The sequence below is a fragment of the Amblyraja radiata genome, chromosome 46 (assembly GCF_010909765.2).
Source record: "Amblyraja radiata isolate CabotCenter1 chromosome 46, sAmbRad1.1.pri, whole genome shotgun sequence".
Lineage (NCBI taxonomy): Eukaryota > Metazoa > Chordata > Chondrichthyes > Rajiformes > Rajidae > Amblyraja > Amblyraja radiata.
Genome location: NC_046001.1, coordinates 2,291,381 through 2,497,173, shown reverse-complemented (window position 1 = coordinate 2,497,173; position 205,793 = coordinate 2,291,381). Strand labels below are relative to the sequence as shown.

Sequence of the window (205,793 nt, the reverse complement as noted above, 5' to 3'; positions counted from 1 at the left end):
GGCCAAATCACTGGATGGATTTAAGAGAGAGTTAGATAGAGCTCTAGGGGCTAGTGGAATGAAGGGATATGGGGAGAAGGCAGGCACGGGTTATTGATAGGGGACGATCAGCCATGATCACAATGAATGGCGGTGCTGGCTCGAAGGGCCGAACGGCCTCCTCCTGCACCTATTTTTCTATGTTTCTATGGCAGGTTTGGAGGGAAATGGATCAAATGCAGGCAGGTGGGACTAGTGTAGGTGGGACACGTCGGTCGGTGTGGGCAAGTTGAGCCGAAGGGCCCATTTCCACACTGTATCACTCTGTGACTAACACTATTTTCTATTGCTTAACGAATGTTGCGACGGCCAGTTTTTATTAATTTTAATTCATTTTTGCGAACAAGTCAAATAGAGCAGGCGTGCTGGAATGCGCGCTGCATGCCTGGGTGAATGCAGCTCCAAATTTCAAGAGGTTTGACAGCATCGAGGACAAAGCAGCCCACTTGATCAACACACCAACCACCCTCAGTGAACATTAATCCCCAGCGCACTGGCACACAGTGGTGGCAGTGTGCAACATGGATAAAATGTACTGCAATATATCTCACAGCACTCTCCTTTGTGAGTCTATACTCGTCCAAGAAGCCCTACGTTTGCTCACTGATTATGGTCTCTGAAATCTCCTCCGCAACTAGCAATATGCTAGTCTCATAGAAACATAGAAACATAGAATATAGGTGCAGGAGGAGCCCATTCGGCCCTTCGAGCCAGTTCTTTAGTAACTTGTCAGTTTCTTTGTTGAACAAAATTAAGGCGCATGTTGCAATCAAAAGCGCTTGAACAATTGGTTGGGAAGAAAGCCCAAGGTTGTGATCATGGCTGGTCGTCCCCTATCAATAACCCGTGCCTGCCTTCTCCCCATATCCCTTGACTCCACTAGTCCCTAGAGCTCTATCTAATGCCCCTGTCCCACTTAGGAAACCTGAACGGAAACCTCTTGGGACTTTGCGCCCCACCCAAGGTTTCCGTGCGGTTCCCGGAGGTTGCAGGTGGTTGCCGGATGTTGCAGGTAGTGGAAGCAGGTAGGGAGACTGACAAAAACCTCCGGGAACCGCACGGAAACCTTGGGTTGGGGCGCAAAGTCTCCAGAGGTTTCCGTTCAGGTTTCCTAAGTGGGACAGGGGCATAACTCTCTCTTAAATCCACCCAGTGACTTGGCCTCCACTGCCCTCTGTGGCAGGGAATTCCACAAATTCACAACTCTCTGGGTGAAAAAGTTTTTTCTCACCTCAGTCTTAAATGGCCTCCCGTTTATTCTAATCTCCGTGAAGGAGTTTGTAACATTTTTAATCCTCCGGATCCAGGGGAAATGACCTCCACCACCTCGCTAACCGTCGCCACCCAGGGTGGATCCCAACCCTGATCCAAAAACGTAACAACTTTAAGTATCGCTGGTCATTCCGGGAGCTCTTTCTTATCTCCACCATCAACTCGTAGAGTGATACAGCGTGGAAACGGGCCCTTCGGCCCATCTTGCCCGCACCGCCCAACATGTCCCAGCCACACTAGTCCCACCTGCCTGCGTTTGGCCTCATATCTCTCCAAACCTGTCGTATCCATGTGTCTGTCTAACTGTTGGGATAGTTCCTGCCCCAACTTCCTCCTCCGGCAGCTCGTTCCATACACCCACCACCCTCTGTGTGAAAACGTTACCCCTCAGGTCTTTTCCCCCCCTCCCCCCTCACCTATGATCTCATGATCTTACCATTAACACATTACAAACACTAAGAGGATACCATCATTAAGCCATTTTAACTCCTCTTATCACGGAGCTGCTGCCTCACAGCTCCAGGGACCCCGGTTCGATCCTGACTACGGGCGTTGTCTGTACGGAGTTTGTTCGTTCTTCCCGTGACCTGCGTGGGTTTTCTCCGGGTGCTCCGGTTTCCTCCCACACTCCAATGATTGTAGATTGAATTGGCTTGGTATAAATTGTCAATTGTTCCCAGTGTGTGTAGGATAGTGTCTGTGTGTGCGGGGATCGCTGGTCGGCACGGACTCAGTGGGCCGAAGGGCCTGTTTTCCATACTGCATCTCTAACCTAAACTAAATTAAGCCATTGCACCTCATTTTATCCTAGACTCCGATATTTATAAGAGCCCTATCTAGCTCTCTCTTGAAAGCATCCAGAGAACCTGCCTCCACCGCCCTCTGCGGCAGAGAATCCCACAGACCCACCACTCTCTGTGAGAAAAAGTGTTTCCTCATCTCCGTTCTAAATGGCTTACTCCTTATTCTTAAACTGTGTGTGTGGCCCCTGGTTCTGGACTCCCCCAACATCGGGAACATGTTTCCTGCCTCTAGCGAGTCCAAGCCCTTAACAATCTTATATGTTTCAATGAGATATCCTCTCATCCTTCTAAACTCCAGAGTGTACAAGCCCAGCCGCTCCATTCTCTCAGCATATGACAGTCCCGCCATCCCGGGAATTAACCTGGTAAACCTACGCTGCACTCCCTCAATAGCAAGAATGTCCTTCCTCAAATTAGGGGACCAAAACTGCACACAATACTCCAGGTGTGGTCTCACTAGGGCTCTGTACAACAGCAGAAGGACCTCTTTGCTCCTATATTCGATTCCTCTTGTTATAAAGGCCAACATGCCATTTGCTTTCTTCACTGCCTGCTGTACTGCCTGCACTCCCTCAATAGCAAGAATGGTCGAGAGTGAAAATGTCTCCAGTCCAGTCTGAAGAAGGGTCTCGACCCAATTCCTTCCCCCCAGAGATGCTGCCTGTGTCCCACTGAGTTACTCCAGCATTTTGCGTCCCAAAGTGTTCTTTGTCAGTTGGCAGGATCTGTGCGATTGCAACAGCGGACCAGAGATTGGAGAGAATTGAAACAGTCCCTCCTTTCTCTAGATATTAAAAAAAAAAACGTGGGGCTGTTTAATTTGTGCTATGTGAAAAAAAAAACCTTCTTTGAAGGTCTTGTTCCCTGTGAAATGGCATGCGCGGTGATATGGAGCCCACAGCTTGATGTAGGTGTCTGCTCCTGGAGCTATATATATGAGGGGAGGAAGCAGCATATTTCCTGTATTAGTGCTGGCACTGAACGGACCGAGTGTAGACAGAGTCTCTGTGAGGCGTGTGTGTGAACCCGCAGAACAGGGCACCCATTCACCGGGGCTACAGAGGAGCCACTCGCAGAGCTCCAGACTCCCCACCCCACAACCAAACAGAGTGTCTTGTGTGTGTGGGCCCTGAGCGAGCAGTGCAGGAAGGGCTGTCTGGATCACCCGGCAGTCGGCGATGAAGATGCAGCCGTGGTTTCATCATCACCAAATATTTTCCACACTCACATTTTTTTCTGCTCCGTATTTATTCACCGTTTCGATTTTTTTCTCCCTCCCCCCCCCCCCCCCCCCCCCCCCCAACCATTCACACAGATGCGTAAATGCATCTCTTTATAACCTTCACCCGATTCCAGTAGCAGCCTGGTTCTCTCGTAAACCTCCAGTCTGCATGTTAAAGTCGGCCTCAATGATCTTCAAGGATGAAACATTCGCGGGGAACCTTTGAAGGGGTCTAAAAGAAGGGTCTCGACGCCCATTCCCTTCTCTCCAGAGATGCTGCCTGTCCCGCTGAGTTACTCCAGCACTTTGTGTCTATCTTCTCTCCAGAGATGCTGCCTGTCCCGCTGAGTTACTCCAGCACTTTGTGTCTATCTTCTCTCCAGAGATGCTGCCTGTCCCGCTGAGTTACTCCAGCTTTCTGTGTCTAGCATGGTGAATGATTTTCTCTCTCGCTCTGATTTGTCACGATTTCTTTTAGATTGTGGGAACTGTGTCTGTGAAGCAGTGTCATTAGAGGCATCCCCTCAATCTCCTCTCTGCTTTCTGTTTTTTTATCCCCCCCCCCCCACCCTTTCCCCCCCTTCCCCCCTCTGCCCCTCCCCCCCTCGCTCCCTCCCCCACCTCCCCTCCCCCCTCCCCCCCCCCCGAGTAACAGTTCCACTGGGCTCCAGCCGAGAATTAGACTCCAAAGGGGCTAATTTTCAGCCGGAGCAGAGGGCTATATGGTTAGGTAGGGGGGTGGGGGGTGGGGGGGAGGGGGTTACAGGACCTTAGCTCTGGTGGCAAGTCATTGGGACAAGGTCTGCAGAAAACCAGCTCGTTGCATCCAACATCACCCCAGTGCATCATGAGGTTACGTTTGAGGGACAATATCATAGAAACATAGACAATAGGTGCAGGAGTAGAGGCCATTCGGCCCTTCGAGCCTGCACCGCCATTCAATATGATCATGGCTGATCATCCAACTCAGTATCCTGTACCTGCCTTCTCTCCATACCCCCTGATCCCTTTAGCGACAAGGGCCACATCTAACTCCCTCTTAAATATAGCCAATGAACTGTGGCCACAACTACCTTCTGTGGCAGAGAATTCCACAGATTCACCACTCTCTGTGTGTGAAAAAAAATGATTTTCTCATCTCGGTCCTAAAAGACTTCCCTCTTATCCTTAAACTGTGACCCCTAGTTCTGGACTTCCCCAACATCGGGAATAATCTTCCTGCATCTAGCCTGTCCAACCCCTTAAGAATTTTGTAAGTTTCTATAAGATCCCCCCTCAATCTTCTAAATTCTAGCGAGTACAAGCCGAGTCTATCCAGTCTTTCTTCATATGAAAGTCCTGCCATCCCAGGAATCAGTCTGGTGAACCTTCTCTGTACTCCCTCTATGGCAAGAATGTCTTTCCTCAGATTAGGAGACCAAAATGTTATAACGGTTCGAATGGTCTATTGTAGACACGAGGAATTGCAGATGCTGCTTTACACCAGAAAGAAAAAAAAAGACACAGAGTGCTGGAGTAACTCAGAGGCTCAGGCAACATCTGTGGAGAACATGGATAGGTGACGATTGGGTAATTTACAAAAAGCTGGAGTAACTCAGGCGTTCAGGCAGCATCTCTGGGGAAAAATAATTTTGGTCACCTATTCATTTTCTCCAGAGATGCTGCCTGACTCGATGAGTTACTCCAGCGTTTTGCGCCTATCTTCGGTGTAAACCGGCATCTGCAGTTCCTTCCTACACATACAGGTCTATAGGAACGTCGCCTGTCCCTGTTCTCCAGAGATGCTGCCTGTTCGGCAAAGTTACTCCAGCATTTTGTGTCCTTCCCAATAGTTTGTCATTGAAAGGAAGGGGCGAGGAAAGGGAATGTCGGTGTCCGTTTGAAAAGCGTGTGGTGGTCAGAGTGCAGCCCCCCCCCGGCTCTGTAGCCCACAGTGCGGGCAAGACCCCCCTCCCCCCTCTCGTCTCTCGCCACAGCCAACACAGTAGGCAAAGGAACCCAGGCAACAGATCCGCCCTGGTTAGAAAATACAACCGGAGCAGAGAAAATAAATGAACCTTATAAACATTTTGAGCTATTCGCCGAACAAACAGTCAGCTGTTCTCCTCCTCTGGAGATCCAGGAGGCTCTGGGTGACCACGCGGACTTCAGCACCAAACCTTTAACCCCATCGACACCCCTCCCGTCCTTCCACATGCCCAGCCCCTCAGCCCCCTTTTGGTCCCTTTATCCCCCACTCAACCCCACTCGAAATCATTCATGAACGCCCACCTGTGCTGTACGACTGGCTTTCCCTGGCGCGCCGTTGAACGCCCATGACCTCAGGGAAAGGACCCCATCTGACTATTTTCCAATGCATTCAAGTTAAGCCCCTGTCCCACTTTCCCGAATAATTCACGCATCCTCCCGAGTTTTCCCCTAGATTCAAACTCGGAGAATGTCGGTAGCGAGTCCGTAGGAGTCGGTAGATATTTCATAGCGGCTCGTAACGCCAGTCGTAGGTACGCGGGGCATCAGGTAAGTCGCGACGTTTTTTCAGCATGTTGAAAAATGTCCACGAGTAAAAAACAAAATAGCCCCTCATACCTAGTATCTCTGAGTTTGAATCTCGGGGAAAACTCGGGAGAATTCGGGAAAGTGGGACAGGGCCTTTAGATCTAGCTCTGAGGGCTAACAGAATCAAGGGATATGGGGAGAAAGCAGGATTTTAGATGATCAGCCATGATCACATCGAATGGCGGTGCTGGCTCGAAGGGCCGAATGGCCTACTCCTGCACCTATTTCCTATGTTTCTATCGGGTTGGTAGACACAGAGTGCTGGAGTAACTCAGCAGGTCAGGCAGCATCTGTGGAGAACATGGATAGGTGACGTTTCACAGAGTGCTGGAGTAACTCAGCGGGTCAGGCAGCATCTGTGGAGAACATGGATAGGTGACGTTTCACAGAGTGCTGGAGTAACTCAGTGGGTCAGGCAGCATCTGTGGAGAACATGGATAGGTGACGTTTCACAGAGTGCTGGAGTAACTCAGTGGGTCAGGCAGCATCTGTGGAGAACATGGATAGGTGACGTTTCACAGAGTGCTGGAGTAACTCAGCGGGTCAGGCAGCATCTGTGGAGAACATGGATAGGTGACGTTTCACAGAGTGCTGGAGTAACTCAGCGGGTCAGGCAGCATCTGTGGAGAACATGGATAGGTGACGTTTCACAGAGTGCTGGAGTAACTCAGCGGGTCAGGCAGCATCTGTGGAGAACATGGATAGGTGACGTTTCACAGAGTGCTGGAGTAACTCAGCGGGTCAGGCAGCATCTGTGGAGAACATGGTCACAGTTTAAGGATAAGGGGGAAATCTTTTGGGACCGAGATGAGAAAAACATTTTTCACACAGAGAGTGGTGAATCTGTGGAATTCTCTGCCACAGAAGGTAGCTGAGGCCACAGTTCATTGGCTATATTTGAGAGGGAGTTAGATGTGGCCCTTGTGGCTAAAGGGATCAGGGGGTATGGAGAGAAGGCAGGTACAGGATACTGAGTTGGATGATCAGCCATGATCATATTGAATGGCGGTGCAGGCTCGAAGGGCCGAATGGCCTACTCCTGCACCTATTGTCTATGTTTCTATAGATTTGGGTCGAGATCTTTCCTCATTCTGAAGAAGGGCCTCGACCTGAAAAGTCACCTGTTCCTTTTCTCCAGAGATGCTGCCTGACCCACTGAGTTACTCCAGCACTTCATGTTTATCTTCTGCACAAACCAGCATCTGCAGTTCCTTCCTACACAACCCCATCTGAATATTAAATCAGGCTAAATTATACACATCTCACCCAAGATTAATATTGGTCTTGGTACACCTAGATTAGCAAAAAAAAACCCGACATCCAGGGCATCGACTCCTCACTAGTGCCCCCTATTGGAAGGCTGATGAGAGTCCATAATGTGTGCAGCATGGTGGTGCAGCGGTAGAATTGCTGCCTCACGACTTGGGTTCGATCCTGACAACGGCTGCTGTCTGTTTGTGGAGTTTGCACGTTCTCCCCCTGACCCGCGTGGGTTTTCTCCGGGCGCTCCAGTTTCCTCCCACACTCCCAAAGACGTGCAGGTTTGTAGGTTAATTGGCTTCTGTAAATTGTCCAGGGCCAGTTTGGAACTAACGTATGGGTGCTCGGCACAGACTCGGTGGGGCTGAAGGGCCTGTTTCTACGCTGTATCTCTAAACTCAACTCAACTCAGCTCACTCTGTATTGTCTCGGATTGCACCTGAGCAAATGGTGCTCGGGTGAATTGCTGAGGGGCCGCTAATGCTCGTGGATGAATATTCTGGCAGGGTTTGGGGCCCTCGGGAGACGAGGGCGTTAATGGAGGGGAAAGTCAACAGCAAAGTCCCGTGGCCAGCTTGCACTTGGGTGAAACATTCGTGGCATGATGTTGCAACTGCCTAGTTCCACAGTGGAGACACGGACTTGTGATTACATAGGAAGAGATTTGGTCAACATGTCAACGCAAGGGCAGAACTGAGAGGTTGCAAATATTAGGAGAGGGGGCTCTTTTTGCTGGAGAGGAGATGGTTGATGAGGGGGGTTTAAGGTTAAGAAGTACCTTGATGGGAAAGGCAGAGCGAATGTCGTCCGCATGTGGGAGAGTCCAAAAGCTAGGGGTATGAAGATGAGCAAGTCCCAAATAAATCCTGTAGGATGTGCAGTTGGGGGTGAGGGATGGGGGAGTTGCCCAGAGTGGTTTGAGGTGTGTTAAAACCATGGGCGCAGCGGTAGAGTTGCTGCCTTACAGCGCCAAAGACGCAGGTTCGATCCTGACCATGGGCGCCGCCCGTATGGAGTTTCTACCTTCGACGCCAATCGGCTTGGTAAAATTGTAAATTGTCCTGAGTGTTAGCGTGCAGGGGGGGGGGGATCGCTGGTCGGCGCGGACTCGGTGGGCTGCAGGGACTGTTTCTGCGCTGTATTCCTAAACTGAAAACAAAAATGCTGCAGAGTCCTGTACATGGTTGGCAGAGCGACGTTCGATTTGATACTTTCACAATACTTATTGCCAAACCGGGCGCAGTCTTTGTGTAGCTGATGGATGCGACAATTTGCGCGCATGGCCTTTGCGAAAGTTCTTGACAACATTTTACACAGCAATTGGAGATGATCGGGGATATGGAATTTGGGAATGGTAGCTAACCCCTTTACAAACTGGTTAGAAGCGAGTGAGGCAGTTTATTTGTGTCAAGAGTAGGAGTGTTTTTCTCAGGGTTCACTTTTGGTGTCACTTCTGACCACTGCAAACATCAAGGATTTAAATATGAGGCTGTGTGCAAATATACACATGAAATTCCCTTGAAATATGAGAAATGACAAATAACCAAGGGGTATGAGGCCTCAAGTTGGCTTAAAATTAATCATATCGCATTTAGTGGGCACAGCGGTAGAGTTGCTGCCTTACAGCGCCAGAGACACGGGTTTGATCCTGGCCACGGGTGCTGTCTGTACGGAGTTTGTACGTTCTCTCCCCGGTGACCTGCGTGGGTTTTCTTCGGGTGCTCTGGTTTCCTCCCACACTCCAAAGACATGCAGGTTTGTAGGTTAATTGGCATTGGTAAAATTGTAAATTGTCCCTAGTGTGTGTAGGATAGTGTTAGTGTGCGGGGATCGCTGGTCGGTGCGGGCTGAAGGGCCTGTTTCCGTGCTGTATCTCTAAACTAAACATTAAGAAGATAAAACAATTCGGAAAAAATGCTAACTGAGTAGAGATTTGAGGCAGGAAGCATGAAACATAGAAATCAAGATTTCATTCTGAATAGTCTGAAGAAGGGTCTCGACCCGAAACGTCACCCATTCCTTCTCTCCAGAGATGCTGCCTCTCCCGCTGAGTTACTCCAGCATTTTAATTCTGAAAGTATAGTTATTTCAATGAGGAAACAAGTACATTGGACCACATGATCAGGACAATGTTCAAACAACAGAGTCTTATATGGCAAATATAGATAAAAAGATAATAACATTAGGATTATTTCCACTAGGAAGATACAGAATGATTTAAGAGAGCAAAAAGATGTGTAGGCTTGTAGGTTCTGTGAATTGTCACAGGTGTGTGGGAGATAACAAGCGTACGGTGATCACTGGCCGGCATGGACTCGGTGGGCCGAAGGGCCTGTTTCCATGCCGAATCTCCAAGCTAAACTAACTAAGCCGGGAACATCCGGTGGTTGAATGGTATACAATGTGGGAAAATGGATAGATAGCAGGATTTCCAAGCCCATGGAGTGAATGTGGAGTTAATGACTGAAGCAGAGAGAACAAAGAAAGGCCTGGCGTGGGGAGGTGGGGGGGGGACGGGGGGGGGGGGGGGGGGTCGGGGGGGGCGCCGAGAACAAAGATGTACCATCGGGATCGTAACAAATACATTTGTAACCTTGTTGGCGCCCTATACATGGTGACTCTTTGCATACCTTGTGTATTCTGTGCAATACAGGGACGACAGATGGCACAATGGGCTAAGTGTTCGGCTGGCAACCGGAAGGTAGCCGGTTCGAATCCCGCTTGCAGTGCATACTGCCGTTGTGTCCTTGGGCAAGACACTTCACCCACCTTTGCCTGTGTGTGAATGTGTGTGAGTGATTGGTGGTGGTCGGAGGGGCCGTAGGCGCAGATTGGCAGCCACGCTTCCGTCAGTCTGCCCCAGGGCAGCTGTGGCTACAGAAGTAGCTTACCACCACCGAGTGTGACTGAGGAGTGAATGAATAATGCGATGTAAAGCGCCTTGAGTATTAGAAAGGCGCTATATAAATCCCATCCATTATTATCATTATTAATACAAAGGATTTCACTGTACCTCGGTACACGTGACAATGAACTATCATCATCATCAAACATGCCGCAATAAGAGTGTAGGAAGGAACTGCAGATGCTGGTTTAAATCGAAGAGAGACGCAAAATGCTGGAGTAACTCAGCGGGAGAGGCAGCATCTCTGGAGAGAAGGAATGGGTGATGTTTTGGATCGAGACCCTTCTTCAGACTGATGTCAGGGGAGTGGCAGGTACATAGATAAGGAAGTGCAAAGACGAGGAAGCACAAGGTGTGAAAACAGGGCAAAGGGAATGGAGATCAAGGAACATGTAGAATAGATCATTGTTAGTTGGGGGAAGGTAACAACAAAGCAAACAGAGATAAAATGTAGTCGGAGACAGTCAGACTAGTGGGAGAACAGGGAAGGGGGAAGGATGGAGAGAGAGGGAAAGCAAGGGTTGCTTGAAGTTGGGGAAGTCAATGTTCATAACGCTGGGTTGTAAGCTGCCCAAGCAAAATATGAGGTGCTGTTCCTCCAATTTGACAATGGAGGAGGCCCAGGACAGAAAGGTCAGTGTGGGAATGGGAGGGGAGTTAAAGTGTTTAGCAACTGGTTATATAGGTTGAAGGAGAGCAAGCACATCAGATTAGGAAAACTGCTTTCCCTGGTGTACTGTAATTTCTATATTGTTCTCTGAGATAATACATTTTATTTCATCTCCGCAGCTTTTAACTGAATCTTACCGACGAAGCTTCCTATCTATATCAGGCCTCTTTCTCATCTCTCTGGCATCTCTCTCTTGCCCAACACAATGCCCTCTTCTCTCGATGGAATATTAGGAGTTCCTATTTTGACTCATATTTAGGTTATACCTGTTATTAATGTAATCCTGATCCCTATGTATCAATATCATTGTTATGTATACCATTATTCTTTTTGCTTTGGTTTTTTTAATTTTGTTTTTGTTTTTTGGAAAAAAAACGAATTGAAATATTTTAAATGAAAGAAAGAATATTAGGAGTTGTTAGCAAAGAGTACCAATGTCACCCTCAGAGGACAAAGATCTTAATGCCCGGAAATATCCGTCAACTGGACACTGGCGTCCAAGTTTGTGAAAGCCTTCATGACTGCGATCCTGTCTCCGAACAATACTTCAAAGCACGCACTGGATAAATATTAATGTCAGTGCAGAAATATACTAGAGACAGGATGCATACCACGGGCTGAATGTGGCGATTTTCCTTCCTTTCCCAAAAGATAAATAGATCAAGTGAAGTAAACTTGGGTATTCACTGGTTCTGTCAGATAATTGGTTTGGCCCAGCCTTGTCCAGCCACATGCTCACAGAAATCTCTCCCGGTCAATTTAACACAGTCTTCAACAAATTCTATTCTCTTCTCCCTGAATGTATTAGTGTTCTTCAGCTCAAGGCTACCAAACAGGATAATACTGCGGTCAGTCAAATACCTCAGCAGTGAAGAGTCTTATTCTTCCTCACAGGAAGACAACCAGCTTCCGATATTTTTTGATGTGGTATTATTTCTCCGTATGATAAAACCACTTCTTGGGTTTAAAAATAAAATCTTAAGAAAAAAACCTCTCTCATCTCCTTCAGTGTCCAGTTACGGTTTAGATTCTTTCAAGCTTCAGAGACTGTTTTTTTGTTCTTCATCATTTAGATTTGTTCCTGATATCTTTCATCCCCATTGATCATCCCATCGGAATAGGGGGATATGAAGCAGCAGTGGTCGAGATTAGGAAAAAGGGAGATGCAACGAGACCTGGGTGTCATGGTACACCAGTCATTGAAAGTAGGCATGCAGGTGCAGCAGGCAGTGAAGAAAGCCAATGGTATGTTAGCATTCATAGCAAAAGGATTTGAGTATAGGAGCAGGGAGGTTCTACTGCAGTTGTACAGGGTCTTGGTGAGGCCACACCTGGAGTATTGCGTACAGTTTTGGTCTCCTAATCTGAGGAAGGACATTCTTGCCATAGAGGGAGTACAGAGAAGGTTCACCAGACTGATTCCTGGGATGTCAGGACTTTCATATGAAGAAAGACTGGATAGACTCGGCTTGTACTCGCTAGAGTTTAGAAGATTGAGGGGGGATCTTATAGAAACTTACAAAATTCTTAAGGGGTTGGACAGGCTAGATGCAGGAAGCTTATTCCCCATGTTGGGGAAGTCCAGAACAAGGGGAAGTCTTTTAGGACCGAGATGAGAAAAACATTTTTTACACAGAGAGTGGTGAATCTGTGGAATTCTCTGCCACAGAAGGTAGTTGAGGCCAGTTCATTGGCTATATTTAAGAGGGAGTTAGATGTGGCCCTTTTGGCTAAAGGAATCAGGGGGTATGGAGAGAAGGCAGGTACAGGATACTGAGTTGGATGATCAGCCATGGTCATATTGAATGGCGGTGCAGGCTCGAAGGGCCGAATGGCCTCTACTCCTGCACCTATTGTCTATGTTTCTAAGAGAGGTCCATTCTCTCCATTGTAATCTTCAAGGTGATGAAATATTTCAGAGAAGGAACTCACATCCTTTTTATATGGAACTCAATTCTACCTTTGATTGCAATACAAAATGCTGGAGTAACTCAGTGGGTCAGGCAGGTTTTTTTTTCTGGAGAAAAGTAGGGTGGAGACCCTTCTTTAGACTCGACCCGAAATGTCACCTATTCCTTTTCTCCAGAGATGCTGCCCGACCCACTGAGTTAGTACAACATTTTGTGTCTACCTTTGGCATAAACAAGCATCTGCAGTTCCTTCCTACTCAATTCTACTGTTCCTTTTGAAACTTAATGCCCTAGTTTTTAAATCGAGCTCACTGATATTTCGGACTTCAGTACAGTGAACAATATTACCTGATTTTGTCTAGTTCCTTCAAAAATCTACAATCGCTCAGAAATGTATCCAATCTTAAATTTTGAACATTTGTGTGTGATTTTTTAATCGCTCTATTTTCATTGAAGTTATCACCTGTGTTGGCCAACTGATTCCTACATCGCCAATTCCCCGAGTGCTGGAGACAACGGCATTATCTCTAGATGAGAGGCAGCGGTAGAGTTGCTGCCTCACAGCGCCAGAGACACGGGTTCAATTCTGACTACGGGTGCTGTCTGAACGGTCTTTGCACGTTCTCCCCGTGACCTGCGTGGGTTTTCTCCGGGCGCTCCGGTTTCCTCCCACACTTTCGAGACCTTCTGAACCTTCTGAATGTTGTAGTCGGCAGGGCAGTACTCTGCATGTCGCCAACTTGGACAATTTTACATTTTTATCAAGCCAATGAATCAAGCCAATTAACCTACAAACCTGCACGCACGTCTTTGGAGTGTGGGAGGAAACCGAAGATCTCGGAGAAAACCCACGCAAATCACGGGGGAGAACGTGCAAACTCCGTACAGACAGCACCCGTAGTCGGGATCGAACCCGGGTCTCTGACGCTGCATTTTGCTGTAAGGCAGCAACTCTACCGCCCTGGCTTGTATGTTAATTGGCTTCTGTAAATCGTAACTAGTCCCTAGTGTGTCGGATGGTGTTAGTGTACGGGTCATCGCTGGTCTGCGCGGACTTGGTGGGCCGAAGGGCCTGTTTCCACGCTGTTCCTCTAAAGTCTAAAGTCTCAAGGCCAGTTCACCTGTGGACTCCCACCGTTTTTGGTGGGGCTGCTACGTTCTTTAGGATTAGGAAAGATGCCAAGCTGTTCATCTACTCTTCCGAACCTAGAATAGGAAATGGCAGGTTCTGGAATAGCATCCATTTCACACCCTGCCTCATTAACTTTAACAGAGATTATGGCGGGTGGGTTGGGATAAAGATATTTAGGCCATTGAGCTCACATTTAGTTGAAACCTATTGGTAAAGATAGCCCATGCCTTCCTGCAGCGCTGTGCAAATAGATAGGTACTATTTCTCTTAGCTTAAAGGGCCTGTCCCACTTTCACGACTTAATTCAAAACCTCTGCCGAGTTTAAAGGACCTAAAAAATAAAAATCAAGCTTGTGGTAATCTACGAACTCCAACGACCTTCCACGACTATTTTTCACAAACTCCGAGTATGTCTACGAATTCCCACGACTATTTCGATGCCATCCTTACGAGTAAAAAGTTGCAATTTCTTGCATCACGACCATTTTTTTTACTCGTGGACATTTTTTATCGGGCTGGAAAAAACGTCCCGACTTACCTGATGCCACGAGTACCTACGGCTGACATAATGGGCCGCTACGATATAGCTACGGACTCCCACGACCTCCTACGGAGTCGCTACAAACATTCTGCGAGTTTGAATCAAGAGGGGGGGGGGAAGGGGGGGGGAGGAGTAAATATTGTTTTCCCCAGAGGATGATAGGCGATCTTCACTCACTCTAAAAGCACGAAAAAGTAGATGCTGGAATCAGAAAATGCTGGAAAAACTCAGCAGGTCAGGCAGCATGTGTGGAAAGGAAAACGGTTAATGCTTCAGAGACGATGAGGTAGAGAGATAAAGAACAATGAATGGAAGATGGGCAAAAAAGTAACAATGATAGAGGAAGCAGGCCATTGTTAGCTGTTTCCCTAATCCTTAACCAGACCGAAGAAGGGTCTCGACCTGAAACGTCACCCATTCCTTCTCTCCAGAGATGCTGCCTGTCCCGCTGAGTTACTCCAGCTTTTTGAGTCTATCTTCGGTTTAAACCAGCACCTGCAGTTCCTTCCCACACTATATCAAGGTGGCTTTGAGAACATCCTTGAAGCTTTTCCACTGCCCTTATAGTAATCACTTGTCAACTCAGAGCCCAGAGCATAATGCCGGGTTTTGAGAGTGTGGTGTTCAAGGCTCCTCACTGCAGCCTGCAAAGTGTAATTAAAGTCTTGAGGTGAGGGATGTTCGTCTGTGGGAGGATGCTGACCTCAGTCTGAAGGTCACGGTTTAAGTTCCCACTTCGGAGATTTGATCACATAACCCAGACTGACATTCCCGTGAGGTCCTGCAGGAGCAAGCTGTGCACTGCCAGACGTTGACTTTAGTTTAGAGATACAGCGCGGAAACAGGCCCTTCGGCCCACCGTGTCCGCGCCGACCAGCGATCCCCGCGCACTTACACTATCCTACACACACACACATACAAGGGAAATATTTTTTACCAAGCCAATTAACCTACAAACCTGTACATCTTTGGAGTGCGGGAGGAAACCGGAGCTTCTCGGAGAAAACCCACGCAGGTCACGGGGAGAACGTGCAAACTCCGTACAGACAGCACCCATAGTCGGGATGACGGCTAAGAAGAACCGTCACATTTACCTGTGAAATGACTCAAAGTAATTAATTTCACACGACGTTCCTTAGGATAATGTTTTATTATTAACGTTTAATATTTTATGCGTCATTCCTAACTGTCACATGTTGTTACTTGCGGGCGGAGCACCAAGGCAAATTCCTTGTATGTGAATACTTGGCCAATAAACTCATTCATTCATTCATTCATTCATTCATTCATTAACCATATAACCATATAACCATATAACAATTACAGCACGGAAACAGGCCATCTCGGCCCTTCTAGTCCGTGCCGAACACTTACTATAACCATATAACCATATAACAATTACAGCACGGAAACAGGCCATCTCGGCCCTACAAGTCCGTGCCGAACACTTTTTTCCCTTAGTCCCACCTGCCTGCACTCATACCATAACCCTCCATTCCCTTCTCATCCATATGCCTATCCAATTTATTTTTAAATGATACCAACGAACCTGCCGCCACCACTTCCACTAGAAGCTCATTCCACACCGCTACCACTCTCTGAGTAAAGAAGTTCCCCCTCATGTTACCCCTAAACTTCTGTCCCTTAATTCTGAAGTCATGTCCTCTTGTTTGAATCTTCCCTATTCTCAAAGGGAAAAGCTTGTCCACATCAACTCTGCCTATCCCTCTCATCATTTTAAAGACCTCTATCAAGTCCCCCCTTAACCTTCTGCGCTCCAGAGAATAAAGACCTAACTTATTCATACAGAAGACTTGTACAGTATTTGAAGATAGACATAAAAAGCTGGAGTAACACAGCGGGCCAGGCAGGCAGCATCACTGGAGAGAAGGTCTAGGTTTAAGCTCAGGGGTGACCCCGCTTTTGCGGTTGCAGCACCTAGACTGTGGAACAGCATCCCTCTCCTCATCACAACTGCCCCCTCCATCGACTCCTTTAAGTCGAGGCTCAAAACCTATTTCTACTCCCTAGCGTTTTTGAGCCCCTCTGAGGGGGCGCTATGAACAGTTTGTGTATGTATTATTAGGTCTGTGTACCATTGTGTGTATCTCATTAATACCTGCACTGATGTACAGCATTTTGGTCAACACGAGTTGTTTTTAAATGTGCTATACAAATAAAATTGATTGATTGATTGATTGAAGGTATAGGTGACATTTCGGGTCGTGGTGTTTCTTCAGGCTGAGAGTCAGGGGAGAGGGAAACGAGAGATATGAAAAGGTACATTGAACCCGATACATAGACTCACATATGCAAGTCTCCTCTACTCCGCTGTCCCGCTCATTAGAGCTAATATTCAACCTAAATGATAGTGCAAATGCTCATCTGATTGTGCCTTCATTATTATACTTCCCATTCTGTTATCGAAGATAGACACAAAATGCTAGAGTAACTCAGCGGGACAGGCAGCATCTCTGGAGGATATAGGTACAATGAAGTATAATAAATCTTCGATTTAAAGCAGCATCTGCAGTTCCTTCCTAAAATTCAATGACTATTTTGTCTTTTCACGGACTGGGATCTCTCCCACCCCCCCACCCCCCCCCCCCCCCCCCCCCCCCCCCCCCCCCCCCCCCCCTTGTTCCTGAGCAGGAAGGGAAAGGAGGGGCCTGAGCAGCTAAAATAACAGCCCACTGGATTGCCCTTGCAATTCGACATCCTCTTCAGTGTGAAAGCTATGACTATTCAGGGGTGAAAATTCAAACTGTCCAAGCCTTTACAAATAAAAGAGTTTGAACTGTGTCTCACTTGAGTATGGCTGTGATGAGGGCCTAACAGGACCACAAGGGCACAGGAGAGCAATGTTATTTTACACAGAGGTGTAAGAGCAGCCTCTGTATTCACACTGTAGATAGACACAGAGTGCTGGAGTAACTCAGCGGGTCAGGCAGCATCTGTGGAGAACATGGATAGGTGACGTTTCACAGAGTGCTGGAGTAACTCAGCGGGTCAGGCAGCATCTGTGGAGAACATGGATAGGTGACGTTTCACAGAGTGCTGGAGTAACTCAGCGGGTCAGGCAGCATCTGTGGAGAACATGGATAGGTGACGTTTCACAGAGTGCTGGAGTAACTCAGCGGGTCAGGCAGCATCTCTGGAGAACATGGATAGGTGACGTTTCGGGTCGAGACCCATCTTCGGACTATCTCTGCACTCTGTGATTCCTGCTGCTAAAACATTCCTTCCTACACATGCTGTTTGCAGCATTATAAAATGTTATAACTATATTTTAATGAATGGAGAGGTATTTTAAGACATTGGATATTGGAAATGTGGCTGACTTCAAAAGTACTTTCGTTTATTTTAGTTTAGTTTAATTTAGTTTAGTTTAGAGATACAGCGCGGAAACAGGCCCTTCGGCCCACTGAGTCCACACCGACCAGCGATCCCCGCACACACGAGGGATAATTTACAATTTTACCGAAGCCAATTAGCCTACAAACCTGTACGTCTTTGGAGTGGGGGAGGAAACCGGAGCGCCCGGAGAAAACCCACGCGGGTCACGGGGAGAACGTGCAAACTCCGTACAGACAGCATCCGTAGTCAGGCTGGAACCCGGGTCTCTGGCGCTGTGAGGCAGCAAAACTACCCGCTTCGCCACCGTGCAGCCGAACTTCTGAGACAGTGAAATATTTGGGACATCTCGGGGTTATGAAAGGCGTTATATGCAACACGGTCTTGTTACCCTTCAAGTCTGAGAAACTGTGCAGCTGCAATAATTAAACACAAGTCCCATCAATCAGATAAGAAAAAAAACAAACACCAAGAGAAAGACAGACACCGACTCGGAGAATCGGGCAAATACTCCTAATGAATGAGGACACAACCTCAACCCTAACTACCACGGCCCATTTAATATTGTTTGCTCTGATCTCCAATAAAACAGAGCAAAACACATTCCTGCAGCTTAGGAGGTCAGGCACCCATTAGCCTGTCTCCTCCATCTGGGCAGATGGCGATATATTTGAACAATGATTTCTCTAACTTCAAGTTTGAACATTGATTTCTCCAATTCCAAGTAACCCTTGCATCCCCTCTCTCTCTCCCCGCCCACCCTGGTGGTCGTACTAGTTTCATTGTCGTCCTGTTGAGTTTCACTGTTTGTATCCACTCGTTATCACCGTCTCCACAGCCAACAATGGACCATTGTGGGCTCCACCTTTTCCTGATCGGGCGTGCGCTGGCTTTGATTTGTCCCTTTGCAGACCGTGTTGTTCATTTGTTCCGCGCACCTCTTCATGTCGCTCGTCTCCCTCTCCCCGTGACTCTCAGTCTGAAGAAGGGTCTTGACCCGAAAGATCGCCCATTCCTTCTCTCCAGAGATGCCACCTGTCCCGCTGAGTTACTCCAGCATTTTGTGTCAAACTGCAAGATATGATGATCAGCGTCCAGTGACGGAGCGAATATCTCCCCTGAGATTCCCACTGCTGCTTTCCAAGCCAAGATGAGATACCTCGGGAGCAGGCCCTTCGTCCCACCATGTCTGTTCTGACCATGATGATAAGCCAATCCCACCTGCTGCACATGGTTCTTATTCCAGTATCCCCCGCCCGTTCGCATGTCTATCCAAACGGCGCTTCATCATTGTTATCATCCCTCTGTCGGTGGATCACCAGCTTCCTGACAGACAGGAAGCAGCATGTGAGGCTGGGAAAGCACACCTCGAACCCGCAAACGCTCAGCATAGGAGCACGGCAAGGCTGCGTACTCTCTCCTCTCCTCTACTCTCTCTACACCAACGACTGCACCTCCACAGACGACCTCTGTCAAGCTTCTCAGGTTTGCGGACGACACAACCCTGATTGGACTCATCCAGGATGGGGAGGAATCTGCCTACAGACAGGAAGTGTCACGACTGGCGTCCTGGTGCCATCGCAACAACCTAGAGCTCAGCGGGTCAGGCAGCGTCTGGAGAGAAGGAACGGGTGACGTTTCGGGTCGAGACCCTTCTTCAGACTGAGAGTCAGGGGAGAGGGAAACGAGAGATATAGACGGTGATGTGGAGAGATACAGAACACATGAATGAAAGATATGCAAAAAAAGCACCAATGATCAAGGAAAGGTAGAGCCCACAATGGTCCATTGTTGGCCATGGGCTGGGTGATAACGATTTATACAGCCAATGAAACTAATAAAAACTGCCAAGCATACTGGGGATAATTCCTTACCTTCTCCCAGCTAACAATTATTCTACACTTTCCTTGATCTCCATTCCCTTTGTCCTGTTTTCACCCCTTACAGTTCCTTATCTATGCATCTCCTTCTCCGCTGACATCAGTCTGAAGAAGGGTCTTGACCCGAAATGTCACCCAGTCCTTCTCTCCAGAGATGCTGCCCGACCCATTGAGTTACTCCAGCGTTTTGTGTCCATCTTTGGCGTCTGTCTTTAGTGTAGAGATACAGTGCAGCACCAGGCCCTTTGGCCCATCGAGTCTGTGCTGACCAGCAATCTCAGCGCACTAACACTATCCTACACACACTAGGAAACATTTTTATATTTATACCAAAGCCAATTAGTCTACAAACCTGCACGTCTTTGGAGTGTGGGAGGAAACCGGAGCACCCGGAGAAAACCCACGCAGGTCACGGGGAGAACGTACACAAACTCCGTACAGGCAGCGCCCGTAGTCAGGATCAAACCCGGGTCTCTGGCGCCGTGAGGCGGCAACTCTACTGCTGCGCCGCCCTTAAGTTAAGTGTTAGTCACTTAAGTTCAAACTTTCTGTCAATTCTACTGGAAAAGCAAATGTCATAAGTTCATAAGGTCATAAGTGATAGGAGCAGAATTAGGCCATTCGGCCCATCACTCCGCCATTCAATCACGGCTGATCTATCTCTCCCTCCTAACCCCATTCTCCTGCCTTCTCCCCATAACCCCCGACACCCGTACTATGTCACCTCATAAGATATACAAGCAGGAATAGGCCGTTCAGCCCCAATCCCACCGACATGACCCTAGCCCCTGAGCCCACTCCTCTCCTGTTTCGGCAAGCACGGGAAGGCGATCGAGCAGAGAATGTGCCGCTGTTCTTCATTAGTTCCCTGTCCTCCGCGTTATTCCCGCTCTCTTCCGAATATGCTGTCGATTCGGTGACTGCCTCCGGCGCACCTTGCCACCCGCGTCACGACAGTTCAGTCATTGATTGCTTGCGGCTTCCAAGACAGCGGTGGCTGTACGCAGCCCATTTTCCCCTCTCCCCCTCTCCCCCTCTCCGTCACTCCCATTCAGCAGTAGCTCTTTTGTCTGCTGAAACATTCCTTGGCACAGGGAAGACAAACTGTTCTTTCACTCAGTCCCAGCCTTCAGCGAAAAAACACACACACACAGACGGGCCTCTCGAGGAACAGTGTGCTTGGAGCTCTGTCCCTAGCCCAGTGAACGACCAAGTTATTTAGCAGATGAAATCCAGAGGCCACCCCTTCCCCACTTTGAGTCCGTGGCTGGCTTTAGTAATTAAAATACTTATTTTTTCCTCCTGTGGCTACTGTTAGACAATAGACAATAGACAATAGGTGCAGGAGTAGAGGCCATTTGGCCCTTCGAGCCAGCACCGCCATTCAATGTGATCATGGCTGATCATCCTCAATCAGTTCCCCGTTCCTGCCTTATCCCCATATCCCCTGACTCCGCTATCTTTAAGAGCCCTCTCTAGCTCTCTTCATTAGTTCCCTGTTCTCCACTTTATTCCCGCTATCTTCCAATAATATGCTGTCGTGCCGGCTGAGTTTCTCCAGCACTTTTGTCTCCCGAATTTTAGAACAGTTTTCTACGGAGTGTGGATGTAACAGGGGCAATTTTTTTTTTTATGCCCCTGACCCACTTAGGAAACCTGAACGGAAACCTCTGGAGACTTTGCGCCCCACCCAAGGTTTCCGTGCGGTTCCCGGAGGTTGCAGGTGGTTGCAGGTAGTGGAAGCAGGTAGGGAGACTGACAAAAACCTCCAGGAACCGCACGGAAACCTTGGGTGGGGCGCAAAGTCTCCAGAGGTTTCCGTTCAGGTTTCCTAAAGTGGGACAGGGGGAACAAAGTTTGACACCAAGCCTGTGTAGCAAGTATGCAATCTAACAGACAATCTAACAGTCTTAAGAAGGGTTTCGGCCCGAAACGTTGCCTATTTCCTTCGCTCCATAGATGCTGCTGCACCCGCTGGTTTTCTCCAGCATTTTTGTGTACCTGCAATCTAACAAGGTTTTGCACTGAGCGTGGGTGTAACTGGGGCAGAGTCTTACGCCAAATATAGAAACATAGAAACATAGAAATTAGGTGCAGGAGTAGGCCATTCGGCCCTTCGAGCCTGCACCGCCATTCAATATGATCATGGCTGATCATCCAACTCAGTATCCTGTACCTGCCTTCTCTCCATACCCTCTGATCCCTTTAGCCACAAGGGCCACATCTAACTCCCTCTTAAATATAGCCAATGAACTGGCCTCAACTACCTTCTGCGGCAGAGAATTCCAGAGATTTACCACTCTCTGTGTGAAAAAAGTTTTCCTCATCTCGGTCCTAAAAGATTTCCCCCTTATCCTTAAACTGTGACCCCTTGTTCTGGACTTCCCCAACATCGGGAACAATCTTCCTGCATCTAGCCTGTCCAACCCCTTAAGAATTTTGTAAGTTTCTATAAGATGAGTGTAATTGACGCATGTGAGTGTTGTAGCAGAGACACGTCGAGCATAGGTGTAAGAGAGCGTTATAACAGTGTCAAAGGTTGAGAATGAAGTTGGTCCATTGCCAGTACATGTGACGATAAAACACTCTTGACTCTTAACAGAGAGGGTGCTCTAAGAGGGACAGTATGTTATATTGAGGGTGAGGGGGGGGGGGGGAGGGGGAGGGATGTAACATAGAGGTTATGCTGCATTTAATTGATCATGTGACAAAGATAATGTGTCATAATAGTCGCATTTTGAGCATGAAGCGTAACAAAGAGAGCAACAGAAGCGAGTCTTTCACTGATAATAGACAATAGACAATAGGTGCAGGAGTAGAGGCCATTTGGCCCTTCGAGCCAGCACCGCCATTCAATGTGATCATGGTTGATCATCCCCAATCAGTACCCCGTTCCTGCCTTCTCCCCATATCCGCTGACCCCTGACTTCGCTATTTTTAAGGGCCCTATCTAGCTCTCTCTTGAAAGCATCCAGAGAACCTGCCTCCACCGCCCTCTGAGGCAGAGAATTCCACAGACTCACCACTCTTATCTCTGTGAGAAAAAGTGTTTCCTCGTCTCCATTCTGAATGGCTTACTCCTTATTCTTAAACTGTGTGTGTGGCCCCTGGTTCTGGACTCCCCCAACACCGGGAACATGTTTCCTGCCTCTAGCGTGTCCAAGCCCTTAACAATCTTATATGTTTCAATGAGATTGCCTCTCATCCTTCTAAACTCCAGAGTGTACAAGCCCAGCCGCCCCATTCTCTCAGCCATCCGGGGAATTAACCTTGTAAACCTACGCTGCACTCCCTCAATAGCAAGAATGTCCTTCCTCAAATTAGGGGACCAAAACTGCACACAATACTCCAGGTGTGGTCTCACTAGGGCTCTGTACAACTGCAGAAGGACCTCTTTGCTCCTATATTCGATTCCTCTTATTATAAAGGCCAACATGCCATTTGCTTTCTTCACTGCCTGCTGTACCTGCATGCTTACTTTCATAGATTGGTGGTGTGTGGATGTAGAGAGAATGTTATTACTGAGTCTCATGGTGAGTCCTGGCTGTGGTGGAGAGCGCGGTGTAATTACGTGCTACATTGAGTTGTGTGTGCTTTGAAGGAGCATTAGAACTGTTTAATAGTGAGGGTGGTTTGTAATCGAGAAAGTGCTAACATAGTGGATACAACAGAGAATGTTTAGCACAGTCTTCCACTGAGTGTTGGGTGTAACAGGAATTCACACTGAGCACCGGGGCAAAAGCAAGTGTTATGACATTCACACAGAGAGTTGTGTGTTGCTGAATGAGTATTCGAACTATGTTTTACACTGAAGGTTGAATTTAATAGTGAAAGCGTTTCAGAAGAGCATTTAATACTAAGCTTGGAGAATAACAGAAAGACTAATAACATGGGCGGCACAGTGGGGAAGTGGTAGAGTTGCTACCTTACAGCGCTTGAGGCCCGGGTTCAATCCTGACTATGGGTGCTGTCTGTACTAAGTTTGTACATTCCTGCTGTGAGCTGCGTGGGTTTTCTCCGAGATTTTTGCTTTCCTCCCACACTCCACAAAGGTGCAGGTTTGTAGGTTAATTGGCTGGGTATAAATGTGTGTGGGATAGTGTTAATGTGCGGGGATTGCTGGTCGGTGCGGGCTCGGTGGGCCGAAGGGCCGGTTTCTGCGCTGTATCTCTGCACTAAACTAAACTATGCTGAGGAAGGGTCTCGACCCGAAACGTCACCCATTCCTTCCCTCCAGAGATGTTGCCTGTCCCGCTGAGTTACTCCAGCATTTGTGTGTCTACCCTAAACTATGCTGAGGGTGGGGTGCGTTATAACGGTCCCACGCTGGGTGTGAATCGTTACAGAGACAATTGAGTGTGGGCTGTAAGAGGGCAAGGAATTGAAAAGTAGAGAGAGAGGGATAACAGGATCTTAAACTAGTGTAACAGAGAGAGTGTTACCGAGTCAGTCTTACAGTGTGAAAACAGGCACTTCAGCCCAACTTGCCTGCACCGGCCAACACTAGTCCCACCTGCCTGCGTTTGGCCCATATCCCTCCAAACCTGTCCTAACCATGTATCTGTCTAACTGTTTCTTAAACGTTGGGATAGTCCCAGCCCCATCTACCTGCTCCGGCAGCTCGTTCCATACACTCACCACCCTTTGCGTGAAAAAGTTACCCCTCAGGTTCCTATTAAATCTTTTCCCCCTTCACCTTAAACCCATGTCCTCTGGTTTTCGATTCCCCTACTCTGGGCTCGAGACTCCGTGCGTCTACCCGATCTATTCCTCTCATTTCAGTCTGAAGAAGGGTTTCGGCCCGAAATGTTGCATATTTCCTTCGCTCCATAGATGCTGCCGCACCCGCTGAGTTTCTCCAGCTATTTTGTCTACCTTCGATTTTCCAGCATCTGCAGTTCCTTCTTGAACATTTTATCTATTCTTCTTGTGTGTTATAACAGAGTCGAACACCAAGCGATTCGAGAGTAACAGGTTGTTCGAACAGACTGCTATTTTGAGGGTGGGGTGTAAGAGAAAGAACATTGTACCAATGTTGGATGTTGAAGGAAAGTGTAACAAAATGAGTTGGATGATCAGCCACTGAGTTGGATGATCAGCCATGATCATATTGAATGGCGGTGCAGGCTCGAAGGGCCGAATGGCCTACTCCTGCACCTAATTTCTATGTTTCTATGTTTCTAAAATCATTCTTCCAGAGAAGAGCTGGCTGGTGATAGGTATCTAAGAGCTAGGAGGCTTGTCGCTTGGACTACAGTTGCCAGACGTGGGGAATGTGTGATTGTGATGGCTCGGCACATCTGCTCTTCCAATTATTTGTTCCCCTGTAAAAATACCACAGAGCAAACACGTTGCATCTCTCCGGCTAATTGGGCCTCAACACTGAAGCAAACACCAACACACATATGAATTCAGCAGCGAGCAATGAACTGTGAGCAGTGAGCCTCTTTGCTTCACACTTTTTTCGACAGACATGCCTCAAACCCATTGTGCTCATCTTCAGGATTTTTTCTGGAGATACAGTGCGGGAACAGGCCGTTCGGCCCACCAGGTCCGTGCCGACCATTGTAACTTTTCCCTAGTCCTGCCCTACACACTAGGGAGAAGTTACAATTCGCAGAGGCCACTTAACCTACAGACTTACACGTCTTTGGAGTGTGGGGAGGAAACCGGAGATCCCGGAGAAAACCCACGCGGGTCACAGGGAGAGAACGTGCAAACTCCGTACAGACAGCACCCGTAGTCAGGATGGAATCCGGGTCTCTGGCGCTGTGAGGCAGCAACTCTAACGCTGCGCCACCATGTCGAGGCTTAAAACTCATCTTTACTCTCAAGCCTTTCTTGACGTCCTCTGAGGGAGGGCTATATGTGTGTATTTACGTATGTACTTAATCTATGAACCACTGTTGTATAACATTAGTACCTCCACCAATGTAAACACTTTGGTCAACAAGAGTTGTTTTTTAAATGTGCTATAGAAATATAAGTGACTTGACTTGACTTGCCAAGGAGAAAAATTACTGCTTCAATTTGTCCTGAACATTAATATCAATGTGGAAGCATTAATATAGCAACGAATGTTCAACACCATCATTCGGTTCCTTCTGCTACATGTCTGCTCCTTCTTCTGTCTATAAGGCTCCATTCAAACAGGTCACAGAACCACATCCGCCCTTCCTGTGTAAATTCTGCCCTACATTTATTTTTAAGTACATTGTTTATTATTTAACATTTCCCACAGCAAAAGGGCTTCTCGTTTTTATTTTGCTATGTATTTAATTGGTGTCGGATTCTCGTGTGCTAAATTGGAACAAATACGCATTCAGTTGGCCCAGGTAGGTTGGATGTTCCCCCTCCACTCCCCCCCTCCACCCTCCCCCCTCGACCCCCCCCCCTCCATCCCCGCCTCCACTCCCCCCCCCTCCACCCCCCCTCCACTCCCCCACCTCCACCCCCCCCTCCACCTCCCCACCCCCCTGTCTCAGAGTCCCACCCAGCCCCCTTTCAAACCCTGCTCTGCCTCCTGTCACCAGCTTCAGAAGACAGACACAAAATGCTGGAGTAACTCAGCGGGACAGGCAGCATCTCTGGAGAGAAGGAACGGGTGACGTTTCGGGTCGAGACCCTTCTTCAGGCTGAGAGTCAGGGGAGAGGGAAAACGAGAGACATGGAAGGATACAAAGAACAAATGAATGAAATAGATGCTAAAGGACAAATCGAGGCCAGCAGCGATGATCAAGGAAAGGTAGAGCCCACAAGGGTCCGTTGTTGGTTCTGGAGAAGATGATAACGAGTGGATACAGACAGTGAAACTAAGCGGGACGACTAGGGTGGGGGAGAGACAGAGAGAGACTTGAAGTTAGAGAAGTCAATGTTCATACCACTGGGGTGTGAGCTGCCCAAGCGAAATATGAGGTGCTGTTCCTCCAATTTGTGCTGGGCCTCACTCTGACAGTGGAGGAGGCCCAGGACAGAAAGGTCAGTGTGGGAATGGGAGGGGGAGATGAAGTGTTTGGCGACCGGGAGATCGCGTAGGCCCAGGCGGACTGAGCGGAGGTGTTCAGCGAAACGATCGGCCAGTCTACGTTGGGTCTCGCCGATGTATAAGAGTCCACACCTTGAACGACGGCCTCCACAGCCGTCTGTGGCAATGAATTCCACAGATTCACCACCCTCTGACTAAAGAAATTCATCCTCATCTCCTTTCTGAAGGCGCATCCTTTGATTTTGAGGCTGTGCCCTCTGGTCCTCATCTTGAACCACGGATGCCGTAGGTGAGGTTGGAGGAGGTGCAAGTGAACCTCCCTGTCTCACCTGAAAGGACTGTCGGGGGCCACTGGACAGAGTCGAGGGAGGAGGGACAGGTGTTGCATCGCCTGCGGTTGCAAGGGGAAACTCCAGACTCGTTTCTCAGCCTGGCGAAGATGGTGATAGTTGGGGGAAGGGAATTCACGGGGTGGCGAGTGAAGAGAAAAAGTGCGTGCAGCCATTTTGAGAAAGGCCGGCAAAAGTGGGCCGTTGCTCAGGTCAGGTACCCTCAGTGAAAGGCTAACCTAAAACCCGTCAGCTCACTCGAGCTACATTGATTGAGGTTGTTAATTCTCTGCAAGTGTGCAAAGGTTGCATTTTTCCCTGCACGCCTGATTTCCTCACACGCTTCCTTCGCCTCTTTTCGGTTTCTCTATTTGTTCTACATGCCTGTCTGTCCCCCGATGACACAAACAGGCACGTATTTGTTCAGACACACTGCAGTGCATTCAGAAATTAAACGTCCTCCCTTGCCAGATCACCGACTCCAGCCGCTTCTCTCCTGCCTGGACTCCTTCAATGCTGACGGAAGCCCCCGGACTGTCAGGAACTCTCTCAAAGGCCGGTTTGTTCCCCTGGCCTGGCTCTTTCCTTTCACGGGCTTGACATGAATGCTCTGTCAGATCCCATACCTGCCATACCTCTGGTCTTCTGAGTGTGAGCAGAATCCAAGATTCCTGGCACCAGCACCGAGCTCACAGAAGCAACGATTGAAGGCAAAGCACAGAGAGCGCTTTTTGGAACAGACCACCCCCCGGATGGCCTTCGAGTACACAGCAGGAGCACTCGAGGCTTGGTGACCATTTTCCTCCTGGTGCAGCAACTGCCAGCCCTCCGTGATCCACCTTTGGAGTTCGAGAAACTAGAAACTAATCAGCAGGACATATAGCATCTCTGGAGAGGAGGAAGGGTCTCGACCTGATCACCAACCCCTTCATCCAGTTTTCACACCTTACACTGCCTGTCCCGCTGAGTTACTCCAGCATTTTGTGTCTATCTTAGGTGTAAACCGGCATCTGCAGTTCCTTCTTACACAAGAAATTAATTGTCAGGAGACGCTGTAAGATGGGGCAAAACATTAGAGGCTTTAAAATGATTATTTTCATTCAAAACATTGACTCGTTATAGTTTAGTTTAGTTTAGTTTAGACATACAGTGCAGAAACAGGCCTTTCGGCCAACCTAGTCTGCCCCGACCAGCGATCGCCCGTTCACACACTAGCTTAGTTTAGAGATACAGCGCGGAAACAGGCCCTTCGGCCCCACCGAGTCCGCGCTGTCCAGCGATCCCCGCACACTAACACTATCCTAGGGACACACATTAGGGACAATTTACAATTTTATCAAAGCCAATTAACCTACAAACCTATACGTCTTTGGAGTGCGGGAGGAAACCGGAGCACCCGGAGAAAACCCACGTGGTCACAGGGAGAATGTACAAACTCCGTACAGACTTTGCCGTCCCCTACAATGTATGATTGTTATTTTTTAAGTACACGATGGGAAAAAAAGAGTAGAGTTTGCATTTAGTTTATTGTCCCGTGTACCGAGGTACAGTGAAAAGCTTTTGTTGCGTGCTAACCAGTCTGCGGAAAGACAATACATGATTACAATCGAGCAGTTTTGGCAATGATTTTATAAACGTCTGAAGAGGCCATTTTGTGTCAGTGCGCTGTAGTGTTCTATCTTCATAGGTTCAAAAAGTGATGGGAGCAGACGTCAGCCATTTGGCCCATCCAGTCAACTCCACCATCATGGCTGATCTCAAGAGTTCAAGAGTTCAAGAGAGTTTATTGTCGTGTGTCCCAGATAGGACAATGAAATTCTTGCTTTGCTTTAGCACAACAGAATATAGTAGTCACGTATCTTGCCCACCCCACTCCCCCTGCCTTCTCCCCATAACCCCTGGAATCCATAACCTTTGCAATATAGAATCTTCTATATTCTAGTGGTAGAACGTTTGAATAATCCCCCTATGAGGGGAAGCCCTGAACCTCCCTCTGCCACTGAACTGTGTGACCTGATACAACACCACATGGTGCAATCAGTCACACATTAGCACGGCTCATTTGGACTGGAATCAGCTGTGATTCTGGACTAATTGATAAAGTCTATCCATGCGGAGAAAAGGCTTATCAGCGTGGTATTTACTGCCTCATTACTGTGAGTTTAGCCGTCTAGTTATGCTAATTGTCCAGCAGTTAATTAAACTGTCTTCAAATTTTGCTTCACAGTTGGTGAATCAAAGCTAAACCCCCCTCCCCCGCTCTCCCCTCCCCCCTCCTCCTCCTCCCCCCTTCCTCCTCCTCCCCCCTTCCTCCTCCCCCCTTCCTCCCCCCATCCTCTCCTCCCCCCTTCTCTCCTCCCCCCTTCTCTCCTCCGCTCCCCCCTCCCCCCTTCCCTCCTTCCCTCCTCCCCTCCCCTCTCCTCCCCCCTTTAAAGGGAAAGGGAAAGATAGATCAGCCATGATTGAATGGCGGAGCAGACTTGATGGACAGAATGGCCGAGATCTTATTAAACCTGTGAACTTGGGAACTCCGGTTTCCTCCCACATTACAAAGACGTACAGGCGTGTCGGCTAATTGGCTTCTGTAAAATTGTAAATTGCCCCTAGTGTGTGTAGGATAGTGCTGGTGTACCGGGTGACCCCTGGTCAGCACGGAATCGGTGGGCCGAAGGGCCTGGTTCTCTGAAGTCTGAAATCTAAAGACCAAACGGAAAGCGTGGCTTATTAACAAAACAATGGGCAAAAAAAGCCGGAGTAACTCAGCGGGTCAGGCATCATCTCTGGAGAAAAGGAACAGGTGACCCTTCTTCAGATTGAGAGGGTCTGAGAAGGAAATGAGAGATATAGACGGTACATAGAAGAAATGAATGAAAGATCTGCATAAAGCAACGATGATCAAGAAAAAGTGGAGCCCACAATGCTCCATTGTTGGCTGTGGGGACGGTGATAACGAGTGGATTTCTACAATGAGTGTATCTTGGTCCCTTCTGAACCTCCTACCCTGTACCTTACGGGACGACAGATGGCACAATGAGCTAAGTGTTCGGCTGGCAACCGGAAGGTAGCCGGTTCGAATCCCGCTTGGAGTGCATACTGTCGTTGTGTCCTTGGGCAAGACACTTCACCCACCTTTGCCTGTGTGTGAATGTGTGTGAGTGATTGGTGGTGGTCGGAGGGGCCGTAGGCGCAGATTGGCAGCCACGCTTCCGTCAGTCTGCCCCAGGGCAGCTGTGGCTACAGAAGTAGCTTACCACCACCGAGTGTGACTGAGGAGTGAATGAATAATGCGATGTAAAGCGCCTTGAGTATTAGAAAGGCGCTATATAAATCCCATCCATTATTATTATTATTACCTTAAACCGATTGCCCTTGGTTATAGACCTCTGCATTAAGATAAATATTTATCAACACTAGTAGAATGTCACAGAGACACCACAACGAGTGCGCCTCAAGTTACAGTAACCCTTCGCCTCGCAAGCCCAGGAGCTGCTCTGCAAAACACTGGCTGACGCTTCTACGGCCGCCTGGGTCAAGACAAGATGGAGAGACCAGTGGAAGTCAGCGGAACCTTCTAGACTACACCATTACATCAATGACCCCATGAACGTCCCTGGCCAGGAAAGCAGTGGACAACCCTCAACCGCTTGAGGACAGGCATCGGACGCTATGGAGTAGCGATGAAGAGGTGGGGCCTCGTGGACAGCGAGCGCCTCCTGCGAGTGTGTGGGGACCCAACACAGACAGTGGAGCACATCGTCACCAGTTGCCCCAAACACCGGCCACCGAATGGTGACTTGGACTATGACACGTTGGCCTGGCTCGCCTCAACGGAGCTGCAGGTCTAAAAGACGCACAACAGAAGAAGAAGATCCACACTACTCATAATCTTTCCCAGATATCTTCAAATGAAGCAGCAAACAAAACAATAATTGCCACACATTCCTAAACTTTTCGTAGAGACTCTCAACAACACAGAGAAAGACAAAGAAAAAGAACTCGCACTCCAATTATAGTGTTCTCCTCCATCTCATCCATATGACATTCTTGCCATAGAGGGAGTACAGAGAAGGTTCACCAGACTGATTCCTGGGATGTCAGGACTTTCATATGAAGAAAGACTGGATAGACTCGGCTTGTACTCGCTACAATTTAGAAGATTGAGGGGGGATCTTATAGAAACTTACAAAATTCTTAAGGGGTTGGACAGGCTAGATGCAGGAAGATTGTTCCCGATGTTGGGGAAGTCCAGAACAAGGGGTCACGGTTTAAGGATAAGGGGGAAATCTTTCAGGACCGAGATGAGGAAAACATTTTTCACACAGAGAGTGGTGAATCTGTGGAATTCTCTGCCACAGAAGGTGGTTGAGGCCACAGTTCATTGGCTATATTTAAGAGGGAGTTAGATGTGGCCCTTGTGGCTAAAGGGATCAGGGGGTATGGAGAGAAGGCAGGTACAGGATACTGAGTTGGATGATCAGCCATGATCATATCGAATGGCGGTGCAGGCTCGAAGGGCCGAATAGCCTCTACTCCTGCACCTATTTTCTATGTTTTCTATGTTTCTATGTTTCTAAGTCTCAAGAGATTTCAAGAAATTCAAGCGAGTTTATTGTCATGTGTCCCAGATAGGACAATGAAATTCTTGCTTTGCTTCAGCACAACAGAATATTGCAGGCATAAATAAATACAGAACAGCTCAGTGTGTCCATATACCATTGAATATAATGATTAACAGTCAATGCAGTATTTCTGAGGCAAAGTCACTGTTGTAAGATGGAGAAATGTGCCGCCAATTTGCACGCCACCAGATGCCAAAAACAGCAAATGAGAAAAAATGACCAGATAATTTGTTTTAGAGGAATAAACATTGGCTAAAACTCGAGGGGAACAAACATTTTCTACCCACTTGAGCAGACCGATGAAGGCATCCACGGCTTTTAGTATCTCGACATTTCTGCGCGGGAGGTCTTGCCAGATCCAAAAGCAAAATAATTAAGGTGTCCGTATCCAGAATCAAGCTTTGTCCAGAGGTGACCGAGAGCCGGTGGTGTTTATTATTGGCAGTTGCCGCAGGGGATTTCAAGCATTTCACATCGGAAGTGTGGAAGAATTTTCCAAACGTACACATTGATGGAATTTCATTCACAGAGAGCGATGTGCCCATTGTGCTTATGCCAGCTACTTTGTAGAAATATCGAGTTAGAACTTCTCTAACTCCGCTCTTCTCTCAGATGCACCATAATAGTAGATTACTATTCTGTTTGAATAAATATGTATTCCTTCATGATGTGGCATATTCATTAAAATATACCCATCTGCTCCTATAAATATGGTGATATGCATATTTAGAGAGTTATGGAGTCTTACAGTGTGGAAACAGGCCCTTCGGCTCAACTTGGCCACACCGGTCAACATGTCCCATCTACACTAGTTCCACATTTCCCTCCAAACCTGCCCTATCCATGTACCTGTCTAACTGTTTCTTAAATGTTGGGATAGCCCCGGCCTCAACTACCTCCTCTGGCAGCTCGTTCCACACACCCACCACCCTTTGTGTGAAATAGTTGCCCCTCTGGTTCCGATTGAATCTTCCCCCTTCCCCCCCCCCCCACCGTAAACTTATATTTAGGGAGGTCACGGTGGCGCAGCGGTAGAGTTGCTGCCTTACAGCGAATACAGCGCCGGAGACCCGGGTTCGATCCCGACTACGGGTGCTGTCTGTACGGAGTTTGTGCGTTCTCCCTGTGACCTGCGTGGGATTTCTCCGAGATCTTCGGTTTCCTCCCACATTCCAAAGACGTACAGGTTTGTAGGTTAATTGGCTTGGTGTAAATGTAAAAATTGTCCCTGGTGGGTGTAGGATAGTGTTAGTGTGCGGGGATCGCTGGTCGGCGCGGACCCGGTGGGCCAAAGGGCCTGTTTCTAAACTAAACAATGGTTCTCGATTCCCCTACTCTGGGCAAGAGCCTCTGTGCTTCCAGAATGTCAGCAGTCAAAAGATATCTGAGAGGGTGAACAGTCCCCGCCTATCATAACTGTATGTGTGGGGAAAGAACTGCAGATGCTGGTTTAAATCGAAGGTAGACGCAAAAAGCTGGAGTAACTCAGCGGGACAGGCAGCATCTCTGGAGAGAAGGAATGGGTGGCATGGACTGAAGAAGGGTCTCGACCCGAAACGTCACCCATTCCTTCTCTCCAGAGATGCTGCCTGTCCCGCTGAGTTACTCCAGCATCTTGTGTCTACCTTCTATCATAACTGCATGGTTTGTGGTTTGTTATCTCCCACTGTTGGCATGGCAACACTTGTGGAGGTGCAGGGAGTTGGGGGGGGGGGGCCAGGAAGAGAAAAAAAGTCCTGAGAATGAATTAACCTCATCCAATATAAAATGATGCCTTTGTTCTTTAGCGATTTACCAACATCTATGAAGAATGGGCCAAGAATACTTCAGCTTTTTGTGTCATGCTGTTTAAGACTTCAAAGAAGAGGAATTTCTCGCCGAGAGGCTGCACATCTGAAGCCAAACACCTTCTTACTGGTTTCATTAGTCAAGCAGAATATAATTCATCTTCATTCGGCCACTTCCTCACACAGGAAGCTCGATTCCATCTTTGCTCGGAGTTAGCAATGATCAAATGTAGAAAAGCAAACAGCTTATTATGTTATTGTTCAGAGGCGATTAAGTTAGACTTTTGCAGTTTTACCCATTTGCTGTGAAAAGAATGCAAACTTCTTTCTTTATATTAACACGAATGAGAAATCGCGGCACGGTTGCGCAGCGGTAGAGTTGCTGCCTCACAGCGCCAGAGACCCGGGTTCAATCCTGACTACGGGCGCTGCCTGTACGGAGTTTGTGTACGTTCTCCCCGTGACCTGTGTGGGTTTTCTCCGGGCGCTCCGGTTTCCTCCCACACTCCAAAGACGTGCAGGTTTGTAGACTAATTGGCTTTGGTGTAAATATAAAAATGTTTCCTAGTGTGCGTAGGATAGCGCTAGTGCGCTGAGATCGCTGGTCAGCACAGACTCGATGGGCCAAAGGGCCTGTTGCTGCACTGTATCTCTACACTAAAGACAGACACCAAAGATGGACACAAAACGCTGGAGTAACTCAACGGGTCGGGCAGCATCTCTGGAGAGAAGGACTGGGTGACATTTCGGGTCGAGACCCTTCTTCAGACTGATGTCAGCGGAGAAGGAGATGCATAGATAAGGAACTGTCAGGTGTGAAAGCAAGCACCGGAGACCCGGGTTCCATCCCGACCACGGGTACTGTCTGTACGGCGTTTGTACCTTCTCCCCGTGACCCGTGTGGGCTTTCTCCGAGATCTTCGGTTTCCTCCCACACTCCAAAGACGTACAGGTTTGTAGGTTAATTGGCTTGGTGTAAAATGTAAATTGTCCCTAGTGTGCGTAGGATAGTGTTAATGTGCGGGGATCGCCGGTCAGTGTGGGCTGAAGGGCCTGTTTCCGCGCTGTATCTCTAAACTAAACTAAAAAGTTCAACCCTTTTATTACAATTATAATATCATAACCTTAGCAAGAAATATGACAAAACTGTTCAGTGCTAGTGGTGAGAAAATATGGCCATAGGGCACAGCGTTGTGCAGTCCCTTTATCAACAACCTCCTCTCAATATTCCACCGGACAATCTATTATTGGGCAACTTTCTCCAGCAACAAACTCTAGACAGCATCCGAAGATTGACACAAAGTGCTGGAGTGACTCAGCGGGTTCGGCATTGTCACTAGAGAAAAAGGGCGGGTGATGTTTCGGTTCTGGACCCTTCTTCAGACTGAAAGTGGGAGGTGGGTGAAGAGGCGAGAAAAGGCTAGGACATAACAAGGCCAACCACAAATGACCTCAGGTGCCCTGGTAGGCCCATTGTTGGCGATGCGATAGCAAGAAGTCTGGAATCTGGAGTCAGGAGTCTGAAGAAGGGTCTCGACCCGAAACGTCACCCATTCCATCTTCTCCAGAGATGCTGCCTGGCCCGCTGAGTTACTCCAGCACTTTGTGTCCATCTTCGGTATATGCCAGCATCTGCAGTTCCTTTCTACACATTGTTCTCCTTGGAACAGTGGGGGTTGTGTGGGATTCTGATTGAGGGGTTTATGAAGAATGAAGAATCAATGCAGAAAAGGGGGGAAAGATTTAATAGGAATCTGAGGGGTAACATTTTCACACAACTGGTGGTGGGTGGAAGGAACGAGCTGCCGGAGGAGGTAGTGAGGCAGGGACTACCGCAACGTTTAAAAAACATTTAGACAGGTACATAGATAGGACAGATTTAAAGGGATATGAATGAATGAATGAATGAATGAATGAATGAATGAATGAATGAATGAATGAATACGTTTATTGGCCAAGTATTCACATACAAGGAATTTGCCTTGGTGCTCCGCCCGCAGGTGACAACATGACATACAGTGACAGTTAGGAATGACACATAAAATTGGTGAGGCCAATTCTGGAGTATGGGGTACAATTTTGGTCGCCTAATTATAGGAAGGATGTCAACAAAATAGAGAGCGTACAGAGGAGATTTACTAGAATGTTGCCTGGGTTTCAGCAACTAAGTTACAGAGAAAGGTTGAACAAGTTAGGGCTTTATTCTTTGGAACGCAGAAGGTTAAGGGGGGACTTGATAGAGGTCTTTAAAATGATGAGAGGGATAGACAGAGTTGACGTGGATAAGCTTTTCCCACTGAGAGTAGGGAAGATTCAAACAAGGGGACATGACTTGAGAATTAAGGGACAGAAGTTTAGGGGTAACATGAGGGGGAACTTCTTTACTCAGAGAGTGGTGGCTGTGTGGAATTAGCTTCCTGTGAAGGTGGTGGAGGCAGGTTCGTTTTTATCATTTAAAAATAAATTGGATAGTTATATGGACGGGAAAGGAATGGAGGGTTATGGTCTGAGCGCAGGTATATGGGACTAGGGGAGAATACGTGTTCGGCACGGACTAGAAGGGTCGAGATGGCCTGTTTCTGTGCTGTAATTGTTATATGGTTATTATATGGTTATAAAAGGCATATGGGCCAAACTCAGGCAGGTGGGACTAGTGCAGATGGGACATGTTGGCCGGTGGGCAAGTTGGGCTGAAGGGCCTGTTTCCACACTGAATCACTCTATGACTAGTGTAGATGGGACATGTTGGCCGGTGTGGGCAAGTTGGGCTGAAGGGCCTGTTTCCACACTGTATCACTCTGTGACGAGTGTAGCTGAGACATGTTGGCCGGTGTGGGCAAGTTGGGCTGAAGGGCCTGTTTCCACACTGTATCACTCTGTGACTAGTGCAGATGGGACATGTTGGCCGGTGTGGGCAAGTTGGGCTGAAGGGCCTGTTTCCACACTGTATCACTCTATGACTCTTACCCCTTCTGCAGTGGATGGTGGTGAGACAACATCGAGAGCAATGTGTACATTTTTGGAAACCAGAGTGTAGGAAGCAAAAACAGAGGGGTCAAAATGGCATTGGGAGACATATATCAGCGACCATGAATTCAGCATCACCCTTGCAAGCTGGGTCGATGTCTTCTGCAAAGTAGGCACCCAAACTAGTTTCTCTGGTGACAAAGTGAGCAGTGAAAAACAGTTTGCCAACTTGGAAGGTGTACAACTAACTTGGATCACTGCATCATGTGGAAAGAATCTTTCCTGGCCAATGTAAAGGAAGAAAGTAAAACGGAAGGTTGTTGCATCTTCCAGAAGACATCGGCAAGTGAATGGAGACATCCAATAACCCCGAGTGCTGCCCACCATTTCCTTCCAGCTTTTCCCCAACATCAGGGATTTTCCAAGAAACCATGCGCCCCCCCCCCCCCCCCCCCCCACCTCCACCCCCCTCCCCCCTCCCCCAGCGGGACAGGCAGCATCTCTGGAGCGAAGGAATGGGTGACGTTTCAGCTCGAGACCCTTCTTCAGACCAATCACCTCCAAACCCTCCAAACACAAGGTGCTCATTTCATTGAAGGCTTAAACCCAGCCGTTTTTCTCTTGGTCGTGATCGCGATCCATCACGCCGTTACCCGCAGAATCGGAGACGAATTGGGACCGGTCCAATTTTATTTGGATTGTTATCGTAGGTTCTGTTTACTTCACTAGGTGGCAGTCTTTGCCATCAGCCAATAATGCTGCATATTACAAAAATATGAATCCTGCAGTTATGTTCAGCTTTTGTGCTTTTTCAGCTGATCTTACGGTTCTCTTTATCGATTTTGCCACAAATGAATTCTGCACATGGAAGTCTAATCGCTCGATATGATGTTGAAAAATTAATTTGTACCCCCCTCCTCTGCCCTTTTTTATTTATATGAATCAACTGAGATCTGTAATCTTCAGTCTTCACAGCTGAATGAATTGGGATAGTTAAACGTTATTACGTTGGTTTTTTTTGAATGGTTATTGCCTCCCCTGGTTACTATGCAGGTGAGGGATGCAAACTGCACTTGCGATGGGGCCCTTGATGACCGGTTGCATCGTGGCTTGGTTCGGCAACTTGAGCGCCCTGGAGAGCAAAAGACTACAAAAAGTAGTAAACACTGCCCAGTCCATCATCGGCTCTGACCTTCCTTCCATCGAGGGGATTTATCGCAGTCGCTGCCTCAAAAAGGCTGGCAGTATCATCAAAGACCCACACACCATCCTGGCCACACACTCATCTCCCTGCTGCCTTCAGGTGGAAGGTACAGGAGCCTGAAGACTGCAACGTCCAGGTTCAGGAATAGCTAAGGTACACAAAAAAGCTGGAGAAACTCAGCGGGTGCAGCAGCATCTATGGAGCGAAGGAAATAGGCAACGTTTCGGGCCGAAACCCTTCTTCAGGTCCAAAACGTTGCCTATTTCCTTCGCTCCATAGATGCTGCTGCACCCGCTGAGTTTCTCCAGCTTTTTTGTGTACCTTCAATTTTCCAGCATCTGCAGTTCCTTCTTAAATTCAGGAATAGCTACTTCCCCACAGCCGTCAGGCTATTAAACCTGGCTCGGACAAAACTCTGATTATTAATAACCCATTATCTTTATCATTTTATTTATTCATGTGTGTATATATTTATATTACGGTATATGGACACACTGATCTGTTTTGTAGTAAATGCCTACTGTGTTCTGTGTGCTGAAGCAAAGCAAGAATTTCATTGTCCTATACAGGGACACATGACAATAAACTCACTTGAACTTGAACTTGAACTTAATGGAGCTATTTCTTGTATAATTTAACTAATTTATAACCATGGGGAGCAACAGTTTCCTGGCTGGTTCCACAACACATTCATTTTGTCCATTTAACTAAATCTATTAGCATGGCCGACACAACCAACACTAACTAAAACCTTCCCAAGGATCTGTGCCTCTTGATGTTGCTTAGAAAAGATGTGTTCACCAATTTGATTGATACTAAATGGTACTTCATTATTATTATGATGTGTGATATGTCACAGTGAAATTCTTTGTTTTGTGTACCACACACAGGGTATGCAAAGAGGGGCCACGGAAAGGGCACTGACAAAATTACAAAGTGTTCAATGTGGTCCCAATGGTCCATTTTTCTTCTTGGCAGCCTCTGACGCCGGGTTCCACTTTTTAAAAATATAATTTAATTTTTTTAACAGGGATGAACATTTACATGTAAATATACAAGATTATAGCCAGTAGCTAATGTCCATCTTTAGTCCCTTTGGCAGCAAAAAGAATCAATTTTACAAGACACACAACCAAACTGTATTCACACAAACATCCATCACAGTGAATCTCCTCCTCACTGTGATGGAAGGCAAAGTCTTGTCTCTCCCCTGCTCTCCATCCTCTCCCGATGTTAAAGCCCCCGCCGGGCGATGTAAGGCCCTTCCCCGGGTCTTAACGCTGGAGCCCCCGGCGGGCGATGTCAATTCCCGCGGCTGCTAAGGCCGCAACGGGCGATGTCAGGCCCCGCTCCACGTCTTGATGTTGGAGCCCCGGCGGGCGATGGCAAGTCCAGCAGCGATTAAAGCCGCGCCGGGCGATGCAAGGCCCCGCTCCGGGTCGTCCCCAACTCTGCAACTCGGGCGGGAGAAGCTGCCGCTGCAGGAGCTCCAAAAAGCGGTCTCCCACCAGGGACCCGCGAGCTCCGGATGTCACCGTCCACTGGGCCTGCAGCTGGAGCCTCCGAAGCTCCGAAGCCGGGTCGCAGCCGCGCGCCACCACAGCTCTCCACGCTCCGAAGCCGGCCAGCTCCACGATGGTGAGTCCGCAGGCTCCGCGACTGGAGCCCCCAGGCCGTTCCAGCTGGAGGCCGCTCCACGGTGCTAGGCCCCAATGACAACGGAGACCCGACAGGGAAAAGGTTGGGTCTCCCGTGCAGGGAAGAGATTTTAAAGTTTCCCCCATCCCCCACATATACAGAGCTAAAAACAATATAAAAACCACAGCCAACGGGACAAAAAAACAAAACTTTTCACCATCAATATATCAATAATGCTCATTGCCTCCACAGCCGTCTGCGGCAATGAGGATTGAGGATTGAGGAGCATGCTTAAGAAGGAAATCAGTAGGCATAGAGGTCGAGACCGTTCTTCAGACTGGGGTTAGGGATCAGGGAAACAAGAGACATAGGCGATGATGTAGAGAGATAAAGAACAATGAATGAAAGATATGCAAAAAAAGTCACGGTGATGAAGGAAATAGGCCATCGTAAGCTGTTTGTTGGGTGAGAACAAGAAGCTGGTGCGACTTGGGTGGGGGAGGGATAGATAGAGAGGGAATGCCGGGGCTACCTGATGTTGGAGAAATCAATATTCATACCACTGGGGTGTAAGCTGCCCAAGCGAAATATGAGATGCTGTTCCTCCAATTTGCGTTTAGCCTCACACTGAGATTTGAGATAGGCGAGTAATTGTCTGAGGCAAAAAAACAGACTAATGGAGGGACTCAGATGGTCAGGCAGCATCTGTGGGGGGAAATGGACAGGCAACATTTGGAGTTCGAACCCTTCTGCAAACTCTTGTGCCTGCAAGTGATTTTCCTAAACAGTCATTAGCCCCCTTGAATAGCTTATTGTGCCTTAGTTTACTTAAGCCTCGCATGCTTCAGGAGTCCTTTGCCAAGTTACCAGTGACTCGGGTAACTATTTAACTTAAATCAAATAGTCCGACTGTTAGACTGAATAGTTACCGTTTATTTTTTAAATGCATATAAATTAAGCCTTTCCTCTCCTAATTAATTGGGTAATTGGAAAATAGCTTTTACTATAGATGCACACAAAAAGCTGGAGTAATTCAGCGGGACAGGCAGCATCTCTGGAGAGAAGGAATGGGTGACGTTTTGGGTCGAGACCCTTCTTCAGACTAGTTAGGGAAAAGGGAAACGGGAGATGTAGACGGAGATGTAGCGAGATAAAGAACAATGAATGAAGGATATGCAAAAAAGTAGCGATGATGAAGGAAACAGGCCATTGTTAGCTGTTTGCTGGGTGAGAACGAGAAGCTGGTGCGACTTGGGTGGGGGAGGGATAGAGGGTGAGAGGGAATGCCGGGGCTACTTGAAGTGAGAGAAATCAATATTCATACCACTGGGCTGTAAGCTGCCCAAGCGAAATATGAGATGCTGTTCCTCCAATTTGTGTTTAGCCTCACTCTGACAATGGAGGAGACCGAGGACAGAAAGGTCAGCGATGGAATGGGAAGGAGAATTAAAGTGTTTGGCAACCGGGAGATCAGGTAGGTTCAGGCGGGCTGAGCGAATGTGTTCTGTGAAACGATCGCCCAGTCTGCGTTTGGTCTCGCCCGCCGATGTATAAGTGTCCACATCTTGAACAACGGATACAGTAGATGAGGTTGGAGGAGGTGCAAGTGAATCTCGGCCTAACCATTTACCATTGTGTTCGCTACCTCCATTTTAACTTGGGCAGGCTGAGAAGGCGAGTCTTTGTGTTCTGGCCATGCCAGCTCTAAGCAATGTGCACACTGAAACAATGTCATCATTTTCTTGTTCCAGGTTATTGGACTTTTCTCCCGCTAGTCTATAATGATTATTGGGCGTAAGCGTCAAGATTTACACCTGTTTTTCTGCCCTGCGTCCTTTCGTCTGCGTCTGAAGAAGGGCCTCGACCCGAAATGTCGCCCATAGAAAGCGAATGGCATGTTGGCCTTTATAACAAGAGGAATCGAATATAGGAGCAAAGAGGTCCTTCTGCAGTTGTACAGAGCCCTAGTGAGACCACACCTGGAGTATTGTGTGCAGTTTTGGTCCCCTAATTTGAGGAAGGACATTCTTGCTATTGAGGGAGCCCAGCGTAGGTTTACAAGGTTAATTCCCGGGATGGCAGGTCTGTCATATGCTGAGAGAATGGAGCAGCTGGGCTTGTACACTCTGGAGTTTAGAAGGATGAGAGGTGATCGCATTGAAACATATAAGATTGTTAAGGGCTTGGACACGCTAGAGGCAGGAAACATGTTCCCGATGTTGGGGGAGTCCAGAACCAGGGGCCACACACACAGTTTAAGAATAAGGAGTAAGCCATTTAGAACGGAGACGAGGAGACACTTTTTCTCACAGAGAGTGGTGAGTCTGTGGAATTCTCTGCCTCAGGTGGAGGCAGGTTCTCTGGATGCTTTCAAGAAAGAGCAAGATGGGGCTCTTAAAAATAGCGGAGTCAGGGGATATGGGGAGAAGGCAGGAACGGGGTACTGATTGTGGATGATCAGTCACAATCACATTGGCTGGCTCGAAGGGCCGAATGGCCTACTCCTGCACCTATTGTCTATTGTCTATTGTCTATTCCTTCTCTCCAGAGATGCTGCCTGTCCCAGCAGAGTCACTCCAGCGTTTAGTGTCTAAATTCAGTTTAAACCAGCATCTGCAGTTCCTTCCTGCACATCCTTTCTTTGATAGTGGGTCGGAGGACGGGAGGAAGAGATGTATTACTTCGGTGTTGCAGCAATCCCCAGTTCATGTGTGCTGCACTTGATACCTTCAAAGCATTGGGTTTGTCCATCTGTGGGTGTTCACTAGTATGGCTCTGTCAGCGGTTGTACACTGGGAGCTACTGTTTCCATCCAATGCCAGATCCTGTTGCAGTTCATTCCACTGAATCTCAGCCCAGATTTCTAGCTCCGGCTGCCAAGAGCAGATTCCTCTCTTGCTGAAGTCAAGTCTCCTTCTATTAAAGCTACAGCGGGCCCAGGTCTCATTATCTTTTATTTTTCATCACTGCACTGTGGATTCCTGCTAAGCCTTTGCGAGTAGGAGTGCAAGGAGGAGGGGAAATAACATTGTTTGCCTGCGAACTGCTCCACTTTCCCACCTCAAGGGCGATCCTCCCTGTCTGCCTCCACCTTGCTGACAGACTCAGACACTGGCTCAGCGGCAGCATTCCTGCTTCTGAGTCCAAACGGCTCGGGATGCGATCCCTGCATCGTTCAGTTGCTGTAAGCGGATACCAGAGTCTTGCTCTCAACTCTGGGGTTGAAACTCAGTGAGATATCTGTGTGCTGAAGACAGGCGTAAAAAGCCGGAGTGACTCAGCGGGACAGGCAGCATCTCTGGAGAGAAGGAATGGGTGGACGTTTTGGGTCGAGACCGCTGTCTCGACCCGAAACGTCACCCATTCCTTCTCTCCAGAGATGCTGCCTGTCCCGCTGAGTTACTCCGGCTATTTGTGCCTAACATCGGTTTAAACCAACATCTGCAGTTCCTTCCTAGATATCACATATTTAATGTATTTGAAAACATTGAAACACAATCACATGGAGCTCAATTCAAGACATCACGGCTTTAGTTTATTCAAGAAGGAACTGCAGATGCTGGAAAATCGAAGGTACACAAAAATGCTGGAGAAACTCAGCGGGTGCAGCAGCATCTATGGAGCGAAGGAAATAGGCAACGTTTCGTCCCGAAACGTTGCCTATTTCCTTCGCTCCATAGATGCTGCTGCACCTGCTGAGTTTCTCCAGCATTTTTGTCTACCTACAGCTTTAATTTAGTTTAGTTTAGAGATACAGCACCTAAACAGGCCCTTCGGCCCACCGGGTCCGTGCCGACCAGCGATCTCCACACACTAACACTATCCTATACTTACTGGGGACAATTTTTACATTGACCAAGCCAATTGTCCACATAGTGTGTATAGGATAGTGTTAATATGCGGAGATCGCTGGTCGGAGCGGACTCTGTGGGCCAAACGGCCTATTTTGTCTATTGTCTATTGTCTGTTGGTGTTGGATTAGAATTAGAATTAGAATTAGATTCCTTTATTGTCATTCGGACCTTTCGGCCTGAACGAAATGATGTTGCCTGCAGTCATACACAGAACCAATAAAAACAAAACATACAATAAACACAAATGAAACATCCACCACAGTGAGTTCACCAAGCACATCCTCACTGTGATGGAGGCAAAGTCTTCGTCTCCGTCTCTTCCCTCCTTGTTCTCCGTCACCGTTTTTGCTGGTGTTCATCTCTCTCTCTCTATCCGCTATTCCTCCTGGTGCATTCCGTCTGCCTTTGGGTCCACAGCACCTTCCTGTTCTCGGAGAGCTGACTCACTTCCTTGTGCAACCCATTCTGTTGGATATCCCTTGGTTTAGTTTAGAGATACAGCGCGGAAACACGCCCTCTGGCCCACCCGGTTTGTGTGTTCATTGGCTTGGTGTAAATGTAAATTGTCCGCAGCATGTGTAGGATAGTGTTAGTGTGCGGGGATCGCTGGTCGGCGCGGACTTGGTGGGCCAAAGCGGGTGAGGCAGCATCCATGGAGCGAAGGAATAGGTGACGTTTCGGGTCGAGACCCTTCTTCAGACTGAATTGAAGTTGGGTCACTTTTAATGAAACTGATTTGGGTTCAACAGGGGATTGTTAAAGACAGGGATGACATTGTCGGTGTTAAGGCTATGAATGATTCTCCGCAGCCTGTTGCTCCCTGATTTGACCTGTATTGCAGTTGCTGTTTGACTTCTCTCCCCTCCTCCCCAAGTCCCCTACACTTTTCCCTTCTCTATTTATTTTTTCTAGCTTCCTATTACCTTTCTGTGGCCCCTGGAACTCCGAGTCGCGGTGCGATGCAATGTCAGGAATGTGGTCGATCCTTGACCCACACCGTTGCTCTGCTCGCAAGAAAACTGATATCATATTAAAGTTTTGGGAAGCGGCTCCATTTCTTATAACAAAAGGAAAATACCTGCATGTCACAAATGACTCCCAAACATTTTGAAATACAGCTGGATCTTAATCGAAGGCTTTGAGTCGTTCAACTATACAATAACAGATACTGAGAACAGGCTAGAATCCTATCCAAGGGTTAGATGGGCCAGGGGTTGGCTTAAACATAGACTAAAAGATACTCGGGAGTGAGCTATAGGCTGGAATCTAATTCAGGAGTTCAGGGGGTGTATGTACAGAATAACAGATGCTAGGAGTGAATACAGGCTGAAATGTAATTGTTGGGCTTGGGTGATGTATGTGTAAAATAGCAGATACCCAGGGGTAGGGTTGCCAATATTAATACTTATTTCAAATTATATTCTTGGGACATGGATAGAAGTTCCCAGGACTCACATGTTTTGTTTGTGTAAACCTGGTAATTAAATGGTTTACATTCGGTCAATTTGCCAAGACAATTGAGCAGGGATTGGGTGCATACTGTCAGTGTTAAATTCCATGTCTATAGAACGCACAAGACTACAGACACAACAAAGCCGCAGTAACTCAGCGGGACTGGCAGCATCTCTGGAGGGAAGAAATGGGCGACGCTTCAGGTCGAGACCCTTCTTCAGACTCGACTCAAAACTTCGCCCGTTCCCTCTCTCCACAGATGCTGCCTGTCCCGCTGAGTTACTCCAGCATTTTGTGTCTATCTTCAGTGTAAACCAGCATCTGTAGTTCCTTCACTACACAAGGACAAAGAGAGAGCTGGCATTGTAGGGGGGGGGGGGGGGGGGGAACGGAGAACATAGAGGGACCATTGGGACTTTGCCTTCCATCACAGTGAGGAATGCGGAGGAGTCACTGTGGTGGATGTTCATGGTAAAATGTATTTTGTGTGTTCCATTGCTTTTTATTGGTATGACTGTATAGCAAATGAAATCTCTTCGTATGTTGCAAAACATACCTGGCTAATAAAATATGATTATGATCTCTGAAGATCTTTCCTGGTCCGAGAACACTAACGCAATTATCAAAAAAGCTCATCAGCGCCTCTACTTCCTGAGAAGATTACGGAGAGTCGGATTGTCAAGGAAGACTCTCTCTAACTTCTACAGGTGCACAGTCGAGAGCATGCTGACCGGTTGCATCGTGGCTTGGTTCGGCAATTTGAGCGCCCTGGAGAGGAAAAGACTACAAAAAGTAGTAAACACTGCCCAGTCCATCATCGGCTCTGACCTTCCTTCCATCGAGGGGATTTATCGCAGTCGCTGCCTCAAAAAGGCTGGCAGTATCATCAAAGACCCACACCATCCTGGCCACACACTCATCTCCCTGCTACCTTCAGGTAGAAGGTACAGGAGCCTGAAGACTGCAACAACCAGGTTCAGGAATAGCTACTTCCCCTCAGCCATCAGGCTATTAAACCTGGCTCGGACAAAACTCTGATTATTAGCAACCACTTTCTGTTATTTGCACTACCAGTTTATTTATTCATGTGTGTATATATTTATATCATGGTATATGGACACATTTATCTGTTTTGTAGTAAATGCCTACTATGTTCTGTGTGCTTAAGCAAAGCAAGAATGTCATTGTCCTATACAGGGACACATGACAATAAACTCACTTGAACTTGAACACTTGATTAAACACTTTGTAACTTTGTTGCCGCCTATACATAGCGACTCTTTCCATACCTTGTGTGTGGTACACAAGACAAAGAATTTCACTGTGACATATCACAGGTGATAATGAAGTATCATTTAATCAAAGGTACATCACAGGAACAGGCCCAGGAAGAATCTTCCAGTTTACCCCTGGACGGCATCTGTACTGTTTGCTGAGTATGTCTCTCAATTTGCCTTCAGTGTGTAAAATGTTTAATTTCGATGCACGATTTGAATTTTTCATCTTTTTGTCTTTAGTTCGGTCCAGTGATGCTTCTTCTGGTTTTAATTAGTCGTCGGCAAAAGTGCAGGGGGAAACTTCATCAAGCAGTGCATCAACGCTCAGTCTCGCTAATGTTCAGTGACAACAACAACAAACTCACCTCCAGATTCAGGGACAGTTTCATCCCAGCTGTTATCAAGCAACTGAACCATCCTACCAACAACAAGAGAGCTACTGTCGACTAAAATGATGATGAGGCCACGTTGGGAGTATTGTGAGCATTTCAGTCATCACACAAGGAAGGATGTGGAGGCTTTGGGGAGGATGCTGGAAGTAGCTTCACCACAATGCTGCCCGGATCACAGGGTATTAGCTGTCAGGAGAGGTTGAACAGACTTGGATTGTTTCCGTTGGAACATCAGAAGCTTATGGGAGACCTGTCGATGTGGCTAATATTACGAGAGGCATAGATTGGGTAGACAGTTAGAACCTTTTTTTCCCCAGAGTGGAAATGTTGCCGAACCAACCCAGCTTGGTTCGGCAATTTGAGCGCCCTGGAGAGGAAAAGACTACAAAAAGTAATAAACACTGCCCAGTCCATCATCGGCTCTGACCTCCCTTCCATCGAGGGGATTTATCGCAGTCGCTGCCTCAAAAAGGCTGGCAGCATCATCAAAGACCCACACCATCCTGGCCACACACTCATCTCCCTGCTACCTTCAGGTAGAAGGTACAGGAGCCTGAAGACTGCAACAACCAGGTTCAGGAATAGCTACTTCCCCACAGCCATCAGGCTATTAAACCTGGCTCGGACAAAACTCTGATTATTAATAACCCATTATCTGTTATTTGCACTTTATCAGTTTATTTATTCATGTGTGTATATATTTATATTATGGTATATGGACACACTGATCTGTTTTGTAGTAAATGCCTACTATGTTCTGTGTGCTTAAGCAAAGCAAGAATTTCATTGTCCTATACAGGGACACATGACAATAAACTCACTTGAACTTGAACTTGAAATGTCAAAGACAAAATGTCAAATCTCAAATGCATCATCACGAACCAGTCTCACCCCGGCCACTCCCTCTTCTCCCCTCTCCCATCAGGCAAGAGGTACAGAAGTGTGAAAATGTACACACCTCCAGATTCAGGGGCAGTTTCTTCCCAGCTGTTATCAGGCAACTGAACCATCCTACCAGCAACTAGACAGCACTGAGCTACTATCTACCTCATTGGAGACTCACGGACTATCTTTGATCGGACTGTACCTCGCACTAAACCTTATACACATTATTCCCTTTATCATGTATCTGTACACTGTGGATGGATCGATTGTAATCATGTATTGTCTTTCCGCTGACTGGTTAGCACGGAACAAAAAAAGCTTTTCACTGTACCTCGGTACACGTCATGATGAACTAAACACAAATATAAATTTTGAACAGCGTCCTAGCTGGGAGAAGTTAAGGAGCACATTCAAATGTCCAAAATATACACAGGGACTTTTCGGGGTGAAATGGGAGTCAATCTTAAAATTACATCAGCTGTTAGCGGTTTCTGCTAATCTTATGGGACAAGTAACTGAAGCTTTTAATGCAACTAAGGCAAACGGCTAGGCCACTGTAGGTTATTTTATTCTCAGCTGTAGTGTGATTTGGAAACGTTTCCTTGCTGTCTGAATGCGTTCATCTTTGCAGTAAGCTGACCTTGCACCTCTTCACCTCCTCACTGCAAGAAATCTCTGTATGTGTAAACTAAGCTGCCAGCACTGCCTTTCATTCTGCTGTCACTTACAGAGGTCAGCTCCACATTCAAACGCAAGCGGGAGTGTTCAGTTTTGGACGGGAGTCCTCTCAGAAAGATCTCACCAAAGGAGAGGAAGAAATATATCTTCAGTCGACATTGAGAGCACAGATTGTGGTCTCAGCAAATGTTCTTCATATCACAGGCTGAAGATGTCATCAGTTAATGATACCTGCTGACGGAGTTGTCACAAATTTGTACAAAAGCTTAAAAGACCCTAATCAGTGTCTTTACTGTGTTGGGAAGGAACTGCAGATGCTGGTTTAAACCGAAGATAGACACAAAATGCTGGAGCAACTCAGCGGGACAGGCAGCATCTCTGGAGAGAAGGAATGGGTGACGTTTCGGGTCGAGACACTTCTTCAGACTGTCACTGTCATGATAATCTACCCCAGTCTTGGGCACATCAGGGAATCGAGGACCAGGGGACACAGGTTCAAGATGAAAGGGAAAACATTTAATTGGAATCTGAGGGATAACTTTTTTCACACAAAGGGTGGTGGGTGTATGGAACGAGCTGCCAGAGGAGGTAGTTGAGGCTGGGACTATCCCGACGTTTAAGAAACAGTTAGACAGGTACATGGATAGGACCGGTTTACAGGGGTGTGAACCAGGCATGTGCAGGTGATTTGGTGTAGCTGGGACATGTTGGCCGGTGTGGGTAAGTTGGGCCGAAGGGCCTGTTTCCACACTGTATCACTCTCTGCCTCTATGACATGCACAATTTGGATTTGATGGTGTGGCAGAGAGCAGCAGTCACTGAAGAGGAGAAACACCAACTGGAATCAGGAAACAATGGGAACCGAGGAGATGGGCGACTGAAGGGATAAACGAACGAGAAAAAAGAAATACGGTTGGTGGCGCATATAGAGTGAAGCAACGAATAAAGGTCCAGGTGCAGTATCCATCAGTGAAGGGACTCTGATCTCAGAACCGTGGGGCTTGAGGAAGGGAATTGTGAATAAGGTTTCAGCAGTTTGTCGGCAATGTGGCGATGAGACCTCGTGCATCTGCATCCCCCTTCTAACCTCCCCCCCATGTGAGTACGCCTTTCAATGGCTTTCCAAGTTGGTGTCTGGATCAGATTTACACACTTCCTGCCCTGAAACAAAATAACTGCACAGACCTTTCTTGGTGAGAGTAAAAGTGAAGAAAACATCAGGAACTCCTACAATTTGAACTGAGTTCCAGATGCACCGAGCCTGCCTTTAGAAAAGGTTTCTTCCCGGCTGTTATCCAGCAAATGAACCACCGAACCAACAAGGAAGATGACTGACTTTGGTGCCATCCCTCACAGTGGGAAACCTTTTGATTCTGCTGTGTGGGGATGTTTTATGTTGGACTCTATTGTGTGTTGTGTTCTTTATTTTATTGTATGGCTGTATGCAAAAAGTGCCATCGTATCGTATTGTATCGTACAACTAGCAGTCCTGAGCTACCATTTACCTCCTTGAAGACCCTTGGACTATCTTTGATTAGACATTCCTGGACTTTATCCTGCACGAAACATTATTTGCGTTATTCCCTTTATCATGTGCACTGTGAATGGTTCGATTGTAATCATGTATTGTCTTTCCGCTGACTGGTTAGCACGCAACAAAGGCTTTTCACTGTACCTTGTGTCCTTGGGCAAGACACTTCACCTACCTTTGCTTGGGACTAGAGACGGAAATTAGCTACTGATTGGCTACAATCTCGCATATTTACATGCAAATGTTCATTAATATGCACTGTCCCTATAAACAAAACATTATTATTATTATTATTATTATTACCTCGGTACACGTGACAATAAACTAAACTAAATATGACACACACACACAGGACCCTGCCCTGCCAACTCATCACACCCCTGCCACGGTCTGTTCCAACTACTTCCCTCCGGCAGACGTTACAAGGCCTTCTACGCCCGAACCTCCAGACTCAGGAACAGTTTCATCCCAAGAGCTATAGCGGCTCTGAACCGGCCCTAATGAGTGCCCCCCCACCCATCCCCTTTGGACAGTCTCCCTCAGATGGTCACGTCAATCAATTCAGCTTGTTTATTTATTTATGTATTGTATTTATTTACCTTTCTTGTACATCAGTGGAGCTGCACACTAAATCTCGTTGCACTGACGTGCAATGACAATAAAAGATATATTATTATTATTATTATTATTATATTCACAATGAAAAAAATTGCAGAGCCTGGATATTTAGATTGTTTTGTTTTTAGTCTGGTTTAGCTTGGAGGTACAGCGCACTGAGTCCTCGCTGACCATCGATCCCCGCACACTAACACTATCACACACACACTAGGGACAATTTACAATTTTACTGAGCCAATTACAAACCTGTACGTCTTTGGAATGTGGGAGGAAACCAGAGCTTCCAGGAGAAAACCCACGCAGGTCACGGGGAGAACGGACAAACTCCGTACAGACAGCGCCCGTAGTCAGGATCGAACCTGGGACCCTGGCGCTGCGCCACTGTGCCGCCCTTGATTGGTTTGTCCTGTGGCTTGGTTACCTCCATCATCTACTGTATTCGGGCATGGCGATCACTCTCCGAGTGGCAGACCCAATGGCCACCAGAGGAGGTTTACGAGAATGATCCCAGGAATGAGTGGGTTAACATACGATGAGCGTTTGACGGCACTGGGCCTGTCCTCGCTGGAGTTTAGAAGGATGAGGGAGCATCTCATTGAAACTTACCCGACAGTGAAAGGCCTAGATAGTGGATGTGAAAGGCCAACATTTAAGAAACAATTAGACAGGTACATGGATAGGACAGGTGTAGAGGGATATGGACCAAATGCTGGCAGGTGGGACGTGTAGATGGGCGGTGTGGGCAAGTTGGGCCGAAGGGCCTGTTTCCACGCTGTATCATTCTGTGACTCTTATGAACTCAATGATCGCAATTAGCCTCAATCATAGACAGGAAGAATGCTGTGCAAATTCACCTTTTCAACACATATGGCAATTGACTCTCCTTCCCCTCCCCTGCCATGGAAACTAAGGAAGAGAGTTCTATAGTGATAAACTCAGGTTCAAAACCAGTGTAGGTGCTTGTACTTCTCTTTAGAAAACAGATTAATGCATCCAGTTGATTGAATAACAAAATGATTGTTTGCGTACTGTAAGTGTTGCTCACGAGGATGTTTCCACTAGTGGGAGAGTCTAGGACCAGAGGGCACAGCCTCAAAATAAAAGGATGTACCTTTAGAAAGGAGATGAGGATGAATTTCTTTAGTCAGAGGGTGTGAATCTGTGGAATTCATTGCCACAGACGGCTATGGAGCCCGTCGTTCAAGGTGTGGACTTTTATACATCGGCGAGACCAAACATAGGCTGGGCAATTGTTTCACGGAACACCTTCACTCAGCCCACCTGGGCCAACCTGATCTCCCGGTTGTCAAACACTTTCATTTCCCTTCCCATTGCCACACTGACCTTTCTGTCCTGGGCCTCCTCCACTGTCAGAGTGAGGCCCAGCGCAAATTGGAGGAACTGTAACTCATATTTCGCTTGGGTAGCTTACAACCCAGCAATACGACTTTTGATTTCCCTAACTTCAAATAACCCTTTCACCCCCTCTCTGTCCGCCGCTTCCCCACCCTAGCCATTGTACTAGTTTCATTGTCGTTTTGTTGAGTCTCATTGTCTGTAACTAGGTTTCATCTAGCCCACAGCTAACCATGGCCAGTTTCCTCCAACATGGTTACATTTTTGCATATCTTTCATTCATTTGTTCTATATCTCTCATTTCCCTTTCCCCTTTGACTCTCAGTCTGAAGAAGGGTCTCGACCCAAAATGTCACCAATTCCTTTTCTCCAGAGATGCTGTCTGACCCACTGGGTCACTCCAACTAAGGCTGAGATTGACAGATTCTTGATTAGTCTGAAGAAGGGTTTCGGCCCGAAACGTTGCCTATTTCCTTCGCTCCATAGATGCTGCTGCACCCGCTGAGTTTCTCCAGCATTTTTGTGTACCTTGATTAGTACGGATGCCAGGGGTTATGGGGAGAAGGCAGGAGAATGGGGTTGAGAGGGAGAGATAGATCAGCCATCATTGAATGGCGGAGTGGACTTGATGGGCTGAATGGCCTAATTCTGCCCCTGTTACTTATGACCTTATGAACCTCAAACAGAGAATGCAGTAAAATAGTAAGATTAAACGAGAACTTACCAGTTTGAAGTTTGATCTGTATTTTATGAGGAGTTACGATGAGGGATTACGTGAAGAAGCCCGCCTGGACGCATGCGTGCCATTCTTCAAAGCAGCGGTGTGAAATCACAGATAACTGTAATGACTACACATAGTAAGATTAGAGAAGAGATACCAGTTAAGTATATGATCAAGGGTGGGAGCGGAGGGCACGTAATCCCTCATCGTAACTCCTCATAAAATACAGATCAAACTTCAAACTGGTAAGTTCTCGTTTAATCTTACTATTTTACTTCGGAGTCACGTGAGTGACTACGTGAAGATTTTAAAGCTCTGTGATTTCATGCCATGGAAACGAGTCCATGCATCACGTCTGCCTTGATGACTGTAGGAGGAATTGTGTTAACATAATTTGGACATGAATTCGGCATTGAAATCATAAAATTTGTTAACACAAAATTATAACCCCTTTTTATGGGTTTAAATTAATTTACAGAACTTAAATTTGTTTCTGCAAACGTTCCAGGTTTCGTTACTGGTTTGTTGTAAAATAATTGGAATGTTTTTTCCCCAGACCATCCTGCTGCCTTGAGGATTTGGTCCATTGGTACATCCAACTGTATCGCTGCCGATGTAGCTGCAGCCCTGGTGGAATGAGATTTAAAAATATTAGTATCCACCCCAGCCTGTGTTAGCACCTGTTTCAGCCATCTTGAGATGGTCTGGACCGTCACTCTTTTGTGTGGTTGCTTGTGGCTGACCAAAAGTGCCTTCTCATTGCCTCTTAGGATTTTCGTTGTCTCCATGTATAACGACAGATGTCTTACTATACAGAGACGGTCATCTGTTGGGTATGACCTAAATTGTATATTGAGGCCTGCTGATCCCTGTCTGTTCTGCTTTACTAACTCATAGATATGAAACGTAATATTTTCTGTTGAGGAAGTCATGTTGTCCAGTCTTAGTTTATGCAGTGACTGTACCCTCTGTGCCGTGACCAATGCCATTAGCATGACTGTTTTTAATGTCAGTCTGTGTAGGGACAGAGCTGTTGCTGGAGACCAATTCCTGAGCATCTTCAGGACAATACTTACATCCCATATTTGGGAGTACCTGGTTCTTGGGGGATTAGTATTAAAAATTCCCCTCATAAGTTTTGTTACCAGTGGGTGAGTCCCAACAGAGTAACGCTCTGTCCCCTGCCATAGGTAAGTCGATAGGGCACTTCTGGCGCAGTTGATGGCACTGTAACTGAGCCCCTCATCATAGTGGAGGCCTGCCAGATATTCCAGAACAGACGGGATGTTCATGTCTCTGTAGGTGATGTTGTTTTTATGGCAGTACATCTCCCACTTCCTGATATAGACCAGATACTGTTTTTTGGTTGACTGTCTTTGGGCCGCCGAGATCATGTTCACTGTTCGGTCCGTCAGTCCCAGTTGTAGTAGAGGTGTTTTTAAACTTTACAAATTAATAAGTTCAAATGTTTATGGCATGGGTGGCTATCCCTTGTTACGGGATGTAGCAATAAATCTGGTCTATGTGGGATGGTGATACATGGTTCTAATACCATGTTTAATACCACTGGGAACCATGGTTGAGTAGGCCAATCGGGTACTACCAAAATACCAGACGCAGAGTCTTGTTGTATTTTCCTTAATACCCGACTGATGAGGCAGAAAGGAGGGAATGCGTAAATAAACAATTTCCCCCCAATGCAGCGAAAATGCATCTGTCGCCGCTGCCCCAGGGTCTGGTTCCCATGAAACATAATTTGATAACTGGTGGTTAAGTCTTGATGCGAATAGATCGATATCTGGTGTTCCATATTTTGCTGTAATATCAGCAAATACTTTTTTATTCAACATCCATTCGGTGTTTTCATTAAATTTGCGTGACCTGGTGTCTGCCACTAAATTTAGTCTTCCTGGTAGGTAAGTGGCTGATATCCAAATATCTCTCTGGATACACCATTGCCAAATTGTATTAGCCAGATTGTCACATGATGTCGATTTGTTTCCACCCATGTGGTTAATGTATGCTACCACGGTGGTATTGTCTATCTGTAGTCTAACATGCTGGTGATATGACCCAGTACAATATGACTTTAGGCCATGGAATGCACCCAACATTTCCAGGTAGTTTATGCCCAGTGTGAGTAATAATGATGCCTCCTGAGCAGTCCATCTACCTCCACAGCTGGTGATGGTATTGGTGGCTCCCCACCCAAGTGCACTGGCATCAGTTTGTAGTACCATGGAAGGGTTACTGACAATGATTGGATTGGAACAAAGCCAGATCTATCCACCATTTTAGTTCCATTTTAGCTTTGATTGGTAGTTTCATAGGTCTGTCAAAGTGACCTGCATTAATTTTGAGTGCTTGTATTTTTGCTCTCTGTAAGTTTTGGTAATGTAGAGGTCCAAATTGTGTGGCTGGAAAGGCAGCCACCATTTTGCCAATTACGTTTGCTACCAATCTGATGGATGGTTTGCTGATGTCAATGAGGTTATTGCAAGCCTCTATTAAATCTCTAGCCTTTCCCTTAGGCAGAGTCACCGACATGTGAACTGAGTCAATGGTGAACCCCAAATAGTCCATAGTAGTGGAAGGCGTTAGTTTAGATTTAACTGGATGGATAATAAATCCCAGTTTTTCAAATAACTGTTTTGTGGCTGTTACAGTTTGTTTGGCCAATTCCAAAGTTTTGCCCACAATGAGTATGTCATCTAAATATGCCATGACCATGTGTTTACGTTTACGTAGAAACGCTAGGGCTGGTTTCAAAATTTTTGTGAACAGCCTGGGGGCTGATGATAACTCATTTGGCAGTGCTTTATACTGCCAGTGTTGTCCCATCCAGTTGAATTTTAAGTAACATCTGTGGTCACCTCGTATAGGCACTGAATAGTAAGCATCTTTTAAATCGATGCTGGCCATGAAGTAACCTTTGGAAATTAATTGTTTAGCAGTAACAAAGGTTTCCATTTTGAAGTGAATATATTGTACAAATGTATTCAATTTTGTCAGATCTATGATGATGCGACAACCACCATCTTTTTTGTTTTTGGTAAATATATTGGACACGAATTCTAATGGTTCGTGTTGAGTTTTCTCAATTACACCTTTTACGTAAAGCCGCTCCAGTTCAGCTTGCGCTTTTGATTTTTCTTTATCAGAAAGCACGAACATTCGGTTCGGTATATGTTGAACTGGAGGGTTGTACTTGTGTATGAACTCTATTGTATATTCCTGGATACTGCTTAAGATGTAAGCATCGGTTGTTAACATGCTCCATGCATTCAGAAAAGAGTGTAATCTCCCCCCAACCTCCATGCTCCCTGTATTTTGTAGGGAACCAGACCCACCTACCTCCATAGTTACCAGTGGCAGGTTTACTTCTTTTTTGTAGGTTCTTCGCTGCTGTTGTTGCGCTGGTGTCTGGATTTTCGGTTTGGTTGGCGTTGGAGGTCCCTGCATCTTCCAAGAAGGCCGGCCTGGGCCATGGCCTAAAAAGACTCATGTTTTGAGTACCGGGCCTTTGAGCTTTCACCAGTTCTGCTGGTGGGTGCGTAGGGGTGCTGTCTTTGGCTGTAGTGGGTTTTTGTTGGAGTCCCTTTTATTAGTCCCAGGGTTTTTGCTTCCTCATCGAGCTCCTTGACTTGCTTCGATAGGTTGCCTCCAAACAATAGTATTGGTGGTTTTGTGGTCCAAGATTTGCACAGTCCCTGCACCCCTTGCACACTTGTCTTTCCTTCTGCGGACTCCTCTTCCAGGTCAGCCCAGAACTGACCCGCAGTGCTCCCCTCTGATGAGGTAGAAGCACTGTGCAGCCCTTCAAGAGGTACTGCTGTGGGTTTATCATAGGGCCCACAGTGACCCGACTCCATCTCCCGGAGTCTGTCACGTTGGAGCAAATGCTCCACACACCGCTCCATCCGGCTCCAGCGCTCTCGGTCGCTGGCCGCCCGCGGTTGTTCAAAGTCGGACTCCTCTGAGTCCACGACCTTGTTTGTTTTGTGTCTAGCCTTACCGCCCGGCCGCGTGGATCTGGCCGGTGCGGAGGCGACATCGGGCACAGCTGATCCCACTATCGGTGATCCGAGTGCCGCTGGCTGCTGCTGGCTGCCCGCTGCTCCGCGGTCCTCCCTCACCAGCTTTGTCACAGCCCGTTGGTTTCTCCACCTGTAATCAGCATGGGAAAACACGGGGTCATTCCACCCCGCCTCCTCCGTTTTCGACTTGTCAAAAGTCGACGGCCCCATTCTGAATAGTCTCCCGCCCGGCCGTGGTGTTCTGGCCGGCGCGGGACAAAAAGTCGGCACAGCTGATCCCTTACGGGGCTTGTGCCTTCAGCTGCTGCTGGCTCCCGCAACTTCGCGGTCCTCCCCAGCCAGCTTTACTCGCAGCACTTGTGGACACTATTTTGTCCAGCTTCCCCCCCCCCCCCCTGTGTAAAAACAGCGCGGGGACAAAAACTACCGCAGAGTAAATCACTTACCTGCAGGTCGCGGTTTCAAACTTACCGCTGCGGGGGAACGCTCCACCCCGCCTGTCGTTTCGTAAGCGTGAAAGCGATATGACACGCATGCGTCCTGGCGGGCTTCTTCACGTAGTCACTCACGTGACTCCGAAGTAAAATGCAGGGTGGTTGCATTCAGTTGGTTTAGAGGTAGCTAATCCTACAATTGTACCATGTAAGCCAAACGCTTGTGAATGTAATCGGTTACAGATCATTGGATTTTAAACATGTTGTGTCATAGCAGCACGCCGTGCCAGAACTCACACATATTGCAGATGAGTGCCCTTACAAACCAGGGTGAATATATTCAACATTCTGCAGTGGAAAGGGGAAGTTTGCAGAAAACTAGCTTAGTGTGGAGTCGTTTTTTATGGAGCAATTTTTCACATTTAGCGAAGCAATTTCGGTGTGTTTCAGCAGCGAGCGGGAAATTCCTCTTTTCAATAGATAATAGACAATAGACAATAGACAATAGGTGCAGGAGCAGGCCATTCGAGCCAGCACCGCCATTCAATGTGATCATGGCTGATCATCCCCAATCAGTACCCCGTTCCTGCCTTCTCCCCATCCACTACCCAGGGTTAAATACATCCAAACAATGCTGACATTGGTGCAATCCACATCGTTTGTCTGCGGTGAGATTTTCAACGTTACTGTTTAAAAAAATAAGTTCTTACTTGATCTGGGAACAAACAAGTTTCTTGAAACTTGTCCTTTTTTAAACGGCCCAAAACTCAGACTACATTTTTGTCCTTACTTAAGATCTGTGACCTTCTCCAACCTCCAACCTAAAGAACCTCCTCTGGGCTTGGACCAGTTTGTTTCGGTCCCTCTACCTCCCACCCACCCTGGGCACACTTTCCATCACTGTAGGATCTATCCATTCAAGAGCAAAATCCTTCTGAATACAAGTGTGGCTTGTCTTGTGAATGTAAAATCACACCTCATATATTATTTCTATTTCTAACAACACGGAAAGAAGTTATTTGGTTGATTGAGTCAATGCTTGCTGCGATACTTGCTGAGAACTTTAGTTTAGAGATACAGCGCGGAAACAGGCCCTTCGGCCCACCGAGTCTGCGGCAGCCAGCGATTCCCGCACACTAGCACTTATCCTACACACACTATGGATAATTTACAATTTAATGGTGCCAATTGGCCTACAAGCCTGTACGTCTTTGGTGTGTGGGAGGAACTCGGATATCCTGAGTGAAAACCTACGCAAGTCACGGGGAGAACGTACAAACTGCCTACAGACAGCATCCGTGGTCAGGATTGTATCCGGGTCTCTGGCGCTGTGAGGCAGCAACTCTACCGCTGCGCCATCGTGACCGCCTCTAACTGTAAGAATTTGCAATATACGTCAATAACGTGAGCTTCACGACGGCTCGACACGTGGAAATCCAACAATGCTGATCTACGAACCTCACGATTGACGTTTTTGCTCTTAATTAAAAGCATTTAATAAGATCATAGTTCGTAACCCTAAAGGGCCTGTCCCACTTTCCCGAGTTATTCACGAATTCTCCCGAGTTTTCAAACTCGCAGAATGTTCGTAACGAGTCCGTAGGAGTCGGTGGATATATCGTAGCGGCTCATTATGCCAGCCCTAGGTACTCGGGGCATCTGGTAAGTCGGGACGTTTTTTCAGCGTGTTGAAAAATGTCCACGAGTAAAAAAATAGCCCCGAGTACCTAGGGCTGGCATAACGAGCCGCTACGATATATCCACCGACTCCTACGGACTCGTTACGAACATTCTGCGAGTTTGAAAACTCGGGAGAATTCGTGACTAACTCGGGAAAGTGGGACAGGCCCTTAACTCTGTATTCTCACCTGGCCCGAATGACCTTTCACCTCCCTGTTTATCAAGAATCCTTCTTCTTCTGCCTTAAAACATATTCAAATACTCTGCTTCCACCACCCTTTTCATATAACATAGAACATTACAGTGGAGGAAGGAACTGCAGATGCTGGTTTACACCGACGATGGACACAGAGTGCTGGAGTAACTCAGCGGGTCAGGCAGCATCTGTGGAGAACATGGATAGGTGACGTTTCACAGAGTGCTGGAGTAACTCAGCGGGTCAGGCAGCATCTGTGGAGAACATGGATAGGTGACGTTTCACAGAGTGCTGGAGTAACTATGCGGGTCAGGCAGCATCTGTGGAGAACATGGATAGGTGACGTTTCACAGAGTGCTGGAGTAACTCAGCGGGTCAGGCAGCATCTGTGGAGAACATGGATAGGTGACGTTTCACAGAGTGCTGGAGTAACTCAGCGGGTCAGGCAGCATCTGTGGAGAACATGGATAGATGACGTTTCACAGAGTGCTGGAGTAACTCAGCGGGTCAGGCAGCATCTGTGGAGAACATGGATAGGTGACGTTTCACAGAGTGCTGGAGTAACTCAGCGGGTCAGGCAGCATCTGTGGAGAACATGGATAAGTGACGTTTTGGGTCGAGACCCTACATTCCTTTGTTTGATGAATCTAAAGCAAATGAGAAGAGTCTTTTTTTGACTTTCAGCAAATCCCATAGGTAGTTTTTTGCAGCAGTTGAATCTGCAGACAATACATGTGCAAGTTTCAGTTGTTGGCATATATTACTGTTATTTTCTTGGATAATTCCCGTAACAGCTCATGCATACAAGATTCATTGAGTTCGCTGAAGAAGTTTAAGACAAGGATATTCTGTCTTAGACTTTGGCAGTTTTGTGTGTTGTTTCTTCACTTCCAACCCTGCTATGACTGATGCTATCTTCCTTGTACAAAAGACCTTTTTAAGACAGTTATGTGATCGCTGAATTCTGCTGTCGTTGTTCCCATAGTTTGCCCGATTGCACTTTTATTTTTTAATGTTTCGCCCGCATTCGTAACAGCCATCGTGACAAAATGATACGTTTTGAAAACGTTAAATCGCAACGTAGGTGGCAACCGTTCCCAAAGGTGAAAGGATATTTAACAAAAGATACATATGATGATTGGTAGAAGCAGTGTCAGGGGTTATGGGGAGAAGGCAGGAGGATGGGGTTAGGAGGGAGAGATAGATCAGCCATGATTGAATGGTGTAGACTTGATGGGCCGAATGGCCTAATTCTGCTCCTATCACTTATGAACTTATGAAGATCTTTTTGTGCACAGGGTGCCAAGGGGCCACACTTCCATGATTAGGAGTGGAGGAAGATTCAAAATGGAGCTGGATAAGCATCTGCAAGGAGAGAATCTGCTTTAAATGGGCGATCCCTTCGTTTTAAACAGTGTCCTGAAGTTCCAGAGCATGGATGGGGAACCTTTTAATATTGGAAGGGTGCATTAAGTTAGCTGTAATCTAATAAGGCCGCATCCAAGAAACATCAATTAGATATAGGATTATTTCGTTGAATTTTCTGTTACTCTTTGGTATTTTAAATACGTTCATTTTAAGATAAAAATTAAAATAATAAAAGATGAACAAAAACATATTAATAAAAATAAAAGGATTTGTTCTCCAAAATTTGGATTCATTCAAATGGCCGCACTTATTGGCCTAGAAGGTCGTTGGTTTCCCACCCCTGTTCTAGGTTCTCCCACGACCATCTTGTCAAGACACTCCATAATCTTATATATTTCAACAATGGGCCTTCCTACGCTTTGGAGTTCCAGCAGATACACCTTACTCTGTCTCAGCTTCCTCATAAGAAAACCTACCCATTCCAAGTATCAGCCTGAAGGAGGGTCTCGACCCAAAACGTCACCTATCCATGTTCTCCACAGATGCTGCCTGACCCGCTGAGTTACTCCAGCACTCTGTGAAACGTCACCTATCCATGTTCTCCACAGATGCTGCCTGACCCGCTGAGTTACTCCAGCACTCAGTGAAACGTCACCTATCCATGTTCTCCACAGATGCTGCCTGACTCGCTGAGTTACTCCAGCACTCTGTGAAACGTCACCTATCCATGTTCTCCACAGATGCTGCCTGACTCGCTGAGTTACTCCAGCACTCTGTGAAACGTCACCTATCCATGTTCTCCACAGATGCTGCCTGACTCGCTGAGTTACTCCAGCACTCTGTGAAACGTCACCTATCCATGTTCTCCACAGATGCTGCCTGACCCGCTGAGTTACTCCAGCACTCTGTGAAACGTCACCTATCCATATCCTCCACAGATGCTGCCTGACCCGCTGAGTTACTCCAGCACTCTGTGAAACGTCACCTATCCATGTTCTCCACAGATGCTGCCTGACCCGCTGAGTTACTCCAGCACTCTGTGAAACGTCACCTATCCATGTTCTCCACAGATGCTGCCTGACCCGCTGAGTTACTCCAGCACTCTGTGAAACGTCACCTATCCATGTTCTCCACAGATGCTGCCTGACCCGCTGAGTTACTCCAGCACTCTGTGAAACGTCACCTATCCATGTTCTCCACAGATGCTGCCTGACCCGCTGAGTTACTCCAGCACTCTGTGAAACGTCACCTATCCATGTTCTCCACAGATGCTGCCTGACCTGCTGAGTTACTCCAGCACTCTGTGAAACGTCACCTATCCATGTTCTCCACAGATGCTGCCTGACCCGCTGAGTTACTCCAGCACTCTGTGAAACGTCACCTATCCATGTTCTCCACAGATGCTGCCTGACCCGCTGAGTTACTCCAGCACTCTGTGAAACGTCACCTATCCACGTTCTCCACAGATGCTGCCTGACCCGCTGAGTTACTCCAGCACTCTGTGAAACGTCACCTATCCACGTTCTCCACAGATGCTGCCTGTCCCGCTGAGTTACTCCAGCACTCTGTGAAACGTCACCTATCCATGTTCTCCACAGATGCTGCCTGACCCGCTGAGTTACTCCAGCACTCTGTGAAACGTCACCTATCCATGTTCTCCACAGATGCTGCCTGACCTGCTGAGTTACTCCAGCACTCTGTGAAACGTCACCTATCCACGTTCTCCACAGATGCTGCCTGACCCGCTGAGTTACTCCAGCACTCTGTGAAACGTCACCTATCCATGTTCTCCACAGATGCTGCCTGACCCGCTGAGTTACTCCAGCACTCTGTGAAACGTCACCTATCCATGTTCTCCACAGATGCTGCCTGACCCGCTGAGTTACTCCAGCACTCTGTGAAACGTCACCTATCCATGTTCTCCACAGATGCTGCCTGACCCGCTGAGTTACTCCAGCACTCTGTGAAACGTCACCTATCCATGTTCTCCACAGATGCCGCCTGACCCGCTGAGTTACTCCAGCACTCTGTGAAACGTCACCTATCCATGTTCTCCACAGATGCTGCCTGACCCGCTGAGTTACTCCAGCACTCTGTGAAACGTCACCTATCCATGTTCTCCACAGATGCTGCCTGACCCGCTGAGTTACTCCAGCACTCTGTGAAACGTCACCTATCCATGTTCTCCAGAGATGCTGCCTGACCCGCTGAGTTACTCCAGCACTCTGTGAAACGTCACCTATCCATGTTCTCCACAGATGCTGCCTGACCCGCTGAGTTACTCCAGCACTCTGTGAAACGTCACCTATCCATGTTCTCCACAGATGCTGCCTGTCCCGCTGAGTTACTCCAGCACTCTGTGAAACGTCACCTATTCATGTTCTCCAGTGATGCTGCCTGACCCGCTGAGTTAATCTAGCACTTTGTGTCTTTTAAAAAAAAACAGCATCTGCAGTTCCTTTCTCTACATTCCCAGTATCAGTACAGTGAACTTTCTCTAAAGTACTTCCAATGTATTAACATCCTTCCTTAAACGAGGAGACTAATACTGTACTCTAGGTGTGGTCTCCTTAATGTCCTTTATAAATGAAGCATAATCTTCCTATTTTTGCATTTATTATCAGCACAATAAACGCTAATATTCTATTAGGTTTCTCAATTACCTGCCGTATCTGCTTACTGGTCATTTGAAAATCACTAAGGCACCCAGATCCCTATGTGTCCTATACTTTTGCAAACTCTCATCATATATCTGGTACATTTTTTTAATTTTTCCTAATAAATGGACAAATTCGAATTTCCCCTTACTATTCTTCATTTGCAAGATTTTTGTGTAGGCATTTGACCTACCTGTAATCCCTTGTAGCCTTCTTATGTCCTCTCCACAGCTTACTTTCCGACCTAACTTTGTGCCATCACTAAATTTAGCAGCCATATATTTTCAGTGCCTTCATCCAAATCATTTTCTATAAACTGTTTAAAAAATGAGGCTCCACCATTGATCCCTGCGGCAAACCACCCTTTACATCTTGCCAACCAGAGAAATACCTATTTATGCCTACTCTTGGGTTTCCTGTTAGCCGGCGGTTGGTCGGTCGGTCGAGAACGTGGCGCCAAGGACAAAGAGGGACTCAGAGTGCGGGGTGCATGGGGTGACCACCAAGAGAACAAATAGGGACCCGGCATGGGGTGACCACCAGGGGGCGAAAAGGAAGAATTCTCTTGTAACTTTGTTGATGCCCTTTATGTGGCCACTCTTTGCATACCTTGTGTGTTGTATGCAAAACAAGGAGTTTCACTGTACCAAGTACATGTGACAATAAAGTATCACTCAGTCAATCAATCTACTGTTCTCACCAACGCATAATCCCGTACACCATGAGCTTTTATTTTGTGTAATAACCTTTGATGTGGCATCTTATCAAATACCTTCTAGTAATGTAATCGTACGCCCACCATTTCCCCTTTAACCACAGCACGTTACTTCTTAAAAGAACTCCAATAAACTGATCAAACATCATTTTCCTGTCACAAAACCATGTTGAGTTTGCCCGCTAACCTTGCCTTGATATAACATCTTTAATAATAGTTTCAAAATGTAGGTCCGCACGGTGGTGCTGCGGTAACGTTGCTGCCTTACAGCGCCAGAGACCCGGGTTTGTACGTTCTCCCTGTGACCACGTGGGTTTTCTCCGGGTGCTTCGCTCTCCTCCCACATTCCAAAGACGTACGGGTTTGTAGGTGGATTGGCTTCAGTGAAGATTGTAAATTGTCCCTAGTGTGTAGGACAGTGCTAGTGTAGTGGGATCGCTGGTCGGCGCGCACTCGGAGAGCCGAAGGGCCTGTTTCTGTGCTGTATCTCTAAACTAAACGTTTTCACAAAGATAGAGGATACATATTTGATGAAAGTTTTGCTTGCAGCAAGTAAGAAGGCCATTACCAGGCAGTGGCTTCATGAAAAAAGTCCAAAACAGGAACAGTGGTTAGAAATTGTGCGGGACATCTTTAATATGGAGAAACTGACATATTCCTTGAGAGTCAAGGAGAATTCATTTGAGAAGATCTGGGGGAAAATGGACCGTTTATTTGAGCCATGACACCAACTAGACAAATGCCGAGCTAGATATTGGGAAGTTATATAGAACTAGAAGGTATGTTTGTGTGAATATTGAAATATCTCCAGATAACTAATCAATGTAACATTTTTTTTAAATTTGTTAAGTGAACCACACGGTCTCATTCCATTTATTTATTTATTTACCATTTTTTCCCCCCATCTATTTTTTTTTCAATTTTTAATTGTTGCTTTTCTTATTTTGTCTTATTTATGGTGATGGTGTTGCACTGTGTTGTATATATCTCTGTGAAAAATCAATAAAAGTTTAAGTGGAAAAAAAAAAGTTTTCACTAAAGCAAACTTCCTGTCCTGTCGTCTCCAACTTTCCAACATTCCCAGTTCATCAGGACCTGGAAACCTCTCAGTCCACAGATCAAATAATTTGCTCAGTGTTAGTCCTTCGCTCCATAGATGCTGCCGCACCCGCTGAGTTTCTCCAGCACTTTTGTCTACCTTCAATTTTCCAGCATCTGCAGTTCCTTCTTGAACATTAGTATTACCCTGATGATTGTAATTTCCCCCAAGTTCCTGTCTCCCTTCCAATTCCTAATTTAAATCTCTTTCTGGGATATTACTTGTATCCTCCAGCATGAAGACTGATACAAAATACCTACTTAATTCTCCTGATCAGTCTGAAGAAGGGTTTCGGCCCGAAACGTCACCTATTTCCTTCGCTCCATAGAAGCTGCTGCACCCGCTGAGTTTCTCCAGCATTTTTGTGTACCTTCGATTTTCCAGCATCTGCAGTTCCTTCTTGAACACTTAATTCTCCTGTTCATCCCATTATTATTTCTCCAGACTCACTTTCTATAGAACAAATACTCATTTATTAAAAAATATCTGAAGAAGCCTTTGTTATCTACTTTTATTGCATTTCAAGATGGCTTGATCTTGAGTTCTAATTTGTCCGTCATTATTCTTCTAGTCACTCATTGCCATTTTTCATATCATGTCCGATCTTCTCACATGCCTTGTCATTTTGCACAATTATACGCTTTTTCTTTAAGTTTAATACTATCATTAATTTTGTTGTTAACTAAGAATGGTGGGTCCACCGTCTACAATGTATATGACTTATTGGAATGTATCTCCTCTGAGTATTTTGAAAGATCTCCTTAAATCTCCAACCAGTCTCTTGACATAATATGCCAAATTTATGCCACTAGCTCCACTTTCATAATTCCCCTTATTTAAGTTCAAAATATTAGTCTTGGGCCCATTTGTTTCTCAGTGGTAAAGTTGCTGCCTTTTATGCCCCTGTCCCACTTAGGAAACCTGAACGGAAACCTCTGGAGACTTTGCGCCCCACCCAAGGTTTCCGTGCGGTTCCCGGAGGTTTTTGTCAGTCTCCCTACCTGCTTCCACTACCTGCAACCTCCGGCAACCACCTGCGACCTCCGGGAACCGCACGGAAACCTTGGGTGGGGCGCAAAGTCTCCACAGGTTTCCGTTCAGGTTTCCTAAGTGGGACAGGGGCATTACAGGGCCAGAGACATGGTTCGATCCTGACTACGGGTGCTGTCTTTTTCGGAGTTTATCAATTGGATTGTATTTGAAAGTTATAATTTTTTGACTTGAAGACCTTGGACTTGGACAAAAAGATTTTCACTGTACCTCAGTATATGTGACACTAAACTAAACCCTTCTAAAAAAGTATGCTTGGAATTGGTGTGTTTCACATGAAAACGGTGCGTGGATTGGCGTGGATATGATGGATGCACACCAGGCCAGAATATATCACTACTATTGAAACATTTGACTGCTTAATCATTTTCCTTCAGCTTTCAGCTTCTTTCTCTTCCATATCTATTTGAAGAACATCTGGAAGTTGGATTTTCAAAGTTTTATTCAGGTAGTGTTTATATTACACTGGCCAAGAAATCTGTTTTCACACCCACTGAAAATAGGTATAACACACAGCAAGCGCAAAATCATGTCCCTCTCTGGGCATTTAGCACCAACAGGAAATTCAACAGCTGATTTTCTGGTGGGATTTTCATTAGATTCATAGAATGAAGGGTCTTGACACGGAACGTCACCCATTCCTTTTCTCCAGATATGCTGCCTGACACGCTGAGTTATGCGCCTGTCCCACTTAGGAAACCTGAACGGAAACCTCTGGAGACTTTGCGCCCCACCCAAGGTTTCCGTGCGGTTCCCGGGGGTTGTAGGTGGTTGCCAGAGGTTGCAGGTAGTGGAAGCAGGTAGGGAGACTGACCTCCGGGAACCGCACGGAAACCGAGTCTCCAGAGGTTTCCGTTCAGGTTTCCTAAGTGGGACAGGGGCATTAGTCCAGCAACTTTGTGTCTATCTTCGGTGGAAGCCAGCATCTGCAGTTCCTTCTTACACAGATTGATATTCAGTTGAGAAATCAAGCACTGTTAAAGTTATATCACCTACTGAACTTCCATTGATGGATATGCACAAAAGTTGAACGTTACTTTTCTCTGTCCTGTTAGCTCAGTGGTATAGTTGTGTATTTAACCGAGCTGTACAGATCAACAAACCATCTATTTCCATCATGCACTCCACCCACTAACACAAACACCATTTAGGCTCATGTATGAACTTGCACAAGTGTATTAAAGATCTTTAACTGGTGAGGGAGGCCATTTGGCCCATCTTGATTCTACAGCCAGAGAGATTCAAGTGTCATCTTGCTCGTAGCATTCGATTAATTCCTGAATGGTTCAAGGCTTTTTGCCATCCTAGTGTAGGAAACATAGAAACATAGAAAATAGGTGCAGGAGTAGGCCATTTCGCCCTTCGAGCCTGCACCGCCATTCAATATGATCATGGCTGATCATCCACCTCAGTATCCTGTACCTGCCTTATCTCCATACCCCCTGATCCCTTTAGCCACAAGGGCCACATCTAACTCCCTCTTAAATATAGCCAATGAACTGGCCTCAACTACCTTCTGTGGCAGAGAGTTCCAGAGACTCACCACTCTCTGTGTGAAAAATGTTTTTCTCATCTCGGTCCTAAAGGATTTCCCCTTTATCCTTAAGCTGTGACCCCTTGTCCTGGACTTCCCCAACATCGGGAACAATCTTCCTGCATCTAGCCTGTCCAACCCCCTAAGAATTTTGTAAGTTTCAAGGAGGAAGGAACTGCAGATGCTGGTTTAAACTGAAGATGGACACAAAAAGCTGAAGTAACTCAGCGGGACAGGCAGCATCTCTGGAGAGAAGGAATGGGTGTAGAAAGGTCTCGACCCGAAACGTCACCCATTCCTTCTCTCCAGAGATGCTGCCTGTCCCGCTGAGTTACCCCAGCTTTTTGTGTCTATCTTATTGCCATCTGGGAGGCAGTAAATGCATTGGAGCACTTTGTGAAAAGGATCCTATTTTCCGATGTTCCAAAGTTGCCTTTGACACCTCGGTGCGATCTGCCGACCAAGGACATTTCGCTCCATTCAAACTCATCAATCAGGGCCTTTGCTTGTCTTTATAAGTAAAGAGAATTGCCCTTTAGCGAGGTGTGGAATGAGGAGGTGGGGATTCACAAAGCTGTGATCTTTTCCAATGCGTGGAATGTTTGCACGGGCTGTAAGGATTGGGGGATGGGAGACTGCGGGCTACGTTCTCCACCTGTTTGCTCCCCGTTCTTTGGGGCCGAACCTTGATGAATCATGGAAACCGTGAAGCAGGGGAAGGAAAATAAATAATCCTTGCTCTTTCAATCCAAACAGCGACCACGACCAACAGGTAGCAGCCAAACATAATAAAATCAGAGACTTGTTTGAGAATAAACCATTGATTTCCACAGTAGCTTTTACTGCAGTGAATAACCCAGGGATTTGGAATTAAATTCCTGTCCTTGTAGCCACTAAAAATGCAGAGTAAATATGCCATTCAATAACCTCTTTTGAAATCTTGGCCTCATCCCTGGCCATAGTGTGACACAATGATATATAACCAAACAATCAACAACTAGCCGGATTCAACAGGCCAGCTCTTAGTTTAGTTTAGTTTAGTTTAGAGATACAGCGCGGAAACTGGCCCTTCGGCCCACCGAGTCCGTGCCGACCAGCGATCCCAGCACACTAACACTATTCTATACACACTAGGGACAATTTACACATACACCAAGCCGATTAGCCTACAAACCTGTACGTCTTTGGAGTCTTTGCCATTTAGAACGGAGACGGGGAAACACCTTTTCTCACAGAGAGTGGTGAGTCTGTGGAATTCTCTGCCTCAGAGGGCGGTGGAGGCAGGTTCTCTGGATGCTTTCAAGAGAGAGCTAGATAGGGCTCTTAAAAATAGTGGAGTCAGGGGATATGGGGAGAAGGCAGGAACGGGGTACTGATTGGGGATGATCAGCCATGATCACATTGAATGGCGGTGCTGGCTCGAAGGGCCGAATGGCCTCTACTCCTGCACCTATTGTCTATTGTCTATTGAGTGTGGGAGGAAACCGAAGATCAATAGACAATAGACAATATGTGCAGGAGTAGGCCATTTGGTAGCGGTAGAGTTGCTGTCTCACAGCGCCAGAGACCCGGGTTCCACCCCGACTGTCAGGTGCTGTCTGTACGGAGTTTGTGCGTTCTCCCTGGGTTTTCTCCGAGATTTTCGGTTTACTCCCACACTCCAAAGACGTACAGGTTTGTAGTTAAATTGGCTTGTTAAATGTAAATCATCCCTAGGGTGTGTAGGACAGTGTATGTGTGCGGGGATCGCTGGTCGGCGCGGCCCTGGTGGGCCGAATGGTCTGTTTCCACTATTGTTGTATCTCTAAACTAAACTAAACTCAAGATAGACACAAAATGCTGGAGTAACTCAGCAAGACAGGCTACATCTCTGGAGAGAAGGAATGGGTGACATTTTAGGTCGAGACAGTGACCCATCTGAAGAAGGGACTTTGACCCGAAACGTCACCCATTCCTCCTCTCCGGAGTAGGGGGCGCTGTTCTGGCAGCAGCCATGTCAGCAGCGCGTCAGTTTTTCCAGCTTTTTTAATTTTTTTAGTATGTTTTAAAGTGTGTATTTTGTGTTTCTCAGTGTGCTTTATGTGGGGGGTGGTGTGGGGGGGTAAGGGGGGAACCGCTTCGGTCGCCTCCTCCATGGAGAGGCGACTGTTTCCAGGTCGCCTCCCCCGTGGCCTAACATCAAGGATCGACGCGGCCTTTCCCGGAGACACGCCCGGGGCTTCAGCGGTGGGCGCAGCGTGGACTCTCGGCGTGGAGTGGGTGAGCCCTCGCTGGGGCTCGCTGGAGGGGAGCGCTCCGTTTCGCTGGCCCGGGGTAGCCGGCAGCCTGAAGTCGCAGCCTGAAGCCGCGGTCTGCAGAGCTCCAGCTGGTGCGGCGTCTACAGCCCGGGATCTCACGTGGGGGACCCGGGGGAAGAAGAAGCCATCACTGCCGGCCCGCGGCCGACTTCTACCGCGGGTCCGGCATGGACTTACCATCACCCCTGGAGGGGAGCTTCGACCACCGGCCCTGCAGTCTACGGTGCTTCTGGCTGCGGCGGGGACTTTAAATCTCGACCGCCGGCCTGCGGCCTACAACAATCTAAAGCCGCGGTCTCCGGTGAGGAAGAGCCGATCCTGGACTGACTCTGGACTCTGGTCCTGTACACGGGGGGGAAATGGAGGAGGACTGGCCAAATTGTTGTGCCTTCCACCACAGTGATGAATGCTGTGGTGGATGTTTGTGTTACAGTTTTATTGTGTGTTCTTTATTATTGTACTGCTGCTGACAACCCAAATTTCCACCAACCCTGGTTGTGTGGCAATAAATTATATCTATCTATCTATCTATCTATATTGCCTAGTACCCATTTGGTAACCCGGTAAAATTCTGAAATTCATTAAATGCAACACTACAAGGTACCTTCACCTATCTATCCTCACTGTTGATATCCAATATCCTATGCATTTTAAAATTGGTTATTCAAGTCAAGTCAAGTCAAGAGAGTTTATTGTCATGTGGCCCAGATAGGACAATGAAATTCTTGCTTTGCTTCAGCACAACAGAATATCGTAAACAAAAATACAGAACAGTTCAGTTCAATATACACATAAATAAGCAGATAAAGTGCAATGGGCTGTTACAGTTCAGAGTCTGTTTGTTGCTGAGTTTAATAGTCTGATGGCTGTGGGGAAGCAGCTATTCCTGAATCTGGATGTAACAGATTTCAGGCTCCTGTACCTTCTGCCCGATGGCAGCGGAGAGATGAGTGTGTGGCCAGGATGGTGTGGGTCCTTGATGATGCTGCCAGCCTTTTTGAGGCAGCGACTGCGATAGATCCCCTCGATGGTGGGGAGGTCAGAGCCGATGATGGACTGGGCAGTGGTTATGCCAATGCACAGGTTTATTCTGGGTAGTCTCGGTGTCTGCCTGGTCACAAGTCTCACTTGCGTTGGTGGCATGCTTGTATGTCATGTGCTCATGCCAGTCCTTGCATCGTCTCAACATGCTGCTGTTCCTTGAGCAGGTCCCACATTCCACCTGGGAATCCATTCAGGTGAGTTCCCTTATTTACCTTCTTGCCTTCAGGCTTCAGTCTCACAACCATCCTCCCATCCCTGCAACTCAAGATAATGAAGATGGACACAAAATGCTGGAGTAACTCAGCGGGACAGGCAGCATCTCGGGAGAAAAGGAATGGGTGACGTTTCGGGTCGGGACCCTTCTTCAGACCGATCTGATTAATGACCCCAATTCAATCAATGTCACCCTATGACTTTGCCTTCTAATGCCCTGATTCGAATTTAGTTTAGTTTAGAGATACAGCAGCCCCATAGCAGAAGCTTCCACGTGGCAGGGCTGGAGACTGGAAGTATCCCGAGCTAATTCTGCTACCACCGTCATCTATGGCAACAAGTGATGGCTTCCACTGATTGTCGCCGGAAGCTTGTGTCCTTTTCAGGACAGACGATGACAGCGAGGGGAGAACGTACAAACTCCGTACAGACAGCACCCGTAGTCAGGATTAAACCCGGGTCTCTGGCGCTGTGAGGCGGCAACTCTACCCGCTGCACCGCCGTGCCGGCCCTGGCGGGAATTGCTCCCAATTCTCTGGACACCAGTTTAGTTTAGTTTAGAGATACAGCGCGGAAACAGGCCCTTCGACCCCACGGCAACCAGCGATCCCCGCACACTTACACCATCCTACACACACTAGAGACAATTTACAATGATTCCAAGCCGATTAACCTACAAACTTACACGTCTTTGGAGTGTGGGAGGAAACCGGAGCACCCGGAGAAAACCCACGCAGGTCACGGGGAGAACGTGCAAACTCCGCACAGACAGCGCCCGCAGTCGGGATCGAACCCGGATCTCTGGCGCTGTAATTGCTCAAGTTAACTGCACCAGACCACACAAGTATGTCTCAGCCAATAACTTACCAAGCAATTATTTCTACAACTAACTATGCATCTCACACAAAATGAAAAAAAATACACCCTGTTCCCGGTAGTTTCGATTTCTCAATTTGGTTGCAATTCTTGGAGATCTTATTTTTAAACTTTCTGCGCTGTTTCAATTTTTCTTTTTTTGTAATTTTAACACCACCCTGTGCACAGTCTAGTTTAGTTCAGTTTAGAGATACAGCGTGGAAGCAGGACCTTCGGCCCACCGAGTCCGTGCCGACCAGCGATCCCCGCACACAAACGCCATCCTGCGCGGGCGGTGATTTACAATTTACACCAAGCCAATCAGCCTACAAACCTGTGCGTCTTTGGAGTGTGGGAGGAAACCGGAGATCCTGGAGAAAACCCACGCAGGTCACGGGGAGAACGTGCAAACTCCGTACAGCGAGCGCCCGTAGTCAGGATCGGATTGGGGTCTCTGGCGCTGTAAGGCAGCAACTCTACCGCTGCGCCACCGTGCTGCCCAAGTTCCCTGCCCAGATCCTATACAAGTTTAACTAGCTTCACTGTTGAATTCTATGTCTCTGGAAATAAATCCAAATGCTTTGTTACCTTGATTCCCTCGATTTTTGGGCTCATCCATCCAATCCCATTTCTTGTGTCGGAAGGAACTGCAGATGCTGGTTTACACCGAAGATAGACACAAAATGCTGGAGCAACTCAGCGGGACGGGCAGCATCTCTGGTGACGTTTCGGGTCGAGACCCTTCTTCAGAGGTCTGGTCCAAAGAAGGGTCTCGTCCCAAAACGTCACCCATTCCTTTTCTCCAGAGATGCTGCCTGACCCGCTGAGTTACTCCAGCACTCTGTGAAACGTCACCTATCCATGTTCTCCACAGATGCTGCCTGACCCGCTGAGTTACTCCAGCACTCTGTGAAACGTCACCTATCCATGTTCTCCACAGATGCTGCCTGACCCGCTGAGTTACTCCAGCACTCTGTGAAACGTCACCTATCCATGTTCTCCACAGATGCTGCCTGACCCGCTGAGTTACTCCAGCACTCTGTGAAAGTCACCTATCCATGTTCTCCACAGATGCTGCCTGACCCGCTGAGTTACTCCAGCACTCTGTGAAACGTCACCTACCCATGTTCTCCACAGATGCTGCCTGACCCGCTGAGTTACTCCAGCACTCTGTGAAACGTCACCTATCCATGTTCTCCACAGATGCTGCCTGACCCGCTGAGTTACTCCAGCACTCTGTGAAACGTCACCTATCCATGTTCTCCACAGATGCTGCCTGACCCGCTGAGTTACTCCAGCACTCTGTGAAACGTCACCTATCCATGTTCTCCACAGATGCTGCCTGACCCGCTGAGTTACTCCAGCACTCTGTGAAACGTCACCTATCCATGTTCTCCACAGATGCTGCCTGACCCGCTGGGTTACTCCAGCATATTTTGTCTATCTTTCAATCCATTTCTTGCCTATTAAGGTGTTGGTGATATTTCCTATCAAAAGCATCATCCCGCATTTATTTACATTGAAATCTAGTCTGTGAGTTTTCTAATGTCTCCCATTCATTGTTCTGAACTTTCTCTGTTGGCCATTATCCTTGGTTCAGAATCATCCATAAATTTTGAAATTGAGTTGCTTATTCGTCTCCAGATCATTAATATAAATGATTAATAATTATTAATAACTGTGCCGCTAGCCTTAAATCTTGTTGAAGGTAGACAAAAATGCTGGAGAAACTCAGTGGGTGAGGCAGCATCTATGGAGCGAAGGAAATAGGCAACGTTTCGGGCCGAAACCCTTCTTCAGACTTGTTGAACGCCTCTTTCTAGCTTACTCCAAATCGGAATAATAACCCAGTATCCCTATTTATTACCTTTTATTTTAATAATTTGCTATCTAAGTGTAGAGGCTCCACTGTGTAAAGTTCAGCTGTCTGAGATTGGTCAGTGGACAGAGAAGTGAACAGCGATACCCAGCCCTTTGGTATCCACCACTTATGTGGTAAGGAACCACATAAGTTAAATATATCCATCATCCTCCACAGTGAATGTCCTACTCAAAATAAAGTGAGTGGCCACATGATAATGGCCATGAGCACACAATACTACTGCTATCCAAATGTAACCTTTATATGCATTACAGTTTGTGGAATGAGAAATGGCAGCTCATTCAACGTGTAGCCCGAGCCTAAAATAGTAGCTTCAACACGAAGCATTTCACAGAGGTCCCTTATTTTCACTTAGTGTGGCAATTATTTTGTTTTAAAGTATATGATACATATATGCAATGAATGGCACTTGCTCAAATGTGGCTATGAAAACATAGGAAGATGTGGGTTGTTCAAGAAGGAACTGCAGATGCTGGAAAATCGAAGGTAGACAAAAGTGCTGGAGAAACTCAGCGGGTGCGGCAGCATCTATGGAGCGAAGGAAATAGGCCACGTTGTGATGTGGGTATAACGTTAGCAAGGCATTCATTGCAAGAAAGGGTGGCGCAGTGGTAGAGTTGCTGCCTCACGGCGCCAGAGACCTGGGTTCCATCCCGACTGCGGGCGCTGTCTGTACGGAGTTTGTACGTTCTCCCCGTGATCTGCGTGGGTTTTCTCCAGGTACTCCCACACTCCAAAGACGTGCAGGTTTGTTGGTTAATTGGCTTCAGTATAGTTGAAAATTATCCTTGGTGTGTAGGATAGTGCTAGTGTACGGGATGATCGCTGGTCGGCGTGGACTCGGTGGGCCTAAAGGCCTGTTTCCATACTGTATTTATAAAAATCTAACCAATCTGCTGGTTCTGGTAAGGTGCAGTAAAATGTCCTTCTTTGTTTCTCAGGTCAGCAAGGCAGGACCACCACTTGATTGGGAGCCCAACCCCAACCTACTTTTCTTACAGTTAGACAGGTACATGGATAGGACAGGTTTGGAGGGATATGGACCAAGCACAGGCAAGTTGAACTGGTGTAGCTGTGGCATGTTGGTCGGTGTGGGCAAGTTGGGCCTATTTCCACACTGTATCACTCCATGACTATACGTCTTGTCCAAGAAGCTCTCATTCTCCACGATGGATCCTGAGGTCATCCAGCTGCCGCTCCAGTTCCCTAACGTGGTCTTGAACCAGCTGCACATGGACACAGTTCCCACAGGTGTAGTCCTCAGGGACCCCAGCAGTTTCCCCGACTTCCCACATCTTGCATGAGGCGTATTGTACCAACTTAGAGTCACAGAGAGATACAATGATACAATGTGGAAACAGGCCCTTCGGCCCAACTTGCCACACCGGCCAACAATGACCCAGCTACACTAGACCCACCTGCCCACGTTTGGCCTGTATCCCTCCAAACCTGTCCCATCCATGTACCTGTCTAACGGCTTCTTAAATATTGGGATAGTCCCAGCCTCAACTACCTCCTCTGGCAGCTTGTTCCATACACCCACCACCCTCTGTGTGAAAAAGTTACCCCTCAGATTCCTATTAAATCTTTCCCCCCTTCACCTTCAACCTCTGGTCCTCGATTCACCATCACCACTGCATCTGCCATAATGCAGATGCAGAACACACAGACATTTTATATATGGATTTTACCAATGCTTTCAACAAGGTTCTGCATGGCAGGCTGCTCTGGAAGGTTAGATCACATGGCATCCAAGGAGAGATAGCTGAATGGATAGAACATTGGCTTTGTGGAAGGAAGCAGAGGGTGATGGTGGAAGGTTGCATCTCAGACTGGAGGCCTGTGCCCAGTGGTGTGCCTCAGGGTTCAGTGCTGGTCCCATTACTGTTTGTCAGCTATATCAATGATTTCGATGAGAACATACATGGCAAGATCAGATGACACTAAAGATAGCGAAGATGGTTGTCAAAAATTACAGCAGGATCTTGATCAATTGGGCAGGTGGGCTGGAGAATGGTTAATGGTGTTTAATACAGAGAAGTGTATCTGTAATAAACTTAATACTTAATGCAGAGTATTCAGTTTACTCTGACTGATGAAGGTCAAAAGCCTTCTTGATCACCCTATCTACTTGTGACGTTGTTTTCAAGGAACTATGTACCTGCACTTCTAGATCTTTCTGATCGACAACACTCACCAGAAGAAGGGTCTCGGCCCGAAACGTCTCCCATTCCTTCTCTCCAGAGATGCTGCCTGTCCCGCTGAGTTACTCCAGCGTTTTATGTCTATCTTCGGTGTAAACGAGCAGCTGCAGTTCCTTCCTACACAGTACCTCATATTCCGCTTAATAAGCCTACAAACCGATGGTTATTCTGTGTTCTGGATAGATTCATTTGAATCTATTCCCTAAATCAGTTTCTGCGAAATGTTGAGACTGCAGCTGCCCAGACACTGTGGAGAGAAGGCATTATCCTTGCATTGTTACAATGTTAACATTATACCCACCTGAGGATTACTGCACAGGTTGGCCCTGCTTCGTCCCATTGTTAACGTGCAGTGTTGCTGTTACTTCTGGTCACAATTGAACAAGAAGCGGGAACAATGTAATGTTGGCATTGTCATCTTATATAACGGACTCGGTGCAGAGCTAATAACAGGAGGAACCTTCATTAACTTTTATGAGCCGACACACTCAGCGATGGCAGTTCTTGTTAATGTTAGCCTTTTTATACAAGATGAAGTACTAGCCGAGGGAACTTCTGCCCCTGGCTGTTTTGTTTTGTCAGCTCTGCCGAGCAGCAACCTCTAGTGGCTATCTGATGCGGTGCACTCTCCCGACACAAAAGCCAACAATTTAGATTGGCACAAAACCCTCGATGTTCCTGTTCTTCCCCCAGCCAGGGACTGTTGGATTGCCTGGACTGCAGGAAAATCAGAGGAGAGCATTTTCATGCTCCAAAAGCAAGTTGTCCAATTCGCCATTTTAAATGAACTGAAAATCAGACGGCCTCCTTTACATGCCTGTGAATTTGTGTCTGATGTGTACACACAAGTGGAACAGAATAGTCTATTCCAGGAGTAACTAAACCATTAGCATCAAGGTAGATGAGTTTTTTGGGGCTTAATAAAGTCAAAATCTATAAAGCCAAATCTCTATAAACTGGCCTTGCAGACTTGCCGAAACTGAATTGAATGCAGGATTTTAATTTTAATATTATAATATATTCAAGCAAGTCCTACTGCAATTTATTTTCCATTTATTTGGCCAGGGATCGACTTCTACCTGGAAAAGGGCTTCATAAGAGATGACGCTTCATCATTTTTTTCGGCATAATTTTATTTTGCAGTTTCATGGTATCATTTTAATATTGGCTACAGCTGTTCGTTTAAAATAAAATCCTTTCCACAGAGAAACCTATCGACAACACAATGTTCCAGGCGCTCCAGGGACAAATGCAGACACTGACCACTTACCGAAGGTAGGACTGCGGTGTGGGCAAAGCTTGGGTAAAATGCAGCTATGATTTTCAGGCAGCATCTGATCAAGCTGGTAGTGGAAAAAATTCAGAAACGTCAGCAAAACTAGGACTAATTTCCCTTGCCGATAGCGGAGCTGCACTTTAAAAAATTATTATCTACCTGACGTTGTTGGCAAGACCAATGTTAATAGTTTCGCCTCAATGGGTATTGCGTACAGTTTTGGTCTCCTAATCTGAGGAAAGACATTCTTGCCATAGAGGGAGTACAGAGAAGGTTCACCAGACTGATTCCTGGGATGGCAGGACTTTCATATGAAGAAAGACTGGATAGACTCGGTTTGTACTCGCTAGAATTTAGAAGATTGAGGGGGGATCTTATAGAAACTTACAAAATTATTAAGGGGTTGGACAGGCTAGATGCAGGAAGATTGTTCCCGATGTTGGGGAAGTCCAGAACAAGGGGTCACAGTTTAAGGATAAGGGGGAAGTCTTTTAGGACCGAGATGAGGAAAACATGTTTCACACAGAGAGTGGTGAATCTCTGGAATTCTCTGCCACAGAAGGTAGTTGAGGCCAGTTCATTGGCTATATTTAAGGAGGGAGTTAGATGTGGCCCTTGTGGCTAAAGGGATTTGGGGGTATGGAGAGAAGGCAGGTACAGGATACTGAGTTGGATGATCAGCCATGATCATATTGAATGGCTGTGCAGGCTCGAAGGGCCGAATGGCCTCTACTCCTGCACCTATTTTCTATGTTTCTATGTTTCTAATGCTTTGAGAGGACAGTAGTGAACAACATTCTTGAACCACTGCTGTTTGATAAACCTGAGTGGCTGACTTGAGAGATCGTTAAGAATCAATGGAGTACATTTTGATTCTGCAATGGTGTTGAACAGGTAATAGTGCATTACCAACTAGTTTGCAGGGACTACCACAACGTTTAAGAAACAGTTGGACAGGTGCATGGATAGCATGGACATCTGATGGGTCTCCCCGTGACCTGCGTGGGTTTTCTCCGGGTGCTCCGGTTTTTATTCCCACACTCCAAAGACGTGCATGTTTGTAGGTTAATTGGCTTGGTGTAAATGTAAAATTGTCCCTAGTGTGTGTGTAGGATAGCGTTAGTGTGCGCTGATCACTGATTGGTGCGGACACGGTGGGCTGAAGGGCCTGTTTCCGCGCTGTATCTCTAAACTAAACTAAATGTAACAGTAAGAGGCCTTTATCCATTTAGCAGCTCCAATTCCCCCACCTCCAATCCACCAATTGTACCGAGGGAGGATTCAGGCTCTAAGGTTCAGCCCACAGCGTTCTGCCTTCCAGTTGCACATCAACAATGAGCCGCTAACCCAAGCACCAGACTACACTTTCTCCATTCCCCAGTGTCTCTGGTGTCGCAGTCTTTTAGTCAGTCTAGCTTCCCTTCATTTGCTTCACTCATTCCTCGAACAGAGGAGTAATGCCCCTGTCCCACTTAGGAAACCTGAACGGAAACCTCTGGAGACTTTGCGCCCCACCCAAGGTTTCCGTGCGGTTCCCGGAGGTTTTTGTCAGTCTCCCTACCTGCTTCCACTACCTGCAACCTCCGGCAACCACCTGCAACCTCCGGGAACCGCACGGAAACCTTGGGTGGGGCGCAAAGTCTCCAGAGGTTTCCGTTCAGGTTTCCTAAGTGGGACAGGGGCATAACATTTGCAATTTTCCAACCCTCTGGAACCACTCCTGACCAGTGATTCTTGAAAGATCACTACTAATACCTCCTGAGTCTCTACAGCCACCTCTTGCAGAACCCTGGAGAGTAGTCCATTTGATAAGGTGATGTATACACCTTCAGACATTTCAGCTTCCCAAGCACCTTCTCCTCAGTAATAGCAACCCCACTAACCTCTGCTCCCTGACTCTCTTGAATTTTCGGCACGGTGCTGGTGTCTTCCACAGTTCTCGGTATTTTTCATTCACGCCTGCACCACGGACGAGAGGGGTTTGATTTGTTGCCCATCGTGTGTTTTTGCTTTGCTCTCGTCTTTGGCTCCAAACTGAGGGGGAAATCCCTTTGTTTCAGTTATGGCCTCCAGATCAGCCTCCATCTAGTTCTGATTCATCCTTTGCACGCTGTCAACTAATGCACGTTTGAAATGTTTATTTATTTAACTGTCTGTGGCCTTTTAATATGTTCTTTAATGCCTCTGAAGATGAAGGCACAGCCGTGTGATAATGAACAGCAATGTTAAATGAAATTCATATATTGTTTGAAGGCGTTTAAGGGTGGCACGGTGGCGCAGCAGTAGAGTTGCTGCCTCACAGCGCCAGGGACCAGGGTTCGATCCTGGCTACGGGTGCTGTCTGTACGGAGTTTGTACGCTTCCCCCCCGTGACCTGCGTGGGTTTTCTCCAGTTTCATCCCACACTCCCAAGACATAGACAAAACAATGGGCTCATTGGCTTTGGTATAATTGTAAATTGTCCCTAGTGTGTGTAGGACAGTGTTAAGGGCCTGTTCCACTTTCACGACCTAATTCACGACCTCTGCCGAGTTTGCCATTGACTCATACTCACAGCATGGTCGTCACAAAGTCGCAGGAGGTCGTAGGTAGGTAGGTCGTAGCAAGTCGTGATGCTAGTCGTAGGTACTCGTGGCATCTAGGTCGGGGCGTTTTTCTAGCCTGATGAAAAATGTCCACGAGTAAAAAAGGTCGTGAATTAGGTCGTGAAAGTGGGACAGGCCCTTTCGTGTGCGGGGATCACTGGTCGGCGCAGACTCGGTGGGCCGAAGGGCCTGTTTCCGCGCTGTATCTCAACACTAAATACTAAAGTTAAATTAAAAGAACAAATAATAATGCAGCAAGCATTTATAATCCATTGCGTGTTGCTAATTTGCTCCATTATTCCCTAACAGAAACTTGTTTCTCTTTCTTGAATTCTTTTTCTGCTGTTATTGTGCCACTTGTCAAACCCAGCAATGAGTGTGAGTAAATTGTAGGCCATAGACGGTATTGTTGTTACTATTAAGTCAGAGAAGCAGGGCCACTAATCCCGTCCAAATCCCTCTTTCTATGTGGGCTGCATGGACTAATAGCACTCGACTAACTACAAGCTAAATCCCCGTTACTGAGGTGGTGAATGCAAGAAATCAAGATTATGTCTGAACGCCTTAGCGTCAGAAATTACGCCTAAACGTAACGTTCTGGGTGTTTTAAAAAAATCTCCCTTGTGATGTCGTTTCTTAGTTCCCAACCTGCAGCTTCATATATATATATATATATATAACTTATGTAGGTTTGGCTGGACATGGAGTAATGTCGCTTTAATTTAAAACATGAGGATTTCAATGTCTGAAATTCCTTTACAATCTCAAATTTCATTCGGGGCTTCTGCGTGCAACACCAGAGCAATAATCCATGAAGGGACATTTTTCAGCAGCAGATTCTAAAATGAAAATAGGAAAAATGGTAAAATAACCAAGTGCTCTGGACTCTGGTCCTTGTTCCAAATCCACCAAGACTGTTGCATTTAAAAATCTGGTCACTAATTGCAAGATCCTATCCATTAGCTTATGGACCTAAATCTGCAGTTTACAATAGTGTGAAATCATTCAAGAGAATCTCAGAATGTAGCTGTTACATGTTGCCATTGGTAACAGCCTTTCTGAACCACAACTACATCTGTGGTAGATGACTACATCTCGAATGATGAGTTGGAATCTGAGTTGCATCATGGAGGAAGAACGTTACCTGGACACTTTGTTCCACGGGACATCTACCCACATTTCAGGCCGAGCCCTTTCTTCAATCAATCAATCAATCAATCAAGTATATGTCATCAGATTTGAATTGATGGTACAAATAGCAATAAATGGGTGTGATCTAATAACCACTACAAATATGAGGCCACAAGGTGAGCAAAGGCAGGGAACTCAAGATTTCACAGTGGTGGACATTTTGGAATGAGATACATGGAAAAGCTTTGCGTGCAATCTCAGAAACATTTGGACAGGTAAATCAGTTGGCAAAGGTAAGCTTTAAGCTCTTGCTCCACCTGTTCCGAATCTTCTCTCAACTCCATCAGTCTGAAGAAAAATGCTGACCTGAAACGTCACCTGTCCTTTTCACTCCACAGATGCTGCCTGAACCGCATTGTTCCAGTAAGGCAGCAACTCTATCGCTGTGACACAAGGCCGCCTTTTTTTTTAAATCAGAACGGAAAAAAACATTAATTCTATAATCTGTCAGTTTCCCAAATTGTATAGAATTGACTGAGTATTTGATGGTGTATTTGAAGGGCCAAGGGAACTTTGCTTCTTCTAAGGTACACAAAAAAGCTGGAGAAACTCAGCGGGTGCAGCAGCATCTATGGAGCGAAGGAAATAGGCAACGTTTCGGGCCGAAACCCTTCTTCAGACTGATAGGGGGTGGCGGGGAGAAGGAAGGAGAAAGGAGGAGGAGGAGCCCGAGGGCTGGGGGATGGGAGGAGACAGCTCGAGGGATAAGGAAGGGGAGGAGACTGCAAGGGCTAACAAAATTGGGAGAATTCAATGTTCATGCCCGCCGGATGCAGGCTCCCCAAGCGGAATATGAGGTGCTGTTCCTCCAATTTCCGGTGTTGCTCGCTCTGGCAATGGAGGAGACCCAGGACAGAGAGGTCGGATTCGGAGTGGGAGGGGGAGTTGAAGTGCTGAGCCACCGGGAGGTCAGGTAGGTTCTTGCGGACCGAGCGGAGGTGTTCGGCGAAACGATCGCCCAACCTCCGCTTGGTCTCACCGATGTAGATCAGCTGACATCTAGAGCAGCGGATGCAGTAGATGAGGTTGGAGGAGGTACAGGTGAACCTCTGTCGCACCTGGAACGACTGCTTGGGTCCTTGAATGGAGTCGAGGGGGGTTGTTTGACACGAGAAGGTCAAGGGATTTTCACTTTGCATTAACCCATTCTGCGCCTCCTCCAGACATGTTTCTTGGCAGTGTAGCTTCTTTACATTAGTTGGGGTATTTGTCCGAGCCGAAACAGGAGTCCCAATGAATCCATGGCTTTGGTGAACACAAGTCGCTATTCTTCTAGTGGCCAATAGAGGAGGTCAGAGTGGTAAGAGAGCAAATCTGTTTAAGAAGGAACTGCAGATGCTGGAAAATCGAAGGTAGACACAAATGCTGGAGAAACTCAGCGGGTGCAGCAGCATCTATGGAGCGAAGGAAATAGGCAACGTTTTGGGCCAAAACCCTTCTTCAGACGTTAACTCCATCGTTGGGTTATGGGTGTCCTTAATGGACATTTCTTGCTGATGAAACTTGGCACAATAAGGTGCTGTACTTCCTGCTCAGGCAAGCATCCTGACGTAGGACAATTCTCCTCTATTCTCCTCTGACTTTGGCACGGTGGCGCAACGGTAGAGTTGCTGCCTCACAGCACCAGGGACCCGGCTTCCATCCAGACTATGGGTGCTGTCTGTACGGAGTTTGCACATTCTCCCTGTGACCGCGTGGGTTTTCTCCAGGTGCTCCGGTTTCCTTCCACACTCCAAAAAACATGCAAGTTTGTAGGTTAATTGGCTTCAGTAAATTGCCCCTAGTGTGTAGGATGCAAAACTGAGATAACATAGAACTAGTGTACAGTGTCATCGTTGGTCGGCGCGAACTCGGTGGGCCCAAGGGTCCGTTTCCATGCTGTATCTCTAAACGAAAGACTTGCACTGGGATATGGTATTGCTCACCAATCTCCAGCTTGACTTTACTACCATTCCTTCAATGCAAACTTGAACTTTGCACTTTCGATGACCGGAGGGTTCAAAGATGAGCCCTTTCCTATCACATAATGACATGTATGCAGTTTCAAGAAGCAAGACTAGATAGACCATCAATCCTGACCAAGTATTTTCTCAGGGAATCCTCATTGAAGACAATTGTAGCATCCCAACTGAACTCTGCTACATCCAGGTTCAGGAATAGCTACTTCCCCACAGCCATCAGGCTATTAAACTCAACTCAAACAAAACTCTGATCATTAATAGCCCACCACTTTATCTGTTTATTTATGTGTGTATTTATATATTCATTGGTATATGGTCACTTATCTTAGATATCTTAGAATAAAGGGGAGGTAATTTAAGACTGAGGTGAGAAAAAACTTTTTCACCCAGAGAGTTGTGAATTTATGGAATTCCCTGCCACAGAGGGCAGTGGAGGCCAAGTCACTGGATGGATTTAAGAGAGAGTTAGATAGAGCTCTAGGGGCTAGTGGAGTCAAGGGATATGGGGAGAAGGCAGGCACGGGTTATTGATAGGCCCTCTAAACCTGACCTATCCATGTACCTGTCAAACTGTTTCTTAAACGTTGGGATAGTCCCAGCCTCAACTACCTCCACTGGCAGCTTGTTCCATACACCCACCACCCTTTGTGTGAAAAAGTTACCCCTCAGATTCCGATCAAATCTTTTCCCCTTCACCTTAAACCCATGTCCTCTGATCCTCGATCCCCCTACTCTGGGCAAGAGACTCTGTGCCTCCACCCAATCTATTTCTCAATGCACCTCAATAAGATGAAGAATGCTTAGAAATACATGAAGTGGACTCTAGGAAAATCATCAGATTCTCCAAGGGAATCGTCAAGGAAAGCTAAAGACACAGCAGTAACTAGTATCGAACTATCTCCCATTTACCTTTAATAATTTGAACCTACTCCCTCCAGATGTGGAGCTCCAACCGGCGCGGCCTTGTTGGCTTCGGAAGCCGCGGCCTCCAGTGCGGAAGCGGCCGTTCCAGGGTTCCCAGGCCGCTGGGAGGATTCTCCCGACGCCGGAGCAACATCACCCGGCGAGAACGGCCAGGAACATCAGGCCTCCGTAGAGGCAACTGTGGAGGCCTCAATAGGCCCGACTATGGGTGAACTGGGGTTGGGGGCTGGACTTTGTGCCTTCCCTCATGGTGGGAGCCATTGTGGGGGGATGTTCTATGTGTTTAAGACTCTCATTGGTGTTATGTCTGTATTCTTTTTTTGTGTGCTGCAAAATGGCAAAAAGCATTTCACTTCACTACACCTGGGTGTATGTGAATGTGACTAATAAAATACCTTTGAAGAACTTGTCCAGTCATCCTTTGAAATGACTAATGAAATCTATGCTCATCCACACTTCCGTAGCTCATTACAAACGTCAATAATTCTTTGTGTAGAGACTTACCTAACTCCTTGTTAGAATGTCACGTTTGTTTATGCCAAACCTATTTGTTTAAATCTATTATACAGCGCGGAAACAGGTCCTTCAGCCCACTGAGGCCGCACCAACCAGCGATCCCCGCACGTTAACACTATCCTACACACACCAGGGACAATTGTTTTACATTTACACCAAGTCAATCAACCTACAAACCTGTATATCCGGTCAAAAATGTCCTTCTCCTCATTGAGTATAACCTTCAAGCTACTCCTTTGTCCAGTTAGTTCTGCCCATTTAATACTTCAACCATGCCCCCTATATCAATATGAAAATTCTATTTGGGGCATTAATAAACCCAACGTTTTCTTATGATGACATATACTTATTTATGAATTGTTTCACTGTTTACTTCAGTTTACCTGCTACTTATTTCCCCCATCTGAAGAAGGGTCTTGACCCGAAACGTCACCCATTCCTTCTCTCCACAGATGCTGCCTGTCCCGCTGCGTTACTCCAGCATTTTGTGTCTATCTTCGGTTTAAACCAGCATCTGCAGTTCCTTCCCACACATTTATTTCCCCTGTCTGTTCCACGTTCCTCCTCTGTTGACATTAGTCCTTTATCAATATAGGAACAAAAGTGCCCCCCCTCCCTCCCAAACTTGTTTCACCATTCAGTATGATCATAGCTGATCATACTGGAATTCTCTGCCTCAGAGGGCGGTGGAGGCAGGTTCTCTGGATGCTTTCAAGAGAGAGCTAGATAGGGCTCTTAAAAATAGCGGAGTCAGGGGATATGGGGAGAAGGCAGGAACGGGGTACTGATTGGGGATGATCAGCCATGATCACATTGAATGGCGGTGCTGGCTCGAAGGGCTAAATGGCCTACTCTTGTATCTATTGTCTATTGTCTATCTGGGATCTAACCAATGTACCTGCTTTTGCCCCATACCTATTAATAGTTCTGCTTAATGAACATTTATCATTCTCAGACTTAAGGTTAATCATTTACATAGCATCAATTTGAGGAAGAGAATTTCGTACTTCAACTCTTTGCTGGTAGAAATGTTTCTTAAATTTACTCCAACAAGGCCTGACTCTGAAATGTAAGGCCCTGTCGCTTGACCAAGAACTCCCCAAAGAGCAGACATAGTTCCACCTATATGTCTTTCTCTGGCTTCACAATTCTATCTTCTATCCTTATCTCACATTTTTTGTCTTCTCATCTTTGGCATTTGTCCCCCCCCCCCCCCCTTAATGTGTATCCACCTATCACTCGCCAGGCTTTTCTCCCCCTGCCCGCCCACCCTCCACCACAATCAGTTTGAAGGGCCCCTATTGGTGTTCTCCAGAGATGCTGTCTGACCCGCTGAGTTACTCCAGTGCTTTGTGTTACTCCAGCGCTTTTCTTTGTGCAAAGCAGCATCTGCAGTTCCTTAGTAGAAATCTTTTTTTTTCTTCGATATCTGCCCCTACCAGTTCCAAATTAAGCCACCCAGATTGTCAGATCCAATTTCTAACTTTACTGTTGCAAGCAATGTGTCCCAATCTGGGCACAACATTCATTAGAAACTGTACAAGGCCAGAGTCAAGTAGCTTGCCATATTATCCCCCAGATTTCTCAATGATCAGCACAATACGTCTCAAGAAATCATAGTGTTGTAAATCCAAAGTTATACTGCAAGGGCCAGGAAGCGAGCGGGCAAGATCATCTCTGACCCCTCTCACCCTGGCCACAAACTCTTTGAATCACTTCCCTCTGGAAGGCGACTCCGGACTGTCAAAGCTGCCACAGCCAGACATAAAAACAGCTTTTTTTCCACGAGTAGTAGCTCTACTCAATAACCAAAAATCTGTAGCCTCCTTGTGCTCTGGTATTTCATTTAATTCACATGTTTAATCAATAATGTTTTATTATTAATGTTTAATGTTTTATGTGTCATTCTTAACTGTCATTGCATGTCATGTTGTCACTGGGGTGGGAGATTGCAACCTTCACGTGGTCCACCTTGTTTCGACGAATGCAATCAACCCGGCATGCACAATCAAATAAGATCAAATAGAACAAGTTGTCTGACAACTTTAGGCTGTGCACGCCATAGGCAAGAAGAAGAAGATGTTGTCACTTGCGGGCGGAGCACCAAGACAAATTCTTTGTATGTGAATACTTGGCCAATAAACTTATTCATTCATTCAAAGTTTTATGGACATACCATCTATTGTCTCATGCATCAGCACAATCTTTGATCAGTTGAATAAGAGAATATCTGATAATCAAGACCTCAGACCTGCTCGAAGGGCCGAATGGCCTCTACTCCTGAACCTATTTTCTATGTTTCTATGAGTCTCCAGTTCCCAATGCCCCTTTAGCCACCAGAGTGAAGCAAGTCACTCTCAAATCTGACCATAGATAAATACAAAATGCTGGAATAACTCAGCGGGTCATAGAAACATAGAAAATAGGTGCAGGAGTAGAGGCCATTCGGCCCTTCGAGCCTGCACCGCCATTCAATATGATCATGGCTGATCATCCAACTCAGTATCCCATCCCTGCCTTCTCTCCATACCCCCTGATCCCTTTAGCCACAAGGGCCACATCTAACTCCCTCTTAAATATAGTCAATGAACTGTGTGGCCTCAACTACCTTCTGTGGCAGAGAATTCCACAGATTCACCACTCTCTGTGTGAAAATTGATTTTCTCATCTCGGTCCTAAAAGATTTCCCCCTTATCCTTAAACTGTGACCCCCTTGTTCTGGACTTCCCCAACATTGGGAACAATCTTCCTGCATCTAGCCTGTCCAACCCCTTAAGAATTTTGTACGTTTCTATAAGACCCCCCCTCAATCTTCTAAATTCTAGCGAGTACAAGCCGAGTCTATCCAGTCTTTCTTCATATGAAAGTCCTGACATCCCAGGAATCAGTCTGGTGAACCTTCTCTGTACTCCCTCTATGGCAAGAATGTCCTTCCTCAGATTAGGAATCCTTCCTCAGATTTCCTTCCTACTCAACCCCGACCATCCGCCCACGAAGAACATTGTGAATCTCAAACTGCAGAAGGACATCAGCAGGGTCAGGCAACATCTGTGGAAGCAGAGGAATGGTTAACATTTGAGGTCCTGAGCAAGTGTTCAACATGTCGACTATCTCTTTGCCTCAACTGACGCTGCCAGACCTGCTGAAATTCCTCCAGTAAGATAGACACAAAAAGTTGGACTAAATCAGCAGCATCTCTGGAGAAAATGAATAGGTTACATTTCTGGTCGAGACCCTCTCGTTTTCTCCTTTGCTCCAGAGATGCTACATGTCCCGTTGAGTTACCCCAGATTTTTGTGTCAGTCTTCGGTGTAAACCAGCCTCTGCAATCCCTTGGTACACAAAAAGGCTGGAGAAACTCAGCGGGTGCAGCAGCATCTATGGAGCGAAGGAAATAGGCAACGTTTCGGGCCGTTCTTCAGACCTCAGCAATTCCTTCATACACAAGTTCCTCGAGTAGCTTGTTTTTTTTTTTGCTCCAGATTACAGAGTCCGTAATCTCTCGAACCTGCTGTCTAGACAACAAATTTCATGGGTTGTCTGGAAATAAAATGTGCACATTGTGTTAGGGCTACATGCAGTTTTCGTTCGAATTTCACTTATATCCTTCAACTTTCATTTCAAAAGTCAATGGCCTGAAATCTAATCCGCCTTTGACATGTAGTTTCAAAACGTCTTCATCGTTCCGTTCTGAACATCAAACTCCCCCGTTGTATTTCCCCGGCTGCATGTCAGAGCCCTGCTTCCACAGAATGGGAAGCGCTCGCTTTATCCATTGCACCGACTCGCCTTTCCATTATGGAGCCGTCACCACGTGAACACGGTTCACCCACCCACTTTAACACCTGCACCAGTCATTTTAGGGCATTTTTGCGCTCTTCTTGTCCCATTGGTTTGGTCTCTTCTTCTTTCACTACGGTTGTTCTTTCTGAAAGAAGCCATCAAAAAAATCTCCCAACCCCCAGAAAATCCACAGGAAGAAGTTTTTTTTTGGGGTGGGCGGGAGGAGAGATGGGGGAGAGGAGGGGGGGGGCAGCAAAAAAATATCCAAATCTCACAGTTCATTTTTAATCTTTAAAGAAACGTTAAAACGCAATAATTTCAATATAATACAGACAAAAAAAGTTAGAGACGGTGAGATTGAGATATATGAGCACATTTAGTGTGTGCGTGTGTGTGTGTGGGGGGGGGGGGGGGGGGTTGAATCTGGAAACAACACATACAATGCAACGGGACAAAGCAAGAAGAATCGGACATTATTGTCTATGCATTGAGGACATCCTTAACACACAACTCGGCGTAAACTCATGCCCACCGCCGCCCCAGCAACTCAGTCGCAGTAAGAGAATAAAAAAAACTGTGCAGTCTGCATCAAAGATATGACATTTGCTACGTGTTTGGTAACGTCGCTCAACTCTGGACTTTGTTTCGGGACTCCTGGATCTAACCGGCAGCATCTCAGACTGCACCGGAGCCGCTGAAAGCGACCGGCTCGTCTTAATACCGTGTTGCCAGTCACACCATCGGAGACACTTTAACGCAATTCACCCCCCTGCACATGAACGCGTCGACAGGTGAACACACGATCAAAATGCCACCGTGATTTCACAGTAATAAACGGGGCTGTATTATTACACACATTTCTCATGCATAACACAGCCGATTGATGAACAGACTCGACTATGAAAGATGCGCAACGCTTAAAAACAAAACCTTGATCACAATCAATCGATATCAGTCAGAAAGGCCCTATCTTGTTTCTAAACCATCCCCAGACCATTGCGTGAAAAACATTTTTTTGGAAAGATTCTTAGAGCTAACCAACAAACCTGGCAGGATTTCTAAAGTACCGCAACTACACATTTTTTTCAAGGGAGCTTGCAAGCAGAAAGTAACGTTTTCCACGGCCACGGATTCCTGTCTAGTCTGAGCATGTTGCAAAAAACGATATTGACACTGCTCGGAAGCTACAGCTCCGTGAAATCCCCAGAACCGAATCAGGAAAAGAGAACTCACTTTCACCATAGGCTTTCGAATGCTCACTGAAGCACATATTTGAGTGGATCGGTCTACATTTAAGATTTCAAATCACCTCCGTTTCTTAAGAAAGGCTCGATTTTGTATCTGAGCACTAGCCTTATCTCACCCCGTAATACGTCGATCCAAAAAAACAGACTAAGAAACTCCGTTTTAGCCCGAGACACAAGTTCCTACAATCCACTCCCGAAAAGCCTTCAGACAACTTCACGAAATGTTCAACAAGGCTGTTTCCCGTAGACAAGTTGGAAATAAGCATTTTCTTTAAAATGCCATGTGCTGTAACTGAGTTAACCGTAAGTTTTGGTTGTAGGCAAAATGATAAAGTTCACTCAAGGTTTTTTTTTTAGTTGGTGGGTAAAGAAAAAAAACTAGTTAGGGGGCTGCTGTTTAGATTGGAAGGAGGGGCCTTGGTGAATGGGGAGAGCAGGCGAAGGATTGGAGAGGGTCGGGTTACAGCACGGCTGGGGGGCAAAAGGGGGTGGATCGAATTCACAAACAGTGGGGATATACGCATGTCATTGAAGAGTGAGCGCACTTAAAACTGCGGTACCCGGCCCAGAGCAGAGAGCGCTGAGTTTCTGCTGGGGCCCGGTACTGGATACCCTTTTTTACCCGCTCCAAGGTTGACTTTATGAAGGCTCGGTAATCGTGGGACTCCTCTCCTCTCCATCCACACGGCAACACTACATGTCTAATATTTAGATATGTTCAGGTTTGTGGACGCCCGAACATTTGTGCTGCTTGCAGCAACGCAAGCAATTCTATTAACTGTTGTCAAATGTCAACACTCACATACCCGTAAGTATTTTTTTTTTCAATTCTTATTTAAAAATGACAGTTTTGCTTGCAACCGAGATTTCGTGTGAAGTAAACGTGCTTAGTTGGGTAAAATTGTTTAAATTTGAACTTTTAAATTTTGAAATCTTTCAGCCTTTTTCTTGATTTAAAACACTTACTTGAGCTTCAAAAGTAACGTGGGGAATAATCTGTGAGGATCAGTCATTTGCTTGAGATGTGGTGCCGATTTGAAATCCTGACACTTAACCTTGTGCAGTTAAAAGGAACAGTTGGAATCTTTAAAAATTCTTAAGTGGCTAAGTTTTTTGAATTAGAGTGGATTCCGAGATTCAGGATCAATGTCAAAATTACGAGGCGAGCCAGTATGGGATGGGTTGAATCGGTGATACCAGCCGGGAGAAAACGTTACTCCGGTAGAATTGACAATCAGGACACCCCTTGCATCGATAATTCCTTTAAAATGTGCATTTAAAAAAAAACTTCTGACACTTTAGGCAGGGATGCAAGAGTAATCAGTGAGTTGGAATGCACATTCAGCCCGTCTGAAAAACTCATTAGGTGAATGAATTCAATTGGAATTTTGTAAAGAAAATACTTTAAAACGATCTCAAACTATATTGGCTATTGAATGCCACGAGATTGGATGAGTTTTTCATTCTGGCTTGGGAAGGAATAGCTTTGAATTCCCCAGCGAGGCTGCTGATGCTGAGATCAAGACAATAAATTAAAACACACACACACACACACGACTGAGAGAAGGGGAAATGAATGGCTTCTGTGTCAAGTTTTGGCAGTCAAATCCATAACACAGGCACTGGAGGCGAGCGAGGGGGAAAGTTGGAGGAAAGTTGGAAGAAAGAAAAGAGCATTTTTACGGTAGGATGGAGTGAGGATAGATAGAAAGTGTGGGGCAGATTGATGGTTGGCCGGGCTGGAGAGAGTTGGGGGAAGCCCCACCTACACAGAGGCCCAGCCTTGGGATCAAACAATCGCCTTGGACTCTTGACAGACTGCTATTCACAGCAGCACAAACCTCCGGAGAAAGGCAGACCGCAATCACTCGGGCCAACTTTAGCCGAAAGATAATATCCACTTTTATATTGTGGGTTGTTGCATCCAACTTGAGCCGTTGACATTCTAGCCACGATTGTAACAACAATTCTAAATTTATATTTCATTCCATTTTAGAGCATTGGGTTAACCTGTCTCGGTATCCATTACAGTATTTACACTAATCTAACGTGTAATTTTAAGTTTAAAATGTATTCGTCTAAACCCAGTAGCAGCATAAAGTTACAGTAAAACTCCCGATGTCTTTCTGTACAAGAAAGGGCGGATTTCTATGATACTTAATACAGTCTGAGTTCTTTCCACCCCCCCTGTCTGTCCGCGCTTCGGGCGAAAGCCAGTCGCTATCGTTTTACAACCTTATTCGCCAGACAGTAATTCCTCGCCATACCTCTGAAAGTTTCAAACACCTGGCCTCGATGAGCAGTGTGTGTGACCCTCGGTTGTTCAGTTCAACATATTATTTTGTAAACTCAAGTGAAGCTAATTTGAAAACTGGGGAAAAAAAACAAAGGTGATCCTCAAAACTAATTAGAATTGGAGCTGAGATGGATTTGGAAAGGCATTTGATTAAAAGGCGAGGTCCTCTCCCCCCCCCCCCAAAAAAAAGTTGCTTATATTATATCGTGGCGAGAAAGCACCAACCAGTTAGTTCTCAGCTCCTCCTTCTTCAGTCCAAACAGACAAGGGACACTTCAGAGAAGCGGAGCTGGTAAACAGTGATATAGAAAGTTCAGCAGTCTGAAAGTTTTGCCCACCACCCACACCCTGGGGTCGTTGTGGGACCTTAACCCCAAACGTTGTGAAAGTCACCTTGTAATTAGCTTCCTTTATCCAAGTGTGCAAGAAAATCTCTCACTAGGTTTCTAGAAACTGATCAATATGGGTTTTTTTTTTAAATTGCTACTCTTACGTATAAATATTTGGAAACAAATGAAATGCAAAGTGCTATAAGGTCTCTCGGGCGTGTGCTAATGTCGGGTTATGTGTTTCTGTTAGTTGGACTGGGTTTGAGATACGCATTGGAATGCACAGCAAAATGTGGATGTGAGCAGGTTATGAATGATGCTTTTGTGTCCTGCTGTTTGCATTAGACTGGGAGTTGTGTGTATGCGGATTGATTGCAATCCCCTTATTATTTATTTAACCTGGTCCCGACAGTAAACTGTGATTCGGCATCTCTCTGTCAATTGAGAATGGGATCTATTCATTCTCTCTGAGGGTCTAGCGGGCTCACACATGGGAGAGAACCGGATTCAAAACGAGTAACCCAGCACACACTAGAGGCGAGCCTCTGTCATACCTGTGATTGCAATCACTAATCTACATTGACATGTTTCCAATATTAATGCATTACGGTTTGGAAGATATTGTTACCAATTTTAAACCGTTTTGCATATTCATATATTGACGTTGAATGCTCTTATTTCCCCAATATCAAATTCTTAGCTTCGTTTGCGATATTTAAGCAGCACTGCCTGCTGGATTGTATGTCCCTTAGCAGTCGGGTTTAGCAGTAGATAGAATCTGGAATTAAATGTAGTGGTTTCAGCAAAGTAATTGCAAACCCCCCTATATATAGGGGGGTTTGCAATTACTTTGCTGAAACCACTACATTTAATTCCAGATTCTATCTACTGCTAAACCCTATACTGGGATTTGATTGTAAATGCACGCTTGTGTTTAGAGATCAGGGAGAGTGGTGCAATGGAGCCACCTGGTGGAGATTGTGTGCATTTCTCGAAAGCATTGTTACCAGATTGCAAGAAAGTCAGCTGTAAATTTGGACAATTCATGGAGGGTTTTTACTTATAGTCAATATAATTGAACACTAAATACTTATATACAATATTTTATAAATGGTGTAGTCTCAAACTAATCATGTTGACTTTCTATAGTCTGCTAAATATGATTCTGTTGCAGTATAATTAGCTTTGAATGTGTTAAACCTGAATATGTTTTACAGGTGAAATAATTAAATCTATTAAAGGTGTGCAGAAAAACTGGTGAATGTTTTACCATGTCACCGATTTATGACTAACAGATCTCTCTCCTCTTCGTCTGCCATTCACACACAGAAGGCCTGAAATCGACCTGTATACAAGATGGGCAGACATATAGTGACAAAGATGTGTGGAAACCCAGGCCTTGTAGTATCTGTGTCTGTGACACTGGGATTATCCTTTGTGACGATATAATCTGCGAAGACATTAAGGATTGTCCTAATCCCGAGATTCCCTTCGGAGAATGCTGCCCTGTGTGTCTGAACCAACGACCTCCTCCCATCGATCGTAATTTATTTATTTTCTTCCTGTATAAATAAATTACTGTAAATTCCCCATTTATGGATACAACAACCAGGGACTCCCCTGGTAAGATTTGTCCATTAGTGGCTGCTGTGTTTTTAAGCAAAAAGGTGAAATCTGCATTTTTCCTGTACTTGCTCTTTTGTTGTGTTTTTACTCATTGCTGCAGTAAGCTCTAGAACCTTACGAGGTTTCCAAGATTTCCCTGATCCATTTAGGATATTTCTAACTTGATATTTTTGCAGTTAACTCTTTTCCTATCAACGCCCCACATTAGCGATGTGCCCAGTCCTGAAATAATAGCCAGGTTTCAAAGCGAGCGGGATCCACTTTAGTGTTACATGGCTTTCATTTTGGAAAGCAAATTTCAACCACATGCTTTAATCGAGTTACTTCTCAAATATGGTTACCTAAACACTAATTATAAAGTACCTGAGTGCCACAGAAGCACCTTGCAGTCCTCACGTTTAATTTCGTGTGATAGGCTGCAGGCTGCAACCCTGAAATTAAAAGAAAAAATGATTGTGATTCAGTGGTTCTTCTGAGAAGAACTGTAAAGGATATGGTACCTTCGACACAGTAAAGTCCCATTGACCACTCACTCAAAACGGGGACTTTCCTTTTGTGCATATGTCTGCAAATCACAAATTTCTGTAGAATTGTCAAATCTGCTGTTGCGATTTCAGTTTCCCCCAGACGTCACCTGTATAAAATAAGGTGATCTCAGGTACAAGTTTTTGAACATTTACTTACTGCTTGCATCAGTGAACAAAAGAAGCAAAAAGAGAAGTATGGGGATTTAAAAAAAATCAGATTATACCTTTTTTTAAAATAAATATTTGCTGCAAATGTTGAAAGATAGATATTCAATTATGCTTATCATCTAGGCAAACCATAATGCCAACAAGCCAATTTTGTTTTGCCAAATATGCTGACTTTTAGATGCTTTTATTTCTTATAAAATTAAAAAAAACTCTGCTGGAGGATTAATCAATAGTTGACAATTTGCTTTTTAACAGGTCATTTCGCTAGCAGTTTTCTTTAGAATTTCTGATTTATGCTTGCTAGTTTATTGCATCGAGTTCTGCGTACTAAACAGACATTGATGCAATGTTTGCAGAGTTAAATATTTGTCATCTAGGTGGTCAGACATTGCAGTCATAGCTCAGTGCCAGTCAAGTGCAAGTACACCATGTGTTGTGCTTGCTTTCGCCCCTCAATATTATGAGATGACGAGGCTGGATTTTTATAAAGAGCCCGTCCCCAGCTAGGAGAGCACCTGTTAGACTGTGAAGGGGGTGTATTACGCAAATATTGATATAGCTATGATTGACGATGCCATTTAATGTTTTTCTTTCTTTCCTCCAACCACACACAGGGCAAAGAGGTCCGAGGGTAAGACCTCTCTATTCACAATTTACATGTATAGATTGAGTTAAGCACCAAATATCAGAGACTGAATGTTAACATTAGAATTAGAGTAACATCCTACCCCATCATGCTAAAGATCGGTTTCTTATAACCGGATCAGGCATGCAGGGAATGACTTATTGTCTCTATAGTCCCCAATACTCATTGCACAATCTATAGAAGTGAATGCACTTGCTCATTTTTATCAGACCTGAACTTCCTTATTTGGATGTGTGCGGATGAATTTTAATAATTGTTGAATGACAGATTTATAATAATTGCTATTTGGTGTGAATGATGAGCAGTAGGCTTATTGTGCAATGCTGGGGGGAAAAAATATTTTAATGAGAATAAGTGAAATGTTAGCTGACAGAATGACACTTGCCCCAGGCAAACTGCAGTGTCAAAGACAGGGTAGAATATTGTCAACATTCGGTTCATCTGGAGGAGAGAATCCAAAAGCAGCCACTTGAATCAGTACAATTTAACGGCACTCATTAAATCTTTCAATTCGTCATTCCTTTTCAAACAGCTTTTTGAGCTAACGAACATTCTTGCACAGTACAATTCCAACAGAAAAATCTAACACTTACTTGAGAACTGTCCTTGACGATGGATCAAGTGCAGTCCCTCTTGCAAGCCCTGGTCCGAATACTGACAGGTCCCCACCTGAGTAAAGCCACTGGCCTTTGTCAGGTTATATTCGTTGATCCCAATCACTGAGCTGTTGATCCCACACACTACAGCTATTGGTCCTAGTCCAAGAAAGGTCACACACCTTTTCCAAAATACAGTCTTTAACGCAATTAACTACTTATATTGATCCTGCCCCTATTAAATCATTGACCTTGGAAGGAGTAAAATCAGTGATCCTGTCTTAAATAATGTGAATGATCTTTCTCTGCCACAGTCATTGGCACTGCCTTGACATGGTAAAATGACATAGAAGGAGGCTACTCCTGCACATCGACTTTGCACAAGCTCAGAGATATCTCATTCCTCCACAAAATGTCCCTGTAACTTACCCTCCCCACAATCCCAGCAGTTTTCCCCCAGATTTCACCACTCACCTACACACGAGAGAAAAACGTACAGTGGCAACTGACCTCCCAATGTGTGTGACGTTGGTGGTAAATGGAGCAACACAAAGGAAACTGACATAATCACAAGGAGGGTGTGCAAATTCCCCCCCCACACACACACACACACACACACACACACACACACACACACACACACACACACACACACACACACACACACACACACACACACACACACACACACCATCAGAGGTCAGGATTGAACCCAGGTCCCTGGACCTAGCTGAAGCACTACCAGCTGTGCCACCTTGTGCCGTTTATCGATAATGCAATGCAACATCTCCCTAACACTGCCTTAACACAGATCCTGACTCTATCCTGCATACAGCCATCGACCTTACACTGAATGTAGCAGTTGATACCACACTGACCAGATTCAATTGTTCTCCAATTCTGACAGTCATTGAAGCAAAACCAAAAGAAAACTGCATATGCTGGAATATGGGGAAAAATATATATATAAATGCTGGAAGAACACAGCCAGCCAAGCAGCCTCTGCGGAAGGAAAAACCATTCCACACTTCGGGGCAGCGACTCATCCTGACCCGAAACGTTAACTGGTTTGTCTTTACGCAGATGCTGCTTGACCGACTGAGTTCTTGCGACAGTCACGGGTCTTGCCCTGACTGACTGCATTCATGAACTAGTCCTGAATCCGTCCCTTACTGCTGTCTATGGCCTCAGCTTGCCTTCAAGTGTCTTATCCCACCCTGACTGTCATCACTGGCGTTGACCTGAGCTGTTCGCCAGTGCCACCATACGCTGTTCCGAGCAACCTCGGTTTCTTATCGTGACCTCTGATTGTGTCGCGAGTTAAGTGAATGACCCTGTCACGTTCCTAGTCACGAACCATTCCCTATTGCTGTGCGTTTTGCTTTCCCCTGAGTGCATTCACTCTTTTCAATCCCCTTGTTCCAGTACTGTTTTTTAACTCTACTCAGCTGCAGTATTGACCCTTTACCACAAGCTCACCACTGCCCTCATTAATGCCAGTCCCCCCCCACTCTGAGCGCTGTTACTAGTCCTGGACACATGGGGTGACACCTTGAGTAGAATTACCCGATTCCAAGGTGCACAAAAATGCTGGAGAAACTCAGCGGGTGCAGCAGCATCTATGGAGCGAAGGAAATAGGCAACGTTGCCTATTGGGTTTTCGGCCCGAAACGTTGCCTATTTCCTTGGGTTTTTGGCCCGAAAAGTTGCCTATTTCCTTCGCTCCATAGATGCTGCTGCACCCGCTGAGTTTCTCCAGCACTTTTGTCTACCTTCGATTTTCCAGCATCTGCAGTTCCTTCTTAAACACCTGATTCCAATCTCTGTTCTATCTCCAATTACAAATGGAGACTACATCTTGTCCTTGAGACTCTTGAAAGGCGCCCATAAATAAAATTTATTATTATTATTACATCACATAAACTAAAACTAGGTGCAGTTACTGACAGCACTCTCGATGTATTCTCTAAAGGGATGGTGCATTACCCATTTCATTAACCCATTGAAAAAGCTTCAGCAACCCTGCCCTTTCCGATTTCTAGTCCTTAAAATATCTGCCATTGGTGTACCAATGTATAATTTGTGCTAAAAATTCACATGCAACTGGAAAAGGATTAAAATGGAAAGCAGCACAATATATGGACATTCAGACATTGCAGTTAAAAAAAAAACACCTGTATACAATGAAATGAGCTCAGCCACAAACAAAATAGTGGAAATACTTAGCTGGTCAAGAACTAACTATGGAGAAAGAAATGACATTAACATTTCATGTTGAAGCAACAACTCATTTTCTCTCTCCAAAAACGCTGAGTATTTCCAGAATGTTGTTTTAATTTCAGATTTTCAATCAATCAATCAACCTTTATTGTCAGTGGTACACAAAATTGCTGGGGAAACTCAGCGGGTGCAGCAGCATCTATGGAGCGAAGGAAATGGGCGACGTTTCGGGCCAAAACCCTTCTTCAGACTGATGGGGGGTGGGAGAAAGAAGGAAAAGGGGAGGAGGGGGAGGAGCCCGAGGGCGGGAGGGTGGGAGGAGACAGCTAGAGGGTTAAGGAAGGGGAGGAGACAGCAAGGGCTAGCAAAATTGGGAGAATTCAATGTTAATGCCATAAGGACGCAAGGTCCCCAGACGGAATATGAGGTGCTGTTCCTCCAAAATTTATTGTCATCTTGCAAAGCAACAGTTGTACAGTGCAAAATGAGAAGACGTTTCCCAGGGAATACCGGAGCATCGCACATGAAACTTAAACCATTTCACACATAATAACAATAAAAACAATCCAGTCCCTGATGAAACCGTATAAATAGTTCAAAGCAGGTAAAACAGCAACAGTAAAACCAATCATTAAAATGTCCAGGGCAGCTGATTTGAGTGGCCAGTGCCAGAGTTAATAAAATGTCAGTGCAAAGCCGCAGAATCAGGTGACTGTGTACAGAGTGATTGTTTAGCAGCCTCACAGCCTGTGGCATAAAACTGTTTAGCAGTCTGGAAGCATCTTTAGGTTTGGGGGGTTGAAAATAAGCTCTGGGATGCTCTAAGATTGCAATCCTCGTCTTAATTCTTCATGACTTTTTTTTTCAAATTATTTTCAGGGACAGAAAGGTGAACCAGGGGACATTAAAGATGTAAGTCACCTGCACCTTATGAAATATCATTAAAAAATTCTGGTACTTTCTCTGCTTTACATCATTTTACTGCAGCATCTGTTGTGTTAACTCATTGTGAAAACAAATAATTATACACGGGCTTAGTTTAATTATTTGCTGCAATATTTACCAAATCATTGATTTGCATGAAGATGCTGAGGATATGGCCCAATATCTGTGAATAATTCGAAGGTGGACACAAAAATGCTGGAGTAACTCAGCGGGACAGGCGGCACCTCTGGGGAGAAGGAATGGGTGACGTTTCGGGTCGAGACCCTTCTTCAGACCCGAAACGTCACCCATTCCTTCTCTCCAGAGATGCTGCCTGCCCCGCTGAGTTACTCCAGCATCTTGTGTCTACCTTTGAACTAAACCAGCATCTGCAGTTCTTTCCTACACATTATCAGTTTGATTTAAATCATTTGCAATAACAGTTAGATATTTTAAACAATTCATTTTTTTTCAATATGTAGTTGCAATATTCATAATATTGGTAAATTATCACTTCAGCCAGATTGAGGATTGCAAATGTTTACATTACCTTGTATATTTCCCAGGTTGTTGGACCAAATGGACCTCCAGGCCCACAAGTGAGTATCTCACAATAAAAGTTCCTACTCCTTTCAAATTTTATGCCAACTGTTGGGACCTTCGGAAGCATGTTGAATCTCTTCATAATTCTCCTTTACTTCTTCCCTAGGGACCATCTGGAGAACAGGGAGTAAGGGGGTTACGTGGAGAAAAAGGTGAATTGGTGAGTGAACTTTGTAACGCGATCCATAAAATATATTGACCTTGACTTTGTGCGGTCCAGAGTAGGGATCCAGGACAAGGAAGTCTCCATCATTCCCATCAGCAAGAAGTGGATGTTAAACCAGTTCTCCCATCGATTGCACATTCTGATGTTTTCTGCATTATTGTGCGTGATTTTTAAATTTTCCTCTCCAACCTGTTGGTATTCTGTTTGATTGTAGGGTGTGGCTGGTCCTCGTGGCCGAGATGGAGAACCTGGAACTCCTGGGAATCCTGGACCACCTGGCCTACCTGGAACATCTGGCAGGTCTGACTTTGGCGGGGTAAGTACAATTCAAATCGATAGGAGGTCAAGCTGTTCTGCAGTGTGCAACCCAGTCTCTCTGCTCCTCAAGTCCGAATTGTATCGCAGTTGGGTTTTTGCATTAGATTCATTCTCCCCCTTTTACTTTTTAATAATAATAATAATAATAATATCTTTTATTGTCATTGCACATAAGTGCAACGAGATTTGGTATGCAGCTTCCATCCGATGTCATAACTTAAATAACTAATAACATTTAGATTTAGATACCCTGAATTTGTATTTTAATTATAAAACAATTTAAGATAAAACGGACACTCATCCATTGGGTCCATTTTGGGGCTTTAAGAGTCTCTGTCATCCAGTTACATACAATCTTCAGGAAGATCAAAGCCGTCTCAGCGTTCCATGAATGTATTTAAAAGAGTAGATGGGGGGAAAAGGCCAGATTTTCCATCAAAGCCATCCCACTCTTAAATGGTGAGACCTCCGCACACTAAGCCTGCGTTTCATAACCCTTTATCAATTTATTTGTCTCCAGGAGGAATCAAATTCAGGCTATTCCGCACATGTACACTTTTCCAAATGGATTCACCTGATATTGACCAGGAGCTGGGATTCTAACAAAATGTTTCCCCTTACCTAACCCAAGGGTAATGAAGGTCAATTGGAGCACACTCACCAGTTGAGATCACCTAACTCAGCCCAGTCATAGATTAGAACTGGTGATGTTTCTTCCCAGAGGCCATTCGGACTGTAAACGCCTATCTCACCAGGGACTAACTCTACTGAACGTTTTTCCTTCCATTATTTATTATGTAAAAGAATATGTGTGTTATGATTGTGTTTATAGTTTGTTTGGTTGTTTGTCTTTTGCACAAAAGTCCGCGAGCATTGCCACTTTCATTTCACTGCACATCTCGTATGTGTATGTGACAAATAAACTTGACTTGACTTGACTTGTTCATTTTGAACTTATCAAAGGCAGTCACCCCTAAGAATATCTCAAACCAATGACAAATTCTAAACCATATATTTGAATCTGTCTGGTGACCGCCTGCCCTTTGATACAGTCTGGGTCACCCATTCTCTTTCAGTTACTTGTCGGCCATTTTATTTCAAACTTAAGGTTGTAATAATAGAAATACTAGGAATATTTCCCAATAAATAGAACCGTTTATTCATCTTAGACCCAATTTTTTTCCATTGTACCTGTTTTCTTTCACAAATTAATTTCTCAGAAATTATGTTTGGGTGACTGGGATATTTTTGGTATTGGCTCTGACTGCTCAGTTTTAAAAGCCGACACAGTTAATTACAAAGACTTACAAGGACCTTCCACCCTTGAAATTAATAGTATTATTTATAGAAATATGAATTAGCTGAGCCTGTAACAGCTTTATAAAGTGAAAATAGAGATAGAAGTCGGAGTTATATGAACCGATTTTCTTCTTCCATTAATGATCTTCCAAAGTAACTTATTTATATTTGACTATCGAAGCGGCCATCTTAAATGTGATAGATGTTAAAGAAAGAATTCAAAAGACAGATTTTAATTTATATCAGACTTCTTAGAAACATCTCAAAATACTTAGTGTATGATGAATGACCTTAAGTCCAGTGCTTTGTAAAATTTAGGCAGAAACATCAGCTGGTTTTGCGCACAGTAAAACCCAACTAATGAGTCAAAGACAATGAGACTAATTGGCTTGGATGGTATAGCTCAAAGAAAGAAACTTTGCTGGGACATTAACTAAGTTTGCATGAAATGTGAATTTTAAGAACACAGGAAATCAAAAAAAAAAAAAAAGAATTTAGTGGCAAGATCTATTATTGTGAGGGACTACAATTTTTCTCTGATGTATGACACAAATGTAGAAAGTGACAGTAAGAATATTGAAGCTCTTAAATGAGACTGTAAATTGACGTGACTTTAGCAGGAGTAAAATAAGAGATGGTGATCTCGTGTGTTACTTATGGGCCTGTCCCACGTACGTGACTTTTTCGGCGACTGCCGGCACCCGACACAGTTTGCAGCAGGTCCCCGAACATTTTCAACATGTTGAAAATCCAGCGGCGACCAGAACAAGGTACGACTCTTTGGGCGACTACTCACGACCGTACAGGCTTCATTCCGCGACATGTCGCCTGTATGGTCGTGAGTCGTCTCCTCAGTCGCCCAAAGAGTCGCAGCGTCTTTCTGGTCGCCGCTGAATTTTCAACATGTTGAACATTTTCGGAGACATGAAACGACCTATGACGGGTGCCGGCAGTCGGCGAAAAAGTCGCGTAAGTGGGACAGGCCCATTGCTGTTACATGATTACCGCTTTATTCTAAATAAAACAAACCCCTTCTTATGTTCTGCCCCCACAAAGCGCTTCATCTTCAGTTTACCAATCGCTAGTGAGAGTGCCAATTTCCACCAAGTCAAGGACTGTTTTGCACACTAGGCTCACAAACAAAGAATTAGATTGGAACTACCACAAGTATATATTGCATCAGGCCCAACACAGAGTGCAGATTTTTGTAGCCAGGTCTTTCCAAAGAATATAATGCAAATCCATTAGACAATAGACAATAGGTGCAGGAGGAGGCCATTCGGCACTTCGAGCCAGCACCGCCATTCAATGTGATCATGGCTGATCCCCAATCAGTACCCCGTTCCTGCCTTCTCCCCATATCCCCTGACTCCGCTATTTTTAAGAGCCCTATCTAGCTCTCTCTTGAAAGTATTCAGAGAACCGGCCTCCACTGAGGCAGAGAATTCCACACTCACCACTCTCTGAGAGAAAAAGTGTTTCCTCGTCTCCGTTCTAAATGACCGACCCCTTATTCTTAAACTGTGTGTGTGGCCCCTGGTTCTGGACTCCCCAACATCGGGAACATGTTTCCTGCCTCTAGCGTGTCTTAGCTGTTTCCCCCCCAAACAATGGGTTGAGACATTGTGACGTTGTCGTGATATTATGCACGTGGACCTCAGATTTTGTTCACTAGGATGTTCCTGCAAGAGGTGATGAAACCACATCGCTAATTCAAGCTTTTTTTTAACTTCAACAGAGCTTTGCTTCTCAAATGGCACGAGGGTTTGACGAGAAAGCAGGAGGTGCTCAGATGGGTGTCATGCAAGGACCAATGGTAAGAAAGGCGTTTATTTCCTATTTCCTATCATAATTCATATAACCATATAACAATTACAGCACAGAAACAGGCCATCTCGGCTCTACAAGTCCGTGCCGAACACTTATTCTCACCTAGTCCCATCTACCTGCACTCAGACCATAACATTCCATTCCTTTCCCATCCATATACATATCCAATTTATTTTTAAATGATAAAATCGAACATGCCTCCACCACCTTCACTGGGAGATCATTCCACACAGCTGCCACTCTCTGAGTAAAGAAGTTCCCCCTCATGTTACCCCTAAACTTCTGTCCCTTAATTCTGAAGTCATGTCCTCGTGTTTGAATCTTCCCTACTCTCAATGGGAAAAGCTTATCCACTTTGTCAAATTCTAGGAGAATCAATGTTGTATTCAGCTGACACCTCTAGTCTCTATTGATTGTAATTATATAAATAAGCTGTAATCAAACTTTTACAATTGCCATATATTTGCATCTTGATATCTGAATCCATTTACATAATGAGGTTATGTATGCAATGTTAAAGATCAGGTGATAGGAGTACAATTAGGCCATTCGGCCCATCAAGTCTACTCCTCCATTCAATCATGGCTCTATCTCTCCCTTCTAACTCAATTCTCCTGCCTTCTCCCCATAACCTCTAGTATGTAGTATTAAACTAGTATCTATACATAGTCCTCCGAGTGTATCACTCAATTACTATCCATCATATCTCACCATTCATACACAGTCCCATATCTTCCTGTTGTACATAATATTCAATTTCCATTTATATTTGTAAAAAATAATTAACTGTTCCCATGAATACCCATCCACTACTTTCTCTGACTTCCCATTCTGAGAAGAGTGCATTTATTTTTAATTCATCTCTTTTATTTCATTACCTGACCATATATTATTTCCTTTTGCTTTTTCAGGCAGACTAACAATTCTCCTTGTAGTTACCTCAGGCTTGCTAATTGAAGGACCCTTTGTACCTGGGCTAGTTTTTGATCTCTATCTGTATTCACAGCTCCAACACGTACTGTTGTCTTGTATCTCAGAATCTCTCATTTTCATGTCCACTGCTACTTTCTGCTACATATAAGGTTTAGGAGTCTCTGCTCAATTGCACTGACAAATTTCAAACATAGCTCACCCAAAATCAGCATGACCAGTGCAAAATATTGAAAAATATTCAGGTAATAATTCAAAATAAGTGGGAGATAGTCTCGACAAGATTGCTCTGACTGGATGGGCCAAATGGCATCCAGCAAGTTGAAATTAGTTTAGTTTAGAGATACAGCGGGCAAACGGGCCCTTTGGCCCACCGAGTCCTCGCCGACCAGCGATTCCCGTACACTATCCCATTGCACACTAGGGACAATTTACAATGTAACCAAAGTCAATTAACCTGCAAACCTGGACGTCTTTGGAACTTTGTGAAGTTTTTTGCTAGATTTACAAACTATTGCAGTGAATGCCAACACTGCCAAAAATAACTTGCTGTGTCCCTGACTGTATTCATTACCTTTGCGAGCTGCAGCGAATTGTAACAATGTACAGGCCTTGAAGGAGGGTCTTAAAATTCATTTATACTTTAGGTGCATTTAATTTTTTTTTTTAATTTCAATAAGATGCTAACTAATGTACACAAATGTGTACTGGTAAATTATTCAGCATTGCCTCCACAGACATTCTCAAATATTGAGAACAAGTTTGCACAGAGTTTAGAAAAAACTTAAGGGTACTTAATCCTGATTGTACTGACTTCTGGCAGATTTTGCATTCGGCAATATGGAAATATATTTTGGTGTAAACCAGAGGGAGAAATAATTCCCAATTACATAATGACACACAAATAAGAGGCCACTTATTCAACTTAAAGTTCCACTAAAATTCAAAGCTATTAAGTGCATCTTTTGGAATTTGTACCTTTTGGTCTCATTTATATTCTGAACATGTTGCATTTAAGTTCCATCTTGTGCCAGCCTTCGACACAGTATAAAATTCCCAAGCATTCCGATTTTCCATTGAGGTTGAATCCTCCAAATTCCTCCAGTCTGCCTATTGAAAGCAATCCAGAATATATTGAATGCAAATCTGGACACTATTTATCTTTGCATATTGCATTAATCCAAAATGAATTAACTGTATGTCATTTCCAGCATTATGTAGATATTCCTGTTATGATCCTTTACGTTGGTTATATTAGACGGCTATATCAGTTATATTAGACGGCTGCAAAACAAATTTGTTTTCCCAATTTGTAAAATACTTTGAGGATAGGATGGGGATCCAAGTTCGTGTTACAGTATTGCCCCATGATAATCAGGGGCTGGGAATGGCAGGAATATTCCACTGGGATCAGGGGGAAATGATAAGCAACATGATGGGATAGAAATCAACAAAGATCCACTGTGATAGGAATCGGCAGTATCCCACTGGGATAATTGGATAAGGATCCATGGCATTCCACTGCACCCAGGAATAGGGATATCCCACTTTGGAATTAGCAATGTCCCATTAGGATCATGGAATAGAAACCAATGTTCCACTGGGATCATGAGATAGGGGGTCAGATGTTATCACCTGGGTTCATAGGATAGAGATCGATGGTGTCTCACTGAAACTATGAAATAGGGATCACCAATGGGTTGGGATTCATTAATGTCTTACTGATATCATGGAACAGCAATACCCCACTGGATAATATGATAGGACAAAGTGCTACTCCACAGGGATCAGAGGATAAGGATAAGAATATACAGTAGCAGTTGAGAGGTCATGTTGCAGTTGTATAAGATGTTGGTGAGACCGCATTTAGAATATTGTGTTCAGTTCTGGGCACCGTGTTATAGGAAAGATATTGTCAAGCTTGAAAGGGTTTAGAAAAGATTTACGAGGATGTTGCCAGGACTAGAGGGTGTGAGCTATAGGGAGAGGTTGAGCAGGCTGGGTCTCTATTCCATGGAGCGCAGGAGGATGAGGGGTGATCTTGTAGAGGTGTATAAAATCGTGAGAGGAATAGATCGGGTAGATGCACAGAGTCTCTTGCCCAGAGTAGGGGAATCGAGGACATAGGTTCAAGGTGAAGGAGGAAAGATTTAATAGGAATCTGAGGGATAACTTTACACCCACACAAAGGGTGGTGGGCGTATGGAATGAGCTGCCAGAGGAGGTAGTTGAAGCAGGGACTGGATAGAGACCGTTAGACAGGTATATGGATGGGACAGGTTTGGAGGGATATGGACCATGCGCAGGCAGGTGGGACTAGTGTAGCTGGGGCATGTTGGCCGGTGTGGGCGAGTTGGGCCGAAGGGCCTGTTTCCACACTGTATCACTCTATGACTCTATCAGCAAAGTCATACTGGGGCCATGGGAGAGGGGCCACTGAGATAACAGGATGGGAAATAACAATGTCCCACTGGAATAGTGGGATAGGAATCGGCAATGGCCCACTGAGATTGTGTGTAGGAAGGAACTGCAGATGCTGGCTTACACCAAAGGCGGACACAAAGTGCTGGAGTAACTCAGCGGGCCAGGCACCATCTCTGGAGAGAAGGAATGGGTGACATTTTGGGTCAGTCTGAAGAAACGTCACCTATTCCTTCTCTCCAGAGATGATGCCTGTCCCGCTGAGTTACCCGAGCATGTTGTGTCTGTCCCACTGAGATTATTTATCCCCATTCACTGATGTCCCTCTGCTGCTTTTGCACAATGGGGTCAGCAAACCCACACTGGGAAAAGGGACTAGAAATGAGCCACTGTGACCTTGGAATAGGGATCAGTAATATCCCACTGTGATCATGGGATAGGTATAATATTGCCCCACCAGAGTCACGGGACTATAGTTCACCAATGTCCTGCTAAAATCATGGGATCAAGTTGAAATGATGTCCGACTGGTGTCATAGAATAAGGGTGAGCATGTTCTACTGGGTGTGTATGAAGGAACTGCAGATATCATTTATATCTCACTGCCATCATGAGATTAGGATCATGGGGTTTGGGTTCAGCAATGTCCCGATGGGATTGTGAATTGAATTGAATTGAATTGAATACAAGCCACAGTGAAATTATTTGCTAGGTGCTTACAAAGTTACAAATTCTCCCCCCCCCCCCCCCCCCCCCCCAGATTATAGTATAGGAATCATGCATTAATCATTTCCTACACTCCACTTTCCATGCATTGTGAAACATTTCTGTCAGGGCGCAGGCATCTTTACCTGTCTTTCCTTGAGAGTCTTCTTTGTATAACCTGATAAATCCCTAACCTCATTACCTTGTATAACCTTATACATCCCGAACCTAATTACATGCCTCCTCGCCTGTGATGTTTTTGATTCAAGCACTATTCCAAACTCGCTCCAACACTTTTCTTTCTGTATCCCCTTCAAATTTGTTCATCAGTCTCAATTCCACAACACTCCTCTTTGTGTGCTGATCCTTTTTTTTAAAAGCATGGTAGTTAATCCTCAACAAAGCTGACATTCCTGAGCTTGATGTTGTGACGAGAGTTGTCGTGCTCTGAGTTGCAGTCTGCCTCAGGAATGTGCTGTTAGGAGTTTTCTGCACTTCATGTTCTTCCCATGTATGCAACCTCTCTCTACATTGCACTGCTGCCTGTCTCAGTTCTCAGTTCTTTCTGCCCTCCTTTAGCACTCATGTCAGCCACGGCTTTCCACATGCTTCTGGAAAGCAACTGTTCGAATGGCACGATCTTTATAATCTGTCGTTGGTGTTTGAAATTGAATTATGTTCGGGTTTCATACTTGAAGTTGCCATTTCACTAACATTATCATGTCAAAAAACATTTGGTGAAAATAGTATTCATTCCATAATGCCCCGATACCCAAATACACAGTCCAGGGTGTGGACACTGTAACAGGCGGAGTTCATTCCGGGTTGTATGATGCAAATTTCAGAAGGTTCTCAATGAGAAGATATCAGTATATTAAGCATAAAACCAAGCATGAATTTCACCATCTCTGTTGTGTTCTTTACATAGTATGTCTGGTACCCTTTACTTGTAATCATCTCTTTGATATGCTTACATTATACTTGACTACAGACCTCCTTATTCTTTCCATTTCTATTTCCTGTTGTTTAATTCAGATTCAGATTCAACTTTAATTGTCATTGTCAGTGTACAGTACAGAGACAACGAAATGCACTATAATACAATTATACATATAATATCAGAATCAGAATCACACTTTATTCGCCAAGTATATTTTGCAACATACGAGGAATTTCATAGATATAAGTATAACATATAAGTATAATACTAGTACAGGGTTTTTGCACCTTATATTCACATTTTTCTAGCATTTTCACAGGTTCTCTCGAGACAAAAATCATTAAACACAGTCTCTCACTGGGCCCTCAGTGTCTGTCCACATCACATACAAACTTGTCAACTTCCTATTTTAGAAATGCATCTGTATATAGCCATTATTTATCACCTATATCCACATCCCCATATATATGTACCCATTTGCATCTATGGTGACATATGCACTGATTTATAATCACTCATCCCAAGACACTCCTTCATAAACACCTATTCATAGTTAACTACATCCAATTCACTATCCACACACAGCCAACATGATGTAGACAAAGCTCCTGTTATACATACTCATCCATAACTACTTTTAATCACATCACTCTCTTTACATAGATGTCCCCAAACCAATCCATCTATAACTGTATACCCAGCTCCTCTCTGCTCGCATTCTTTTCTGACCTATACAACTCTCCATGCACAAGCCCATCCAGAAGTACCTGGAACCAAACACTTCTATCCCATTTTAATGTTCCTGACCATTTCAGCATCACCATCTATCACTGTTTATTAAGCTTTAAGTATCCACGCCCATATCTAATACCAACCAGAAACAATAGTTTAGAAATACAGCATGGAAACAGGCCCTTTGGCCCACCGAGTCCGCGCTGACCAGCGATCCCCGCACACTAACATTATCCTACACACACTGGGGACAATTTACAATTTTACCAAAGCCAATTAACCTACAAACCTTTACGCCTTTGGAGTGTGGGAGGAAACCGGAGCTCCCGGAGAAAACCCACACAGGTCACGGGGAGAACGTACAAACAGGCAGTACCCATAGTCGGGATGAAACCTGGGTCTCTGGCGCAGTAAGACAGCAACTCTACCACTGTGTCACCGTGGCCGCCCACAATCGTTTCTGGTCCCAGACATCCACATTGTTACTCCAGATCTGTGGATAACACCACCGCATACATATATCTTGAAGTATTCAAAATGGCCGACTTCTGCCAACACTAACTCATCCTGTGCTTCATTTGCAGGGCCCCATGGGACCTCGTGGACCCCCAGGACCCACAGGTGTTCCCGTAAGTATTGATGCTCTGACACAATTCTGCAGGTTGTGTAAAGTTATGAACATAATACGCGACTATCTGCAGGGAAATTTGATTTAAAATTGAAGAGAATCCTGCATTTTAGTTCTCCTGCGATGTATCACTCTTGGATTTCTTCTGTTGACAGGGTCCCCAAGGTTTCCAAGGGTCTGCTGGAGAAGCTGGTGAATCTGGTGCTGCTGTAAGTATCCCAGACAAGACAACTGAATCAATTGATGCTCAGATTGCAGAATGAATGTGATTCAGTAAAAGGAAGATCTTTACTCTGGGATCTCTTTGAAGGTTTTTCAATATTGTGACGTTAAATGATGTCTTCAAGGAGAAAATGTTAGTTTAGAGATACAGTGCTGAAATAGCCCACCGATGCCGCGTCGACCAGCGATCCCCGCACACTAACACTATCCTACACACACTGGGGACAATTTACATCGATACCAAGCCAATTAACCTACAAACCTGTACGGCTTTGGAGTGTGGGAGGAAACTGGAGCTCCCGGGGAAAACCCATGCAGGTCACGGGGAGAACGTACAAACTCCGTACAGACAAGCACCCGTAGTCGGGATCGAACCCGGGTCTCTGGCGCTGTGAGGCAGCAACTCTACCGCTGCGCCCTTGTCTTCTGAGGGCTCTGAAATCTTATCCATTGAGCAGTTGAAAAACAACACTAGGAAGAGCCCTGCTTCATTCCACATCATGGGGCTATGGGTAGTGTTATGGGGATAGATGTTGGGGATCTATAGTTAATAGTAGGCAGGTGAGTGGAATGGAGAATTGACATTTATTTAAGCTGTCTTTGGCTCTTGACTAAGTTTGCATGTTATCATTCACATTGCTGTTAAACAGCTTTCATTTTGGAGGAGGGGTGGGGGGGGGACCATCATGGTCCGAGGATAAATAAACTTGTGCGATTCTCTCTAGTAAATGATTGTTTCTTTGTTGCAGGGTCCCATGGGTCCCCGTGGTCCTCCTGGACCTTCTGGCAAACCTGGCGATGATGTAAGCAGTTGATTTAGTTGGTCAGAGTTTTAATTTGAATTTCAGACTGTCCTGCACGGTCCTATTCAGGAGGATTAATGGATAATCCCTATTTATTTCACAGGGTGCGGCTGGAAAAGCTGGAAAACCAGGAGACCGTGGAGCTCCAGGACCACAGGTACAGTGGAATTCTGATCTAAATTACAAATGAAACAAAATCGCATGACACTAGTTGACAGGCTTGTTTGCATATGTGATCTGCACTTTGTTGTCAAGCTGGCAGATAAATTATCTGGATGGACATCGTTAAATGAAGCACAAGAAACAGAAATTCGAGGAAGACAAGGTTGATCCATTTCCGGTAGTTAGAAAAACCCTTAAAACCAGTTATCTACCTGAGCAGTTCAAATTACACTGACTCCACTGATAATACAGACCCCTCAAAGTGAGCTATTCTGCCCTCTAATAATCTTCCTCCATAATCTAGGCAAACATTTTTATCCTATTTATGTTCTGCAATGTCTTTTTTTTTTTGTCCAAGTCGTATTTCTATTTTCTATTTCAAAATCTTGTGTTAGTTAGGCCATGTTAGTTACTTCAAGCCAATGCCTGATAATCATTACAAAACAATATTACAGTACTCGCATTATAATTTAATATAGACTCGTATTACAGCATTCTTGTAAATGCTACCTAGAGAGCCTTTTTACTTGAAGGTGTGTGCATGTTGTCGACAGTCAACACATAACAATCAGTATAGGTAGAAATGTTTCGGTAACGTCAGCAAAACAGTATGAAGCATTTTACCAAAGTACATTATTAGACTTCATATGCAAACAAGTTAGCGTTATATGACCATGGTATGAAATTTCATAAGCATGAAACCTGTTCTATATATTGTTAATCGCAAATGAAAATAAGTAGTGGCAATATTTTGCTCCAAAATGAATCAATTATGTTATGCCCTGAAGATTATTCTCCTTCTTATTAAGAAAACACATTACAGTAAGGAACAGGAAGTGGCTAAAACAAAATGATTGAATTTAATTTTGCTGAAACTTTACCTCACATGTTGCTTTTCTCCTTTTATCTCGCCAGGGTGCTCGCGGTTTCCCAGGAACCCCAGGTCTTCCAGGTGTCAAAGGTCACAGGGTCAGTACCTCAGTTATAACGCCAGTCTGGAGGTCCTCAAATGTCTCCAAACATGTGATATGCTGATCTCTTTATTGTTAAGGATAAGGGGGAAGTCTTTTAGGACCGAGATGAGAAAAAAGAAATTCACACAGAGAGTGGAATTCTCTGCCACAGAAAGTAGTTGAGGCCAGTTCATTGGCTATATTTAAGAGGGAGTTAGATGTGGCCCTTGTGGCTAAAGGGATCAGGGGGTATGGAGAGAAGGCAGGTACAGGATACTGAAGCCTACCTGAAGCGTTTTCAAGAGAGAGTTAGATTCAGCTCTTAGGTCTAAAGGAATCAAGGGATATGGGGGAAAAAGCAGGAGCGGGGTACTGATTTTAGATGATCAGCCATGATCACATTGAATGGCGGTGCAGGCTCGAAGGGCTGAATGGCCTACTCCTGCACCTATTGTCTATGTTTCTATGATTTAAAAAAAATCAATAGCAAATTAAGTAGAAAACCCGTGCTTCAAAGCTGGACACATTTCAGTCTTTCTTTAATTGAACAAAGATAACTTTGGCCTTGATATGTTGTTTTCTCTTTACCTTGCAGGGGTACTCTGGTCTTGATGGAGCAAAGGGTGAGACCGGTGCCGCAGGTGCAAAGGTACGGAAGACGCATCAGTATTTCATTGACGTGTGACTTGTCTTGTTAGATTTAGTATTCTGAAACTATCTTCTGGAATTCTTCTCTGAGCAGAGCAGTTCCATTTGGGACGGGGTCGATTCCAATCTGGAACAAGCTTGTTCAGAAATGTACCATGTTGGGGATGGGGCAGTTAAAATTTGGGTTTAAGAAGGAACTGCAGATGCTGGAAAATGGAAGGTAGACAAAAGTGCTGGAGAAACTCAGCGGGTGCAGTAGCACCTATGGAGCGAAGGAAATAGGCAACGTTTCGGGACGAAACCCTTCTTCAGACCCGAAATCCTGAAGGAAATAGGCAACGTTTCGGGCCGAAACCCTTCCGGGTTTCGGCCCGAAACGTTACCTATTTCCTTCGCTCCATAGATGCTGCTGCACCCGCTGAGTTTCTCCAGCATTTTTGTCCAGTTAAAATTTAGGGATTGGTCTGACTGTATATAAACAGGCAAGTTTGTATGTCGAGGAACAAGTGTCTAAAGAAAAAAAAAACCTCTGGGATAGGCTGACATTTCACAATCTGGAACAAGCCTGTGATATGATGTTTTATTCTGAGATAGGCCTGTGAGTGGGATTTGTCAGTTTTGAATGATGTCAATCCAGTCTGTATTCTAGTCAGTAGCTTAGTTTGGAACAAGCAGGTACCGTGGGCTGGATGAGGCAAGATGACTCTCTAGTGGGAAGGAATTCACTTTTATTTTGCCGGGAACTCGTTGGGAATCATTTATCAGCACCCCTTCACCAGAAAGGGCCGCAATCCATTGAACAGTAGGAACACCATTTTCCACTGCTCTCTGCAGATCAAGTATGCACAGTGGCGGACTGGCCAGGGTGTCAGCTTGCCCGATGGCAAGTAGGCCCCTGATGAAGTGGGCCCCCTATATCAAGTGGGCCTGTGACGAAGTGGGCCCCCTTTGTCTCCTGGCAACCAATATTTTTAGACCCAGTCCGCCACTGAGTATGCACCACTACATTTTCCTCCTCAGTTGAGGTAGGCATCCCAAATAGGTTTGGCCTAGAAATTGAATGTCACCCTTATGCCCCTGTCCCACTTAGGAAACCTGAACGGAAACCTCTGGAGACTTTGCGCCCCATCCAAGGTTCCCGGAGGTTCCCTGAGGTTTTTGTCAGTCTCCCTACCTGCTTCCACTACCTGCAACCACCTGCAACCTCCGGGAACCGCACGGAAACCTTGGGTGGGGCGCAAAGTCTCCAGAGGTTTCCGTTCAGGTTTCCTAAGTGGGACGGGGGCATTCATGGTTGTGCCAGGGCGACATTCCTGCCCTCAGTCGGAACACCAAATCAAAGAAAATTGTGAGGCTGTGAAAATGTACTTTTAAAAAATAGTTTGGGTGCTTTTCACCCTGCTCCCTGCAATAAAATACAATCTGTATAGTGCCCAACAACAGCGACCCAATCATTTTATTGTTGCTGTGTGTTTGCTGGTCAGAATCATGGGACGTGTATCATTGCCCCAACGTAGCAGTCTCCATAGCAACCAAAGTGGGTTGGGTACCCATGGCTTCAGTGGATATAGCTTTTCCTCCCCATCCCCTCCACCCCCTACCTCAACAATATTCAGCAGAGGTCAACCACTATGTGTCCCATCTTCATCACTTTGCTGGGCCTACCTGTAATAATTATTGTGAGACCGAACTATGGTATGTGAAATAAACAGAGCAACAGGTGAAATGCACACAGCTACATGTTCAAGGTCTTCGATTACACCTTTTTAATTAATGTCTCCTTGCCAACTTGCTGTGGAGTTTGCTGCTGGTATTACTGGGAGCAAAAGTGAAGGTTGTATGTTGCATATTGCTTGTTCCAACTTCAGCTTGTGAGGCAGAGGTGACTGTGTTTCACATTGACAACATCATCACATGCACAAATGATGCCAGGAAAGCATCAACAGCATTAAGGTCAATTGTATCCTGAGGTACCCAGCTCTATGTCCCAGATGGGGCTGACTTTCAGGAATAAATGGGCCCCTAAAACATTCACAAAATAGCTTTAATGTGCATAAAGAGGGGAAAACTACGCACTTCAGCTTAATTTACGGCATTCATAATTACTTTGGAATCATAAACCAATGGAAGTACATAAAATGAAGCTCAGTCCTTTCATCTGGATGCTTTCAAGAGAGAGCTAGATAGTGCTCTTAAAGATAGCAGAGTCAGGGGGATATGGGGAGAAGGCAGGAACGGGGTACTGATTGGGGATGATCAGCCATGATCACAGTGAATGGCGGTGCGGGTTCAAAGGGCCGAATGGCCTACTCCTGCACCTATTGTCTATTGTCTATTGTCAAACCGACTATATTAATATCAGCAAATGCAAACTGGAAATCACTTTCAGATGAATGAACTAGACTAGGCTGAGTAATCTCCATTGCCAAAACTAATTATTCTGTAATATCTGACATAAATTATAAAACAATTGAGATTGGCTTTCAAGATTTGTGGAGAAATACAGCGAGTAAAGTTGGCATGTCTTGAGTGGAAAGAAGGAGTTTGTTTCAGAACAAGTCAGGAGAAGATGGAATGGGACTGGTTTTATTTCCAGGAGTTGTTTCAAGTGGGTAATGGTGAGAGGTTGTCTAGGTGGGTTGGGTTTCCTCTCTGATGAAAACCCTATTGGGAAGAAAGTAGATATCATGAATGGGGCAGTGCCCGTAATGTCAGGCATCCACTCTTGCAGTAGTGGGGAAAACATTTGTGAACAATGCTTAATTTTCCTGTTTATTAATTGCAATGTTCCCGCTGACTATGTTGAAAGTAACATTCTTTCTCCATGCAGGGTGAATCTGGTGCTGCAGGAGAGAATGGATCTCCAGGTCCCATGGTAAGTCTAGTTTTCCTTTTAACTCCAGCGATGCTTCTTTGATATATAAAACCACAAGATAACTATCTTTTAAGCATTATTATAATTGATTGTGATAACTCTAAATGGTAATTAATATTGCATAAATTGCATCAACATTAAATTAAGGTCACTTCTTTGACCAGCAGGAAGTTTTTGAGCTCAAAGACGATACTTTTTTCTTGACAGGGTCCACGTGGTCTTCCTGGTGAGAGGGGGCGTCCTGGATCACCTGGTTCAGCTGTAAGTACAACTAGATGAATAAAAGTGTTGAACACTAATGTCTATTGCACACAGCATACTTCTGTCAGAACATGCCACAGATTTCATATTCATACTGAATCATAGATCTAAATTTATTTTCAACATATTACCTTGTTTCGAAACCACAGCAGATCCAAGATAAGTTGGAATGGGAAAGAACAGGGGAGTAGGAATAAGGGTGAAGTTCAACAGTCAAAAGAGTCACGAGTGTTTTATTGTCATGTGTCCCAGCTAGAACAATGACATTCTTCCTTGCAGCAGCACAACACAGTATGTAAACATAGTACTCTGTAGACAATATAATAAATGAGTAAAAGTTCAGTGTATGTATACTGTATATATAAATACACACACACACACATACGTAAAACATACAAACAAACAATAACAGTGCAAAATGACAAAACCAATGACTCCCAAGTCCATGTAGTTCAGAGCTCATTTGGAGGTTGTAGTGTTTACATGTGTATGTCTCACAAGGGAAAGATGCTGACTGCGGCTGAGGCCAGTTAAATGGGAATGAGAGGAGAAATGTTTCAGAAAGACAGCACTGGCACTGAGGTAAATTGTGTGCAGTTTTATAATCACAATTTGACATAGCAAATATTGGAATATCTCTCAATTCATTCACGCTTTATATAAATAAATGCTGCATCTACTCCATACTTACACAATCAAACCTTGTGAATGTTACAGCTACTTTGGACTTCAAAGCATTTCATCAAGGTGTTCTTGCATTAACACGAATCAGTAATGTTGACCCAGCCTTTTTATTTTACAGGGAGCTCGTGGTAATGATGGTCTTCCTGGTCCAGCTGGTCCTCCCGTGAGTATCTCAAGTTAAATATGAGCATACGAGGTTGCGATTTGGAGCAAGAATTAGTAGGCCTCAAGCCTGCTCCACCTTTTAATAAGCTCATGGACTAACCTGACTTTAAACCTAAACTCCATATTCCTGCACTACTGTGGAATCTTTAACACACTTACTTACCAAGAATCTATCTACCTCCTCCTTAAAAACATTCAAAGATTCTGCTTCCAACGCCCTTTGAGAAAGGGAGTTCCAAAGGCCTTGGATCATCAAAAAGAATGAACATTGCCTCATCTCTATCTTAAATGACTATTCCTTTATTTTTAAGCAGTGACCCCAAGTTCTAGACTTTCCTGCAAGTGGAAATATCCTCCCCATAACTGACCAGCTGAGTTACTCCAGCATTTTGTGTCTGACTTGCCATCATCATCCTTCAGGATCTTAGATGCATCAATCAAGCCCCTTCTTTTAAGCTCCTGTAGATATATTTTATATCTATCAACTCCTCCAGTCAATCATTTAATTAAGGGCAAATACTGTTTTGTACTCGTGTCAACCTTTTTCTCAAATTTTTGTCCAAGCAATCTTGCCATCTTTGTTTAAGAAGGAACTGCAGATGCTGGAAAATCGAAGGTGGACAAAAATGCTGGAGAAACTCAGCGGGTGAGGCAGCATCTGAGATGCTGCCTCACCCGCTGAATTTCTCCAGCATTTTTGTCCACCTTCGATTATTGTTTTTATCATATAGGTGAAACTTCACATTGTTAATAATAAATTAATTTAAAACATTTTGATAATTTTCACACAGTTCGTACTAGAGGTTTTCTCAGGTCAGAAATTAATAGGTTAAATAAGGAAGATTAAATTAGCGTCCCCCACCTCCTGTTTCTTTAAATCGGAGCATAAAGGGCCTGTCCCACGAGCATGCGACTCCATGCGGCAAGCGCGACCTAACGTGGTCGCTTGAGCCGTACGGCCTCGCGGGGCCGGTCCAACTTCGATCACCGTATGGAGTTGTGCGGAGCTGGTCCCGACATCGCGCGGGGTTCCGGAAAACTGACCGTGTTCAAAAATTCCGCGCGGCAACGGCCTGCCGGCCCGCAGCCCCCTCGACGCCGTACGCACCGTCTTGACGGGCGTGCGCGGCGTCTTGACGCCGTACGCCACGAGCGAACTTCCCGCGGACTTCGCTCGAACTTCACGTCACTCACTCGACCTCCGCGCGGCCCCCGTTTCCGGTTTGGTCGCGCTTGCCGCATGCAGGTCGCCCTTTATAATCCACTGGTATTCAGTTACCTTTGAGTTGTTAAAGATCAAAATGAATCTTTCTGTGGTTGTTTCTTAGCATTGACTAAATCCTGTCAGATGATCATTTTTAGCTTCTGCTCTGTTCTGCTTTGTAATTATTTCTCATGTTTTTCCCTTCAGGGTCCAGTAGGTCCTGCTGGTGCTCCCGGTTTCCCAGGTGCTCCAGGTTCTAAGGTGAGTGGAAGCTTCAGGAGATAATCACTCAACCTATTTATTACAGCTGACACCCTGAACAGACGGCAGCACTAATGACATTCCTGTGAGAGCTGGGCTGAATATAAAAAGACGTAGGGGCCCCTTCTTTTCTCTGCACCCGCCCTCATTTTTTACAGTTCAGAACAGAGAAAGAATGAGGGAGAGAGAGAGAGGGAAAGAGAAAGAAAGAGAGAGAGAGAGACTTGGCAGGATAACCAGAGGGCAGGAATTCCAGGTTCCAAGAGCCACAAGCTGATTAAATAAAGCAAGCCTTTGAGCTGAGAACTGAATGCAGAGAACTTGAGGCCACGGGCAACATTCTTTCACCCGTTCATGACACTCAAGGGACAGGAAGGCACAGACTCGGAGATCTGCATTGACAAGTGAGATTTATTCCCATTCACCTGCAGGATAGGCATTTGGAAAACTTGACTGGACCTGGTTCAAGGTTTCAACCCCTATGTAGTTTGATGTGCGTACTCTGAAAGACTCAAAGTGCGGTTACACTTAAAGGCTGATCAAACACTCAAGCTTGAAACAAGATAGTTATCTTCCTATAGATAACTTGCCCATTATCTTTTAACCTGGGCCAGCGATCAAGGTCACATACACTTCATGTAACCTAAACAAAATCCCTAGTTTGCCTTTTTATTTGGCTTGTCTTTGGATAGCGCCATGCCTTAAAATATGTCAAACTAAAGTAGCAGTTATTTAAAATGCTCTTTAGAAATATTCCTCGTAAAATTTTCTACTGAGATTTAAATGATTGACGTATGTAAAGGACTTGGGTAAAGCTCAAAATAAATCTCCAGCAAAAAAAATGCTTTGGGTGTTTGAGGCACAAGTCAGAACATATTGTTAATGGACAAGTGAGTCGATTTCTTTTAGCATTCAATCTTTGGAAGATTAAAAAAGTTCATTGATTTTGGCTTAAAGTTCCTTATCTTACTGCATCCTTCAGAGGGACCTCTGCTCTCGATGGATATATAAGAAACCTTGATCGGTTTTACGCGCAGCTGGGTAGCCTGAGATTATAAAATGGAAGCAAATAATAGAATTTTAATTTGGTTGAGAGATACAGCGCGGAAACAGGCCCACCGGGTCCACGCCGACCAGCTATCCCCGCATATTAACACACACTAGGGACAATTTTTACATTTCCCAAGCCAATGAACCTACATACCTGTACGTCTTTGGAGTGTCTACTGAAATTTGAGATAAAGCAGATTTCAGTAGACAGAGGGGATACAATCGAGTGCCTTCCATCAACTGCCCCTTCCCATTCTGACACACAGTATAGTTAGAAAACGACACTATGAGTTGTCTCCGTTCACTTCCAACTGCTGAGATGATTCAGTGTTTATGTGGCAAGAAATGTTATTAAAGCAAAACAAAATGCTGCAACAGAGGAATGAAGGAGAGTGAAGCGAGAAAGTGAAAAAGTCTTGGATTTAAACCTTTGTCCAACTGTTTCAATACAAATTTCATTGCAAATGTTGGTTCTATTATATTGTTTAAATGTTGCTGTCAAAATGAGACAGCCAGTTTTAGCGTAGTGACCTTGCACTCAGATATCCCTCTCTTGCAATTCAAAGCATGTAAATGGAGGTTAGCTGCAGCAGTGCTATTTTCATTCAGTCTCCACAAAACCACGGGATGCGGCTTGTGCCGCCACTCTGGAATGTCCCCATCACAAACCTTTTCATCCATTGGCTCGACATCTCTCCATACAATCTGTCTGAGACTGTTCACAATCTTTCCGTAAAATTTGACCTCAAGATGATCTTTGGACCTTGTATCTGCACCATCACTAAATATCGCTTAGAACACCGAGACATCATTGGGCTCTGGTCCACCTCAGCGCAAACATTGTGAGCTCTTGACCTAACACTTCTCATACACTCCTGACTGCACTTCCTTGTTCCACCCTTTATAAACTTAAAATCAACCAACACTCCAACTTCTTGCCTGAATCCTAACTTGTTCAAAGTGCTGATCACCACCCATCATCGCCCTGTTTGTGTCCTATATTCGGCAATCTCTTTGCTCGAATACTGGATTTGATCCACGTAAATGATTTGTTAAATGACCTCCCACTTCATGTGATTCAATTTTCTGTCGACATCTGTTTTTTTGAACTACTGCCTTGTTTAATTCACCTGAGTGTTTATGTTGTATCTCCAACTGAAGCTTGACTAATACATCTCTTCATAAAGTTACCAGTCAGATCCCAATAACTGCGGCGTGTGCAATTCGGATGACATTTAAAAAACATGATTGCCCTTCACTGGCTGCGAGCTAACAGGCCATTAACTACCATCAACAAAATAACTTGAGTGTCAAAGATTTAAGTTATAAAGGAAGTTTAGGCAAGTCTGGACTGTTTTCTGTGGAAAAGAGACTTTCAAGGACCTAATCAAAGGGCTCATGATTATGAAAATCAAACAACACAAAGCTTTTAAAGAGAGTAGGACAATGGGTCGAAAGGCATTTAGGTGGAAATGATTTATGCTCAACTTTCCTGTTCCTGAAAATTCTTAATATTTTCCCAACAATATGTTCTAGCTCTATGTATATATTTAATAAACCCTGTGAAGCCACTGCCTAACTTAGCTGAAAAGTCCTTAAACTCCTGAAAATCCAAATGTACTTTCTTAAAGTGTTTGAGTTGAGAGTTTACCAATGATCAGGATTTTAAATACATTTTCTTTGAAACCTTTTTCCAAATCACTGGATATGCTCCATAGTAACGCCATTGAGCACAAGCCACACCCACATTGATGAATGCTTTCTATTTTATTATGATTGAATGCATGGCCTATACCAATACCACTGGGATCAGCTACCCCAAACACACTTGGCACACTTCATATTTGTACAACAGTGTATACACACTGGAGTTATTCCAGACCACAATTTACAGTGCAGCACCTCATCCAAATCACTGGATGTACTCTTAACCAAGACCACTGGGAATAACCTGACCCAAAATGTTCAGCCCACAACATACAAATACAACTTGACATGAGGATACACAATTCACTGCTGATACCCAGTATCCAAAACCATGAGATACATTTTTGGACATCTAGTGGGTATCATAGTATTAGTAGTCATGCCCTGTACCCATATCACCTTTCTAGCCAAATTCTCCAATCAATGAAACACTCTTATTACTGGGCATGGGTCAAAACAAATTATTAGACACAAGCTTAACTAGTGGATGTGATTTGTATCAGATTGAGTGTCTTTATTTCCAAGTGCATGTTTTTCACTCATGCTGCCAGTCATTTATTTATCCCTATAACCAGCATGGCGAGTTGTCATTGGTAATATGCTTCTGAAATATGAGTTCAAAGCTCACCAAGGAGCCTTGGGTTTAAATTCAAGTCATTATTTAACATTGGGAATTTTATGGAACAAAGCAAATAGCTAACCTCAAAACTACCAGATTGATGGAACAAAATAATCTGGTTCGCTTGTGTCCTTCAAGGTAGACATCTGCCATCCTTGCCCAAGTAGGCTTCGCTGTGCCTCCAGGCCTATCAATATGGTTGATTTAATGGCCTCCTCAGTTTCAGAGGCAATTAGCAATGGACAATAGTTGCCACCACTGCTAGCAATGTCCTCATTCTATGAATTAATTAGTAAAATAGATTATTATCATTACCCATATTCATTGGACATGGCCTGCACCATGACTTGTATCCAAACAACTGGTTGTGCAGATATGACTTTTGTGCCCATCATTGCCTGTGACTTTTACCTATGCCACCAAGCATGTTGTCAGCCATTTTTTAAGGCATCGAACATCATGGGAGTGGCTTCGTGTGCCAAATCAAAATCAAGGGATTGACAAGGGGGAGTAAAATTTTCCATTGGTAATTGTGTGGTAAATTATTATGATTTGATATTTATCAACTTTATTGATTTCAATATGGATCATTCTAACCTTAGCATAACTAGGTGCAGTAATCTGCAACTTTCCCATTATCTAAATCTTTCTTCATTAGCACCATAGAAGTACACATACTTGCTTGCCAGTAGCAAATGTCAGTATTACTTTAAGAATAATTGAATTTGTCATATTTTTGGATTATGGCAGAGAATGCCGCGCTGGTCTTAATATTGCTGGACATTGGCCTAACGCTTGTTTTCTGTTTATTCCACGCAGGGTGAAGCTGGTCCAACTGGTGCTCGTGGCCCTGAGGGTGCCCAGGGTTCAAGAGGAGAGTCAGGAACCCCAGGATCGCCAGGTCCCGCTGGTGCTCCAGTAAGTTATCAAATCGATTAATCAGACTTTATCATTTTTCACCAAATGCAAAAACATCGCACAGCACCTAAATATCTTTGTAGAAAGTTGTCAGTCACAGATTAAGCAACAAACAGCCTGACTTCATTTGTTGAATGCCTTGAGGCTACTTGGCTGTGACCAAATATCAAAATTTGATGGTCTGTCCTCATGGTAGGTCACTAGATTCTTCTCCACTCCAACTAAGAGAGACTGAGTTCAATACAGCATAGAAACTGAGCAAATCTATGCTTTCAAATATATCTGTAAAGTTCTTATCCTAAATAGTGTACACTAGAGTCAGAGAGTCATATAGCGTGGAAACAGGCCGATCGGCCCAACATGTCCACAACGACCAACATGTCCCATCTATACTATCCCCACTTGCCAACATTTGGCCCATATCCCTTTAAACCTGTCCGATCCATATAGGTTTACCAAAATATTAATCACAAATGTGCAACCGTATGCTTTCAAAAAAGTACAGTAACCGTCTGTGTCCATTATAAAATCTTATTTTTGTAAATATGCACGCTCTGTCTTGCTGTTTTAATATTAATGACTTGCATCTCCTCTGCGTGCCTTTGCAGGGCAATCCTGGTACTGATGGTATTCCTGGATCCAAAGGTTCAGCTGTAAGTACAACTCCAATATTTTCTCACTTCTACTTATTTTACAAGTGTACGTATTATTGTACATATTATACATAGTAAATCCATCTTCCTGAATTATCAAAAGCAGGTTTGAATTCTCGTATCTCGCCATCGTTGTCCCAAACTGATTTTAAAGTCTTTGGAGAATTCTCGGCCTGTGGAGCACTTAATAAGGAAAAACTCTTTTAATGCATAATAAATGTGTTTTTGACAACCGAATATTGATCTTTCCAGCATTACTTTCCAGTGCAGTCTTCTAAGTCTTTGGAGCAATATGAGATGAATATATTTACAGAGAATAATAGTCGGAGTAAACATGTACATGTTTTGCATGTACAGTACTTTAAAACAGCATTGCCTAGAACTGGACAATTTGGCAGTTGCTTGATGAGAGCAACATTTCTTTAAGTAATTGCTGTGCGACAAATCAATTGATTTGGCACAGGGTGATTTTCATCAATTCTGTGAAAATCATTTGATGTTACATGGTTTGTGAAATCATTTGAATTCAATCATGATATAATCATCCCAACTCGCCCACACCGACCAACATGTGCCATCTCCACTAGTCTCACCTGCCTGCATTTGGCCCATGTCCTTCCAAACCCATCCTATCCATGTACCTGTCTAAATGTTTTTTAAACTTTGCAATAGTCAGTGCCTCTATTACCTCCTCTGGCAGCTCGTTCCATACACCCACCACCCTTTGTGTGGGAAAGTTACCCCTCAGATTCCTGTTAAATCTTTTCCCCTTCACTTTAAACCTATGTCCTCTGATTCTCGATTCCCCTACTCTGGGCAAGAGACTCTGTGCATCTTAAAGCATGATCATGAATATGATGTCTACACTTGGTGCTTATTTGTTAAACATTGGTGTCGTTAAGTCCTTGTATCTTCTTACCAGTGCCCCATCCACCACTTGATGCTAACTTCTCTTGTTTCTGCTTCTCAAAGGGTGCTCCTGGCATTGCTGGCGCTCCCGGTTTCCCTGGTCCACGTGGGCCTCCCGGTCCGCAAGGTGCAACAGGCCCTCTTGGTCCCAAAGGTACACAAGTAAGTAAACATGTTCCCTTCTTCAAAATTCCCTAATGAAATAAAGCGAGTAGTTTTAACATGGAGTTAAAGTTTTTTCTCAATTGAAATCCTCTGGACCTTCACTACATCCAGTGACGTTTTCTGATCAGCTTCTCTGATCACTATGAACAGATGGCATTAAGTTCAACCAAGCTGTATAATAATAATGTCAATATACAACACCACACCACACCATAATCAAATGTCACCACTACAAACGAAACAACATGAAATGACTTACATATGCCTACGATGCCAAATTGGACTTTTACAAAGTACACCAAATTTCATTGTGTTCGGCTGTGCCAAAATCACACAATAAAAGATAAATGTCACCACACAAAATTATATCAAACTGCATCATTACAAAACCACAAAACACTTTATTATATCCTCTATATGAAATAACACACCAGACTGCAGCATGCTAAATTTTTATTAAATTACCCGTTATTAAACTGCACTGATATTTGTAATGTTAAACTGTATCAAATTGTAGCACATCAAAATTTGACTATTATTGTCAAACGACACCAAACCGTGAGGACAGTTCACATGAAGGATCTTTGACCAGACATGTTAAGTCTATTTCTCTTTCCACAGATGCTGCCTTGCTTTTATGGGGGGAGGGGGGGTGGGGGGGTTGGAGTTCCACCATCTACAGTTGTATTTACATTTACATTCACTGCATAATGCCTCACTAAACTTTCATTGGCAACCCCTGCCCTTCACAAGGGTCATTAATAGGATACTGCTCTATGGAGAAGTCACCAGAGGTGTGCTATTGGAATCTATTACACTATGAAGCACTTGGCCTTGATCACGTCACGATGGCCAGCTTTCAAATGGATGCCAGTCCCTTCTTTGCAGAAGGAGAATGGTGAACTCGTAAACATTTATAATTTAAAAGGTCATTTTTCTCACTGTATAGAGGCTGGAAAAATACTGCATTCTCTTGCTTGCTTTTACTATAGAGTGAGCATTAGTGCTATCACTAGGCCCTTTAAACATATTAATACCACAAGATGACTTGTGGGTGTGCAGTTCGTTTGTACAATGCTTGTGTTTCGCTCCCTTGCAATACCCTTCCACCAGAGCCAGACTTATCATCCAGGTTTGTGAGCCTCCAAATGCTGCCTTCAAGAAGAAGGATCTCGACCCGCAACGTCACCCATTCCTTCTCTCCAGAGATGCTGCCTGTCCCGCTGAGTTACTCCAGCTTTTTGTGTCTATCCAAGTTTAGAAGAGTTGAATATAGAATATTTAGTTTTCCTGAACTTTTTCCAAGTAAATAAAGCGAACATTTCTCACAGCTGGCATTGCACTGAATTGAAAAATCACTCTTGGGACATCTTTTAGTTGGCCATGTCTTTAATGCGAGCAGCAAGTCTATCAAAGGCCACTGTTTGTGACCACCACTAATCTATACCATATTGACCTACTGCTGCTACATGAGTGCTCCCAGTCCCCAACTGTTAACCTTACCTTTGTCTTGTTTGATAGGGTGACCCTGGAGCGACAGGATTCAAGGGAGAAACTGGCCCGAAAGGAGAGATTGTAAGTATTCAAATTATTTTTGTTTTTCAGTTCAGCTTTCAAAAACACTCTTTTTAGTGCAAATAATAAATGCTAGCCGAAATACCAGGGGACACAAGTTAAAAATGAATAATTTATGGGGAGGTCAGGTGGAAATTTGTACAGAGAGTAATCAAATTATGGAAACGCCACAGGTTTTGAACCAGGTTGAAGAGATGAGCAAATATATTCTTAAACATCGGGAAAGGTTGAGGAGGTTAGTTTGTATCAAGAATATCTACTAACTTTGTCCAGTTTCCAAACAAATCTTCTAATATGAAGCATACAGCACTAGTAATAATACTATTAATAATAGCAAAAGTTTCAAATTCTAATTTAGGTATTTTATTTACAATTGCTACAACTGTAATTAGAATTAGCCAAATGGAATAAATAGAACATGCTTACTCTATCATTGCATCTAATATTTCTTTCCTGGTGCTTCCTACAGGGTCCTGTTGGTCCCCAAGGTGCTCCTGGGCCTGCTGGTGAAGAAGGCAAGAGAGGTCCTCGTGGTGAGCCTGGTGCTGCTGGTCCAAATGGTCCCCCTGGCGAGAGAGTGAGTTTCCTAAATCTCTAATTCCCAAATCAGACTCCCACTCATTCATGTCGAAACACAAAAGTCTTGAAATTCACATTTCAGCGTTTTAACTTTCTCTCTCAGAGGCATGTAAAATTTGCACTGGCTTGTCAAAGCTCACAAGGAGGTTCTGAGGGTAAGGGCCTGAAGCCTCTTCATCCCTTGGAGCCAGCCCACTTTACCTCATGGGGCGTCACAGGTTTGGAAAGTCAGCTCATTTTTCCCACCACATTTGGAACCTGACATTTGCCCAAGTCCAGAATGATCCAGTCCATTGACTGGGTTGAAAATTGCAAAGCTCAAAAAGAAAAAATATTCCTCCTCATCTTTGTCTTAAATGGAAGATCCCCCAACCGTGACATTTAGTTTAGTTTAGAGATACAGCGTGGAAACAGGCCCTTCGGCGAGTCCGCGCCGACCATCGATCCCCGCGCACGAACACTATCCTACACACACTAGGGACAATTTACAATTTGACCAAAGCCGATTAACCTACAGACCTGTACGTCTTTGGAGTGTGGGTGGAAACCGGAGCTCCCGGAGAAAACCCACGCAGGACATGGGGAGAACATAGAAACATAGACAATAGGTGCAGGAGTAGGCCATTCGGCCCTTCGAGCCTGCACCGCCATTCAATATGATCATGGCTGATCATCCAACTCAGTATCCTGTACCTGCCTTCTCTCCATACCCCCTGATCCCTTTAGCCACAAGGGCCACATCTAACTCCCTCATAAACATAGCCAATGAACTGGCCTCAACTACCTTCTGTGGCAGAGAATTCCACAGATTCACCACTCTCTGTGTAAAAAATGATTTCCTCATCTCGGTCCTAAAAGTCTTCCCACTTATCCTTAAACTGTGACCCCTAGTTCTGGACTTCCCCAACATCGGGAATAATCTTCCTGCATCTAGCCTGTCCAACCCCTTAAGAATTTTGTAAGTTCCTATAAGAACGCACAAACTCCGTACAGACACCAGTCAGGATCAAACCCGGGTCTCTGGCGCTGTACGGCAGCAAATCTACCGCTGTGCCTTCCTGCTGCCCTTATTCTGCTGCCAGGGGAAACATCATTAAGGCATCTGCACTGTCAAACTCCAGCAGAATGTTAAATGAGTTACAACAAAAGCGTGAATCAATAAGATGAATGCAATTTTATTAGTACTGTAATGAGGCTTTAGTAATCTCATCAATTCTTTTGTTTCCATCACCAGGGTGCTCCTGGTAACCGTGGTTTCCCAGGTCAGGATGGTCTTGCTGGTCCAAAGGTAGGTACCATTGCTCATAATAGTCACTAATGTTGCCTATAAAACCAAGTACAAATAACTGTTCAATTACATGATTGAAACACACATAAAAGTTAGTTCCTTGATGTAAAAGGTTCTTGGGGAACAAAAACCTCTCATGGAGTCCCATCTCCAACTGGTACTGAAGTTGAATCCCTTTAAGACAACATTTTAATTGATAATGACGATATTCCATTGTTAACTCCAAATTCTGTAAACTAATTTGACCCCAGACCTTGCCTTTGTCGAGAGATAGGTGAAATTGTCACAGGAGCAGTTATTATTCACTGGAAAATTCCTGTGTAGATTCCAAGTGATAGTTGCTAACTGGAGTTAAATACGAGTCATTTTTGCTTTTATATTAGACTTGGTCATGCCAGCCCCACCATGGCTGAAAGAGTGGAGACGGCATCAGGTTTATAAAGAAGTAGTGGCTAGCTGATGCAATTTTAAACTGGAATTTTATATCCCAGTAGGTTATTGAAGAAGGGAAATATGCAGAGAGCAAGTAGTTTGAAGCGCTGCTAATGAATGAGGACACATTTTAGTTCAACTTCATTTTAACATGCTAGAGATAAGGAAGTAAAGAAAAACTTCCGTTTATGTACAGAGATTTTCATAAACTAGGGATATCCCAATGTACTTATGCGGACAATTTGTAGGTCAATGCATGAGGAAATAAGGAGGAAATGGGGGATAAGTTATGGTTTTTGGAGTCTCAAGAGATTGTAGATGCTGGAAGTCAGAGGTTCAGGCAGCATTGGGTTTGAGACCCTGCCTCGAGACTCAGTGGCTATTGTTCATAGTAATGGCTTTTCTTCTGAAGCACAATAATAATATGGAGTAAGTGAATAAGATGTGATGGGAAGGAAGCAGTTGGAGACTGGAAGAGAAGCAGGATAACGTAACCTAAATCTGACACCATCTTATGCGGAAGTGTAAGAGATACTTGATGCATCTCCTCAAATATGGAAGCAATGCCTTTGGATGAACAAGGCCCAGATAGCCCCAGAGGATTTGGAACTGCTGAGATCCAGATAGGATTGTTGATGCTTTATTCAATTTTTTTAACAAACCAACTTACTTTTTCTTTGCTTGCCTTTGCAGGGTGCCCCTGGTGAGCGGGGTGTAGCTGGTGTATCTGGGCCTAAAGGTGCTAACGGTGACCCTGGCCGCCCTGGCGAACCTGGTCTTCCTGGTGCAAGAGTAAGTCGGACTTTACAAAACCAACCTCTAACGTTTTAAACGTGCGCAAGGTGTTCTTAAAATCCTTGGGTGGAGAACATTTTGAGGAAACACTTGCCACATTAGATATACAACATAATAATGTATTTCTTAACACGTGTTAATCTCTTTAAAGCCTTTTTCAAACATTCACAGTCAGCGCTAAATGCACGAATCACATAACTAGCAAATAACTGTTTCAGAAATTGCTTTGACATTCATTTTATATTTGGGTTATCTTTTGTTTAGGGTCTTACTGGTCGCCCTGGAGATGCTGGTCCTCAAGGAAAAGTTGGAGCTACTGTAAGTTCAATGAAAGGTTTCCTGCATTATCACTTTCTAGGATTTCTCTGTTTAATGTCAAGCAGAATAGGCGACTTTGCTGGGATGTGGAGACAGCCTTAGCATGGATGGCACTGTGGTTTCAGCTGAAGAGCAATGAGGGTATAGAGTGACCACTGCACAGAGGCAAGCTATTGACCCACTGAGTGCATGGCGGCTCTTTGGAGCAGTCCAGTCCATTTCGCCATTATCCCCGCAGCTCTGCAAATACATTTCCCTCAAGTCCCTGTACAATTTTGGTTTGCAATCACAGATCATTTCCATTTCCAGTACAACTGTGACCAAATGCTGTATCGAACATCTACAGGTGTACGGTACAGAGTATTCTGACTGGTTGTATCATGGCCTGGTTCGACAACGCAAAACACCCAAAAGTGGCGGACATTGTCTGCTCCATCATGGGTATTGGCCTCCCCACCATCGAAGGGATTTACAGGAAGCACTGCCTCAAGAAGGCAGCTTATGCCATCAAAGACCCACTCCACCATGGCTATGCTCTGATCTCTCAGCTGCCATTGGGAAGCAGGTACAGGAGCCTGAGAACTGTGATCTCCACGTTCAAGGATACTTCTTCTCATCAAACTTCAGGCCCTAACCACAACCCTACCTCAGCTCCGAACTGGACTTTGTATCGGTTGCACACCGTATGTTGGCTCGCACCATTGCGGTGTGGTTATCTGGTATAACTGATATGCACTGTAGTTTTGTTTTATTTGTTGTGTTCATGTGCCTGTAAAGCTGCAGCAAGTTAGAATCTCATTATTCAATTCCCCATGCATGTGACAATTAAACACTTTGAATCTTGATCGGTAAACGTAGCAAGTTTCAGGTCAGCACCACTCTTTGCTAAAAAAAGCGAAATAAATCCTCACATCCTCTTTTACCATCCAAAGTGTTAAATCAGTGCCCCCAGTCCTTGTACCATAAGATGGGGACAACTTATCTTTGACTTGTTTAAATTTGTCATTATCTAGTACATCTCTACTGTTCTCCCCTCAGCTTCCTTTGTTCCAAGGACCAGAACATTGCTCCTCCAACCCTTATGTTAAATCTCCTCTGCGCCTTCCCAATGATACATATGTCATTTTTGAAGTGTTATGATCAGAACTGGATGCAACCCAGAATGTTACCAAACATTAGCATAACATCCCTGCTTTTTGACTCGAGACCTCTATATAAGAAGCCTGCCATCCCATATACTTTGACAACTTACCTCTCAATATGTCCGACAACCTTCCAAGGGGAAAATATATGATGAGAAACAGATCAGATCATTATGTTGTTCCCCCTAAGTCATTGAAACTCTGGGCCCCAGCACCTTCACACCATGCCATAACTTGGGCAGAGAAGGGTATGTGTGCCAAAACTTTCAGAATCTCATTCTACATAATAAAATAGGGCATATCTTCCAATGCATTCTCCTAGGGATGGAGTATGGGTCTCATGGCATTCAGACCATCTATCCCATATAATCAAGGGCATGATTGCCAAACCTTTCTGACCTGCATGATGTGAGGTAATGAAATATATGGGTGCCAAGGCATTTCAGACCATCCCGTTTTTTTTTAGGTAAAGAAGGATATACATGGAAAATCATTCAGATCACCCACTTTCCTAGTCAGAAGGGAGTATGATAGCCAAGCCACTCAGACCATCCACTTCCCTTAAGTAAAGGAGTCAAAGACTGCTGGACACAGGAGGATGGGAATAGTATGCAGCCATCAAGGCCAACATCTAAACTATAACAAACATTTTAGGAATAATTTCATTTTCATCATCTTGGTTGCTTATTTGCAATTTATTAGTGTTCAGGTTTATGTGGGGGGAAAAAAATAAGCAACACATATTGCTGTACAATGACACAGCTGATTAAGCTTGTTCTCTTTTGTCTGCAGGGTGCTTCTGGTGAAGATGGCCGTCCTGGTCCACCTGGTCCACAGGGTGCTCGGGGTCAACCTGGTGTCATGGGTTTCCCTGGACCAAAGGGTGCAACCGTAAGTACAACATTTAACTTCACTGCTTCCTGTGTTGAGCTCACTGATACTTTCAATGGATTTCTTGTAAAGATAAAGCAAGGATGTTCCTTGTACATCCATCTTGATTGACCCAATGTTCTGCCATGGTTAAATAGAAAGTCATTTTTTCCCCTTTTCTTTTCACCAGGGTAATGCTGGCAAGGCTGGTGAGAAGGGTCTTCTTGGTGCTCCTGGATTGAGGGTAAGTAACCTGATATTTTTCAGACTAATCTGTATTTCAATAGGTGAAGTATTCATTGATTGTGATTGACTATGTAGAATGGAATCATACTATGGTCACCAATACATCTTGACTAGCCTACAGTATCTCAGACATTCTCTGACACTAAATGTTGTACCGATTATCTGTGCACTGGGGACAGCTTGATTGTATTCATACACAGGCTTTTCTTCGACTGGATAGCAGGCAAACAAAAGCTTTTCACTGTACCTAGTACACGTGACAATAATAAATGAAACTAAGCATAATATAATGTACAGTATGATATAAATATTGTGAATAGTGCATACATAATTTTAAACAGCGAGACACTCGGTTCGTTGGAAAAAAATCCCTGATGTGTTCTAAAAATCTTGGAGCGATGAGTTGACACATTGCCTATTCCAGACTCTTCTTATTACTTAGTCTGCTTTTACACAGGTTAATAACCTGAAGCAAGTTGTTAAATTTCACATAAGTTTATAGAAATACGTTTAAGTTAGTGAATTGCCACTGATATCAAAATGAAGTTGCCATTACATTCGGAGACACGTTAATGAGTTGCAACAGAACACTGAAATATGAACTGGGGATTTCCAATCAAGATTATAGTGTGACTTGCAGCAGTGCACAAGGCTACTAAAATGCCACAGATCTGCCCTGTTATTGAACAGCTTTATAAAGCAAGATACAATGCAGAATATATTGCCTGAAGTCAGTGATTCGACATTAATCAGAGTTGAGTATAAGCAAAGCATGGATTAGTAAACTGATAGTTGAAGTGCTATAATCTTACCTCCAGTTATCCAAGTGTTCTATCTTCTGGCCCAGTCAACTCATTAGGTCCCTGTCTGCAAGGTTCAATCTCCATTACAATTGCAACATAAACCACTGTTAGTAACTGCTCAATTGGTCCCAATAAATATGTAAGAACAGGAATGTCATCAGCATTGCAGTAGATAGTTATTTTGCTTTTCCGTGTTTATATGTAGTAAGGTATTTTGTTAACATTACTAAGTATTCCACATCATATGAAATAATTTTTCTGTACACTCTATGAAATATTTTGCACCTGTTATGAGTGCTTTGCATTTCATATTGCAGCATGAGTGTAGCATAGTGCTGCAAATTTCAGATATAATGCCATATGTAATGCAGTGAATGTGGTATATACCATGTTATACAGTAACACTGAATATTACAAAGACTCCACAATATTTAGATTAAAGGAACACCAAATTACATAAAATCCAATAGATTTGTGCATTACAGTTCTCCCACTTTATAGACAGTGCAACTTACATTCCTTGCAAGTGCATTGCATTCTGTAACAGTAAAGTACAATGTATTTGTATGTAAGTATCATGCACACTATTACTGCATACTGAGTGTTATTCTTTATTCTTCATAGGGTCTGCCTGGCAAAGATGGCGAGACAGGCGCTCAAGGTCCTCCTGGTCCATCCGTGAGTTTCAAATTCCTTGGTTAATTTAGTATTAAGATTTTAAGTTTGTCTGATCAGTCTAGTCTAGGTATGTTTCATTTGAAAATACATGATGTCTTCTCATCACCTGTGGTGATTCTCATATTGATGCCAGGGCTCCATTGACTATCAGAGAGAGTCATGGTGTCACACAACATAGAAACAAGCCCTTGAGCCCACTGATCATCAAGCACTCATTTCCACACCTTGTCATATTTTAATCTGGTTTGTAACATTCTTGTTACGAAAACAATTCCATTCAGTAACTTTCAGTTACATAAAACGATGACCAGCTCCAACAAAAAGTATCATTTACAAGCAGTTTCCATGAGCAAGCTTCAAAGTGGCCACTTGTACTCCCCTGAAAGATGTGTGTCTGGAAATATTTTTAGTATTATGCTTTTGAAAATTGATTCTTCCATGAGTGAAGCAAGAGATCGGCTATTTCTCGATCATTTTGCAACACACAGGAACATTTGACCAGGCACTTACTGATGTTACTGATATTTCCACATTTGGGCGCACAAAATGACCTTGTCCCCACTTCTTTTGGAGCATTGTGGCGGAGCATGGGGACCATATTATCCAAGAGGCTCCTGTCCTTGGACACTCAATAGACATTAGACAATGGGTGCAGGAGTAGGCCATTCGGCTCTTCGAGCCAGCACCGCCATTCACTGTGATCATGGCTGACCACTCCTGGAACAACATTGCTTTATTACTGCAGCTTTCCCTTTTGAAGCATAAAAATAAGTTGTAAAGGTGTTTGCGTGGAGCTTTAAGGGGCTGTCCCACTGCGGCGATCTAATCCGCGAGTTTGCCCTCGACTCGTACTCGCAGCATGGTCGACACGAGGTCGTAGGAGGTCTTTGTAACTCTCCTTCATGCTCGAGAGTGGTCTCCGCGTACTCGAGGCCTCAGCTAGGTCGCGGCGTTTTTTCAACATGTTGAAAAATGCCCGCGAGTAAAAACAGGTGGCCATGGAAAAAATCGATACTTTTTTTACTCGTAGGTTTAGTCGTAGTAGGTCGGCATGTTAGTCGAGGGTAGTCCTAGATAGTCTTCATCATAGTCGAAGGGAGGTCGAAGGAGATCGAAGGAGGTCGTCTTCACTCTCCACTATTCGGTGTCCAATTTTCCTGAAGTTAGTCGTAGCTAGTCGAAGCTAGCCTTCAACATAGTCGAAGGAGGTCTTCAACATGTCATTTTTTTCAAACTCTTCTAAACTCGGCAATTAGGTCGCCCAAGTGGGAGAGCCCCTTGAGGCCACTCTCCCAACCTCCCCACTGCGTTCAAATATAAATCCGAGCAACACCCAGGCTCCAGCAACCAAGGCCTCAAGTTGCAGCTGGATTTTGACCAGTCATTGTACTTCCTAATTTGAGCCATTCTTGCATATCATTTCGAGTGTACTAGATTTTCTATGCAATGGTGTATTAATAGCCAATTTATTGGTTCTGACACTGCTGCTTCATTTTACAGGGTATCGCTGGAGAGAGAGGTGAACAAGGTCCACCCGGTCCACCTGGATTCCAGGTATATCAGATAAAATCTATTCAATGTCACTAAAAGACTTACTTTATTATACTCACTGACACAAACTTCCCTTCAACCCGTTGAGTCGGTGCCATCCATCAAGCATCCACTTCCACCCATCGCATGTTATTCTCCTCCTATCCCCATCAATTTCTCCTCCCCAACAGATTCTACTGTTCACCCAAACATGAGAGACAGTTTTTAAAAATATTGGCCAATTAACCTACTGCTACTTCAAGCTTGAGGTATAGAATTAGCACACTGCTTTCACAATAGTTATTCTAAATCTGTTACAATCTCAAATAGTTTGCTGTTGTCACTTACTTAAAGCATTATATCCAGTGTGGTTTCCTACATTTCTCAATCTGATGTTCATTTCTTAGAAATATCCATGTAACGATGTTATATTTCTTGAACAGGAACAGTAAATCTACTTTTTTTTTGTTTACTGGGACATTAAATCTTTAGTTTTAAAATTTCCTGTATTCTGAGGAGCACCTTCAGCAACAGACTGGTTCCACCAAGATGCAGCACAGAACGCCACAGGAGATCCTTCTTCCCTGTGGCTATCAAACTGTACAACTCCTCCCCCTTCTGTCGTGGGGTAGACTGAGACTGACTCCCCTCTCCCTCCCACCCACCCCAAATCTTTGCACATCCCCAATCCTTTCCACTTGTCATTTTTAGTTTCATGTTTCATGTATTTTGTGTTTTTGTGACTGTTGGCAGATCAATATCCCTCCTGGGATCAATAATGTTCTATTGTATCGTATTCATCAAAGTGTTTTATTCTTATTTCAGGGTCTTCCCGGTCCCCCAGGTCCTCCTGGTGAGGGTGGCAAGCCAGGTGACCAGGTATGTAATCCGTCAATCACAGGCCACGCCTCCTTTAAAGGTTACACCTCCATGCGGTCAGGCGCTTTAAATGCGATGAGTGTCTCTGCCTCTACTGCCCTTTCAGGCGGTGAGATCCAGACACCAGCCATCCTCTGGAGCGACTGAAACGATGAAACTGTTGCACCTCTCTGTATAATGTCAAAGTGGGCAATCTTTACCGTCTTCCGTCACTTACCTATGGTTTCTGTTTCTTGGACAGGGTGTCCCAGGTGAAGCTGGTGCTGCAGGTCCAACTGGTCCAAGAGTAAGTATCACATTCTTTCTTAAAACATAAACATGCATGTATTAGATGCAACAGGAAACAAAACAGTGCCAGCCTCTACCATCATCGACTCTATTCATTTATATATCTCTGTAATGTCACAAAGAACATACACCCAGAAGATTATACACCCATAATCTTCTGCCGAAACTATAATGCTGCAGTTGCCTAAACCTTTGTAGTGTTGCCAGGTGCTGTAGGTGAATTCCATTAAAACTAGTCCCTGGTAGTCGCCTGAAGAGTTGCCTAAGTGGAACAGGCCGAAAATGTGTTCCTGTGGTCTTACAGGCGATTCTAGTATTAGCCTCCTGCAGTATTACTTATCACTGTAGCATTACAACCGATATGACATAATCCTATATTGATCCATATTCCCATAATATTTCAGATTCTGTTACAGATTCCCATAGGCTCACACTGAACAATATTGCTACAAACCCACTACAGGCCATATCCAGGTTACACAATGTCTGTGAACTGTTTATAACCCGAACAGATCACAAGTCTGAAACGCAGCCGCATACTCTGTCCCCCCCGGCAGAGAATGCCTTCAGCCCGTAGTAGCCGGCAAATCCATCTCACTGGTTTCCCAAACTTTGATCCATTCCCCTAGTGTTACAGGCACATAAGAGTTTACTTAACTCAATAAGTTTACAACACCCTCTTGCATACATATTCCCCGATAATGTTATATATCCACTATAATGACTATAGTGTTGCAGACCCCTATACTGTTGCAGACACCTCTATGATGGTTCCCCCCTGGCATTTTATATTCTCATTCAGTTACAGAACCCCCTGTAATCTTACAGAGCCCCCTCACCCCACATTGTTAGATACCTTCTACACATATGTTGTCCCTGTGTGACTACTCGCTCCCATCATATTATGATAGTGCAGATCCTCCTCTATGGTTACAGATCCCATTCTATTCTAAGCCCCTACACATACCGACCACTACAGTGTAACACTGTGCTGTAATGACGCACCCCATAATGCTGCAGCCATTTGCATTGTTACAAATCCCTATACAAACTGCTACATGTGACAGGCCTCTGTACGGTATCCATATACCATTGCAGGTCTCTTAGAATGTTACAGGGCTTCTTAATATACACATCCCTATTCTGTCACAGATTATGTTACAGGGCTTCTTAATATACATATGAATGTATATATTATACATAATACATATATTATGTTACAGGGCTTCTTAATATACACATCCCTATTCTGTTACAGATTCCCGGAAGTGTTACATACAGACCCCGTAGTGTTACATGCCTGTGCTTTGGTATACACCTCCACTGTAGCATTACAGACCCCATTGGTCTTATGTAATTCCAGTGCTGTTACAGGCCCAATCCCTTCTCTACAGCCTCATAAATTAAAGATGTGTCAACGAATCAATGACATTATACAAAACATGTTCAGAATCAAAGAATACCTGTACTGTTATAGACCCCTGTGCTGTTACAACCTCCTGTGGCCATGTTTCCTTTTTTGTTCCACATTATTCCAGTGTAATATATCCCCTGCACAGTTGCATCCTTCCTTGCACTGTTACACATGCCTAGAGTGCTTTACATCCGAATAATCTTACTGTCCCCCTTTGCTGTTTCCTATCACCATACAGTTATAGACCATTGCCGTGTTGCAGATCTCTTTGTGAAAAAATATTTGATATATGCCTATGGGTTTGTGTATTCCTGTTATCGACTTGCCCCCATGGTGTTATATGTCCCTATGCAGTTACAGAAATCCCCATACTATTAGACACCCTTGCACTCTTTAGACTCACCTGATGTTACATAATCTATGTGTTCTACACTGTTATAGACCGTACAGATTTTCAGGCTGTTCCGACAGATTCCTATACTGCTACACACACTCCCCATGCTAGACCAGTCTAAACCATTACTGATCCATGTTGCATTTCTCATCCCTGTGCCAAAACACATCCCTGTTACAGTCCCTGTTAAATGATATATTCTTAGTATTACAGACCTCCTTTCTTGTTGCAGACCTTTCTAATGTCACCTATGCCTGTAGTTAGCTCTCCCTACTGAGTTACTCTGGCATTTTGTGTCTATCTTCGTTATACTTCTACAGATTTTTCCCCTCCTCCACAAATACTGTTGGAGACGTCTTAATTTTTTCATACACTTATTGTATTACTTATAGCTATAATGTTATTGAGCCTCATAGTTTTGCAGATCACTGAAGAGTTGCATATGTCAATATTGTTATAAGCCCCTCTCTCCTATAATGTTATATATACCTCTTGGACAGTTTCAGAGTTCTGTGGTGTTACAAAACCATGTGGAATTGCATATATCTCCACTGTTACATTGCACTGCAGTTAGTTACTCATCTACGCAGCCCCAACAGCATCTCCCAAGCCCATGACCTCTACCACCAAGAAGGACAAGGACAGCAGGCTCATGAGAATGCCACCACCACTTACAGCTTCCCCTCGAAGTCACCACCAGCCTGATTTGGAAATATTTCACTGTTCCTTCATTGTCACAGGGTATAAAATCCTGGAACCCTCTCCCCAACAGCTCAGTGGGAGCACCTTCACCAGCAGAACTGCGGTGGTTCACCATCATTCTCAAGAGCAATTAGCCATGGTCAATAAATGTCAATGCCAATGACACTCAGATCCCAGAAAATGAATATATTTAAAAAACACTGCTTTATACCCAGTTTTCCTTGCATATTCCTGTCAGTAATTCTCCCCTCCCATTGTGCAGCCTGGTATATACTCTTATAGAAACATAGAAAATAGGTGCAGGAGTAGGCCATTCGGCCCTTCGAGCCTGCACCGCCATTCAATATGATCATGGCTGATCATCCAACTCAGTATCCTGTACCTGCCTTCTCTCCATACCCCCTGATCCCTTTAGCCACAAGGGCCACATCTAACTCCCTCTTAAATATAGCCAATGAACTGGGGCCTCAACTACCTTCTGTGGCAGAGAATTCCACAGATTCACCACTCTCTGTGTGAAAGATATCCTATTCTGCATTCCGTTTATGAAATCCTATTCTGCATTCCGTTTATGATATAAAGCCTCAGAGTGTTACATCTCTGAATATATTCAGTTTATTGTTCTCTCTAACCTATCCAAGTTGTGTTTTTGTTTCTGCCTTTGTGTAAATCCCCGGTATGTGACGTGCCTGTCCTTGTCCCCAGGGCGAACGTGGTTTCCCAGGTGAGCGCGGATCTCCAGGTTCCCAGGGTCTCCAGGGACCCCGTGGTCTTCCAGGTACTCCCGGTGCTGATGGTCCTAAGGTAGGATTCTTCTCTTACTCTTGCAAAAACAACCATTTTGTGCAAGCATTTATAAAGATCGGGTCCTAACTGGGTCCTTGCTTCATCTCACAGGGTGCAGGTGGTGCTCCAGGTCCCAATGGTGCTCAAGGTCCTCCTGGTCTCCAGGGAATGCCGGGTGAAAGAGGTACTGCTGGAATCCCTGGACCAAAGGGTGACAGAGTAAGTGTCCTACCTTAATCCTTCCAGACATTCCCATTACATTCCTTTTTATTTGCATTTGTTTGCATTGCCACCCAATTTCTTACTCCACCTGGAGTTCCTTTATCTTTTTTTCTTCGTAAAGAGACTGTTTCATAAGCTTGCTGAGATTTTAAAAATTTAGAAAGGAACTGACAAACCTGGGCATGAGCATTTCTTAGTGGGCGACACGTGAAAAATGATGAGATTAAGGAATTGCACAAAGGATAATTAGCAGATCATGTTACGACAGAAGGCCTTTGTAAAACACAGCATCAACAGGTTCCGTAAGATGTTCAGTGATTCAGTAAGATAGGTCATTGGCCAGGGAAGAGATGAAGAGGGCAGCAAGCAGCTTGGGTTTGGTCAGGCAAAAAGGTCCAGTCATTTTTGGCCCTGTATGTTAAATCTCTCACATTTTCAAATGTTATATTTGACAGCCCTCAGTAGTGACTTGGTCTGGTCCTTTAAGCATTAGCAGTGCCATAAGGGTTACGATCTAAACATTTCTGGTTCACATTAATTTGACGCTGAAGGATAGAAGAACGATGTTTATGACGAGGGTAGGAAATAAAGTGAAATATCACTGTTGTGTCGGTACGGTACTCATTTGTCCCCCTCTCATCTGTTTCGCAGGGTGACAGCGGCGGTAAAGGACCTGAGGGCGCTCCTGGCAAAGATGGTGGACGTGTATGTAAAACGTTGCACACTCAACTTTTCAACTTGTGTGTGTTCATTATTGGGTCACTTAAAGGGGACAGGCAGTCTGGGTTGTGCTACATACATCGTGAGCATAAGGGATTTTGTCGGCATTTACATCGTACACGTACCCAATCGTAGTGTGTTGACTCTTGATATGTCCACAGGACCATAGTCCACCGAAATGTCCACCTGCCCAACCATGTGTGATAATATCTTTGCTCCTAACATGTCTTCACATCTGAAAATATTACCCATGCTGATCCCCTTGCCCACAATCATCATACAAAATTGAATCATTAGACAATGTATCATAATCAGAATTCCATCTCTCAGAGAACAAACACCATCGTTAAAAAAAGTACGCTGCTAATAATTGCAGAAATAGTACCCACAAATTGATTACATGACCTGAATAATATAACAGACATGCACATTCATGATAGTTTGATTCCCAGAACCACATTCAGGTCAGGGTGGGAGATTGGAAGAGGGGTAGAAACTGCCTTGGGTTGATTAGGTGGGGAAGGGGAGTGCGCAATGTTAAGGTGCTTGTGTTGCAATCCGTGGGCAAGTGAGTGGAATGATAGTCGGCACTTCAGTCCATCAGGACGGTTGGCAAAGTGGTAGTGGCGAGGCAGTGTAGCTGAGCTGTAGCTCTGAGCTTGGTGCGTGGCAGAGGAAAGAGTGGGAGTTACCACTTCAGACAGATAGAATGTTGTTGGGATGACCAAAGGAGAGCCAGGTAAGTATATGGCTTAAAGGGGACCCTCCTTAGACAAGTTCTTGGCACAACATACCCCAAGCACTGTGGACCTTGTTTCTGCAAAAAACTCCTGGTAGAGTCCAGTGCACCTTGGTCATCTTTGGATGCCGCTGCGCATGCCAGGCCACCACTGTGCATTGACCCACCTGAAGCATGGAGGATGTGGAAGGAAAATTATGGGCTAGGAAAAGACCACGACTTTCCTCTATGTTTTAATTTTTTATTGAAATAGAATCGCAGATCACATAAAAAATCATCTCTACGCAATCTAATTTCTTGGTGACTATCATGTTGAGTACAGTTCCACTCACTCCTGCTGCTTTCGAATGTACAGTACTGCTGACTAAAAGATGCCTCAAACATGTGCGGTACTAATAACGGTGCCTGTATTGGACAAATCCCTGCTTTGAAATCTAATGTGTTTGTTCTCTTTCTTATACTAGGGTTTAACTGGTCCTATTGGTCCACCTGGCCCATCTGGTCCCAATGGATTGAAGGTAAAAAAATATTTGCGTTATATTTTTGTGTAAAATGTTAGAGTCATAGTCTTACAGCGTGGAAACAGGCCCAACTTGTCCAACATGTCCCATCTACACTTGTCCCACCTGCCCGCATTTGGCCCATATCCCTCCAAACCCGTCCTATCCATGTACCTGCCTAATTGTTTCTTAAACGTTGCAATAGTCCCTACCTCAACTACCTCTTCTGCCTCAACTATCTCCAACAAACCTTTTTTTAATAATATCTGCAGTGGTTTAGTTGAAGAAGTATATGCTGCTTCTCACCGTAAATAAAGAAAATATATGAATTGAAATGCTTTGATATTTTGCTGTTTATTACTGCCATTGCCCCAAATACCTTTAATAACCATTCCCTCTTCTCTCTCCTTTAGGGCGAGACAGGTCCTCGCGGCCCAACGGGTACTGCTGGTGCCCGCGGTTCTCCCGTAAGTGTGAAATATTTTATTCTTCTGCTGCTGTTAAAACCAGAGCAGAATTTTTCAAGAAATATTGCCGTCGATGGGATATTTTAATGTTCCACTCGTACTCTGGAGTTTACATTGAATTTAAAAACCCACTTTGGGGTTTAGATTAACATACCTTGTTCTATGGATGTGAATCCCAGCGTTATTAACGGTTGAAGTTCTCCAGTCCAGCACCCTTGAAATCGGACTGGATCTGGACGACAGAAAATCTAGACCATATAAATTGCGGTTATCATCCTCAGAGCAGAACTTCCTTTTCAGTGTGGACACTCCCCGGGTAACAGAAATGTTCCTAGAACTGCCTGTAACTGAAATCAGAAAAACTGACTGAGGTGAGCCAGTGTTCTTTAGCGTTTTTGAAGAATGAGAGATCTCATTGAAACTTACAAAATTTGTGAAGGACTCAACAGACTGGATGCAGGGAGGATGTTTCCCCTGGCTGAGGGGAGTGTTTTAGGGCCAGTGTCCTTAAAATGGTTCGAATGAGCATAGTTATGGAAAAGGTCAAAGAAAAAAAGGAGTTTTAAAAAATTGGAGTACGGCCCATTTTAAACGGCTAAGATACTATTAACTGTTAAGTGGACTTTGGACAGCTGCTTGAAGATAAATAGGTAAGAGCAGAGAGAGATGTTTAAAGAGGAGATAGTTCACATATCCTATCAATTAGGAGATGTGAACTATCAATTATGATCATTCAAAACTGAGTTCACATCAATTACTATGTTCCCAATAAAGGAAATGGGGAAACTTACTAATCTATCCTCGCATGATGTCAAAGAACAAAGCAGGCCAAGGCCAAAAAAAAGGACGTTTCTGACGACTACTGCCGTATACTTTGAAGAGTATAGAAGGTGCAGTGGTGAAATTATGAAGGAAATTAGGAAGGCATGATGAATAATTTGCGACTGTTTTCATAGAAAGAATGGATTATAGAGACATCATGGAGCCTTAAAAAAAATGAGAATTAAGCGAAGAGTGGACACATTAAGAGGTTTAGCATATTTCGGATAAATCACAGAACACGGTTAAAATATATGGTAGACAAAAATGCTGGAGAAACTCAGCGGGTACAGCAGCATTTATGGAGTGAAGGAGATAGGCAACGTTTCGGGCCGAAACCAATATATGCAAAGCCTTTGAAAGAAGCAAGGAAGAAATTGTTTTTGAATACTGGCATGGTGTTGCTGGACTGGAAAGCAGCTAATGTTACCTGTTGTCTAATGAAGGAGAAGGGGGTAGATAGACTGAGAAACCTTTAGCCCAACAGGGGTGGTGGCAGGATGGTTAGATGTAATCATGAGGGGCAACATCAATTTGTATTTAGAGTGGCGTATACTACAAGTCTGTAACTTGTTTGAAGATTCTGATGTGATTGCAAGATAACATATTCAATGTGTTGCGGAAAGGGTTTAGATAAGTCCCACTTGGCTGATCAGGATACTAAAACCCCATGGGATTCCACAAAGGGTTGCAAGTTGGATCAATCATTGATTCAGTGGGGGGAAAAATAAAAACGATGGTTTTCATGATCTTATCATAAAATATCATCTTCAGCTTTTTATCATCTTCCTCAGGCCCAATACTAGGTCTCCTGCATTTCATGATACACAGTAATGACTTGGACTTCAATGTCAGGGCCATGATTCATTCCAAAAATGGACAGTGTGGTTCAGTGAAGGATGGACTGCCCAGAAAATACCAATGGACTAATCAGGAGGGAAATAGAATTCAATTCAGAGAAGTGTGCAGCAATGTATTTTAGAAGACAAACAATGTGAAGGGATGCATGATATGCTCACATTTTAAGTGCAAAGGAACAGTGATTTCATGTGTGTAAGTCTCCAAATGAAACTGCACATGTAGATAAGGGATAGGGACACTTGTCTTAGGTAGATAAAAATGCTGGAGAAACTCAGCGGGTGAGGCAGCATCTATGGAGCAAAGGAATAGGTGACGTTGCGGGTCGAAACCCTTCTTCAGACATTCCTTCGCTCCATAGATGTCAAGTCAAGTCAAGTTGACTTGACATCACCCGCTGAGTTACTCCAGCATTTCTATCTACTGTCGAGTTTTCCAGCATCTGCAGTTCCTTCTTAAACATCTGGGACATTTGTCTTTGTTAGCTGAGATATGGAAAATATGAATATGAATGAGAATATGAAAATCTGAACCGTATCAAACATTAGGCCACAACAAGTATAATATGTACAATTCTGGTCACCACACTACAGGGAATATGTGTTTCCACTGGAGAGAGTGCAGAGGAGATTCACAAGGTCAATGCTAGGGTTGGAGAACTATAGTTATGAAGAAAGACTAGCTAGGCTTGGTAAAAATGAGGATAAGCAGTCATTGAATCGAGAAGTGTAAAATGTATAAAGAGCCTGGACAAGATGAACAGTAAGGACCTATTTCCCATAACAGTGAGATTGATAACTAGGGAATATAGATTAACTAATTGGTAGAACGTTGGAGGGCAATTGAGGACATTTTTTAAAATCTAAAGTGTGGTGGGGTTCGGGAACTTCTTTCCTGAAGGTTAGTGGAGCCAGAAATCATTATCACACTCAAAGGGCATCCATTGCAACAGCTAGTCTCAGAGCAAGAGCTATTTTGACCAGCCTCCTGTATAACATTAGATTATTTGTATAACCTGTTCTCTTTGTGTTTCAGGGTGAACGTGGTGAGACTGGTCCTCCCGGCCCTGCTGGCTTTGCTGGTCCTCCTGTAAGTATAGACTTAAAGAATCAGATAACTGTCTGAATAAATTGTAAATGAATATTAGTAGCTTCGGGCATTATGTGCATGGGTATGACCACCTATCATCGGGGAATATTGAATGAATGAATAAGTTTATTGGCCAAGTATGTACACATACAAGGAATTTGCCTTGGTGCTTCGCCCGCAAGTAACAACACGACATACAGTAACAATCAAGAATGACACATAAAACATTAAACATTAATAATAAAACATTACAGTTTAAACATGTGAATTAAATAAAATACCAGAGCAAAATGAGGCTACAGACTTTTAGTTATTGAGTAGAGCTACTGCTCAATAACAATTTGTCTGGCTGTGGCGGCTTCGACAGTCCGGAGTCGCCTTCCAGAGGGAAGTGATTCAAAGAGTTTGTGGCCAGGGTGAGAGGGGTCAGAGATGATCTTACCCGCTCGCTTCCTGGCCCTTGCAGTGTACAGTTTGTCGATGGTCGGGAAAAGGTTGCAGCCAATAATCTTCTCTGCTGATCGGCCGATTCGCTGCAGCCTCCGGATGTCGTGCTTGGTGGCTGAGCCAAACAAGACCATGATGGAGAAGGTGAGGAAGTTCAATCATCCCATGATTGAACTTCCTGCTCCAAGGTTGCACGTTCACTGGGAATGGAGGGCTGTAGTTATAGGGAGAGATTGGATAACCTGGGTTTATCCTCACTGGAATGCAAGAGGCTGAGTGGTGACCTCAGAGGTTTACAAAATCATGAGAGTTCTTTTGCCCAGAGCAGGGGAATCTAGACCCAGAGAGCAAAGGTTAAGGTGAGAGGGGAGAAATGTAAAGGAGATCTGAGGCATACATTTTTCACACAGAGGAGGGTGGTTATCTGGAAGAGGAGGTGGTAGAGTTGGATACAATTACAATGTTTAAAAGGTATTAAGAAGGGCTATGAAGGATACAGGCCTAATGCAGGCAAAAGGGATTTGTGTAGATAAGCATCACAGTCAACTGCATGAGGTGGGCCGAAAGGGCTGTACCATTCATCAGTCGATCTGAAATGCCATCGTTGAAGTGCACCATCATAAGAATGGTGCAGGTGAGATAAGCGGTTGTATTTCCAGTGCCTTTTAAATATGACGTGAAACATTACAGTTGCCATCTTGACATTTGCCAATCAATTTTGTTGAATTCTAATTCTAGAAAATAACCCCTATTGGTTCATGAAGTTTGGACCAACTGCCTTCCGCCAGCCCCACAGTTGACGAGGGAAGCTATCTCCCTCTTGGATCCCTGCCTCGGCTAATGGAAGCCAATCCCACCAGGGTTCCTGTATCAGAGGCTGGATCTATCATAAGATTCCCATCTGGGCAAGTGAAGGACAGATCCCTCTCCAGGATCCTTGCATTGGCTGATTAAGGATTTTAAATTGTCCCAATTGTTTGCTAATTCTAGGTTGAGTTCATACAATTGGTATTTAATTCACATGGATGACCAGTGAATTGGTCAGTCTCACTATAACGATCATGGCACTATTACAAAAATCTTGTCCTTTACCCTATGGAGCAGCAGTTAGATCAGTACCGCCACTGGGCCGAGGGAAGTCAGATCACGAATGCGGATTCTTGCCGTAGAAGAGGAAAACAGGATCTTGCATTTTGTTTTTTGTTCAGGACTCTCCCGAGTCAGTTTTTTCGGACAATTTCCAAATGCTTGGTCGCAACGCTTGGTCACAATTTCCAAATGCTTAGCCTCCAGTGAATGCTTCAAACTAATGCTCACACTCCCATGTTCTCTTGCCAACAGGGTTCCGATGGTCAAGCTGGTCAAAAGGGTGAACCTGGTGAAACTGGACAAAAAGGTGATGCTGGTGCACCTGGTCCTCAAGGCCCATCAGGCGCTCCTGGACCACAGGTGAGACAAGAAACACCTCGCAAATGATCAGAGACTTTACTTTCACAAACGAGCACGTTGAAATTACTTTCTCCTGTCCTTTATTTTAGGGTCCAACTGGTGTAAATGGTCCTAAAGGTGCTCGTGGTGCCCAAGGTCCTCCTGTGAGTATGGTTTTAATACAATCTGAGCTTTAAAACAAAAAATAAAATGGATAGGCAAGCGAGTATTAGAATGATGCAATGAGATTTTGACGTTAAGCTGATTCTTAGAATGCTAGCTCTCCTTTTGAAGATATTTTTCGGACACTTATGCACATTATGTAGGTGAATACTTCAAAAGAGTTCTCTGATATGCAGAAATCTGTATATCTACTAAAATAACACTGAAAATGTTGGTTATATCCAGCTGGTCAGGTAACGGAGGATCCAAAATTTCCAAATGAGAAACAAAAAATCCTGTGATGTTAGAAATGCGAGAGAGAAACCTCTAATGGCTGATTATTTGAAACTGTTACATTCAGTGTTGAATCTGGAAAACTGTACTCAGCCTGGCTGAAAGATGAGGTTCCAGTTGGTTTCTAGAGCTGGAATGCAGGGAAGAACTTGGAACTAGAAACCAAGTGTTGGAAGCCAAGAGTAAAATCCTCACGTGAGCTAGGAATGGTAGGAGGTAGCCATAATCTGGAATCCCCCCCCCCCCCCCACTTTGTGAGGTTAAAGCCAGAATATGACAGCCTAGAGCCTGGAGAATGGTTCCGAGGACCACGATCCAGGAGCCGTCAGCCAAGCATCAGTACCTAGCAGTTAAGTTTAAGGCCCAACAACGAGAGGTAAAACTTGGAACTGCTGGGTGCCAGCGACTAACTGCTGGAGGCCGAAACCAAGGCACTCTTGGGAACCACTAGATAATGGGAGCAGTTGCAAACAGGAAGCTCCTAGACTTTTCCAGGAGCTGGAAGCATACAACTGAATCTTAAACTTATAAAAACCGTCGAGACTTAATGTTTGCCTGGCTCTTGAATGTCACTATTATTCTAAGGGTAGGTTTCAATAGATCATGCAGAGCTATCTTATCCTCTTGTGTAGCTGCATGACTTCAATATGTTGAAGATGGGGAAGCGGGATTTTTGCTCCATACATGCCGAGAAATTGGACGGCAGATTTTCATTTCTGTGTGCTGTGTTCCAATTTCTACGAACAATTAAATGTTATTGAAAATTGGGACATTCATTGTATGTTGCATGTTGAACGGCACTAGGATTTTGTGTATCACTCAAGTTGCCCACACTGTTGTCCTGAAGCAGGCGATCAACATGCCTGAGAAGGCTGTTTGCGTGTAACTTAAAGGCAATGTCCCATAGCACGTACCAGGCTGAGGCTAGGATCCTGACTCAGGAAGTTTTCCCCCTTGAGCGTTTTATCCACCTCTTCCTCGGGACATTTTCAGAATGACTTTTCCCACCCTTTGCTTCCCTCATCACCAGAGTAGCGATCCCTTTAATCCTCTTCAACACCTCATGTACTCTCTTTTATATCCACCATTCTATCCCCTACAACAGCAGCTGTACAGTGGGCCCTATCATCAGGCTAACTTGCTCATTTAATGATAGAAACATAGAAATTAGATGCAGGAGTAGGCCATTCGGCCCTTTGAGCCTGCACCGCCATTCAATATGATCATGGCTGATCATCCAACTCCGTATCCTGATCATATTGAATGGCGGTGCAGGCTTGAAGGGCCGAATGTCCTTGAATCATTTAATCCACACCCAATTTACACTGTGGACTGTGCACATCAAATTAATTCTTTATCACAGCATATGCACACCCTACCTGTATTCTACATATTTAACCACTCCTAAAAACATTCACCTCTCATGACCCCCTGGAGCAGATGTGCATCATGTCCTATGGTGTATTTAATAATCTTGATCTATACCATAGCAAAAACCATACATGTTCCAAGCCCGACATTCAGATCGAAGTGCAAAGACATCTTAAGTGTTTTTGGAAGTGAGGTGAAACAAGAACAAAAAGTTCATAGGAGCAATTGTGGTCGTGAGCAATGGTGATTAATTTAATTAAGGAGGCAAGACTAGTATTAAAGCCACAATGCGTGATGTGTATGCCAACTCAGCATGAATGTAAATTGAACTTCTCATCTCAAATTATTATTTTTTTCTTCTTAGGGTGCAACTGGTTTCCCTGGTGCTGCTGGTAGAGTTGGTCCTCCTGGTCCCAATGTAAGTAACGCTCGGGATTGTATCTTTTCTTTTGAATATATGCGGATACAAATCATCCTTTGGAAGTAACTGATAAATAGAACAAAAGGATCACCTGACTGATTATTTTTAAAGACTGCAAAAGGGATAGGTTGTTGGGGCTGGGAGGCTATTTAGTCAGGAGTCTTTTATGGCCACCCATGACACCTACTGGTATATAGATGTAAGGACAGGAACAAGCTGGGCTGTGAGACTTTCAAATATTGACTTACCCACTCAAACTGCCTGATGAGCTCAAATAAAATTGGGAACTTCTATGTGTGTGCAATGGAACAATAAGCAATATTTCGATGTCGCTAAATATGCTTTAGTTTCCAGCAACGTATTGTGCTTGGGGTTGTTGATGGAGTATGAGTGTCACTTCCCTGTCCCGAGGTCAGAAAAAAACAAGTGTACTGCATGATTGTCAGGGGTTGTGGGGAGAAGGCAGGAGAATGGGGTTGAGAGGGAGTGATAGATCAGCCATGATTGAATGTCAGAGTGATGGGCCGAATGGCCTAATTCTGCTCCCAGAACTTATGACTGAATTATTTTGTCAGGAAAATGGGAATATCTTACAATCTTACCCCAGTAGATAATGAAACTTAACTGATAATAGAGAACCTGCCATGTTTGATGTTAAATTAATTTTGTTAATGCCTGCTTCTCTTAATGTAGGGCAACCCTGGCCCAGTAGGCCCTGCTGGTGCTCCTGGTAAAGATGGTCCTAAAGGTCTGCGTGGTGATCCAGGCCAAGCTGGGCGCGCTGGTGACCCTGGTCTTCAAGGCCCTGCTGGTACTCCTGGTGAGAAAGGAGAACCTGGTGAAGATGGTCCTCCTGTAAGTATAGAATGAGAGAAAATAAAACACTTTCACCTGCCTGTTTTATTTTATATTTATAGTCCGCATTATAGTCCAGTCTTCTGCTTTTTCCTCGTGCGTTTTCATGATTTCATAGTGTAGCGTGCGACTAGTAGAGCCTCCAATGACCCACAGCTTAAGCTACAATTCTGACATCAAGTGCTGTCCATGTGGAGTTTGCATGTTCTCCCTGTGACTACTTGGGTATCTTCTGGGGTGCTAGTGTGTGGGTTGGTTAATTGGCCAATGTAAATTGCCCCTAGCCTATGTGAGTGATAGAATTTGGGGGGAGGTGATGGGAATGTTGTGAAAATAATTGTGGGAAAATTGGTGTGGGAATGGATTGCTCTATGAGCAGGTATAGACAAAGTGATGAGTAGCCTCTGTCTCTGTTATAAAGAAATATGGAAGAGAGCAAGCATGTTAAGTATTGTCTTTCGTTCTCTGTAGGGTCCTGATGGTCCTTCAGGTCCACAAGGTCTGGCTGGTCAGCGTGGTATTGTAGGTCTTCCGGGTCAACGCGGAGAAAGAGGTTTCCCAGGTCTCCCTGGTCCTTCTGTAAGTATAGCACAGCATTACATAAAACTGCCTCCTTTCCCCATTCTGTGCAGTAATCACTCGACATCGGGTCATGTTGTGCTCTCAGACGTAGTTAAAGCTAAACAAATTCATCTGTCAGATGTCTGTCTGTCAGAGAGGGCAATTTGCATTTAAATGCAACCCTATGTGTACAGTATAGAGACCAGTCCTATACTATGTACAGTATGTGCACCAGCCCATGAAAATGTATATTTCTGCAGAATAAACTGTTTCTAGACCAGATCTAGAGAATATATGAAGATAAAGTCTGTCAAAGTTGTGATAAGGAAGCCAGTTCTGTAGGATGCAGAGACAAGTCCTGTAAAATGTACAGAGTCCAGCCTCATGTATTGTAAAGTATAGGGACAAACACCATACCAAGTTTAGTGTCAGGCCCAGTACTTTAGTATGTACAGTATCAAGATCGCTTCTGTAGAATGTGCAGTAAAGAATTGAAACGCATACAGAGACCGGCTCCCAAGAATATATGGTCTAGAGACAGGTCCTTCATAATGTACATTGGAGGTACCAGGCGTGATGAAAGTGCATTATAAGGGTTGTTCCTGGTACCAACCCTTTAGGCTATGCAATATGAGAACTAGTATGAATACCAGCCCCATGGCACGTGTAGTGTAGCGATCAGGCCCACAGAATGTACAGTCTTGTGTACAGCCATGTCGACTATATAGTATGGAGACCAGGCCTGCAGTGTTTACATTGTAGAGTCCAACCCCAATGAGCAGGTTGTGCACCTTCCTTGTAGATGTACAATGTGGTGACATGACCTGTAAAGTGTACAGTGTATGAACGACTGTTGTAGTAATGTAGCATAGAGACCAGCTCCACAGAATGAACAGTAAAATGTACATTAAAGTGATCACCCATGGTGTGAACTATATAGAGACCTATCTTGCAGGATGTACAGTATAGAAACCAGTCCTTATAGAACATACAATCTAGAGACCAGTCCAATATGTACTGTATAGACTATTCCCTAATATACACAGTACAATTTGCAGTTTGTAAAATATAGCATTTTTATAGTGTAATATTTAACTTGTATACCATCTGATCCTGCAGATTGGATAGTATAGAGATCACTCGAGTGTAGGATTATATATGTTGGGCCAATGCTATTGTGCATGTTAGTAGTAGAGACAGCCCTTTTATACAAGAGAAGACTCGCCCTGTAAAATGTAAAATACTGGGAACAAAGCCACAGTAGGTCACATTATGTCATGCTCACAAACTGAGGTGCTGATTCACATTATGTACTTGATTATACTATATGCTAGATCACATTGTACACCTAATCTCATCTTGCTCTAAATCATATTGTGTACTGGATTACATTGAATATTGGGTCTTTATTCGATATAATAATACAATTATATATATGTATTATCACATGAGTACTGGAGCATGTTGGTTGTTGGATCACTTTGGGCACTGAATTACACTGAGTACTTGTCTATATCTGGAACTGGATAATATTGAGTACTTTGTCATTATTGGATCACATCCTGCGGTGCTTCAAGGTACCGATCAAAGATTCAACATTTGGAAACTGTTGTGATATTTATGATGTACAGATAAATGTGATATATGTTCTGCTAAAATGTGCAAGGAAAGTTTCATAAAACTAGGTTCAATACACCATAATCCACCAGAAATTGGTCAGAGGCTGTATGTGTTTGTCATTTTGAGGCGCATTTTAAAGGCAAGCAATTACTATTTTTGCACACACAAGTTTTGCAAAGGATTGTAATGCATATAGTCTGCAAAATACTCTACAGTGCGCTATAATGATCGCAAAAATGCAGCATTCAATTAAAGCGCGGCAACAATCATCATGACAGCACTTTGTGTATGAAGAGGTTCGTATAATGCTTTGCCCTGTATTGCAGAAACATCTCAAAAGCGCTAACGATCAACAGATTATTTTTCAACTGATGCGATTCTGGTTATGTAGCAAAATGCGGCCGCAAATTTGCAAACAGCAAATGATATGAATGATCAGTTAACCTGTTTTGGGTGGTGTAGGTTGAGTGCTAAGCAGCTGCTTAAAGCATTGAACTTGCGCATAACAGCCCAGTGCAGCTATTTCCACAGCAATTTTCCTTGGACAATGGAGTGTACCAGCCACATTTTGACAACCAGGCGCAAAAGGCTTTAATTAATGAAGTGAGCCACCATATACTGCATGGAGGGCCGCTCCTCCTGAGAAACCTGGTGCAGCAGGTCTGGAAATAAATCGTGGAGCTTGTAAATGCTGCTTCCAGAACTCAACGAACCTGGCAAGATGTTAGGAAGAAGATGGGAGATCTCAAGAAATCGGCTAAGGTAAGTCAATAATATTAATATGCACCTGCAAGAAAGTCAACCCTGGCAAACTTCTCATTCTTGTTGCCTCTCTGTTGAAACTGGTTTGAGGCAATTCACCAGTGCAGCACTGCCAAGAGACACAAGGGCAATGAATGGGGATATTTATATCTAAGTTATGAAGTGCTTATGCAAATATCTGTACGCAACATTTCCAAAAGGGGATAGAGACAATGACTGTTTGGAAGTGAATCTAGCAGGGTGATACGCATTCGTTGAAAACATCTCGTACGCCACAGAAACTGTGCAACTGCATGTGCAACTAACTGTCAGTGCTCTGGGTACATTCAACCTATCAATACTGTTCTTCTCCTTGCAGGACAAGATGGCCTTCAATCAGCGAGAACAGTGCTGCATTGGACTCAGCCAATTCGTGCCCCTACCCTATGCAAGAACGACACTTTGGAACTAATAAGCAGGGAGAGTATAGAGGGAATGGGGGACGGCAAAGCTGCAAGCTTCCAACGAGTTCATGGCTAGTATGATAATATTTTTGTTGTATCATTTTGATCTGTTAAATAACTGTCGATCAGGCACATGCTGACCTAAGTAAGAGTGCAGATAATACCGTGGAGTGACGCATTATCTTCTCTTTTCACAGAAATGGAAAAACAGAGTGTAGCAGTATCTGCAAGAAAGGCCACAATCACAGCACTTTATAGCACAATCACTATATCAACCACCAGGTTCAGCTACACACTTCAAAGAACATAGATAGGGAGATTTAGGAGGAGCCTCAGGGGTAAGTCACAGCCCACGGATGAGAAGGAGCAAGAGGGCCTGTTGATCATCGACTGAAGAAAAAAAACAGCGCGGTTACTGAAGCAGTATCGGAATATCTGCACATATTAACCACAACGGATCCGCTGAAAAGCAGAACACTCCTGTCTGAGCAAATCATCGGCTGGGATCATTTACGTGCGGGATACGTTCGTGCAAAATCCTGAAAGGATTGTGGAGGAGCACACTACCTAGATCTGTGCAGTTACAGATGAATGGTTGGTTACGCTGGAGTTTTCCATCGAGTGTGTGGAAACTCCAATGGGCCTGCAGTGGTAACCCCTCAGTGCAGATCAAAGGCACATTTGGGACATTTCTCATAAATGTTCATACTACCACGATAGAGATTTAAGGCTCAGCCCTTAAAGGTGCTCTTTTGACACCCTCAGATAATTTGGAGATTGGATGCAGGCAGTCGTAAAGAATTTGCGGATTTTACAGATGCCTGAATTCTATTCTCACATGAGTGGATGTTGAGAGAATACATATTGCCAGGTTAAAGAGATGATCGGGTCTTACATTAATCCAAGCTGTCAAGATTTCCAACGTAACAATAGGTATGTAAGAATAAGCAATACGACCGGTCGCAAACATGAGTGAAACTACTGGAGTCCGTGCCACATAGAGGTTTCATGCCACTACTATTCCAACAGCCTGACTATGGAACTCACCACCAGCCTATACAATCATTCCCTTCGAGAGGGAATCAATGAGGAGAAGATGAGGTAGGCCTGTTCTACCCCAACAAACTCCAGACACAAAGTACAATCTTCACTATATACATAATGGCTGGAATAAAAACACTGGATTTAATTTGTACATTCTGCTGTGTGTTTATTTGTCTTTGATTAAAGTTAAACCTGATTGAGGATTCTGGATGGGCATGGATGATATTTGAGGAATTGTACTGGTGAGTATAACTGCAGCTGGTTTGGGATGCTTCACTAATATATTTGGATGGCAATTTTATTACATGGAACAACACTGAAAGACATCTTGAATTTGTATCTATGGACCAGCTTTCTTGCTGCCCTGCTAGTTCAACAACTACATCTCTGAGTTCCGTATTGCTACGTCTTTGACATTCTGTTCTTCTTCCAATGCAGAGCGGAAGAAAGAAATTTGCATTTACATCGCTCCTCTCACATGTCCCCAATTGTTTAATTCCGAATAAATTATTTCGCAAATGGACTCGCTGTTGTTTTATAACCAAATGCGGCTGCTAAATTTGCATACGGCAAGATCGCACAAGCGCCAAATGAAAGTCATGACCACCTGATCTGCTCTTGGTGTGGTGGGTTGGAATTAATATTGGCTGAGAAACCTGGAGAACTCCATGCTTTTCTTTGAACAGATCCTTTGCATCCACCAGAAAAGTCAGTACTCCACTGAAGTGGCAAATTAGGTGATGTGAACTAAGTGGTGTTTAGAGATATGATCTTCCAATTCAGAAAACCAATTGTTATCATATGAGCCAAGCTGACAAATCAAAGTCACGTAGAATTTTCTAATAATTCATGAGAAATTATAAGATATCACTTGATCACTTAAGACATTTGGAACACCACTTTAAGATCCCTGAAGTTAGTAGATTGCCTTAAAGTGAAGTCATGTCGAGAGTTCTTGGGGAGCCAAGTATTCACCTGCGTTTCTTGGTGCTGGAGCTGCACACCAGCTGGACTCTGATAGAATAACAATCCCCTTTTCATTGGTCATAATGCACAGCAACATTATGTACAAGAGCCCAAACATGGGTGCTATTGCTGACTCTTGAATTCTGGAAATCCAATAGATGCATTGAATTCTGATGCCTTGTTGTATTGCTGGTGTTGATCCATAGTCAAAGTAATGAAGGGGCCGACTGTTAAATCATGCAAATGTCACGGTCTGGCCAAATGAAGCAGGCTTGCCCTTCAGATATCCCCAGGCCTTGAATGGAAGGATCAAAACACAAAGTTTGATGACCTTGGACACCTATTGATTATATAACATTGATACTTGCCCGATTCCAAAAGTGGTAATTGAGGAGATGGTACTAGTTGTATCTCAGCTTACCCTCGACAACTATACCACTGTTCCACAATTATTTCTAGGTCATTGTTCCTAGGCTCATGACCCTATATGATTTTCATCTTGTGGGATATCTTGCATCCCTGATCTGTCCTCCTCAGCTAAATTAAAGTCAGACGATGTACTGATTGAAATATATGTGCTGACCTAACCAGCTGCAGTTGTACCCCTGTTGTGTAGCAACTTAGAGTGAAACAGGAGAACACACTTTAGGTGTGAAATGGGTGCCTCAAAAATGGTGTGTGGAATTTAAGAACCAACCATGTGGACTTTAACCAGGTTTACTCACAAATTCAGTGCGATAACACCGAGTAGCCATTTCAGCCCAGCTACAAAAGAATGGCTGTGTGTTGTATCATCACACTCCTCAAATTATCAATGTTAACATATTACTGGGAGAAGATGATAACAGCGATACCATCAGTCATTTCCAGACTTATTATGAAAAAAACAATATTGCATCAAATGTACTCTGAGTTGTAATGTCCATTTTGCTTCTTCTTCTAGGGTGAACCTGGAAAACAAGGAGCTCCTGGATCTGCTGGTGACCGAGGACCCCCTGGCCCAGTCGGCCCATCTGGTCTTACTGGTCCTTCTGGTGAACCTGGACGTGAGGTTTGTCAATCTTTTATACCACAATTCAATCATTATATTTTGTGTGTCATTTTCCAATTCTGACTGCTCTGTGTTCCTCCCACAGGGCAACCCTGGTGCTGATGGTCCTCCTGGCCGTGATGGTTCAAATGGTCCAAAGGTATGGTGAATAATTTGTACTTCAACACTGAAGAGGATTAGTAACTTCCAAAAATGTAAATGCTCAAAAAAAAAAAGTTAGACTGAAGCAGAAATAATATTGTGCACAAAAGAAGCTCCCTGTATCCCATTGATCTCACCGATTCCTAATTTCAGAAATGTAACCACATGTGGACCTCTGGGAGGTTAGAGCTAAATTGCATTCACAGCCTGAATAGAACAGAATTGTCTTTGGTCTGTGGTGATGCCACAGTTGGTGATTATATCGATGAAAACCTCTCAAAATGTAAGAATTGGCTAACCAGGTTGTTGGTTTAAGCATAGGGTATTATGGAGATAGGAAAAGCACCTGGGATTAAAATGTCTATTAAGCATTTTATGTAAAGGCTAAAGATGAAAATGGATTAGTGAGACCAAATAACCTGTTTCCAGGTTGTCACTTCTAAATGATTCGATATAATGCTCTGAGAATGTCTGAAACTCATGTTATTGGGCACATAAGTGAAGTCTCTGCATTTCTTCAGAGTGATAACAATTTGAATCTCCAGGGACAAAGATAAACAACTAATATATTGCACCACCTCAATTCAAATGCTTAAACACCTAATGTGTTAAGCTAACATAATTTTGATCTTTGTTCCTACCAACCAAAGGACAGCATTTGCCTGCAGAATTCCTGCTATTGGAATGAACATGTAATAAGATGTGCAGATCTATACGGTTAGGTGCTGCCAATAAAGTCTATAAGAGAAAAATTATGAGAAATAATTAAAAACTGTCCAAACAGACAACTAATAACCTACTATAAGAGTAGGAGCAATACAAAAACATTAGATTAAAGATAAAATAGTTTTATTGATAAATTAAATCTTCTACAATCATCATCATCATATTTTCTGACTTGCATACATATTCAAATTGTTTTGCTCCACTGTACTGAATTGGATTGTGATATTATCTGTTGAGGTCACTTATAAATATGTCTTGAGTAATGTCCGTGCCAAAGTGAGGAAGCAAATCACATAGACTGTGTCTTTGTGCCCAGGCACAGGGAAAAGGACATGCATACAATTAGTGCCAGTCTGAAAGGGCTGGGCATTTAGCCAGTTAGTGCCAGTCACAAAGAGAGAGTTGGCCATGTTCCAGTTATTACCAGCAACAGATGGGGGGATGGGCGGGCACCTAGTTTATTCCAGCCACAGACTAATGGGCAGATACCCAGTGATTGACAGAGGTGGGTGTGTGCCCAGTTAATACCAGTCACAGACAGATAAGTGTGTACCCACTTATTACCAGTCAGTGAGAGTGTTTGGGATGTGAGAGTCCTGGTTGTGTACCTGTTGGTACTTGTCCCAGAAGAGTGGGGTTGTACCCGTTAGTACTAGTCTCAGAAGGATGGGCGAGTGCCAGCTGCTACCAGTACCAGAGGGATTGGCATATGTCCTTTTATTATTATTCATGTAGGCAGATGGGCATGCATCCAGTTATTACCAGAAATAGAGAGTTGGACTCACACCCATTCATTAATAGTTACAGTATTTACCCATGACAAGTACCCATTTATTAATGTCAGTCAATGAGTGGTATTCCATGTGCTCCAAGCATTGACACTGGCATTATGTTTTCTATACACCGAGGCCACTCATTTTTTAACCATCCCCCTGCCAGTCTCCCACATGCCACCAAAATAACAGCTATGGCGACTGGTCCATGGACTTGTGTTATCAAGCTGCACTGCACTATGACTCTTAGTCAAGATTGGTGGTGTGTATTACTGAATAATTGGTCAAAGTATAACTAGTATTAAGACTAGTATTTTGTATGAATTAAATCTGAATGAAATTTATATGGAAACCTTTTTTGAATCTTCAAGATAGATTAATATGTTTGTGTGACAAACATCCAGTAAACACACAGGGTCAGGCATTGAAAGGAACCATGTGGACTCGTGTACCTTTCTGCCATTTACCATCTCTAGCTAATTCAATTCCCCTCTACCTTCCCTCCATCAACTACCCTGGATTTTTCTCTGCTTCAAGTACTTATACAGTCCCATTCCCCATTCCATTAACCGTCTTCATGAGGTAGTGAAATCTTATTAATCCACTCAGGAGGATTTGATTTTAAAATGTTCCCCTGTTGATTGGTGACCATTGTGTGTTTCTCCCTAACAGGGCGAGCGAGGTCAGACTGGTGTTGCTGGTGCCCCTGGTGCTTCTGGTGCCCCTGGCGCTCCAGGCCCTGTTGGTCCAACTGGCAAACAAGGAAACAGAGGCGAATCTGTAAGTAGCTGGCTTTCAGAACATCTATACTATTTAACTCGGAGAAGTTGTTAATTAATACCGATTAAAAATGGTTGCACAGATCACACTTTTAAACACTGAATCATTAAACTGTTTATATTGATAGCATTCTTTATATTGACCATTTATTCTGATTATATTTTATTACAAATTAATAATAAAATGATGTTCCTTTGCTTTAGGGTGCTCAAGGTCCAATGGGTCCTTCTGGCCCTTCTGGCGCCCGTGGAATGCCTGTGAGTAATCTTTGTCATTTACTGTGTTGTATATGATGGGTCTGTTCATTCAATCGGGTTGAATGAGGTAAGAACTCGGTTCTAAATTTAGGTTTAGTTTTAATAGGAGAAAGCAGTCTATATTGCATGAGGAGATGATGTTTGTCAGAGTGGAGAAATAATGTTTTATTTCATCGCTTCTTGTTTTAGTATTAGCACAAAATCACCTCAGGGAAAGACATTCTGTGAAGATGAAATACATCTTTTCACAACTGAAGTCCCAGGCCTATGCTAGCGAGGGTACCTCACTTACATTTAGCTCACATCTATGCGATCTTATTGAAGTTTATGATCAACTGTGTCCTTGAACACAAACCCATTGAAAAGAATAAGCCTTTTGAAGAACATTTAAATATAATATTTTTAGGCTTTGGTTAAAATAATGCTCAAATCAATGTCACTAAAACACATAAAGATCACATTGTTGTGTTATCATTTCAGGAATGTTTAACTTTGTATAATTATGATAATTTTAGCTGAAAATACAAGCCTCATTGCAGCATTGGGACTTGATGACTATTTTAATCTCTTAAATGTAATCTCTTCTTCAGGGTCCTCAAGGTCCCCGTGGTGATAAGGGTGAAGCTGGCGAAGCAGGTGAAAGAGGACAGAAAGGTCACAGAGGCTTCACTGGTCTGCAAGGTCTACCTGGACCTCCTGTGAGTATATTTAATCAAATAGACTGTAAATCTATTGGAACCAAATCGCTTTCATTTTGTTGGAGGTTATATTGCATCTCATCAAATACGAGGAAAAACCTCAAATCACTTCACATTCAGTGAATTACTCTGAACTGTTACCACTGCAAGTCAACGAAATTAAACAACCTCTTCGCACTCAGCAAAATCCCACAAACACTAAATGAAACCAATAAGCACAATATTGGCTTTTGGAGATCGTCGTTAGGACACAAGGAACACTCTCTCGATCAGTATTCCAATAGTGCCACGGGATTTGCTTGTATCTTCAGGGGTAGGATTTTAAAGGGGCAGGAATTCATTGTTGGTATCACCAACTTAGCTTTCACAACAACATTTAAAAAATATCCAACTGATGTAAGAAATTGAGTCCACCAGACACATAATTGGTAAAGCCAGCATGAAACTGGAGCCAAGAACCAGGTGTCGAGGGCTATGGTAAGAAGGCAGGAGAATGGGATTGAGAGGGAGACTTAGATCAGCCATGATTGAATGGCGGACCAGACTTGATGGGCCGAATGGCCTAATTCTGCTCCTATAACTTATGAACATGAGGGGAGGTAATCTTCACCCACAGGGATGGAAGAGGCAAAATTAAATAATATTAAGAAACAGATTATTAATATAATGTAATATCTTAAGCAAACGTTTAGCATAGTTTATTGGTGGGTTCTACCCTACTTGAAATGGCCTGCAATTTCGTAGAGAGGAGTGACCACCTGTACACCCCCCCCCCCATCTTCTCCAAAGTTGTAAGGAGCACAGGAGTAGTTTCTATTTACTCGGCTGAAGAAATTGATGGCTCCTGTGGTTGACAGACACAAGTTCAAATCTTGTCACATTGACCATGAAATCACCTTATTGTTAAATAAATATTCTGATTCACTAATAACCTTCAGGGAGGAAAATCTACCATTCTGAAGTGACCCCACACCCACAGCAGTCTAATTACAGTCCATTCCATTATTTCATATTTATTGTAAAGCTGTAACATTTATGCTTTTTCTTTCTTTTCAGGGCCCTGGCGGTGATCAAGGTGCTGTTGGTGCTGCTGGTCCCTCTGGTCCTAGAGTGAGTATTAACCTTCACTTTTGCATTGCAATTGAATGCAGAAAATACATCTCCAGAGCAGAAATTATGGGTAAAGACTGGAGGAGATGTAATACCACAACGTGCATACTTAATAACTGTGGAGCCGGAAGTTCACTATTTTCTCTCTCCCTCCTTTCTTAATTAGTTGTGCAGCGTGGGTCACTTTCCAATCTAATGGGGCCACTCAGATTCCAGGGAATTTTAGATCACCAGTGATGCCTCATTATCACTACAGCATTTTTCTCAGCTCTAAGATGCATTGGTCTGATCCCCTTGATTTCTCCAGTACTTTCCCTTTACTAAGATTGATTTTATGCTCGGATCTTTCCAGCCAAGAAATCCCAGTATATTCTTCATGCCTTCTAATGTGAGGATAAGGCAAACTATTTAATATCTCAATCAATTATGAATCACTACAATAATTTTGTCGTCCTTTTCCCAAAAGAATCTCATACTCTGAGATTAGTAATTTCATTTCACAATACAAAATCTAAAATGGCCGATTCCCTAATTGGATCCAGGAGATGTTCCTCCAGGAAACTGTGCTGAATGGATTCATATGAACAATCCTTCTTATTACCTTTGTCCATATGATTTGCTAAGTTTTTAAGATTAAAGGCCTATACAATTATTGTATTTCTGCAGGCTCCTGCCATTTATTAATTATCAGTGTCTCTGTGTGGCTAGTGTTGGTTACCTTGTAAGCTGCTCAAAAACAGTTTCTTGTCCCATCTTATCTCCCAATTCTTCACATATTGATTGTGATTCCAACGCTTCCAAGGCACGATCATTCCCTTTCACTGTTGTTCAGGCCATTCGTTATGTATCAGTGCTAACTAACACCCTCACTGGTTTCCCGATTTTGTCCAACCTTTTAAAATGTCAAATGCACTGGTATAGTTAGTTCTCACATCTTAGTCACCATACACATTGCCTTGTTTTTATCTCGTTCAACAAAATCTCGACCCCCGTACGATCTCTCACCTACTTGCCAAATTGCTATTTTGTTTCCTGGCCTCAATCTCTCTATATAAATGTTTAACTTTCTACTCCCCACTATACACACCAACTGGTATATATATATTGGTTGGTATATATCACTCACATTTTTTATTTTTTATTTTAAACCTAGTTCTTTGCTTGGCCAGGAGCTGAGAGCCAGCCCAGTTTAAGGGGTTCATCTATAGCTCAGTCTTAGCTTGGGTTAGAGTGTCTCGTGAATCGGAACCTTTGTCTCCCACACTATTTTTTGAACCGCACACTCAGTGTTGACCCTTTTAGTTATGTGCTTGGCAAAGGAAATAATCTAGACATTATTATTCACGTGCTTCAGTGTTGACTCCAGCTCCTCAAACTCTCAGCTCAATTTATTTATATGATCGGCCCCTACTTGAGAAATGGATTCTCCTCTCACTGTGAGGAGAGAGCCTGAAGCCTTTCAAGCAGTTGCTGTCTCTATTATTTCTATGGATGAGTTTCATGATGGAGATGGTTTCTAACTATATTGGTTGCCTCCTATTACAGGGTCCCCCTGGTCCTGTTGGACCTTCTGGCAAGGATGGTTCAAATGGTATGCCTGGTCCCATCGGTCCACCTGGCCCACGTGGTCGTTCTGGTGAAAGTGGCCCATCTGTGAGTATCATGCCATCTTCAACACACTCTCCACATTTAATGTCCTCAACTCTAGTTTCTGTAGTTTCTCTAGTAATAGCATTTGCAAGTTTATAATGTAAAAAAAGTCAATTACAAAGTAGCAACACTATAAATAATACTAAATATAACCAACACTCATCCTTCTTCGTTTTGAAATCAAGACTTCTCCCACTGATTCTTTCTCTATCTCTGCATGAATCTCGGGGTGATTGTGCGACAGGTTTTAATGCTGCAGTGGATGTTCCCCAACAGGGTCCTCCTGGTAATTCTGGTCCACCTGGTCCTCCTGGCCCACCAGGCCCTGGGATTGATATGTCTGCATTTGCTGGTCTGTCACAACCCGAGAAAGCCCCTGATCCACTTCGGTACTTCCGGGCTGACCAGGCTGCTCCTCTCCTTCGCCAACATGACGCAGAAGTTGATGCCACTCTGAAATCCCTCAACAACCAGATGGAAAATATCCGTAGCCCAGAAGGAAGCAAGAAGAACCCAGCACGTACCTGCCGAGACCTGAAACTTTGTCACTCAGACTGGAAGAGCGGTAAGTAGACACGAGTAATAAGATGGCTTAATGTTCATGTTCAAAATAGATTCATCGCCTTCTGTCATATTTAATATTCAGTTCCAGCTCAAATCTTGTCTTTGAATAGTTTACTGGTTTCAGCAAATTAGTGCTCCTTGCATCTCAAAAGCTGTTTCTCTTCTTATTGTTAGTCTCTGGTCCTTCTGTGCACCAGTTTCATAACAAATGTTTAGCTTTGTTTCCGTTGTCTGCTTTCAAATTTTAATTGATGCAAATTTCCACTATTTATGAACATTTGAACAAAGTTCTGCGTTTTGTGAATTAAAATATCCAGCATGGACAGGTGTGACATCTGCATGAGAATCAGTGAGGCCGTTTTATAGATCACAGCAGATCCACTCTGATTTTATTGGTACATTTGTCCTATTACAGGTGATTACTGGGTCGATCCTAACCAGGGCTGCACTCTTGATGCCATCAAAGTCTTCTGTAACATGGAGACTGGCGAGACCTGCGTCTACCCCAACCCAGCTAGTATTCCACGCAAGAACTGGTGGACAAGCAAGGGCAAGAAGCATGTATGGTTCGGTGAGACAATGAACGGTGGTTTCCATGTAAGTGCCTTAAGAAATCGTTGATAAGACATTAAGAATACGAGTCACCTTTAGCTTTAGTAACTCACCCTCACGTGGAAAAAAAAAATCCTGTCCACTAGCAGTTTCAGCAAGTGTACAACAATAAGTTTACCGCAAACCTTAACGATAATAGTCTAATTGTCCCAAACCACATCTCTCTTTGGCCACCTCAAATGCAACTACCTTTCTTACTGTCATTATTTAGTCTGTGCTAAAGTCACCCACTGGTTCAGTTAATTTACTGGGTGAGTATTTTAATAGCATCAACCAATAAGCGACAGGTACAATCCCGAAATGTGTGAATGCACCCAATCTCAGTATCAGTTTCAGCACTGAGGTAACCTTATACCTTTTGATTAGCAAGGGGAAAAAAGTACTTGAAGCTCATCTTATTCAAATCTATCTCAACTTAAACTCTAATCTTTAGTTCAGGTCCTATTTAATCGAAAGACTTGCTGAACTCCATTCATAGTTCCAAGGAGATCTGTCTGCAACTCTAGATTTTCTCAGATTCTCTATTATGAGCTGCAGATTTTCAAACATCTCTCTAATAAATATCTGGTGGATTTTGCTTTTCAAACCTATGCAGACTCTTCATTCTTGTTAATGTAAGAGAAGCCCTTGTTTCTCCCTCTCTACATGCAGAGATGCCGGGGTCAACTGCAGTACCATTTATGCTTCAGTTTCTGAAACAGCTTGCAAATAAGACTGGATTCAATCTAAATCCTTGCCAATCTGTATTGTTTAGGCTTTTTTTTTTTTTTTAATGACAAATATTTTTGCAAATCTTCAGAGTTCTGAGCCTTCCTTTCCCTTCTCTTATAGTTCAGCTATGGTGATGGCAGCCTAACAGCCAATACTGCCGCCATCCAGATGACTTTCTTGCGTTTGCTATCTACCGAGGCATCCCAGAACATCACCTATCACTGCAAGAACAGCATTGCCTATATGGACAGAGCTACAGGCAACCTGAAAAAGGCTCTCTTATTGCAAGGTTCCAATGACATCGAAATCAGAGCCGAAGGAAACAGCAGGTTCACTTACACGGTCCTGGAGGATGGCTGCACGGTATGTTGTTTTAAAATAATTTATACCTAATTAAAGAGAAAATTAAAGTAGCTCTATCACACATGAATGACACCATGGGTTTTCAGTGGGATGTGGTATGGAACTTCGAGCGTAACATATCCAGAATAAACTAATTGACAAGCCAATTAACTTGAGAAAGAAAATGGCAGCCTCATCTTGGGGAAGAGAAGCAATCTTGTGGTTACACTTACCATACTGGGGGAATCTTGTACCTCTTGAACAAGTTGCAAGATGGATTGTAGCAATAAAACTACAAGTTTATTTTTAAAGTGATAAGATTGGGATTGGCTCAGTTGGGTATCCTGCTAAATAGCAAAGGATATAGCAAGGTAAACCAGAAAAAAACATGAGGAAAGGAATAGTTGTTAAGTAATATTTGAAAAAGAATTTTCAAAATGTTGTGTTCACGTTAAACATCAATACAGGACAGATTTACTGTCACTTGTGAGTTTTACAACTAAAATTATATATTATGCTTTTACAGAAACACACTGGGAAGTGGGGCAAGACAGTCATTGAATACAGATCACAGAAAACAACTCGTCTGCCTATTGTGGATGTCGCACCTTTGGATATTGGTGGTTCAGATCAGGAATTTGGTGTTGACATTGGCGCAGTCTGCTTCTTGTAAAATAATAAGGACCTCAGTACTTTCCAATCACTTCTAGGACTTCTGCACTGAATGGCTGATCCAATCCATCACTCCATTCATCCACACGCTTACATTTTGGACTTCATGGCCTAGCTGGACAGACGGTGAAAACGGTTAATTTATTTATTGTTTTCCTGTAAGATCTTCAGATCAGGCGAAAGTGTTTACTGATATCTGTTGAAGGCCCTCCCTTGGATTGTACCAGCACAGGTATTATTAATGTTCATGCCGTACCAGTCTGTAAGGTTACCAGCAGGAGACTGTGTAAAATATTAAAATGGTGCTATGTTGTAAAACCAGTCTGTAACATGGAGAACAATTGATATAAAAAAAAATGTGGAAAGTACAAGTTGATCTGGGCTTTTTTTTGTGGATTTTTTTTTTTGTTTTGCAGACTTTTGAGAGATTGAACTGCTCCAGTATCTAACTTTACCTGCCCTCTTTTTCTATCAAGATGAAGGAAGTTTGGAACACAATCTAGAACTTCCCCAGTTTAAGCTACCTCACACTAATGATCTTGAAGGGACTAAACACACAGGAGCAGGAACAGAAGCTGGGGTGGCGGGAAAGAAAAGTCCCAAGATTCTCCCATGTGCAGTTTAATTTGTTAAAAAAGGTACTTTTTGGGCTTCTAGCTCCTCCTCCTGTGACAGTTTAGTGAACTAGAGGGATCCAGTCAAGATTTGATGGTGCTGAATAAAATGATTCCAAAGCTGCCAATTGTTGTTACAGAATTGTAACACCAACGTAACATCCAGTCATTTTTATAAATAACAAAATCAGTATTAAGCAGCAAACGAATTCTAAATGGATGATGTGTGGTCTCATCTCCAACCAAATCTTGTGAAAACCACATTAATTTTTTCCCCTATGTTTTCCAAAGTTAGGCATGTGGATAAAATTAATTCTTTTTTCCCTATGACCTATTTTCTCCATAACTCCATGCATCTCTAGCTTTTGTGCAATCTTTTTCTTGTAACTAGAGGGGGAAAAAAAAAAAGAGGTAGGCTTTTTTTGGGGGGGTGCAAAACAAACCAAGGATATGTACTATTTTGTATATGTAAAATAGTTCAAATGTTTTTAAATATTTTGCCATACTGGTTTGAAGCATGGTAGATTAGAACATTCCCATCACAACACTAATGATCTATGCTCCTTGTGAAAAGCTTCTGTCACTTTGTACTTTTTTTCTCAACCCACTACCCCTCAACAGCAATAAAGATAGAAAGCTTTTCTATAAACACATTTGTTTTGATTTTTTTTTATTTGTATTAAATCCATCCTATGATGTATCTTTGTTGAAAATGTTTATCTATTCTGGGATATTTCATGACAGAAAAATGAAACACAAATAAAACTTAATTTAAAAAAATGCCCACCATGGTTTCCACTGTTTTTTGATCCAAAGGTTATTCACCATGCCCTAGACAATAGGTGCAGGAGTAGGCCATTCGGCCCTTCGAGCCAGCACCGCCATTCAATGTGATCATGGCTGATCATCCCCAATCAGTACCCCGTTCCTGCCTTCTCCCCATATCCCCTGACTTCGCTATTTTTTAAGAGCACTATCTAGCTCTCTCTTGAAAACATCCAGAGAACCTGCCTCCACCGCCCTCTGAGGCAGAGAATTCCACAGACTCACCACCCTCTGTGAGAAAAAGTGTTTCCTCGTCTCCGTTCTAAATGGCTTACTCCTTTTATTCTTAAACTATGGCCCCTGGTTCTGGACTCCCCCAACATCGGGAACATGTTTCCTGCCTCTAGCGTGTCCAAACCCTTAACAATGTTGTATGTTTCAATGAGATCCCCTCTCATCCTTCTAAACTCTACACTCACTCTACACTACAACTCTACCCTAACAGAAAGAGACCCTCTTTCCTACCTTGTTTTAATTCCACCTCCTGATGCTCATTGGGCGTCAGCAATCTCTCCCATCCCCAGCAGATGGTTTCCATGTGAAAACCAAAAAGGAGAAAGTGTGATTAGATGGATCTTTTCCCTTACCCAATGCCACAGGAATAGCAAACCACAGCGCAAATCCCGACCCCACTGAAACAAACTGCAGTACCCCAACAGTACCCCACAAAGTGTCAGCCATCTTAGGAACCAGGAGAAAACATTGGTGGGTATGATGATCACCAGCCAGCAGGTGTTGCAGGAGCTCTACACAAAAGTAACTTAATGAGATTTAATCATTAATTAATGGGCATGGCGAGGACTCAATTGTAACCCAACCTGGCTCGCAGGTGAACAAAAAGAAAAAAAAAAAAAGCTAATTAAAACCCCATTAATTTTTAACTCTCCAAGGTGTAAAAGCAACGTTTCCCTCCCAATGCCACAAAATTCCCTGCCAGTACAATTCATTAAAACGACCCTTGAAAAATTTTGGAGGGAACACAAAATGCTGGAGAAATTCAGCGGGTGAGGCAGCATCTATGGAGAGAAGGAATAGGCGACGTTTCGGGTCCAGACCATTCAGTAATTTTTTAGAATTTTTAGCTAGGGTGAGCATTCAAATCCCAATTGAATTGGGAGGTGTGTTTGTAACTAGCCTTAAAAGATATCTAACACTTAATGCATCCTTTAATAAAATCGTAATGGTGAAACTATTTCAGATCCTGTTCTGTACCATGACGCAGCACTTTGACCCACATTTTACCATCTTACTTGCTTCAATCTTGACTGGTCCATTCGAGTAGAGCCATGTTCCCACAGAAGGGAAGGATATGGCAAGCTGGAGTTGCAGGAAACACGATGCTGTTATGGGTGGGTTATTTCACCACCCTCTCACCTGGGACACAATGAACACTGCGAGGGAAGCAAAATGATTATTTAAAGACACCACATCATAATAATTGTAGTAATAACAATTGTAAACATTGTAGAATAGAATTGTACTAAAGATGATGATCTAGGATTAGCTGCCGAAATAGGTTACGTATTTTGTAGAAAACTATAGAATAACTTAAATTTTACTGACAGATTTCTGCTATTCTGAAAATTCTTTAAACAATGGTTTAACAATTGTAATAACAATTGAAACAATTCAATATAGGTCTAACAATTCCTAGGTCTAACAGAATCAAGGGATATGGGGAAAAAACCAGGAAATGGGTACTGATTCTGGATGATCATGTCTGGACTGATTCTGGATGGGATGTCAGGACTGTCTTATGAAGAAAGACTGGATAGACTTGGTTTATACTCTCTAGAATTTAGGAGATTGAGAGGGGATCGTATAGAAACTTACAAAATTCTTAAGGGGTTGGACAGGCTAGATGCAGGAAGATTGCTCCCGATGTTGGGGAAGTCCAGGACAAGGGGTCACAGCTTAAGGATAAGGGGGAAATCCTTTAAAACCGAGATGAGAAGAACTTTTTTTCACACAGAGAGTGGTGAATCTCTGGAACTCCCTGCCACAGAGGGTAGTCAAGGCCAGTTCATTGGCTATATTTAAGAGGGAGTTAGATGTGGCCCTTGTGGCTAAGGGGATCAGAGGGTATGGAGAGAAGGCAGGTACGGGATACTGAGTTGGATGATCAGCCATGATCATATTGAATGGCGGTGCAGGCTCGAAGGGCCGAATGGCCTACTCCTGCACCTAATTTCTATGTTTCTATCATATTGAATGGCGGTGCCTGCTCGAAGGTCCGAATGGCCCACTCCTGCACCTATTTTCTATGTGAAGAATAAGGAAGATTACAATAGGTACATGCTGAAAGTCTATTACTCATCTCTGGCCCAATATATCAAAATCGCAAAATTGCTTATTCAGGGCAATATCTTATTACCTACTATTCATTTCTGGATTTTCAGTGCACGCTCAGGCCGATTAGCTGTTCAGTTCCTAAACCCGTGGAGGCCAAACGGGCAACTGCATTACGCTCAACTCTTTATTGCTGTATGTCTCAGTTTCAGATGTTTTAAAGATAAGTAAATGCCACAAGATTGGATGAAGTTATTTTGCCACGTATATATTCAAGGAAACCATAGCTTACTATATTTAGTATTGAACCCAAGATACTCAGCAGGCAATAAAAAGGCGGCAGAAAGGATTAAGAAAAAAAGACTTATGCCTGAACGAATGATTCAGCCGGGGAAATCCACCTCTGCTCAGTAAAAATTTTATCCAACAGAGAATTCATCCATCGACCACACATAGTTATGCGATCAGCCATTCGTCACAAACTAAAATGACTTGCAGGAATTCCATTTGGTAGTATAAAGAATGCAAGGCCTTGTTTTCTGCCATTTTAAAGCCCTTATCCAGCAAGACATGATGTGCGCAGTAAGGCAAACCCAAGCTGCAATGCTTAACAGATAACTGAACAAAGTAATAACTCTTCAAAACATCCATATTTGCAGCTGGGTTCCAGCAGTAAGCTGACAGGCCCAAGAAACTGTCAGTGCGGCACTACTTTATCAGCTCCCATATTAACAACTATTTCAAACATGCAAAAAAGCATGATGCTCTTTGAATCCATTAGCAGGGTGAGCAGGAGAAGAATAAAAGCTTTTGTACAACTTGCCATTTGAACGGTTGGCGCACAGCGACGCAGCATTTCGTATAGTCTAAACAGTTGATATGGTGAACTCTTCAGGGAGCTGCAAATTGCCAGTTCCATGTCACTATATCAAATGGCTTAGAATAAATTTAGCACAAATTAAGCTGCCTGTGTAATTGGAAAAAGACCCAATTTAAATAGAAGATCCTGACATTAAGAGCATGAGGCACTTTGCACTAATTAAACGGTCTGACATAAAGCACATTGTAATATAGAACGTGCAGCAGACAGTGCACAGCAAGGTTCCTGACAGCTGAGGTAATGACCAAGTCATTGGATTTTGATGTTAGTTGAGATATATTATCCAAGACACTCCCTGCTCTCCAAAATAATAGCACGTCCATCTGTGAGATGGCAATATCATTGATGTCTTATCTTCAAAATGGCACTTCAATGAGTACAGGATTCAAGTCGTTAACTAGAGTATCAATTTAAAGTTAGACACAAAATGCTGGAATAAATCAGCTGGACAGGCAGCATCTCTGGATAGAAGGGATGGGCGATGTTTTGGGTCGAGACCCTTCTTCAGACTGAACCAATTTAAAGTTATTGGATTGAGACTCACCAGGCATTTGAGTCTAAAATCTTCAACTATGCCACAGCTTGGGGAGAAAAAGAGAGAAAAAAAAAAAGCACATACACACAGTCTGTAATACACATTCAGCATACAATTCACTTGGAAAGGTACTTCAGACATTTTGAATTCTGACCGTTGTGATCAGCAGGTAACAGCTGGATGACAGGGACACACAGAATAAAAGGGACACAACTTTATTGAGATTTTCAACTATATTTTGGGTGCATTTCACTGAGCAGGGCAAGTATTGTACCATCTCTGGGAATTCTTTGTAGACTACATTCAAGTATAATACTCCAAGCAAGCTTGGCACTCAGATAAATTGTTCATGCAGCTTGCACCCGAAACAACCTCGGATTCAAGTCAACCACACTGAAGCTGGATGGTTGGGAAGCCATCACTTGGAACAAGAGATGGCAGCGTAACAGCAGCTTAAATTAACATACGCTGCAGTGTACTCATAAACAAGAGTTACAGGGAAGAGAGTAACACAGTATTCATTGTTGGTCTTTGGAGCCAGGCCATTCGACCAGGCAAATAAAACGGCCTCATTTGGAGAATACGCTCAACTGAAACAATAGCACATTGTGGAAGCTTGAAACCGATGACACTTGAAGTCAAATTGTGGTTCTATGCAACACTCTGGAGATCAAAACATACCATAATAAACTAGCATTAATCACATTGTTTAGATCCACTTCGACATGGCCTCGGGTTATATCACTCCAATCAACGTGCTCAAACTAATTACAGAAATTTACATTTTGTTATTTAATTGTTCATGGGAAAAGGACTTAATCGATAACCCTAATCGCGCCTGAACTGAGGAGCCAGCTGCATCAACCCGACTCATGGGTCTGGAGTCAAGTTGGGCAGACTGGTTAAGGACGGCATGCATCTTGCTCTGAAAGACATTAGTGAATCAGACGCATTTTTCCAACAATCTAGTGTCAAAAGGACATTATCAAAAGCCTTAATTTGTTTTTAAATTTAGAATTATTTGAATTTGTCACTTTTTTAAATGCAGAATTATTTGAATTCCTCACTACCTTCATCCGATTTGAACTTATTATCCTTATCAATGGCCCAGAACATAAGAGTATGAGTCACTTGACCATCATCCTACCATACACAATACACTTGTTTGCATCATCATACCAAAGACTGGTACCCAAAGGCTCTGGTACAAATTAACCCCCCCCCCCCCCCGCCGCCCACGGTTTAGGAGTCAACGTTAAAAGGCAATACACTCATCTGAAAAGTAGCTTTGACTGGGGCCTGGAACTACTTTACAACAAAAGGAAAACACTGATGTAGGAACAGAGGTTCTCGAAACTTCGGTAGAGGCAGACGGATGGTTGACATTTCAGGTCGAGACCTAGCATCATTTAGCTCTTTCACAGCCATGGCTTTCTTGCAAGGAGAGGCTGCAGCAAACATGTTTAGATTTATTAAAATCTCATCAGGCTCTGCTGTGGCACACTCAAAACTCCAATGGAAGTGCAGTGTATAAGAATCATATCTACTGCAAAACTCAGCAACGCTGCAACAGAGCTGTATTTTGGCAACACAGACAGAAGATTAGCAATTTGGACCAAGAGCAAGTCGGAGAGTTCTGGTTATCAACTGTTAGTTGGCTGCTCAAATCAAGGCAACAGTGTCCTGCTTAAACTAGGCATAATCTTCACTCTTTAAGCGCATGGATGACATTAAGCCTCTATGCAGTGGCGGACTGGGTCTAAAAATATTGCTTGCCAGGAGACAAAGGAGGCCCACCCACAACTACAATGCTATCATTTAACAGGGGCCCACTTGCCATCACTTGCTATCACTTCATCAGGGGCCCACATGCCATCGGGCAAGCCGACACCCTGGCCAGTCCGCCACTGCCTATATGAATGATTGTCCCAAGCACCACACAAATTTGTTCACAGCCAAACAACGAATTTCAGCTTAAAGAGATTCTAGCTATGACACATCACACTTGGTTTTGAACTTTTAAAAATTATATCCAGCATCATTCAAGAGTAGCAGTGTTAGAAACAGCCAGTCACATACAACAGTGCCAGCACAACAGCTATGTGATAGCAGGTTTGTCAATTTACTCGTGAAAATATTCTACATAACTAAAAGAAAATGGCTCTTGCCCCCAATCACCATCTACTTGGAATGATGTATAATTGCATTTTGCGCTGTACATACATGAGCTTTAGTCACAGCAGATATGTGCCCCACTTTTGAAAAGCAACTATCAATGTATTAAAAAATACAAGCAGTCAAGGATAGAAATAGAGACCAGAACCAAAGCTGATCAAGGATCTGGTGCCAATATGGGATGTGAAGGTACAATTCAGTAAATTGGTTCGCAGAAGAGTCCTGGGCCGAACCAGATAGCAAGTAGTCAGACAATGCTTCATCGGATTTTGTACTGAACACACAATTCTGCAAACATCTTAGAAATGTGGTGGGATGAAAGAGTCGCATCCTGACCAACGCAGCAATGTCACCAAGGACTTGAATACACCAGCAGTAAACACATGGGCATAGACCAGCGGTGCAAAATGGTGCCAAAAAACGAAATAGAAAGCATTAAGCTGCTCAGCTATGAATGAATCTTTGCGCAAAATTTCTAGATGATTACTTTAATGGCTCATTAGAAAATTTACATGGTCATGGCATGGTGCCAGATTAGCATTTTCCACGGTGCAAGAACAAGACATTAAAAAGCTCAAAGCAGTACTTCACATCACTGAGAATTATATCATTCAGTACACTAGTGCCTTAATCAACATTTATTTGGAAAAGTGCTAGTAACTGACAGCATTACATTTAAACAATGCACATCAGTTCAGTGCTAAAGACATTTCAGCCTGGTCAGGCCTCCTGTCCTTTCCCTTGGAAAGAAAACAATTCAGTATGAAACATGATTAAATACAAAGGTCTTCTCTATAAGCAGAATTAAAAAGTCATTGTTACAAAAGCTGTGGAACGATGGGCAAAAGACCTCACAAAAAGAACGACCTTCCAGTAGTGGCTGGGTTGAGAATTGGACAAACCAAAATTAATTATTTGGTGAAACCTCACATGGATTGAGCTATATTGCCAATGTTTCCCCAAACGGCAACCAATGCACATTTTAGGGGGAAATGTTCACGTCAACACTGACCACAAAAGCAGAAGTTCTGTACATGATAATACATTTTAAAATAGGGAATGGCAGAGGATCACTGTACCCATTTATCAGCCTCCATCCACTGCTGAAATTTTAAGCAACTGGCCCTAAGCTCATCATTAGTAGAATACTCAAACTAATGGACAAGTATCAGCCTCACAGTTCTTGGAGCAAATGATGGTGTTGGAATATTGGTTTCAAATAACACGGCACAATTATTGGCAAAGTCAGGTTGCCAGTTACATAAAGATCAGTTTCTAACTAGCAAAGAGAAAAGGTATAAATTCTGCTGAAAGAATGAGTAGGGAATTACATTTATGAAAGCTATTAGACTGGGTTTTTAAATTTTATTGTTTTTCTAGTCGCTTCTGCACCACTCAACCAAGGTCAAAACCTACGGCCACATCACGTTTGCAAAGACAAGTTGGAATTCCAACACCACGTTTCTTCTCCCACCTGCCCAGTGATGGTTCTACGTGTACAGAAGAACTAGGTCTCGTTTCAATGGACAGTTTGAACATCACAGAACATTTTTGGCAATGATTAGTGGCATTTTTCTTTAAACAGGCACTGCCCAAACCAAATCACAGGCTAACCCTCAAGATGAAAGGACTTCATTACATGTCAGCCTTCTTCTCATCCCAACACCACTGGAAATGGGTGCATACCCAATAAACACCCTTATAGTGCAAACACATCTTGAAATAAATGACACCACAAAAATAAAATCCATGCTTTCCAGTACCATTTTTTCCACGTTAAGTGACAGGAATAAAAACATGTATTTTCAGTCTTCTCTCTTCTGGTCTAGTCTGCTCCACAGGGAACAAAACAATCGTGCAAGTCCCCCTTAGGTTCTGGTGCATTTGGCAAGGTAGGCGTTGGACCCATACAAAAAATGTGAAGGGATTACTAATGAAGTTAGTTAGAATACTAGTTATCTTCCATTTACACTTTGAGCTTCAGTAGTTTAGAGACTTACTCTGTGCACCCAAACAGTACATAGCTATTTAAACACACCTAGCTTCGGACAGCTACTAGCCACAGGTTCAATTGGACCTGCCCAAAAGGTAGAGATGCAATAATCAAAAGATTTCCACTTGCTTTTTCATTTTAGGGATTGGAATGAAGTGATCAAGATTGATCCAAGCTAGACAACTTTCGAATTTACCATTTTTAGTGATGCAACAGGCTAATCAATAAAGCATGTTAAAAATAACTGGTGTGATAGCAATATAGGATCTCTGCAATGCATATTAAAACACAGGGGAGTTTCTCCCAAATTGCAGTGTTAATTGCTTTTAAATTTACTTGCTGCATACACTAGTTGACTTTTCTTTTAAATGGCTTGCAATTCATTTTGTACTCTTGTTAAATGCTCAATTCAAACGTAAATATTTTTAACTTTATCAGTCCAAAATTCATTATTGGTAATAACTTGGATGCAAAGTTTTAATGTGGACTTATTTTCAAATCTTAATTAAAAAAAAGTTGGTTACCTTCTCCAGGCCAAGTGCATTTAAAACGTGTATATAGAGGGAAGAGGGAAAAGGGAGAAAGAAAAAGGGGGAAGCAAAATATTCGGGACCAGCATTAAGGACGTCAGAATGTGTAAATGCAAGATTTTAAAAAAAAGGGTTGGAGAAAGTGACCAGGTTAGGGCTAAAGTGCACATGTGTGTCAGAGCTAGTGTGCTGGGAATTGGAAGGGATGAGAGTCAACAGTATTTTATCATCACATGTCCCAAAATGGAACAATTAAATCATCCAGGGTCATAGGCTGGTTCTGGGATTTTTAATTTCAGTGTTCAACTGTTACAATTAGTTTCAGATCATTTGTTGCATGGAACAGGGGGGGCAGACTGCAAATGCAATTGCTTTCTTAGGGAGGATTGAAGAAGCAGATGAGCACAAGGAGGTTGAAAAAGTGCATTCTTGGATATTATTTGATTAAAAAAAAAAAAAATACAAATTAAAGAGTTGGATATGGCCACTGAAACCAAGGATGCAGAAATAGACCCTTCAATTTTCTAGAGAACACCGTCCAGTGTTTAATGAGCGCAAGTTACTTTGAACCGTTACTCTCCGCCCAAACTCTTTACCCATCGCTACCAATCCCCAAAATAAACTCTTATAATCTTAGTGGTTCAAAGAGGGTCTCCTGTATGCCGTAGAATTGGACCCACAATCCAAATACCGGTATGCCTCCAAAGAGTTCTGCGATGGATGTCCCAAGTAAGAGCTTTTCACTGTGGTCCTGAGAAAGGAAAATAAAAAAGGGATAACATGGCATAAATTAACTTCCTCAGAGTAGGAACAATTTACATTGCTTTAGGCATACAAGTAGTGACGTTGGCGAGATAACCACTCCAGGCCTTGGACACATGACATCTTTACACTCCACTAGGTTGTGTAACATCACAAAGCAGTTTATACTTGGAACAAAATACAGCGGAAAATTGTGATGGGGCACAAGCAGAATGATGTTCAATCTCATACCCAAAGCCCAGGCATCTCACACACACACGAGGAGCAGGAGCAGGACACCAGGCCCCTCAAGCCTGCCCCACCATTCAATATGATCATAGATAATTATGCTGGCATCAACTGTTGCTCTGTGCCAGCTTCCTATAACCCTTCATTCCTTCATCTTGCAAGTATTTATCCACCTCCATAAATACATCCAGTGATCAATCCTCCACCATCCTCAGGGACAGAGAATTCCAGAGATTTATAATCAGAGAAGATTTTTTTTTTGCAACACACGTGTTTTAATTAACTGGCCCTCCTGTAACCATGTCCCTTGCTCACATTGGCTCGTTATATATCTGCCATCTGCCTTTGGCTTCAACTTTTAGGTTAAATAATTGTGTGCAATCCCTGCGCCAAACTGATTAAATTGCAGATCACAGACACATTTGCTTTGCGAAATGCTGCCATTTATGGCAAAAAATGTGGTTTACTCAGCTTGCTCCAAATTTCAGGCAAATGCCAGTGACTTGTGTAGCAAAATAGCAAGGCCTCAGACCTTGGATGTACACACCATGGCAATTTAACAACAATAACAGATACAGTGGGTGCTATGGACAGAGGCAGTCAGCACCATGTTGTTTTTAATGGATTGCAACTTGGGCAACATGGTTAGTGAAATGCACTCCAGGAGGGAGGTGCATGCACGAGGATGGGGCAAAGCACTAATACCAGGGGATGCGAGCAGAAGGTCAAAAAGGTGCCAGGACTGAGGTGCAACAAGCCGAGAAGCAGAAGGCAATGCATGTGCGCGGGAGGCATGCACGCACGCACACAGAGCAGCGGGCACTGAAAGTAGCGCGCATTCGAGATGAAGCGTTTTTGATGGTCGCCACATGTCAAGGCCAGAAGGAGACCACGAGTCAAATGTCCATCCTACATCACTTGCTGGTAATAAACAGTGATTCCATTGTGTGGCATCTTCATGCTTGCTCATTGGACTTGTAGATTATATAGAGCAGTCATTGATATTACATTAATAAACCTGCAGCAGGATTAACACAGAAAACGCAAAACAAAATACGAAGTGTGGAAATTATCTGCAGATTAGGCAGCATTGGTGGAAACACTTAATAATTCAGGCCAAAGACACTGCCAAATATTTCCAGAATTTTATTTTGTATTTTCAGAAATCCAGCCTGTGCAATATCCAGATTTCCATTTGGAAAATGCTTCATCTGTCTGGGCACCAGTTTTTTACCCTTGGGAAATGTAATACTAAACCTTCTCCAACAATGAATATTGGATCAAAAGGTATAATACTTTGCAATGTTTCATGATACACTGGTCATGCTTCTATTTCCATCATTGCTTCAAAACACTATGATAGGGCCATATTACCAATTTCTGAGAGTTCAGTAATGAGAATGCCATACTTGAAAGGAGCTCAATTTGTTGGCAATCGCAGCACAACCTGAAGCTCCATTTCTGATAGAAGATGTCAAAGTTGATCTTTCAACTAGTTGATCTTTCAACTAGATCAACTCTTTCCCATTATGCAGGCATTAATTGCAGCAACTACTTTTCAAAATCTCATGACTTAAAAATCATACAATGCAAGAAGACAACTAATTTCTGGGAAACGTAAGGATAGCTGGTTGCCATTAACCAGTCTTACATGGCAAGGCTCTTGCCTCCATACCAGGTGCCAGTGACCAGTCTCTGTGGGTCTATTACGTGTCTTTGGACACGAGCACATGCTCACCCACATCCGTTTCCCTCACTACCCGAATCCCCATCAACTGCCGCCTTATGTATGTGCAAGTGTTTGTGTGTCATGTTTATGAAGTGGAGCTTGGTCTACAATCATCTTAGATCTCCTTGATCCCGACCCAAGACCTCACTCCATCAGGTCTGGTAGATGGTGTGCAATGGTCACCTTGCGTTAGAAGAAATCACGCAAGGCATCTCAGACTCCTCTGACGAGAGTGAACGTGCATCATCCTTGACCAAGGGAATTGCTTTTTGAATCCTTTCAACCAAAGTACTGCCAGTATATGGAGACTATGAGCCATATAAGAGGTACTAATTTGGCTATGTCGACACAAGAATGCTTTCTGCATTACCAAGGTATGCTGCTTATCACGTGATCTTGATTCTTTGGCCTTTCAATAACAAAGTGCCTCTTCATTTCCCTCCTGCAAGTTGGGATGTGTTTGACTGGAAGATTAGGTACGTCCTAGTAACACTTCAGCTTTGTCATGTGTGCTTCACTTGCTGAAGTGCGTGGACTGCACAGTGGCGCAGCGGTAGAGTTGCTGCCTCACAGCGCCAGAGACCCACGTTCGATCCTGACTGCAGGTGCTGCTGCACGTTCTCCCTGTGACCAACGTGGGTTTTCTCCGGTTTCCTCCCACACTCCAAAGACATAAAGGTTGGTAGGTTAATTGGCTTGGTATAATTGTAAATTGTCCCTAGTGTGTGTAGGATAGTGTTAGTATGCGGGGATCGCTGGTCGGCACCGACTTGCTGGGCCGAGGAACCTGTTTGCGTGCTGTATCTTTAAACTAAAAGTGTTCTGCCTGGCCAGTTGCAATGGAACAATGAATGGTGTGCAAGAATACTTACGAAGACTATCTGGCTATCAAGGTGCCTCAACTTCACTTACACTCAGCTTCACTACTGCAATACATTACATGGTCTGTATCCTTTGGTACTTGGAATCGAACAATGCTCATCCTCATTTTATTTTTATATCTTTCCCATGCAATGTTCTTCAAGACGAGGGCCAATTTCTCTCGATGTTGCATGGGATGAAGGAAATAACTAAAGTCCTTGATCTACTTGGTGTACTGCAATGCATACTCCTGATTCGAGAGATTCCATTGCCTGTACACAGCTCAAGGCATTGTTCTCTAGGAACCTGCTCGTGCATAGCTTTCAACATAGTGACACCGCAGGAGTTGCGAGTATATGCAACTATCAGAAGCAGGGGAGGCAAGAGCCACCCCTCAATCATACATGAACGGCTCCAGGTTCTGAAGGGGAGCCAAGTCTACAACAGCCTGCACAATGAGGAACCAACCAACAAATCTAAACAAAAGATATGGCATAGACTAGCCACAGCTACTCACGAGCGATGGGGAGGCTAGGAAGTGGGGAGCGTGAGCAACTGTGGTTTTGTGGCTCAAAGGGCCACAATGTCGAATCTGTGACGATTGCCTATGCAAACAATTCCTATGGAGGAATTATTCAGAGGGGCTGTAAACCATGGAATTTGTGATAATTCCCTTTAGATTGTGGGGATAGGGTCTTTAAATCCAAGCACTTCCCAGCCTCCTCTCTTAAGATCCTCGACTTTGCACAAAGCACAGACTCAAATATTGCCACAATTCACCATGGAAACACTTATTGCAAGTTACTTTCATATACTAATTTGTCAGTTGAGAGGAGTGTCGGTGGTGATGGATGGAGTATTTCTTAACCTAAGAAAACGGTTTCTAGATAGTACACAGTGTTATGGAGACCTGCTTAGGATTGCCAAATGACAAATGTTCCTTGGACCAGAGTCAATTTTTATAGTTACATGTGCCAAAACAAACTGTTACACAAGGGCTGATGTTCTTAAATGCGTGGCGGATGCTAAAACATTGCCTAACGTGCAAGTATTTATCCTGATTACATTTCTGAAGTGGCACAATGCAATCTGGAAGTGGTCACAGTAATGTTTGACCCTGGGTTAAAACTGTTCTCAAATAGATGCACCGTTTAAAAAAAGAAATTTGAATTCTCAGCAATTGTTCAGTGGTTCTTCCAAAAGGAGTTCTGGCACTCTGTATACATCAGTTTTGATTAAATATTGAAAGTAGATTTGGGAACACATTCAATTATTCTAAAAGATACATTTGAATAACAAATAAGTATAATGGGGCACTGGCCTCATACCAGTGACATATACTCTCAACTCCTGCAGTGTTGCTATGTTGAAAGCTGTGATGATGGCAAACAAAGTCCATAGAATACTTTTTACTGAAAACGGCTTTATCTAAAATATAGAAAATTTGTTCATTTTTTTAAGTAGTTGTACCTGCCAGCTTGCAAAGCCACAAGACATAGCTTCCTCCAGACTAGCGTGATCCATGATCCAAAAAAACAGGTTAAATGGCTGGGGAAAGTAGAACTAAAAAAAGCCTTAGATTGGGGAAATTCAATTCCAAACAACTGTCCTGAAATAGAAAAAAAGAGAAGTGCCAGAAACTCAGCATCTCTGCAGAACATGGCCAGGTGGCATTTTTGGTTGGGACCCTTCTTCAGACTAAAACCTTGAGGTAATGAGGATGTCAAGGAGTTTTAGAAACGTTTCAACAATTTTTAGCTTTAATTTGGCTCCTATATAAGAATGTGATAGTGTTAAACAGAATAACAGCACTTTGAAAAAATGTGAACTTCAATTTGTCAAGCATATTTTACTGATATCCATAAATAGTCCTTGCTGTTTGTGATCCAAATGGCAACTTAACAGAGCCATATATTTATTTGGAGACCAGCTGACTGGTCACAATCAAAACAGTAAGTGATGGAGAATCCAATTAGGTCAGGCAATATTTGTCAATGGAGAAAGATGTTGATGCTTCATTTTGATGACCAATCAATTAGAACTCAACAGCACAATACATTGAACATTTTTGTTCATTTGTTGCCCAACCTGCCGAATATTTCCAAGAGTGTCAAGGAACTACAGATGTTTGATAGTATACAGACGCAGATAGTATTGCACTTTAGCCAAAGTCAATTATTCCCAATATAAAAGTTGGGAGCCTGTCACAATCCATCAGCAGCAAGTAGCAAAGCATTGGAGATCCTGGGCTTCAGAGGCATGGAGTACATAAACAGAAAGGTCATGTTAAATCTTTAAAATCGAGCAAAACTGGTCGAGCATCACATTCAATTCTGGTCACCATGCTTCAGATGACTAAAGACCCACTGGATGTGAAAATAGTTCAAGGGTGACAAATCTCAGCAGCAATATTACACTGGAAAGCCCAAGGGTATTCCCCTTGGGAGCAAAATCAGTCAAGTGGAAATTTGATAAAGAGACATACAAGATAACAATGGCTTTGCAGTGGGCAAAGAGGGTCAGGGAGAGACAAACAATGGCCTGGGGTACAGAGAAGAAAGGAAGACAAAGAGATTCCTAAAGTGGTTATAATCAGAAACTCATTGCCTAAGGTTGTGGAAACTAAGTCAATCTGGGTTTCAAAAGAAAATCTAAATAGGCACAGGAGAAAATAACTTGCAGGGCTACGGAAAAAGGGAGGGGGAGACAGGGAAAATGTGATTGAACAGACTGTTCCACAAAAGGCATTGACATGGACTCCGAGCCAAATAGTCTGCATTATGATTCACAAGCTTTGGCCAGCTCTTCTTATAGCTAAAACTGTAACAATCCAATTGACAGAGCTCATTTTAATGAAACAAATAGAAAAAAACATTTATTTTTAAAAAGTGTTGCTAAATTTAAATATTATTTCAAGATATTAAGAACACAAATGCTGAAGTGCACATCTTCATTCTATTTAGTTGGAAAATAATCTGAATGAACTTACTGCATGAAGACAACAATATTATGGACCTTGATTGATGGCATTGTGCAAAAGGTACTGTGGAAGAAAATAAACTAGTTAGATCAGTTCAATCATAGCGAGCAAGATATTTGGCTCACTGCACGGGCTTTTTGCCTTTAGTGCAAAGGCTAGTTCACACAGAGATCAGTTCCAAATCAAACTCAATGCTTCCTCCCCAACCCCACCAAAATGCAATGGTTTCTTTAATAGTTTACATTTTTTGGATTGCTTCACTATCTCAGGAGAGTGAGATTTCAAGGCTGAGAAATGACCAAGTAGTCTCACTCCAAGATTCTTCCAATCTCACACCGACTGAAATTCATAAAATCAGAATCATTACAATTGGAGGCTTATATTTAAATTGCCTTCATTAAAATAGCTAAATTTAGATTTGTACCAACATATCAGCAAAGTTAAAACCCGTCCTGCTCAAAAACCATTTACCCTCGTACACGGGTCCCAGAAGGGGCAATTAATCGCTGGTAAGACACGTCAGGATTTATATTGTAACATGCTCCACTCTGGCAGTGGCTAATCATACAGTAGCACAAAAATAGACACGAAGTGCTGGAGTAACTCCACGGGTCAAGCAACATCTCAGGAGAACATGGAAAGGTGACGTTTCGGGTCGGAACCCTTCTTCAGATCAAGTGTGTTGGAATGAAAGCTGGAAGAGAAAAGGGACTGGATAACGCCTGGAAAATGATAGGAGGGGAAGCTTAAAAGGCAGATGACCGGACGAAAGACAAAAAGTGTAAGACAAGGATGGAAGAGGTGAGAATTGTGAATCCAGAGGAAGGAATATAGGTGGAAGGAGAGATGGGGGGGGGGCGGGGGAAAGAGTTCCTTATTTCCTCCGGAGATGCTGCCTGGTCTACTCCAACGCTGCTTTTTTTTGTAAACCAGCATCTGCAGCACAAGCCTTGTAATGGTGTTGTAATAGACCGATAAAGGTAACTTGGACTTAGAAAGTTCAGAGATAGGGGACCAGTGGTATGTATATGGGGGGCGGGGGGGGGGGGGGGGGGGGGGGGGGGGGGGGGAAGAAAGGCAATCCAAACTATTTTCCTACAGAACAACAACTAAGTATCGTCCATTCTCCAAACACCCCAAAACTCAGAAGAGCCACCTTAAGGAATGAATGGAACCAGTTCTGTCAACCGTTCCAAAATGAACATGTTGCAATTTTAAACATGCATGGAATAGATGATCGCCGATTTACAAGCACCCAAGTGTGCCTGTATCCAAGCATGTACACAACCCATGGGGACAAATTAATATTCGGTACCATTCATTAATGGAAAGACTGAACTACATTGTGTAGAATAGTTACTGTTCCCAATACCACGCCAGGCTCTCAGATTTTAAACATCCATTTCTTGGCTGTGGCCCTTTTCAAAAATAGATCCTCGACTATTTTAACTAAAAAGCTCCATTGCTTTGATTAACTTCTGCTTCTCAATAGGCAAATAAAATGTTCAAACTAGATCTTTTGGGATAACTTGTATTGCAAGAGCAGCCATTTGGCTAGTTTTCAAACTTTAGCACAGATCAATTGAACACTACTGGAGCGCACCATTCATGTACAAAATATGTAATTAGCATTTAGGCAGTGAACAAGGGGAGAGGGAAAACAAAACACTACTTACTACACATAGTTTAGAGCTCCACGAAATTCCAATTGAACAGTGTAGTTCACCTGCAAAGTTAAATTAATTGATTAAGTTAATAGATACAAGAAAAAGGTGAAATAATAAAGTTGAATATCACTTTCACTTCTGGTCAAGCTATTATCTTCACAAGTGGTCTTATCTATTAGCTACTTAAAAAAGGTGTGAACCTAGCCTCGGCAATTTAGTCCTAAAGTGAGGTGCTGTTCCTCCAATTTGCATGTAGCCTCATCCTGGCAATGGAAGAGATCCAGGACAGAAAGGGCAGTGTGGGGTAGGGAAGGTGCTAAAGTGTCACTGTCTCGTTTTTATTTGTTCACAAAATGTGGACATCGCACATTTACTATTCATACGACTGAACCAGTTGAAGAGTTAACTACATTGTGAATCTGAAGTTAAATATAGGCAAGGTAAGAATCAGCAGTCGAAAACTTTAGTCGTTAGCCTCGTAATCCTACCACTGTTATTGCATTCCAATTTTATTACATTTGAACACGAAGTAGCTGGTATAACAAATAACCAGTGGTTGTTATCTCTGGTATCAAGGTGGTAAAATAGTATAAGCTTGTTTTTACTTAACAATGCATTATCAGAAGCTTCTTTTGTACAAAGACTCGAGGCCTGATTAATCTACATTGTTCATGAGTACTGAGCAAGTTAAAGGACGGCCCAAATGTTGAATCAAATCAGTGGAAAATTAGGTGCCCATTTAGCCTTAAGTGGGCATGATGCCAAATTTACCACTATGTTCCACTGGCCATTGAGAGCCATAAAACATCGGCAAGAAATGAATTTGCGCACCACATCTACCAACGTTTTGTCTCGTTTCAAAGTCAGAAATTAATGTGGTGCTTCCTATTAAGGGTGGCGCAGTTAGTAGTGCTGGTACCTCAGCTCCAGCTACCTAGTTCAATCCTGACCTTGGGTCCTGTCAGTGGCTTTCCTTGGAGTGCTCAGTTTTTCTCCCACATCCCAAAAGCTGGGCAGGCACGCAAACTATTTGGCCACTACAAATTGCCCCAAGTGTGTGGATGAGTGATAAAAACTGGGGAGAGTCAGTGGGTATGTTCAGAGAGGTGGGGTTTAGGTTGTATAGTGCAAATGGCTATGTGAAGCTTCACACATAGCTCTGTGGGAGTTGGTTTCCATAGTGCACCTATTTCGCACCCAGAACATAGCAAGTTACACTATAGTCCGAGGAAGCATAATACCTACAATAGAACAGGCAAAGAAAATCCAACACAAAGTTACCTGTTTCTCACTTAGAGGTGGTATAACCGAAACATTATTCATCTGCTTTGTTCCAATCACAGTTTTCATGTACTGGACTTGGCTAGTAAGTGTATCAACAGAAACCGTATAAAAATTGGAGTTACTAATGTTGAGCGTACTCTGAAATTAAAAAAGAAAGTCTATTTCAGGAATAACACGACTGATGGCATTACATTTTTCTGATGAAGCAATGCAGACATAGATTGAGTAACAACCTCGCACGACATCACATCAAACTACAAGGGCAACCCAGAGCTTGCAGTAACCTGCCATTTTAAATCGGTCCCATTCCCGCCAAGGTCTTCATCCTTCTATGCTGTTCTAAAGATGCACAACACCAGCTTGAGGAACAGCCTATTCAAGGAGCAGTATTGAATCACCGCTTCACCTCCCTCTCTTTACTTTAGTTTCAATTTGTTTCTTTTTAACTCATTGTTCCCAATGCCAACTTTTGCAGTAGTTGTTCTGTTGCCAGCACTTCATCACATGCATTCCACCAGTTCTCTTCACCTCTATGCTCTCTTCTTTCAGTTCTGTAGGGCCCATGATCTGCAATATCAACTACTTGCCCCACAGATGAGACTTCCAAGCTCTTCCAGCATTACCCAGTTATTTTGTTTTGATCTTTGGAAAAGTAGCTATGCACAATTGTGAGCACAGTAAACCCCCCCCTTCCAAATAGTTTTCAATAAACATTCATGAAAAGACAGGACTAAAGCAGGTCACATCCAATGTGCGATTTTAAAAACAGTCCAGACACTTATTTGTCTTATGATAATAACATTTCATAAAATAATCCATGATCACTGCTAGAGAGTTAGAAGTGGGCTATAAAGCCCTGAAAACAAATACAGATTCAGATATTACTGGTATTTGATGGGTGGGGGGAAATTCACAACACATTTAAAGACAAAATGGATCCAATAAAAAGCTTTTACTCACTGTACAACAACATACAGATGAGAGAGATTGGAGCAAGCCAAAAAGTCTGAACTAACATCAGGCAATAGTGAAATATATACAAACTATCTTTCTCTTATGACACTAACTTTTAGGGTGTCTTTAAAAAAAAAAAAAGACTTCTGGTTATGATTGAGTCACAAAGATGAACACTTGGTTGAAGTAGGTTACCTGAAAAAAGTATTTAAAAACAGCTGCTTTAGGATACTGGGAAAGTTTTATTGTTTAACATCTTATGTCCTGCACATTACCCTGCTATTCCCATTTGCAGAGTTGGCTGTCCTTACTCAAAGTTATTGGGACATTTTGGCCAACACACAAGTAAACTCCCAGACAATGATGAAGCAGTCCTGAATAGAAGTTGGAATTTTAGACCCATTCACATTATCAAGTGCCCAACCTTAACCATATCACCTCTTTATAGAGCAGCTGGACTTTGGTGCAAATGAACCATATAACAAGGTCTGGAATTCCGTTTGATATGAAAGCATTAAAAGTACTAACATTTATTTTATGAATAGCGATGAGACAAAAGCAATATCATTTAAAACACAAGGATATAGCTTTAATGGAATAAATGAGAATTATTTTCAAACATTACCGTCATATCAATGACAACTCTGGAGTTATTTCTGTCAAACGTTACGATAACCACTCGGATTCCGTCATCACTCACAACCACTGACCGAGGGAACAGGAAGAAGACAACCAATCCAGATATGAAGAGGCACAGGAAAATGGATATGAAGACGTACAATTTCCTGAAATGTAAAAAGTGATAAATTTAAAGGTTCCCTTCAGAAAGCATTCCTTTTCAAAATAGTTAGAGTCCCAGAAATATAATTATGTTAGCTACGAGCTCTTTAGTATTAGCGAAATGAAAATTTTGGGCAGTGGAAAAATAAGCAGAACAAACCAGGTAAATATTTATTTTTCAACGTGGAAGTTGCAAATTAAGCTCACCTTCTCTCTCTCTCTCTCTCTCTCTCTCTCTCTCTATCTCTCCAGCATCCCAGTTAGGAGACTAATTATGTATATTTGAGGTGGAAGGCTCAACTATCCAACTTCAAGTGGAACACTTGACAAAATTGGCATCAAATTGTCAATAAAAAGATCTGTCACTTGTGCAACTTTCAAAACTATTAAGAACTTTGGATCACATATTAATATTGAATGTCAAAAGGCAAAGTCAGATTACCCAAGTTAGGCTCGCAAATAATCATCACATCTTGATGATCTAAAGAAAGCCACATATCAAAATGATTACAGAACTCACCAATGCAGGATTAAAGAGAGACACAAAATGCTGTAGTAACTCAGTAGGGACAGGCAACATCTTTGGAGAGAAGGAATGGGTGACGCTTCGGGACGAGACTCGACGCAAAATGTCACTCATTCCTTCTGTCCAGAGATGCTACCTGTCCCTACTGAGTTACTCCAGCAATTATACGTCTCTCTTCAGTTTAAACTGACATCTGCCGTTCCTTCCTACACAGCATCAAAGAGATACAAGCTTGCATCAAACTATCATTTACCAAAGTGCAGATTGGCCATCGTAAAAACAGTAGCACAGGGCAGACTTAAAGTGGAAAGAAACAGACAAATCTCTCAGACGCTGCAGGATTGTGACCAATTTCCAGCTTTCCAACGACTCAACTAGAAAAATAAATCACTTCCCTCGCTGACACTAAAACTGGTCTAACTGGGATACCCTTCAACAACAAGCAGGCAGAGGACCGGTCCATTGCCAGTGGCTGTTGGATGAGTTTATTATGTTCCATGAAGCTTGTGAGAGGCATAGTCATCACTCCATGACCCTCCACTCTAATACCCATGTATTCTGTCACCAAGTATATTCTCCAATTGGTTGAGCTGGCCATCGCACAGAGCCCACCAACCCACAGGTGAACGGAGCTATATGACAATCAACAGAACCTAAAGTCAACGGAATGGCTTCCATGACGTTGAATCTTAGCCTCCTCACATCTGCCGAGACAGCATAAAGACCACAGCAAATAGTCAACTGCACACCGACCAATCCATCATAGATCCAGTCAGAGTTATACATAATGGAAATACTCCTTTTGATATATTTTCTTAGTTATATATTTTGGCCTAGACCCATTTGCCTGCTCCTTCTAGTCAGGCATTCTTCAATGAAAAGCACCCCCCTCCCCCCCACTCCCCGAAAAAAAAAAATCAATCTACATTAAGGCTTTCAAATTGACCAACTTACCTAAATTCACCTCTTAAAAGGGAAAGTAGTCATTCTAAATTGGCATCCAACCTCAAATACTGCAACCTTTAAACTGAATTTGTAGCAGCTAATTGTCATATCTAGTTTGCTGCCAAGTCAAAGTCCATTGGAATTGTGAATGCAGGACTCAATATAAAATGTTAATCCCAGTTATTGCCGAGTTCTGCAACTACAAGGACAGTGAAGGCCAATTATTATAGCTCAGCCACTACTGGACTAGGCTTAAATTGGGCTCATTGGACATCAATTCTTCAAATCTGTCGAGACCTCCCTAATGACATTTAGCATTGGAAAACTGACCAGTTTAAGCTCTAACAAGTCTAAGCACACAATATGTAACAGCAAGTTGCAGATTATAGTCCATGCAAGACTTACGTTCTTTGTGGCTGTAACCTCTGGTCACTGTATGGGATCAAAGCCACCAATTCATTTATCTGCCCTGAAAAACAAAAATTAGAGAGCTCAGCAAATCAAATTTACAGCATTAGAGAACAAAGCAATAAAGAAATTACCAAATAAACTACTTAATATCCACCCGCAGATTTTTTCCATGGTTATATAATCATGAATAACTTGAGTATTTTGGGTTATAATGCTCAACTTTAGAATACTAAAGGAGATGCAGAAGATTAATAAAAGCCAAGCAACTATGTTACAAAACCACCAGGAAAATAAAAATGTGAGAGGGCCAGGAAACCAAATAGAGGGGTGAAAAAAAAGCCCATATTACAGATAAAAATTAATTTTGGAAATAATCAGGTCAGGCAGCACCTGTGGAGAGAAGAAAAAGTTAATATTCCAGGTTGATGGTCTTTCAGAGCTAGGGGAAAGAAGTTTAAAATGAAAACAAGTAGGAATGTCTGGGTTGGGTGGAAGCTAAAGAAACCAAAATTTCACAAGTGGTGATGGTGCCAGCTGAGACAAGGAAGACTTAAAAATCACATACAATCTATCCAGAGATGTAGTAAATGAGATGGTGTTACAAGGGAACAGGTTCAAGGATCTGACTAATCGAACAGAAAAAGGCTCCCTTGTCTGTTTAGTTACAAATCAGTTTTATTGGCAAGAGAGGACAAAAACAATACTTGTCTGGGTATGCGCAGGGTCAGTTTTACAGCAGCACACCTCTCTCTTCCTCTCTGCCTCCGTCCACGGTGCTGATCATGAATCAGCCAGTCGGTGAACCCCTCTCATACATGAACTAACTTCTGCCTTTATACAGATAAGAAATCAGCTGTTGAAATCACCGCCGGTAAGTCCTGGTCAATAGCACTGCTCCCAAATTCAATCTGTAACCAATGGCAGGGGACTGCATCCGGGCGAGGCCATACCCCCCCCCCCCCGGGAACAAAGCGCTATCAGCTGCAGACTGGCACGTAAAGCAATACACAGCGCTACACACTTGGCATGTAAATCACTACTTGAAGTGATAATTGCATATGGGAAGAGGTAAAGAACGGGTGTTGTAGCTCATACAGTTGTATGGGATGGTGTTGACATTTTCCGTGCATCCTAGGAGATAGGCAGGTGGAGGAAGAATCAGTAATGTGAAAACGAGACCAAGCTGGTAGCTGGATGCAAAGTTAATTAAACTATTTTTGTATGATATGAGGAAGCAGCAATAATTCCCCCCCCCCTGCCGATGTCCCAATAATCCACTTGCAATTCCAATTTAGTCCACTGCATTTGGTGCTCGTGATGCAATCTCCTTTAACTGGAGAAAGGAAATGCAGTGTCAGTGGCTGTTTCGCATAAAACACATTTTCAATATGCAATCTCATCACCGACCTTCCTGTTGCCAATTACTAATACCAATTCTCCCTCTCTTGATCAATTCTCACTTGCATGTGTTCCAACAGAGCCCAACACAAGTATGGACAAACAGCAGCTTATCATCAGAATAGGAAAATAAATAATAAGCATCAACAGCTGCATTTAACAACTTCAAATAAACAGCCTTTCCCCATTGTATCAGACTTGGACAGTTGTTGAATGATCAACCTGAAGCCTTTAACTCGTGATTTCTTTCTGCAGATTATTGCTGGAAATGCTCTAGTCAGCAAACTCTTTCAGATCACTGACATTTGCAGCGTTTTGCACCTCAGTTCCACAATTTTCCCATTTCTTCTGTTCATCTTCCCCATCCAGAGAATCGGCTGTGAACAACAATGCTCTGCCACAGGTCAGTCAGCCTGCACTCTCCACCTTACTAAAGGGGTTGCTTTGCTTTTCTCTACAATGCAAGCAATTTCCAACATTTCCTAGTTCTGATGAAAGGTCAAAGATTATCAACCCAAAACCGGCAGGCAGTAGCGGACTGGGTCTAAAAATATTGGTTGCCAGGAGACAAAGGCGTCCCACCCACAACTACAATGCTATCATTTAACAGGGGCCCACTTGCCATCACTTCATCAGGGGCCTACTTGCCATCGGGCAAGCTGACACCCTGGCCAGTTCGCCACTGCCGCCAGGATATCCAGCATCTGCAATGCCCTCCCTTCTTTTCAGCTTAGATTGCACCTGCTTGCCGCCATCCTCAGTCTTGATCAACGCCATATGTTGGACAACAGACATTGTAACCACTTTCCTCCCACTAGCATCCAGAATTAAAAAACTCATGTCCTTACTTTGGGCCCATACTCCACAAGCTAAAACGTCAGCTTTATAATCAAATGATTCTGCTTCGCATTTAGCAGTATTATTTTTCTCTCTTCTCCCGCCCTCCCGCCCTCCCGCCCTCCCCCCCCCCCCCCCCCCCCCCCCCCCCCCCCTCATGTTGCTGCAGAGTGTGAGATTTCACAGTAGTTTTGTCAGAAGAAAAATAGCAGCATCTTGGCGAGCATATCAAAATCTACTTAATATGGTTGATGGGAAAAACTTCTGTAAAAATTCTTGAAAGTATATACATCTGGTCACTGGACTCTGAATATGGCTCAACTTAAAACAGTCCTCATCTTCCATTACTTAGTTTTACTTAATGTTGAACTATCAAAAGGCTGTAACTTTGTTTCAGCAGTTTCTGGATGCAAAGCACGTGCTGAAAAAAAGCACAAGAGCCAAGTTCACATCATCATAACATCACATATAAATTTAGAAGTGCAGCAGGTCCTGTTGTTATGGAAAGTTGGCAAATGAATGACTGCATTGGATCGGCATTCATGCACAATTTTTGAAGCTACCAAATTTTTATGGATGCCAAAGCAAGTAAAACAGCAAACAAATTTGTGCTGTTGATACTACCTTAATCTTCACATCCATTTCAAAATCTAAATTAACTGGGATTTGAAAAAAAAAATACAAAGGAGCCAAGTTGATATAAACACAAGAACTGAGCAGGGAACAGCTTGCCCCTTTTTTGTCTGCTCCATGGTCACAGCTGATTTTTATCCTAGCACCACTTTTGACTAACCAAGATTGATTTAAAATTAAAATTCACTAACTGAAATCTCAGTCTTGAACATACTAGGTGACCAAGTATCCACAAAGTTCTGGAGTAGAAAATTCCAAAGATTCACTGCCCTCTAGGCAAAGAAATTCCTAATTTTTGCCTCGAGTGCACAAGTCTTTAAGATGGGATGCGACCCCATCCCCGAGGTTGTGGTTGATCCAGCCAAGGGAAACGTCACCCCTACATTTACCTTATCAGGAATTCCGTAGGTTTCAACAAACCTAGTTTTGCATTCTTCTAAACTTTATATAAGCAGTCTGGATCCAATAATCCATCTGGTAAACCTCACTGCATTCCCTTAAAATAAAACCTTGTACACGATATACACGTCTCACCAGGGCCACACATAATTGAAGCAAAATGTTTTAACCAATGCTCCAATCGTCATGTATCTTTAGCAAATGGTATGTTTGCTTTTATTACAAGGAACTGCAGATGTTGGGTTACAAAAAAAGACACAAAATGGTAGAGTGACTCAGCGGGTCAGGTAGCATCTTTGGAGAACATGGACAGGGTGACGTTTCAGGTCATGACCTTTCTTCAGATCAATTTTGCCGCCCTGACTACCTGTTGGAGCTGCATGGTAAAGGGCCCGTCCCACTTTCACGACCTAATTCACGACCTTTTTTACTCGTGGACATTTTTCAGCATGCTAGAAAAACGCCCCGACCTACTTGATGCCACGAGTACCTACGACTAGCATCAGGACCTCCTACGACCTACCTTCGACCTCGTGGCGACCATGCTGCGAGTAAGAGACAAGGGCAAACTTGGCAGAGGTCGTGAAAGTGGGACAGGCCCTTTACTGTTAATGAATCATATTAAGGACATCCAGGTCCCTCTAAGCGCTAACATCTTTCAAATGCTATGTAATGGAGGATGGCAAGCATTTGGCATATATCTTGAAAGCTTCAATGCAAAATTGATTTGTTTTTGGGAAGCCTTCCCTCACATAAAATATTAACTTTAACTCAAAACTTAAAAGAGTCCTGCAGGAAAATTCAAGAGATTTGATAGAATGTTATGAGAAAGCTGGTTATTTTCATTTCTGGGTCTAAAAATATTGGTTGCCAGGAGACAAAGGCGGCCCACCCACAACTACAATGCTATCATTTAACAGGGGCCCACTTGCCATCACTTCACCAAAAAAGAGAGATTAGATTAAGTTTGCTTCGATTGCGGTGTTCCACCCATTCATCCTTGGGTGGCTGCCAGTTCTCGGATCCAAATTCCCTTCACCACCCAGTTTATTGGGCGTCAACCAGTACACACACGATCCTTAGAAGGTGACTCAACCTCATTCATTCATATGACCCCAGTCAACAGGATATGGTGCAACAGTCCTTTATTGTCACGTGTACCATTTAAAGTACTGTGCAATTCAGTTTACCATACAGTCATACCAGAAAAAAGCAACAAGACACACACTACATAAAAGTTAACAAACATCCACCACGGCAGACTCCCCACATTCCTCACTGTGAAGGAAGGCAATAAAGTCTAATCTTCTTCCCTCTTTATTCTCCCACGGTCTGGGCAGTCGAACCATCTGCAGTCGGATACGGAGTCGGATATGCCCAATCCTTTCAAAATTCCACCCAGGTTCTTGCTCCCCATCAATGTACCTTTATTTCTTCTTCCAAACCCCCTATTGCCACAAGCGCCTTCTCAGGATTGGAAGATCTCTCCATTTTCCTGGTTCTTTACTCTTTAAAACTAGTATATGTCCCAGTATTACCCAGATCTCAGTGACGGACATCACGGCATATCCCAAAATGAAAATGCACTTTATTCCCCTTTGGCCATAATGTATAAAATTACTATTGGACAAGAGATCCTTTCAGTCTATGCCATCTCACTGCCCCCCACTTTGAAAAATGAAACAGACATTACTCTACACTTCCTGTATCCTTTGAACCAAATATTTACTGTTGACTTTGTGCACATCACCTTATCTTTAAAACTATTATTTCTCCCTCCCTTTAGAGATTTTATAGTTCTAGTGGCCCATAGGTCATTCTTTCAGCTTGTACCTGGCCTCAGGGTAGGGCCACCTGGCCCTGCTTTTCCCCTTTGCGGTATTGTATCCGTGTCATATGAAGTGCTACGCACCGCTACAGTCATTTGGTAACTGCAGGGGATTGTTCTTTTATTATTGAAATAAGTTAGAAAGAAAACAGTTGGGGGGCATCTAAGGCTAATGAGATTGAATGCGCTGGGAAACAGCTGCCCTTGCGAATCCAGAACGTGACAAAAAGAAAAGACACAAAATGTTGGAGTAACTCAGCATCATCTGAGTAGCATCTCTGGAGAGAAGGAATGGGTGACGTCTTGGGTCGAGACCCTTCTTCAGACGCAAGATAAGAATCTTGTGGGGTGGAGTAATAATATGTGATCTAACTAATCACAGTAGTCACAGATTAATATCAAATATGCTAGCCAAGAAACAGGACTTTATTTATTTTACAATTCTATCCCACAAGAACTTATTTGAATCTTGCTAAGTGATGACTCAAGTCTTTAAAATAAACTATCATGACATTTTACTTGAAAATATCCTCAAGTTCCTCAACTGCCAGCATCCATCTACATTTTTACAGGGGAAATTTAGAGTAGGCAATTAATCTACTAATCACACTTTTTTTGTGAGTAGGAGAACATCCAAACAGACTGGGTCACAAGGGTAGCACCCAAGGATCAAACCTGGGACTAAAGGTGCAAGGCAGCAGCACTAACTGCTGCACCACTGTGCCTCCACAATGATGAGGGATGTGGAAGTCTTCCTCTGGATCGGTGGAGCAGTACATAGTGGGTAGCCTACATCTACTAATCCAGACACCATTTCATTACTTCAGAAGGAGGACGAATCTTGTCCATCCTTGTACAACAGCAACTTTTAAATTTCAGTTATTTTAACTTTCCTAATCTGAAAAGTAGCCATTTAGCTGAAGTGTCAATCTATCTCACAATTACATAAAGCAATGGTCGGCAGATCAAGCCACATGTGGTTGCTTATAGAACTGGGTTGGTTTTAGTATAAGCAAGGGTTGGGGGTGAAATCAAGGGTTTGATTTCTAGATGTCAACAATGGGGCTACCTCACTTGTATCTTACAAAGAAATGGCCCTCTTCAGCTTACAACCACAACCATATCACTGTGCAGAGCACCACAGACCTTCACTACAAGAGATTTTTATTGGTGTACAGTGAAGCAAGCAAAAGTCTCTATTTTCAGCATGTCAATTCGATTTTCTGTTGTCAAGTGGTTGTGGTTTAATCACTCCAACGCCCATATCCTTGTGTTATGAAACACAGACTTTAAAAAGGGTAGACCTCATTGGAGCAAACTACCTGTTAACTGCTTGGAGATGCAGAGATTACAGTGTGGACAAAAAAAAGACCCAAGAAGCTCCCTGGAAATAATATGAAAACCTACAGAAATACTTGGACTCTAGATGCTGCCTCACCCGCTGAGTTTCTCCAGCATTTGTCTACTTGTGATTGCAGACTAGCAAATTAGAACGAAATCTCCCCTGATGTATACTTCAATCACTATGTATTAACATATTCTGCAGTCTGCAAATAAACATTGAATAACCTACAGCCAGTTTTTCCATACATTCCACCCTCCCCCCTTCCCCATGCCCCACCTGGACTCACACCCATTTCTCCCCTTACATCTATTATTCCCTCTTCTGCCTTCACAATTCTCACCTCTATCCTAATCTTACCTTTTTTCTTTTTCATTGTAGGCCTTTGTCCAACCACCTGCCCATCAGCCCCTCCCACCTCACTTGTATCCACATTTCAGTAGCCAGGCTTTGTCCTGCCCCTCCTCTTCCAGCTTTCTTCCCCCCCCCCCCTTCCCAATCAATCTGAACAAGGAAACCAACCTAAAACATCACCTATCTATCTTTTCCAGAGGTACCATCCGATCCGCTGAGTTACTCCAGCACTGTCTTTTTTTTAAATTGAAAAGCAGCATCTGCAGTTCCTTGTGTATGAAAGAACTGCAGATGCTGGTTTAAATGCGTCAGGCATTCTTCTGAAGAAGGGTCTCGACCTGAAATGCCACCCATTCCTTCTTTCGAGAGATGCTGCTTAACCCATTTAAACCAGCATCTGCAGTTCTTTGCTACACAAGGAACTGCAGATGCTGCTTTTCAAAAAAAGTGTTGGAGTAACTCAGTGGGTCTGAAGAAGGGTCTCGACCCAAATCGTCACCCATTCCTTCTCTCCAGAGATGCTGCCTGACCTGTTGAGTTACTCCAGTATTGTGTGCCTGCAGTTCCTTGCATCTACATTGCCTGCTCATTACTGCTAGCTTTGTTAAATCCAAAAGACTTAAACAATCCAGAGGCAAAGTAATGAAGTCACTGCCAAAATGCAGCCACTGGCTCTTTAATCCCCACTAAAATATGCTGCTAATACTTGCAACCGCGAAGTGATACCGACAGTGTTACATTCTCTCCTTTCCTCGCCAAAAAGGGAAGTAGTGGAAATTGAGTAAAATTTGCAGCACTACAGTGAAAGATATGGTGAAATGAGACTGATAAGATTGCTCCACCAGCAGCTGGCTGATATTTGATGGATCAAAAGGCCTCCTCCTGCACATAGAAACATAGAAACATAGAAAGTAGGTGCGAGAGTAGACCACCAGGTCCGTCGAGCCCGCACCGCCATTCGCTCATGGCTGAACACTAAACAGACACACTTACCCACAAACAGTAGACACAAGACACAGAACACAAGACACTACCCTCCCCTTCATACCGCTATCACCCCTCTCCACCCCAAGAACCGCGTGATCTCCTGGGGGAGGCAAAAAACCGGATAAAAACCCAGGTCCAATTCGGGAAAAAAAATCCGGGAAATTCCTCTCCGACCCCAATCCAGGCGATCGACACTTGTCCAGGAGATCACTCGGGTCTCACTATACTAACCATACCTAGGTCCATATCCCTGCCCTCTCCCCGTAGCCCCTTATCCCCTCGGCAGCTAAAAAACCATCTATTCTAGACTTAATAGCAATGTATAGCAATTACATGATCAATAGCCTGGAACTGTCTTAAATACTTTCAACCAGCAGCAACGTGATGAATGCAAACTAGCAGTTGACAGATTTAGTTAATTACAAGATCTGCTGTGTATTTATGTCGAACGGCTACATTTTAGATAAGAGTCGATTGCTACAAGTTCACAATCCTCATGGAAGAGAGCAGATTCGATTAGTACAGCTTATCAACTCAGCCCTCACTGCCAGAGGCTCTCAAGGTGGGTATGCCAGATGAACAGTCTCATGAGCTGGATGTATCCTGCACTCTAAGCCCAATGTGATAAATCTAATTTTGTTCCAATCAAGCCCTGAATGAGGAGGCCCAGCACAATTTAAACCATTATATTTTGTATTCATTAATTCACTAAGTCAGTCCTGTCGATAGAGAGAATGCAAAACCAACTGACCTCATGGAAGGCAAAAATCTCTCCATGTCAAGATGCCTGTAGAGTGCAGCTGTAATTACATTGGATCAACTACTAATACTGTAGCTACACAAGCAGGTCAGAAGCTGGATATGCTATTTGCAACACAGCAGCATTTTACACCCTCCCCAACCAGCTTCTTCTTGCGTATGGCTTGCAGGGGGAAAAACAATTTGTGTGGTGTTGAAGTTTGCCTGTTATTATAGAACTAAAGTTCCAGGACAACTTGTTCTATTTGATTGTGCATGCCAGGTTGATTGCATTTGTCAAAACAGGAAAGTTGCAATCTCCCACCCCTTCTAGCAAACTAGTTTTAGTACAGGCTCACAACATTTCTTCACCAGAAGCATAACAAAAAACAAAATTCTGGATATCTCCCTAACATTTTTTCTACGCTCGATACCAGGGGAGAATTCACAAGGCTGACCAAGAGTTTTATCCGCCCAAAAACCAGCTACTTGTAACAGTATTTTACAGCGTGTCATTTCCATCCTATTAGCATTTAGAGTACACCACAGGCAGCAGCAAAACCACATTTAAAGTCAGAGAAGTCATCCATTGCAGCCATGTAGTTCTAGATGCAAATGGCTGGGGAAGGTCAATAAAGTTGAATACCAATTGTTGGCCCACTTCAGCAGGTGCATGTGTAACCAGAATCAAGGTGTTCCAGCAGCAGGATTTACCTTTATAAACATTCTGGAGGCAGTGGTGCTAGTTACTTAAAAGAGCAGAACAGAAATTGCAATGTGTAGAAAGGAACTGCAGATGCTGGCTTACAATATAGACACAAAATGCTACAAACTCAGGTCAGGTGGCATCTCTGGAGAAAAGGAATAGGTGACATTTCGGGTCAGGACCCTTCTTTTGCACTGTTCCCTTTAGTATTAATGAACTTCGTAGCCCAGAAATGTGTGAATGTACAAATTGGTGAGCTACATTTGGTCAAGTGCCTGCCATTTAAATTTAGATCCCAAACAACAGGGCATTATAAAAAGTGGCCTTTCACTCTGGCAAGACATTTCCTATGCCAAAGAATTAGTGCAGAATATTTAATGGAAAAACTCATAGGCAAGTGTATGGTAAAGGTGGGGATAAGTAACATTATACAAATTTGACTGGGCCAAGTGCAGAATGTTCTATAACAGGCACACTTCAACACCACACAAGTTGGTCAGAGAACAGCATCATGGTTGATCCATGCATTAATAGAAGAGTTCTATTTCTGGAGAGCTTTGAAAGTGCCCAACAATCATAAGCATTCAGCACTATGGCATGGTTAAGTGTCCAAACCCATAGCAATAGCCTCCTCAACTTTTACTTCTGTCCCCTCCACCTCTGTACTCAACATCATTCGTGTTAAATTTGTCACTGTTAATCCAAATTCCATTCAGAGAGTTAATAAATATAACTTTTTTTCCCTTTTACTGGTGGGTATGGGGAGCAAAGGGTGGTGGCCATGAGTGAGGATAGGTGTTGATCAGGGAATTATAAATTGTGGCCGAGGACTCAAACAATTGCAGGCTGGACTACAAATGCATTTACTCATCCTGTAGGCATCCTAAATCTGGTGCTGCAGTGGCAGGATTTGCCTGGGACTCTGCTGGGCTTTCCATAAAACAATGTGGTCCATATTTACACAGGGAACAGCATCAACTCATGCACTCTGATGCAGAAATCACATCAGGTGGGTCATTGGAAGGCAGGTAGTGCTGCTGCTGCCCCACAGTTCCAGCCACCCAGGTTCAATCCTGGTGTTTGTCCACTCTCACAGACGAGTTGTAGAATTCAGGAAAAGGAGATTCGTTGATGGGCGTGAGAAATAGTCAATTGGTTACATGAAAAATTAGTGATGTGATTACCGAGATCCAGAATAGACTCAATGGACCACATAGCCTCTCAAGTCAGAACATTTCTCAACCATACAAAAGTGACAACAATCTCAATGTGATTGAACTTCTATGGGTATTTTCATATAAATGTAGTAATATCTAGCTCTACTTCTTCACCAATTCGTTTAACTACAAAACAAATTTTCCAACCATCTATTGCCCACAACTCACTTTTGGGAGAGCAGTGTTTCAACCTCTGGTAAGCTGCTTGTCCCAGTGTCACTGAGAGCCTCAATTCCAGACTCCTGGACAGAACCATCATTTTCAGAATCCAGATTCAATAGATCATAACCTTTCTCTCAATGTCAGTTTTTTTTGTTTAGTTTATTGTCACGTGTACTGAGGTACAGTGAAAGATTTTGTTGCATGCCTACCAGTCAGCACACAACAAAAGAGCTGGTGATCTTTATCCAAGAGTAAATGTCACCAGCAACTTGTCCTGGACCACCCATATCGACGCAATAGCCAACTAACACTAACACTTCTACTTCCTTTTCTCCAGGGATGCTGTCTGACCTGCTGAGTTACTCCAGCTTTTTGTGTCTACCTCTACTTCCTTAGCAGGCTTAGGAAGTTCGGCATGTCCCCAACAACCCTCGTCAACTTCTACAGATACAAATTAAAAAGCATTTTATCCAGTTGTATCACAGTATGGTTTGGGAAGAGCTCCATCCAAGATCACAAGAAGTTGCCGAGAGTTGTGAACGCAGCCCAGACCATTATACCTCTAACCTCCTTTCCATTGACTCCATTTACATCTCGGCAAGGCCAGCAGCATAATCAAGGACCAGTCCCACCCCGGTCACTCCCTCTTTTCCCCTCTCCCATCAGGCAAAAGGAATAGAAGTGTGAAAACGCACACCTCCAGATTCAGGGATAATTTCTCCCCAGCTGTTATCAAGCAACTGAACCGTCCTCTCATCAGCTAGAGTGTGGTCCTATCTCCCATTTACCTCATTGAAGACCTTTGAACTACATTTAATCGGACTTCCTCTTGCACAGAACGTTATTCCCTTTATCCTCTTCCACACTCTGGATGGCTCGATTGTAATCAAGGATTGTCTTTCCGTTGACTGGTTAGTACACAACAACAACTTTTCACTGTACATGGTACAAGTATCAATAAACTAAACTAACATATTCAGAAACTCTTCAAGAAAATGGTGCCGTCTCAACCCAAAACATCAATAATCCCTATGCCTCCACAGAGGACCGGTGACCCACTGAGTTCCTCCCACCGTTTTGTATTTAACTCCCACATTATTAGCTCAATTAAATAATTTGACTGTCGGCCATTCTTACAGCTGCCTTACTAATGCCGGAGTAACTCAGCGTGACATGCAACATCTCCGGAGAGAAGAAATGGGCGACGTTTCGGGGTCGAGATCCTTCTTCAGACTCTGGAAACCTTTCTAAAATTTAATGACCCAGTCTTTCGAGAAATTCGCTACGCAGGCGACTGTGAAACTTTGGCTGATAACTCATGTAGAACATCCCGAGACATTTTACTGCATTAAAAAGTGTGGTATAAACACAAAACACCACAGGTGTTTCTATCCCCCCCCCCCTCCCCTCCCCTCCCCTCCTCATTTTTTTAGGTTTTGCTTCAGTACTTTTCACCTTGCCATTTTGTACCTTGCCAGCTTCTTGATGGATTGTAAACAAAGAAAGGAAAACAACACACCGAGTTTGGATTTGTCCTTGTAATAAAATTCTTAAAGTCGCCGTAATTGTGCAGGCGATCCATTTCAAAGATTCGCCGAAACAATGACAGCAAAGGTCACAGAACATCAAAATCGTGCCAAACTCAAGCAGGATTGCAAGAACTGATTACTGAAGGGCAAAAACGGCATAATATTATCTGCGCTATACAAAAATGCTGGAGAAACTCAGCGGGTGCAGCAGCATCCTAGATGCTGCTGCACCCGCTGAGTTTCTCCAGCATTTTTGTATACCTTCGATTTTCCAGCATCTGCAGTTCCTTCTTGAACACATAATATTATCTGCAGCGTTTCTCGCCCTCCCGCGGTTACAATGGATGCTCCAGTACCAGGCATACAGTGGTAAAGTTGACCACAGATACCACTAATTGGGTGGGGAAGAGAAGGGAAGGAAGCCCCGAGAACGGATGCGCCTTGTGTTTACGAAGCCCGAAAAAGATGTCCAAGAGGAGCGAAGGTGCCGAATGACGAGAAGCCCACATCCTCCCATTTACCTTTGGGGATGCGGCCGGTGCCTTGGCACGTCGGGCAGGTGACGCTATCCTTGCCAGTGAACTCCACATAAGGAAAGCGCGCTATATCCTCCTGTCGGTCGTCGCTGTCTCCCAGTAAATCCTCACCGTCGTCTCCATCGAGAGCCCGCTCTTTCCGCTGGCTGCCTTTACTAGCCCGCACTGACATCTGCAAACCCATCACTGCAGGCCGCCGTTACTCACACTCTCACACACACACGCGCGCGCACGCTCCTTTTCCCAGCGCGGGCTCGCGAGCCACGCCCTGCCTCCCCGCGCGCGCGGGCTCGCGAGCGACGCCCTGCCTCCCCGCCGGGCCAAGCGCCGCACGCGCCCGCCGCGCGTCACAACGAACGCAACCTTCGGTGGCGCGCGCGCCTTCAACTTGTGTCTTGAGGCGTTTCTAAGCCAGCGGTGAGTGGGCAAGAAAAGGCCCATCATTCAGTCATTTACAAAAAAAACCCAAACTCATCTCCTTCTCCTTAGCCAGTTGCTCATGATAATAATAATAATAATGATGGATGGGATTTATATAGCGCCTTTCTAATACTCAAGGCGCTTTACATCGCATTATTCATTCACTCCTCAGTCACACTCGGTGGTGGTAAGCTACTTCTGTAGCCACAGCTGCCCTGGGGCAGACTGACGGAAGCGTGGCTGCCAATCTGCGCCTACGGCCCCTCCGACCACCACCAATCACTCACACACATTCACACACAGGCAAAGGTGGGTGAAGTGTCTTGCCCAAGGACACAACGACAGTATGCACTCCAAGCGGGATTCGAACCGGCTACCTTCCGGTCGCCAGCCGAACACTCAGCCCATTGTGCCATCTGTCGTTTCCACTTTCTGTCTGACAATAGACAATAGGTGCAGGAGTAGGCCATTCGGCCCTTCGAGCCAGCACCGCCATTCAATAATCTTATATGTTTCAATAAGATTCAATAAGGCAGAGAATTCCACACACTCACAACTCTCTGTGAGAAAAAGTGTTTCCTCGTCTCCGTTCAAAATGGCTTACCGCTTATTCTTAAACTGTGGCCCCTGGTTCTGGACTCCCCCAACATCGGGAACATATTTCCTGCCTCCAGCGTGTCCAAACCCTTAATAATCTTATATGTCTCAATAAGATCCCCTCTCATGCTTCTAAATTCCAGAGTCTATGTGGGTTCATGAGGTGACTGATGATGATGCCGATGTGGGAATTGTAACTTTTTCCACAGATGGGCCAGAAGGTGGTTGAAGATAAAGACACAAAAAGCTGGAGTAACTCAGCGGGACAGGCAGCATCTCTGGAGAGAAGCAATAGGTGATGTTTCAGCATCATTCGGCCCTTCGAGCCAGCACCGCCATTCAATGTGATCATGGCTGATCATCCACAATCAGCACCCCGTTCCTGCCTTCTCCCCATATCCGTTGACTCCGCTATCTTTAAGAGCCCTATCTAACTCTCTTGAAAGCATCCAGAGAACTGGCCTCCACCGCCCTCTGAGGCAGAGAATTCCACAGACTCACAACTCTCTGTGAGAAAAGGTGTTTCCTCGTCTCCGTTCTAAATGGCTTACTGCTTATTCTTAAACTGTGGCCTCTGGTTCTGGACTCCCCCAACATCAGGAACATGTTTCCTGCCTCTAGCATGTCCAAACCCTTAATAATCTTATATGTCTCAATAAGATCCCCTCTCAACCGTCTACATTCCAGAGTCTATGTGGGTTCATGAGGTGACTGATGATGATGCCAATGTGGGAATTGTAACTTTTTCCACAGATGGGCCAGAAGATGGTTGAAGATAAAGACACAAAAAGCTGGATTAACTCAGCGTGACAGGAGAGAAGCAAAAGGTGATGTTTCAGGTCGAGACCCTTCTTCAGAGTGAGAATCAAGAGAAGGGAGAGATATAAACGGTGATATAGAGACCATAGAACAAATTAATTAAAGATATTTAAGAGAGATAACCAGGTGCAGTTCTATCAATACAGCTAAAGATGGGGTTCATAAGTTATCGGAGCAGAACTAGGCCATTTGGCCCATCAAGTCCACATTGCCATTCGATCATGGCTGATCGAACTTTCCCCCTCAACCCCATTCTCCTGCCTTCTCCCCATAACCGCTGACACCCGTACTAATAAATAATCTGTCAATCTCTTTCATAGTCTTTATATATCTGAAGAAACTTTTGCTATCCTCTTTTATATTATTGCCCAGCTTACTTTCACATTTCATCTTTTCTCCCCGTATTGCCTTTTTAATTACCTTCGGTTGCTTTTTAGAAGCTTCCCGATCTTCTTGCTTCCCACTAATCTTTGCAATGTTATATCTCTTTTAGTTTTATGCTGTCTCTGACTTCCCTTGTCAGCCACGGTTGCCTCATTCTGCCAGTAGAATCTTGGCATCAAGTAGGTCGGGGCGTTTTTCTAGCCTGATGAAAAATATCCACGAGTAAAAAAGGTTGTGAATTAGGTCGTGAAAGTGGGACAGGCCCTTTAAAGTTAGATTTAGCTCTTGGGGCTGAAGGAATCAAGGGATATGGGCAAAAAGCAGGAACAGGGTACTGATTTTAGATAATCAGCCATGATGATATTGAATGGCGGTGCTGGCTCGAAGGGCCAAATGGCCTACTCCTGCACCTATTTTGTTATGTTTCTATGTTCCTAATCATTGTAAGATATACATAATATTGTATTTAACAATGTAATGCAGCATATAAAGGGTTAAATGATACAAATTTAAAATTGCTGTTGCCTGCAGAATTGAACGGGAACCATCATCAATAATAAATGGCGTTTGAAGACAAATGAAACTTAAAATGATCATTTTTAAGAATGATGTTTAAGAAGGAACTGCAGATGCTGGAAAATCGAAGATAGACAAAAATGCTGGAGAAATTCAGTGGGTGAGGCAGCATCTATGCAGCGAAGGAAATAGGCGACGTTTCGGGTCGAGACCCTTCTTCAGACTGATGTGGGGGTGGGGGGGACGGGAAGAAGAAAGGGAGAGGCGGAGACAGTGGGCTGTGGGAGAGCTGGGGAGGGGAGGGGAAAGAAGGAGAAAGCAGGAACTACCTAAAATTGGAGAAGTCAATGTTCATACCGCTGGGGTGTAAACTACTCAAGTGAAATATGAGGTGCTGCTCCTCCAATTTACGGTGGGCCTCACTCAGGCCATGGAGGAGGCCCAGGACAGAAAAGTCAGATTCAGAATGGGAGGGGGAGTTGAAGCGCTGAGCCACCGGGAGATCAGGTTGGTTATTGTGAATCGAGTGGAGGGCGAAGCGAATGCCAAGACTATGCTTGGTCTCACCGATGTAGAGCAGCTGACACCTAGAGCAGCGGATGCAATAGTTGAGGTTGGAGGAGGTGCAGGTGAACCTCTGCCGCACCTGGAAAGATTGCTTGGGTCCTTGATGGAATCAAGGGGGGAGATACAGCGACAAGTGTAGCATTTCCTGCGGTTGCAAGGGAAAGTGCCAGGAGAGGGGGTGGTTTGGGTGGAAAGGGACAAATTGATCAGGGAGTTACGGAGGGCGCGGTCTCTAAGAGTGAGTGACATTACCATACCTTGGGTCAGGAGGCATATTGCTACTAAGTTCTGCGTAGTTCTTTAAGAATGAAAGGATAAGGTTGGAGCAGCTATAGTTAATACTTCGGCACATAGACCGAAGTATGTGGAATATTGAGGGTTATTTGAGTACAAAACACGTATTTTGCAAACAAAAGGTGAGATAATCTCAAACTGCCAGTAAATAAGTGGTTCGCCTTTGGCCACAACCACAGAAGTACGGGAAAGGATAAACCTGTCAAATTGTCATTTAGCTCTCCAGCTAGAAATAGTAGAAATGTAAAATCACCCAGCTAAAGTTCACACTTGAAGGACTGCTAACTTTGCATATTGTGCAATTTGTGGTCAATTGCTTATGACTACTTGATAATTTCTCTTGTCAGAAAATGAGAAGTGGACCAACAAACATGGTGATGTAAGGGAAATAATTGAAAGCCAGACGTGCAATATAGCAGCCAAAAAAGTACGACAATTCTGTTACACGAAGAAGAAAAATAAGAAGATAGTAAGGGAAACTGATGGGTAGATAAGGACTATATCCACTGGTCATGGGGTCTAGGATGAGAGAACATAGTCTTAAAATAAAAGGCAGATCTTTCAGAAGTGAGGTTGGAAAACACGTCTGCACAAAAGATAGTCGAAATTTGGAACTCTCCTTTACAAATTGCAATTGATGCAAGTTTTTACTTTTAAATCTGGGATTGATTAATTTATTTGTTAGTCAAAAGTAATAGTGAAGCAAAAACGAAACTGCTGGTGGAACTCAGAAGGTCAGGCAGCATCATGATATTGGCTGCCCTGCTTAGTTCCTCCATCAATTTGTTTTTTTGCTCAAGATTCCACATCTGCAGTGTCTCGTGTCACCATAATAACGGAGTAATGGTGAATACTGTATATGAGTCGAATACAAAAGATTGATTAAAATCCATTGTTTTGTGCACAGAAGCCATATGAAAACTGTTTTACCTAGGTTAGTTCATGCCAATGTTCTTTCCCCTTGAGGAACTTCTGTAGGTACTTCTGCATGCAATCTACTACAGTGGTTCTGAGATCTCTCTGGTGGCACTTGTACACATAAGTGACATCAGAAATCATACATCCTGAGTTTCCCCTATTGCCAACATAAATTGGGATTTTGAGTGCAATCTTTGTTGAATGTTCACATAAAAACTAGGAGCACATCACGCTGAGATTACGAATGAGACAACAACAAATGGGTGTCCACTATGACATTGACATTTTGCAGAGAGAATCGGATAGCCTCGTCACTGGTCGATTTGTCACAAGAACAATGCCCCGAGAGATTCCTGAATGATGTTCTTTTAGTTTGGTTTAGAGGTACAGCGCGGAAACACGCCCTTCGGCCCACCGAGTCCGCGCCGACCAACGATCCCCGCACACTAACACTATCCTACACACACACACTATGGACAATTTACGCTTATACCAAGCCAATTAGCCTACAAACCTGTACCACTTTGGAGTGTGCGAGGAAACCAAAGCATCTGGTGAAAACCCATGCAGGTCACATGGGGAACGTACAAACTCCGTACAGACAGCACCCGTAGTCGGGATCGAACCCGGGTGCCCGGCGCTGTAAGGCGGCAACTCTACTCGCTGCGCCTCTGTGTTCAGATGCTGGGATAATTGCCCAAGGGCAAATAAATAGAACTATCTACCTTTGTGCGAGGTATGATTCCAGTCACTGGGATGTTTTCCCTTTGATGCCTAGTTTTATTGAGATGCATTGCTGCTACACTCAGTCAAACACTGCCCTGATGTAAAGGACAATTGCACTAATCTCACCTCTCAAATTCAGCTCCTTGGTCTGTTCGAACCATAGCTGTGATGAGTGAAGCCAAAAGCCAGATGATGGAGAGAAGACTGACAGGGTTGTATTTAGCCAGGTTGTATTTGTCCTGCTTTTTGTGATGGGACATACCTGAGCAATTTAAGCTGTATTGAGTGCTCTCAGCCGTCTCTTGATATCATGAGACTGGCTTCTCAGGGGGAAACTGAGATGAATAATCCACTCAGATCCTGTTTTAAGGGGCTGTCCCACTGCGGCAACCTAATTTGCGAGTTTAGAAGAGTTTGCGCTCGACTCAAACTCGCAGCATGGTCGACACATGGTCCTAGGAGGTCCTAGGAGGTCACTGTAAAGGGCCTGTCCCACTTTCACGACTTGATTCAAAACTTCTGCCGAGTTTAAAGAATCTAAAAAAAAAACAAGATCGTGGTAATCTACGAACTCCTACGACCTTCCACGACTATGTTTACAAACTCCTACGAGTATGTCTATGAATTCCCACGACTATTTCGATGCCCTCCTTACATAGAAACATAGAAACATAGAAAATAGGTGCAGGAGTAGGCCATTCGGCCCTTCGAGCCTGCACCGCCATTCAATATGATCATGGCTGATCATCCAACTCAGTATCCTGTACCTGCCTTCTCTCCATACCCCCTGATCCCTTTAGCCACAAGGGCCACATCTAACTCCCTCTTAAATATAGCCAATGAACTGGCCTCAACTACCTTCTGTGGCAGAGAATTCCAGAGATTCACCACTCTCTGTGTGAAAAATGTTTTCCTCATCTCGGTCCTAAAAGATTTCCCCCTTATCCTTAAACTGTGACCCCTTGTTCTGGACTTCCCCAACATCGGGAACAATCTTCCTGCATCTAGCCTGTCCAACCCCTTAAGAATTTTGTAAGTTTCTATAAGATCCCCCCTCAATCTTCTAAACTCTAGCGAGTACAAACCGAGTCTATCCAGTCTTTCTTCATATGAAAGTCCTGACATCCCAGGAATCAGTCTGGTGAACCTTCTCTGTACTCCCTCTATGGCAAGAATGTCCTTCCTCAGATTAGGAGACCAAAACTGTACGCAATACTCCAGGTGTGGTCTCACCAAGACCCTGTACAACTGCAGTAGAACCTCCCTGCTCCTATACTCAAATCCTTTTGCTATGAATGCTAACATACCATTCGCCTTCTTCACTGCCTGCTGCACCTGCATGCCTACTTTTAATGACTGGTGTACCATGATACCCAGGTCTCGTTGCATCTCCCCCTTTCCTAATCGGCCACCATTCAGAGTAAAAAGTTGCAATTTCTTTCATCCCAACCATTTTTTACACATGGACATTTTTTATCAGGCTGGAAAAAACGTCCCGACTTACCTGATGCCACGAGTACCTACGTCTGGCATAATGGGCCGCTATGATATATCTACGAACTCCTACGACCTTGGTC

At 44.0% G+C, this 205,793-nt stretch overlaps 2 protein-coding genes and 2 long non-coding RNA genes across 9 annotated transcripts; 2 read left to right on the top strand and 2 right to left on the bottom strand.

Moving 5' to 3' along the window:
- Positions 1-89,116: 89,116 nt before the first annotated feature.
- Positions 89,117-164,604, top strand: LOC116968826 (collagen alpha-1(II) chain). 5 transcript variants are annotated; one of them, XM_033015747.1, is made up of 54 exons: positions 89,119-89,393; positions 92,543-92,752; positions 94,146-94,162; positions 97,873-97,905; positions 98,484-98,516; positions 98,627-98,680; positions 98,901-99,002; positions 102,042-102,119; positions 108,445-108,489; positions 108,644-108,697; positions 109,460-109,513; positions 109,617-109,670; positions 110,591-110,644; positions 111,224-111,277; positions 114,107-114,151; positions 114,359-114,412; positions 115,215-115,259; positions 116,673-116,726; positions 120,922-121,020; positions 121,629-121,673; positions 122,646-122,744; positions 124,269-124,322; positions 124,792-124,899; positions 126,136-126,189; positions 127,315-127,413; positions 127,681-127,734; positions 129,669-129,767; positions 129,937-129,990; positions 131,420-131,473; positions 132,974-133,027; positions 133,829-133,882; positions 134,124-134,168; positions 137,386-137,484; positions 137,578-137,685; positions 138,340-138,393; positions 139,612-139,665; positions 140,061-140,114; positions 142,827-142,880; positions 144,669-144,776; positions 144,866-144,919; positions 146,947-147,000; positions 147,697-147,858; positions 148,330-148,437; positions 154,198-154,305; positions 154,391-154,444; positions 156,618-156,725; positions 156,929-156,982; positions 157,573-157,680; positions 158,737-158,790; positions 160,336-160,443; positions 160,717-161,005; positions 161,420-161,601; positions 162,448-162,690; positions 163,196-164,604. In XM_033015747.1, the coding sequence occupies exons 1-54, from the start codon at positions 89,300-89,302 to the stop codon at positions 163,340-163,342; spliced, it is 4,470 nt and encodes a 1,489-aa protein (XP_032871638.1). In that variant the 5' UTR covers positions 89,119-89,299; the 3' UTR covers positions 163,343-164,604. The 5 variants fall into 5 exon arrangements, with proteins under 5 accessions (XP_032871641.1, XP_032871638.1, XP_032871636.1 ...); XM_033015745.1 differs by having other exon boundaries at positions 92,540-92,752; XM_033015748.1 differs by lacking the exon at positions 92,543-92,752 and having other exon boundaries at positions 89,120-89,393.
- Positions 148,454-152,439, top strand: LOC116968828. The gene is made up of 2 exons (XR_004410537.1): positions 148,454-150,801; positions 151,160-152,439. It is a non-coding gene; the product is annotated as an uncharacterized LOC116968828 (long non-coding RNA).
- Positions 152,267-165,710, bottom strand: LOC116968829. Its single transcript, XR_004410538.1, has 3 exons — positions 165,448-165,710; positions 157,846-157,848; positions 152,267-152,278 (listed from the first exon to the last, which is right to left on the bottom strand). It is a non-coding gene; the product is annotated as an uncharacterized LOC116968829 (long non-coding RNA).
- A 61-nt stretch (positions 165,711-165,771) lies between these two features.
- tmem106c (transmembrane protein 106C) lies at positions 165,772-199,218 on the bottom strand. Of its 2 annotated transcripts, none has more exons than XM_033015752.1 (7): positions 198,961-199,218; positions 186,304-186,367; positions 184,273-184,432; positions 182,691-182,831; positions 181,419-181,468; positions 179,752-179,805; positions 165,772-166,171 (listed from the first exon to the last, which is right to left on the bottom strand). In XM_033015752.1, the coding sequence occupies exons 1-7, from the start codon at positions 199,157-199,159 to the stop codon at positions 166,135-166,137; spliced, it is 705 nt and encodes a 234-aa protein (XP_032871643.1). In that variant the 5' UTR covers positions 199,160-199,218; the 3' UTR covers positions 165,772-166,134. The 2 variants fall into 2 exon arrangements, with proteins under 2 accessions (XP_032871643.1, XP_032871642.1); XM_033015751.1 differs by lacking the exon at positions 165,772-166,171 and adding an exon at positions 171,137-173,933.
- Between the last annotated feature and the right edge of the window lie 6,575 nt (positions 199,219-205,793).

Excerpts from the sequence above, each read along its gene's own strand:
- LOC116968826 (XM_033015745.1), top strand. The coding sequence starts at position 89,300 with ATGTTCAGGTTTGTGGACGCCCGAACATTTGTGCTGCTTGCAGCAACG. Across the intron at positions 97,906-98,483 it reads AACCAGGGGACATTAAAGAT|GTTGTTGGACCAAATGGACC; the intron begins GTAAGTCACCTG and ends TATATTTCCCAG. Across the intron at positions 114,413-115,214 it reads CTGGATCACCTGGTTCAGCT|GGAGCTCGTGGTAATGATGG; the intron begins GTAAGTACAACT and ends TTTATTTTACAG.
- tmem106c (XM_033015751.1), bottom strand. The coding sequence starts at position 199,159 with ATGGGTTTGCAGATGTCAGTGCGGGCTAGTAAAGGCAGCCAGCGGAAA. Across the intron at positions 186,368-198,960 it reads CACCGGCCGCATCCCCAAAG|GGCAGATAAATGAATTGGTG; the intron begins GTAAATGGGAGG and ends TTTGTTTTTCAG. Across the intron at positions 184,433-186,303 it reads AGGTTACAGCCACAAAGAAC|GAAATTGTACGTCTTCATAT; the intron begins GTAAGTCTTGCA and ends TTTACATTTCAG.